Raw genomic sequence first — 288,358 nt, 5'->3', positions numbered from 1 at the left:
CCGTAGGGGTAGAGAAATTTCACCACCGACTGCTGGGGTGAAATGTAGCAGCTATTTGAAATCGCGTAGCCACACTCCCCACGTTGGATCTAAGCAAAGCTCCCAAATAGCAGACTGGCAAAGCTGGATGGCTTTAGTAAAGCTGATGCGACTCACCACTGCACCTGAGTGCTTTAATTAAAGAATCTCTGTAGCCTGGAACACCAGCCTCTTCTTGCTCTTTTAAAATGTGTGTCCTGTCAGGACAGTTGAACACAGCACTGTAAATTTCCAGTTTAATTACAGAGCTCAGTGATAGGCTTGTAGGTTCATCAATGATTGGTCCTATTGCTTTTCCGCATTTGTCAATGTAAGGACAGAAAATATCATGTCTATGATTCTGTCTCAGCTAATGGGGGGGTCTGTATCCTGAAGAGGACAGAATATTGCTAGAAAGCAGGTAAAATAGACCAGCAAGAGGCAGCAGAAACAGCAAAACAGCTTTAGACATTAATTGGGAGAATAGGTCTTTTGGGGGTACAGTGGCAGAATCAAAAAAAGGTGATGTCCCAACAGGTGACCAGCTTCCTTCCATTGGCTATTTACAATGCCAAAATCTCTTGTCCAAATCACATAACTACCTGCATAGCCGCAACATTGTTCTCCAGTTTGTTTAGCCCCCGAGTTCCTCCCCTGCTTTCTTCTGGGCCTAGCAGAATACTTAAAAACCATTCTAGGTACATCATCCAACACTGCGTCAGCAGAACAAAGGCGGTAATAAGGTGACACCTTGCTTATCAAAAAGAAAAGGCGTACTTGTGGCACCTTAGAGACTAACCAATTTATTTGAGCATAAGCTTTCGTGAGCTACAGCTCACTTATAGGAGCTGCTCAGCAACTCTCAGCATCAGGCTGTGCAGATTAACCCTGTGGACGTTCACTATTCAGCGGTGTGTGTGTGTAAAACACTGCAAAAGCAGTGTCTGCTCTTCATGTTCATATGGTGTTGCTCAAAGCTGCTGAGTGGGCAGAACCACAAGACATGCCCTTCGTCCTCAGGTTGGCACACTAGCGACGTTCTAGCAGGTATGTAAGGTAGAGCTGGTGTGTTTGTTCCATGTATTGTATGTTTGGTTCACAGCAACAAAGCAGTTAATAGGCATGTGTGTTGTTTGATAATCTTGTTGATGGTTGAGACAGTCCTGGAGACTTAACATTACACCTGTCCTAGAAGAAGGGAGAGTGTGTTACAGAAACCTGCTGTTATTCAATAGAGCTCACCTTTCAGGGTAGCAAATTTGCTGCAATGTAGCCAGAGTTTTAAAGTTCCTCAACTATGTGTGCAAGCACACGTACACAAACACACACTAAAGTGTGTAACAGTGTCTCTTCCCCAGCTGCAAGTCCCTTTTGTTTTGATTGCCAGTTGCATCAGAAGTTTAAGCCTTTGACTTTCCCCTGTTGTGTCAAAAACACTGAGAAGAGAAACGGAGCCACTGGAAGGCTGAAGACAACCTGCAATTGACTGGATACCTGCAGATCAGCTTGGCGGAGAAAATTTTCACATTGAATTAAAAGCACTCACCGCTCAGGCTATCACAAGAGACTACTTACAAGACAAAATGTAACAATGACCCCCTCCACTTAGAAAAGCTGAAAATGTCAGGTCCCAATCAGGTTTGACGCTACATCCTTTCAAGTTCCCCAAAGGGATGTCTCAAACCAGCTCAATCAAATATGACTAAGGGAAAAGCTTTAAAGCTGCCCTGGAGAGCAAAAAGTTGAAATCCACAGTAAGAGCAGATTATGGAAGGCAAATGCAGTACTCTGAGTGCTCTGGGTTATGGTGCCCGTGGGAAAAACAGCCTTCCTCAAAGGTGAGGTGGTGATAAGGCAGTCTTGTCACTGGAGAAAGTATCTCTGTGGATCAGGAGGTCAAAATCCATCCCAGTATAACTACTGTGTGAAAGAGAGTTAAATCTGAGGAGCCAATTTTAGTCCCAGGTGCAGCATTATTCCTTGCTAACTTGACCCTAGAGCTACACCAAAAGAGACCTCGTTGTGGTTTGTCCTGGTGGAGGACATGGCTGCGTTACTCTTCATCGCCATAGTTTAAAAAAAATAAGGTACATAACAAGGTGATATTTGTGTCTAACAGCTCTATTTTATGGGGAAACAGTAACACAGAGGACATTTTAATCAGAATTGGAACAAAAACATCGTCAACCAGTATTATTTCTCGTTAGTGCCTTTAAAATATGCCAATTATACTGCTCCATGTTAATTTAACAACCTGAGGTTCCTCTGGGCAACCTCACTTGGATGCAGAGAGCTAGCAGCACAAGATTTGTATTGACTGAACACTTTTCTGGATTCCTGGGGAGAACTGAGGAAAAGGAGGACCCCCCACTTGGATACACGGGGCCACGTTCTGCCCTTGGGTTGCATCGATAGTTTCACTGGGAGCTGCAAATGCACATCCAAGGGCAAATTTTTATCAAGAGAAACAAGTTTGTAGGGCCAAAAACTCTTCTCTCTGCTAGATTATTGCCATCCTCTTGAAATCAGTATACAGTCAGTGAAGTTACACTAGTATCGATGAAAGTAAAATGTCATTGCTTGTTTATGTCGCATACCCCCTTCTCCCCATTTCTGGTCAGTGCTTACAGCGAGATGTTACATACAGCATGCATTAGATCAGAATTAGAGCTGTGCAATAAACTTCTGTTATAAAACCCCAAGCCAACCGAGAGTCTTCTGGTCTGTGATTTCGCTGTCAGCTCAAAAAGCAGCTCCCATTTCTTAGAGAACCAGAACTGTTTGTGCAAACCTCAGCCCAATTTTGATCCAAACCCAGAGATTACATTTCAGATAAGATTTGCTTTGATCCATCAGGTTTACCTGAATGTGCATCATCTGTCCTGCAGTCTTAAGCCCTGCTCAGTACTCCAGTGGAAAGTGAGAAATCCCAGAAGCCAGTGCCCATCCATCCCGAGGAAAATTCCCTCCTGCCTCCAGTTCTGCATAGTGGTTTAAACCTCCCTATGACAGCAAGAATCATTGCTGTCAAAATGTAGTTCCATCTGAAAAATGCCATCATAGGGTTCCATGTTAATTGTCCCTCACCAACTCCAGATCAGGGGTTCAGTGTATAAGTTAAAAGCTTCTCTCCCCTGTCCCACAACTGCCCAGCTTGCACACTCACCCCTGGGAAAGTCAAGCTGGATCCCATTTGACACATCACCCCCATAAGAAAGTTCAGAAAGCAAAATTCTACCTTCATTGGACAGTGTAACTGAGGGCAGAGTTGGGAGGAGAGTTGCAGCGGGAGCTTAATAACTCTGCTGATGATGTGTGAGTCACAGTAGAATCCAGCTCAGCCTCCCAATAGTATCCAGCTCGCTGAGGTGGCTCTGAAATGCTAACGTAAGTACTAAAAACTTATTTTTATCAGTAACATTCGGAGTGATGAATACACACAGGGAGCAGAAGGGATGCCTAAGATACCATCTCAGCATAGTCAGTTTTCAGACAGGAACTAAACTTTAAGTGTCTATTCCTATTTGCACCAAACACAACTCCAAACTTTTCCCTGGTTTGTAAAACTTTGCTCCTTAGCTTGTACTTTTATCAGGGCTTCTTACACTTGGTTGGAAAATTTGCTGGTATATGCTCCCTTTCTCTGGAATTATTGTTTTTATTAACACTTCCTGAAGCACATTCACTTTCATAAGCATTTCTGGGGCGAGCACCTCATTTGAGGTGGAATCATTTTCAGATTCCACTGCTAGGTGGCCCAACTTAGTTGTTCCTTAGATGACACCTGCAATATTAAGTTTTCATTACAGCTTTCATCAGCTGCTTCAGTTTCCCATCTGCCATTATCAGGGGAGCTTTTCATTTTCTGGGGTAGAAAAGCAAAGGGCATTTATCCAAATGGTTAGATTTTCTTTATTTGACTCTGAGAAAAACTGCAGCATGAACAGGGTGGTGGGGATGGAGAGAAGTTAGCTCCACCAGGCCTACTGTTGTGTCCTGGACCTGCATTCCAGCAAGAGGTCCTACCACGAACCCACTCCTCTCAAGCATGAATGCTAGAGGAGGCGATTTTAGCAGGATGGACCCAGTCCTCAGGAGGACAAGGAAAGGGTAGTACAGCAAGGGCCCACATGATCCTCACATCCCCTTGAACCGCCTGTAAAGACCCTGGATTTTGAGTATGAACTTCTGGACTCTGCTTTCTGAATAGACAAGGATATCCGCCGTTGTTGTCAAGAAGGCCAATGGCATTTTGGGATGTATAAGTAGGGGCATTGCCAGCAGATTGAGGGACGTGATCATTCCCCTCTATTCGACATTGGTGAGGCCTCATCTGGAGTACTGTGTCCAGTTTGGGGCCCCACACTACAAGAAGGATGTGAAAAAATTGGAAAGAGTCCAGCGGAGGGCAACAAAAATGATTATGGGACTGGAACACATGACTTATGAGGAGAGGCTGAGGGAACTGGGATTGTTTAGTCTGAGGAAGAGAAGAATGAGGGGGGATTTGATAGCTGCTTTCAACTACCTGAAAGGGGGTTCCAAAGAGGATGGATCTAGACTGTTCTCAGTGGTGGCAGATGACAGAACAAGAAGCAATGGTCTCAAGTTGCAGTGGGGGAGGTTTAGGTTGGATATTAGGAAACACTTTTTCACTAGGAGGGTGGTGAAGCGCTGGAATGGGTTACCTAGTGGGTGGTAGAATCTCCTTCCTTAGAAGTTTTAAGGTCAGGCTTGACAAAGCCCTGTCTGGGATGATTTAGTTGGGGACTGGTCCTGCTTTGAGCAGGGGGTTGGCCTAGATGACCTCCTGAGGTCCCTTCCAACCCTGATATTCTATGATTCTATGATCTGTCTGGACTGGGCCTGGCCCCCAGATCCCAGCATCAGGTGGACTGCCAGGACAGCGGAACTTTGGGAGCCCACGTAGGAACCACATGGGACATAAGTCACAGAGTTTAAAGCCAGAAGAGACCAGCGGGCCATCTAGTCTGACCTCCAGTACAACACAGGCCACCAGTCCCACCCAGCACTTGCATACTAACCCCAAGAACTGAAATTAGACCGAAGTACTACAGCACAAAGGACATGAAACTACTATGTGCCACACGCAGAGACTCAGCGGGACTGAGGTGCACCAGAGCCCGAAGCCCCCACAATGGCAGGGAATTGAGTGAGAAATACCCAGATTAACCTCGCAAGTGACCTAGAGCCGCATGGTGCAAAAAACAGCAAATAACAAACAAACAAACAAAACAAACAAACCCCAAAGTCCTCTTCTAGAAAGCTGCCTCTTTGATGAAAGAATAGGGAAGCTGCCGAAACATCATCAGCCAATAAAAATGGCCAGTGAGATGGGCAGCCGGGGATATATTCTGTGTTATATTTTTTATATTTAAAAAATATGAAGCAGCAAGGAAACAAGCCAAGGACATTAAATAGTAAATAATAATCTCAAAATAAAATTAAAAACACTGAAATAGTGAACATTTCCTGAATAACCACATGGTCTTATCAGTGTTACCTTTGCCTTTCCCTCCCTGCCATGATGTCTTGTTTGACATTTCAATCGTAAGCTCTTCTGTAGAGCGTCCAACAAAACGGGGTCCTGACCCTGACTAGGTCTTCTAGGTCCTCCATAATACAAGAAATAATTAATAACAACAATATACTAGAACAAGCTGCAGTTTGAATGGTAGCCTTAAGCAGATCTAGTTTTTAGTGAATTTAGTGCTTGGGTTAGGCACTATGTTGATCAGACTGGAGAACAAAGACATCTATTCACAGAACACGTATGGCACAGGCATCAGTAATGCAAGCTAGGGGCCAACCTCCCCATCTCCATGCAATCCTTTTACTCTCCTGATGATCAAATCCTAGAAATATAGTTACTGGAAGGGATCTCAAAAGGTCATCAAGTCCGATCCCCTGCGCTGAGGCAGGACCAAGTAAACCTGGATCATCCCTGACAGGTGTTTGTCCAACCTGTTCTTAAAAACCTCCACTGACAGGGATTCCACTGCCACTCTTGGAAGCCTATTACAGAGCTTAACCACCCTTAGAGTTAGAAAGCTTTTCCTTTTATCAATCCACATCCATCTGAAAGTGTTGTGCCCAGAACTAGACACAGTAGCCCTGCTGAGGCTTCACCGGGGATGGTCCTTTCAGTGCAGTTTCCCGTACAGCCACTTTTTACATTTTTACAGCCACTTATTCATTTTGTTAAATATGGCTGCACCTCCTTGTACGTTATGGCAGATGCTGTTCAACCTCAGTTACTGAGGCTTGCCACCTCTCCGAAAAGGAGCTTGCTGTCCCCTATAATAGGGCCTCATATAACAGAGATGGGCCCTAATCAACACCCTCAATCCTAACAGCCCTGAACTTTGAAGAAGTTCAGTTCCGGTTAGATGTGGCTCAAGCCCATACCTCACACAGACATGAGCATGCATGATAATCAAGCCATACATTAACAGGCCTACCTACTGGGTGGCTTTATGCTTATCCCCAGTCTTCCTGCAAAAAAAGGAAATTAGTGCTTCAGCTGAGGAAAATGTCCATATTCAGGAAAGTACTTACGCACATGATTGACTGTAAGTGCCACTGTATTCAATAAGACTTAAGCACATGGTTAAGCACAATCTTAAATGCTTTCCTGAGGGAGAGCCTACATGAATTAGAGAGATGGTCTTGAGGAGCCTACGTCTTCCTCCTGTTCTCCAAATGGTTTCCTTTGAACATACACCCACTTACTAATATCCTAGCAAGTATGTTACACATAAAGAGACGCTTAGCATGAAGTAGCCCTGACACTGCTCATTGTCCATGGAACCATTCCCAGAATCCAGCTGGAGACAGTGAGGCAGGCATGCATTCATTCTGCTTTCATCATTCCAGCTATTAGAAAAGCATTAGGGCTGCTTCAGCTCAGTGAGAAGAAGCAGGGAGCCCGGAGATCATTAAAAGGGTTCTGAAGAGTTATTTTTAGTATACACTAATTTTTACATTTTGGGGTACTTTGAAAAAAACAACCACCAAGGATACAAATGTCATGACAACACAATACTGTCTCCTGGGACATGTGCATCATCCATTGTTCGTGGGTGTTTTCCCCATTGGCCTCAGGGATCCAAAGTAACATGAAATCTTGTCTTCTACTTTAGTTCCTGGATGAAGAAACTACTATGAGAACACGTATCATGTTATTTTGCCTCATATATAGCTTCCTGGTGCCAATAAAATAAAAGGAAGTTCCTCAAGACACAAATGCAAAGGATGGACACCTAGCATTTATCGGGGTTTCTGTGGAACCTGTGTAGTCATCTTTAAGATACAACTTCATTTGGAAGTTGTGGGTGCTAGCAGATTTCCCTGGTGCAGGTGCTTCTACTAAACAAGGGCAGCCTCTAGAGAAGAGTCTACCTATCTACTGAGGGACTCATATGGCTTCCATTACTGCAGAGTCCAAGTGCTTCACAAATGAACTCAGTGAGACTACTCATGTGAATAAAATTCTCATGTGTGTAAAATTCTCATGTGCCTAATTGTTTGGAGGCTTGGGGTGTCAATTCGGCTATTGCCATCTCCAGGACACTCTCAGGATTCGGTGGCCACTGATATCAGGTGCTTGACTTGAGACACGTTGGCCCAGCTATTCATAGGTGCTGAGCACCCACAACTCCAATGGGAATCAACAGCGACTGTAAGTACTGAGAAATCAGGCCAAAGATACCTCATGTTCAACACTTAACATCGGTGGCTACTTTTGAAAATATGGCCCTAAGTTATTTGCCCAAGATCTGTACCAGAGCCAGGAACTGAACTTACATCTGAACAAGTCCCAGTTCAGTGCCTTAACAGCAAGCCCATCCACCCTGGCCCCCCAGATTGATTCTTTGACGTTGCCTCACTCCTGAGTATTCCTTCCTTTCCAGGACTGGTGCTTTGGGATGGTTTAGATACCGGTTGTCATTGACTGGGATGTGGGTGTCATGCCTAGTGGTCAGAGCCAGAGGTCAGGAATCAGAGCTGAGGCCCAGAACTGTTGAGTGAGGAAAGGCAGGGGCGGGGCGGAGCTATCACAGCCATGGGCAAATTCTTTGAGTGGCTGCTGAATAGGGTGATCAGATAGAAAGTGTGAAAAATTGGCCTATGCAAGAAAAATTCCCAAATATTGGGACTGTCCCTATAAAATTGGGACATCTGGTCACCCTCCCACTACTGCTGGGGCTAAGAAGAGTCATCTACTGTCATCTACTGACTCTTCCAAACAGTGAGGTGGATAGCCAATCAGACAGCCTGAAATAGGCTATCTGCACTGATTAGGTGGCCGGGAGAAGGGCTCTGCTGCAGGTCCTGCTTCTGGACACTGCGGAAATTACTTGGGGAAATTTTGTTATTTAAAAAAAAAAAAAAATTAGAAGTATGGGGCCTGGTGTTCTCTTCCACTCATGTGGCTCGAGAGGGGCAAAAGCAGACAAAGATGGGGCAGGCACTACAGAACCGAGTGGGGAATCAGTGTCTGGGCAGCATGCTGATATTTTTCGAGGTGGGGAGGAGGGCCCTGTGGAAGCCCCTCCCATTGCTCTGCATTGTGGGATTGTAACAGTAATTGTAAGATGCGTTAATTCTGGTTGACAGGAAAAGATAGAGTATTAAACCCCACAATCTGCGATCATCAGTGCAACGGCTTTGATGAAGGTTAATAATCAGTTTCAAGTACACTTGGCCATTTACATTGCAAATCCTTTTTTACAACTAGGTTATATTTCCCTTTAAAATGTCAATCCAACTTATCTACAAGATATTTTAAGATCAAGCAGGAGGGAATTCGAGCAGAAAACCTGCTGCCAAAAATAGTTGAACTGGTAGCTTCTAGTCCCTTGAATATCAAGACATCTAATGCTGCAGGCCCTTTTAGAGCCATGATAATAAATACCCTGCAGCACAAAATGAGAGAAAAGATGGCTCCACAGTTAAGGATCTTGGAAAGGACAAGCTGACCTCGAGCAAATTGCACCAAGTTCCTATTCTGAAGTCTCTTTGGATGCAATGTCCGCAAATGTAACTCAGCTTTCTGATAACAGCTGATCTCCAACAGGCATATTGCCTTCTCCAGAATGAAGTCAGAGCTAAGAGAGGAGAACTCCATCTCTGGCCCCATTCAATAGAGCTATTTAAATGAAGCGTATTTAGATGGATTAATGCAAGGTATGAAGCATTGATGCTGGCGGGTAAAGCATGAAGAAAATGCTCAGGAGAAAAGGCCTGGCACATTTTCTTACCACTGTATTTTGTAGCATAATAGAACAATGATCCTCTGATGCGGCTGAGCTACTGAATATCCAGAACTCAGTTCAACCAACTTTCCACACCAATAGAATGTTCCTTTTCCACCAGCCATGTCTCCCCAAGCAAAATTACAAAACATCCCAACAACCTAAAGTCCATAACCTCCATATGTCACCAGAGAGTTCATAGAATATCAGGGTTGGAAGGAACCTCAGGAGGTCATCTTGTCGAACCCCTGCTCAAAGTAGGACCAATCTCCAATTTTTGCCCCACATCCCTAAATGGCCCCCTGAAGGATTGAACTCACAACCCTGGGTTTAGCAGGCTAATGCTCAAACCACTCAGCTATCCCTCCCCTCTATCTTCTTTCTATCCTAACTCAAAAACATTTCTGAAGCATTTTCTGGGTCATTACAAAAAGGGGGTTATAAAACTGTTTACATCTCTAACCCCAAGACAGTGTTTTGAGAAGTCTGGACAAGTGGGACAAACAGGGATTTGTGTATATGATTCAGTGAGGTTTAGGTTAGACAATGGGAGTTATTTCTCGGAGTAAAGATTAAGTGATAATTGGAAAGAACCTGAGGATTTGGCCCCAAAACAGGATAATTTTGGAGTGGTAATCTCCAATCTCGCAGATTTTTGGTTTGTTTGGGGTCTTTCCTCTAAGGCCTTGTCTACACGACAGGGAAAATTTGATCTAAGCTATGCAATTTGAGTGACTTGAATAGGATAACTCATAGAATAGAAAATCAGGGTTGGAAGAGACCTCAGGAGGTCATCTAGTCCAATTCCCTGCTCAAAGCAGGACCAACACCAACTAAATTATCCCAGCCAAGGCTTTGTCAAGCTGGGCCTTTAAAACCTCTAAGGATGGAGATTCCACCACCTCCCTAGGTAACCCATTCCAGTGCTTCACCACCCTCCTGGTGAAATAAAACTCAAATTGATGTCACTTAGATCTACTTACTGCGGGGTCCATACTGCGCGATGTCGACGGGAGACGCTCTCATGTCGACTCCCCCTACTCTTCTCGATCCGGTGGCGTACAGGAGTTGATGGGAGAGTGATCTGCGGTCAATTTAGCAGGGCTTCACCAGACCGGCTAAATTGACCATTGATGCATCGATCGCAGCTCGTGGATACCCCGGTAAGTGTAGACAAGCCCTAGGTAAAGTCAGGTCATTTTCATAAACTTCAAACAAAACAGAAAATAGAAAACACCAAGTGGGAAGAGATGGAGCAAGGGGATGGAAAGGAAGAAGCAAACACGGTATATATATATGAGGTCTCAATTCATGCCAATCTAGATTTTAGGTGCTCATCTATCCCTAATACATAATACACACTCCCCTTTAAGTAAGGAAGGCATAGTACAATTGTCGAATCCTTTAGGAGTAGTCCCTGCTGTAGGCTTCAGTTACAGGAAAAGAAAGCTTATGAAGAAGAAAGGGGAGCGTCCATGTACCAGCAACGCAGATACAGGTAAATAACCGTTTTCATGTTCTCTCCACAGGTACTAATGCGGAGAGTGGACTAGATGATACATCTAAGGGAAGGGAACGGAAGGAGACTCCGCCGATTGGAAGCCATGAGATGCACTGTCCTAGGGTTGGGAGTTCCACAACCACCACTCCCAAGGGAAGGAGGCGGGTGGTGCTGGTCGGGGACTCTCTCCTCCGGGGGACTGAGTCATCTATCTGCTGCCCTGACCGGGAAAACCGAGAAGTCTGCTGCTTGCCAGGAGCTAGGATTCACGATGTGACGGAGAGACTGCTGAGACTCATCAAGCCCTCGGATCGCTACCCCTTCCTGCTTCTCCACGTGGGCACCAATGATACTGCCAAGAATGACCTTGAGCAGATCACTGCAGACTACGTGGCTCCGGGAAGAGGGATAAAGGAGTTTGAGGTGCAAATGGTCTTCTCATCCATCCTCCCCATGGAAGAAAAAGGCCTGGGTAGAGACCATCGAATTGTGGAAGTCAATGAATGGCTACGCAGGTGGTGTCAGAGAGAAGGCTTTGGATTCTTTGACCATGGGATGGTGTTCCAAGAAGGAGGAGTGCTAGGCAGAGATGGGCTCCACCTAACGAAGTGAGGGAAGAGCATCTTGGCAAGCAGGCTGGCTAACCTAGTGAGGAGGGCTTTAAACTAGGTTCACTGTGGGAAGGAGACCAAAGCCCTGAGGTAAGTGGGGAAGTGGGATACCGGGAGGAAGCACGAGCAGGAGCGCGTGAGAGGGGAGGGCTCCTGCCTCATACTGAGAAAGAGGGACGATCAGCGAGTTATCTCAAGTGCCTATACACAAATGCAAGAAGCCTGGGAAACAAGCAGGGAGAACTGGAGATCCTGGCACAGTCAAGGAATTATGATGTGATTGGAATAACAGAGACTTGGTGGGATAACTCACATGACTGGAGTACTGTCATGGCTGGTTATAAACTGTTCAGGAAGGACAGGCAGGGCAGAAAAGGTGGGGGAGTTGCACTGCATGTAAGGGAGCAGTATGACTGCTCAGAGCTCAAGTATGAAACTGCAGAAAAACCTGAGTCTCTGGATTAAGTTTAGAAGTGTGAGCAACAAGGGTGATGTCATGGTGGGAGTCTGCTGTAGACCACCAGACCAGGGGGATGAGGTGGACGAGGCTTTCTTCCGGCAAGTCACAGAAGTTACTAGATCACAGGCCCTGGTTCTCATGGGCGACTTCAATCACCCTGATATCTGCTGGGAGAGCAATACAGCGGTGCACAGACAATCTAGGAAGTTTTTGGAAAGTGTAGGGGACAATTTCCTGGTGCAAGTGCTGGAGGAACCAACTAGGGGCAGAGCTCTTCTTGACCTGCTGCTCACAAACCAGGAAGAATTAGCAGGGGAAGCAAAAGTGTATGGGAACCTGGGAGGCAGTGACCATGAGATGGTCGAATTCAGGATCCTGACACAGGGAAGAAAGGAGAGCAGCAGAATACTGACCCTGGACTTCAGAAAAGCAGATTTTGATAACCTCAGGGAACTGATGGGCAGGATCCCCTGGGAGAATAACATGAGGGGGAAAGGAGTCCAGGAGAGCCGGCTGTATTTTAAAGAATCCTTATTGAGGTCACAGGGACAAACCGACAAACCCGATGTGTAGAAAGAATAGTAAATATGACAGACGACCAGCTTGGCTTCACAGTGAAATCCTTGCTGATCTTAAACACAGAAAAGAAGCTTACAAGAAGTGGAAGATTGGACAAATGACCAGGGAAGAGTATAAAAATATTGCTCGGGCATGCAGGAGTGAAATCAGGAAGGCCAAATCACACCTGGAGTTGCAGCTAGCAAGAGATGTTAAGAGTAACAAGAAGGGTTTCTTCAGGTATGTTAGCAACAAGAAGAAAGTCAAGGAAAGTGTGGGCCCCTTACTGAATGAGGGAGGCAACCTAGTGATAGAGGATGTGGAAAAAGCTAATGTACTCCATGCTTTTTTTGCCTCTGTCTTCATGAACAAGGTCAGCTCCCAGACTACTGCACTGGGCAGTACAGCATGGGGAGGAGGTGACCAGCCCTCTGTGGAGAAAGAAGCGGTTCGGGACTATTTAGAAAAGCTGGACGAGCACAAGTCCATGGGGCCGGATGCGCTGCATCCGAGAGTGCTAAAGGAGTTGGGGGATGTGATTGCAGAGCCATTGTCCATTATCTTTGAAAACTCATGGCGATCGGGGGAAGTCCCAGACGACTGGAAAAAGGCTAATGTAGTGCCCATCTTTAAAAAAGGGAAGAAGGAGGATCCTGGGAACTACAGGCCAGTCAGTCTCACCTCAGTCCCTGGAAAAGTCATGGAGCAGGTCCTCAAGGAATCAATTCTGAAGCACTTGAAGGAGAGGAAAGTGATCAGGAACAGTCAGCATGGATTCACCAAGGGCAAGTCATGCCTGACTAATCTAATTGCCTTCTATGACGAGATAACTGGCTCTGTGGATGAGGGGAAAACAGTGGATGTTTGTTGTTCCTTGACTTTAGCAAAGCTTTTGACACGGTCTCCCACAGTGTTCTTGCCAGCAAGTTAAAGAAGTATGGGCTGGATGAATGGACTATAAGGTGGATAGAAAGTTGGCTAGATTGTCGGGCTCAATGGGTAGTGATCAATGGCTCCGTGTCTAGCTGGCAGCCGGCATCAAGCGGAGTGCCCCAAGGGTCGGTCCTTGGGCCGGTTTTGTTCAATATCTTCATAAATGATCTGGAGGATGGTGTGGATTGCACCCTCAGCAAGTTTGCAGATGACACTAAACTGGGAGGAGAGGTAGATACGCTGGAGGGTAGGGATAGGATACAGAGGGACCTAGACAAATAAGAGGATTGGGCAAAAGAAATCTGATGAGGTTCAACAAGGACAAGTGCAGAGTCCTGCACTTAGGACGGAAGAATCCCATGCACCGCTACAGACTAGGGACCGAATGGCTAGGCAGCAGTTCTGCGGAAATGGACCTAGGGGTGACAGTGGACGAGAAGCTGGATATGAGTCAACAGTATGCCCTTGTTGCCAAGAAGGCCAATGGCATTTTGGGATGTACAAGCAGGGGCATTGCCAGCAGATTGAGGGACGTGATTGTTCCCCTCTATTGGACATTGGTGAGGCCTCATCTGGAGTACTGTGTCCAGTTTTGGGCCCCACACTACAAGAAGGATGTGGAAAAATTGGAAAACCTCCAGTGGAGGGCAACAAAAATGATTAGGGGACTGGAACACATGACTTATGAGGAGAGGTTGAGGGAACTGGGATTGTTTAGTCTGCAGAAGAGAAGAATGAGGGGGGATTTGATAGCGGCTTTCAACTACCTGAAGGGGGGTTCCAAAGAGGATGGCTCTAGACTGTTCTCAGTGACAGCAGATGACAGAACAAGGAGTAATAGTCTCAAGTTGCAGTGGGGGAGGTTTAGGTTGGATATTAGGAAAAACTTTTTCACTAGGAGGGTGGTGAAACACTGGAATGCATTTCCAAGGGAAGTGGTGGAATCTCCTTCCTTAGAAGTTTTTAAGGTCAGGTTTGACAAAGCCGTGGCTGGGATGATTTAATTGGGGATTGGTCCTGCTTTGAGCAGGGGGTTGGACTAGATGACCTCCTGAGGTCCCTTCCAACCCTGATATTGTATGATTCTATGATTCTATGAACCACAAAAATACATGTTGGCAAATCATTGTGTTTTATGTGTTCCTACCAACCCTACCTGGAGAGATTCAAAAAGAGTAAATGAAATGTAAAAATATGACAAGTGCTGCAGGAAAACAGGAAGTCAGACCAGACAAACAGCATGTGCAGTCTCTGAGGGGGAAAGGGTAGGGAAGCCCATCAGACATAGAGATGAAAGCAAATATATTATCCAAGTGTCAAGGGAAATTATCTCAGCACCTTAAACTGCAGGATAATTTCAAATGTGTGTTCTGAGCCAAAATTAGAATAGTGTTTAATATATTGAAGGGAAGCAATTGAGGTATAAAAATTATACAGTCGTTAAGGAAGATGAGACACTTTTGGAAAGATTAGTACGGTTACAATGGCATCTTTCAGACTAGGAATGGGTGAACTAGTGAGAATGAAGAACTGCCCTGAACTTTTGCCCCAAGCTCCTAGGGGATCTTTGGTAGAACTGGGATCTGCTAATAGAGCATAAGAAATCTGCTGGGATGACTCACTAGTGGCAGCAGCAGCAATCTCTTATCGACGTAAATCCGGCCGAAGTTACCAGCGGCAAAACCAAATCTGACACAACCACCCTTCAGCCTGGGATTCAGCCGTTGGATGTTAAGTCCTTTCTACGCCATGGACATTCTCTCTCTCTCTCGCTCTCCAGCAGCCCTTTCCCCGGAGACAAACACCCATGCAAGGGAGGTGGCTCACGACGCTGGACTTAACCCCTTGTGTACTGAGGATCAGGTAACTCTCCCGTAGCCTGTCACAGCAAGTTCTCCATTAAAGTGCTTTATGAACATCAAGTCACAATACTCTTGTAGTTACATGTAATAATGCATTCTCTCTCTCTCTCTCTCTTTATAGATGGGGAAACTAAAACAGACTCAGTGATTTACCCCAAGTCACAGAATTAGAACATGAGGACTGTAGTAACATTGTAGCCATTGTTGTTATTTACACATTTCTCTGCTTCACTAAGTCTTGCATTTGACAAAATGGATGTCCTAAGATGTGTTAGAATTAGCCATGGTTTCATGTGGTTTATAGGCCTTTAATTAAGCTTCATTTTGGTGCAATTATCTAAGGAAGGGGCTTTCTAGCACCAAAACCAGAAAAATTAACTTCTTTCTTGCTAATGTCTCTCTGTTGACATTACATCCAACCACCTAATGTCTTTCTTGTGGCTAATTTAGCCCATAGAAATTGTTGCACTAATTGTTCTTTTACTAAAAGAACAATTGTACAGTCTGATGGGTAAGACAGAACAGTTATTCTGTGCACCAGCCATGGAGCTCTTCCTGGTGCTCTACAGATTAAGTCCCTGATCCTGGGATGAGCTCCACATGAGCAGACTCCTATACCAACACAGAGCTCATTGTTGGATGGGTGTCTTAAACATTTTGAGAACTGAGCTATGGAGTAATTGAAGTATGAGAAGAGAAGGTAGCCTAGTGAAAGTGTCTCTTTAAGTCATCAGAAATACACTATGGTTTAATTAACTGGTTCAAGTAAGTAGGACTTGATCCTAACTCATCACGCAAGCTAATTTCTACTCTAACGAAAACACAGATCCATATGCTGACATGAATTGATGCTGCAAGCACAGTCATTTCCCCCATAATTTCCACCCTGCCAGCCTGAAGATATCATATTCCAGTTCAGTACTCTTGAGGCTTGTCTTGCACTTAGATACCATTTTGCTAGTCACCTTAGATATAGCTTAGACAGACAAAATGCATCGGTAATAAGCATGGTTAGTAAGAAAGATGCTTGTGCAATCCTTGTGATACTGAGCTCAAAATAGCTAGAAAGCTACTAACTAATAACTGTGAGTTAAAGCTTCAGCAACATTTACAATCTTACTGAGGCAGGATTTGCAGCTCTATGGTATAGGAACAGGGACAGCAAATAGCAAAAGAAGAGGTCCCCATGCCAACATTCTGAAGTACAAGCTGTTCAAAAATCAATATTGCTGGGCTAAGAGCTTTCGCCCACTTTTGCTTTTTAATATGAAAAGCATTCACAGTTTTAGAATCTATATTTTTATAAACAAAGTGGACATCGGAAGCAGATAAGGCATTGGACAAACAAATTGAATGTGTATGTTTATCTATCACTAGAGATTAAATCCCAGTAAGAAAAATTTGACAGAGATGGATCTGAAAAAGAAAGAATTGTTGTTCGACTGAGGCATACTCATTCCTGTTATTCATCGCCATGCGAAACCTTTGGCTGTCCTTAAACAACCATGCTCAACAGTAAACCTGGAGGTGACACACATAACATAAGAGAGGTGTGTATCTCACAGGTACATTCCGTGCATGGTCCAACTTCTGAAGCCGATAATGGGGGACCAGCTAGTATCAGTTGTATTTATGTGAATTATATTTGTACTGTCCACTCCTCCACGATGCATCTAAAGTTCATTTTATTACAAGCATTTACAAGCACTGAGGTTATCTGGGATCCTTTCTGGCTTACATTGACACATTCAAAATCTCAGTCAGAGCAACCATATGTCACATGCTTTTGCTCCCTGCAGTGTTATCCATCAGCCAGGAAACCAAGATTTATTCAGCTGGACAACTCTTCCTAACAGTGACCAGTGATCATGCTTAATTGTATTTCCATTGGGAGCAATTTTCAGCCTACTATGTGTAAAATACAAGTTAACTTTCCATTTTGGCTTTGCAAGCCAAGTTATGGCCTGAATACCCATCAAGGATGGCCATGGATGCCTCAGGGTGATCATGGAATTTAATGACCAGCTGGATGAAAACTCTGGTGACTTGTTATTCTAACGTATGTCACAGCTGAAAGCACTCTGTGACAGATATAACAAAGCTGCAAAGCCCAGCATTGCTGAGTTGCTACATAATCTCCACATTGGGAACACCCAAGCATGGTGCCAAGCAACATTTAATTCATCCATCCAGGTACATTTATGGGCCCTCACTGTCATTGTATTGTGATGACGAGCACGGTATATAAACCTGTACAGACTAAAGTAACATAAAATCTGAGTGCCTCATTATTTATTCATATGTAATGAATTTATCCTCATAAAACTCCTAGGAGCTAGGAAGATATTACTGTCCCCATTTTTCAGGTGGGAAACTGAGGGACAGAGCTATTAATGGCTAAATTTTCAAAAGTGCTTACCACCAAAACTGTGGCAAGATTTTCAAAAGAAATTAAGTGGCCAGGTTGTCAGGTCTCAGCACCCCACAGCTGCCATTGAAACTTCTTCTGGTGCCTAAAACTTGATTTGGGTGCTGAGCTCTTTGGAAAATCTTTCTGTATATGACTAGTCCAAGATCACACAGGGAGCCTGTGGCAGAGAAAGGAATTGAACCCAGCTCTCCTGACTTCCAGCCTAAAGCCTTAGCCATGACACCATGATTTTAAATCCATGGCATTCAAAGTTTTGTTATATTTTAGGACAAAAACAGTGACTGCTCTCAAGAAGTCTATCTTCTTTTAGTCATATACAGATATTGTAGGTGACTGCGTATGGGTATGACATAATTATTACATTGCATTCCACTGTATAACTTGACTGAGTGAGTCAGTACAGAGTAGTAATCCTTTGCTACACGAAGTGAAAGGCCACAGTGGCATTTGGAATAGAAGATGAGTGAAATGCACAGTTCTATGAAAGTAAAAATTTCGGCTCAGAAACATGTCATCAAACTTTTGAAGGTTGGGAACAGTTCAGTTGTGCTGGAACTCATAAGTCATTTGCATATTTTACAGCAGAGGGGGAGATTTCCTTCCTTAACAGACCCCTTCCATTATTCCCCCTCCAAACTAGGGGCTGACTCCTGATCCAGCTGAAGCCAGCTCAAGTTCTGCCACCGATTTAAGCCCATGGAAGTCAAGTGGGGAGGACGGGGGGGAGAGAAGGAGGTCTTTCTACTGACTTCACTGGGCTCTGAATTAGGCCTCTAGAGGGAGCAATTTTTCACTCTAGCTATGGTACTGGGTACATTTAATGCTGCCCTGCATGGAGTCCACCTGTGGACTCCATTTTTCACAACTAGTGAATGAGAAGGTGACAGTGCTGGTAACAATAGTGAAAGGATGCAGTACTCCCATCACTGATTGCCTGAATCCCACTTCATTTCTCATACCTCTTTAACCTGGTTCAGAAATAGAAAGCAGTTATTATAAGCTGTTTGTTTCTGTCAGAAGTTCTATAGCACAAATCATATTCCACATGGGTCTCTGTGAATTTACTGTGTGGTTTAAAGACAGTGAGTGTCTAGTTGATTAAGCACAGGACCTACGGGTTCTTGGGGTTCTTCTATTCCTTGCTGTGGCACTAACTTGTGTGACTTCAGGCAAGTGGATAACTTGTCCTTTTCCTTCTCTTTAGCATGAGGATACTACTTAGCTCCCAGTTGGAATATTCATTACTTTGTCCTGTAAAATCCTTTCAACATGTAAAAGCTCTACAGACCTAAGTGTTTTTATTAAAGTTGTGGGAGTTTGTAACATTTCATTAAAGGGGGCATGAGGATGAGACTGTCGTTCCTGTTATTTTTCCACACCAATATCTAGATCTTCCCCACAAGTCATCTGAAGCATTACAGATGTCACTGAGACTGATGCTCATGCTGCATGGCATGAGATTGTGTTTTCTTTGTACCATCGCTGAGAGCCTTGAAAGCTTGCCATTTTCCAAAGCAGGAGGACTCTTGCCTACATACGGCCTTATTTCAGTTTCTTATTCTGTTCTTTGGAGGCTCCAGTGATTTTGAATGCTGTTGTCTTGATAGAAAAACAGTGAACACTGATTTCATTATTACAACTAACTCCACGAGAAGCCTGTTAAAGGAGAGAACCAGCTAGGTTAACAAAGGAGGAAAATAAAAAGCAAGAACATTTGTGAAAGGGTCAGATTATCATTTGTCAGATGCCAGTATGGAGAAAAAAAACCTTGCTTCTAAAATGAGTCTGCAATGAATAGCAAGCACAGTGTGGGTTCTCTGTATGTATTCAAAAGATTGATATTACTAATTAGTGTTAGTATCTGAAAAATCTACGGCATGCTCTCACATGTGCAAATTGAGAATGGTCCATCCGCTCAGTTAAGTCTGACTAGACCCCATGGACTGCCAGCATAGCGAGCTTCACATTCATATTGATACAATAGCACTCCTTACTGCAGCGAGCTACTGCTAGCTGTAAACATAAGTTTAGATTTAAAAAATCATATGATGGGACTACAGGAATAAACCATGCTGTTCTTGGCATCCATCAGTTCTCTTTCCACTCTCTGCCCGGTGAGTCAATAGCAGCGAAAGTTCATTTCACAAACAATCATCAGCAAAGAACTTTTTGACAGGAACCACATTTTGCTTATCTAGAAAAGCATGACAAGTTCTTTTGGTTTAATAATCACTGGGCTTCATACAGCATGTTTCATGTACAAAGCAGTTTACAGGCATTAACCAATTTTCCCTCACAACTCCCTTGTGAAGATAGGTGGGTAAATATTATTTACCCATTTTACAGTTGGGGAAGCTGAGGTAGAAAGAGGGGAAGTGACTTGCTCAAGGCCACACAGTAAGTCAATGGCAGAACCAGAATCAGAACAAAGGATCTCCTAACTCTTAAATCTGTGCTCATTCCACCAGTCCACACTACCTTCCAGGAGGAAATGCCCACTATAATTCTAAAGCAAAAGATTTACCCTATGTTTTTTGCCCTGGTTTTGTGTTTTCCCCTTTTCTCTGGCACCTCCCTAATAAGAAATAATAATTTGCATAAGAAAGAGTATTATAAGGAAAGAGCAGACTCAACCATTCTTCCATCACTGAGAACATCTCTCTCTCTCTCTCTCTAACGTGACTGGCTCTAGGATGCAAACACATGGCTGCAATTCAACCCACAGAGAACACAAGGAGTCCTAGAGCTTGGAAACCATCCTTTGTAACTGATGTGGTTCTGGCAATTCCAGTATACGTTTGTACGTGTGGACAGCTGTATCAGAACACTCGCCTTTCCTTGATGCCTTTTGGGGTGCGCTTCTGGATCAAATGCCCTTTGAAGAGTCTATTCTAACAAACGCAAGAATGTGCCTCTACCAACATAACAAAGGCATATGCCTGTTGGACAGAAGTGTGACGTGCTGGAGCAGAGAACGTTAATAATAAATCAATAAGCAAATGCTGCAGATTCTCTTTTCCCATGTGCAAATATATTACAACCATTATGCAGTATGGGCAGCTGAAAAGCTAAGAGCTGGCGGGTTTCCCTACAGCATGCAGAAAGAGACGATCGCTGGAGTATGAGATCCCTGCACTGTTCTGTCTGGGAGAGGCCCTAACGCTATTATTACACCTTACTAATTAAAGGGCTTGGATGAAATTCAAAGGAATTGCATTAAACTATACTGAAGTTAGTTTTTCTCCCCCCTGTCAAATACACCAAATGGCCCAATATATCAGCAATGGCCAGCAGCCAGGAGTTGCTGTTATTTAAAGCAAATTTCAGTTATGAGAAATTCCATCACCTTTTCCTTTCCTTCTAAATTAAATGCTTCAGCTATAAACTACCCTGTTGTCTCCTGGGTACCTCTGGCGGTAGGAAATGCTGTAAATAAAGGCTTGTCTACACAAAGAACTTGACCAGCGTATCTATAGTGGAATAACTATCCTGTTATTGCTTTTCTGGAATACCTCCCTGTACAGACACTGTATTCCAAAATAAAAGTGACTTTATTCTGCTTTGGAAGAGGCGTAAATATCCTGGAATAAAATCACTTTTATTCCAGAATGTGTCCACACAGGGGAGTTATACCCAAATAACTAATTTATATTGGAATAGAAGGTAGTTATTCTGCTACAGCTATGCCAGGAAATGAAGCTTCAACCAGCAATAAGACAGAGCACAACGGCCCTGAAATCCTGCTTAGATTATACAATATATGAAACCAACTCCAAAAATTAAAATAGGTGGTTGACAAAAGGCCTTGTCTGCACTACAGAGTTAGGTCGACGCAAGGCAGGTTACATCGACCTAACTGTGTCTATACTAAAATGTCAGTCCCATCAATGCAACTCGCCTACTACCCCAACTTAACTCCGCCTCCGCAAGAGGCGTAGCGCTTAGGTTGACGTAGTTAGGTCGACACAGCATCAGTGAAGACATTGACTGTTGCTGCCTTTCAGAAGTTGTCCCACAATGCCCCACACTGACAATTAAATCAGGTGCAAGCGCTCCTAGTGAGGATGTGTATCACTGACACAAGGAGCGTAGTGTGGACATGCAAATGTGATTTAATTACAGCAGTTACTGTATGTTGACGTAACTTAAGTTTGTAGTGTAGATTCGCCCATAGAAGATGAATATTTAATAATAAGAAAAAAATGTCAAAAAGTCCTTGCAAAAAGTTTTCTGTTTATCCATACAAATCAGGGAGTAAAACTGTTTGATTAAAACAATAGTAACACTTCATGGGCTGTTACTAGCTTCAGCTCGGTGTTTGTAAAGGGCTTTGAGATTGCTGCAGGGAATGGAGACTACAGAAGTTTATTATAACCAAGGACAATATACCATGATTCCTCCCACACAGTGTCCATGCAACAACGATACCGAATCCTGAAAAAAATCTGTGCCTTGTTCAAAATTTGGCACCTACCTTATTCGATATGATATAAAATGAATCACCATGCTAGAAATACATTTTAATCTCCACTTTCTACATTCTCCCAAAGCTAAGAACATATTAATATACATTGGCCCCATTCTAAAACTAACCCCGGCAATGTGGCTGAAAAAAGATCAAACACACAGACCAGGTAAGTCACTGCCACAACTTTATTTTGTAGTTGCAGACATGTTGGTCCCAAGATAGTAGAGAGACAAGGTGGGTCAGGTGATATCTTTTATTGGACCAGCAGCTTCTGTTGGTGAGAGAGACAAGCTTTCAAGCCACACAGAATTCTAAGAAGGAGGAGCTCGGTGTGGCTTGAAAGTTTGTCTCTCTCACCAACAGAAGCTGGTCCAATAAAAGATATCACCTGACCCACCTTGTCATAACATTATTTTGACATAACTGGTACATATAAAAGGCACCTATATCCTGCAGCGATAAGGTGAAAAGAATTAGCATGCTTAAGGAAGCAGCAGGATCCGGTGGTCTGGGAACTGGATTGGGAGTCAGGAGACCTAGGACCTATTCCTGACCTGCCATGTGAACTTATACAAATCACTTCACCTCTTTTTGCTTCTATTTCCCCGACTGCCCTTTGTCTTTTATTGAGATTGTAAGCTCTCCAGGGCAGGGACTGTTCTTACCATGTGTTTTTGTACAGCGTCTACTACAATGGGGGGAGGCAATCTCATTTGGGGCCACAAATGCTACCATAATACACCTAATAATGAGGGGGAGGGTCAGAGGCATGAACTATGGGAGCCACCAGAGACTGGGGAAGGTGAAATGTCTCTGGGATCCCAAATTCACTATTGCTTTGGGGACATGTTACTCAGTCTCTCTTCTCCATTCAGCCACACATTAAAGAGACTCCTCGTGGGATTGTTTGGTCCATTCAGGTGTGCACTGATCAGCTAGCTAGGGGGCCCCTGCAAACAGGGCAGTCAGATGAGTCTAGGTAGCTGCATCCCTTCAGTAACTGTGGCATCCCCTTCCAGCCATCTCAGTGAGGGCTGCATCTGAAAATGTCTCTAGGTGAAATCATAACTGCAGGAGGTGAGATCGTGTGGGCAAGGCACCACTATACAGATAAGTATTCCCCCTCCAGGAGGGTGGAGCCTGTTTTGCTGGTTGTGGTGGAGGAAGCAAGAAGCTCTTCATCTTGGAGACTGGAAAATATTGGAGAAAGTTGTGGAGAAAGGTTGTTGGGAGGTGTAAGGACATTCAGTGGGTAAGTAAACTGATCCAGGAGTTTCTGGCAGCAACACAGTAAATAAATGTAACTAGAACAGTGAGTTTCAGAGGCTGTAAGGGCAGAATTTGGGTTTGTGTCAATAACAGAGGAAGGAGGCAGAGATGCAGCGAGTGGGTCTAACTCTAAACTCACTGCATTTGACAGGTGTTTCTAAAGAAGAATCTGAACCAATAACCCAGAGCCAGACAGCACTAGAACTTTTGGAGTGTTTTAAATCTCACCCTAGACCCAACTTTAAATTTTATAAATGGCTCCTCCGGATCTGAACCATCCCTGAATTTTGGAGGGTTAGAAAATCTGGATCCAGATCAAAATTTTGTGCCTTGATTCCATCTCTTATTCAGTGATATTTAAGATTCTCTGACCCTGAAATAGGCTTCAAGGGGCTGATGAATTGATCCCCAGGTATAAAGAGAACCTGGAGACTTTGGTTATAAGGTGAAGGTACTGAGTTGTAACTCTCCAGCACAGCAGAAAGAATTAGAAGAGCTCAGATACCACTTTGATCAGTTGTGCATGAAATGGATAAATAAACAGGTGGATGGATATATGCATGGACAAAGGTCCATGAATAGGTTGGAACATTGGAAGTGGAAGGGGTTTCTAGCTTCAGGAGGAAGCCAGTACCTTCTTAACTGCTCACTTCTGGCCCAGTCTTGTCCCAACACAGGAGGTACAGGTGACATTTTTGCCAGATTCTTCTCTTCATGGACCAGAGATTACATGTGATGGATCCAACAGACAACATTCACATTGAGCCATATTCTCTACAGGTGCAAATTGTTCTGCAGCTCCATTGATTTCAAAGGAGCTGTACCAAATTACTGAGCACTGGCAGCCGAATTCTGCTATTCATCCCCTTGTTGGCCTTCCTGTTGTACCGCACAAACCTTATCCACTTAGCAGGGGCACTCTGAGGTTTAATCCATTCAGGTTTGCAAACTGAATGGTGATGGGGTGTTGGAACCTCTTGCAATGTCAGAGAACTCTACATTCTGAGAGTCAGGACCTCATCTTTGATCGCAGAGACCCTGCTGCTCCAGAACATTCTCCAACAGCAGGTTACACAATTTCTCTGTCCAAATTCCATGGCTTAAGCCATTCTCAGTCTAAGAGGGATCTTTTGTTTTAAGTTTCAGAGTAGCAGCCGTGTTAGTCTGTATTCGCAAAAAGAAAAGGAGTACTTGTGGCACCTTAGAGACTAACAAATTTATCTGAGCATAAGCATAAGCTTTCATGAGCTACAGCTCACTTCATCGGATGCATTCTCCCCACTGTATTTTCCACTGCATGCATCCGATGAAGTGAGCTGTAGCTCACAAAAGCTTATGCTCAAATAAATTGGTTAGTCTCTAAGGTGCCACAAGTCCTCCTTTTCTTTTTGTTTTAAGTGACTGTTCATCACAGTGCTTCATTCCTGCCCTGGAGGAATTCCCTGGAGCCGCTGGCTGAGAGGAACGCTTGTGCAGCTGAGCTTCTGTGTCTCAGCTTCCCATGGGTTCTGGCTGAGGGGAGAATCATTGCAGGGATCAGCTCCCCCACGTCTCAGCTTCTAGAGCCGGTGGCCGGGGGGAGAGATACCATGGGGTCAATCTGCCCTGTATTTCAAAAGCCAGTCAATACAAATTGATTTATCTTCCTGTATTTCTTCAGGTCTGAATCAGTGGTCTGGCCATACTGCCAGGTCTGAACAAATCCAGTTATTTGCTAAGTACAGTGGAGACCATGGAACTTCTCTGAGCCCCCAACCAAGGGGAAAGATGCTCAGGGCACGAGCTGCCCTGTATTGCAGAATAAATCAGTCCTCATTTTGTTGTTTCTCCAGCTCTGAACAACCACTTCTTTCCCCCCAAAAAGCATCTGGTGGAGGAGGAAAAACAGACTTACTCATCCTAGCCCAGGGGCCACCTCTCTGCCTAAATCAGTTGCCCACCATGCACTCCCCCTCTCCCGTTCAGCCTGACCCTCTCCATCCTCCATCCAGCCACATTCTTGTGCACTTTTCCCACTACTTACCCTTCAATGTCCACACTGTTCCTGCAGCCACATCCCCATCATATAACATTTGCACAATCTTTGCAAAATCAGTCTCAGCTGGAGGGGAAACAACATGGACCATCAAAGTAGGGACTAAGTTAAAATTCTTTCCCTCCTGCTCCTCTTCAAGAGTGGGTATATTATATACTTCAAGATAATATTCTTCAGGGCCTGATCCTCCATTGTAGTGAAGCTTGTGGGTCATTTTATCTGTGCAAAATGAGTATAAAATTCTGCCAGAGCAGAATGGCCCTTTCACACCCTGTTATGGGGTGTTGTTGACCTGTAATATGGAAAGTCACATCCTCAATGTTTCCCTTTCGTTAGCATTATCATCCCCATTACATTTAGCATTTTGCTTTTCACATGTTAACTTTGTACCCTGATAACTTTGTGAATTTTAAATTTTTGCTAATGCAATAGGTGGAGAATGCAGTAAGGATTGCTCAGATAAAATAGGATATGTTTTGTCTTCCATTCACTGATAATACAGAGTATATCAGATCTTGAATTAGTTGGACAAAGGTTTCTAAGACAATCACATAACAGTGTGGAGAATGGACAGTCTTGTCTGGTCCTTTTCCCTGACAACAGAATGATAAATATCCACTGGTTCTCGCTGGGTCCAGTTCTAAAGGGGTTTGTTATTTCAGTGAGTGAGGCCAAGATTTTCAGACGTGATGCCAGGTGCCTCACTGAGACATCCCATTGAACGGAACCTGCTCATTCGTACACCTTAACAGTGTCGCACCAGAATGGCTCCCACAACAGGTGGGTGAGGGATTTTTTTATAAGGTGGTAGTCACAGAGAATAAAATGTACTGTTTAGATGTTACTTCATGGTAGAGTTTGAGGTCCCCAGTGCCATCACCAAGAGCTGGCCCTTTAAGCAGAGAGGGTATTTTTTGTTCTTACATCAGCTTATTTTATAGCAGGGGCCCCCTCTTCCTTTCTCCTTCATTTATCTGTCCACCCCAGTGACCCAGGCAACATTGCCCATCCTTCACTGGAGCTTGCAGATGAGAGTTCTGGGAATGATTATACACAGCAGTCGTGTTAACAGCTAACCCAGCCCCTCCCAGCAGCTTGGATTTCAGAGCAGTCTCAGCACAGCCAGACCCAGAGGAGAGAGAAAGGGAAAGGGGCCTGTGCTCTGTGGCTGAGCAGGCATCAACTCTCCAGCTACAGCCTCCCAATCATAATAAAGCCCCATGGAGCTCCTGAAACTCAGCAAGCTCCCCCTTTCCCATGCTGCCACAATCCCAGTGTTTCGGGCCACTCTCCTTCCAGGGGTTTCCTAAAAAAGAAAATCCCATCAGAGGCTAGTCCCTTTCCCCACCTTAATCTTCAATTCCTTGAGCCCTCAGCCCAAGAGGGAGAGGCACCCTGGGGCCATGCCCTGTTTCTCAGCTCTCCGGAGCCACCAGTCAAAGGCAGAGATGCCCTGGGGACAAATTGCTCTGTGTTTCAGAAGTAGGTGAAGAAATTAACCCTTTTATCTTAGTTTCCCAGGTGTGAATAAGCGTCCACATCCCACATGTGGAGTAAATGGGGGGGAAAAGAGGATGAAGATAGATTCAGAGTCACAGCTCGGGTGGTGGTGGCATCCCTGTGACCCATGCTGCTGTCTCACTCCCACCCACCTTGTTGCTTCCCATCCTCCAGCTAGCCTCATTCCATATCTCATCACCACCATCCACCTTGCCTCGTCCTCTAGCACACAATGCCTCCTCCCCAGCCACCCCCAATCCTGGGGACTATTCCTGTGTCCTAATCCCTATGTCCCAAAGACCCCCCGGTCTTTCCCTGCATCCCATCCACTATGGCCCCACACTCCCTGAACCTCCCTCCCCCTCCGGAGGATTCTTTTTGGCCCTGCCCCTTCAATCAGCCCCATGGACCCTCCACCACTAGGACTCTCCACAGTCGATCACCTGCAAGTGCCACCTTCCTGCCCCTGCAGAGCACAGGATGGGCACCAAGACTTCAGCACCGAGCTCCTGTGACCGCACAGCTTCCCCTCGCTCTCCATATTTATCAGTCACAACATAACTGAGTGGCTTTTCTACATACAATGTAAAATATTCGTTAGCTGTCTCCTCGGCGAGGATTCTGCCACTATTCTGATGGCGTCTGCATGGGCAGACTCTGCATCGCTGCATGATGACAGCGGGAGAATCCTGCTGCCAGTTATGTTCCCCAGACAGACTGCTGCAGATTACAGACACCACATGCCTTCTCGGTAGGAAGGGCTGAAAACGGTCACATGGAAAGTACAGCAGCAGCAACAGCTGCAGAGACCCTCTCACTGAGACAGCTCTGCACCTGGGAGGAAGATGAGCTCTGGTGTCTCAAACTCAAATGATCAAGGAACCTACCACTGAGAAATTTTTCCGCATATGCAGTCACCTCAGTTCACTTAGGGTATGTCTACACTTAAACCTCTACAGTGTCTCCGTCAGTGTGGACACTACCAGTGCTGACAGGAGGGGGTCTCCTGTCCGCATAGGTGGTGCACCTCCCTGAGAGGTGGTAGCTAGGTCGATGGAAAAATTCTTCCATCGACCGTGCGCTGTTTATACCAGGGGTTAGGCTGGCATAGCTCCTGCTCTCTGGGATGTGGATTTTTCACACCCGGTGAGATGCAGCTATGCGGATGTGACTTCCCAGTGTAGACCAGCCCTAACTCCTTTCAACCAACAGAACCACATCATGCAGATTAAGTGGAGGGGGAAGGGCGATTAGCTCTGATTTTACAAATGATACTACTTAAGAATGACCTGAACCAATTACATCTGATTAATAACTTTGCTCGATTACTATCTAATTCCTTTAAATGTAAGATACATATGAAAATTTTGAAATGTTTTTCCATTGAGATAATTTGAGCCAAAAAATTAGACAAGCTGAATTACAAAATAATGTTGGTCAGATTCTGAATTTCACCTCCTATCTTTAAGGCACCTGGACTCAACCAGGGAACCCAGTCCATAGTGTAAATCAACGCAGCCCTTGGGGTTACTCTAACTTACATAAGCTTTGAATGACACTCTACTGGTCCAATGTACATGGTGGATAGTGCGCTCTACCAACAATCTCTCCCTCCTCCAATACACCCTTAGCACATCATATGCCAGAAATTGCAAAGGCGGGGGCATTGTATGGCCATTATTCCAACCCTCTGCCACCCTGAGAATTTCCCCCTCCATTGTGAGAAATCCAGCTGCTTTCCCCACCCCCATAGGCTGCTGGAACAACATAAAGGGACTGGAATGTAGCCAATACACAGTTTTAAAAACCTAGTAAGTTAATTGTGTTCTGAAGAACAACGGAGTGAAATTTGGAATCTTAATTCACTGCGTAAAACCATAATTTTAGTCCTGACTTCAGTGAAAATCTCAGCCTTAACAAGGGAGGTGCCAGCCTGTTCATGGGTGTCTAGCAGGCAGAGCAAGAAACAGGTGTCCAGACTCCTGGGTTCTGTTCCCACCTCTGCTACTGTCTTGCAGGGCAAGCCATTTAACCTCTCTACTGAGTTTGTAAAATTGGCTTCCTAAAAAAATTAATTAAGTCTGGTATCTTTCATGCCTTTAAGATTGCACAAAAGCAACAGTCAGATGGGTTGAAAGAACTCTGTGTAGCAGGTATGACAGTGAAGGAAGCCAAGTGGAGGATATTTACACTACAAACTGGATCCAAAGAAAGCCTGATATTGCATGGGAACAACAATCCTAACATGAACCGACATTCAGACCCATGAATATGTAATTAATAACAGAATATTGCCAAGTCCAGATGAACTACTTATATCAAACGGTATTTCTCAACCAGTGTGTGTGTGTATGTTACAAAAGGTAATCAGTGGGGTTGCGAGGCATTGAAAATTTTCTTACAATCTAAAGTAAAGAAAAATTTGCTCCCCCACCCCATGTACACCCTTTCTTTTCAAAGTCCTTTCTGTCAGCCCCTCAAAAAAAACCAGTTATATCAACTCATTGTTATCATTGATACACTTTTTACTTTTATTGCAAATATAAAGGGCTTGTGAAAAGTTTTTACGTCATATAAAGGATCATCAGCCTGAAAAGGTTAAGAAATACTGGTATCAAAACCTATTTTCTGTTTCAAATAGGGATTGGGGAAAAACTTCAAGGAAATCCAGACACCACAGAGGAACCTTTCCAATGAATGATCAGACCCTTCTGGCTGAAATGGAGAGAATGCTGCAAATTGTCAGTGGCAGAAGTCACTGGCGATTAGTAAAGGATTTTAATCTTGAGCCTGAAGAAATGTGACAGTACAGATTGTGAGAATTTGTAGCTTAAGCTCCCCCCTCCCAATCACTTATAGCTATGTTATTTCAGAGGCGTCTCACCAAATGGTCTATGTAAGACACTATGGGAATTGAACATTCCTCAGTGGTTGGCTTTGTAAATATTTCCAAGAATCATGCTCACATAAAACCAACACAGAGACGAGATGGCTCGTGGGATGGATAATAGGATTGCCAAGCCTTCTGCCTCTAAATCTGTGGGTTTGGATCCAGATCAATAGTGTGTGAAAGTTATCATCTGATAGCTCTTTGGTAGCCTATGTGAAGTGAGTTTAGAGGTCTTAGCCTGGCTGTCAAGTGGCTCTTCAATTGGCAGCTTTCATGGTAGCCTCAGTAGAGGTATAAGGGACCAAGCAGAGTGAATGTCCCCCTGGAAACAGTCCCTTTACATCAGGGCAATGGTGCTGGAACAATTTGTATAGTGGGGGTGTTGAGAGCCATTGAACCAAACAGTAAATTATATATATATGATGGAAACCACTTCAAGCCAGGGGGTGCTAATGCACCCCTAGTTTCAGCACCTGTGCATCATTGGTGGGGCATTGTACCAATGTCCTGGGCCTACTTTAATAAATAGGCTATTTAGTTATGCTCTGAAGGAAGTGGATTAATGTCTCCATGCTTATCTAGCCAATATGTTTAACCAAACAACATTTGTTTTAAAAGAAAAACCCTCATGAAATATTTTAGGGAAAATTCCCATGCCATGCAATATATTCAATGTTGCCATGTAGTAAGTGAGCGGAAGTTCTGTGGCTTTAGCCCAAGAAGCAGACTGCAGTTCAAGGAACTAAGTCATGCAACAAAACTCAGAGAGCACTCTTTTGGGAAAAGCAAAATATTTGGCTATCTGTAGCTCAAACCTTTTGCAATTGCCAGCAGGGAAGTTGTCAAGAACAGCCTGGCAGTTTCAAGGCAAAAACATTAATTTAAGAGCAAGTTGATGAAAAATTAGTTTGAACGAGGGTATTATTTTGATGGCTTGCTGCCAAACGCTGCATACAACAATCAGATCAAAATCACACTGTCAACCTCCTGAATTCTTGTGTAAATTAATGAAACAAGACTTGGGTCGAAATCCTGGTCCCATTAAAGTCAATGGGAAAACTCATTAACGTGAGTGGAGTCAGGCTTTTACCCTTGCTGAGAGAGAGACACAAACAATACTATATCACTGCTAACAGAGAAATATTTTAATTAGAAAAGCATCAAACTAGGAAATAACCATGAAGCACAATTATCCAGAAACAAATCTTATGGGTGAGACCATTAGCATTGGGCTTCTAATTCAGCAGACATAGGATGCTAAAGTGTTTGACTTTTATATCCTTAAAGCTACTTCAGGTTGGCTTGTTCCTGCTTCTATCTTCCTCCACTCAAACTTTTGTTCAAGGTCAGAGTGAAGTCTTAATTTTATTTTAAACAAATCCATTAATACAGGGCTATAATTCAACTCATTTTCTCAAACCCATTGTGGTCTCTGGTCTTGCAGGTTGCTTGACTAGAAATTCAAGAGAATGTACTGTACCCACAGTAAGCATCTCCAGAAGTACAGACAGAAGGATTGTTTAAGTGCAAAGGAAAAAAAGGGCTTTAATCTTTTTTGGCTTGCTTTAATTTTGCAACATTTCTGTATCTGTCTTTTATCCTCCTAGGTTTCTTATTAACGTGGGTTTTTTCTCCTGTCCATCTCACACACACACACACACACACACACACACACACACACCTCACACAAAATGAGAGCTGTCAACCTATTCTCAAAACAAGATTGAGACAAATAGTTTGTATTCGTAGTTACGGCTCAAGGGTAAGTGACAGAAGCATATTTAGCTCATCAGTCTCGTTTGCAAAACACAGCTATGACTTCGTTTTCAAAACATGAAAATAATAAATGAAGTTATAAATGTGAGCAGCCATGAAAGGCCACATGATTCACCCAGTTTGACTTTCTGCATTTTGCCGGGCTTCTTCCTAGTTCATTAATTGGATCTGCTCTTGATTATCTTCAGAGAAGGGCCTCAGCCACTTCCCATTATAATCTATTGAAACGTTCAATTGTTTTAACTGCTAAAAACCTGAACTATAGAATAATTAGCTTCAGGTCAGTGCTTCTTGACTAATCAGCTTCTGGAATTCAGTAGATCCTTACATCATTTATACGTCTTTAAAGATATTTATAGGTGGCCTTTGTATTTGCATTACATTCTTCTTTTTGCAGAATAAAAAGTTTGAAGAACGATGTAAACCACTTTATAAATCCTAAATTTTAAGTTACTGTTATTAAGACACGAGTTACAGAGTAGAGCCAGAAGACCTTGAGAGGCAAGCCTATCAGATTATACAATCCAAGAAATCTGGGTTTTGTCAGTGCTTAGATGGAAGTCAAAGAAACAAAGAACCAATTACTGCAATTACTACTGACACATTGTTTGGGCCATTTAAAACTAGCCTGGACTAGTTAAAGTAGAACATTATTGCACCAAAGGCCTGAACTAGATGACTTAATACTAGGGGCATTGCTTTTGAAGACATTTCATGGCATGGTTTTTAGAAATGCCGAACACCTGCAGCTCCCAATGACTTCAGTAGCATTTGTGAGTATTTGGGATTTCTAAAAGTCAGGTAATTCATTCTTTGGCTTAGTTATTATACCTGGGTCCCTTGCAGTTTCTGGTAGATTTTAAAGTTTTCATGGTACATTTTGGAAGGAGAGCAAGTCTTGTGTCCTGTCCAACACTTCCTCTCTCAATGAAGAAGTTTGATCCTAAAACCCAAGGCTGTGAGTGAGTTTTCACTAAATGCACAATAGGTCATGTTTTTGGCAATACAGCCGTTACAGCATCAGTATGTGTCTCATTGCTCTGGGATACCTTAAACATGAAAGGCATCATATACCATCAAATTCAATTTCAGAAGAGCAGTGTGGTGCAGATCCTCAACAAAATATCGGGAAAATGATAACTTACAGAATCTGAAGTAAATACCTATTGTGTTTTACCAATCAGTCAATAAAAGTATTTGATTAAATTACTAGGGTAACTGAATTTTGACTACTAGTCTGTCTGTTAAAGGACCAGCTTTATGAACAGATCCAGTCTGGAATATGATTAGCAATGCTATATTTTGTGAGTGTGTACACACTGACACACACACAATATGTAGTTAACTATACACATAATTAATAGCTATTAACTATCAGCAGTTTAGTATTCAGTGTTTTATCCAGAGATCTCAAAACATTTTTCAGATGGATGAATCAAGGAATAGATAGATTAAGTGATAGTCAAACCAAAGAACAGAAGATAGGTCAAGTGATTGCAAACCAAAGAACAGAATGCAAGAAACTTGACTCTGTCTCTTGCTTTAGCTAGTAGACAACACTCTTCCTTTTAGACTATAATTTTTTCCTCAGTGCTTTTCTTTATCTTTTGAACTCTTGGAAACAATTTCAACAATTTATGCAAGCTATAAGGAGTTTGGGAAACTAATCAACTCCTCATGATTAGGAGGATTGATTGGGTTTTACAAAACCCTCTTAATTTGCATTATGACAAAGCCTGTTTTGGGGAAAGTTTGCAGTAAAAAACTAGAGAAAAAATCTGAAATCTTATAGGAAATGTAAGGACAGTCTAGGTTATGAGGTGAGCTGAAAATAAAAATGTTCTAAATTAGGGGAAGTCACTATGAAAGGCCTACATTTCTTCTTCTAAGTTCACCGTTTCAAAAAGCATGGTCTGAGAGCACTGCAGCCAAGGTCACAAGGAGCCTTGAATTAATACATTAAGATTCTGCAATTAAAACTTGAAGGTTATAGCAGCCTCAAAGCCAACCAGGTGTTGCACTTGGTGGTTAAACCGATGCAACCCTGTATATCCCCTAGCAAACTCTTTCTACATAGGAAAGGCAAAGAGAGGCTCCCCTACATCAGGGAAATTCTCAGGTGTGAGTTTAAGGCAGCCTTATATGTCCACTGTTCCAAGATGGTGCTAAGGGGCTGATGATCTGAGGCCATCTTCATTAGATAAACCCAACTCAGGCAGAGGTCTCCCTAGATCAAACACTGCATAATGTCATGCCCCATCATGCATTTGCTTTTATGTAGACCTTTTTGGAGAGCTGCTTCTACTTCAATTGTCCCAAAATCATAAGCAGAAACACAGAGGCACTATTCCCAGGATTTAGAGCAAGAAGGTTTACTGCACCCATCCAAATGCTAATTGAGCACTTGCATTATATAGAGAGAGTGCAATAGATTGTATAGGTCTCTGGCAAGACAAGAAAAAAATAACACTTAGGACTTATCTATAATCTATTCAAGTGCTTTACAAAAGAAGATCAGTATCAATATCCCTATTTTATAGTCAGGGAAACAAACACACAGATGTGAAAAGACTTGCACAAACCTTCAGCAAACCAGCAGCGGACAAGAATAGAAGCCTGGCTCCCTGTCCAGTGCTCTATCTACAAGACCATGCTGTGAAACTTAAAATATTTATCAGGTGTAACAAAACTTGGAAAACTGCAAAGCACTATAGGTAGGCTAAATATTATTGCTAACAAGGCAATCCAAGACAATTCGTTCTTTTCTTAGCTTCTAGAGAGCGTCTCATAAATGCTGTTGAGCGTGTCAATTGTAGGTAGGAGCCCGACCTGTTGATCACACAGCAGGTTATTCCTATCATCTTGCCTCAGTCTGAATTTGCTGTAAAACAATTGAACCTGCCCTAGGCGCCTCAGAGATGCAACAAGCTTTCTCTTGTTGGGAAAGAGCCAAGGGCCACATGGAGAATGTAATTGACACCGTAGTTTGCTATTTCAATTAAATGGATAGCAGGGAATCAGGACAGAACTAGCCAGGAGATGAAATGCCTTTGGAGTGTTTCTGGCTATTGTTCAAATAACAAAAAGTGTTACTGCTTGCTGCAGAGTTGGGCAGGAGATCAGAACAACCACTTACACGCCAGTTTATCCATGTGGAGGGGCGAGAAATTAACAGCTTTTAGCGGGTTTTATCACCTGCAAATTATCTTCTACGTTGAATTCTCTAGTGTTTGAAATATGAATTAGTTGCCTAAAAAATATGCCTGGCTGTGAACAGCCAAAATAACTGTGGAATCAGAGGGAAAGAAACAGAACCCTGAAAGGGAGTAGCGACAATGGAGTAGAGAGGAAAACAAATCAATTGTGTTGTAGATGCTCGCTACATATATCAACTTTACAGGGCGTTATGCTGGATTAAACATTCCCCGCGTCTGGGACATTAGGGCACCACCAGGGCCCCTGTCAGAGTGAGAAGAGGAAGCTCCTTTCTTTTTTGACAGCAGCTCTGCAAAGAAATATTTTCAAAATGAGAATCAAACCCTGATTTCCAGTATAACAATGCAGAACAATAACAAGAAAGCAAACAGACAAACTGACGTCTGTATTAACCTGTGTGTCCTTTCCCCACACCTGTCTCTGTGCCCTTTTACGCTGACCCACGCCACCACACCGCCACCTTCTCAAAACTTTCTTCTTTCAGGCAACCTATAGTTTACAATCAGATGTGAAAAAGAAACCTACATTGAAACACAATGTGTTTCAGATCTTTCTAGTCACCATGCTCATTGTCTTCGCTTTCACCCATCACGTCTCCTCCATCTGTTATTTACTCTTTTTTGTATATATTGTATGCAGTTTTGGGCAGGAATCCATTTTTATTGTTTATACCTTTATAGAAACCAGAGGCCCCAATCAGGAATGGAGCCCCTTTGCGCTTGATGCTGTACAAAACACATAAAAGTCACTGCTTTGAGTACTTACACTGTAATTAGACAAAAGACAGTCCAAAGGTGGAGTAGGCTATGTCATACAACATACAGGAAAAGTCTTCAGGGTGCTGGTATGTTACTTTCTTTTCTTTTGTAATTACTATTATGGGATTGGGTGAGGGAAAGTAAATAGGAGCAAAGGAGAGGGGAGAAGAAAAGACACGAAAGACAGTGAAGAGGGAATGGAGAAGGAAGAAGGTTCAGTTTGTTTGGTAACACACCGCTTGAATCTATGGCATTGGGATAGCACCATTTGCATTTATGTAAAGTAAATAAATAAAAACAGACCTGTAATATTCTGGGCAGCATGTGCTGTTTGTTCTCTTCCACATATATTATAGGTAGCATCTCTGCACCTAAGAGATGAATCATATAGGTTAGACAAAGAACAATCTTCACTGACAAGATGCACAGCTTCTTAAAAAAAAAACTAAAAAACAAAAAAAACCCACTTTGCCACAATGAACAACAGTATTTCTCCCAAGATCTAACTGCACAGAACTTGCAAGACTACCAGCAAAATTTGCCTCTAAAGAACAGAAAAATAGAAGAACAGAAGAGGGAAGTGTTGAGGACATTACATGCAGTCAGAGCTCACTGTACCTTTGGCCGTTAGAAGGAACTGATGGGAGGTAAAAAAGACCACAATCCCATTTAGACCCTCATAATCCACACAATGGGGAGGGATGAGGGTGTCCCACGGACACTGCTCCCCGAAGATTCCGGGATGACCGTGCAGGCATCTTGATCCCACAAGTGGATATACACACAGAAGTCACTCAAAGAACAACTCTTAGACCCTAAAATCATTTTGTCGCTGCTGTTCAAATCTCTATATTGACTTTTCTAAGCAAGGTCCCCCCAAACACACACACACTCACACAGATGGGTGACGACATAATCACAAAGATCTTGCAGAATTTGCACGGGCAGGAATGGCATTGTTTGTGTGAAATGTGCCTTTTTTTTTTTTGGCAACAAATTACTGGAAAGAGCTTTTGTTAAGGGTGAAGCATTATTAACAGCTAAGCTTGTCCTGCTGTGGCAGTATACCAAATGTTGAACTTGGAACCGTAACACACCCCCTTAGGGAAAGACTTTTAAGCAGAGATTCCCAGCTTTTTCAAACCATGATTACGCATTCAACATTCATACCTGTTACTCCTCAGATGTGTCCCACAATCCTTTGCGCTGATTCCCACAGCACTGCGGACGCAGCCATATCAGTAGACCCTGACGAGGTGCTGTGGGAAGCAGTATGTTGGTTTATAATGCAGTAAATTGAGGCTCTGGAAATGACTCTTGCAAACAGCTGAGACAAATCCACGGCATCTCAACCTCAGAGACATGGAGTAGCAGAGTGCTAACATCTCTTTGTCACAAAAAACAAACAACCCCCCACCCCCCGACACACACACATTGTTGGAAACCACTGCCCCTGGAGAAGCCCTCATGAACCAGCTGTCACCAATGGGTATCAAAAGTTTGCTTAGATTTATTTCTGCCTCCTAATGCCATGCAGGAAAACCGGAAGGAGGTAATGTCTGTACGGATCCCTGTGCAGTATTCAACTACCATTCCCACATCGTTAATAGTCCCCCGACACCTGGTGCAGCCCCAGGGATACAGGAAAACCAGGACTATCTGTAGTGGTCCGGTGGTCGGTTGCTGTCCTCTTCTTCCTCCTTGACACCCAGACTCCCTCCAGAGCTGTGCTCCCAAGGACTCCTTGGTCACATTGTCCCCTAGCGTCCCTGCGGGGAGGGGTGGTGCGCACCTATGCTGAACGTACATACACTCGTAGGTTGTACTGACTCTCTGCCAGAGACTCTCTGAAGGGCTGGAGGAGTGATTTGTCTCTTCCCTGCCTTACACTTGGACCTTCCAGTCTCTGCCTGGCTGCACAGAGAGGCCTTGGAAAGGGGAAGAGGAGGGAAAACAAGCTCAGAGGTGGCTGTTCCCCTCCCCTTTCTAATGTCAGGAGACGATCCACACACAGAGGCTCGCCATTGCACCCAGATTCAGAGGCAGGGAGTGGAATAATAATCATAGAATCATAGATTTTAAGGTCAGAAGGGACCATTATGATCGTATAGTCTGACCTCCTCCACAACGCATGCCACAGAATCTCACCCACCCACTCCTGTAACAAACCCCTAACTTATGTCTGAGCTATTGAAATCTTCAAATCGTGGTTTAAAGACTTCAAGGTGCAGAGAATCCTCCAGCAAGTGACCTATGCCCCATGCTGCAGAGGAAGGCAAAAAAACCCCCTGGCCTCTGCCAATCTGCCCTGGAGGAAAATTCCTTCCTGACCCCAAATATGGTGATCAGCTAAACCCTGAGCATGTAGGCAAGACTCATCAGCCAGACACCCAGGAAAGAATTCTCTGTAGTAACTCAGATCCCACCCCATCTAACATCCCATCACAGGCCATGGGGCATATCTACCGCTAATAGTTGAAGTTCAATTAATTGCCAAAATTAGGCAATCTCCTCCATAAACTTATCAAGCTTAGTCTTGAAGCCAGATAGGTCTTTTGCCCCCACTGCTTCCCTTGGAAGGCTGTTCCAGAACTTCACTCCTCCGAAGGTTAGAAACCTTTGTCTGACTGGGGGGCCACAAAACGAACAGAAGTAACTGATGTGGTGGCCGAAATTCTGATTCCCCCTCAGTCACTCTGCAGCAACTGCTCCACCCCAAGGAGAAATCCAGTAGAAGCCACCCTGGCTTTCAAACAATTCCATAAACAGGCAGAGGCTGCTTAGTGCTGCTTCTGCTGAAGCATCACCACAACAATGCGTTGGGACAAGATTGATCTGCTAATGTGCTTTTAATCACCCCGGGACAAAGCACGTCATATCTGGTTGTAGCAAAGTGAGACCCACCGGTGTGGTGCCTCCTGCTGGTTATCCTGTGAATTAGCTCGATTCCAGCTCAGAGCGCCCTCTGCTGGCCGATGTCTCGCTTGCCTCAGACCCCCGTGTCCCTCCCGGACCCCGGTACCCCTTACCCTGGGGTTCTGCCCTCTGCAGTACCCCTGCTCTGCTCCGCTCCAGGAACCCTTTTCTCCCCAGCAGCTAGGTCCTTCTCTCTCCACAACTGGAGAGAGACTGACCCAGCTCCTCCCTGAGCCCTTATAACAGGGCGAGGTGTGGCCTGATTGGGGCGTGGCCCCAGCTGTGGCTGCTTCCCCAGCCAGTCTAGCCTTTCTTCTAGGAGTGGGGTAACTGCCCTGCTACATAGGGCATTAGTTTAGCAACATTTGAGACGGTGCCCAAAGCAGTAAGTCAAAAAAGCAACAGCAGCAACGCATAATTTGGCTTAAATTGCTCAGAAAAATCCTTCAATTTAACTGTGCTCCATTTAATTTGGTTACATCATCAGGAACAGGACAATCTGTGTTACAGGTAACTGCCGCTCATTTTGATCACTTTTGGCAGCTATTTCTGGGTGGCTATTAGACTATTTCCATTAAATAAGGAAGACCAAAATTTCGAAGGAAACGAAGGGAAAAGCGTTTAGAGGAAGATTCATGGCAATAAAAAGGAAGACTTTCAAGGAAAATCCAAGTGACTGGGGAGATGGTGCTGGTGAGTCAGTGGACGGCACTCTGCCTTGGGAGTCGAACCAGTGCTGTGTGGCGTCTCTCTAGCTCTTTCCTCTTCCTGCAATTTCTAATAAAAAAAGCATCCATTCATTCTTCACCACTTTTACCACTTGTCAGGCCCCCGTTGGAATAGAAAATGTCCTACCCAATTGTTTCATTTCTGAGCAAGGACATCACCCCAGTGTGGACGCAAACAGCTTGCTCCCCCTTTTCTTCAGACTCTGCAGGCCTTGCTGTTGCCAAGCAACGGCAGTTGGGCCTGCTCTCAACTACAGCCTGTTAGAAGAGTTCTTCCGAAGCTGTAGCAATATTCAGCCCAATTAATGTTCAACATCAACTCCAATTACGTGCGCTGTTCTTCCACACGATGAAAGGCCACCGTGACGGGCAGTCTTCTCCAGTGCTCACTCATCTGCTGTTTACTAGCATCGGGCATGGTGAAAGTACAATAAACTACCCCCAAGCTACTTTAGGCAGCATAAGATGGTATATTTGCCATTAGCCCTTTGAGGGTTGTTTTCTCACTTATTGTACGACTGTGGGGCCAGAGTTTTCCTGTGAAATAATCAATCTTCTTTTTAGTACCTAGTACTGAACCTCCAATCATTCATATTGTGGCCAGTGACACTGAGTTGCTGAAGATGCTGTCCAGTTTGCTATCTGAAGAGTTTGAGGGAATTACCCTATCCTGTGCCAGAGATGCAACAGCTGCATCCACCTTTTGCAAGATGAGCTGAGCTTTTGAGCTCCTGGATCTTAATAGAATTTTAAAGCCTGTTTGCTTAAACATTTGCCTTTAGCTAGGTTCTCATTCCCCTCCAATCACCCCCTTGGAGGGCTAGTGAAAAGGTAAGGCTGTTTTGATTTTGGCCTTTGATGACGGATAGCTGCCAATTTTTTCCTCTACACAGTATCAAATTTGTCAGGAAGAAAAAAAAGTCTTGATTTTCTGAGTCCTCGTCTTTTCCAGATCCAGAAAATTCTCCATCCATTGCAGAGGAGCTGAACATAAGAACAGCCATACTGGGTCAGACCAAAGGTCCATCTAGCCCAGTATCCTGTCTTCCGACAGTGGCCAATGCCAGGTGCTTCAGAGGGAGGGAATGAACAGAACAGGGAATCATCAAGTGATCCATCCCCTGTTGCCCATTCCCAGCTCCTGGCAAACATAGGCTAAGGACACTATTCCTGCCCATCCTGGCTAAAAGCCATTGATGGACCTATCCTCCATGAATTTATCTAGTTCTTTTTTGAACCGTGCTATAGTCTTGGGCTTCACAACATCCTCTGGCAAGGAGTTCCACAGGTTGACTGTGCTGGAACTAGAGAGACATTTTCACATCTGACATTTCTTTGATTTTTATCTCTTGGTTAAAAAAAATCTGTTTCCTTTTCTTTGCTCTTATCAGGCACCATGGCAGATCTTGCAAAACATCTTCCTTGAGAAATGTCAACTTCTGATTCATCTTCAATAGATATAAGTTCAGAAAGCAGATGACTGGAATGCATTGCCTGAGCTACATCTTCAAAGCCCACCAAGGCACTGGCCCAAGTTACCAGAAAGAAATGCACAGGGATCTGACCTCCCCGACAGCTTTGTTCCACTGGCAACATGAAACGTGTCAACCTTAAAAATGACATGTGTACGGTTTTCTTGCCAGTAGGCCTACGGCTATAAAACATGATTCTGGAAAAGGTCAGGATGACCTAGCCTTCTCTCAATAACACCACCTAAACAACAGAAATAGAACCACCAAACAATATACAAAATAAACTTAGTCCAGAACCTGTAGATGGGAGGGGAAAAGAGTGTGTGCGTCCACTCTATAATTTTAGGAGGAATTCAGAGAGATAATATGGTGATGGGACCCATATTAATTTATTTTAAAAATCAAATAGGTTAGACTGATATACAACCTTTCACCTCTTGGTCTGACTTAGTCTATGACCACGTCTTTAAGAACATTAGCAAATTTTCCTCTTAAAAAAACCTGAGCCCAATGTAAGCCTACATGCCTCATGTATTCTTTTACACAGAATTTCTCTATCATATGTGACATTATTGACATGAACTGGGACCGTATAGATCATTGTTGCAACCAAAGTCCTGTAGTGGCACCAAATCTTGTATAAAGGGGGTCAAATAAGGTGGCTAAGACAAGGTTATTGTTTGCTGGTTATGATTATGCCACTGTACGCATGTATCATTTTGTAGTTGAAGTTATGAATATTGTCTCTATACTGTCTGTATTTCAAACTTATGCTATGCTTCCGGGTGACATCCCAAACAAGTTGGTGTCAGCTCTGCCTAGCCTGCTTGATGGCTCATTAAGGACCATCAGCTATACAATTGACCCATTCAGGGAAGACAGACATACCTTGTGACTCAGCAAGGTATGCAAGGACCTGCTTATGGACAGAACTCTAAGGTTTTTCTATGCCATGTGCTGAATAGGGTTCCTTGGGACAAAGAAAGCAAAGACCACATGGCAAGAGACTATAAAGGGCTAATGCCTCATCTCCATCTTGTCTTCAGTCCTGCTTCTTATCTCTGGAGAGACTTTGCTACAAACGGAAACTTTAAACAAAGGACTGATGACCCATCCCCGCTGTGGATGTACTCCAGAGACTTGATTTGAACCTGCAGTTTATTTCATCACTGCTACAAGCCTGAACCAAGAACTTTGCCATTACTGTATGTAATTGATTCCATTTCTAGCTCTCATCTATATCTTTTTCCTTTTATGAATAAACCTTTAGATTTTAGATTCTAAAGGATTGGCAACAGCCTGATTTGTGGGTAAGATCTAATTTGTATATTGACCTGGGTCTGGGGCTTGGTCCTTTGGGATCGAGAGAACCCTTTTTCTTTTACTGCGGTATTGGTTTTCAAAACCATTCATCCCCATAACAAGTGGCACTGGTGGTGATACTGGGAAACTGGAGTGTCTAAGGGAATTGCTTGTATGACTTCTGGTTAGCCAGTGGGGTAAAACCGAAGTCTTCTCTGTTTGGCTGGTATGATTTGCCTTGGTGTGCAAAGGAACCCCAGCCTTGGGCTGTAACTGCCCTGCTTGAAGCAATTTGTCCTGAATTGGCACTCGCAGTTGGGTCCCACCAGAACCTGCATCGTTACACCATATAACTTTTCTTGGCATTTCTACACCTTTGATCTAGTTCTTCTTATCCCAATGCTTGTATTGTATTGCATGATCTTTTTTTTTTTTTTATAATATATTAATTGCGTAAGACAGTTGTCATGTGAAAGTTGTGGACTGCTACCCCTGGAGGGAGATTAAGGTCCATTTATCTATACCAGGGGTATATTGCATAAGTACAACAAGCTATTAGCCTGCCAATGGGCCTCAACCTGCACCATCCACCTCTAGGATGTTAACAAAAATTCACTTTCTACAGCCCTTTCAGTCTTTGTTCTCAGTGCTGACATTGCAAAACAAGGAGCCAATTAGGGCCACATGCACAGGTAGCTTTGGGGATGTAGACAGCTATTCACTAGGAACCTGGGACCAGCAAATTAATTTCATATATATTAAAATGGCCAGGTGGTTAATGACTTTCAGTTACCACCGACCTGGGATAATTTTGAAATCATGGCCTTCAGATGAAAGTATCTTTCCTCTTGTTAGTCATTTAAACCATCTTGTACCCCTGGAAGATCCTCTTCTGGATTATGTGATGGGGATGAAGCTGGTGGGTGGGTGGAACACGGTTTTGTCAGTGGGTTTCCTAAACCTGTGTGGATAAGTGTCACTGCCCAAAAGCCAACTAACATGGTCCCATTCCTTGTGGATCTCTGTACTGGAAGCTTCAAGAAACAAATTTGTTTCCTCATTAGAAACACATACAAAGATACGGCCAGATTGAGTAAAGGCAGGGATAAAATCAAGAGCTGACGAGCTGCAATAGTGTGACATTTTTTGCTCCTCTTATAGGCATGGAAGAGACAAGGACTGGAGAGTTTTACTGAATATTTTAAACGATGTGCCCCTGGCCGTAAAATACTCTACCACCTTTCAGCTATCGAACAGCCATTTGCAGATGGATTAGCTGCCACCCAGATCTGTACAGAGATGGAGACACACAGACAGGTTGAACTCTCCACAAGAGCCATAAGCTGCGAGATAGCCCATCCCACACAAGCAGTTCAAATGAAGCAAATCCCAGAAGTTCAGCTTGTGTGGGGAACAGCACTGTTACCAACAAAAAAAAGTTTTACCATTGTTTTAAAAACAAATGGGCCGTGTTTATCCCTGGTGCAACTCCAGTGATGTCTATGGAATTATGATGGGATGAATTAGACTCCACTTCCCTGAAAGGCACTGATGGAAGGACAACATTATATTTCAGAACTGGTTAAAGGCGGTCAGCCTTGCAAGGCGAAGTCCTGTATCTCCAAAACAGCTACAGCTAGGACAAATTTTCCCCACAGTGGCCCCTCACCTTTGTTCTTCACTAGAATTTCTAAGGTAGAGAAAGTTGTACCTGTGTTTACCTTCTGCCCTTAATCCTGCACTTCTAGGGTACAGAGGACAGTGCAGTCTTCATCACCTATTCTGATATTGGCTTCTCCGGTACTCTGGAGGATAAAGGCATTCATAATTGCATAGGATTAAAATGATTTTTAAAGTTGTGGGGAAGCAAGATATAAATCCATTACCTGAGTGTGAGGCATCTAGCCTTAGGGCAATAAAGACATATTTCATCAACATCCATTCCACAGTCTTCTGCTAGTACAAGTACTCAGCAGTGCAAAATATACCCCTTGGGTCTTCATTATATCTTATGTCAACACCAGTTAAAACCCCTGTCAGCCAGGCACTTTAATCATAAGTCATATTTCATGCAAATTCAGGGGTGAAAGTAAGTCCAGTGACTTACCGGTACTCTGGGGCCAGCTCTGGCCCCCGGAAGGGGGGGCCTAGGGCAGAAGGGGTGGGGTTGAGGGGGTCAGAGCCAGCCCCAGCCCACCCTGTAAGGTAAGTGCCCCCCCCACCAGGGTAGCAGCAGCAGCCTGGGGCTCCAGGGGCTATTTAAAGGGCTCGGGGCTCCCCTCTTCCACCGCCCTGGTCCTTTAAATAGCTGGCGGGGCTCCAGTGGCTATTTAAAGGGCCTGGGGGGTAGAAGTAGGGGAGCCCCAGGCCCTTTAAATAGCTGCCGGAGCCCTGCAGCCGCTACGCCAGGGCTCCAGCAGCGGGGCTCTGGAGGCAATTTAAAGGGCCTGGGGCTCCAGCCGCTGCTGGGAGCCCCAGGCCCTTTAAATTGCCCCCTGGGGAAGCCGGGCTGCCCCAGTACAGTGCACCGGCTCTTACCGGTACGCCGTACTGGGGCGTACCAGCTTACTTTCACCTCTGTGCAAATTTGTTCTGAGTCAGCACTCCTACCCATATCTGTAGCAATTTCACTCACATTCATTTATCCTCCAGCCTAGCTCAGTCATTCAGTGCCTTGGTAGGAACCTCTGCATTGTTCAGATCTGAGTTTATGGCCGATTGATTCAAGAGACTCATTTTTTTGCCTGAAGCAGCAACCGCTTTACGGCACTGGAATATGAAGGAGTACGGTCTGCGTAAAAACTACGTATGTGGCATTCATGAATTTCTATTGATGGGGCTCTTTCCTATGGGGGTACGAGATGAGTGTGTCAAGAATTCCACTGACAAGGTGCGGGAGGTAATATCTTTTATTGGACCCAACTTCTGTTGGTGAAAGAGGTGAGCTTTCGAGCTACACAGAGCTCTTCTTCAGCTCTGGGAAAGATATTACCTCACCCACTTTGTGTCTCTAGTATCCTGGTACCTACAATTCCAGTACAGATCATCATCTTTTCATTTATCTTTGTGCCGCTTGGAAACAATTTATCTGCGATGTGGCAGTTCTTGCATAAAGTAGATGATGGATGTAACTAGTGAGATTGGGCTTGCTTAATAAAGTTTTTTAAATCTGAAAGAGCTGTAGTTTATGAACTCAGAATGCTCTGTACTATAGCCATTAAAGGGCTTTTTCAATTTATGGTTACACTACCAATAAAGTGTTCCCAAAACGGCGGGTTTTTTTACAGCATACATGACCATCAATCGTCTTTATCCCTTACTCCATCTCATGTTGGTGACGCAGATCAATGTAGCAAGTTCGGACTTAGCTTCAAGAGTTTGCACCGCCCAGCCTACACCTGCATCTTTTGCCACTCCCTCCCCTTGTTCTGCTAACAAACCCCAACTGAGGTCTACTTACTCATCTTCACAACTTCTTCCTTCGTGTCCCTTACTTCAGAGCTCCCTCTTTATCCTTGTTTGCCAAGTGAGCAGCTGCATTTTTGCCAAGCCCGCCTATACTAAATCATTCCAGTACAAACGCAGATACCAACTAATGAGTGGTCTAAACCAATGAGTGGTCTAAAGTAGTACTTTCCTCTGAAGTGTGTCCGTCTATATTTATACCGCAAACTCTTTGGGGAAGGGATTGTGTTCTTCTGTTATATCTAATGCTGAGCACACTGTTCACGCTTAAATAATTCAGTGAATTAGCATATGTGTGCACACCCCATTGCCCTCCAGTGGATGGGTTTTCAGAACTTGCTAATAATATTTCATACAGCTAGCCGCTAAAGGAGATCCTCCTTTAACAAATCCATAGCTATGTAGGAACTTCACTGTTGTCTCTATTCTACATGTCAGTCACTTGGAATTTCACGGCAACAACAGAGAGATAATTTGTGCTCTGGGCCTGTGCTTTTGGAGCAGCAAGAATTCTATCGCTGCTGATGTCATGAAGTCCCAGGTGACTGTAGCATGCAGCATCGACACGACTGTGTTCTAGACAATAACAGATTTAAAAAATATTAGTAGTACAGTTCGAATGGGAGGGGAGAGGGGATGGGGGCAGGGTAGTTCCCTCCCTCCTCCCCACAGTCAGTGCTGAAAAATCAGGGAGTACGGGGAAAGTAGCTGGAGAAGAGCACCATCACCAAAACAAACAATGATTTCCAGACACTGAGGTCTCATTTCTGGAAATGATGCCTTAATAAGAGAAGCCATCCCTCCCCTAGAAGGACCAGTACTGACAATGGACAGTAATCCCTGTAAGTATTGCCTGGGGACAGAGGTTTCCCCTAGGCATGCCACTACAGTGGATTTGTTAGAAAGTGTTCCTATTAATTGCTAATACTTATACAGCACCTTGAATCTGAAAAGCTCAACTTTTAGCTTAGCTTAGCTTTCATTTAGCACTTTTAGGCTATAAGTCTCAAGACAGTTTACACAGTAAGGAAAGTAGTATTCCCATGTTAAAGATAGGGTAACTGGCACAAAAGTGAAGTGAGTCATCCACGGTAATACAGCCGATCAGAGGAACAAAACCTAGCTCCCCCAGTTCTTAGGCCACCGGACCAAACTGCCTCTCCTAAGGGAAGTATTGCGCTCATTTGGTAAATGGATATACTGAGGCACAGAATGGTAAAGTGACTTGTCCAGGATCACAGCAACAGTCATTAGCAGAGGCAGGATCAGAATCTGGATGCCTTGACTAGAACATCTCTTTACACATTACTTTTTAAAAAAGCAGAATATAAGACTTTGATGCTAACTGCTGGTCTTTTCCTAATGATTTAATATACTGCTCCAAACTTTTTTCCCTCTGAAGTATAACTTTTTCCTATATGAAAATAACCTCAATTTACTACTCTTGCCTCTCCAAGAAATTATTTTTCAAGTGTTCATTTTCATCTCCAGTTGCGAAATTCCACTTGATTTTCCTCCTTCAGAGAACATTTTTGCCCTAGAGTTGCTCCTCACTTTTCATGTTGTACATTCACTTGTTAATACTTCAGTCACACTGCTCCTCATCAGCCCTTGTTGAAAATTACTCCACTGCTGAAGTTCTCTTTACTGACTTTGGAGTGCTAAAGTGAGTGTTTCTAAAGAGATGATTTCCCTGTTGAGCAATAATACATCAAAAGAATGAGCCTGTACTCTGATGTACATTTTAATGTGATTTTTTAAAACTAGAGAAAGTATATAATATCATCAGCTAGGTGGAACTTTCTTATGGGTTGAGCTAAATCCCCATTGAGATTGAAAGGTGTGAACTCACCTTTCAATTAATATAACTGTAAACACAAACCTCCACCTAAGACAAAAAGTGTGTGTGAATCCATCCAGGAGCTTTTGCTGAGTATTGGTTTGGGTGGGAGGTGTGCGCGTCGGGAGAACAAAGAGAGATAGCTGAAGGAGGAATGGAAAGCATGGTCGCTGACCCTGGAAGAAACTTGGGAAGAAATTTTTGGGGCACGGGTGCAGGGTGAAGTGAATGTTCTTGATGCTGTGAGTAAAAGAAGCTCTTTCCTGCTAATTGATTCCTTCTGCATTCAGAGACACAGGACTTTGTACATTCTTTGTGAATAAACAAAACTGAAGCAAAAAAAAAAATTGATCACCAATTTCCACTCCCAACTGGAACACCCACAGAGCCGCAAACATTGACTAGCCCAGGGCAAAAGGGGCAACAATATTAAATATGTGGGGGAACATTCCACGACTTGCCAGAGATTAACATCTAAAATTTCCAAAAATTACATCCACTCTGAGCATGTTTCAGCCCAGGGCAGCAGGGGCAAAGCTGAACTTTCCCTGTGTGATGTTGTCTAATTAATATAGACATGCAAATAATTATTGCTACCACTGTTATATAACTGCAACAAATATTATACAAAGTGTAACACATGGCCAGTAAGGGTTAAACAGTTTGCAGGCTAACTAACCCAAAGCCAGCCTTTAAAAACATGTTAGAGAGGCATGTGAACGGTAATTAGGGCCATTGCATGCTAAATAGGCTAGGACTTTGAAATGCAAACCTATATTGGTAGAAGTGATATTAACTGTGTACTCAGGAATGTTAGCCATGTAAACAAACAGTTCCTGTCTGTCACTATAACTATTGATTCAGAGATCAAAAGGGAATGTTAACATTTAGATTAATCTTGGGTGAAATAATGTCATTGTCTATATGTCTCTTTGAAGTTTGTGATAGACTGCCTAATGGATAAATTGCCCTATGTTAATTTGTGTAATTAATTACTGGTGATGTTTAGAAAACAGAAGGTTACATCAAAAGCCTATTGTTTACCCAGGACTGCATGAAAAGTGGATGCTAGAACACTGTATAAAAAGACCCTTGGGCCCTGATCCTGTTTATCTCAGATCTGCTTAAGCTTCATCAGGGGAAGTTTGAGTTGCAAGATGAGATCCCCATTAAGCTGGTACACCCTGGATATGATATTGGACATTGGACTATAACCTATGAACTAAATTCTAAAGAAACTCTTTGCAGCTATAAAGCTCACCATCTCTGCTATGTATCTGAACCTCAAGAATTGAACTCATGTCTGTATCTATACTGATCTTTTAACCATACTTTCTCTCTCTTTTTTTTTAATAAATGTTAGTTTAGTTAATAAGAATTGGCTGTAGTGTGTACTTGGGTAAAATCTGAAATATTCATTAAACTGGGAGGTAATGTGTACGATCCTTTGGGATTGGTAGAACCTTTTCTTTTAAACGATGAAATAAGATTTTCAGAATTCTTCATCATATTGGACTTGGGTACCTGGATGGAGGCCTGAGTCTGGGTTACTTTAAGGAAACTGTGTTGTTGGTTTCTGAACAATCAGTGAGGTAATAAAGAAGCTGTTTTATGCTGGCTTGGTAAATTTAAGTACTGAAAATATCCACCAGCTTTGGGGATTATCTGCCCCATTCTTTGCAGTTTACCCTAAATGAGTGATCTCAGCTGGCCCACACTGGGTCCCCGGTCATGCCCTGCATTTGCAGCTCCCAGTTGCTGTGCAGCGTCAAGTCTTAGGCACAAAAAGTGAGAGCAAAGAGACTAGGACTGAATTAGGATGGTGGGAAGACTGGAATTGATTGGCCAAGGAAATTGGACTGGAAGCCAGGAGGTATGTGTGGGGGAAAGGCAATGGGTGGTTAGGTGGAGACAGATTGGATGAGTGGACTGGAAAAAATTGGACTGGTTGGGCATAGACTGGGAATAAGTGGGGCAGTGGGAAGGAGGGGGAAGGGGAGGGAAGACAGATCTGACAAGTAATTAGGCTGTAGGAAGCGAGGAGACTGGGACAAGGATGCACAGTGGTTTACATGATAATCCAGAATTAATAAAATAGGAGCTAAATCGGTCTGCTCCCTTTTTCTTTTCCAGTACCATCCCATCCCCTAATCCCAGATCTTGTTTTCAGTAATTGAGACCTTTCAGAAAAACTCACCTTTGAGGCTGACTTTTCCAAGCTTGGTCTCTGTCTGAAGGTCAATTAAAAAAAAATTAAGCAAACAACGGGTCAATTGTTTGATTATAAAAAGAATGAAGAAATCCCATTATAAAAATTTCTTGTGGCCTTTATTTAGAATATCTTCATGGTTGAAACAGTTGGAGATGGAACGCTGAAGTTTGATAGGGAAGCAACCCTTACTGAGAAGTACCTTTGAGCATTCAGGTAAAATATGATTTTAATTTGACTTAGTTATGAGTCTTTGAAGAGGATAATTTAAGAGGTTATGGGATTTGAAGATAATTTAATTAGCTGCCTCTTGGTTTCAGCCCAGCTCTCTATCGGAGAGCAGGTAGAGCTAGCAAAATGCAGCTGTTACTAGAAAATCCTTTCTTGATGCTTTTCCAACGGTCACAAATGATAACGTAATTGTGGACACAGTCCTTTTTACACAGCAAGCAATAACTGGAACTGTATGGAAATTTTGTGAGGGGAATCCTCACTTCGTTTTGTTGCAAACATTAAATATGGATTAGGTTTTCCAAGGCTCATGACATTTTCTGTGAATTTGATCTAAACATGCCTGGGTCAGAGCTGGGTTTGAGAAGAAACCAGGAGAAGCTCGCCAGCTTTAGAGCTTATTTGAACCCAGAGATGAGGCTTCCAAACCTCACAAAAATAAAAAAAAAAAAAGTGAACATAGTTACTGTTCTCTTCCATAGCATCTTTCATGTGAGAATCTCAGTGATTTGTAAACCTTAATGAATCCTCATAACGTGCAGTTCCTGTGAGGAACCTGGTAGTTTTATCCACATTTTACACCTGGATAACTTGAGGCAGAGAGTATCAGGGGGTAGCCGTGTTAGTCTGTGTCCACAAAAACAACAAGGAGTCCAGTGGCACCTTAAAGACTAACAGATTTATTTGGGCATAAGCTTTCGTGGGTAAAAAACCCACTTCTTCAGATGCAACTAAGGCAGAGAGTGAACTGCCAAAAAACAGGGAGATCCACATAATAGCAGCATATACTTTTCAGTGTTTCCTTTATTGATAACTAACCTGGATGTAGTTTTTTGCTTTTGTTTATATCCTTTGCTTGTAAACTCAGTGCTACTTTTACAAGTTCAGCTAGGTAAAAATCCTCCTCTCTCAAGACTAGAGATGATTGAATAATGGATTTTTTGGTTTGAGGGCTGAACCAAAAACTGTCTGGAAGGAAAAAAAAATCTTGTTCTATTTCAACTGAAACAATTTTTTTCATCAAATTTTAAAAAAATAAAGAAACCCCAAAAAGTTTGTTGTGAATCAACCAAAATGTTATGGTCAACTCAAAGGGATTTTTCCGCATAGTTTTTCATTTTTATTTTGATTTGTTTTTTTAAACTGGCCACATTTGAAATCAAAAAGCTATTTCAAATTGAAAAGTCAAAAGAAAAATGTTTTAAAATGAAGTGGTCAGTGGGGAAGGTTCCAAAAAGAATTTTCCATTTGGAACTATTTGTTGAATTTAACCCGATTGCATGGTATGCAGCTTCACTGAAAAAAACCAAAACAGTTTGTCAAAATTTTTTTAGCTGGCTCCTCTCAAGATTGCTTTTAGATTCCTTCTTCATTTGGGCTGCCAGACTGCAGGTCTGATCCATCCATTATGAAGCATGCAAATGCTTGAAAGCAAGTCAATTCCCTCGATAAAAGATCTTTAGCAGGCCTGGTCTACACACAATTTTTGTAGTGGTATAAGTATTCAAGTTAAGGGTGTGATTTTTTTTAATGAAATAGTTATAAGAATACAACTCCCTAGTGCAAACAAAATTATACTGGTATAAATATGTCTTATACCAATAGGCCTTATTCCTCTTCCTATACAGGAATAGCTGTAATGTATAACGATGCCATATGCCTAAATGCAGGAACATTAGGCAGAGTGGCCACTTCAACTCTACTTGTATAATTAAAGCAATACAGCTTGGATGCAGACAAGACCAACGAGAGAAGGAGTTGAGTGTGGAGAGAGATGCTGGCTCGGTAAAAATATCACCAGCCCACACACTTAAAATTTTATAAGCAGGCTTCAAGTAGATGCTACAAATTTTTCCGCCCTGCAGAGTCAATCTGAAGAGAATGAACTAGGTTGCAGAAGATAGCAGAGATAGACAATTTCTTTTTCTGCTCATGATCAAACTGAAATGGAAAATTTATATGGCAAATTAATGCCATGGGAGTGTGTCATAAATATAAAAGGAAGGGTAAACACCTTTAAAATCCCTCCTGGCCAGAGGAAAGACCCTTTCACCTGTAAAGGGTTAAGAAGCTAGGATAACCTCGCTGGCACCTGACCAAAATGACCAATGAGGAGACAAGATACTTTCAAAAGCTGGAGGGAGGGAGAAACAAAGTCTTTCTCTGTCTGTCTGTGTGATGCTTTTGCCGGGAACAGAACAGGAATGGAGTCTTAGAACTTAGTAAGTAATCTAGTTAGATATGTGTTAGATTCTGTTTTCTTTAAATGGCTGAGAAAATAAACTGTGCTGAATAGAATGGATATTCCTGTCTTTGTGTCTTTTTGTCACTTAAGGTTTTGCCTAGAGGGATTCTCTATGTTTTGAATCTAATTACCCTGTGAGGTATTTACCATCCTGATTTTACAGAGGTGATTCTTTTACTTTTTCTTATATTAAAATTCTTCTTTTAAGAACCTGATTGCTTTTTCACTGTTCTTAAGATCCAAGGGTTTGGGTCTGTGTTCACCTATGCAAATTGGTGAGGATTTTTATCAAGCCTTCCCCAGGAAAGGGGGTGTAGGGTTTGGGAGGATTTTGGGGGGAAAGATGTTTCCAAGCGGGCTCTTTCCCGGTTATATATCTGTTAGATGTTTGGTGGTGGCAGCGATAAAGTACAAGAGCAAAAGGTAAAATAGTTTGTACCTTGGGGAAGTTTTAACCTAAGCTGGTAAAAATAAGCTTAGGGGGTTTTCATGCAGGTCCCCACATCTGTACCCTAGACTTCAGAGTGGTGAAGGAACCTTGACAGAGTGTAATAAGATTTCATCAGTGGAAACTTTAGTCAAAGGAAAAACAACAGTAGGCACCAAACTTTATTACTGATTACCTGTCAGTTCCTAAAATGAATGTGAACTTTCACTGGGTGTACCCACCAAGTTGTATTGCAGTGACTGTTCCTAATTTTTTTAAATCACCTTTGCAATTAAACAATGTCAGTTTTCAAAGTATAAAAAATACCACAATAATGTAATCTAGTTATAAAAGGCAATGCTAGCATGTTTAACAGTAACCACTGTGCCTGCTGCCGGTACAAGCATAGATGAAGGTAAATACTTTGGCTGGATAATGGTATGGCCAACAACATGGGTAGGTAGAAAAGATGATAAGGAGAATCAAATTTTATACTTCAAGGCATAGGCTGATCACATAGGGGGTCAGAAGGAAACCACCTTCTATCATGTACAACAGTGTGGGAGAGAAAGATATGAGTGGGCTTTATATAATGTCTTTTAGGGCCCATCTGCCTAGGTCGTCTTGAACCTCAGCCATTCTAGGGCATGTAGCTGGCAAAGGGCAGCATGAACACTGTACCGCCATCTGTGTAATATTATGCTAGAACAGGGATGCTGGATCTGGGAGTCATGACTCCACAGATATCAGTGGGGTCATAACCCCTCTGCCCTTCTTATGTTGCTATATGGGTGGGGAACCCCACTATGGAAAATGCTGAGAGCCACTGCCCTTGACAATGGCAACCACACACTTCATATTACGTGTTTATAACCTAAAGGGCTCTGTGTAGCTCGAAAGCTTGTATCTTTCACCAGAAGAAGTTGGTCCAATAAAAGATACTACCTCACCCACCTTGTCTCTCTTATTACATGGTAAGTTATAAAAGCACCAAGCCATTCTCATGCTAGCTAGATCATTTCATTTTGACCCCGTCTGAAGTTGAAGTCACCATTGAACCACTGAGCAGAGATCAGTTTCCAAGTAATTATACAAGAAAGCTCTTCTTAGGAACTAGAGGAGAAAAAAAGCTGATGGCCTCATGCTTTGGAAATGGATATTAAAGAAGAAAGAACAGTTCAAAATCTTTTTGTATTTAAATGACTTGCACTGGGTCGTCTCTAAACTGTCATTCAGTAACTGCTAGTTATAGTGGTAAAATATTGATTATGGCAAGAAAGAGGTTATGCAGTCTATTCTAGGTTGGTCCACAACTCTTGGCCTTCTGAGGTCCAAAACCAGGACTTTGCTGTTGATGTATAGACTGGCTAGTATGTTCGCCACTGCCCTCTACTGGATAGAATCAGAACTGTTCAACTATATGTCATAATCCCCACGCTCCACAAGCTGAGATGCTCTTTTAGCTCAAGAGATAGGGGCCTCTGATTTTTGGAATAGGTGGATAAGATTCTGATCTCTGTTGCCCCTGGTTAGATACCAGTGACCATGGCATGCAGCATAGTGACGACTACCTGGTCAAAAATGCATCTTACTTAGAGGAGACAAATCCTGACTGTTTGTTAGTTGAGAAAACAATCGTGCAATGAGTCATCACATTTATGTTTACCTTAGACATACGTTTACCTCAGATTAAGGCTTGGGGCAAAGTTACTAGTTCAATAGTATATCCGTTCCCTCTGATAGGAGGGGTTTTGAGGCGAGTTGACTGACAAGGTGCATGGTCTTCTAGTCCTGTCTCCATGGACCCTGAGATACACCCCACTTTTTAGCTCAGTAGGTGAAGACCACAGCTTGGGGATCAGCACCAATGCAGCTACGCTGCATGCTGGCTGTGAGTGGCTGAGCTGGGGCTATGCCTGAGTGTGAAGCAGAATGGTACCTAGAGGTTAAATAAGTAATCTAATCAATAATGTGGTATATGACTGCACTGTCAATTGTGGTCTGATGTGTTGTTGAGGCAGCATTGGTCCCAAGATATGAGAGAGACAAGACCTGAAGAAGAGCTCTGTGTAAGCTTGAAAGCTTGTCTTTCACCAACAGAAGTTGGTCCAATAAAAGATATTACCCCACCCGCCTTACCTATTGTGGTATTATCAATGATGTTTGGCCCAGATATATGGTATTCTCTAGTCTTCTAGAATGTTGAGGAATTAGTTGGTTTCCTTGCAAAGAGACTATGGGTAGGATCATATAGTTAAATGACAGGGTTGCCTGCTGTAGCAGGGGACAGGACTCAGTTACCCAGGAGGTCCCTTCCACCCCTACGACTCTGTTAGTACGCATGGACTCAGTTTCTTAAAGGAAAGTTAAGAGCACAAACAAGAGAACAGCAAAGCTGCTAATGTACAAGAACAAGAAATGGCAATGAAGACATGTAATTCCATTGTCCTTGCAGAATGAAATGCTGAGAGTATTTATGGTAAAGAGTCATTTTTTAAAAACTCTTTCCATTAATGGTAAAGAGTCAATTTTATGGTAAAGAATCAATTTTAGAAAACGTTTTCCATTAGAAATCCTAGGTGGCATTAGTGACCAATAGGAGTTCTGAAATATGATTTTTATTTCAGTGTCTATAACTAGAATGTCATTGGCACCGTTGTGACCAACAGCCTTTAATTAAATTCAAGCAAAGCAGCAGAGCCTCTAATTGACATTTAAAAGGGAAAGTGCTTTATGGACAGATGATATCGCATGACTGCATTTTTCAGTCTTGGGAGGACAACATTAGAAGGATCAGCACATTTCAAGCTGAGCCAATCGGACAAGGCTCGTAAAGTGACAAACTTCCATGGAGTTATTGACACCAACCAATCGCATTTTCATTCAGCTAATTCATTTAAGTGCCCATTCAAAAACTCCATCATTAAAGGGCAATTACCTTTTTAGTCTGTGAATAGTGTAACACGCTTCTGGGTTATTTTAAAACCAGTTCATTTCAAGGACAGTTTTCCTACCCCAATTTGTTGTATTTAACCATACTAGACTCAGAAAGGAAAGGTTGGAAAAACTGTTACAAGAGTTTAAAAAAGAATCATCCCAAAATCATAATCTTCAGTTTTAAGCCTTTGGATGTAAAGTGTCGCAGGGCAATTGTGGTCCGACATCTTGTGGACCCTGCATATATCTGCCAGGAAGTAGGCTAGGGATAGCCATGGAGAGAGAGTGTTTATGGATTGAGAGACACTGAATCAAGTTTCATTCATTATTTAACAAATACCTAAATAACCTAAAAAAAGCATTTAACTGAAACCTAAGGCTTCCTGCTTTCTCAAGAATACTCCAGTGATATCTGTGCCTGATTGGTACTGTGCCTTTAAATTAGGACATGGGCCAGAACCACTGCATTCAGACCCAGGCCAGATCTTGACCAATTTTTCAACCCAGGTTCTCATGTTTGGCCAAATGTGAAGACAGATCCAAAGTCTGTTGACATCTAGATTTTGGTTTCTCCCCGCTTTACTCTAACGTAAGTTTCCAGCACCGTGTAGTGAGGATCCACTGGGGAATCAGTGATTTGTCTGTAGAGGGGAAAATCAGGAAAATCCTCCCCAACAGGTATCACATTATCATTAGTAGGTCAGATTGGGCTACAAATGACCAATAGCATCCCAGCCAGGAATTGTTTTTCCTCACTCCACAGTCTTCCTCTCAATATTTTTCTGTGGTTTGCATCATTCACTAACTATTACTATGTTTACAGTGTTGCTATGAAACCTGGGCATGAATTCTCTCCTGCTACTGACCCCACCCAGAAATCCCTGGGAATAAGTCAAGAAGAAGAAGAAGAAACTTCACGAAAGAGTGGAGAAAAAGCCAACAGCTGAAGAGAAATAAGACATGGGCTGAATGAGTCCAGCGGATTGCAAGGGATCTCTTTCCAGCATCTGCTTTTACATTCTCATGGGGCATGACAGCTATACATGGAGGAAAAGGCTAACTTTCTAGACTAATGTTGTCAGCTTCCGACATTTGGTCTTTTGGGAGGGAAGGATCCAAAGAATGTATATAGTAAGAAATGATCTTCTTGCCAGTCCCTTTGTTTGCTATTTTTTAGTAGGAGATCCAGGAGATTAGGGACCAGTTGGAAGAGGGTAGCATCAACTCCATCTTCCTCACCAGCAGGGACATTGTTACTGAATCTGTCCTACTCTAAGAGCCTTTTCGCATCTGAGCAAGTGACAGAGGTGAATTGTAAGTGGTACACACCAGCCCTTTCTTTCTCTTTCCCTGCTTATCTCCCCCAGTTCAGAGCCACCTTTGGATTTCCCTTCATTTCTTCCCAAGAGCAGCCCCTTCCCCCTATTTAAATGGCCATTATTACCCAGACGAAATAGGACCAGCTTCTCTTCATTTCTTCTCCACAGAGTTCGGCTAGGTTATATGTTTAGCCACCACCTGATTATGGATGTGCCAGGCTGAGACTAAATGAGCCACAGCTAAGGCAAAGAGTTTCAGGGGGTGGAATTAGTAGCTACCAAGAGATCCTGTAGAAATATTCAGAAAAAGAAAAGAGTACTTGTGGCATCTTAGAGACTAACAAATTTATTTGAGCATAAGCTTTCGTGAGCTACAGCTCACTTCATTGGATGCATGCATGAAGTGAGCTGTAGCTCACGAAAGCTCTTGCTCAAATAAATTTGTTAGTCTCTAAGGTGCCACAAGTACTCCTTTTCTTTTTGCGGATACAGAGTAACACGGCTGCTACTTTGAAACCTGTAGAAATATTGTGCATTCTGAATTCTGACTGGAGTCAGACTGGTTCAGTACAGTCTTCAAGTTCTGCCCTGTGAGAAAGGCAACCCCACAGCCAGCTCAGAGCTTGTAAGTGTAAAATGCAGTGAAGATGTTTTTTGTTTAGAGCTGGTGAATAAAATATGTTTCCACGAAATTTGGTGCAAGAACTTTTTGTTTTCGAAAACAAAAATATTTCTGATTTTGATTCACTCTCCATTTTCAGGGGGAAAGGGATGAAAGGGGAGGGAAGGGAAGCCCCGCAAAACAACTGCCCCAAAAAACAAAAGACATGTTGAGATGTTTGAAAATTGAAATCAAATAGCATTTCAGTTAGAAATAAAACTTTTCATTTTGATTCAAATGTTTTTCATCAAGAAACTGACCAAAAAAAAAGTAACCTGCACTAATTATCATTTAAGTCATCAAACAATTTTGAACATACATATGGGGTCAGTCTGCTCAGTAAGAAGGTGTCTTTTTTTAACTAGAGTCACCCATAATAAAGGTCTTAATCCTAAAATGAGCTCCCAGCAGCTGGAACCTTGTGTCTGCATAGAGCCCATTAATTTAATTGAGGTTCTGCCTCTACAGAGTTTATTGCAGGATTGGGACGTATGTGATTGCAAGCAGAATTAAGCCCCATAATTGAAACATAATTAACAATTCTGTGACAGCTCCTTCAGTCATTTTTCTATCACTTAATCACCAGCTGTCCTCTTTCTTCACATCCCCATGTTCTCAAGCAGTATATGAACACACATATATTAATTACTCTGCCAACAAAATACCCCAGTCTTTCTCCCCCGCATGTCTAAAGTTGTGATTTATATAGCTACATTAGGTGACTAGCTACTGCTGCAGAAAATTTAGGAATTCAGTTCAACATCAGTGGATCAACATTGAATTATATGCCATGGTTTTAAATGGATTTTAAAAGACACTATCAATCTACTCAAGTGGGGAAGATTGATAGTACATATTGTACTATACAAAAGATAAAGCTGGTGTAATTACCTATGAAACACCATCAAAGTGCTTGCCTTCACTATACAAAGTTGCCTTTCTTAAGATATTATATCCCAGTCTTGCATGAGAAGATTCTAATTCTTGTTCAAAGCTCCAGGGTCAATTTTATTCTGCTCAGATTTTATACTGTGCCCATCACTGTTGTATCTGAGCTCATCAGTGGCACTCCACACAAGTGCAAGGATTCACTCACACCTATCCAATTGCAAGATCAGGACTATGAACTAGAAGTATTTCTTAAGCCTTTAAACAGTAAATATTTCTTTGATAGGTTCCGGATTTTTAAATAAGGCTCTTCAGCATAGTGTGAAATTTGAATGCCTCAAAACTAATTCTTTTGGCATTTTGTATAGAATTTTAAAAAAAGCGTCTAATTTGGTAGAATGCTTGAGATTTTGGCTGTTTTATTCCACAGGAGGATCATTTGGAAAGAAAGTGAGCCATTTAAAATTTCTATTTAATTCAGATGAACATCAATTTCTTTTAATCACTGGCTGGGATGATTTAGTTGGTGTTGGTTTTTCTTTGAGCAGGGGGTTGGACTAGATGACCTCCTGAGGTCTCTTCCGACCCTAATCTTCTATGATTCTATTATATGAAAAATATTTGCAGTCTCTCATTGTTTCACGTGAGAGTATCCATTTTATGAAAATTCTGTGAAAATTGACATTTGAGGGCTAAGCAGTGGCCTAGAGCAGTGGCTAATTTCCAGACTAATTCACCCCTTTCAGGAGTCTGATTTGTCTTGTGTACCCCCAAGTGACACCTCATTTAAGAACTACTTGCTTACACAACCAGACCTAAAAATACAAAAGTGTCCCAGCACACTATTACTGAAAAATGGCTGACTTTCTCATTTTTACCAAAAATTCTAAAATCAAACAATTGGAATAAATCAATCAGAGCAGAGTATATAGAGCAGTATAAGCAAGCCATTGTCTGTATGAAATTTAGTTTGTACGGACTTTGCTAGTGCTTTTTATGTAGCCTGTTGTAAAACGAGACAAATATCTAGTTGAGTTGATGTACCCCTTGGAAGACCTCTGTGTACCCCGGCGGTACCCATACCCCTGGTTGAGAACCACTGGCTAAAAACAACTGTGTGTGTTTGGTTAGGTATTAAGTCCTAGTCCTGGATACAAAAGTACAATGAAATCATTTTAGTGCCTCCAATAACCTAGCATGGCGTTAGAGGGCGTTGGGCTGCTGGGGTACCATCTTCTGGGGGAAGTTTAAAAGAAAGGCTCTGACCACTTTTGATCATTGACCTTTCTGCAAGAGGTGTACTAATCAGAGAGGCCTATCCAAATTCCAAATTACATTCATGCTTGGTTATACTCTGCCCTCTTCACTTTTACCACAGGATATGGCATTCTTCACTTCCTGTCCTAACTGGTGCTCAGTGCTGCTGCATCCTCTTATACAGCGACTGCATTCCAGCCAGGGTGGCCGCACTTCAGTGGTCTCTAAGCACCAGCGTGGCGAGTTCTTTGGGATCCTTTGCAATTAAAGGCACAACATGAATCCAAGACGTTGTTATCCATAATTATTAATCAGCCCAAAGAGAACCAAAGGAAGAAACGACACACCAGCTCTCATTCTCCTTTCAAGCCTGTGCTGGAACCTATGATGGTAGTTTCTGTAGCAAATGCCTTCCTGAACTCTCAGGCAAAGTGACTGGAGCTGCTGCAATGGGGCAGGAAAAGCCCTGATTGTAATTGATAGCATTAGTACCAAAGTGCATAAGGACCTTCTGGGAGTGTTTTGTACCACCAGAGGCTCTCAGCATCTTGCAGGATCAGGTCCTCAGTATGAAGGGGGAGAAATCACTCATTTCACAGGAGAAGTCATGAATGGTGCTGAACACAATTACACCCCGGAGTTAGTCCCATTGAATTAGTTTTGATTTCAGTGGGAGCAGGCCCATCGCACCTCTCTAGGGCCCTGATCAAATGCATCTGTATTCATAAAACATTTGAGTACATGCTTAAAGTTATGCTTTCCTGAATACAGATGGGCTCAAACACCTGCTTAGGTGTGTTGGGGCCCAGAATTAGCCCATACAGTATATGCCAAAAGCATTTTACTTTTTTACTTATCAATGTAAGTAGTGAGAATGGAACGTGTTGGGGAAAAAAAGTCCTATTACCGGACACACGACAAGGAGCTGACTCATGGGACAGACGACAAGCGGATGTCCTCGATAACCTTATTTCAGAGACGGCTGTTTAAAGCACTGATTTTGCACAACCACGCGCATGAATTAGCTCCACTGCCTACCAGAGAACAAAATTGCTGAGAATGGTTACCATAGTGGCATTTCAGTTAACAGAGCAAACTTCAATTAACGGGCAGCTGGGTTTATGCTATGAAGATTTATGCTTCTTTATTGGATAATAAGGCCAATTTCCCCCTTTTTAAAGCAATTTAAAATTATGAGGTTTCAGGGCCCCCCGCACCTAAGAAGAGTGACTCAACCTTTGCCTTTCTATAGTACTTTTCATTCAGGGATCTCAAGATGCTTTATAATGTTATTGAATTCTAAGACAAGCCCCCATAATATAGACCAGGTCCAATAATATTTCCCTTAGTGGATGCAGCTCCATTGAAATACATGAAGTGGCATCCACCTACACAGAGTCTGTGTTTGAAGCCAGGTGTATACCTCCCATCCCTGCACTATTTCCCTCTGGTCTCTCTATTCTCTAAAGCAGCGTTTCTCAATGACCAGTCTTGCAGACCGGTCCCGGTCCCTGAGATCTCCCTGATACAAATTAGGAAAGCAGCAAACCGGATGAGAAACACTGCTCTAAAGGACTAGAACATGCCATCTCCTCAGGGAAAGGAAAAATGGAGAAAAACATAACAGAAGCAAGCCTGACTCACCTGCTGGGAGACAGGCAGGTATAACAAAAAGCAGTCACTTGCAAAACGGTCACTTAGGACAGTAAAGTTTCAGCTCCGACCAATTTGAAGGGTCACCCCCAAAGGCATGCTGGGAAAAATTGTTTCTATGAGAGAGCAACCCTGCAGTGGAGAGGGTTATTATGGGACAAGCAATCCTGAAGAAAAGGAAGTCTGGGAATCGGTGGTGTGTTTGTGTTGTGTGCCATAGCTGAGGAAGTGAGTTATGAGGAGAGGCTGAGGGAACTGGGACTGTTTAGTCTACGGAAGAGAAGAATGAGGGGGGATTTGATAGCTGCTTTTAACTACCTGAAAGGTAGATCCAAAGAGGATGGATCTAGACTATTCTCAGTGATAGCAGATGACAGGACAAGGAGTAATGGTCTCAAGTTACAGTGGGGGAGGTTTAGGTTGGATATTAGGAAACACTTTTTCACTAGGAGGGTGGTGAAACACTGGAATGCGTTACCTAGGGAGGTGGTGGAATCCCCTTCCTTAGAAGTTTTTAAGGTTAGTCTTGACAAAGCCCTGGCTGGGATGATTTAGTTGGGATTGGTCCTGCTCTGGGCAGGGCGTTGGACTAGATGGCCTCCAGAGGTCCCTTCCAACTCTATGATTCTATGATTCTATGAAGTGGCTTACTTATGTGTTTTATTTTAAAGCAATGGTTCATGGTGTTGATGAGCTATTTGCAGACAGCCTGGTAGGAAAGCATCCACTCTGTTCTATAGTGTTCTTTTTGCTTGCATGGATCTCATTGGTAGCAGCAAGGAGAAAAACAACCAGTAGGGCTCGTTCAGGTTGGGGAAGGTAGGATATGTTAACATGACAGCACTAAGTTATAGGGGGTGAGCAAATGCCTTGAATACAGTAGTTAGAGCAGATGGGGAAGTTCCTGACTATAGAAAGATCAACAACATAGCAACCCTACATTGAAACACAGAAAAGACCTATGGGACACACCCAACATCTTACCTATTTACCTGTATTTACCACCAGTAGCTCAGTGAAATGCCTGATTAGATGGTATTAATTGTCCTTTTTATCTGACAAAGGAGTGCAATGAGATGTTGACTGCAGCTGATACTCCTTTAAAATTCTGAAAGGCATGAGAACTGACTTAGTTCCCAAATGTTACACTTTTGTCTTGGGAGCTTAGTTTGTGGTTTGGAACCAGTGGGGCTGGAAATCATTAATCCTGAATGGACCTAGATCAAGTGAGGAAGAAGAGAGCTGCTAGTAAGTCCAGACGGCTTAATAATGTCATTTACTTTTGGTTTCCAACGAGAGCGAGGTGAATAACTGATTCCTCCAGTTCGCTGGCAGTTCTGAAAAGTTAACCAGCCAATCTGTTTGGATTCAAGGAAACATTTACTTTTCAGACACTTTTTAACATAAGAGTAAAGGACAGGAAGTGATAGAGACTGATGAAAAAGCAGCTACCACCATATCTCCTTTCCAATCTTTAGCCCCATAGTTAGGGGCACTTTCCTAGGATGTGGAAGATCTGGGTGCAATTCTCAGGTGAGTACCCTACCCGCTGAGCTAAAATCCTTCAGAGCGGCGCTCCTCCTCTGGTGGTTTTGTGAATGGCGCTTAAGCCCTCAAAACATTTTGGCCCAAAACTATGTGGTGATTTCATGTCAAATTTGAGACTAGTTTCAGGTCAATCAAAACGATGTTTTTCAGGAAACAAACAATTAGTGCCAAGTTTCACCCTGCTCCCTTTCCAAGTGGGATTTCAACTTCACCTTGTATGTCAGAGTCTTGAAATCAAAGCCTAATTTTTTTTTAGCCACTGTGACTTTGGGATCATAGGACTGGGAGTAAGATCCACAAATGGGCAAAGCTGCCTATGCTGGGAATCTGTGCAAATCCTGTATCTCGAGAAGATTCTTTAGAGACTTATGCTATGGCTTTCCACCCAAATGACAGATCTACCTATCAACGATCCATCGCGAAACCTATGCCCACAATACATAACTTCCTGCGACTTTGAGGGAACATGACAGAGATATATGTGCGGGCAGAGGTGTTGAAAACATATATTGCTCCTTTTAGAAGTACAATTCCTAATTTGTGCCTTTGATAACCACTCTGTTACCAACAACATTCTGCCATGCTCAGGAAATCCATTAAATGGACGAACACTGCTCTGAGCTATGCATGGTACAACATGGGGAGGATGCTGTTTTTTATACAGAAAACAGGATTGGTGTCTTCAAAGAGCCTTGCAAACATTGAGTAACCCTGCCGGATTTACCATTTCTCAAAGCAATATGTAAGTCTTTTCCCACCCAAAACACTTGCTTAAAGTATTTCCTTTCGACACAATCACAAACAAAGGAAGTCACCACTTCCTCTGGCAAAATTACCATCCAGCCTACATACAAATCAGATGCCTTACCAACCAGCCAACTTAACACCCAAACACACGGCTCATCTCCAGTAGGCTTCCTCTCATAGCCAGCGTACAATTGCACTTCTTTAATTCAGATCTCAGGCTTTTAAGATACAATTATAGCTCACGAAAGCTTATGCTCAAATAAATTGGTTAGTCTCTAAGGTGCCACAAGTACTCCTTTTCTTTTTGCGAATACAGACTAACACGGCTGCTACTCTGAAACCTGTCATTATCATTACAGTATTTGTATTATTGTCGCACGTAGGAGCCCCAGTTATGAACCAGGCCACCATTGTGCTAGGTGCTGTATACACGCAGAGAAAAAAAGACAGTCCCTGCCCCAAAGAACTAACATCGGAAGTAGCAGTGACAAGACCCCTGTTAGGTAAGTGTCGGTAGGTACCACGACTCTTAACTCTAACCTTCACAGGGCGCATTTGAGTTTGTTGTGGATGGCTGTCATGCCAGAGGTAGAAGGGAGTTTCCTGTGGATGGCGCGAGTGCACACGGATGTCCTGGTGGATGGAAAGAGGTGTGAGTTTTGGCTAGTCCGCACATGCTGGGGAGAATGACTTCTCCTCTGACCCCTAGTCCTGCTCCGTCCAGGGCTGAGCGGTGACTCAGCAGCAGGGCCGCGAGGGAGGCCTGCACGGGGACCGCCTGTGCTGCACGCAGATAAAGGCCCTTGCCCTCCAGGGCTGTCTAGGCTGGCACCAGGTCCGGGGCGAGGGCTTGGAGGCGCGATGGGGTAACAGCAACACTTGGAAGGGTTTTAAATCAGCTCTCCAGCCCTTGCTTGCTGTCCCCGCTCCGATTTCTTGGCAGTGCTGCCACCCTGTGGCACAAGTGAAAGAGCAGCATCGGCTTGAGAGCCTGAAGCAGCTGCAGACTCGGCAGCAGTAGCCTGTGCCAGGCCCAGGGTGTATGAAAGCCAGTCCGCAGCCCTCTGCCCTCACGTATCCTGCTTTCCAGGAAGAGGGTTAACCGATGTGGGGCTGAGGCACACAGTATGGGGTCCCCCCTCCCACTTTTTGGTTGTTTGCTTAAGCCGTCAGCACGTTGCTTTCACTTGAATTTCAGGCGTACTGGGGGATGGATTGGCTCCTGCGCCACTGAACGTGTATGAAGTGAATTGCAGTGGGGGTTGGTTGTTACATTACCACAGTGCCTAGAAGCCCCAGGCTGGACCAGGACCCCATTGCGCTAGGTGCTGTACAAAACACAGAACAAAATAACAGCCCCCTCCTCCCCCCACACCCATTGCAGATCTCTTACCGCTGGGCACCTTGTCACCTCGCGGCCAGGTGTGGCACTGAGGCGACTCCATCTTCGTTTCCCTCACCACACAGCTGTGTGGCCCTGCTGTGGTCGGTCTCTCCTCAGGACTCCAGCCCTCCAGCCAGGGCATTGATAATCTCACTCCTCCCAGGATAATACATAGACCCAAGGCCAAAGTCCAATGCCCACTCTGGGAGGCTTTCCTACCCCTTTTCTGGGGATGGTAGGGGACCTAGACCTGCCCTCCGCTGTGGGTTCCAGTCCAGGGACACTGTGTTTAAGCAGCCAGGACCTGCTCCTCAGAATCCCTCACGGCTTTCTCCTGTCTGTCCCCAGGCTTCTGTCCTAGGAGGACTCCTCCAATTCCCTCTCTCTGAAACTCCCACTCCTGGTGTAAATTCCTGCCTATCTGCTACAGAGGAGACTCCTCTCATTACACCTCTTTGGCAACCACCCCCACCCCCAGCCCTGCAGCTTTCTTATCCCAACTCTCAATGACCCAGCAATTAGCCACAGTGAAGGCAGTAGCTAGCCTACCTGTTAACGCCTTAGGGTTTACTGCATTGTAAAACTGGGACTGTGGGACTCTGGCTTGTGGACTCAGTTTTTCCAAGCCTGTGATGGAGCATCCACATTGCACTGTAAACTTGGGTTTACAATTGCTGGGCCCGGGTCTCACAGCCATGATAATGTGTCCGTACTGCACTACACAGACCTTCTGACTTGGGTCTGCAGCTTGAGTTGCATTCACGCTGTCCATTCAGCTGACCCATACCCCTTAGCAGCATCTTAGGACCTGGTGTCACGGAGTCCCCGGGCGATGCTCTGGAACGACTCCCTGCAAAGCCAGTCAGGACTCTGGGGGAGCCTCCTCTCCGTGAGCAGACTGTCTTCAGGGCAAAAAGCTCACATAGCTTCCACCTTCTTGGGTCTGACCTCAGAGCATTCAGCATCCCCTTCCACACCATGCGCTTCCCCACAGCAAGTCCACACAGGCGGGGCTCCTGGGGAAGCCAGAGGGTCCTGCACCCCAATTCCGCAGTCAGACGTGACTCTCAGCCAGCCAGTAAAACAGAAGGTTTATTAGATGACGGAGACTTTATTAGATGACAGAAGGTTTATTAGATGACAGGTCTAAAACAGAGCTTGTAGGTACAGAGACCAGGACCCCTCAGTCAGGTCCATCTTGGGGGGCAGGGAGGCCAGAGCCCCTTCCTGGACCTCCCTCCATTTCCCCAGCCAGCTCCAAACTGAAACTCTCCAGCCCCTCCTCTCCTTTGTCTCTTTCCCGGGCCAGGAGGTCACCTGATCTCTTTGTTCTCCAACACCTTCAGTTGGCACCTTTGCAGAGGAGGGGCCCAGGCTATCAGTTGCCAGGAGACAGGGTGTCGGCCATTCTCTGTGCAGACCCCTGCACACCTCTGTCCCTCTAGGGCTCTGCAACAATCATACACCCTTATCCCACCACCTAGATACTTAAGTACTGCATAGGGGAAACTGAGGTACCCGCACAGTATTCAGAGCAAACATTAAGAACATTCCCACTTTGTCACACCTGGGTCCTGAGTTCTTGCTGGCCTGAGTCAGACTGACTTGTGTGTGTGCACAGAAAGGGGCTTGGACTCAGACCTGAGTCAGAGCCTGGGCTCTGTGTGTAGTGTGGACAGACCCTTAGAGGTTGTAGTAGGATGGGGTCTATACATACCATCTCACTGCCTCGGAGGGTACACCTACAGTCAGATAAAAGAGCTGCGGCTGGCCGGGGAGAGCTCACTCGGGCCCTTGCAGCGTAAACATTTGGGATCAGGCTGGAGACTTGGGTCTGGGACCCTCCCAGCAGATGGACATATTCAATCCTCCCATTAGCCAGACTGCTTGGTTGAAGCTGCATCATGTAGCCAGTTAACTCTGCACTACTGTTTGGCTTTAAAGGTGCCCTGCATAGAAAAAAGGTAGGATTATGCCTCTTTTTCATGACGTATAAAGATGGTCGGAAAGGTGTGCATTTTTAACTCAAACCTAAGATTTTCTGCTCCCCTTCCAAATGTTTTGAGTCGTGTGCACTCCTGAGAGCTCTGCAGATCAGAGGAGGAAGGTTCTGGAACAGCTCTTCAATAGCAGTAGTGGAGGGCAACCAACCTAATAGTTTAAAATGGAGCCTGATGAATTTATGAATGGGATGATCGGATGGGATTGCCTGCGATAGCCGGTACTGCGCTCCATGACCTACGCGGTTCTTCTGAGTCCTAGCAAGCACCTGTAATAAGGACATGACAGAGAAGTGCTGATAAGGCCGCTCTTTATTTCCTGGCTTCAGTCACCTGACATGGGTCAGGATTGCCAAAGTTTAATCCCACTGTCGAGGGACAGCTGTCAGTAGACATTGATTCCAGTGGTTACTATTGGCAATATTACAAGTATCAAGGAAAAGAAGTGAGCGAGATGGATGAGAATTTTCTTCAGATCATTAAAACCTCCTATGCCTATTGAATGCAGATCTGAGTAACACTTCGGAGTCTTTTTATATCCCAGGTTGGGCTCCCTTGGAAAATAAGGGGCCTGTGTTTGGCTGTAGTTCTGAACATCTCAGTACCTTATGCTCTGCCCTGTCATGATAGCATCTGGCTGCACCACGTTGACGAATCACTTTATCCAAACATCTCTCCATGGTAGGGAAATCTCATCCTCATTTTACAGATGGGGAGCTGGGGTGGAGAGTGGCTAAGATGTGGTCAAGGTAACACAAGGAATCTGTGGCGCAGCCAGGAATTCCTAATGCAGGTACCTCAACCACAAGACCATTCTGATGGTCTGAAGATAGAGTTCAAGCGGGGACAGAGCACTAGACCGGGACCAGGACATCTGGCTTCTGTTTCCGCTTCTGACACGGTGTGACATTAGGCAATTTGCTTCACATTTCTGTGCCAGCTATAGAATGCGGATGAGACTTGCCCTCTTTTGCAAAGCACTTTGCGCTCTATGTGTGGATTGCAAATGCAGGAAGCCCATTAATATCTCTCTGCATGAGGACAGTCTAAGTTTTCTTTCCCTCAGTTTCATCCCATTAATCTTATTTACACCTCCCTGTTGCATCCAAGCTGATTTTTCACCCTCTTTGGGGCTTAGCTCATTTCAAAACACTTGCATATGATTATCCTATTCCCGTTATTCATTGCCTCTTTGTTCAAGGCAGTATTTCTTCTCCGAAGGCGGCTCCTGATTGACATGTTCCCTAAAAGAGAAACCATCGTCAGGCACACCTGAGAAGTCTTGGTTAAGAGGGGATTGGTATGCAGAGTTGGACAGATGCCTGGAATGATCAAGCCCTGTTAAACAACTTTGGACTGGCATTTGGCACATACCTGCAACCAGCTGCAGCGTCTCGACACTCAGGGCCTGATAACTTAGAGTGAATTGTCCAAACAGCTGACTGTCCAAACAGCTAAGTTCAATGTGTATCAGAATGCTGAGCTTACAGTATCTTTCGTCTTGAGACTGACCTTCCCCCAGCTCCATTATCCACAGCAACACTTCATCGGCACTATGAATTAGAAGATCCATTGGACATCTGTTCCATTAATTGGCTTGTGCCAAGATAGCTCTCTACAGAATGTTCTCTAGCATGTTCCCCCCCCCGCCCGCCATCCAATATTAATTGGAGCTTCTATCCATTCCCCTGGGTGCACCTTCCACCACTCATGATTTGAACTAACTGGCCAGATTCTTGCCTCTGTTTCATAGGTTTAAACCTGGAGTAACGGAACTGAAGCCAGTGGAGTGACACCTGTGTAGAACCGGTGTCAGTGAGAAGTCCCCCTTTGGACTTAAAACCAGTCTATCTGTGAAAGGAACATGAACCATAACCTTTGCAACATCAGGCAAATCCCCATAGCTACACATTCTCCTGGTGAGTGAAAAGTGACTGCACTTATAATGGATAAAGGATAAAATCTTCAAAATTAGCCATTGCTTCTTGGTGCCCAACTCGAGATGCCTAATCTTGCAGAAGTGCTGAGCAACTTGTAGTTGCGTGATCTGGGAGCTTAGCACCCAAACCAGGCACTTTAAGGTGTCTCAAGTTGGGTTACCAAAACTGGAGGCACGCAAAACACTGCCTTAGTTTTAACCTCTCTGCCTCTCTCTTCCCCTTCTTTAGAGCAATCTCACCTACCTGAAGGGGTTAATGTTTGTTAGCACTTCGTGCACGTAAAGCGCTGTATAAATGTCATGTATTAATCATTATAGCGTCCCCTGGTTAAAATGTCCATCATTCAGGTTCAATCACTGTACACGGTCTTCACTAACAGAAGCGATCTGTGAAATGGTTACTGTCGTAGAAATGGATTTGCACTGGAGCAGAATATGAGAAACCAACACGATGGGTAATATAAATAACACCAAAGAGTGTAATTGCCTCTGTGTACGATAACAGACGGATATCAAAATGGCCTTGGCTGGTCATTGAGCCAAGACGGCTGGCAACAAACAAATTAAACTACACTCCTGATACTGCAGCACATTTGGTTGCAAGTATTTCAAGCAATGAAGCGATACCTTGTTGTTGTTTTTTTAAAAAAAGATGCACTCTTTTTTCTCAGGTCCCAGTCAGAACATGACTGGGACCTGGACAACATGAAATAGACAACAAGAACGGAATTGGTATTCAGTATCCATTTCTTAAATAATAAGGCACGAATAACGCAAAGCACTGTAGATGCACTAGGTAAATTGCAAGGGATGGCTATAGGGAAGGAGAGAAGAGGTGTACTAATAACAAAGCAAAGATTTAGGAGCGCCCAAGTCCTAATCCCAATTTAACACCACCCTGCTCTGACACTAAATCCAAATGTTCACAAGCGCCTGTCCACTCGCTTTGGTTGCCCAACGTGAAACACTGAGGGCTTGTTTTTTGCAAGGTGCTGAGCACCTATAGCTCCCAATGACTTCAGTTGATGTGGCAGGTGCTTGGCAACTGAAAATCAGGCTGTAGATGCCTTAGTTTAGGCCCTGGAAAAATGACACCCACAGCTAGTGGATACTCGGGATGATGTCCCTGCGCATCAATTTACTCACTGATAAAATTGGGACTACATGAAGACAGGTTAATATTTGTAACATGCTTTGAAGGTGAAAAGTATTCAGCAGTATATCCATATCTGAACAGTGTAAAAGCAGCTATTTGCAGTTCACTCAGCATATGAAAGGCTTCTTTCACAGCAGCTACCTAGCATAAACCTTTAACAAATGACAGAGGGCTTATGAAATGAATGACTTGACAGACCTTAGTTAGAGTGGCACTAGGAGATGCTGTTGTAATGTTAATTTGATTTCTGCTTTTGATGCGTTCTACTTGGATACGTCTGCTGTAAAGTGCTACTTTGAGAGATGTTTGGTGCGTGGTAGAATCTAATCTTTAATTGTTGCATATAGCAATGGTTTCATGGTTGAGTATTCCTATTGTAGTCCTCAGGGCAGACATGCTTTGAGCGGAGTGTTATTTGTATACTACCATCACTTAAAACCCCCCCATGTACTTAATGACTCTTTCTCTTGCTTTCTAAGGACAACTGTAAAGCATAAACTGTCCACAATGAACAAATACATTGGACAGATCAGATTTGTGTGGTATCCCAAATATGACAGCTTAGTTTTGCATGGAGGGAAGAGTTAATGTTGAGGTTCCCATTAGATATTGCCACGTGTGACACAGCAGTTCCTAGGCAAAGGGTCCCCTGTTCTTTGCAAACTCTTCTAACCTCAGACCTGACAAACTCACTGCATCAGACACATCTTACAGGATATTTATCCATAAAGAGTAACATGTAAGGTATCTACAGAAAGCTCATAATTTGGTAAGATTCATAATCATTGCAAGATATATGTATGGGTTATATTTAAGGAATAATGCATTTATACTGAAAGTATGCGTTACAGACTTGGAGTAAAAATTAGTCACTGCAGAGAATATGTCTCAGTCATGTCCCATTCAGGAAGGAGACAGTTGTCACCCCACGCTGTTTAGTTGGTGATGCAACACAATGCTCAACTCAGTTGTTTAGCTTTTCCCAATCCCAAGACTTTCAATGCAAATCCATCAGAGGCAACTGAAAACAATTTATATCTCTTGAAGATAAAAAAAAAGGAACATTACATTAAGACAGGAGTTTGTGCTGTCTATGCTTAGAATCAAAAGACTGTTTCAGTATAACAGAGGAGGGAGAGATACTGTGAATCCTTTCACTGAGGAGACACCTTGAGAAGTAAGGTGTGCTCATGAAAAATTGGATCCTGCTTCCTGTGAAGCCAACCAGATTTGCAACTGAATGAACTTTGGCGGGAAAAGCCTACTTTATTAGACAGGAAATGTGACTATTAATAAGTGTAGGCCCAGGTTCACATTTCACGGTTTTGTTTTGTATTGTAAACTTTTGTTTCCATGCTCTCTCGATTCTAGCAGAATCTCCCTATTCTTTCTTAAATAAACCTTCTTTTGTTTTTTTATAAATGCTCACAAGAGCTGAGGCTTGCACGGGAGTGATGGTTTAAAGGTTGAACTGGGACACACTGCTCCTTTGGGGTCAGAGATTCTGGAGTTTCTGTGGGTAAACAATCTCCAGGGCTGTATATCACAAGAGAATAGTTCAAAGGAACTCCTTTCTTGTTGAAGAGCAGTGATATATTTGCTATATGCCTGGGGTATATAAACCACAAACACAATAGTCAGTGTCAGTGTAGGCCACATAGAAGAACCTGTAAAAACTCTTCAAGAGTCTCTGTGCAGGAAAAGGCTGTGTTCAAATGGGTCTGTTTTCTATAATTTGATCACGTACTGGAGGGAGCAAAGGTATCTTATACTGCTGTGTGCTAACAGTTAATCCAGTAATACACTACAAATGCTATTTGCTACTGTAGCTCTAATGCTGGTTAGGAATTCAGAGTAAAATCTGAACTAGGAGTCTTACAAGTAAATACTATGTTTTAAACTGCAGGTGACTATTTAAAATTACTTAAATGAAACAAGGGTTGAGCTAATGTATTATCATGCTTATTAAAGAATAGCCAGTATATTGAAAAACCATGCTGGGGAAACAAAATGTACCTGGGATTTACATTAGTGCCTGATACTGCAATTTTGATGATTAATAAGTTCTTTTCGTCTATACATTTCCAAGTGCTTTAATATCATTCTCATTTTACAGATGGGGAAATTGAGGTACAGGACAGTGACATGACCTGCCCAAGGTCACCCAACAAGCCAGAGACAGGAATTAAACGCAGGTCTCCTGAGTCCCCATTTGGTGTCCTATACATTAAACCACACTACCTCCCTTAACACATATATGCTTTGCTGAATCAGAGACTCAGTTCTAATAAAGCACATGTCTAAAGTTAAGTACATGTTTAACTTATTAAACCCCTATTCAGCCATCTCACTGTCTTCAACTGTACAAGTTCCAGAGTAGCAGCCGTGTTAGTCTGTATCCGCAAAAAGAACAGGAGGACTTGTGGCACCTAAGAGACTAACAAATTTATTAGAGCATAAGGTTTCGTGGGCTACAGCCCACTTCAGTAATGATTTGCCAAATCTGCCAGCAGAACTATATCAGTATACTTATACCAGTGTAGTTCTGCTGGTAAATTTTCCCATGTAGACAAGCTCTAAATGGCTCAGGATTATAGATCTTAATGGCCGATTGAATTTCCACATAGACAGATAACAAATCAGAGTACAAACCACAGTAAAAAGGAAGCAATTGCCTCCTACCCAGATGCATCAATGTGTTTTGTTTACAACCATATTAGCAGACAAAACCAAGGATAATGTGCTGAAAAGGCTGTAAGGGAAGATCGGTATAAAGGAATCCGGACAATATTCTTTTTAAAAAACCTGCTTTTATTTTTAGTAGCTATGAGCAGGTAACATTCAATACACAAAAATCCAAGTGAAATCATAATCAAAGTCTGCCCCGAGCTGCATTCCTGTCATCGGGCTGACATGGTTAAGGCATGGGGGGTGAGGGAATATCTTTTATTGGACCAACTTCTGTGGATGAGAGAGACAACTTTTGAGCTACACAGAGGTCTTCCTCAGGTCTTACATTGCTCTGGGTAAGCTTGAAAGCTTGTCTCTCTCACCCCCAGAAGTTGGTCTGACGTCACCACCTTGTCTCTCTAATATCCTGGGACCGACATGGCTACAACATTGCCAACAGTACGAAGGGAGTGATGGGGCCAGCACAACATCTGTCTGCCTTTGATCACCCTAACCCCATGCAGCAGGTACCCATTCGTCACTGGCTGCCCTGGAAGCAGTCCTTCTGTGTGAGATGGAGCAAGTTTTGAACCCACCATGTTGGGAATTGTAGTCAAACCTCAGTCACTCTGACCTCACAATACTTCAGCATAACTTGCATGTCAGCTCACAGCTGATTTCTAACAGTCACGCTTTAATAGGACAATCGGCTGGCTGGTTTTTCTACAGGGCCAGATTCTGCCACCCTTACTCATCACTCACACGGAATAGTGCCTTACTCTGCAAATAGTCAGTCCCACTGAACTCAGTGGCAGGATTTGTGGAATCAGGTATTACTCTGAGAAAGGGAAACAGAGCATAGATCATAGAGCCAGGTTCTCTCTTCCTACACTGGTGTCAACCAGGAGTAACTCCATTGAACGCAATGGCGCTTCACCAGTGTAAGGCCAGCATAAGTGAGAAGAGAATCAGGCCCCCTAGAGTGATTCCAGATACAGTCTGTGTAATTGGGATCAAAATGAGGCCAAGAAGAACGAACAAATAGTGAGCTGAAACTAGAATATTGTGATTTCTTTGTAATTTCAGGCTCTCAAGCTTCTTTATGATGGATTTAAAGGTAAGAGAAGGAAAAAAGTGTTGATTTTTAAACCATCCTATATTCTGTTGGTCAAAGCATGTCTACAATTGCTTCTAGGAGAGCATTTACTGTGACTTTTTAATGGATCATGACAGTAATGAATTAACGATGACTTGGTGCTTGCCCATGTCTCAGTGTCGCCTCCTTCCCTACCAGCTTTAAAAAACAACCTGTTAGAAATACACTGCCAGTGTGAATACGATGCTGAATGTGCTTGTTAAATCCAAGAGCAGCCCTTACAAATGTAAAATCATAGATTAGCTGGGCTTGTTTTAAAAATATGGACATAGTATTCTCCTCCCCACTGATATCCGTGTGTGTTGTCTGGGCTGGTCTAAATACTATTTTTGCACAGATTTCACTTATCTGTTTAGAAACTGATATAGTTACATTGGTACAAAAACTGTGTATAGATAAGGCCTTACTGTGATTGCTGAGAGACTGGGGAAATCATCAAAGCCAGTCTGGGGGCAGCCTGGCTGCTGTGTATTTTGTACACATCTCTACAGAGTGCCTGGCTTGTTGAAAATGGACTATTTTCTCCAGTGAATTCAGTACTTGATACTCTGGTTTGGCATCTCTGGAGACGGAGAGCAAAATGCCACCCCGGTGGAATTCTACCTGCTTACACTAGGCTTGAATTTGCCCCAATCTTCTATTTACTTCATTACTTCTATTTACTATCAGAGGCAGTGTAAGCTCCTCTACATTGGCAATGGCAAACTGAGGCTTCTAATGAGGGGAACAGTGCTAAGGACACTTCTCCACTGTGAACATCTCACACAGGCCACCAAGCAGCTGTCTGATGAGAATGTCTGGATATCACCGTATGATGTGAGTCAGATTCACACTGGGTGGAAAAATTCCCCATGAAGTATCGTTTGCCATCCCACTGCTTCTCGTACAAGAGCCTGGAGCAGGGGAGATAAACTTCTGCTGCCATAGGCACAGCTGGTGAGTTCAACAAGCATCCATACCCATATGGGCAATGTCTAGCTGCAAACTACACCCAGGTATGTGGCCAAGACCGGTCAGCACCAAGCCAGATACAGAAAGGGTCACTCATGTAAAATACCAGGGCAAATCTCTAGATAACTCCAGCAAACTTGGGGAAAATTTGGATCAGAGTCGTATCTGAAGCCAATCTACATTACACACCCAAGTGGGTGGCTAAAGAGTCTACAGGCTGGTGGCAAGGCAGAGGGAGAGCACAACAGAAAGGTGTTTATGGTACATCTTCCATAGCATGGCACTGGGCAAACAACACAAGCAAAGGTCATATCGAAAACACCAGAAGCCTAAATTTGGTCTGTTAAAACCAGTTGGACAGGAGAAAAAGCTGCAGAATCTGTGCTTGCATCTAAAGTGTGGGCTGCAGCTCACTGCTCTGCTCCCACTGCCCTTGTGTCCCATACTTACCCACAGTGTGCGTTAACCACTGTCAGTTGGGGAGAGTAACAACACCCTTGCAGAAGCTCTGCACAGGTCAGAGCAACAGGCCCCATCACCCACGCACTGGGCACGTACCACGTCCGTTCCCAGAATCAAGACCCCGTACAATGCAAGCAGGGATGCATGTGCAATCCCCACTGGGCAGAGGGTTACATGGGCTGCACCCACTCTCGGAATTCTACCGGCCAGAATCACAAAGGAGCCCCAGATGCCTCTGAGCCCGGCCTGCTGCTGAGATATCCCGGTGCACAAGCTATCTCTGCTGCGCACCCTGCAAAGAGAGGCACTTGGCCAGGCAGTCACCAGAGAGGGCCACTGTGTGCTGGATCCAGACCCTTCCTTTGGGAGGGACAGATTGATGCACAAAACTCACTCCCTGCATAGCCTGCACGCCTCCCACGCCGCCTGCACAGAGATGAATGCAGGAAGCTCCCCTCCACATCCATGCACAGTGCACAGAATAACAGATGTAGGTGCAAGTCTCCCTCGCCCCCCAGGGCACAGGGCCTCTCTCCCTCCACCCCACAGCCGCCTGGGTCCATTGTTGCCCCTTGCAATGGCATTTGCCAAACTGAGCTGGGAAAAGGCAGCTCCGGGAAGTGTCAGCAGGAGAACAAGGCAGAAAAGCTGCCTGCAGCCTGCATTGAACGGGGGGGGGGGGGGGGCGGGGGTGCACCAGCATGCTCCCGCCTGGATCTAGCTCCGGCTTTGTCTCCCTGCGAGGCAGGCTCAGGAACCTCCAGCCCGGACCCTGCCAATTCCAGAGCGGCAACCACCGCTTCTGTACCCCGCCCCAGCCACGAGATTCCCCTGGGAGGGTCCCGCCTGCCAGGGCTGCCCGTGGCGGTCACATCTGGCCAGCTGTTGCTACCCCTCCCCACCCCCCCACCCCCGAGAGGGTGGCAGGGACCGGATTTAGGCGCAAGCAAGCCGGTGGAAGGACCCGATTTCAGCCTCCCGCCTGCATCAAAACCACCCCAAAACAAAACAAACAAAAACAAACAAAAAACCCGGCTGGGGGGAGGGGGGCGCCCCGATCCAGCCCCATTTTGGGTCCCGGCTCCCCAGATCCCGACGCCTCCAGCAGGATCCCGGCGGAGCGAGCTTTCCCACGCGTCCCTGGCCGCATCCAGAGGTGATGCCCGCGCGGCCACATCTGCCCAGCTGCTGCGCCGCAGCTGGGAGGGAGGGTCCTGAGCGCCGGCTCTGCCCAGCGCTCCTGACGCGTGAGCGGTGCCTATATAAAACCCCTCTGCCGCCCAGCCCGGGCTCCAGAGCTCCCGATCTGCGCCGGGAGACACCTTGGGCTGCCAGCTGCTGCCCGGGCTGCGACCGGTGCAGAGAAGTTTACACCGGGGTGGCTTCACTTTCTCCCCGAAAGGGCGGGGGCTGGGGGGGGGTGTGTGTGTGGGGGGGAGGGGGGACACAGACTCACCCCACCACCTTTCCCTGCACATAGCGGCAGCTCGATCAGCGGCGCAGACAGCTGCAGAACAATCGGGCTCCAGAGACCGAGCCGACAGATGTGCCCCACAATTCCAGATGTACCACAGCTGTAGGCGACCCCGCCTGCCCAAGCCTTCCTGACCAGCTGCCACCTGGCCCCGGCGGGCTAGCCTCCTCGCAGAGGGCTCCCCGCGAATGATCCCGGCGCGGCGGGGAGCGGGGAAGATGGACGAGGTCTTGTACGCGGGGGAGAACATAGACTCTCCGTTGTCCCACAACGCGTCTGCCAACGAATCCGATGCCAACCAGTTCGCCCAGCCCGCTTGGCAGATCACCCTCTGGGCCGTCGCCTACTCGCTCATTGTGATCGTGGCGGTGGTGGGGAACATCGTGGTGATGTGGATCATCCTCGCCCACAAGAGGATGAGGACGGTGACCAATTATTTCCTGGTGAACCTGGCTTTTGCAGAAGCCTCCATGGCCGCCTTTAACACCGTCGTCAATTTCACCTATGCCATCCACAACGAGTGGTACTACGGGCTGGTCTACTGCAAGTTCCACAACTTCTTCCCCATCGCCGCCGTGTTTGCCAGCATCTACTCCATGACGGCCATCGCCGTGGACAGGTGAGGCCAGGAGGTGGGATTGCCAGGCCGCACGAGTTGGCCTGGGGGGTGGTGGTGGTGGTAGGAACGGGCCCAACGACAGGCTACAGCCACCACACCCGGTTTCCAAGCATGGGTGGATTTTTTTGTTTTTAACCTGGCCCTTGCTCCCCTTTAGTCAACGGGTCCTAGCACACAAGGCTGCAGGCAGGAGCCTATAAAGACCCCCGTCTATAATTCTGCAGCCATCCAGTTTCCAGGCTCTGGATGGAGCTGGGAGAGGGTGGAAATCAGGGCATGCAAAAGAGCTGGTCCCTAGGGCATGACAAAAAAAAAAGTGTATTTATTATTCAGTTCCCGAGCTTTTGGGGCTCTCATCCTTTAGATGATAAAGTTCTGTAGTGCAGGGGCTCTCAGCCTTTCCCCACCACTGTCCTCCTTTCAGGAGTCTGATTTGTCTTGTGTACCCCCACGTTTCACCTCACTTAAGAACGACTTGCTTACAAAATCAGACCTAAAAATACACAAGTGTGACAGCCACACCATTACTGAAAAATTGCAGACTTTTACCACATAATTACAAAATAACTGAATTGGAATACAAATCTTGTACTTACATTTCAATGTACAGTATATAGAGCAGTAGAAACAAGTCAGGGTATGAAATTTTACTTTTGTACTGAAATTGTACTTTTGGAAGGGACCTCAGGAGGTCTAGTCCAACCCCCTGCTCAAAGCAGGACCAATCCCCAACTTTTGCCCCAGATCCCTAAATGGCCCCCTCAGGGATTGAACTCACAATCCTGGGTTTAGCAGGCCAATGCTCAAACCACTGAGGTATCCCTCCCCCTCAAGTTGAGTTGATGTACCCCCTGGAAGACCTCTGTGTACCCCCATGGGCACAGGTACCCCTGGTTGAGAACCACTGCTGGGGTTCCTTCTGCTGCCTTAGCATCCTGTTGATCTCTTCCCTACACACACAAATATTGCAAGAGAGATAATATTTTAAAAGAGCACTCAAGATAAGGGTTACCTCCTCCTCCCCCCCGCCCGATAATTCTCTCCAGGAGAATGCTGTTAGCTTAATGAAAAGGGTCTGTTTTAATTGTGCCCCAGAGAAGCCTGTGGCTATTTTCTTTTTTTTTTTCAGTCAGAGGAAATCTATAGTCTTGCCCTCTACAATTTCACTCACTGTCTTAATTAATTTTCCTGATTTCCTCATTTTAGATTAAAATCTATATTTAAAACAGCATGGTATAATCCAATTACGTGAGATATATTTATAGTTGAACATGCATGAGACAGCTGTGGGCCAGATACTATAGCTCTTAACCGGTTTCCTGATTTCAGTTGGAAATTGCCTGTGTAAAGACCTCCAGGATTTAACCCTCTGCTTGGCAAAGGTGCGGTTCGATATTTGCTGCTTTATATTGTTCTGAGATGGACATGTGGAAATTTTAGAGCTGGGTACAAATGTGTTCACTAAAGGCAACTGGGTTGTTGGAATAACGTTACTTTTATTACAAAGTTGGGGATGGAAAATGCTATTTTCTATCGCTGTTCTGTTTGTCCTGTGACTTGTACAGCTTATAGTGAGTGATAGATACACCTGTTTTCTCTGTGGCTTGCCAGCACATACCAGCATCTCGCTCACATTTTGTTCTCAGAACACAAATTCAGCAACCAGCCAACTTGGTGCTGAAGCAAGGAAGCAAATGTCTAAACTGGCGCTTGGGGTTTAAATGTAAGTCAGTGGAGGGATGAACTGTGATCTAGTGGTCAAAGAAAAGGACTAGAGGTTAGGACTTCTGGGGCTGAATTGGGTTTTGCTGCTCTTTAGCAGATCTTTTCACTGATTTGTTATGTGGCTGAGGGCAAATCACTGAGCCTGTCTCTGCCTCAGTTTACTCATTTCTAAAATGATGATAAATTTTATTTGTTGGTACCTCCTAGAAAACCTTGTGGTCCTTTGCTGACACTTGGTATTTAAAATTCAAAATATAGAGAGTGGTGTTCTAGAATTTCCCTCTTTCTGGTCTTTTTCCTCATCTGCATGTTCTGCAGTAATTAGAAACGAGATTGAGCGAGATCATTTTTTTGCTGAGGGCATTTTGGCTAACGTGTTAGAATTAGACTGACTTGAAAAGTAAAATGCAAACTGTTAATGGAAATTTCTGAAGGCAGTTGACAGTGATGTCATTACTCATTCATCTACAGCTTGTGAAATGTAGCTTAAGATTTGTTAGCTTGTTTCTAATGACAAGGGGATGGGAAATCATTGACAAGTTTAATCTCTTTATCATGCCGGGCTTGAGAGCGTGAGCCTGTTTCTCCTCTCACTTACACTGGAGTAAATCCAAAGTAACTCCACTGAACTCAATGGAGTTACACTGGTGAAAATAAGAGGAGAAATCAAACCCCACATGGTAACGCCACCTGCAATTACGAAAACATTACTCTAAGGCAGTGGTTTTCAATCTTTTTTCACATGCAGATACCTAAAAAAAAAGTTTCAGAGTAACAGCCGTGTTAGTCTGTATTCGCAAAAAGAAAAGGAGGACTAGTGGCATCTTAGAGACTAACTAATTTATTTGAGCATGAGCTTTCGTGAGCTACAGCATGAAGTGAGCTGTAGCTCACGAAAGCTTATGCTCAAATAAATTGGTTAGTCTCTAAGGTGCCACAAGTACTCCTTTTCTTTTTGCTAAAAAAAGAGTGTGAATGGAGGTGTGGGCCCCTTTGGAAATCTTAGTCTGCGGACCCTCCGGGGTCCATGCACTACAGGTCGAAATATCACCCATCTATGGTAATGACAACCTTTCACGGACCCCTTAGACATAGTCTGCAGCCACCCAGGCATCTGTGGACCACAGGCTGAAAAGCACGGCCCTAGGATCATAGTTGTTCTTCATGGAAAATGAAGATCCCATTGCATTTTCCATCAAAGTAGATGGGTTTTGTTTGCCCTGAGATCCTTGCCCAAATTCCTCCCCCGACCCCAAATTCACCCCAAATATTGTGTAGGTTCCGCTCCATCCCAGAAGGATCTGTATTTCAGGGGTGTTGTACCTATCCAGCATCACTGTGGAAAGAGATCCTTTGGGCTGCAAAGCATTCAAAATGCTCTATTAGTAGCTTGTTTTTTCAGTTAGTGCAGAGTTCTCAATAACCATTGACTGCAAGGATAACTAGTTTGTAAAGCGAATCTTCCGAAGGAAAACCTGAAAATCCGCACTACTTGCCAATGAGTATTTTCAGTTAATGGAACACAAGTAGGTTATTGCAGGCCTGGGGCTGGACATCTGTTGCATTAATATTCCAGACTTTCACGCACACAAATACTTTAGAATCTTTTCTAGACCCACTTTTGTTGGTGAAAGACAAGCTTCAGAGCGCCGCAGAGCTCATGTTCACATCCTGAAGACGAGCTTGTCTCTGCCACCAACAGAAGTTGGTCCAATAAAAGAGATCACCTCCCCAACCTTGTCTCTTTCATCTCCTGGGACCAAAACGGTTACAACAACCCTGTGAACAATCATGGGGTCTTGTCAGTTGCTTAATCAAGCACTCAGACAGTGGATCAAATTTTCAAGAGCTCCTAAACGACTTAGCAGCCTGCCTCCCATTGACTTGCAATGAGACTCAGGCCATGTCTACGCTTGAGAGCTTACCATGAACCTAACTGTGCAGTGGCAGGGGGTCTCCAACGACGGGGGGCCTCTGAAATGCAGCACAAATATCTGACCACCTGTCCCTGAGTCCCAGCCGGCGGGCTCAGACAGACAGGCAGGCTGCCTGCATGCCACGGCCAGAAGCAGCCGGCTTCTGGCACGTTTCTGCGCACCCGTGTGCTGCACCTGCCCCGGGCAGTGCACCCAGACCCGCTGTCCCTGGCCCCCCAAGGGGCACGCAGCAGGGCTAAGCCGGTTCCCTGCCCACTCTGCCTCCCTCCCTCCATGCTGCTTCACTCCTGGAAATGGCTGGCATGTCCCTGCGGCCCCGGGTGTGTGTGTGTGCTTCCACGCACTGCCCCCGCGGCTAACTGCGGCTAATGGGAGTAGCGGGCATGGTGCCTGTGGGCAGCAGTGCACGGAGACCCTCTGGACCCCCCCCCAACTTGGAGTCACTGCTTGGGGGGGGGGGGGGTGTGCGTGCAGGTCACTTTGGGAGCCACGCCACCCAAGGTAAGCACCGCCCCCTGCCCCCCTCCCACACCCCAACCCCCTGCCCCAGCTCAGAGCCTGCACCCTGCACCCAAACTTCCTCCCAGATCCTGCACCCCTCACCCCTCCTCCCACACCCAACCCCCCTGCCCCAATCAAGGTACCTTGCTTTATTTTCTATTACTTCCCATTACTTATAATATAGGAGGAGGATGAAGAAAAAAAGAATGAAAAACAGGGGGTGGGAGTGGGGAAGATAAGAGAATGTTATTTTTCTTGGCTGCTTCGGGGGGGACAAAAATGAAGCTACACACAGAGCCCCACTAACTCGAAATCTGCCACTGATCTGTGCAGCTGTAAGATCTCCCGTGTAGCCGGTCTATGCCGACAGGAGAGAGCTCTCCCGTGGATATCATTAACCCACCCCCCATGAGTGGTGGTGGCGGCTATGTCAGCAGGAGCATGTCTCCTGCAGACTTAGTGCTCTCCAGTCCAGCACTTCTGTCAGGGTAACTTATGTCACTCAGGGGTGTGTTTTTTCACACCCTGCCCCGAGTGACAGAATTTCTACCGACACAGTGTTAACGTAGACCTAACCTTAGGCTCTCAAGTACCTAAATTACGTTCAACAAAGGCTCTTGGGTTCTTAAGGTGCTGTTGAAAAGTGGGCCTGATAGCTTGATAAATAACAAATTAAATTTAATGTACAGAAAATCTAGTGCATATGGTATCAGTACGTATGTTCCTAGGTGTTGCATCACACAAGAATTGGGCTCAGTCAGTTCAAAGATAAAATGTCAGCTGAGGGAAAAAGAGATACTGATTAATGACAATAGGCAAATATAGTAAAGGCCGCAGTATTACAGAATAAGATGCTGATGGCAGTGAATTATCGGATTCGTTTGTTGATGCCAAATCTCACATGAGTTATTGTTCTTTGGAATGTGGACTCAGGGTGGCCCCTGTTTCTTTTTTCCCTTCGGTCGAGAAACATGGATAGCGCTGTAAAATCCCTTGTTATCTTGCGTTTGGATCGAACATCAGTAGTTAGATGAAATGGAGGGTTGATGAAAGCATTCAACTACTTTAGCCAGGTATTTCACTCCAGACTTGTGTGCTTGAGGAATCAATTTTGAGTGTGGTGTGGTGTGGTGTTTCAAGACAAGAGCTTATAGCGTGGGTTAAATTAAGTATCTCATTCCAGCAAGGCCTCGGACAAATGCTTCCCATTCAAACCGCAAACCTAAAGATAGTCCATGCAGCAAGGGTGAAAACATGTACTGGAGTTCCACGTGCCCTATAAGACTGACACAACCAATGACAGCTGTGTAGTCTCAGCAAAGCAGGGGCTGGTTTACAGCTAGGAAAACGCACTTGAAATCAACGTATTTACAGTAGATGCGGGGGGTGGGAGGGGAAGGGAATAAATACATAAAGAATTGAATGGGTTTATATTCCCCAAGTGGAGTGATTCATCTCTGTCAGTAACTTGGATATGTAATCTAAAGGATGCTTGGCGTATTAGCCATCAAGTTGTTCACAAGAACATTGCTTCACAAAAAGTTGAACAACCTATTTCAAAATGTGCCCTCTATAAATAATTTCTATAGCACACTTGCCAGAGGATGCGAAATTGCCTTCTAAAGAATGAACAAACCCAATGCCACAGTCAATCAGCAAACATTTTGCAAGCTGTTTATGTAAAATTCACACATAATAGAACTTAGGTACACCGAATCTGAAACTGGATTGTGCAAGCAGCTTTAAAAAAAATTATTTTACTTGCAAATATAGCGCCCGGTTTTTTCAGAGGTGCCAAATTTCTAGCATAAGTTAACAGGAGTTGCAGGTGCTCTGAAAAAAAAAATCAAGATATTTTCCACAGGAGATGATAATCAGCCTGAAGCACCACAGCCTTTACAGCAAGGCTAGGAGCTAATTGTTACAGCAGACAGGTGGCCTGCTCCTGAAAGGGGATGAGCGCGTTCTTAACCGCTGCCAAATTTAAGGGAATTGAGACCATTCAGCACCACGCAGGATTGGGCGGAAGACTTGCAAGGGCTCCACCGCTACCTCTCTACAGACTTTTGGTAAGAACCTGCTGCACAAGTCTGGTGCTGTGCAGCATTTCATTTCTATGTCAGTGGGAGCAGAATAGTACTTGCTAGCTGCACGGGCATTTCCCAGATTCCAGTTTCACATTCTTCCAGTGACGGCACTCAATACCAGGTAAATTGTTTGAAATGATAATTATAGACAAAATTATAAACACCAAGCTAGGAAAGGACAAGCCAGCATGGCTCCTGCCTAGAAAAATCATGCCTCTCTAATCTACTACTTGAGCTAAGAAAACCCTGGTTCTCCTTTACTCACTAGTTAATACAGTTTATTTTGACTTTTTAAAAGTCTTTGCAAAGTCCCTCAGAAACAACTATTAAGGAAATGAAGTCAGAGGGTGAGAAGTAAACTACCACCATGAATTAGAAACTGGCCGAGACAAAAGGAAAGAGTAGGAATAAGTATGTGGCATCAATGGTCAGTTTTCAGCACGGCTACAGGTTTGTAGCAGGGTGTCTCCAAGCTCTGAACTCAGATCAGGGTTTTGCTTTATTGGTCTGGAAAAGAGGTGAGGTGGCAATGCTTGCATGTGACAATAATTTGGATTCTAATTCTGGTGTGTTGAAAACGGTGTTAAAATTGTAAGCTATTTTTAAAATTCTCATGGGTTTTCCTGGGCCTGCTTGCAGGCTAGGGGACTTTATACAGAAGTGTGCAATCTAGGTCTTCAGCGGTCAGTTTGCAAAGAGCCAGCCTAGCTCACCAGTGGAGGACAGCAGGGAGGTAGATTTCCCCTCCCCCCCACTTAACTTATCATAGAATCTCAGGGTTGGAAGGGACCTCAGGAGGTCATCTAGTCCCACCCCCTGCTAAAAGCAGGACCAATCCCCAATTAAATCATCCAACAGATTTTTGCCCCAGATCCCTGAATAGCTCCCTCAAGGATTGAAGTCATAACCCTGGGTTTAGCAGACCTATGCTCAAACCACGGAGCTATCCCTCCCCGCAACTTCCAGATACTCTACAAGGAAGAACCTGCAATGGGAGGAAAATGGCACATTGCTAGTATCACTGCACTTCCTCTGACTGCACCTGTGGGGGTCCCAGCCAGACCGGCTTCCTGACTCTGAAGGTTTCTGCCCACGTCCTTGTTTTGACTAGCTGGGAACACAACCTGCATGCCCCCACCAATGAAAGCCAGGCTGGGGGAAACACCTGGTGAGAAAGGTATCTGTCGGTGGAGTCCCTCCACAAGCAGACAAGAGCTGCAGAAGGAGGTGGCTCATCTGCGTAGCCTCCAGAAGCGCAAGGACTTTATTGGCAGGATGTACCTGGAAACATCTGGGAGAGAGGATGCTAGCTGACTACAGTGGCACCAGAGGAGGCAGGAGAACCAGCTGCTCTACGGGGAGGAAACTGGCTGCTGGCTCTCTCGGGCAGTAGATGGTGCTGTCCCGTGTCCATTGAGGTGAAGAACTGGTATGCTGTACTGGCAACAGGAGGACAGAGGCAGACCCCAGTGGCTGAGCAGGAGCTGCCATCTGTCCCCAAGGCTGGGAGACTCATCGCCACCACACCCAACAGGAGGCAACATAGGGTGCTGGAGGTCAGGGACTGCCTTCTGTGCTGGTCAGAGGCATCCATCTGCTGACCTGACATCCTGGGAGATGTGCTGCCTGCCTGGAGCCCATGCCTGAGACATTACAGAACAGTTGCTGAGGCTCATCCATCCCTCTGGCCACTACTCCAGGCTATTCATCCACATGGGCACTGATGATACTGCCTGCTGTAACCCTGAGCCAATCAGCCATGACTACAAAGCTCTGGGAGTGAGCATGAAAGGGGCAGGGGTGCAGGTGGCTTACCCAGTTGAGGGTAAGGGTCCAAGCAGAGACACACGGCTGCAAGATGGTGTTGATGGGAGGGCTTTGGCTTCCTGAACCATGGGATGCTGTTTTGGGAAGGAGGTCTGCTGGAAGAGATGCGGTCCACACAGGGCTTAATTTGTAAGGAAAGAGGTGCCGGGACTCAAGCTATTTTTTTTTACATTCATAGCTGATGAAGAAAGCCCAATTAATAAGCACCTAGAGCATAACAGAGTTATAAGTAATAGCCAACAAATATTTGCTAAGAGCAAACCATGGCAAAACAAAGTAACCGAACACATTGCTTGGGCAGTAGCTGTGTATTTGTACTCAACTGATGCACTCTGCTTGCTCCTGTAGTTCTGTCTTGTGACACTCTTTGTGCTGAGTATCAGAGGGGTAGCCGTGTTCATCTGTATCCACAAAAACGAGGAGTCTGGTGGCACCTTAAAGACTAACATTTATTTGGGCATAAGCTTTCATGGGTAAAAAACCCCACTTCTTCATCTGGAAGCGTGTTGGCCGCTGCTTCCCGCAGCCTCCATTGGCCTGGGACAGCGAACCGTAGACAGTGGGAGCCACGATCGGCCGAACCTGCGGATGCTGCAGGTAAACAAACTGGCCTGGCCTGCCAGGGGCTTACCCTGATGGGCCATGTGCCAAAGGTTGCCGATCCCTGTACTAGCCAATGTACTATCCAAAGAATTGCAGAACCATCAATGACTATGCAAGTAACTTCTTGTGAAGTATGTATACTTCACACCTCTGTCTGCAGCTGATTCTTTAGGTTTAGGTTAGTGGTTCTTCTTTGACAGGGCTACTGGCTTAGTGGATTGGGGGAAGTTGTAGACATGATGTATCTTGATTTTAGTGAGGCTTTTGACACAGTCCCATGTGACATTCTCTTAAGCAAACTAGGGAAATGTGGTCTAGATGAAGTTACTATGAGGTAGATGCAAAACTGGTTGAAAGACTGCACTCATAGAGCACTTATCAATGGTTTGCTGTCAGACTGGAGGGATGTATCTAGTGGGGTCCCATGGGGGTCTGTCACTATTCAATATTTTCAGTTGCTTGGATAATGGAGTGGAGAGGATGCTTATAAAATTTGCAGATGACGCCAAGCTGGGAGGGGTTGCAAGCACTTTGGAGGACAGGATTAGAATTCAAAAGGACCTTGACAAATTTGGAGAATTGGTCTGAAATCAACAAGATGAAATTCAATAAAGACAAATGCAGAGTACTACCTCTAGGAAGGAAAAATCAAATACACAACTACAAAATGGGGAATAACTGGCTAGGCGGCAGCACTGCTGAATAGGACCTGGGGGTTACAGTGGATCACAAATTGAATATGAGTTAACAATGTGATGTAGTTGTGAAAAGGTTGCTGTCACTCTGGGCTGTATTAACAGGAGCGTTGTATGTAAGAGATGGCAAGTAATGGTCTCTCTCTACTAGGCGCTGTGAGGAATCAGCTGGAGTACAGGGTCTGGTTCTGGGTGCCACACTTTAAGAAAGATGTGGACAAATTGGAGAGAGTCCAGAGGACAGCAACAAAAATGTAAAAAAACCCAAACACTCCCCCGCCCCCACCGCCAAAAAAGTAGAAAATCTGACATATAAGGAAAAGTTTTTAAAAAATAAAATCCTGCAGCTCCTTCTGTTTTTGCTGTACTGGCTCTGCAGGACTAAATACAGGGGGAAAAAGACACTTATTTCTGTCAGTGAAGTAGCCAACTATGACTCCGAATACATATGGGGCTATATTCACCCCTGTGCAGAGAGCCAACACGAGACCTATGCACCACTGAAGTTCTATTTTGAGGACTTAGGTGATGCAAATTTGTGCTGACCCTGTGCACAGGGGTAAATTTCACCGAGGGAACATATTTGAGTAGGATTTCCAACCATTTTTTCTGAATATTTGGAGGTTTATTAACCTTAGCTCTGTTCCAGCTCCTTTGTCCACCCACCCGCATACCCTGCTGTCACACCTGCTTTCAGTTTGACACCCCTGCTGTCATGGGATGTGCTGGAATTCAGCAAGCAAAATGAGAGGGCCATCAATGTCATAATATGCAGCTAAGTGAGAAGTTTAAAGATTCTTCAGTATTCAAACAGCACGCACAGAGGAAACAGTAAATCGGGATAAACCTTTATTCCTCCCGTATGGCTAATAAAAACGCTACTGCCCGCCATCAGGAACTGAGCCTACATTTCTTTTGTTTGCATTGTTTGAACCAAAATGCAGAGGTAAAGACTGGGGGGTAACGGGCTCCGCAGCACTGCTGAGAAGGATCTGGGAATCGTGGTGGATCACCACCTCTCCGTGAGTCAGCAAGGAGGTGCTATTGCAAAAAAAAAAAAAGGCAAATGAAATTTTGGGTTGCATTCACAGAGGCAGAGCATGCAAATCATGGGAGATGATAGTTCTGCTCTACTCGGTGCTTCGTTAGGCCTCAGCTGGAGTACGGTGTCCAATTTTAGTCACCAATGTATAGAAAGGATCATAGAATATCAGGGCTGGAAGGGACCTCAGGAGGTCATCTAGTCCAACCCCCTGCTCAAAGCAGGACCAATCCCCAACTAAATCATCCCAGCCAAGGCTTTGTCAAGCCTGGCCTTAAAAACCTCTAAGGAAGGAGATTCCACCACCTCCCTAGGTAACCCATTCCAGTGCTTCACCCTCCTAGTGAAAAAGTTTTTCCTAATATCCAACCGAAACCTCACCCGACTGCAACTTGAGACGATTGCTCCTTGTTCTGCCACCTGCTACCACTGAGAACAGTCTAGATCCATCTTCTTTGAAACCCTCTTCCAGGGAATTGAAAGCAGCTATCAAATCCCCCCTCATTCTTCTCTTCTGCAGACTAAATAATCCCAGTTCCTTCAGCCTCTCTTCATAAATCATGTGTTCCAGCCCCCTGATCATTTTTGTTGCCCTCCGCTGGACTCTCTCCAATTTTTCCACATCCTTCTTGTAGTGTGGGGCCCAAAACTGGACAAGGATGTAGAGAAACTGGAAAGGATCCAGAGGCGAGCAACAAAGATGATCAAAGGGATGGAATGCAAGCCATATGAGCAAAGGCTGAAGGAACTGGGCATGTTTAGTTTGGAAAAGAGGAGATTATGGGTGGACGTGATAGTGATCTTCAAATACTTGAAAGGCTGCCATAAAAAAAGATGGAAAAAAGTTGTTCTCTCTTGCCACAGAGGGCAAAACAAGAGGCAACGGGTTCCAACTACAGCAGAGCAGATTTAGATTAAATCTCAGGAAAATCTTTCTAACTGTAAGAACAGTAGGACAAGGGAATAAACTGCCTGGGGAAGTCATGGAAGCTCTTTCACTGGAGGTTTCCAAAAGGAGGCTGGATGGCCCTCTGTCTTGGATGGTTTAGACACAACAAATCCTGCATCTTGGTGGGGGTTTAGACTAGATGACCCTTGCGGTCCCTTCTAACTCTATGGTTCTATTATTCTATGACTGACTATGCAATTAAGTCCGCAACTGATTGGACCTTTGAAATCCCTCTTCTCGGTCCCTATACACTTTTAAATCAGTGTGTGACACATCGCTTTTTCTTAGCCATAAAGCCCACTCTTTTGACTGTTTGGCTTTTTAAAAGCACTTTAATGAGATACGTCTGAATCATGTAGCAACATGGGCTTTATTGGGCCTCTCTCTAAAATGCAGCACACACCATCTGCACACAAGTAGCTGGCATAATCTTGTGAATCATCTGAATGTCAAATGTGTAATAATGAATTCACAGATGATCTTGCAGATTCTTTGAAAGGTGACAGATTCAGCTGGCTGTAATTTGACGTAACTTGTCACCCTTGACATTTTTAATTAGTCATTGTAAGCCTCTGTGTAGCTCCTTTATTGTCATGTGGGTGGTGAAGCGGGGGGGAGGGATAGCTCAGTGGTTTGAGCATTGGCCTGCTAAACCCAGGGTTGTGAGTTCAATTCTTGGGAGGGCCACTTAGGGATCTGGGGCAAAAATTGGGGATTGGTCCTGCTTTGAGCAGGGGGTTGGACTAGATGACCTCCTGAGGTCCCTTCCAACCCTGATATTCTATGTCTAAATCAGTTTATGTTGTCAATCTGAAAACCCCATCGGGCAAAAGACAACACTTGCATAGGTGCTGGAACCAGGAGTACTGGAGATGCTTCTGTACCCTCTGGCTTGAAGTTATTTCCATCATATCTAGGCTTTATAGTTTGGTTCCATGGCTCTCAGGGCACCGACTATACCAATTGTAACTGAGCGCTTGCTCTGCAAGCGTGTAACACACAGTGTGTAAAGGCCATGGATGGAGAGGATGGAGTTAAAGGAATCCAAAGAGGTATTAGTAGGGATAACAAAATTAAACTGATCATAGGCCAGAACGGGCCATATGTTCTAGCTGCTCTGTGCCACTTGCCGTATGGAGCAGCTGTAAACACTGTTTAACCTGCTGCAGCATTGCAAAGCAGCCAGAGGCTACTGGTGAATCTGGACTAAGGGCCATAGGAGAATTCCTAACTATTATAGTATGTCTACACTGCAGCGTAAACCCAGGATTAGTGGGACTCGAGTCAGCCGATCCGTGTTAGGGAACCCTGGACTTGAGCGTCGACATCGTATTTTAATCCAAGGTTAAAAAGTTTCGGACCTGTGCTCAAACCTAAGGCTCTGGCATCCGCTCTTGCAATGTACAGACTTGAGTCAAAGTAACCGTATCCCAGGGGCCCAAGGGCCCCACCCCTCCGACATGTGGCCACTCTAGCCGTAGGATCATGGTGCACTGTGGGAAAACGTTACTGCCCGCTCTGCACGTTACCAGGAAGCACCTCGCTTTGCCAAAGGCTCGATGGGTTTGCTCTCCATTGCAGACCCAGGCGGCTCTCTGACAGTGTGCTTGTAGATCGGTGATCAGGAGAGAACGGGTTTTATGCTGACCTGAGCTCCCGCCGTTTGCCAAGTAGCTTCCATTTTCAACAGAGGGGGGAGGCTTCCGTTTTCAACAGAGTGGATTGCAGATTGTTGGGCTAGAGAGGACGACGGAAGTTGTCCCATGGAATCGCGGGGTACTTCTGGATGGCTTCAGGGACTTGAGTCAAGCAGGGCTATGGCTACACTGCAAAGCCATAGGGCTTGGACCCCGGGTCCTGGCTTGACTTGAGCATGGATCTCCCAGCCCTGCAAGGTCCTGGAACCCTGAGTCCAAGCCCCCGGTTAGCGCAACTGTAGTGTAGACGCAACGGGTGTTGGGGGGAGGATGTAGCCTTGAGCCCAGGCTCAAGCATGGGCTTACGCTGCAGTGAAGCCTTACACTTAGAACAACGGAGTTGAGACTTGTGTGAGAAACAAAGCTGTGCTGGCTGGAGAAGATCACTTAACCAGGCTTTCTTCTAAGCTCTGGGTTCAGCAGCACCCACAGCAGCCCACCAACCAGAACATCCACACACCACAGAACTAGCTGGGGGCCAAAAAGGGCCCAGCAGGATTACAGCAGCTAGACATTCAGTCTACAGGGCCGCAGGATAAAGACTAGAAAGGTGGGGGGATAGGGGCAGCTCACTCTGCTAAGCCAAGCTTCTCTCCGCTCTAGTCAAGGTTCTGCTATGCTGATTCCTCATGCAGCTCCCCTCCTGCTTTCTGAGCAGTCACCCCTCCTCTTTTGGGGGCAGGGGGTCAGCACTGGGAAGAAGGAATCCCTAGATTCTGGCCTTGCTGGGCACTGCCGGAGGACTTTGCGTCTGAAGCCAGATCAGCCACAGTGGTGCAGCTGCGGTGCATCATGTCGCACCAGCCTACTGGCATAATTTGGCCGTGAAGCCAGCCTAGCTGGCCCAGGCAGGGTCATCCCAATCCCAGAGTATTACTGTACTCCAGTCGAGCTGCTATACAGGTTCAGATGCATCCTACCCTCCCCTGTTGCCAGTGTTGCAAGAAAAAGAAAAAAAAAAAAAGACAGGCAAGGTCCAGGTGTGTCCCTACTTCACACTGATCCGAGGCTGCATCTTCTCCCCCTGGTGGCTGGAGACTGGCAATAGCTTGGCTTGAGCTAGTGTGTTAAAAATAGCAGCAGGGACACTGCAACATGGGTGGTGGCTCGGGCTAGCCCCCTGACCCCCTGGGTCTGAGCTTGCGTGGCTAGCCTAAGCCACTGCCCATGTTGCAATGGGCAAATCACGAGACCCCAAGCAGAAAAGCCTATAAACAGAGATGAGATGATGCTTCTATGGAGACCACCAAGGACTTCATTTTGGCCGTCAAACTAACATGGAAGGTGCTGTTACCACAGTGATGGGCGTCAGCATAAAGCCTGGGAGCCAAAGCAGTTTCAGTTAGTGTATTTGCAACTTAGAAACCACACGAATATGGATCAGAGTGGGTCAGATTCCTAGGGATTTTAAAGTATCACATCAAAGGGAAGAGAACATCATTAGAGGGGGCGGAGAATTAGAGGACTGCGCTGGCATTACACTAAGATGTGGAAATGCATCAACAAACTCTCTGAAAGCAGGACGGAGAGAATTAAAGCCTTTCTGCGGAGCTGTCAATTCAGAGAGATCCCTGCGGATGGGGAAGTTACCTGGGCAAACATTACCCCTTGTAAAGGAATTGATGGATGACCTGGGAAAGTGTGAGGTCTGTTTTGTCTGATAGCAGCTGTGAGGATGGGACTGAACGTTATTTTCAAAGGTGGAATGGAGGAACATGGAGTGAATCTATCAGGCTTCCAGGCGGTCTGCCAGTGATGATCTCCTTCTCCTTGGACTCCCTGATGTAGCTACGAGCCAGCAAGCAGCACGTAAACAGTGGAACATTTCACAGAGTACTGAGTAGAGGCAGAGGGTTCTCTAGAGCCCAGGGAGCCAGGAAGCTGAATTCTAATTCTGGTTGTGACACCGACCCTCCATAGGGCCTGATAGAACGCTGGCTTAAGTGACTTGCCAAAGGCCATGAGTGGCCACTAAATTTTGAGTTCTGCCAACTGTTGGGTGCCCAGCTTGGGACATCTAGGGGCTGATTTTCAGAATTGTTCACTCAGCACCGGTCGGTACCATTGACTTCAGCTGAAGCCAGATGCATTTAGCACTTCTGAGAATCAGGCCCCAAGTATCTGGGTTTAAATACCCAAAAGTATAAGGCCACTTGGAAAAACTTGGCCTAAAACTCTACCTCCATTTTCCTATCTATAAAATGGGACTGTTATTAATTGCCTACCTCAAATAAGAGAAGCTAATCCTCACTCTTTCTACCAGCATAATTAACTATGATGGGAAAATTAACAGGCTCGGTTTAAAAACCTTGGCTCAAGAACCAAAGCAGGGCAAGGGCGGGAAATCCAAAGCTCTGGACAGAATATTTCCAAACCAACCAAGTGTCTGACTGCAATAATTGAACCGCATGATCAGCAGATGAGCACAAACTTGTTAGGGATCAGCTATGGGCTGCAGCTTCTTTATACAAATGAGTTAGAGAATAGTATTTGCACAGAAGATCTCGAGTTGTCGATGATATAGGAACCATGAAGCAAGACAAATAAAAATCCATAATTAAATGGGTACACAATCAGACTGTATTATCACATACATGATTGGGAGCTAAACTGAATCCTCTTATACTAACTGCTTTACTTTGCTCCTACCCACAAATCTGATCCACTGAATAGGCACGAAATTTTGGCAGTAAAAGTCTGTTATCATTAGTACAATACAGCGTGCTGCTGCTGAAAATAACCTTTTTAAATCTGGTTTAAGCTGTATCTGTCACGTATCACTTTAAAATTGTCGGTGGCTTCTGTACACCTGTGTAATACATTGCACTACAGTATGTAAGTGCTGTGACAGAAAGTGATGTGTAAAATTGAAAGCAAAACACTTCATTTTCTTTTCTTCTCTTCCCTCCTCCCCCCCCAAATTACCTCTACTGATATGCCTTGCATCTACTCAGTTGGGATTTATTTTAACAGTCGGAATCTTTTAAAGACGAAAATGCCTGCAGGAGCATTCAGTACAGATAATATTCTGAGTGCAAAAAACCAGAGATGTTTGCAAACTTTTCAGAAAAAATCTCAGGTTACTTTTGCTGGTATATGACATATTCATTTCTGTAGGAGGGTCAGGAGAACATCCCTGAGCACAATGGCAAATTGCAGTGGAATGGAAAATGCGGCAACATATTGGCTAGGGAAGAGGTTCGGGGAAACGGCACAAATATCCCCTACAGCCTTCTGCTCTATGAATCAGCTTCAATGAAAGCTCAGTATCAGTCAGATCTCATTGCCTGAGGAAGAAAACAGAAATGAAAGCAGACAGCATTGATGTAACTTCAGAGAGCAGCTGTCCTGTCATGAGCGCTGGCTTTGAAAATGCTGGTTCACGTATTTCAGATTGTGTATCTCTGCAAGGCACACAGAGAAGAAGAATGGAATTACACCAAGAATAGGAAGGCCATCCTTAGTTAAAAAGCAAACGAGGTACTAGATTAAGTATGGAGTGGGGATTTGTACAGATGACTTTGACAGGCTTCTGTGAAGACCCTTATTCTTGCCTGTAGCTTCAGCAGCTATATCCCTTTGATAAACACCTTAAGGTGGCTGAGAGATGGAACAATAGGGCCATACCTTGAGGATATGGAAATCAAACAGGGGCAATCTGTTGTGAGCTCTTGAGTTCCTTGAACCTTAAGATAATGGGGGGGAGGCAGGGAGACCACCAGAATGCAGGTTTCAGAGTAGCAGCCGTGTTAGTCTGTATTCGCAAAAAGAAAAGGAGTACTTGTGGCACCTTAGAGACTAACCAATTTATTTGAGCATGAGCTTTCGTGAGCTACAGCTCACTTCATGCATCCGATGAAGTGAGCTGTAGCTCACGAAAGCTTATGCTCAAATAAATTGGTTAGTCTCTAAGGTGCCACAAGTACTCCTTTCCCTTTCACCAGAATGCAAGAATTTTGGGGCAACCCCAGTCTTAAGCTTATTCTGTTAAACACTTTGGAAGTTGTGAAGTGTCAGCAGGCCATGCTGTAATCAGGGATGAGGCCTGTGATCTTATCCCTGGGATTATGTATGGTGGGGAGATCTGTACAGATGGCACTTGCAGGCTTCTAGAGAGGCCCTTACATGTTTCTGAACTCTGGCTAGATGACATTCCTCGGTTGACTTTGGCACAGTTGGTAGCAGCTGATTGTAAGTATTCAGCATCCACGTGGATGTTAAAGTCTTCAGGCACTATCCGCTTTGGAGTCTCTAATGCCACCATGGTCCATTTACGTGGGTCATCGAGTACATCAGAACCAGATATTGCAACCTAGCCCTGTTCTGAGACTTTCAGATGAGACAAATGCAATGGATTCCATTCCAGTTCTGGGGTAGGAGTATTATGTACCAGTAACGAGTAGAAAGGAGAAAAATGTGAATTTTCATTACTTTGACAAAGTACGTGCAATGGTGCAAACAACCTCAAAAACTAAATCACATCCGCTTTCTGTTTGGATGCCAACAATGCAGAGCTATCACCTCTACTGTGTGCACGTACTCTTCCCCTGCCTCGTTCTAGCATTACAAACCCATTCAAGGAGCACAGGGTAAGAACTCCAGCTGAAAATAAAGAGATTAGAAGGATAAAGCCATTGACTTTTGGCAAGGGAATAAACTCAGCAAATGGAACAAACTCCAATGAACGCAACTGGAATGTGTGAGCTGCATAAGAGCTAGGTTACTAATTGAATCTAATGAGAAGAACTAGTTTCTCAATAAAGAAATGTGGCAGGGAGAATACGAAATTTGTGGGGGATTGTTTTCACTCACTGAAGCCTATCTCCAGTAGAGTAAATACCATACAAAGAATTCATAGAAAAATTCATTCACAATCTTGGTGGGAACATGTCCACAGTCACTCTCCGATTAAATGTTTTCTCTTTTCCTTTACATGCATATTTATAAAGATCCACGTTAGTAAGCGTGACATCTTTTTCATATTTGCCTGCGGTTCAGAATGCACTGTAGGCTGATAATCCAAAAGGTCTTTTGTGAATCCAGATGAGGATATGAAGGTACCTTGTCAAAAGTAATGAAAATCCTCATTTTAATCCTTTCTACCCTTTACGGTTGTATAATTCTTTATTGTGGCACAAAAGTTTGGAAACTAAATCACAGCAGAGAAGAGGGACCAGGCTTGTAGACACTTCCCTTTCTGTAAGATAGTTGCTCCAGGCTGGAAATTAGCTCCAAGTTCTGCTCTCTAGCTACTGAAGATAGGACACTGGGTCTGTTACATCCATTTGTAAACACTCGGTTCAAGCACAATAAGTAGCTCAGTTGCCAGCAAGGATGAAACTGGCTCCTTACATGCTTTCTTTCAAAGGCATTCCAAATCTTTCATTTCCACTGTAAAAATTTGTATAGGGTATCATGGACAGGGGAAAGTAAAATAAGCTTTCCAGAGTTAGACGGGCCCAAATCAGACCCACTGAGCAGGATTCCTTCAAATTTTGGATCTAATGTTGGCTCTTATGTAGCCCTTGGAGATCTATTGTTGAAAAAGAAGGTCTGTAAAATGAGGAGTGCAATACTGATCAGGAAACTGAGCCACCGAGAGAAAGTGTCTTGCTCAAGGTCATGCAGCAGGTCACTGGCCAAAGTAGCCATTGAACCCAGGTCAATGCCCTCTTGACTGACTCCTGCTGACTTACTAGGTCCAGTCTTCAAGTTTGTCCCATGATGTAGCAGCAGCCAGTTATGAACAACTGAGCTGATGGCTCAGACCTATCCCTTGTTGTGGCCAAAACCTTCCAGAGAATGGCCACTGATTTTCAATGCCTCAACTTTTAAGGGCCCTGGGGCTCATCTGCAGAAGTGTTGATTAGCCACAGCCACCAATGACTTCGGTTAGAGCGGTGGCTGCTCAGTACTTCTGAAAAAAACCAGGCCTATGGTGTCTCAAGCTAGGCACCTAAAAAGCCATAGCACCTAAAATCTCTGGCCACTCTAGGAAACATTGGCTTCTGACCTTTGAAAATGATCCTATAAAAATCAGTGTGCAACAGATGAGCTGCATGCCGGCAGGCAGAAACTAACCTGCATGTACAGACCTCCATGATCATGTGTCCTCTGGAGTGCTTGGCACCAAAAAGCCCATTGTGTAATCACACATGTAGAAAAGAAAGCCCCTGTTTCTCATCTGAATTATGTGCATTCATAACAAACAATACTGCATAGCATTCATACAGTGCTTTTTCACACCCAGATCTTAACAGGCTTTATAAGGAGGGGATATGGATATTTGTGAAGGGAGTTAAGGTGGCTGTGACTTGCCCACGGTTGCAAAGCACGTCAATGGGAGAGTTGGGAATAGAACCTGGGAATCCTGATTCTTGGCTTTAGTCTCAATTGCCATACTGGCTATATTCACTCTCCAGCAAATGTTTGAGATTTTAGCCTATGTTTTAACAATTGTTGGTTTTGGGAGGTGGTTTTTTGTGGGGGGAGAGGAAGAGGATGGTAGAGGTATCTTGGTTTTTTTCCCCTCATTGGAATATAGGGCAGTAATAGTGTCTGTGCTCCTTATTAATTTATGGCTTGGACACTGGTCCATGTATTTTTAGATTGTAAGCTCTTTGGGTCAGAGGCTGTCACTTTCTATGTCTGTAGAGCACCCATCGCAATGGAAGCTATGCTTTTTTACAATAGCTGGAGATCTGGTCCTCTCTCTCTCTCGGGGCAGGGTTTTCTGGTGTCAAAGCAATATGCACAAACAACCAGCGGCTTGTCTTGCCTCATTGTCACTGTTATGGTCAGAGGATACGGAGGTCAGCAATCCTTCTAGGCTGTAAGCCAGACATTTGGTGAGCGGATATTAAGGGACTAGAGAGGGGTCAGCTTTGCTATTAAACATCTGTTTCGGTGAAGATGTATTACACCTAGCAGTTGTCTCCTGTCTGTCACTGGAATTGCTAGCTGTAGCAGCTGAGTATTTGTTGTCTGATCCCTTCCCCATGTGCCATAGCGTCACTTGGGTTTGACGATCCACTTTCATTTGGGCTTTTCTCTGAAGGCCCTACTTTTGCTTTGCCAAATTTCAAGCCTTTCCTTGCTCGCTTCCCCCAGAGCCGGTCAGTAAAGACTCCTCTGTGCATGACAGGACACTGAAGTTCTACTAGGTTTGCTCTTTTTCTTTTCTCCTCAAGCTTCTTTCCGTTGCAAGTCAGCCAGGGTTTCTGTGTCCTGGTCCCCTTGCCACTAGGGCTTCCCTTTGCCTTCCGTTTAAACTCTCATCTCCACTGGAGACTCTGTGGTCCCCCAGATGTACATCTGTGCAGCAGATGGCTCACACAGCTTCAGATATACTATTCATGTCCTTATTCAGCATCAAAAGAAAAATTCCCTTATAGTGTACTGTTTTGATGGGTATCACAAATATTTGCTGAATAAATAACATGTAGCATTTATCACCCGTTAATGTCACAGAATTTTGCAAAGAAGGGAATAAGTATCATTGTGCCCATTTTACATATAGGGGAAACTGAGGCATGGCAGTGAAAGGCTCTGGCAGGAGGGAGGCAGTGGGGAAAGGCTCCGGCAGCAGGGAGACCCTGCTAAAAATAGGAGGGCAGACCGGGGAGGCACTGCTTGGGTGCATAGTGCAGGATACATACCCATAGGTTCACGTCTTTACTCACCTAAGCAGTGTCGTGCCGTCTACACTACTGTTTATACCTGTGCTAGGTATAAATACCTGCAGCGTACGTACTCAACACACTGCCATAAGGAGCATGCAGTGTTGACGTACCCAGGTTTACACCTACATAACAGAGATAAGAAACCAGCCCTTAGTCTTCTGTCTTGATTTCTATGGGTCCTTGATGGGCTGCTCTTTCTCAGGACTTTACTCGTGAACCTTTTATTTACTTCAGTTGGCAGCTCTCTTGTTTCTATGACAGAACTGAACCATGCCCCTAGCATGGTGTTAAGGGGGCTCTGTGCTGCTGGCAGTCTCTCAGATGAAACCTACAATGGCTTGCGGTCTGATCCCATAATGATAACAATATCTAGTCTGATTCATAGCATCTCTTTTCCTGTGTGCGCGCATGCAAGAGTCTTGGTGTTCATTGCCCTGTTTCAGTCCAAATTCCATTTTGGGGCAATGGCATCCCACTGAACTGAAATTCCCCCTTGAGTTTTATTTGGGTACAACGTTCTTCTTTGTGTCCTGTCCTAAACTGTTGTGCATTATCACCATATGCTGCTAAACAGCTGCCGTATTTCAATGGCTGGTGCAATCATCCTTTATATATAGCGTGTGTATTAGTGTGTGAAGCAATTCAGGAGCCTTTGGGATGAAAGATGCTTCATAAACGAAGATTTTATTATTAGATTAATCTTGCCTCCGTAGGGGTGAAGATAACCGCCTTCTGTTAGTTATCCAGGCATGCTCTAGATTTCTAGACGCAAGGAATACATAAAGTATGAATTTTATTTTTATTTAATAACCAAATGTACTCTTAGCTGTCCAGACGTAACCCTACACTCCAGGGATATTTTATCGTCATGGTAACAACTGAAAAAAACAATAGACAGACAATTTTTTTTTAAGGGAGGAAAATATCTGGCTGGCTAGGCTGTGCACCCAGTGGCAGTCCAGTCCAGTCCATTGACTATGGCGGAATGCTCAAATGGGTCTTAGAATGGCTTCTGCCACTCACCCATGGCTCAATCATTGCAGATCTCTGAGGCGTGTCAAAGGTCAGATGCGTGAGCGGCTTTCTCTGCCTCTGTCAAAGCAAGGTTTTGTCTCTGTGCAGCTGGTCTCTTGCACGTAGAGGTGTATACTGGCTGTTAACCTTACTGCACTGTGGTTCATTACTTTAAATCACAAAAGGCACAGGTGAGGCTATTCCTAGCTCCACTCTTAAAAGGCCAGCCAACCCTGGACATAGGTGAATCCACTCTGGCTGCAGCTAGCTCCAAGGCATGTCTCTAGGTGAGGATGGATTTCTGTGCAGCAGACTCCAGCCAGGATGCTGATGGCCAGATAGCAGTAACATCAACTTGTGAGCTGCTAGATAGCCATTCCTCTGGACCAGAGTATAGGGTTCTTGCTAAGCTTTTTAAAGTCGTGCTTCAGTAGTGTATAGACTGTGCACTGGGTCTCTGCACAGGAGGAATTTCACCCTAGGTAAACAGTAGGATTGTCACCCTTCCAGGATTGTCCTGGAGTCTCCAGGAATTAAAGATGAATCTTTAATTAAAGATGTCATGTTATGAAACCTCCAGGAATATGGCCAATCAAAACAGGCAAACCTAGTAAATAGCTGATCAGAATTGTGGGCAGGTCTTGAATTTTTCTTGACCCATCTGGTATAATTGAGATAAATGTACTTTACACCGTAATAAAAATTCTCTCTCTCCTTTACTTTGATATAATCATTGCTCAAACCATCTGATTTTGGGGCTTGTGAATATAGAATTTAGAATAGAACGAGTTTCAACAACGCCCTGTATAAATACAGTGCAAGTTGATAGCAATTAGAACTAAAACAGCTGAGATTTTGTCCTTTTGTATTGAAAGAGGATTAGATGTAATTTTCCACACGCGGTTGAAGAAAAACATACAATTCCCCACCCTCTGACACGCACCCTTTCTCTCTGTTTAGTTGCCAAAGCAAAGATTAAGTAGAGTCAAAGGAGACACAGCCAAGACAGACTATAATAAGCAATTTTCAAATATGCCGTTTTGGTTCTGGATTCATAGCGTCTCTCTTCCCTCATCTGTGGCTGGTAACATTCCCAGAGAAAACAACTGAATTTCCAACTACACACCATACATCGTTGGCAGCTTTTGGGTTGAGATTTCACCCTTAGCCAAATGCTAGCAAGTACCTGGGAACTTCCTGTGGAGATAGGGGTTGTTTGGCAGAGTAGGAATCTGTTAGCAAAGAAGCTGATGTGCTACAGAATTTGTCTTGAGCTGCTTGCGTGTTCCTTTTATGGTTCGGTCATGAGATGGAGTGAGCAAAGATTAGCACAGCTATGAAACTTACTCCTGTAATGTCTTTGAGGTGAGCAGGGTTCAAGATGTTATTGGCAGAACTGTGTGAATAACTAACTGATTTTTTGGCCAAACCAAACCAAAATAAAAAACAAAAAAACCCAAAAAAACCAGGAAAGAAAATTCAGGGTCGACCTGAAATGAAAAGTTTTGGAATTTTTCAGAAAACCAAAAAAGGTGAAAAAAAATTTAACTTCAGGTAGAACAAAATATTTTGTTCTCGCTTTTTTTTTTTACACTCTAAAACTTATGTAACGAAATTTAAGTACCTTTCAAAATGAAAAGTATCAACAAATTTAAATGCTTTGTTTAAAAAGCTCAATTAAATATTTAGATTTTTTCCAAATTTTTTTTTTTAGGGAGAGGGAGCTGGGTTTCCAGACCAAAACAATTCAGTGTGTGTGTGGGGTGGGAGAAAAAAGTTTAGTCCAAAAATTTTTGCCCAGCTCTAATCATCCATCAAGAGGGTTCCCAAGCAACCTTGTACAATCTCCAAAAGCCCTGGGGGTCTGATTCTGCTCTGAAATGGTTGTAAATTCAATAACGCCACTGAAGTTAGTGTGACTGATTTACAGCTGTCTTGCCCAGTGTGTAGCAAAATGGATGTGAAATGCTTCTGAATCAGAATTCTCCACTGCCTCACACAGAGGGTAGCATTTTACACCTCACTTTGTACAGGTGGAAACAGCTCCTCAAGGGAGAAGGCAGGAGTGGATTGATTTACACTGCTGTAAGTGAGAGAAGACACCAGCCCTGCACAAAGCAGGTAACGGCTCATTAGGGTGACCAGATGTCCTGATTTTATAGGGACAGTCCTGATTTTTGGGTCTTTTTTTTTACATAGGCTCCTCTTACCCCCTACACCCTGTCCCGATTTTTCACACTTGTTATCTGGTCACCCTACTTCTCATGCAACAGGAAGAGAGTATAACTAGTAACAGGTTTCACAGGGGATTTTGGGAAGTCATGTAGAGTTCAAGTACTGGTGTGGTTTGCAGAGTGGGGTTGACATATTCATGCTCGTACAACAGACACAGGAGCCTTCCCCATAACTATACTGAGAGAGGACCGTGCTACACTGACTTTTCTCCCTTCCAAGCTGCTTTTAGAGCAACGTGCAGAATAGAGCAAAACCTTCTCTATTAAAAAAGTCCAGCATCCTCAGGACACACAGGGAGATCAGTATCTTGGTACTGCACTCTGCAGATTTACCTAAACCAAACGGTGCTGCACAAATGTGTATGTTGGTTTTTAAACAAGCCTGATTGAACATAGTGTTTTACCCGCTGACCGGTTCTCTTCCCTTAAGGTGAAACTAAGGAAACTATTGGAGTACATAACAAAGAGTCTCAACTGTACACCCCTTGAATAGGGCAGTCTCTTAGGGGAAACCAACAGAGCTATGCACACAGAAATTAATGGGCTGGGATATGAACTACTAGTAGAATCATTCGCCTCCTTCTTAAATACTATTCTTCCTGACCAGAGACTGGAACTTGTATTGTTGAGCTCAATAAAAGGGCTGGTTCAGTTTAAATTCCGGATTCTGTCTTTGATCATGGCTTGACTCCCATCATAAACCCAACCTTGTGTATAATGTTTGAATGCTGTTTTGTGCACGAAAGCAAAGCCGCCTCTTCCCATGTGCTCTTCATGTAGGAAGGCTCAGGCTGAGACCCATCTCCATTGGAAGCAAGTTGGATGGCTGTCGACCTCTTCATGGAGAGGCCTATATCCCGGCTCCCACAAGCTCCACCCTGGAGTTTGTCAACCGAGGAGCCTCATGCCCCCTTTATCCCTCTTCTCTGACCTGGAGTGACTCCCCTCTCTTGGGGTGAGGGTACTTCAGCCTCCGTACTCACCCCCTCTCTGTCGGCTGACAAACTCCGGGGTCACTTGTTCACTGAGAACTGGAGGGAACCCACTAAGGCAGAGGTGGGCAAACTATGGCCCGTGGGCCACATCTGGCATGCAGGACCATCCTGCCTGGCCCCTGAGCTCCCAGGCAGGGAGGCTAGCCCCCAGCCCCTCCCCTGCTGTCCCCTCTTCCCCTCAGCCTCAGCTCACCGCGCCGCCAGAGCTCTGGGCGGCAGGGCTGCGAGAGCCGCCAGGGGTAGTGTATTAAATTGCTCCCCATAGGAACGTGCTCCCCATAGGAGCACCAAGACTGGCAGCCATAACTAGTACACCGTAAGTAGGACATTCCTACAGGGAGTAATTTAATAGACACCTGGGTAGGGAAGGCTGTGCCCCCCAAACAGCCTGGCCTCCGCCCCCTCCCACTTCCTGCCCCCCTCAGACCCATCCAGCCCCTCCTGCTCCTTGTCCTCTGACTGCCCCCTCCCAGGACCCCCCGCCCCTAACCTCTGGGACCCCACCCTCTATCCCACCTCCCCTGTCCCCTGAGTGCCCCGACCCCTATCCACACCCCCGCCTTCTGACAGGCCCCCCGGGACTCCCATGCCTATCCAACTGCCCCCTGCTCCCTGTCCACTCCCCGGGACTCCCTGCCCCTTATCCAACCCCCCCCCCCACTCCCCGCCTCCTTACTATGCCGCTCAGAGCTCCAGGGCTGGCAGCTGTAAGTAGTACGCTGTAAGTAGCACATTCCTATGGGGAGCAATTTACTACACTACACCAGCCCGCCATACAGTTTCAGAGCCCCAATGTGGCCCTGGGGCCAAAAAGTTTGCCCACCCCTGCACTAAGGGCTAGATTGAGAAGGAGCCTGGGCTCCTAACTCAGGGTCATAAATTCCACTGGCCAGCAGGGCACCTAGGAGGTAGGCATTACAAGGCTGAACATTACACGCCCATCGCGAATCTATCTTCGCACAGAATACCAAGCACCCTCCAGCTACCAACCTGGGCTGGATTCAGACTGGGGAGCAACAGGTGAAAGGCTCCGTACCCTTTTATTAGTCCCCTGAGCAGCAGCCCTTTCTCAAAGTCTGCTGGGCTAGTGAAGAAGGGAAGCTGTACTTTTCACACGCAAACACCTCTGTGGTCCCTTGCATACACACCAGCAAGGAAGCAATCCTGTTCACTTCCATAGCGGGCTGGGGCACTGGGGCATTCAAACCGCACATTCACCCCCGGGGAGGTGTGCTTAGCCTCATTTTGCAGCAGAGTAACTGTGGAAGTGCAGGGGGATTAACGGCCTGTTTTCCAGAGGGGCCGAGCACCCAGAACTCCTGTTGAACGCAGTGAGCACTGGGCATGTTCAACATGTTGGCAAACAAGCCCTGTAACATGCTGATAGTCTGTAGCAGAGCCAGCACCCAGATCACTCAGGCCTGTGCCTCTTCCATATGATTTCCTCCTGCTCTTTTGCGTGGACAAGTGAAAGGCAGGATCTGGCTGTGACTCTTTCTTTCTTTTACTGTTTGTCTAGTTATGGCCGTCACCAGCACAGTATCTGAGCCCCTTACAAACATTAATGCAGTTCACCTTCACCACCCTCCTATGTGCTAGGAACACATTTTATAGATGGGGAGACAGAGGCACAGAACCCATAAAGGTATGTCTACACGGTATTTGGGAGTGAGCCTTCCAGCCTGGTGGACAGACAGACAGTCTAGCAGGGCTTATGCCGGTGCTCCATAAAAAACGGTGTAGCCAGCGATTTGAAGTCAGGGCTTGGGTTCTGAAGCCTAGGGAGTGGGGTGGGCTTCAGAGGCTCGCTCCAAAATGCTGTGTAGACATGCCCACTCTGAATTCCACCCAGTGCCTTACCCACAGGGCAGTTTCAGAAGGACAGCCTTAACTACTTCAACCTCCTTTTCGCTTTCCTGCACCTGCCATCAGGCCACATCTATCCACCCAAGTCCTGCACACCACAGACGTTCTGTACCCTGCCTGTGAAATCTAATTTCCATTTTAATGGAAACTTGCTCATTTAAAAAAAAAAAAAAACCTGCAGAGATTTTTTTCAAAGCAAAATTGAAATTGATGTGTTATTTTTCCCCAGTAATAAATTATTGACATTGATTTGGTTTCAGTACATGCCACAGTTAGTTATCTTACATCTAATCTTTAGATGGTGGGGGGAGTCGGTCTCTCTTTTCCTTTTGAATCAGATGTTTTCATGTCAGCTGGGCTTGAAAATAAATTTAAAATTCATGTCCTTCCTCCCAAAGGGGCCTCTGGAAAAACGTAAACCAACTGCGCAGGAAGGAGCTTTCCAGGTGAAGCCTGCCCCCAAACAACCCTCTGTTCATTTGCGAAGGGTGAACATTAACAAAAATGACACACACAAGTTGTGGAAAGGATACAAACCCTCATGCTTCAGGGCACATGTCAACCTCTAACTAATGGGGGTCAGGAGGAAACTTTCTTTGGGGCCAAGTTGCAGAAAACTGCCTATTGCAGAGAATCTTGCACCTTTCTTCAAAGCAGCTGGTACTGGCCAAACCAGGGATGCTGCTAGTTATGGTGTAGCCCACACAACTGACTTTGTGTAATAGGATGTGTGCCCTCCATGCCTCGTGCAGCCCAGAAATTCTACCTTAGCCTCTCAGCATGCCCATGGCATGCTGAGCATGCTCCTGCAGCTCAGAGTGCTTTGTTAAAACAAAAAGATGGGAGTCCCAGCCCATGTTTTGGTGCCAAGCCTCACTCCCGCACAGCTGTCTTCAAGTCTGATCCCCACTCATCACTCTTTGGAGCAGCGTCCTTGTTTTCCTACACGTGTTAGATGCTTTATCAGATGGCTGGTGCTATATAAATAAGTGTGAGTGAACACTGCCATAGAGAGGGAGAGAGTCATTGGGTGTTTTAGAGCCAAGGACAGGGAGACAATGTTTTGGGTTCTATTCCCTGCTTTGGGAGGGAGTGTGGTCTTAGTGATTAAATCAGGTTGTCTGGGAGTCTGGAGTCCTGAAGTTAGCCATTCAGTAAAATGGGTATAGCAGCACCTACCTCAAAGGGTGTTCTGAGGCTTAATATTTTCTGTGAGGCCCTTGAACAAAATGCACGATAGCAGTGCTAACTATTATTAGATGGTGCTATTGAGTCACCACAGCCAGAGCGAGCTCAGGCAGATGTAAACGTGAAGGTAAATGGCTTAAGGAGAAGCGAAATCTAGACAAGGCTGTGGAAAAGGAGGGAATAAAACATTTGTTCAAGTCCCTTTAATCCCTTCCCGTATATGTGTTAAATGACAGATGAGAACAAAACAGGAAGAGGGAGAGGGAAAGCAGTGCAGAAGAGTGTTGGTCTTTTTCTTGAAAAACTTTGTATTTTTCAGCTCTCATTGAAATTTCAGGTTTTTTACCAGTTCTAATAAATAAGCCCCTCAGTACGATTCTTTAAGATCCTCCTAGCCAAGAGATCACAGCCACAGACCGAAGCCGTGATGTCACTACTGTAAGATATAGGATCGGAACACTAACAACATTAATAATTAGCATCTTGCGTTGTAGGGTCTGAGAAGGCTTTATAGAAACTAAATAGCTGTGCTGACTGATGCCCCCCTTTCCATGCTGTTTTATCCCCATTTAAAAAAAGGAGAAACTGAACCACGTATAAGGGAAGTGAGTTACACGAGGTCCCCCACAACTGTGGTTTTCAAACATTTTGAGCTGAGGCCCCCACTTTGAGTTACAATTTTTGGTTGAGCCCCCCCACCCCATGCAGACAAAAATAGACACAATACTTGCCTCTCCTCCCTCAGGCTTTCAGGGTGGGGGAAGGCACGTGTGACACCCTCTGGGGGAGGAGGCAGCGCTGGGCGTAGAGGCTGCCAGGAGTGGAAATCGGTGTGGCCGCGGTGGATGTGGACACTGACTCCCAGTGCTGGAGATGGTACTCCCTCTCTGAGCCCCGCCACATGGGGTGGGCCCGAGCTGCCTGGCGTTGCATCTCAAACCCCCTCCCCCACAAACATTCCTCCGTGCCTCCATAGAATCCTAGAATATCAGGGTTGGAAGGGACCTCAGGAGGTCATCTAGTCCAACCCCCTGCTCAAAGCAGGACCAATCCCCAACTAAATCATCCCAGCCAGGGCTTTGTCAAACCTGACCTTAAAAACCCCTAAGGAAGGAGATTCCACCACCTCCCTAGGTAACCCATTCCAGTGCTTCACCACCCTCCTAGTGAAAAAGTTTTTCCTAATATCCAACCTAAACCTCCCCCACTGCAACTTGAGACCATTACTCCTTGTTCTGTCATCAGCTACCACTGAGAACAGTCTAAATCCCTCCTCTTTGGAACCCCCTTTCAGGTAGCTGAAAGCAGCTATCAAATCCCCCCTCATTCTTCTCTTCCGCAGACTGAACAATCCCAGTTCCCTCAGCCTCTCCTCATAAGTCATGTGTTCCAGTCCCCTAATCATTTTTGTTGCCCTCTGCTGGACTCTTTCCAATTTTTCCACATCCTTCTTGTAGTGTGGGGCCCAAAACTGGACACAGTACTCCAGATGAGGCCTCACCAATGTCCAATAGAGGGGAACGGTCACGTCCCTCGATCTGCTGGCAATGCCCCTACATATACATCCCAAAATGCCATTGGCCTTCTTGGCAACAAGGGCACACTGTTGACGCATATCTAGCTTCTCGTCCACTGTAACCTCTAGGTCCTTTTCTGCAGAACTGCTGCCTAGCCATTTGGTCCCTAGTCTGTAGCGGTGCATGGGATTCTTCCGTCCTAAGTGCAGGACTCTGCACTTGTCCTTGTTGAGCCTCATCAGATTTCTTTTGGCGCAATCCTATAATTTGTCAAGGTCCCTCTGTATCCTATCCCTACCCTCCGGCGTATCTACCTCTCCTCCCAGTTTAGTGTCCTCTGCAAACTTGCTGAGGGTGCAATCCACACCATCCTCCAGATCATTTCTGAAGATATTGAACAAAACTGGCCCGAGGACCGACCCTCGGGACACTCCACTTGATACCAGCTGCCAACTAGACATGGAGCCATTGATCATTACCCGTTGAGCCCGACAATCTAGCCAACTTTCTATCCACCTTATGGTCCATTCATCCAGCCCAGACTTCTTTGACGTGCTGGCAAGAATACTGTGGGAGACCGTGTCAAAAGCTTTGCTAAAGTCAAGGAACACCATAGGAGGGCACACCCCACCGTCTGAAAACCTCTGCCTTAATTACTTATGCTAAACTAGCTGTTCAACCTTGTATTTAGCTGTGACACTCTGAGTACCTCTCCCAGACCTGAGGAAGAGCTATGTGTAGCCCGACAGCTTTTCTCTCGCTCCAACAGAAGCTAGTCCAATAAAAGATAAAAGATAAAAGGCAGTCACCTTCTCTCTCTAATATCCTGGGACTGCCATGGCTATAACCAAACTGCATATGAAGTCAGTCACTCCATGGCAGAACTGGGATAGAATGCTCCAGAATTCCCTGCTCTGAGCCCTACATGACCCCTCCAGTTTGCGTTTTCCTCCCTGAAATATATTTTTGTTTTAGGTTAAGCTCAGTGAACCCCCAAAGCAGAAAAGTGTTGGGAAAGAAGTTTTTACTTAAAAAACAAAAGAATTAACAAATTTAGCATTTGTGCAGGGCTGAAAATTATTTGAGATAGGTGGTGGCTTTTCTGCAACCTCAGCCCTGGGAGAAAGAGGTGCAAGAGAGACCAAGATTTAACAAAAACAACGAGGAGTATGGTGGCACCTTAAAAGACTAACAGATTTATTTGGGCATAAGCTTTCTTATGACTGGGAAAACACTGATGCATCTGAAGAAGTGGTTTACCCCCCACGAAAGCTTATGCCCAAATAAATCTGTTAGTCTTTTAAAGTGCCACCATACTCCTCGTTGTTTCTGTGGATACAGACTAACACGGCTACCCCTCTGATACAAGATTTAACAGAAATCCAGAAAAACTAATTTTTGAAAATACCAATAAAACCCAATTTTGATTCCCCCCCCCCCCCCAAATGAGCCACTGTGTTCCAAAAGTAAACACTGAAAATCAGAAATAATAAGAATAAACATCACTCAGAACATACCCAGGAACTGTTTATGTTGAATTGCTGTTTCTTGGCAACTCAGGGTGTGAATATCTATATGTACCTAGCGATTGCACATTCCATGGCAACAAACTGCAAGCCCAGGATTAGTACGGCTCTGGGTTGTGTCCCTTGGGTCAGAGAAGAGACAGATTTAGTTTGCTATGAATACACAGAGGGATTCTTCATTGAGGCTGCTGGACACACACTGACCGTGTGGTTCTTTCTGGGTCTGTAACTCCCAGAGTAAGGGCTTGTGCTACCTAATGTCACCAAAGAGGGTCTTCCCTAAACTCTGGCTTGGGCAAAGTTGGTAAAGAGAAGGGACTGCCAACTGCACTATGCAAAGCAGAGCTGAGATGAAGGAGAAGCAAGGCTAGGAGACAGGAAATTCCCATTCAGATACACCCCGAGGGAAACTACTGTATAGAGATGGGCCTAAACCATAAAAGCCTGGATTTCCTTCCGGCAGTTCAGGAGTGTCCAGCTCTGGGATTTTGCTTCAGACCCATCTCTGAGTGTTGCAGGAAAAAAAAATTACTGGCACGTTCAATGGTTTTCATATAGAAACAGAGAAAGCCTGGTTTACCTCCCACTCACATTGGTGTAAATCAGGAGTAATCAATGGGGTTAATGAGATGTGGAGAGAATCTAGGTGAGAAGATGAGAAAGAGCTGTGCTGCTTACCAAGGCATTTCACACACTGTATTGCAAGGACCTGCGTGGGCGAAAATCAGATACCTGATTCTATAATATACAAGGCACCCTGCGATTACAACTCAAATGGCCATAGCTGAGTTAACTTTAATCTCTCTATCTCTGGTCCCAGAGCAGCGTGGAACCCCGGGTAATCACTCGAGGAACTAGCCTGTGTGCTATCAGTACCCGAGTTGGATTAAAGCTAGCTCAGGTATGTCTATTCCAGGTGTGAAACACCCCCCCGCTCCCAATTACAGTACAGACATATCCTAATACATAAGAGCAGCTGTTTGCTTCAGAAGAAGCTATATACCCCCTACCCAATATGTTTCGATAGAAATGTATCTTTAAAAACTGTAGAATTTAATCTCTGGAAGTTGTGAGCTGCCCTCTAGAATTCTACCTCCGGGATACAATTCTCTAAGAATGAGCTCACTGCTACTAAATTCAATAGTCCTGCTCCATAACCTGCCAGCATGTTTGGTGCATGGGCAGGGAGAGATCAGCTGTCAAACTGGCAAGGAGGATGTGATACTTTTCTCTCACAAATGCATGTGAGCTGACAGCCCTGGTTCTATGCTCTTATCGTGGAGTTAAGGAGGTTGCAGGATCACATTTTCCCCCTTGTATTTCTCGTCAAATGTTCATGTCAAGAAAGAAAAAAGAGACGGTGGTGATAATGATATAATTGTTCTCTGCACAGTGATACCGTTATTATATAATTATAAGATATGTTAATATGAAATCGGGGTATAATTTCATCATATGTTTAGACATTTCCATCTAACTGAAATGCTTTCATGGCTCCCATTACCATAGTATTGGAGCATTGTATTTATTTTACTTTTATTGTATTTATACTCTCAACACCCATGTGCGGGGAAATATCTCAGCTTTCTTTCCGATGGGTTGTTGAGGCTCAGAGACGCTAAGGGTAAAAAAAGCACCTGACTGACGTAGGCTCCTAAATTCAATTTTCAAAAGTGACTTAGGGCCAGGTTTTCTAACGTACTTATGAACCTAAAGGTACAGGAAGGCGTCTAGTGGGATTTTCAAACTCACCTAAGCAGGTTTGGCTTCCTTACCTGCTTCGGCAGCAATGTAAGTCCTCCTAAGCACATATCTGCATCTTGGGTGTCTAAATACCTTTGAAAACCTGGCCCTTCCGGTCCCAGCTGTCTAAGTCCCATTGACAAGACTTAGGCCGTAGTAGCCTTAAGGTATGTCCCCACTAGAAATGTTACAGTGGCACAACTGCAGACGCACAGCTGTGCCGCTGGGGTTCCTGTCACTATAGTAACTCCACCTCGCTGAGAGATGGTAGCTAGGTTGATCAAAGAATCATAGAATATCAGGGTTGGAAGAGACCTCAGGAGGTGTCTAGTCCAACCCCCTGCTCAAAGCAGGACCAATCCCCAACTAAATCATCCCAGCCAGGGCTTTGTCAAGCCTGACCTTAGAAACCTCTAAGGATGGAGATTCCACCACCTCCCTAGGTAACGCATTCCAGTGTTTCACCACCCTCCTAGTGAAATAGTGTTTCCTAATATCCAACCTAGACCATGCCCACTGCAACTTGAGACCATTGCTTCTTGTTCTGCCATCTGCCACCACTGAGAACAGCCGAGCTCCATCCTCTTTGGAACCCCCTTTCAGGTAGTTGAAGGCTGCTATCAAATCCCCCTCTCACTCTTTTCTTCTGAAGACTAAATAACCCCAGTTCCCTCAGCCTCTCCTCGTAAGTCATGTGTCCCAGCCCCCTGATCATTTTCATTGGCCTCCGCTGGACGTTTTCCAATTTGTCCACATCCTTTCTGTAGTAGGGGGCCCAAAACTGGATGCAATACTCCAGATGAGGCCTCACCAGTGCCAAATAGAGGGGAATAATCACCACTAATGTAGCCCAATATGTCATTAGTCTTTTTGGCAACAAGGGCACACTGCTGACTTATATCTAGCTTTTCATCCACTGTAATCCCCAGGTCCTTTTCTGTAGAACTGCTGCTTAGCCAGTCGGTCCCCAGCCTGTAGCGGTGCATGGGATTCTTCCATCCTAAGTGCAGGACTCTGCACTTGTCCTTGTTGAATCTCATCAGATTTCTTTTGGCCCAATCGTCCAATTTGTCTAGGTCACTCTGGACCCTATCCCTACCCTCCACCTTATCTACCTCTACCCTCATCTTAGTGTCATCTGAGAACTTGCTGAGGGTGAAATTCATCCCATCAATCAGATCATTAATAAAGACGTTGAACAAAACCGGCCCCAGGAAGAATTCTTCCGTTGACCTAGTGCTGTCTACATTGAGGCATAGGTGGGCTTAGGTTGGCTTAACTACGTCTCTGAGGGGTGTGAATTTTCACACCCTGGAGTGACACAGCTAGGTGGACCTAACTTTCTAGCGTAGGCCAGCCCTGAGTGATGGCCTAAGGTCCTTGCCCAGAGCAAGGAGCTGAACCTGGGGTTTCCTAAGTCCCAAGGCTATCCCCTAACCTTCTTTTCTTCTCCCTGAATTGCTTTTCCTCATCAGTATGCCTGTGCGGTATTGCCTCTTTCCCCTCTGTCTCTCACACTCGCTCTGTGCCTTTTCCTCCTCCAAAGGACTTGCCACATTTATTCTGGTGTCTTGCCTCCATCATGAGCACTCCAGCAGCCAGTGTCATAGACAAATTGATGACAATTAAAGGGATCTCTAGGCCATTTGGCTGGATTTTATTTCATCATTATGACAATTATTTGTCCATTTCATCATCTGGACAGTTTTCACAGCTGTGAAGCACTAACGGAGAAGGAAAGTTCTCTAGATGTGTTGCCAGAAAGTTGATTTGAGATGTAAAAGCGGTTATTTATGTCTGATTGCAATCCGCTATTAACGAATGAAACTGCATAGCCCAGCAAACAATGGGTCTGCTTTACGTCATGACTTCAAATCCTTTAAAGTGGCACTTGAGCACTGAGTAAGGGAAGTAAATGCCCAATTTTTAAACTCAAAGCCAAAATTTTCATACTGGGATGAACCCACAATAAATCCATAGCTAGGCACCTAAACAAAGAAAACCTCACATTCAGAGGGGCTGATTATCCTTCTCTTGCATCAAAGTCAATAGGAACGTTTGCTCTAGGAATTATCTTGGGAAGTTCTACGGCCTGTTTATGGAGGAGGTCAGACTAGATGATCATAATGGTCCCTTCTGGCCTTGGAATCTAGGAGACCTGCAGGTGCTCAACCCTTAAATACCTACATTTTGGCACCCAAGTTTCAAACTTTTGCCTTGAAAGCCAAAGGTATTTAGGTTTCAGAGTAGCAGCCATGTTAGTCTGTATTCGCAAAAAGAAATCCGATGAAGTGAGCTGTAGCTCACGAAAGCTTATGCTCAAATAAATGTGTTAGTCTCTAAGGTGCCACAAGTACTCCTTTTCTTTTTTGCAAAGGTATGTAGGTAACCCTCAAAGCTATGCAGGCTCCTAACTCCCATAGATTTCAATGGAAATCAGGAGCCTAAATTCTCTTTGAAGATCTGGGCCTCAAGTCCTAAATTTTCAAAAGCAACTAAGGATTGCAGGCACCTTCATTCTTGTTTGCCAACTCCAAAGGCCTTAAAAGGGGCCCAATTTTCAGAAATGCTGAGCATCCGTTCTCAAATCCAGTCCCTTTAAAGCATCTCATGTCGGGCAACCGCAAGCTGGGGCAACCAAGTCCAGGGACACTTTTGACAAGGTTGTTCGCGAAAGGGTGGGAAGCTTCTTGAAGCGCCTCCGTGACTCCGAAGCGCCAGTCCCATGGACTGTCAATGGTATTTGTGATAGTGAATCACTTGGATGGCTTCAGAAAAATCTCTTCCTTACTGTGGACAGAACTTGATAAGTTTATGAGGGGGATAGAATGGTGGGGTTGCCTGTGATAGCAGGGACTGCACTCGATGACCCAGGAGCTCCCTTGCAGTCTGATGTTATGATTTTCCAAAAGTGCTGAGGGATCTGCAGGTTATATTGAAGCTGAAGATGCTTGCCATCCTTCCAAATCAGGCCATTGAGTGCCCAACTTTAGGTGCCCAGGCATAGATTAGCTAGGTGCCTAACTCACATTGGAAGTCAAGGGGATTTAGGCCCCTAACTCAGAGAACAGAAGGCATGAGGGAGCTGCCTGCAGGAGACTCGAAGCCTGGAGCTGGCTTGCTGTATGAGCCAGCCAGAAACGTGGTGCAGGGAAGGGAGCTTGAACATCTGGCTCCTTATAAAGGGAGCTGAAGCAGTCCTTGAGGGGTGCTGACTCTGGGAAATCTGTGAGGGAGTAGTCAGCCCTGAGCCGGGCTGCTGCAAGCCCAACCCCAGAGCAGGTCACCTCTTAAGAACTGATAAAGAGACTTTTCCTCTCATCCAGGCTCTGAGGTAAGAGCCAGGCCCTGGAACAGATTGTTGGGACCGAGTTTTCCCTCTGGCATTTGTTTTATTTGAGTCAACCCAGACCCCAATAAGGGCATTGTTTGGATGAGCAAAACGTGAAGTCTGGGTAAAAGGGCCTAGAAGAGAGAGAATAAAGAGTGGGGCAAGGCAGAGGCACCCCAGTCTCTGAGGGGGGCACACAGGTGGTGTCCAACTTGTTTACAGTGCCTTAAAAAATACCTCCTCCCCCACATGTGGCTGAAAACAGAGTCCTAGGGTCCAAATTTTCAAAAGTGGCCATTGATTTTGGCTGCCTCAATTTTAGGTGTCCAGCTTGAGCCACCATGGACCTGATTTTCAGAGGTGCTGAGAACCGGTGGCTCCTGTCGTCTGCAGGTGGGGTTACGGGAGTTCGGCCCTCTTGCAAATCAAGCCTCCAGTGTCTCAAGCTGGTACCATAAAAATTGAGACACTCTGAATTAATGGTCACAACAAGGACTGGGAATAATGTATAGTGTAGCTTGGCTGGCTGATGACAGAGGGACGTAACTGTCAACAAGAATTCAAAAGGCATCCAGAAGGAAGAGGAATTCTTTTGGAGTGGCCCCAGCAAACAAAGCTAGGAATAATGAGGTGAAAATGAAAAAAAGGAACATTTCAGCTGTGTAGGTGGAAAAATTCCTTCGCAGTGAGATTCATTAGATTGTTAAATATTCTCCCCAGGGCAGCCCGGGAAGCTCCACTTACTTGCATCTTTAGAACTAGATTTGAATTCAGGTACCAAATGGCTGACGGAGACTTCAGATGGATAATTATCAGGCTGGATAAGCTGAGAGAGACTGATAAGGCTTTGTGGTACCCATGGGTAGAGGCACATAGTTGGCAAGGTGCATCTCTTGCATGTTTCTACATAACATTCTCTCTTTTTTCCCCCCCGCTGCTGTGGGTCAATCTCTCGTGAAAGGGCGATACATTGTCCATTTTAATTTTACAAATGAAAACTCAACTCCTGCCAATCAAACACCAAATGCAGCAGCTCGGAGTATTTGTGAGCTGATGGGCTGGAAGAATTCGGCTCTGACTGTCAGCTTGAGCGCTAGGATCAGCAATAGTAGGGCTGACAGACCACATAGTAATGCAGGGAATTTATTACAAAAAGCCCCACATTGCTATGCCTGCATTTCTGCAGCTGTAAATAATTCTAGTGTAATCCCCTTCCCATGATTCCTCCTCTGCGGTGAGATTCTTTACCGCTCCGAGCTTTCAATGGATTCATTTTCATAAACACAGAATTTTGTCTCAGGATCTGAGTCCTGAAAGGTGTGGACTGTTCTTATAGGACGCTGACTGCCCTCAATGCTCTAACATCAGTGGGAGTTGAGGGTGCTCAGCACCTAACAGATGAGCTCAGGACCTTGCTGTGTCAAGCCCTAAATGGGTTTACAAAGGAGACCAGTGCTCAGCCATCTCAGATGTAGCATGTGCTACCATGCAGTGGGGGTCACAGCTCATTTCAGTCCATTAAAACACAACAGCCCTCTTGCTAATAGCCTTAATGGTAGCCACCATATAGTAAGCACTAATGTTTTGAGCCATTACCGCAAACTTGAGGTGAGCTCAAGGCAAACTCCTCAATCCAATTTTGGGGTTGGGGGGGAGAAAGGGAGGCATTTGCATCAGAACTTGACTTCATACACTGAGGGTGAAGAATGGTCCCATCTTCAGAAAGGCCTGACCCCAAACTCCAGATCTGAATACGCCTCTAAATTTGGGGTGTTAAAGTCTGGATCCAAGTGTTATGGCTTGAGCCTATCTCTGCTGTAAAATGCTGCCAGGTCCATTTTACAGGGGAGCTCATGGACCATCAAGGAGGGAGTGCTTCTTTTTTCTCTCTAACAACACTTGCTCCCCACTTTGGGAAACTTAAATGTTGAACAAGGGCTTTGAAGGAGAACACATCCAGTCCTCAGAGAGACGAGGACTGTACTGTAAGCTGCGTGGGGCAGGGACTGCCTAGGAGCTGTGTTACAAATAGTAATACAGATGCAGCCTGGGAGTGCATGTGAGGCATGAACACAAGGGCAGAATAAAGAAAAGGAAACCTTGAAACTTGAGCTATTCTACATCCCAATCCCATAGGGAGGAAAACCAAAAACAAAGGAGAATGGGGTGAAGAGATAAACATTGCAGCCTTAAAACAGCCAGAACAACAATAGAAGGTAACTTTGCCCGAGGCGTCACTGAAGCCGTGAATAGAAAGGGCCAAGTTCTCCTCTTGGTTATGCTACTGCGATTCCACTGCAGCCGTTGGGGCAGCGCTATGGGACAAGAGGGGAGTTTGGCTCAGCCTGGGATGCAGAAGTTGAGTCTCCGACCAGTAAACAAGAGAAACGTCCCTTTGGAAACATTTCCCGTCTGGGAGGAAAGGGAGAGTTTCTCTTTCCTCCATTTGACACGAGACGTGTGTTGTTTAATAACTTCTTGTTTTGCATTAATCAGCCCGTCCCTTCTGCATCACTCATGAATTCTATGGAGACTGTAGCTTCTCCTAAGGCTGCTTAGTAGCTTGAGAGATTCAAGGCAACTCAGGATCCATAATACAGAAAACAGAGACTGTGCCTATCTCCCATTTTATTCTGGGAGGGTTTAAAAGCCCACGCTGAGCTGCAGAAATATTTACATTCAATTTGTGATATAAAAGAGCTACTTTGCAGGCAAGTGAAGTGGCAGGAAGCAGAAATCTGGCATAGTACGGAGTTACTGGATGTACAGATGGTGAGACTCCTCTGCATGTGTCTTTCATTCTCCAAGTATGAGACGTCATATGCATCAGTACGCATGCTGAAACCAAGAGTCAGTTTCCTGGGACCAGAAAAGGACATTTTTCCCCAAGCACTTGAGGCAAGCGGGAATTTTTGCCATTTCCAATTAATCCTTCCAAAATGGCTGGCTAACATCTGCGTTGCACAACCAGATTTCAGAAAGGTGAATTTCACCCTCTGTTTTTGTCGTAGTAAAAGCAGCCAGCCTTATGTACTACAGTTAGTTAGTTGTATTACAATATCACTAACCAAGACCAGGCACAACTGCTGGGCAGTGGACTAACATTTCCAAGGGACAGTCTATGCCCCAAAGAGATTACAATCTAAATAGACAGGACAATTTTTTTTCTCTTTTTCATGGATGAGAAACTAAGACAGAGAAGTTAAGTGATTTACCCAAGATCACATGGGGGAATCTGTGGCAGAGCCAGGATTTGAATCTGAGTCTCCTAAGCCCCATTCTAGCCTTAATGTCACTTTTTCCTTTCCCAGAGCTTTCTAGTTTTGCAACACGTAACTGAAACTTTACCTTTTTCATTGCATTTGAGAAAACAGATCACGTGATCTAAAAGATTTTAGACATTCACCCTCTATAAAAGTGGTTCTCAACCAGAGGTCTTCCAGGGGGTATTGTCAATTCATTTAGATAGGTCTAGTTTTACAGCCAGCAGCTACATAAAAAGTACTAGCAAAGTCAGTACACATTAAAATTTCATATCATGACTTGTTTATACTGCTCTGTATACTATACACTGAAATGTACGTATTAAATAAATCAATTGGAATATAAATATTGTAATTATATGGCAAAGATCAGAGTCAGCAATTTTTCAGTAATAGTGTGCTGTGACACGTGTATTTTTGTGTCTGGTTTTGTAAGCAAGTAGTTTTTAAGTGAGGTGAAACTTGGGGTTTACAAGACAAAAATCAGACTCCTGAAAGGGGTACAGTAGTCTGGAAAGGTTGAGAATGACTGCCCTATATGATGTCACAGTAATATCCACAGCTTTATACAGTATTTCCTGTTATGGCAGGTGTCACCAGTGGCACCCTTACACACGGTTTTACAAATTCTTTCCCTCAGCCTACACGCACTGATCAGCTTGTGAAGAAATGTTGCACTATTGTTTTGTGATGATGTTCCATTTCAAGGGAGCTGTGGCAAACAGAGAGGCTGCTCTCTGCCTTAATCTCTCTAACCAGAGTCAATTCTTGCCCTTAGGAAGTGGACATTCAAGTTTTGGCTGAGATTCCTGAAAAAAGGATTGCCTGCATGCTGTTTGTGACTACCTCTGTTCAAGGACTGGTGTATATTGCGTAAATAAACAGTTGCATTAACAATACACCCAGACACCGCATCACTGATTTCTCCTCCAACTGGAAGCTATCCTGCAAGGCATCAGCATCTGCTACTTCAGGGCAGCTAGCAGGGACACTATTTTTTCCTTCAATATTATTTATCTTTACCAGTGATAAGCCCTTTCGCATATTATCCCTGCTTTTTGAGCTCTTATGAAATTATTTATCATTGTCATTATTTAAAGAAAACCACCAACAAATCTACAAGATATACAGATTTCCCCCCTTTCCTCCTATTTGGCTTTATTCTAAAGAAAAAAATAAATAATCAGCAAGTTCTGGGAAATTGCAACCTGCCTAAAGGTATTAATGTTGATTACAAATTGTACACACAAGTAACAGAGGTTTTCTGACACAGAAAGGCGTAATGGCTCTGGCTGCAATTTAGCGCCACATTTAACATGAACACCTGCTTGACTAGCTCAGCAGACACAAATTACTATTGTGGGTTTAGGCACAAAATAACCCCTCTTTTTGTATGGCAAAAGTATCAGATGCACTGAGGTTTGGGCTTGACAAAAATTGCATACCTGAAGTCAGGAAAAGGAATTAACACTATATAATAAAATAAATTGCATGTAATTATATACTCACCATGACAAAGGAAGTAAGGGAAATGAACAAGGAAAAACTGCCAGATCAGCAGCACTCAGACGATTTCCCCCCCAAATTCCTTGCAGCATGAATCCACTGAGGAAAACCATGTGGTTATTACTTACTTACCCTGGGAGACACCTCAAAATTGTCAGTGATATCTGTAACCCATGCCTATGAACTGCAGCCACAGAAAGGGCTGAGAGGGTTACCCCATTCCTATTCCCATTGGGGCATTCAAAGAGGAAGGATGGTCCGGTGGTTAAGGCAACAGGCTATAACTCAGACAATGTTGGTTCAATTCCCAGCTTTGCCACAGTCTTCCTGCATGCCCTTGGTCTGACTTGTTAAAGGTATTTAATTACTGCACTGCCATTGATTTCAATGGGAGTTAGGTATCTCAATACCTTTTAAAATCTGGCTCCTTCTCACAATGGTGTCTCTGTGCCTCAGTTCACTATCTGTACAATGAGGATAAACAACATATTCCTACTTCACAGAGATGCAGTGTGGATAGAAATTATTAGATGCTCCAATACTACGTTGATGGGGGCCTTAAAGTAGCTACAGATTCATCCCTTTGTCTCTCTGCTGAGATTACTCATTAGCACCAGTTGGAAAGAGAACTATGGTTACTTGTCTGTTAGGAACTGGATTAAGCAATCACTTTGTACAGATCAGATGTAGCGCTGGGCGCACCATTTGTTGAATTTCCCCTCTGTTCTGATTTATGAATGTGTTGCGGTGTTGTCACATTTATTCCTTACTCAAAATGATGCAAAGAACTTCTGCAAATCATTCTTCATCCCAAACTGGCTAGAACTAGATAGGGAAACCAAGCTCTATGCGCTTCCATGGGAAAGAGCCTCCCCAAAATGGTAAAAAGCTATTAAAGGAGGAGTTTGAAAAAAAGACTTGAGAAAACACCAGTTAATTGAGAAACCAACAACTTTATGCCACCAAATCACTATCAAACAAGCCAATAAGCAGTACTCTTTTTTTTTTTGGGGGGGGGGGTTATCTAACATGGGTGTATGTGTGTGTTGCATCCTCCCTCTGCTGCCTTGTCCATATAGAGATAGTACTTTAGCTCAAATGGTGCTTTAACGTTGCAGGTCATGGGTTCAAACCCCATGAACAGAGATCATTACAAAATAAACAGATCTCAGCTATTCTTGTGCTGCCAGATTCTGCTACCTGCAATCCCAAGGAGAAGTTCCTTTACTATGTTAACAGTCTCATTGAAGAAGAATCCATGTCTTTTACGTGCCACATTGCACTGCTTCATTTTTAAAGCCCTGCTCTCTCTCTCTCTGTTACAGGTACATGGCTATTATCCATCCATTGCAACCCAGATTGTCAGCCACAGCCACCAGGGTGGTCATCGGCATTATTTGGTTCCTGGCTTTATTGCTGGCGTTCCCGCAGGGTTATTACTCTATGACAGCAGAGCTTCCCAACAGGGTGGTGTGTCTGCTGGAATGGCCGGAGCACGACACCAGGGCATATGAAAAAACGTGAGTCTTTCCTTTTCCTACAGTGAAAAGCAAGGCTGGGGGGGGGGGAGGCTACACAGCATAGAAAGGATGCATTCTACAGAGGGAAAAAACTGTGAAATATACACAGACACAGAAGGGGGCGGGGAAAGATGGGAAGGGGTGCAGGCCCTGGCAATCACAGGACATTTGGTTTGATGGGATACACCCACCTGATTTCAATGTATGCCACCTACTCAGTGCTGTGGGAGGGTTCCCATACAAATATTCCCACTATTATATTCCATGGCGAAAATGTCTTCCCTCTCCTAAGTTTGTTGAGCCCCTGAAGCAAGATTCAGTATCATGGCAATATTTTAGCCCTTATACACTATAGCTCTTCCTTCACTTGAGAATCTCAGAGCACTTAAAGGAGGTTATCACTATCCCCAGTTGAGGAAACCGGCACACAGAACTGCAGGGAATTGCCCCGGACACAAAGTGGTGGAGCCATGAACAAAACTCAGGGCTCTTGACTCTGCATTTAGCGCCTTAGCCACTGGACCATACAGCCTCTGATCTAACAAAAGCATCCAATTCCATTTACAATGCAGCATACGAGCGTACAAGTAGTTACCAATTTTCTTTTTTTAATTCTAGAAAGGATGTAAGTAAACCCTATAATATCCCATGATACTGCATCCATTGTATGTTTACTTTACACAACAATAGATTTATTATCTCTTTCAGGCAAGGTACATACACTTAAGGTCAAGAACTTTTAAATATTCTCTCTCATGTACCCCTTCTTAGGCAGTTGAATAGGAGGGAGGGAAATGAGGTCAGTACAGAACAATAGGTTGGTTTTCTCTGAAGGCCTTCCATACAAGTATTGACCAAGCTTGAATGCAAAAGAAAGTCATATTGGCTGATCATGACAAAGATGCTGTTGCAGGTAATGTATTTTATCCCTACTGAACTAATTGGGCCACACTTATCCATGCTCTAATTCCAGAGCTACACCATAGACAAATTTGGCTCATTGCACCAATGTGCAATTCAGTAGTGTTATGCAGGAACTGTAAATTTCCATTTTGCAGAGAAATTCCCCACTTTTTAAATCTGCTTTTGTTCTGATTCAGAACAGAGACCTCAAATTTCAAAGTATCCATGACATGATTTTTTTTTTAAATTGTTTTGGGTTAATTGAAAATTTTCATTTTTATTTAGATTTTTTGCAGTGTTATATTGTTTTACATTATATTATAAGTGATAAAAATAACTTTTGAAACAAAAAATCAAAATGTTCCATTCAGCAGAGATCAAAATGTTCTTTATGCTTCATTTAGACTTTTTCCCCCCTAAACAAAACTTTTCCCACACATTCCCACAGAACATTTAGACAAAGCAACATATTCCAATGGAAAAATTCTGTTGGAAAATTTTTGATGAATTTTCTACAGTTTAACTTCTATGATCAGCTTGGGAAGACTCTTGGGAAGACTCCAACTAAATGGAGATAAAAATACAAATAAATAAAACCAACTAAGATTATTGGTGGCCAGATTCTGATAACTCATGGGTAAAGTGCTATTCAGAGTGAGTAAGGTTCTCATTTGTGGATTAAGGAACTGTTCAGCATAAGGGCCCTAGGTAACTAAATCCTATTGAATACATGGAAATATAAATTAAACTGGATGTGGTACTACCGATGATCAAAATGCTACACCAGAGCCATTGCTGTGCCTGGCTGTTTTCTGTCCTTTAAAGCTAGTTCTTGATGGAAATTTCATTGAAGGGATGATAGAATATCCTGTCCTATCTCTGCGGATGCAGATGGATTGTGCATTCCTCTTAGGGCATTATTTATGCTTGTAGTTTAATGCAGCTTTATTTTGTATGGCACCTTTCATGTGAACTGTGTCTTAAAATGCTTCATAGAGCGAGTACAATTCTGGAAGGAAATGGCAAAATGGAGCTATATCAGAAGGACGCTGACAAAATGGAGGAAATTCAGGGACAGGTAACTAAAATGATTAAGGGTTTGGATTTAAGGAGGAGAGATGAAAAGAGTTTGGATGGCTTGGCTAAGCAATGACTGAAAGGGGCATGAGAACCATCTCCAAGTAAATACTTTGAGGCGGTAGAAGAATTGGCGAGGGTGGGCCAAGGATGGAAAGCTAGGAGTAATGGCACAAAGTTAGGAAAAGGAAATACTTCATTGTCATGAGGAATGTTAGCCTGTGGAAAAGCCTCACAAAGGTGGCCATGCAAACTTGGCAAAGCTCCTAAAACCGTACAGTGCCGTACAGAATAGTTCTGCGTTGGCTGGGAGGGATGGAACAGCTGACTGAAAAGATCCTTTCCAGCGCTTATGTCCATGATTATGTGCCAACAGCAGCCATTTCTCCATTATACCTGACCCTCTCTTAACTTGAAATGCAGATATGCTTCTTTGGAGTGTATGGGCTCCTCCAGGATGCTATTATGACCTTGCCATGCAGGATTTAAGACCTGCTGAACCTAAACTCACAGAAATTCAGATTCATAGGACACTAGAACAGCTGGGTCAAACATGCTTTGCTTATAAAACAAAAATCCTGTGGTGGAAGCCAATAGGTTTATATTAAAAACTACTCTGAAAATCCTATTGAATTCAATAGCGAATGAAATCCTTCCTAAGGGCATTTTGAACCATCTTCTAAAATTTTATAGCAGGCATAGGATTCTCTTTTAAATTCTCCAGCATGGGTAAGAGAAAGGAGATGGCCCCCTACATAAACTTCTGTAGGAATTTTCCTTAAGAGTTGACCAATCTATTTCTAAACCATCAACCCAGCCCTAATTAGTACAAATCAGCCCTTTAGCCTTATGCTGCCCCATCCTTGGGGCCAATCTTGAAGAGGGTCAGACTCAAAGTCAGAAGGGACCATTGTGATCATCTAGTCCAGGGGTTTTCAACCTTTTTCTTTCTGAGGCCCCCCCTCAACATGCTAAAAAATGCCATGGCCCACCTGTGCCACAACAACTGTTTTTCTGCATATCCAGTAGATGAAAAGCCACGTGTCAGGTGGTAGCAAGCAGGGCAATTGCCCAGGGCCCCACACCATAGAGCTAAGTTGCTCTGGCTTTGGCTTTCAGCCCTCAGTGGGGCTCGAACTTTGGCTTTTTGACCTGGGCTGCAGCAAGTTTAACACTGGCCCTGTTCTCTGGTTTATTTTGGTGGAAACCTGCTCATGGCCCCCCAGTAGGCCCCAGATCCCTGGTTGCGAACCTCTGATCTAGGTGTCTAACACAGGCCAGAGAACTTCCTCCAACTAATTCCTAGAGCAGAGATTTTAGAAAATCATCCAATCTTGATTTAAAATGTTGTCAGTGATGGAGAATCCACCACGACCCTTGGTAAATTGTTCCAATGGTTAATTACTCTCACTGTGAAAAATTTACACCCTATTTCCAGTGTGAATTTGTCTAGCTTCAACTTCCAGCCATTGGACTGTGTTAGACTTTCCTGTGCTAGATTGAAGAACCCATTATTAAATACTTATTCAACATGTGGCTCGTAGTAGACGAATCAAGTCACCCCTTAACCTTCTTTTTGTTAAGCTAAATAGCTTGAGCTCTTTGAGTCTATCACTATAAGGGATGTTTTCTTTAACCATTCTCTGGGTCTTCTCTGAACCCTCTCCAATTCATCAACCTCCTTGAATTGCGGACTCCAGAACTGGTCACAGGATTCCAGCAGTGGCCGTACCAGTTCCAAATACAGAGGTAAAATAACCTCTCGGCTCCAACTTGAGATTCCCCTTTTTATACACCCCAGGATCATATTAACTCTTTTAGCCACTGGGCCACACTGAGAGCTCCAGAATGCCTCCTTAATTTTCACTTAAGCCACTTGTGAACGAGTAATATAACCATCCTAAACTCATGCCAAGAAACAAACACTTTAACATCAAATCACCCAGGTGCTCTCTCTCTATGTGTATATTATAAAGCCTGAGCAAGACTGGCAGATGAAAGACCTGGTAGGAGTTTATCTAGCATGCATATATTTTCCACCTACTGAGGTTCCTTCTAATTATTTCTAGCATTTCAAGGTTCTGGGTGACCCCACTGCTTTGACAGTAGTGCAGCCATCTTTGTTTTGCACCTCTGATGTCAGGGAGGCTGGCTGTTTCACTTCCTTTCTGTAGAAGCTTAATCAGAGGGTGAGTGAAATGTCACGAGTTCAAAAAGACATTAGCGATCTAAAACCCAGAGGAATGATCAGCTAGGGTTCAGGTTGCTAAACTCATTATCAAACTGGTTGAAGCCAAAGCAAATATTTCTCTAAGAGCTATTTAAAGGGTATCAAACCTTGATGCAGCGCCCCAAATCAGAGACACGTAATGGCCCAGAATTCATAGTAGAGATGATCTAGTCAATTATAGCGACTGGGGAACTTCAAACATTGGGAGGTTCAGATAATTAGTATTATTTATTATTTGTATTTATGCACCTAGAGTCCTGACTTAGGCCCCTTGTGCTAGGCACTGTGCAAATACATAGCGAGACAGTCACTGCTGAGAGACCTTTTAGTTTAAATAGACAAAATGGAACGGGTGGGAGGCAAAGGGACTTGACCAAGGTTACACAGAAGGTTAGTGGCAGAACTGGGACTAGCACCCAGATCTCCTGACTCCCAGCCCAGTGCCCTATCTACTTGACAACACTATCTCATGCTAGTTCACAGATTGAATCCTTCGAGAAGTGTCACTGTGAGGCAGATTAATCTACTGATGTGCGATATGAGAAACCGTATCTATATTATTGCCATTGCATAGACCGTATTACACATGGCGGCTCTTTACACATCATAATCGATGGATTTGTGACAGTGAAAAGTTTGGGGAAGCCATGAAGCTTTTGGCTGGATTGTCTTGGACGGCTGGAAGCACATGTAGCCTCAGCATACAATTCATGCAGAAAAATAAATTAAGCATAGCTCTCAATATTTCCTTAGCTACATTCTTTCTGCTCTACAAGCCACAAACAAGTACTACAAATAGGTGAATTTATCTGGTCATGGTTCTATAAAGAGAGACAATGTCTCTCGCTCTGAGCGCCAGAGACTGGGAAATTTGTTCTCTTGTCAGTCTGTCAACCGGAAGGCTCAATATGCCCCCTGCGTTTCATCCCCTAATTGCATTTTGTTAGTTACAGTGACAACACACTGGCTCAGAGGCCCTGGGCAATTCTTATGACGCTGGTGAGCAGCAAACAAGTTACTAAGGAGGAGAATGTTAATTACGCCTTTCATGACAAAATTAGCCACTGCTAAGATGAAAATGCTCTGAAATCCCAAGCACAGCTACTCACAGTTATACCAGCTTTGGCTCTACCTGCTGCAGCAGAATGTGGTTGCATAATGGATAACAACAACGACATCACAGCTTGTTAATTATTCGTATTACCGAAGCACCGAGGAGCTGTAGTCATGGACCAGGACCCCATTGTGCTAGGCGTGGTACAAACACAGAACAAAAAGACGGCCCCTTGTCCCTACAGCTTCTGATCTAAGTTCAGGACAAAAGACAACAGGAGACAATAGGATAGACATGGAAGCACAAAGAAATAATGCTGGTCAGCCTGATAGGCTGGCTTATTTAGACCCGGCTCAACATAGTCCAAGTCTGCGTGGCGGGTCGAAACCGGGAGGGTGGCTTGGTGGGTCAGTAATAATGTGCTTGTTTTGGAATGGAAGATGCGATTTCAGGTGTTGTTGGGTACGTTATCCATAACATGCTGGATGGGAAGTTCTGGGTAGTCTCTGGCGCGTTGTAAATTCTCGTGCTGTGGTTATATCTCGACAGATAATAGGTACAAAGGATAGAGCCCCCATCTTGTAATTATGGCCTACATTAAAAAAAAAAGGTAGGGTGGGATAGCTCTGTGAAGACTTGCTGGAATTGGGCAGTATTTGGTGACTTCGCTTCACGGGATTATGGCCCGGATACGTCAAGGGAGCCTAAGGTAGTGAGGTTCCCAAACCCTTTAGGCTCCTTTCAAAAACCCAGCCAAAATACACAGTATCCCTGGCATGGAGCCATGAAGGGAAGCAGAGGCAATGCGTGGGGGGCAAATGGGATCATGTCCCCGTCCCGAAATTTGATGCTTGGCTTGTACTGACACGAACACTGCTGAAGCTGGTTGCCCTCACCCCCACTATTCTCAGGCGTGGGTTGTCTCTGCAGGGAAGCTTGCCCTGCCACTGCCCACACGAAACACTCTTCGTGCAAAGTAGAGGAGCTCAGGCTCTGATCACAAACTCATCTAAGGCGGGCAGGAGGAAGAAACTGAAAGCAAAGATCAACTTCCGATGAAACACTGCCATATTCACCTCCAGCCTGTCGTACGGTTTCAGTGACTGACTTATTGGCAGGCGGTACATAGCTGGCTTGTTACTTTGTTCAGGAGCATGCACTGTAGTCTAATTAAACCAATGGGTTTTCAGAATTTGGCAGGTCATTAACCTAAATCTTTAGACTCAGCTTGGAGGCAGAGTGAGGATCCAATACTTGTTAACAGCTTGGGGGGCCTTAATCACCAGATCACGGAACAGATTATTTCTTGCATTAATAAATACCCAGAGAAAGGGAGCCTGGACTCTGAGCAGCCTCATTTCTCCATGTATCCTTTGCCTTTGACGAAACGAAGCACTTCCACAGGTTACAGCTGGGACGAAATCCTGACTTCCGTTACGCAGGCAGGTGTCCGTTGACTGCTATTAGGAAGGGGGACAAGGCAGTAGCAGCTTTGGATACTGCTTGCCCGACATTCCACTCCTTTTTTTAATACCACAGCATAGGTAATAGAGCAGAGGCTCTCAAACTGAGGCACATGGTAGAATGTAGTCTGGGGAGGATGCGAGAGATGCGTTAGGGAAGGGGGGGCGGGGAACAACTTACTGCGCTCATTCAGAGCTGGGTGGCTGGAGAGCAGTGACTGCTGTCTGGGTGCCCAGCTCTGAGGGTAGCATCACCAGCAGAGAAGTAAGTATGGCATTGCCATGCCAGGCCACTCTTACTTCTCCGCTGCTGCTGGCGGCCGCGCTGCCTTCAGAACTAGGTGCCTAGCCAGCAGCCGCCGCTCTCCACTCTGCCTTCGGAGCTGGGCAACCCAGAGTGGTGGCTGCTGGCTGGGTGCCCGGGGAAGGTGAACTACTACAAACACAAAGAAGGGCGGGGGCGGGGGGGGGAGAGCAATCAAATACGTTTGAAAACCATGGTATTAGAGGAACAGGGAAGTCTCAAAGGTCCAGAGACTTAGATAAACCCCAAAACATAGGTGCCTGTCTGAAATGAACGAGGATTTTATGCCTCTTGGTGCACAATGATTGATTCTGTTGCTCTTTCTAATGCGTGCTGAGAGATGCTGCACAGGGCATACAGATAGAAGCAAAGAATCTCTGCTATAATTACAAGAGAGGGGACTCTCTCCTGGGAAGCAGTGATGGTGAAAAAGACCAGGGGCTCTAGCGGATAATCAACCGAACATATGCCCCCAATGCGATGCGGTGACCAAAGGGGCTAATGCAATCTTTGGTTGTATAAGCAGGGGAGCAGAGGAGGTTTCTTACCTCTTTCTTTGGCATTGGTGCGATTACTACTAGAGCCAGTTCTGGTGTCCACAATTCAAGAAGGATGTTAACTGGAGAGAGTTCAGGGAGCAGCCGTGAGAACGATTAAAGGCTTGGAAAACCTGATTTATGATAGATTCAAGGCGTTCCATCTGCTTAGCTTAGCAAAGAGAAGGCTAAGGGGTGATTTGATCACAGTCGAGAAGTTCCTATTTGGGGAACAGAAATTTGATAATAGAGGGCTCTTCAATCTAGCAGAGAAAAGTAAACAAGATCCAATGGCTGGAAATTGAAGTTAGACAAATTCAGACTAGCAATAAGGTGCAAATTTTTAACAGTTAGAGTAATTAACCATTAGAACAATTTACCAAGGGTTAGTGGTAGACATTTTTAAAATCGAGACTGATGTTTTTCTAAACTATAAATTCAAGTTCAAAACAGGAATTGAGGGAAGTTCTATGACCTGTGTTTATACAGGAGGTCAGACTAGATGATCACAATGGTCCTTTCTGGCCTTATAATCTATGAATCTTTCTACACGTGTCAGCAAAAAGCACATGCTTTGGTCTTGCACTTGTGACTCCGTGTCCAAGTTGAGAAGTAACAATGCACAGTGAATTCTTTGATAATCTCTCTGCAGAGAGGTGTCCGAATATAAATACCCCACGTGAGCTAATCTCTGCCAGACATTTTAGAGTAACAGAGCACTTTCTCCAGTCTGCCTCAATTCCTCGCATGGTAACCACTTTGGATGTCAGTTTACGGCGAGGTGATCTTATCCAACTAGGCCCAGTGTCATGCACACACTTCCTTTCCCCCTCCCCACTCAACTTCAACAATCAGCATAGAACATGCACGAGTGTACAATAGTCTGTCTTCTGGGGGCGAAACAATGGAGTACTGTTTAAAAAGGAAGCAATCAAGGAAGCATCTTGGGGCTTGTCTACATGGAGAAATTGACCAGCATAGCTATTCCATAATAATTATTCTGCTGTAGCTATCCCGGAATAGCTCCCTTTGTGGACACTACTTCAGAATAATAGTCATTTTATTCTGGAATAATTACTTCACTTTGATGGCAGAGTGATTATTCCAGAATAAAATCTCTTTTTCCAGAATAGCATCCACACAGGGGAGCTACACTGGAATAGCTACCGTAGAATAATTATTCTGGAGTAGCTATGCCAGTCAGTTTCCTCTGTGTAGGCAAGGCCTTGGTGATAAAAACAGAGGATGGAGTCAGGACTTCTGGGTTCTTTTCCTGGCTCACCCAATAGGTCTTCCCTCAGAATTCATCCATGACTCAGCTTCTTCTGTAAAATGGGACCATTAACGCCCTCAGATGAAAGGTGTGGCGTAAGACACCAGGCAGGTACCTGCTGTGGAACCAGCTCAGTAACTGTGCTTGGAATTGCTACATAATTGAGGCCCTAATCCAAGCCCTGAAACTAAATTATCCTTTCAGTTGGACCATTAAAAATGCATCAACTCAGACTGAATTAAACTAGCGTTACAGAAGAATGTATTTCAGCGACTCTCTTGCATCTCAGCCTGGGAGCACTGCTAAACCAGGGTTCTCTAGTTATGAAGGAGGGGCAAGGATGTGAGTGAAACAAGACTTTGGGTGATTAAAGAGCCATGTTGACTGGTTCCAACATGAGTCCTATTTAGCCTAGAGATTTTGCTACACAGCTTGAGGGGGAAATCCTCGGAATTCCAGTAAAGATACAGAGGACACCCTGTCTTTGGGTGGAAAAAACATCTGTTAGGGAGCAATCCGCACATCTCCAGGCTGAACTACAATCAAATGCAGGCTGCTGTCATCAGAGGCTTCCTCCAGGCTGCTCTGAGTGCTCGCAAACAAAATGAGACTTCCCAATTATGTGTTGTTCATACTACAATGTCATAAGAACAGCCGTACTAGGTCAGACTAATGGTTCATTTAGCCCAGTATCCTGGTTTCCAGCAATGACCGGTGTGTCAGAGGGAGAGAAGAGAACAGAACAGGGTAATTTATCAAGTGATCCAACCCTTGTTGTACAGTCCCAGCTGCTGGAGTACAAGCTTGGGCTGCTTTTCCATGCAGATTCTTTGCAACTCTGTTTCTCTGGGAGAATTGGGAAAACTTGGGCATTCTTTTCAAGGGCTGACTAAATCCATTCTCCTCACTATTTCTTTCAAACAAAAGCCTTTGTGATCCCGTTTAGAATTCATCCCAGGTACGCTGGCACTCTTGATGCTTGTCTAGCGTCTTGTCAGCTGAAGAAAAATATCCAGCTAAGCGTTCTAAGCCTCTGGCTTTGAATGGGCAGAGCCATTGCATCTTGCATTGGGATCACCCTCATTTAAAACCTATTTATCTTCACCGAGGCTGTCAGGAAACCAGTGACACTTAGCGAAAATGTCACATTTTTCTATCAGTTCCTTGTAGAAATATCCTTGTAGAAGGGTTGATATTGCAGAAAATACAAGGCAACTTATTGATGATCGCAGGGCCTTTGTCCTTCAATTAGCATTGGGTGAATGTGTTCCGTTATCCCTGCCTTCAGGCTGTTTTTTCCTCCAAAAAGCTATGCCTATCCCGAGTTACGAAAGATGAAGACCATGGGGCTTTACAGTGGCTCTGATGAGCCTGGACAGCACAAACAAAGCAAAGGACACGCCCTGCATGAGTGACCATGCCTGCAGGTGTGATACCTTTCGAAGGAGCAATGCTTAAGGACTGGGAGACATGCAGGGAGGGCATCCCTGAGGGTGAGGCAGTGTAGCCAGTGTCCTCCACCACACAGCCATCCAGGAAATCGATGGGCCACCATTGTTCTACTGTTCCTGCCGAGTGCGCTAGCTGACCCATCCCCAACTGAGCTCAGGGCCCCGTTGTGCTAGGTACTATACAGACATCCAGCCAGAGTGAGTTTATAATCTAAACAGACAGGCCCAGACAAAGGGTTGGAGAATGGAAAAATTATGGGGGAGCACAAAGAGGAAGCAAACTGCTTTAGGTCAGGAGTCAGAGAGATGGGAACTGAGCTCCGGCCTGGGTCCTAGGCCAGCCGATTAACCTGCTGGGAAGGGCTCGCTGGGTCCTCTCCCCAGGCTAGTGTACCCTACCACGGCTGAGCAGGTGGAATCTAGCTACCCGTATTTTGGTGAATCCTGCTGTATGTACCAGCAGCTTTAAGAGGCTGTTTTGTACAAGCCACGTGTCCTGCAGCCCACCATGCAGTTGCACTGAAAGGTTCTTCTCTGAAGCGCTGCTGTTCATCTCAAACGGGACTAAGTGTATTACCCTAATGGGGCAGCAAACAGCAAATCACTCCAGCGTGATTCGTGCAGGGGAAATGCTGCTCCATCGTGCACTGAGGCAAACCTTTGAGTCTCCTCTGCTGCAGGAAGTCGACCAGGTGGCTGGAAAGGCATTAGAAACAAATGAATTGGCAGAGCTAGATAATAATTAGGATAGAGAATAAAACAGAAAATATCATAATGCCACTATACAAATCCATGGTACACCCTCACCTGGAATCCTGCACGGAGTTCTGGTGACCCCATCTCAAAAAAGATACATAGAATTGGAAAAGGTATAGAGAAGAGCAACCAATTGATCAGGGATGTGGAACAGCTTCTAAATGAGGAGAGATTAAAAAGACGGGGACTTTTCAGCTTGGAAAAGAGGAGACTAAGTCTTTAAAATCATGACTGGTGTAGAGAAAGTAAATAAGGAAGTGTGACTTACTCCTTCTCATAACACACGAACTAGGGGTCACTCGATGACATTAATAGGCAGCAGGTTTAAAACAAACATAAGGAAGCACTTCTTCACACAACGCACAGTCAACTTGTGGAACTTGGTGCCAGCAGTTCACGTGAAAGCCAAAAGTATAACTGGGTTAAAAGAAAAAGAATTAGATACGGTCCTGGAGGATAGGTCCGTCAATGGCTATTAGCCAAGGAGTATGCAGTGTAGTTGTGTCGGACAATGTGGGTTTCTCTGTCACCAACAGAAGTTTGTCCAATAAAAGATATTACCTTATCCACCTTCTCTCTCTGATGAGCTAAGATGGTCAGGGATGCCATCTCATGTTCTGGGTATCTCTAAACCTCTGACTGCCAGAAGCTGTGACTGGAGGACAGGGAATGGATCACGCAGTAATTGCCCTGTTCATTCCCTTTGAAGGATCTGGCACTGGCCACCTTTTAAAGACAGGATACTGGGTTAGATGGACCATGGGTCTGACACAGTATGGCTGTACTTATGTTTTTACCAGGGCCTCCAGGTTGGCATGCCGAGCACCGAATATTTCATTCGATTTTGTTGTCAGTTTACACCCTCTGCCAAAACTAGAGCTGCACTGAAAAAGCTGGGCTGGGAAATCCCAAGCTTCCTCATACCAGAGCTGATCACACTGCGGAGGGTCTCTGGTTCATCTAAGCCAGCATCCTGCCACCAACGGCAGTCAGCGCTGGATGTTTTAGAAGGCGGCATATAAATTATACAATGTACCTAATTGCAACACTACACAATGGGGGGAAGTGTGGGTGAGGGGGCAGATTTCTCCCTGAGCCCAGCTGGTGATCTGTGCCCTCAGATTATACCTTGGAAGTGTAAGGCTTGATTGCAAGTGTCACTGCAGACACCACTCATACAGGGTGAAACTAATCTCTGGTGCACCGTATTGATAATTTCCTGATCATTAATAATGAATTGATAACCAGTAATCGATTACAAATTTTAACTGTGATTAGAGGTTTAAGCAGAGGGGTTTCTCTCAAGTCTGGATTAGTTCATCAACAACAACAAACCTTGGATAAATCCATTTTTATTTGATTGGATTTATTGATTAAATAGCAAAGCCAGCTCACACACAGAGAGGCACACAGTTACCAACAGCTCCTGTAGCTCTCTGAGAGCCTACATCCAGGCTGCATAGTTCTACTTCCTCATGATGTTTTAGGATAAGTATAACCTTTCTTTCCCTTCTTGTTTATCACACTAACCCTTACCCGGTTCCTTCTTTTGGCACATACTTCTTATCTTGGGTTATTTTCTCCAGATAGTTACTCATTGTTTATCCCCGTATTTGGGCAATTTTATCTGTTGCATCTTTTGCACCTATTTTGCGGTTAATATTGCAAAAATATCTGAACAGCTATTTTTAACAATACACCACAGATTCCTGCTCAGCAAAATTTCAGTTCTTACAGTTACCTTTCCTACAAGCCAGCTTGGGACTTCTGCTCCCAGGCAAGACTTAAGTTCTCTCTCTAGCCTATCTGAAGTGGCAACAGAAGGTGGGCAGTGCTAGATCCTCCACACCCCGGAAGCCCCACCACACCCCCAGGCTCTGCATGCTGCCAAACTAGTCCCTTGGCTGGCACATGCTGGGGCAGAGCAGGAGGTCACCTTGACAATGGCCTTGGGAGTGGCTACAGACTGTCCTTATGTGGATCTACTAGTCCCAGGTAAATGTGCAACCAAGACAGGGAGATGCGACTATCAAGTTCTTAGACTGAAAAAAAAAAAAAAAACCTGGAACTGGGGGGGGGGGGGAGAATGAGAGGCGGTTGTACACAGGGGGTGAAGGGGGTCACATGCCAACCTAGTGTCCTGGTTCTTGGCTGGAGGTGGCTGAATTTTGCCTCCCTCCACTGATATAGAGCCCTGATGGAATGAATAAGGTTTAATCTGCAGTTCACCTGGATGTGAATGAGTGGTGAGGATTTCAGCACCTGCCCTTGGAAGACAGTTTTGCTGGTCATAGATTCTAAGGCCAGACGGCCCATAGTCTGACCTCCTGCATAACATAGGTCATAAGACTTCCCTGAAGTAATTCCCATTTGAATAAGAGCAGATCTTTTACAAAAACAGCAAGTCATGACTGAATTAAAAAACTTCAGTGAAGTGGAATCCACTGGTAAATTATTCCAACGGTTAATTACCCTCACTGTTAAAATTTTCACTTTCTTTCTAGTCTGGAGTTGTCTAGCTTTGTCTTCCAGCCATTGGATCTTGTTATACATTTCTCTGCTAGACTGAAGAGAGTCTTATCAAATTTCTGTTCCCCAGATAGGAGCTTATGGTGATCAAGTCATCCCTTAACCTTCTCTTTGTTAAAGAAAACAGATGGAACCCCTTGAGTCTATCATAAGTCAGGTTTTCCAATTCTTTAATCCTTCCCATGGCTGCTCCCTGAACTCTCTCCATTTTCCCCCCCTGCATTGGAAGGTCTATTTGTGGTGATTGTGAGCTGTTAAGTTTTGATGCCTGTATAATCAGAATTATTATTCTGCTGCCTGGTGTATAAACATGAAGGAATAGGCATTACCTTTGAGTATGGCTCATCTTTTGTTAATTAATTTATGCATAAAATGGACCTAAAACCTACCTCCTAGCGGGATGCACTAAATGATTAATACTGATTGATGTTGGCCAAATGCTCCAATTGCTTGCATGAGCGATCTGTAGGAATGCAAAGCAATTTGCAACTGCGCACACTGCTCAGAGCAAAAAGGCACCTGTCCTAATGGAATCCAGTCTCCTTAGTTCCACACAGGCCTGTCACTATTGCAGAGATGTGGATACATCAGGGAATGGGGCTCATTTAAAATATTGTCTTCATCCATTAAAGATATTAAACCTAATTCTCCCCTGGAAATCATTGCGGTTATAGTGGTGTGGATCTGAAATAATGTAGCAAAAGAATCAGGGCCATTCATCCCGTGCTGGTTTTAAGTTCCCTGCACTTTTACATCTTGTGTCCCTGATCTCCCTTGCAGTTGGGTTTTGGCGGGCTGTGAGGTCTGTGGGTCCCAGTTTTAACACTGCCCTAGTAATGGGAAGCCAGTGTTAATTCCGGACGCTGTTTTGCTTTTCCTAAAATAACTTTGAAGAGGCAGATGGCTGGGCTGGTGTCAAATGCCACTGACACTGTGGAATGACTTGGGTTTCTTTAAGGAAGGAAATGCTGTCACAGCTAGCTTGTTTGCAGTCTCATGGCCAAGATAATGGGCAGAGAGCTTGAAATGGGAGAGGAAGGAAGACAGAGGCAAGACAGGTGGGGACAGAGCTCCAGCACTGCCATACTGAAGCACTCCTGATCATAACAAGTCAAGGATACAACATCATTTAGCCTTGCCGTGTTCATGGCACTGAACCATGTCTACACAGTATTTTTGAATCATGCTTTGGTCTTTTGTGGCCCAAACTGGGTGCTTAGTTGGGATGCAATTTTGTCTTCTCTCCACTCAAGATCCAGCCATGTACTCACCAAGATGGGGGTTACCCTGTCAAAACCAGGTTCCCCATTATGGAAGAAATTGAAAGAATACTTGGAACCAAAGAGATAACCGATACCTTGCATCGGTAGCTGGAAGCACTCACAGCAGGTCTGAATTTGGCCCTTTGTGCCTGACAATTTTCATTTCTCAGAATCCACGTTAGGAACAAATCCAGATAAACAGACTTTGGGCTGGGGCTCTCTGTCTGGATAGAGAATCTTCCTGGCATAGGTCACATAGCATCTTGGTCAATGTACCTCTCCTCTACTGCAGGTGGTATTGGCCCGTGGCTCTACGTAGCCATGGAGATGCCTTGTTAATGAACAACATGAACAGTTAAATTTCATGGTGCATGTTAGGATAACTGCAAGAGAGCATGAATCATAGTTACGTACCATGACCACAAAGAAGGCTATTGAAAAATCAATAAGTTATTTGCTTTAAATTAAATGATCTGTTTGTTTTTTCCCCTCCCCATTGATAGTCATTTTTCTTGTTCTTTTGGTTTGTATATTCTGAGCACACAGAAAATCAGAAAAGGGAAATCAGCTAGCAATGCAATTTCATTCTAGCCAGAACTATCCTACAACATAGACTGTTAGGGCATAGTCCTGTCAAGACTTTCTTACAGACCTTTACTCAAAGGAGAAATCCAATTAACGTCGGTGGGACTACTGATGTCAGTGAGTTTGCAAGATAGGGCTTCTATAAGGCACTATTCATCTCAGAAGTAACTCAGGAGGAAGTTAAACATCAGCTACTAAAGTCAGATATTTTAAAATCAGCATCTGAGAGTTTTAAAAGAGCTGGCTGAGGGGCAATCTGGACTGTTAATGTGACTTTCAATACATCTTGGAATGCTGGGAAAGTTCCAGAAGAGTAGAAGAAAGCTAATGTTGTGCCAGTGTTTAGACAGGATGATGTTTTTCTAAAAGATCATTCCTGTTTGAACTAGAGCATAATTCATAGATGTTCTTTAGAGGACTGTCTTATGCAGGTCGTCAGACTAGAGGATCACAACAGTCCCTTACGGCCTTATGAATCGACTTTTCTTCTGCTTTTGTTCCCTTAGATTTAGTGATATTTATCATCCCGCTTGGCATTTGATATCCCATTTCTTTTCAGAAAAACCCAACTCAATTCACATAACTCACGAAGGTTAGGATAATTAGTAAAGATGATAGGAAAGAAAAGTCTATAATAGAAACATTGTCTCTGGTAGCCAAAGACAGAACAAATGGGCAATATCATGTACTTCCTGGGGGGAGGTGGATCACGAAAGGAAAGAGCTTCTTTATCTGAGGAGATACCTTATTTGGGAAGATAACTAAACCTGAACAATTCTAATAACAACGTAACAAACATGGGCACCTATCACTTCCTAGCTGCCACTAAGCTACACACCGTGGCCACTTGGAACTTCAAGGCAATGAGGATACAACCTGGATCCTGCTATACCAAGAGATCATGCATCTACCACTTGAGTTAAAGGAGAATCTCTCACTGGGCTGCTAGCAGTATAGGACCTATGACACCCAGGTGAACAGTTCTAATTCCACCCAGTAGAGGGCAAGAGTGCACATGCAGACTAGCCAGTTCATTCTCCTCTTTGCACTTACAAAGAACCTTTCCTAAAAGGTCAGAGCATTTCTCAGACATGAATGAATAAGACAAATAAATCCTCACTACCATGGTAAGGTGAAGTAGTTATAACAACTAACCTAGATATGTACCAACAAAAGCGCAGAGAAGAGGTCTGTTCGGATCTCCTTTCAAAGCCCAACCCAAACTCAACTAGTCCATAACCGATCGGAACCCACTGTGAGTGTTGAGTCGTTTTCAGACCCAACCTGAACCCAACGTTTGCCCTGGAATCTGTCTCACTGCTGCCATCTCTGCCTTCTCTTTGGGGCCTGGCCCCATGCCCACAATCCTCCTCCGGCTGCCTCCTGCCCATGGGGTTGCCGTGTGTGCCACAGTCCTGCCCTCTTGCTGTGCCGGGCATGCTGCAGAGTGAGAGACGCTGCAACTCTTTGGCACGCTCGCTCCACAGCATATTCAACGCAGTGAAATGGCAGCAGTCAGCTGGGAGCACGACATGCAGCCACTGCGGGCTGACCACCACGGGCAGGAGGAATCGATCAGAGATTACCCACCTCAAGCGGGTCAGATTGCTTTCAGACCCAACCCGAACCCGACACTTGTAGTTGGGTTGGGGTTGGATTGCAAGGGTCTAGGGCAGAGAGTTAAATCATAGAATCATAGAATATCAGAGTTGGAAGGGACCTCAGGAGGTCATCTAGTCCAACCCCCTGCTCAAAGCAGGACCAATCCCCAATTAAATCATCCCAGCCAGGGCTTTGTCAAGCCTGACCTTAAAAACTTCTAAGGAAGGAGATTCCACCACCTCCCTAGGCAACGCATTCCAGTGTTTCACCACCCTCCTAGTGAAAAAGTTTTTCCTAATATCCAACCTAAACCTCCCCCACTGCAACTTGAGACCATTACTCCTTGTCCTGTCCTCTTCTACCACTGAGAATAGTCTAGAACCATCCTCTCTGGAACCACCTCTCAGGTAGTTGAAAGCAGCTATCAAATCCCCCCTCATTCTTCTCTTCTGCAGACTAAACAATCCCAGTTCCCTCAGCCTCTCCTCATAAGTCATGTTCCAGACCCCTAATCATTTTTGTTGCCCTTCGCTGGACTCTCTCCAATTTATCCACATCCTTCTTGTAGTGTGGGGCCCAAAACTGGACATGGTACTCCAGATGAGGCCTCACCAATGTCGAATAGAGGGGAACGGTCACGTCCCTCGATCTGCTCACTATGCCCCTACTTATACATCCCAAAATGCCATTGGCCTTCTTGGCAACAAGGGCACACTGCTGACTCATATCCAGCTTCTCGTCCACTGTCACCCCTAGGTCCTTTTCCGCAGAACTGCTGCCTAGCCATTTGGTCCCTAGTCTGTAGCGGTGCATGGGATTCTTCCGTCCTAAGTGCAGGACCCTGCACTTATCCTTATTGAACCTCATCAGATTTCTTTTGGCCCAATCCTCCAATTTGTCTAGGTCCCTCTGTATCCTATCCCTACCCTTCAGCGTATCTACCACTCCTCCTAGTTTAGTATCATCCACAAATTTGCTGAGAGTGCAATCCACACCATCCTCCAGATCATTTATGAAGATATTGAACAAAACCGGCCCCAGGACCGACCCCTGGGGCACTCCACTTGACACCGGCTGCCAACTAGACATGGAGCCATTGATCACTACCCGTTGAGCCCGACAATCTAGCCAACTTTCTACCCACCTTATAGTGCATTCATCCAGCCCATACTTCTTTAACTTGCTGACAAGAATACTGTGGGAGACCGTGTCAAAAGCTTTGCTAAAGTCAAGAAACAATACATCCACTGCTTTCCCTTCATCCACAGAACCAGTAATCTCATCATAGAAGGCGATTAGATTAGTCAGGCATGACCTTCCCTTGGTGAACCCATGCTGACTGTTCCTGATCACTTTCCTCTCATGTAAGTGCTTCAGGATTGATTCCTTGACGACCTGCTCCATGATTTTTCTGGGGACTGAGGTGAGGCTGACTGACCTGTAGTTCCCAGAATCGTCCTTCTTCCCTTTTTTAAAGATTGGCACTACATTAGCCTTTTTCCAGTCATCCGGGACTTCCCCCGTTCGCCACGAGTTTTCAAAGATAATGGCCAATGGCTCTGCAATCACAGCCGCCAATTCCTTTAGCACTCTCGGATGCAACGCGTCCAGCCCCATGGACTTGTGCACATCCAGCTTTTCTAAATAGTCCCTAACCACCTCTTTCTCCACAGAGGGCTGGCCATCTACTCCCCATGCTGTGATGCCCAGTGCAGCAGTCTGGGAGCTGACCTTGTTAGTGAAGACAGAGGCAAAAAAAGCATTGAGTACATTAGCTTTTCCCACATCTTCTGTCGCTAGGTTGCCTCCCTCATTCAGTAAGGGGCCCACACTTTCTTTGGCTTTCTTCTTGTTGCCAACATACCTGAAGAAACCCTTCTTGTTACTCTTGACATCTCTTGCTAGCTGCAGCTCCAGGTGTGATTTGGCCCTCCTGATTTCATTCCTACATGCCCGAGCAATATTTTTATACTCTTCCCTGGTCATATGTCTAACCTTCCACTTCTTGTAAGCTTCTTTTTTATGTTTAAGATCCGCTAGGATTTCACTGTTAAGCGAAGCTGGTCGCTTCCCATATTTACTATTCTTTCGACACATCGGGATGGTTTGTCCCTGTAACCTCAACAGGGATTCCTTGAAATACAGCCAGCTCTCCTGGACTCCTTTCCCCTTCATGTTAGTCCCCCAGGGGATCCTACCCATCCGTTCCCTGAGGGAGTCGAAGTCTGCTTTCCTGAAGTCCAGGGTCCTTCCCTGTGTCAGGATCCTGAACTCGACCAACTCATGGTCACTGCCTCCCAGATTCCCATCCACTTTTGCTTCCCCCACTAATTCTTCCCGGTTTGTGAGCAGCAGGTCAAGAAAAGCTCCCCCCCAGTTGGCTCCTCTAGCACTTGCACCAGGAAATTGTCCCCTACGCTTTCCAAAAACTTCCTGGATTGTCTATGCACCGCTGTATTGCTCTCCCAGCAGATATCAGGAAAATTAAAGTCACCCATGAGAACCAGGGCGTGCGATCTAGAAGCTTCTGCAAGCTGCCGGAAGAAAGCCTCGTCCACCTCATCCCCCTGGTCTGGTGGTCTATAGCAGACTCCCACCACTACATCACTCTTGTTGCTCACACTTCTAAACTTAATCCAGAGACACTCAGGTTTTTCTGCAGTTTCGTACCGGAGCCCTGAGCAGTCATACTGCTCCCTTACATACAGTGCTACTCCCCCACCTTTTCTGCCCTGCCTGTCCTTCCTGAACAGTTTATAACCATCCATGACAGTACTCCAGTCATGTGAGTTATCCCACCAAGTCTCTGTTATTCCAATCACGTCATAATTCCTTGACATCACCAGGACCTCCAGTTCTCCCTGCTTGTTTCCAAGGCTTTGTGCATTTGTGTATAAGCACTTGAGATAACCTGCTGATCGCCCCTCATTCTCATTATGAGGCAGGAGCCCTTCCCTCACAGACGTTCCTGCCTGTGCTTCCTCCCGGTATCCCGCTTTCCCACTTATCTCAGGGCTTTGGTCTCCTTCTCCCGGTGAACCTAGTTTAAAGCCCTCCTCACTAGGTTAGCCAGCCTGCTCGCAAAGATGCTCTTCCCTCTCTTCGTTAAGTGGAGCCCGTCTCTGCCCAGCACTCCTCCTTCATGGAACACCATCCCATGGTCAAAGAATCCAAAGCCTTCTCTCCGACACCACCTGCGTAGCCATTCGTTGACTTCCACGATTCGACGGTCCCTACCCAGGCCTTTTCTTTCCACGGGGAGGATGGACGAGAAGACCACTTGCGCCTCAAACTCCTTTATCCTCCTTCCCAGAGCCACGTAGTCCGCAGTGATCCGCTCAAGGTCATTCTTGGCAGTATCATTGGTGCCCACGTGGAGAAGCAGGAAGGGGTAGCGACCCGAGGGCTTGATGAGTCTCGGCAGTCTCTCCGTCACATCGCGAATCTTAGCCCCGGCAAGCAGACTTCTCGGTTTTCCCGGTCGGAGCGGCAGATAGATGACTCAGTACCCCGGAGGAGAGAGTCCCCGACCACCACCACCCGCATCCTTCTCTTGGGAGTGGTGGTCGTGGAACCCCCCATCTCAGGACAGTGCATCTCATGCCTTCCAACCAGTGGAGTCTCCTTCTGCTTTCTCCCCGCAGACATATCATCTGGTCCACTCTCCGCAATGGTACCTGTGGAGAGAACATGAAAGCGGTTAGTTACCTGTGTCCGCGTTGCTGGAACCCGGACATTCCCCTTCTTCTTCTGGAGGTCACATGTTGCCAAGCTTCTTCACTGGCCTCTTGGCTCCGCGGTGCAACCTGCTCTAAATCTTTAGAGCTTTGTGCCCGTAGAAGCATATCCTGACTTTTGTCCAGAAAATCCTCAGATTCTCGTATTCTTGGTCAAATGACTTGACCAAGATCATTTTAAGTTAGTGGCAGAGCTGGCAATGAAATCCAAGAGTCCTGACTCAAAGTCCCTTACTGCAGTTAGTAGACTACTCTGTCCTGCTATAAGGGATACTGAGAAAGTAAATCTTAACCTCTTTCTTTATGGAAGTTAAGCCCCTCTCGAGTGGATAAAATACCGTGCCTGCATAGACCCCTGTGAATTAACACCATTTTGGTGTCTACTTATAACTTAATCTTACCATTGTTAACGAATTATAATAAACAATTGCCTTTGTTTTTAAACTGAGGTCTAATCTATTCCAGTTCTATTAGCTGCTGATTCAATGCTTTTAAATTTAGGAGAAGGGTAAGATGGTTGCACTTGACTGCTAAGTAAAATAAGCTTATTTTTCTTTCATTTGCAAAATAAAAGGACGGAGTCTTACTGATTTACAGTTCACAATCTGGAGTCTTCTGCATGCCAGACCAGCTGGGTAAGTGATGTTCTCTTGATGCTCTCATTCTCTTTCACTCGCCTGTTTGCACTTCTGCAAGCTTAATATCCGTTTATAAAGATATCGATTTTCCCCTGGCACCTGCTTTAGGGTGGTAATTCCGCTGACTTCAATGAGGTAACTGCCGATTCAGACCAACGAAGGCGAGACAAGAACCTGGCCCATTGTTGCCAAGTTACATGTATATTTGACTCGTGGTTTGTTGATGCTCTGACCAGGAAAGAAGAATTTGAGAGGCACGTCCTCAAAATGCAACCAAAGTCTGTGTGATTGTGCGCTCTGTTGTCCATTTGTGCCACAATGGATGCCCCCAGCAAATTCTGTTGGCACATTTTAAAAGCCATTTTTAACTATCTGGCCTTTAGCGTCTGAAGTTTTTCATTTAAGATTTTATTTGGCATAAAACCAACATGGGTCCAAATCCCCGGCTGGCTGCTGTATCTGGACAATGAGAAAGGTGGGAGAAGTGGGTAGTGAAACTTAGTTTAAAAGTTATTAGTGTCTGTCTTACCTACTTATAGTGTGGGCGTCTTATGGCTCTCATATGTATCCACCCAGCACTTCATCTCACTCAGGGCTGCTAGTTGCTATTGTAGTATAAAGAAGATAATACCTTACCTGCTAAAGGCCTGATTCTACAAGGGCTAAACACCTGCTAATTCCCCCAGAGTCAACGACAGCAAAGGGCTGTCATAAGTCTGGGCCTGATTCTGAATTAAGCCTGCACCCCGTGACTATTTCAGGGTGCGGTGCGACATGAACGAGTCTTTCACAGGTGGGCTGTCATAAGAATCACGTTTGATCAATTTAACAGGCAGTCTCTACACTTGGAGAGCAGAGTGACGTTTGGCACCACCAACCGTTCAAACTTGTTCAGATCAAGCATCTCTTCTCTTGATAAGAGCCCTCAACTGATCCTTATTGAAAGGAAGCTGCAATAGGGTAGATGAAATATTCTTTGGACCACAGAACAAGAAAGGCGGACTCTGCAGATCAATGGTTAGTGCACTCAGATGAAAGGCTCTGCTCTGAGACGTGGTAGGGACTTGAAGGATAGGATGGTTCCTATCTCCTACAAACCAGGTGCTCTAAACATGGGACTATTCAGGGGTGGGTGTCTCTCCCTCCCCACTGCCGGGGTTTTCGAAGGAAAAGGTCTCCATTTCATCCCAGGGTAGAATGGGAATTTTTCTGAAATTCTGAAACTTTCATGGGACAGGAAATCCACTTCCCACCCAGCTGTAGTCTCAAAGTGATGATCGAATTCCCTAGAATGCATAGGGATTGAACTGGGCTAATTCAAGGGAGGCTGTGTGTGGGTATGGGTTCTCAAACATTTTATTTTGCGGACCACTTGAAAATTGCTGAGGGTCTCGGCGGACCCCTTAATGATCTTTCCAAATGTTGTTTGTACCGTTAGCTAACTATTGTAAAGCGCTTTGGATAAAAGCACTATATAGAAGAACAATAATAATTAACTTTTTTTGTTCTACAGATAAAAGCCCACAACTCATATTTTAGTATCAGTAGTCTCACCTTTCTAATGTGATGGATGTGCCCTCTCTCCCCTGCCATGGCAACCCCCGAGCTGGGGCTGGGAAGGAAGGGGGTCTCTCCCCGGCAGCTGCAGCCCTGGAGCTGGGGAAAATCACCTCTTTCTCTGGCTACCACAGCCCTGCATGTCCCAAATTCCTTCCACCCAGTCTTCTCACCGCACTGCCCCCTCCAACCTATCCCCTATTCCTAGGGTGACCAGATAGCAAGTGTGAAAAATCAGCACGGGGGTGGGGGGGTAATCAGCACCTATATAAGAAAAAGCCTCGAATATCGGGACTATCCCTATAAAATTGGGACATCTGGTCACCTTACCTATTCTGCACAAGGCCACCACCTCACCTTACATGTGCATCTTCTCCAGGGTCCAGGCACCTTATTAGTGGAGCTGCCCAGGTGCGGCTCTACTAATTAGGTGGGTGGCCCTTTATTCTCTTGTGTGTGGCTGCCCAGGTGGGCAACTTAGAGGGAACTATCCGCAGACCACCTGAATGGAGCACGCAGACCACTGGTTGTCCGCGGACCACAGTTTGAGAACCTCTGATCTAGAGCAGTGGGCATGGAAAGCTTAGCTTGACTCAAAGACCGGGGGCCTGCCTTTCCAAAAGTGACTAGTCATTTTGGTTGGCACCGTTTCTGTGCACTCCGCTTCAGACACCTTAAAAAGGGGTCTCATTTGTAGAGGGTAGATGCTCACCTCTCTGGAAAATTGGGCCTGTCTCAAGTTAAGCAACCCAAAAGTGAGCCGCCTAAACTCACTAATTGAATTCTAAAAATTTAGGCCTGGCTGCCTCTATAGCTGTGATGGAGAGGCAGCTGCACCAAACCTGAATGGGGGTGTGACCCTATATATCAGGTCACAACACGTGGAGTGGGGAGCTGGGCCCAGCCTTATGGGACAGGAGCTGCCATAGGTGGTGGAAATAGGGATGCTGCCACACCCCCTGCCTTGAAGTAGTAATAACAACTCAAACACAAGGTTTCTGCCTTCAGCACCCCCGCTATAAAAATTGTTCCAGCACCACTGTGAGCAGCCCGCTGTGGGATGACTGCAGGGTGGGCTCACTGTCCAACCATCAAATGCCTCCCTCAGTGATCATTTTTTGGAAGGGTGGGGGGCCTCAGTTTCAGATTTTGCCCCAACCCCGGAAAACGTCTGTGCAGCCCCAGCTATCGGCTGTTACAGCCCTCAGCTGCAGAGCCCTGGCACTTTAACTGTTCCCGGTTCAATCCCCCAGTCAGCCAAGAAGGCAGCGATCACACCAGTATTCTTAAAAAACAGCAATTGGGATTTGTTTGTGCATTTGAAAATAGCTGCTTCCTGAGATAACACAGCTAAAAAAGGCTAAACCTGGCATTTTTATGAATGAAAATTCACATCTGTGCAGCATGTGTATGCTATAAAACCATCACAATGCAATTCCTGGGGAAACAAAAAACAGCTCCGATCTCTGGATCCCAAATCCATTGCAAACAGGATTTTTCAACCCGCCTCTCTCAGCCAGGCTTAATATTTGCCTCCAACAAAGGAAGGAGGGAGAGACACTCACACTCACTGACTCTCAGGTGAACTGAATGATTCGGGAGCCCTGGAATAACATTCTGTGAATGCACGTGCTGTCCCACTTGCAATATAGAAAGAGTCCCATGTTACTTTCTAGCAGTAGCTAAGTAAACACTAAATAGCTGAACCTCCAAGCTGAAATGCAATCTGCATGTTTGCCTGTGGATGTGGAAAGAGATGGAGGGCTACTGCGGGCTTTTTTAAAAAGGACTTTTGCTGGAATAGTAAAGACATTCCAGTACTGCAACTGGAATCCTTCTCATTGCTCAGTGCCGTATTTCCTCACTATCATGAGTGTGCATTAGCGTCATGGAGTTCCTTGAGCTTGTCTGTGTCTTTTTTAGCTTCTGTGTTGACGAAGGGTGCCTGGCTTCCTACCCATCACCCTCGGCCCTCTGCTTAAACTCAGACCTGGTTGCTAGAGAGGACAGCTCAATCTCCTTAGAGTCTCTGCTGAGAAATTCACCAAGTGAATTGCACCCAGTTCTAGTCATTTACACTAGTCCCTGTTCCTCAAAAACAACATAACATAACAGAGAAAAGACGCAGGACATTTCAAATGGCTACATGTTGTCAATCCTGAGTAACATGGGTCTGAAAAGCCACGACGCTCTTGCTCCAAAAGAAGCAAATTCCCCCCCACCCCCACTATGGCTCCTTTTTTAAAGGGACGCCTCATTTCTGTCTAACGTCACTCCCAGAGTCAAGTACGTCCTCCCTTTTTGCACTGAGATCTTTCCGCTGCCACTGAGCAATTGGATTCAGCTCTTTGAGACTGCTTTAGAGCCTGCGTTTAATGGGGATCGCAACGCAACCTTAACTGTGGTGCTGCGAAGGCACCTCTGTAATGAGCCAAATAGAAAACAGCCCTACAAAATTAGATTAGTATTTCATGGAGATGAGGACAAATGAGATTCCACGTACAAAATGAGTAGAAAATGGCCCTCTAATTGATACTATCCCTGGAGCAGCTCCGCTGGAGCCAGTGAAGGTACACCAGGGATGAATCTGGCCCAATAATTACGTGCTAAACCCTGGAGTTATTATTCAGTCAAAGCTCCTATTAAGGCTTAACTAGAGTCTTGTCCAAGGAAGAACTGAGTATGGCTTACAGTGTTTGGCCTAAAAATATTTAGACAGCAATACAGCACCTTCTGTCTGAGGAGCTCTGATTGAGGTCTATAAAATCATGATGGGTGTAGAGAAAGTAGATAAAGAAGTGTTGTTTACTACTTCTCATGACACAGAAGCTAAGGGTCACCCAATGAAATTAATAGGCAGCAGGTTTAAAACAAATAAAAGGAAGTATTTCTTCACACAATGCACAGTCAACCTGTGGAACTCCTTGCCAGAGGATGTTGTGAAGGCCAAAACCATAACAGGGTTAAAAAAAGAACTAGATAAATTCATGAAGGATAGGTCCATCAATAGCTATTAGCCAGAATGGGCAGAAATGGTGTCCCTAACCTCTGTTTGCCAGAAGCAGGGAATGGGTAATAGGGATGGATCACTTGATGATTGTTTGTTCTGTTCATTCCCTCTAGGGCACCTGGCACTGGCCACTGTCGGAAGACAGGATACTGGGCTAGATGGACCTTTGGTCTGATCCAGTATAGCCATTCTTATGAGCTCAGAGTACTTTGTAGACACTTAAATCTCTCCCATGAGGCAAGTGAGCATTCTACTCAGAGGTAGAGAGACTATCGTGCACAGGTTAATGGGAAGATTGTGAGCTCCCCGTGCTGCTCTCCAGATACGCCATGCTGAGGGACGGTAGCCAAGGCCTCCACCCACAGTTTCTGAAGCACCGATCACAGCCCCATAGTAGATACAGTACTAACGATTCTGGGGTTACGTGCTAGCTAACAATATTGATGAATGATGTCCCAAGCTGCACAGGGTTAAACGGGAGCAACCTCTAGTTTGTGGCAGTGGAGAAAAGCAGGTGTTACTCTAAGACACGTAGCAAGCGGCATCTGTCCGTCTCTCCCAGAGCAGGTTGGAAGGGGAATCAGCAGACCTCCATAGTGTACAGCGAGTGCAGTTCACCCCTGCTCAGAGAGCCAGCGCAAGGTGTATTCACCATTTAAGCCCTCGTGGCCTTCTGAACAGCGATGAATTTCAGCCAGGCTGAATGCTGGGAAGAAAGTTTGCCCTAAGTGAACTGTCTAAGGACATGTAACACATGGGCAGCAACAGAACCCAGGGACCCAATGACTAAAGACAATGAGAAATTTGGCAGAAAGATGCCATATATGGAGTGGAGGGTGACTGGATATGTTTTCAAATGACTGCTTGTGATTAGAACACGAGTATGGATCTGCAGGAGTGTTGTACTAAAAAAAGCAAACCGTACATGCTGCCTAGCTGATGAAAGACATGTTTGGATGAGCGCATAGCGAAGAGACTCTGCTTTACTTATGCATTGCCAGTTTAGCTGAATCCTTACTTTGCGTGGCTGTTCATTAAACACCAACTCAGGCAAAGCAGAAGGCATCTCCTGAGGGTGAGTGACCAGCTGGGAGGGTCGATTAACTGTAGCTAGTGGTTTGTGCCCCCAGAAATGCCCTGTGCCAACATCATTGATGCTATTTGCTAGCCTGGGTCTTTTTAACAAACAAAAAATAAGTGCTTTGCATCCACTCCCTTCTGCTCCTTGTTAGTTTCATTCCCTCATGCAAACAGGACCAGGCTAAGTTTGTGCAGCACTGCCTTTGTGAGTCCACTCCCATGTGGTGAGAGTGTTATTTCGGAATAGTTTGAGGTTTTTGACATGGTCCGGATCATATGCAATGATACATTCATTCATTACAAATCCGTGCATTTTACCAGTTGGGTTTTGGTGTCCATGCTTTTAATGCGATCAGTAGCAATTGTGAGATAGATCCTCAGCCGTTGACTTCAGTCAGAGTGTTCACCCACTGAGGATACCTTGATCAAATGGCCTTAGATCTGCACCACAAACTCTACCCCACTTCTGGAAATGGCAAAACCAGATTTCAAACTATCCGAGGAGGTGACCGTTAAGGGGGATGTGAAATTCAGCTATCAGAAAGCAATTTAGCTGCAACCTTAACCATGGCGCAGCTAGTGGTTGCTCCATACTTTGTCAAGTAGCGTCACTTGCTTCCTGGATTATGGGAGAGCCCGCGGATGGGAGCTCCTTAAAATATCGGCTGCACCTCACTGATGTGTTCAAAGGCCTTTGGCATCAGTAAATCAAAAGGTGAGAATGAAGATGAGAAAAGGCAGCAGCTGGCTAATGCAGTCACTGCTTATTTTAAACCCAACATCATTCCCAGTGGTGAGTTCTGAAGTAGGATGGCATGGATTTCCCCCCCATAGAAAAGTACAAGAAGGGAAATAAGCTGAAGTTGTGGAGGCTTGAACTGCACTATTCAGGTCTCCATGAATATCTATGTCACTGTAATTAGTAAGTTCTAATTGCATTACACTTCTAATGACAATTAAAATTAGCTTCTACTGACATTAATGTCTTGAAATGTAAGTAATAGATGTGCGACAGCCGCACATGAACCCAGAGAACAGGAATGCACTGCTGAGTTCATGAAACCATCTTCCTCCGTGCTGTATTAATTACGTTACGTAGCGGCTAATGCTGGGCAATGAGTGCAAAACGCTTGCCACCAGTGTCTCTCTGCATTCTAAGCAAGCCTGCGTTGACTGTCTGGGGACTTTTCTAAACAGAGTCAGGCCATGTCTTCACTACCACTTATGTCGGCAAAACTTATGTCACTTGGAAGGGGGAATCCAGGGCACACATTGTGGCCTTGTAACTCAGATCCCCTCTGTTTCCCAAACCCCAAATTCTGCCCCTCTACCCCAAAGCTCCTGGGTGCCACTGCTCCACACCTCCAGAAAATCAGGGTTGTATTCCACTTCAGAACATCCTCAGAAAGCGCACGCTACATCTCTCATCAGGAAGCAATGCCCCATATGTTCGGCCTGCTGAGATTTGGCTCTCACGTAAAAACATAAGAAACTGTTTGCTTAAAACCTTTACTCATTTCTTACCTTTAGGTGTTTGCCGCGATGCTGAGATTCCGATGCCATCACTGTGTGGCTCCTGAGGTTTAATTAACCTCTGCAACAAACATGTGTTTAGGAATAATAATGCTACATATAATTCATGCTGTCAGGAAGTTTGCTCACTGCTTTGCGCTTTTATTCAATCATACAATTTTCTGATAAGTAAAACACACACAGTCATTCTGAACCTACAGGATAACATCTGGCCCTGAAATTAACTGCACTGGTATGGAACTTGGGTGATTACAGACTGCAATCATGATCCATCAAGAGTGCATGCCACACAGACTTGACAGCGAGCTGCATAAAACACAGCAGCCGCTTTCACAGACACAGTGCCAGAGTCTCTACGGCAGAGTAGTTGGTTTTTTCAGCCTCCTGGCACGGGTGTAAATGACTTACCCCCTGTGCAATGCCGTGGAGGAACAGGCAGCATGGTACGTTAAAAACAAAGGTGATCGACCAGAAAAGAATCAATGGCCCCTGTTGGCTATAAGAGCCCCAGAATAAGATGGATCCATCTGTGGCATCCAGCCAAGCTATCCATTTTCAGATATCCTCCAGGCCAACCTGGTCAGGCAGCTGTACCAGTTCACTAGCTCCTCAGCTGAAGTAAATTGGTGTCACTCCACTGAGTTTGACAAGCGCTGTGAATCTGGCCCCAAGACAGAGCTGAACCAACAGAATTCGACTGCTTCACAGTTGTTTGGAACTAGTGCCCTCTTACACTGCACAACATTTGAGACACATTTGTTTCTGCACCTCCGTTCAGTGTAGAGCAAAGTGCATTCTTGATAGGCTTCCCGTAAAGAGCTGAAACGTGGCAGAATTCTTCAGAAGCTCAACAGAATACGTATTTCAGCGAGAAGAGCATTTTGCATTGATGGCCCCTTCATCTAGATGGATCTCAACATGCACTTTCTGCTGCCTCCTCCGAGGTGGGGTGTGGTGGCTGATAAACAGTGTGCAGCAATTCAACAGAACAGTTTGGGACAAAGAAAGATTAACTTATCCAATGGTAGCTGCAGAGGGAATTTAATTTGGCTAGGACACTGAGGCAACTCCCCCAGCCCCAAGTCTTTCAACACACACCAGGTGGTCTTTAATGACCAAAAGTGTCCAGGGGCTCTTATCCAAAAGACGGCTATACGCTTCCAGCGGCACACAAAGACCTTTCAAATCACCTTAGGTCATTGGCTCAATTACCTGCTGAATTACTGATTAAGTTTCCTGCATCAGCCTGGGTTTCCACAGAAGTCTGACCCAGCCTAACCTGCTCAGTTTGAGTTTTAACAAGAGCACATCATGAGGTATGGCTGTAGGCGGTGACAAAATCTGGGGGACCAACAGACTGCACCTCAATGCTGCTCAGGGTCAGGCACCGGGACGTCAGTCACGCATTATTCCCTCGTTCAGCAAAATCCGTGCTCTGTTGTGGACTGGTGTGTACAAGACAAAAGCAGATATGGGCCAATACGGTAGATACCACTGAGCAATCTGCATTCCTCTTCACCACTGCAAAAAGACCAATACACCAAGATACAAAAGCAGACATGATTCCTCCCATTAATAAGCCCCAAGAAACATCCTATGATTTCACAGTCCAGTCATCTTTAACAAGACTTTGCCTTCATTTCTTTACAACCAAAGGCCACATTCTTCCGCAGCTATCTCCGCTGCTGTAGTTTTGATGAGTGCTCACTGGGACACTGGATAAAATTTCCACTTCAGCTGAGCCTATTGGATCAGCTCCATAAGTTCAGAGCTTCATAACATAATGGCGCAATCGCCTTTTTGATCAGTTCTGCTCGAGGAAGACACCTGCCCACCGTGTGCATTGTGTTAGGCCACACTGATCGCTGTACGTGATTGGAAACAAAATTATGCTTCGAAACTACTCTTCATGAGCCAGACTTGGAGACCTTTACTCAAGTTGAATGGCATCTTTCTCCACAAGCAGTTCTTTTGAAAAATCTTATCATGTACCCCATTTCCATCTAAATCCTTTTAAAAATCAGGCTCTTGGTCAATAACATGGCCCACTCTTTGCGGCACCATAGAGGCATGTGTTTCATCGGCAAGGAAATGATTCACTAATGAGCCTCAAACATTGTCCACTGGCGTTTCATCAGTATGGCCTAAATCACCTTCCTTGTTCTTTAGGCCCCACTAGCTTGTCCCAGACTGCCTCATGAACCTCGTGGGACAAGGTGGATGAGGTGATCTCTTTGATTGGACCGACTTCAGTTGGTGCTAGAGACAAACTGCCGAAAGCTACACAAAGCTCCTCTTCAGGTCTGGGTATTCAGAATTATAGCTAAAAACAGGTAGAACAGATAGTTTAGCATAAGTACAGGTTTCAGAGTAGCAGCCGTGTTAGTCTGTATTCGCAAAAAGAAAAGGAGTATTTTCCACTGAATGCATCTGATGAAGTGAGCTGTAGCTCACGAAAGCTTATGCTCAAATAAATTTGTTCGTCTCTAAGGTGCTACAAGTCCTCCTTTTCTTTTAGCATAAGTAGTTAGCGCACATTCTAAGGGACCATTCAAGGTGAAGTGGCTCGTTAAAATCCCTGTAGCCATAGACAAAAAGGAGGGTCAGAGGGTAACAGATTATTATAAGAAGCCATAAATCCAATGTCTTTGCTAGACACTATAAATCATAGCTTTAATACAGTTATTTATTTAAGCTCCTAGGCTCATCTTTTGAAAGCATTGTGCACTTTTCCTTTGAGGATGGGAACTGATTGATTACTCTAGAGCTGACCTCTTTGGGAAGAGAGTTCCCTACCCCCCAGGAGATAGGGTGTTTTTGACTTTTATCATTTTCCTGAGTGAGTTCATCTGAGAGTGTATTGATTGTCTGGTCTCACCCACATAGTTATTGGGGTGTTTAGTGCACTGCATGAGTGCACCACATGATGTGATAGGCGTGTGTAGGACTCATGGATCTCGAAAGGTGTGTTGTGGGGGGTTTTGAGCATTGTCACAGCGGAGCTACAGGTTTTGTATCGGTTGTTCTGGCAGGGTCTGGTGCTGCTTTGAGTTGGTGGGTCTTGGTTTGTGGGGAGCTTGTTTCTGATGATGAGCTGAGAGAGGTTGGGGGATGGTTTGAAGGCCAGAAGAAGGGGTTCAGGAAAGATTTCTTTCAGAATGGTTGTAGTTTGATGATACCCTGTAAGGGTTCCAGTGTGGGGTGGCAGGTGACAACTAGGGCTGTGCATTAAACTAGGGCTGTATTGAGGCAGATTCTCTCTGCATCAGGGAACAGGCCACCTAAATACTCAGTCTACTTCTCTGATGAAGTGCCCTTGTCTGGTGAAGGCTGTTTTGAGTGTGTTAAGGTGTATATCCCGGACTTTCTCCTTGGAGCATATTTTGTCGTATCTGAGTGCCTGGCCATAGATAACAGATTTCTTGGTGTGTTTGGGGTGGTTACCAGATCTATGTAGGTAGGTGTGGTGATCTGTGGGTTTCTTGTATATGGTTGCCTGTAGGGTTCCATTGCTGAAGCTGATCGTGGTGTCCAGGAAGTTGATGCTGGTGTGGGAGTGTTCGAGAGAGAGTTTAATGGAGGGGTGACGGCTGTTGACATTGTGGTGGAAATCTCTGAGGGAGTTTAAGTCATCTGTCCAGAGGACGCAAATATCTTCATATATCTTACGTATATCATTGGTTTCATGGTGCATCTGAATCTTGTGTCATATATCCTTCCCCACTTCAATGAAAGTTGTAGGGTCTTGGGGCATCTCAGGATCAGGCTCCAAGTTACTAAGAAGGAGCTAAACGATTTCAATAAAAGGACCGAACTGCATCTCCATCCAAAGATCTGAACAGAATCAGGTTTGAAAAAGTTCAGTGACCTTTTCCCCCTTCTTCACAATTTCTGTTCTTCTTGGAACTAGTTGGGACTTGGAAATACCCCAAGAAATGGTCTCCTTGCAATAACTCTGCCTTGACTAGTGGAAGAGCTGGAAATCTTGCAAAAAAGCCTGTTATCTTATTTCCAGTCCAATTTTGAAGGCTCCAGCTTATCAGATAAATTCCAGATAAGCACCTGGAGTTTCAGCCTCCTGCATGAATCCACCTTCCTAATGAGTTTGAAGTTGTCCCACTGCTAAGAAATTCACACACTGTACATTCCAAACTCTGTGAATGATGGACCTAAAGTGAGCATCGTATAAATTATAATGACGATGCACTTGGACATAGTAAACACCAACCTCGATGTGGTTACATAAGGAAATGACAATCCCTGTTTGTTTTGTCAGAAGAAAAATCTAATTGTCACTCGCTTGTAAAGTGCATGTCACATCCCCCTCTGGTGGCAGGTCCACAAGGAGGATCAAGTCCTACTGCTGGCTAATGGAGTTATTCCTTTTGCTGAAGTGGTAGAAGGCTGTGCTGAAAGTCCAGGCTCAACGCTTGCCCAAGACCAGTGGTGTGGACAGTCAAACTCAGGCCTCTTCCTAACACCTGTGATTTCACTAACTGAGATAACCAGACATCCTCAGCACAATGCTGCTTATCAAGGGGATGAATCTTTGAATCACAAACTCCATGTGGTGTCAGACACTGGTTCAAAGGAGCAGTGGGTGCATTTGTAAGATACCAGCAACAGAGACTGTATTTACCTGCTGAGGAAGGTATTTTCTGTAATTTAGCACAGTGAGAAGGGATTGAAGCTGGGGAGGGGGAAAGCTGCTGAGGATGGGGCAGCGAAAGAAAGAGGGAATTCTGTTCTTGCATTTAATACTGGGCCTCTTTTGGGTATCCTAATGGTTCTTTGATTGTCTGTGTCAGAGTTCCCTCCCCACTCTGAACTCTGGGGTACAGATGTTGGGGCCCGCATGAAAGACCCCCTAAACTTATTTCTACCAGCTTAGGTTAAAAACTTCCCCAAGGCACAAATCCTTCCCTGTCCTTGGATGGGTACTGCTTTCACCACCAAGTGAGTTAGACAAAGATTCAGGAAAAGGACCACTTGGAGTTTCTATTTCCCCAAAATATTCCCCCAAGTCCCTTCGCCCCCTTTCCTGGGGAGGCTTGAGAATAATCTACCAACGAGATAGGTAAACAAGGTGAACATTCTGAAATCCCGGCTCGAAGCCACAACAGAAAACTCCCCCCGTGGGTATCTGAGGCTGTGACCCAGAGAGGCTCCGTTGAAGGCTGTTGGCCTAGCACATGTTGCTCTAGGAAGGCAGATACTAATTCTTGAGACTTGAAGAATGCTTTTCATTTGATTTCCTGCTCTTCCTGAGTGCTGGGGTTTTACTGGCGGTGCTACAAGGCTAATTGCTCAGGGTAACATTCTGCTCCAGGATAGGCAAGCCAGGGCGGAACTATATCTTGCTCTCTCTGTAACATGAGACCTGAGCACACAGGAAGAGCAGAATATCAGCTATGATTAAGGATAATAAACCTCTTAAAGCAGAACCATAAACCCACGAGAAGCCAGGGTGGAGTCTGGCTCTGTCTGTTACCTTGTGGCCAACTTAGAACTGCAAAATCTGCAAACACTGGTCGATGCTGTTTTCACAGCCTGAGGTTCCCACCAGGACCCAGCAATTCCCTTCCTCCCCCCAATCCTACCCTTACCCCCCCTAATTGCTCCACAGGTACAATTCATAAAACAAGTCTTAACTAGATACAGACTATACGCATCACACACGCCATTTCTCCTAGTGTCTTTGAGGGGTGGGTGGGGGAGACACTTTCTCCAGCCTCGGGAGATGTGGGGCAACAGCTGAGAGCCATAGCAGCTCCTCCCCCAATTCAGGAAGATCTGCGGTAGGGCTGAAGCTGCTAAAAAAAGTAATAGCTGAACAGTGGTCTGCCAAAAATGCAGTTTAATCAAAATCAGAACGTTTCACTGGAACATATAAATTTCAACAAGATTTTCAATGGGAAAAAATCTAAAAGGAATCATTTTGATTGTCTCATTTTGATAATGTCAAAAGGCTTTAATCAGGCAAAAACCTTGTGTTTCAACTTTAATGTTTCAATGCATTTCAGTTTAAATACCATAACGTATGGATTTAAATATACTGTACTCAATATTTTAATTGAATGTAGAAGTCAAACCAGAATGTATTAAAATGATCAAGTTAAAACTGCGTGTTTTGACATCATTGAAACAAGAGGATTGGATTATCCTGAATAAAAATAGTTCTGAATTATTGTTTTGGGGAAAATTTTAAAATTTTTGGCTTTTGTTGCAGTTTGAAACAGAAAAAAATTAAGTGTCAGAATTTCCCTTAGAAGAGAAATTCCCGTTTCCAGCCGGACGTATTCTCAGAGCCTACACAGCATTGGCATTCTCTAGCATCCATCCTCTATACGTTCTGGGGCATCTTATCCAGTGTGGACTGCTGGCTAGCTTGACCTATTTTTAGCTACGGGGCAAAGGCCTAGGGGTGTCTACGTCATTGCGGCCAGTGCAGCATCTGCTTTGGTTGGAGTGGTGAAACAGCGTACTCCTGTGCTCTGTGAGAGGAAGACCAAAACCCCGGCCTTCAAGCAATACAGCAGGGCTTGGCGGGGTTTCAACCCTGAGAGCCCAGTTTGTGTAACCCCTACAGGGTTTGGGCACTTTGAGATGAGGATGTGAGAGCAGAATTTCAACCAGACTTTATATGGCTGTGTTGGGGTACGTAAGGGTTAAGTAAAAACCTACTCCGGGTGACGACTATCATGGTATCAGGCAGTGAGGCACAGGCAAGCACCATGTAGTAGGGAGAAAGGGACAGGCACGCAGCCATTCTTTTCCCTTCCCTTCTGCTCGTTAAGGATAGATAAGCGTTGCAGCTATATAAGGAATGCGGTTGTTTAAAATATACCCTTTGAGTAAAGAAGTGTTATCTCCCCTTCCCTTCCTTTCCCAGCGGCATAGATGAGCTTGGGGTCATGGCCCCTTCCTCCCTCCCCTGTGAACGGCTGATTAAGGGAACATGTGACTACAATTACTGCAAAGAAATGTATCTTCACAGTAAAAATGTCTGTATAATATGCTTAATGCTGTAAACAATATATATTCAGTATATAGCTATTAATATTCATTATATGGGCGTTCATATTATGAAATAAGGGTTTGGGGGTGTTGTAGGTAAATGTGGGTTTCAGAGTAACAGCCGTGTTAGTCTGTATTCACAAAAAGAAATGGAGTACTTGTGGCACCTTAGAGACTAACCAATTTATTTGAGCATGAGCTTTCGTGAGCTACAGCTCACTTCATCAGATGCATACTGTGGAAACTGCAGCAGACTTTATATATACACAGAGAATATGAAACAATACCTCCTCCCACCCCACTGTCCTGCTGGTAATAGCTTATCTAAAGTAATCGTCAGGTTAGGCCATTTCCAGCACAAATCCAGGTTTTCTCACCCTCCACCCCCCCACACAAATTCACTCTCCTGCTGGTGATAGCCCATCCAAAGTGACAACTCTTTACACAATGTGCATGATAATGAAGTTAGGCCATTTCCTGCCTGGATTTGTGCAGGAAATGGCCTAACTTCATTATCATGCACATTGTGTAAAGAGTTGTCACTTTGGATGGGCTATCACCAGCAGGAGAGTGAATTTGTGTGGGGGGGTGGAGGGTGAGAAAACCTGGATTTGTGCTGGAAATGGCCTAACCTGACGATTACTTTAGATAAGCTATTACCAGCAGGACAGTGGGGTGGGAGGAGGTATTGTTTCATATTCTCTGTGTATATATAAAGTCTGCTGCAGTTTCCACAGTATGCATCTGATGAAGTGAGCTGTAGCTCACGAAAGCTCATGCTCAAATAAATTGGTTAGTCTCTAAGGTGCCACAAGTACTCCATTTCTTTTTGTAGTAAATGTGGGCATTTACATTTTAACTTAAATAAAAAAGTTGTAATGTAATTAACTCAGGGCTTACTCGACAATTGGGTCTAGGGGAACAAATACCGCAGTAGAGAAGCCCATTTACTCAATCCGCCTTGGGTCCCCCTGCTCTTCTTCAAACAGGCTGATCCCCATTTCTCCTGGTAATAATCGAGCTTAGACACCCAGGCAGTATTTAGGGCATAAAAAGCATTTCTCTGCGCTTAGATACCTCAGTGACCGATATTTTATAAATACAGATGGATGGACAGAGTCACAGACAAGACACAGATGTGCCTGTGAGAGTCTACAAACTGGTATGCTATTCAGTTTAGAGCACAAAGAAAATTACTGGTGATCAGCAACCAATGTTAGTTATTGCAATAAATGTGTGACAATAGTGCTGGGAAGAGATCTAAGTTTATCCCTTGACCCCAATCACCTGACAGGACTCTGGGATATGAAAGGTCACAGGCCAGGACTAGCCTCCAATGCCACTGACTGCTAACAGAGTTCTCCTAGTTTTCATTAATCCCATTTAAAGGCATTTCACTTAAGACAATAATCATTCAAAAATTCCTGCAAAGCCATACTTGGTATCCCGTGACCCAAGCAGGGTACGGATCACTTTCTTTTCTCATCCATTTTTGGATGCCCTGTTACGAGCCAAGGTTGAGTTATAAATCTCACACAGCTCCACGGTGACAGGATGCTGTGTTTAACAACATGTCCCACCGCGTCACTAGTTTGCGGCTAGCAAGCAAGCTTCCAATTCATTCTATGTTTAATTACTTATTTTTCTAGAATCCCACATTAATAAATACGTCAGAGCCAGACAAAAAATTACACCCTGGGCTATCTGGAACAGTATTCATGGGATCACACTCAACCCGAAGAGATTCATAGATTCATAGAATATCAGAGTTGGAAGGGACCTCAGGAGGTCATCTAGTCCAACCCCCTAATGGGAATTCCGAGTTAATTACCAATACAACTTGCTACTTGACACTACCAAGATGTACCAATCTCCCAGCCTCTCAACTCCACTGGCTTTTCAGATTTAGAGAAAAACCACCACCGTAGTGTCTCTTTTAGACTCTGGGGTCTTTGGTGCAGAGACTGTCTTATTTCTGTTTGTGCCACGTACGCTGGAGTTCTTCTAATGATGAATCACCTCTTTAACAATTCACTGCTCAACTGTTGGAATACTTCCCTTGGTAACACAAGAACGGCTGTACTGCGTCAGACCCACGGTCCATCTAGCCCAGTATCCTGTCTTCTGACAGTGGCTGGAGCCAAGTGCTTCAGGGGGAATGAACAAAACAGAGCAATGTATCAAGTGATCCTTTCTCTGTTGTCCAGTCCCAACTTCTGACAGTCTGAGATTTTGGAACACCCGCTCTGGGCGTCCCTAACCATAAGGTAAGTCTACATTGCAGCCAGGGGTGCGAATAGCAGCTGGTGGAGATGTACCTGTGCTAACTAGCTAAAAATAGCAGGGAAGACGCTGTAGTTTGGGCCGCACAAGCTGCCTGTCTCCTCTAGGTACATACTCGCTAGGACAGCCGTACTGAAGCCTGTGCGGGAGCATCCCCACTTCTGATTTTAGTGAACTAGCTATTGTACAGCTGGGCAGTCCAATTACACAAGCTGCCATTCACACCCCAGACTGCAACGCTGACCTACCCATAGTGCCTTGTTTTATGGCATTTCCTAATCAGTGGGGAGTCAGCGTTCTGCTTTATGTCATTGTAACAGTGCTTCCTGTGGAGATCATCAGATGAAAGGCCCTATGGCAGAGTGCTTCATACATGTTAAGGAAGCCCCACAACGTCCCGACGATGCCCAAATCAAACCTTTGGTCTGAACCACCCCCGACTCTGAGTGGGTTCAGAATCTGAGCCCCGGTCGCAGTTGCAGAGCTGGCTCCTGTCTCTATAATGGACCAAATCAAGTGTTGCGCAGGAATACCCTTGAGGCAGGGAAGACCTGAAACGCAGCTGCCTTAAAGCTGCTGTCTCATCACACCATACAGCATGATGTGGTCATGCTCCCAAGCTGTTTGCTGTCCTCCAGGCAGCCTGCATACATAGTGGACCCAAACCTCTCCTCTTGTACCGACGTAAATCAGAAAGTAGCCCGTATAGTCCAACTGGTGTGAGAGCTGGGTCAGGCCTGCTGTCCATGTATTCTCCTTTAGTATTAAGCAAGATGCAGATCCCCAAACTTAGAGACGCACAGGAAGGCCCAGACCCGCAAAGGTATTCAGGCTCCCAATTTACATTGAAATCCGTGGAAGTTAGGAGCATAAATTATCTTTGAGGACTTGGGCCTAAGTGTACAGCACCAACCCCCCTGTACACTGCACCACATCCCTCATTCTGAATTCTTCAAGTCAATTGCTCCTGGCAACAGATGCGCCATTGAGGGGTGGGGATAGCTCAGTGGCTTGAGCATTGGCCTGCTAAACCCAGGGTTGTGAGTTCAATCCTTGAGGGGGCCATTTGGGATCTGGGGCAAAAATTGGGGATTGGTCCTGCTTTGAGCAGGGGGTTGGACTAGATGACCTCCTGAGGTCCCTTCCAACCCTGATATTCTACGACACCCCCCAGAGACTAATGCACATGTATCGTTACAAGCTTTCCCCATTTTTCCCAGCTGATCCATGTGCCTCCTGCTTAGATGTGCAGTTGGGAAGGTGGCCTTGGTGACACAGATACTCACCCATTAAGAACTTGATCAGGACCCCCAAAATATAAATTGGGCAGAGACATCCAACTCATTTCATGTCAGCCACTGAACTGCCATCAAGTGAGCTCATGTCTATTTAATTTTACTTATAATTTTGATGGGGCACTTTGAATTGCCCACCTGGATTCGCAACTGAGGGCGTCAGGCCAATCTCGTCATGTTCTGCAATGGAGTTGTTTTTTTAGGGTTGCAATCTTGTACAAAATAAATTCTTATTTGCCCAGGGCTGCGATCACAGTGCAAGCCTGCAATGATGAGTCTTCAGCCACTAGAGGGCGCTTCTAGCTTTGCTTTCGTGATCTATTGCCTTCCTGGAACTGCTAATGTATTGGGGGGGTGGGAATGGGGGTGCTGGAAATCCTTTGAAGCAACAGCGACCATAGAAATACACCATTTTGTAGATGAGGTAATTTTATGTTGCCATTTCCGTACCCTCAGGAAAAAGCCGATGCTTTTACACAAAGATTGAGTGAAAGGGCAGTCAGAGGAGCCTCTTTGTTTTCAGATGGAGTGGTTAAGTACACGGCTTTAAAAAAAACAAACCATTACATTTATCAACCTGGAATAGGCCCAAATCCCATGAATTACCCTGCTGCAGGTTTCAGAAGAGCCTAAAATTCATTGACTTTCAATGGGACTTCCACTCCCGCACCATCTAGGCACTTTGGAACATCCTCCCCTTGATTAAATCTCCTGCTGTAAAGAGAGTTCTCTATCCCATTCTATATAGGTGCTTAGCACGTGCTCATTGCCACTGTATCCGAGTGCCTTTCAGCCATGCATTACACCAGAGCGACTAACCTCTCTGGATTTACACCATTGTAGCCGAGGTCATTACTTGCCCCCAACGGACCTGATTTTTAAACTGACTTAAAAACAGCAAGTTCAACTTCCATAGATTTTCTCCTGACATGCATTGAGTAACTGAACTAAGGGCAATGTGCCTTTTAGTGGTTAGAGTCAGACCGGGAGTGGGCACTTCTGGCTCTGTTAGCTTTGCCAAAGGATTGCTGTATGGTGAGACTTGAAGGCAACTCGCAGAGCTGTACCCTACCCCTGGATACCTGTGCATGGCTCCCACTAACACCCAGTGGAAATCATACACACCTGAGTGAGGCACTTATCCTTAATCCTTCCTGGTGCCTGTTTCCAGTAGTATAACAGATCTAACATAACCAATGCTACTTGAGAGGAGTGCTGAGAGATTTAATACTTGTAATGCATTTGGTAATCATCAGGTCGTGTTTGGATACCAAACACAGTGAGTGACAAGAGCTAAAGTGATATCTGGTTTCCAAAAGCTGAAGTCCCATTTCACCATCCAAGACCAGGAACAGACAATGTAAATGAGGCAATAGATACTGGAGAAATGCTTGAACTGGACAGCAGCTTCCAGGGAGCCTTCATCTGTTTTGTTTTTTGGATTCCAATATCTTTGCTGTCCAAATATATGGTTTTGCCCTTGAAGGCAGGAGAGGAACAATGTAAACTTAGAAGGCAGGAAACTGCAACTGTTGTAAATGCAGCAGAGCATCTGGGAAACTCTTGTGGGGAGAAACATCTCACACCAACTGTAACCTAGAAGAGGAACCAGAAGCAAAATTTTCCTACGTAATTTTTGAAAATGGGGCATAAAAGCTCTGTCGCATTCATGACATACACACAGAGAAGTTAGATACAAAAATACTCTTGCTGGAAGGTTGCAACGTAACACTACTTTATTTCTTGGAATTCAGAACCCAAGAACACAAGAACCCCAAAACAGAGAGAGACGAAACAGGCTGCTCCTTAAATCAGAGAGCCACAACTAACCCAGTCTTACTCTAGGCTGGCTTTTCTGAAGACTGCCTTTGATAATTGCATGCTTCCCTACAGAGCCCCTGAGGCTTCAAGCAGGAACAGGAAAACCCTCTGCCTTTAAAGCTTGCAGCTCCAACCTAGTCCTCAGTATACCACAGGTTCCTAATTAGCATAAGCACTTCTGAAAATTTCACCCCCAGCAGCAAAGTACAGACCTGAATTTCCCCAGGGTTTGGGGATACACAGCAATCAGGTGGTTACAGATTACTAACAGGTTTAAAAAAAAAAAAAAGCTGGTTGACTTTTCCTCAATGTCAGACAGAGGAAGCATGATCTTGTGATTAAGACACTGGACTGCAGTTCAGGAAACGTGGATTCAGTTCCTGGCTCTTATATGGCCTTGAGTAAGTCACTTGGTATCTCTATACCTCAGTTCCCTACCTGTAAAATGGGGGTAAGTCTTCCTTTCTTCCTGATATGTATTTAGATCATAAGCTCTTCAGGACCAGGGCTACATCTTACCATGTGTATGTACAGCACCTAGCACAATGAAGTACCAATGCTGGTTGCTACTGTAACAAAGAATAATGTTAAACCTATCTCTACACTGAGTTCTCCTATAGTTCAGTGTTTATTTCTCTTTATACCAAGCTTGGCCTAAAGAAACCACGGCATTTTTTTTCAAGTGAATTGATAACTAGCTCAGTCCCTCCTAGGTAGGTGAGTTCTCAATGGTGTACTTCTTCCAGTCTCAGTTGATAAAGGAACGTAGACGAGAATAAGTCAAAGCCTGGGGCCATGTTTTCAAAACTTATTTCAAATTTGGAACGTACAGTGTTTTGAGGGCATCTGTGGATTAGCTAAACCTCTGTGTAGGGAAGGCTGGGTGAGGAATAGGCTTTATAGGCTTTCTGTAAGAGGTAGAGCTGGTCAAATTTTTTTCCAATGGAACCGTTTTCTGTTGGAAAATGCTGACACCACACAATCAAAATGTTTCACGGGAATGCATCATTTTATCAACATTTTCATGAGAAGTCAATGATTTGTTTTGTTTTGCTTATGATACATTACATTTTCACTTTATTCATTATAAACATCAAAATGAAATGTCAGTCAATGCAAAACGTTTTGGAATATTTCATTTTGAAAAGAAAAAAAAATTGAGATTTTTTACTTTGTTCTGATTTGGGACAAAACCAGATTTTGAAATACTAGAATTCCCTGAGGGCCTGAAGGGGAACTCTGGTAGACTGGATCAGAGAATGGGGTTTCAGGAAGAAAGTTTTGTATGGAGGAAGGTGCAAAGACAAGTAGGATTCTACATTCTAGGGGAAGAAGTGCCGTGTCCAATTAGAACACAGTTTGTAAAGTGCATGCTTTCCTTTTTCTTGGAAAGGTGCTAATGTCAGTCACAACTAAAACACAGCAACTCAGTTCAGCACGGAACATGGCATTGCTTCCTTGGGAAACTCAAGATAGACAGCAACATTCCAGTTCTGCTTGTGAGCTCACTAAAATGTTTACACGGAAGCCATTTGTAACATTTCGACAGCAAGAACGATAGCATGCACGGGGATGGCGATCTCCTTTCCGGACAGCTGCTTATTCAGGCTGGCTCTGTGTGTGTTCCCATCAGGGATGAGTATGGCCTGATTGATAGCCGGCTGGGGTGCAAAGCCCTTTATTTATATGGGATAATAGGATCTCTCTTCAATAAAATGATGACAACATGAAGCAGTGTCAGCTCCAGAAACAGCTCAGCCACACTCATGATTCACTGCCTAAAAACAAAAATCACTTCTCAGGAGGATGCCCCAACAATAATAGAATTCAGGAGGTTTTGAGATTAGCTGCAGCTGAGAACAGAAATTGACTGCACTCTGGAGACTAAATTGACTTGTAGACTACTCACATGTAGTGGCCCCAAGCACAGAAATTAAGTAAGGAGGCAGCCTCCATCCCAAAGAATGCGTGTCTGGGATTGTCAAAAGGGCATTGGATTTCAGTGGGAATTGGAGGCCTAATTCTCTCGAGCCCTTTTGAAAAGCCCAGCCTTCAAGGTGTATGAAAAGATCCAACAGGTGGAGGAAGCAAACTAACAGGTAGTTTAAACTAGGCTGTCACAGAGCACTCCGTCAGCTACCCAGTGTGCCACGCTGCCTGGCCCATTTGGGTCGTCTCTAACTCACAACATACACACCGCCTGTTCCTTTTCCCCGTGTCTACCTTTCACCTTCAGATTCCAGGCACTGCAGAACCCAGTACAGGCATGTGTCAGGAGAAGCCTGGCACCCAGCGTTCTCTACTACACCCACCTGACTCTCTGAGCTCCCCCTTACTTCCTGTTCCTGCCAATTAGATTTCCCACTTATTGGTCTAAATATCTCATTAGCCTAATCATTGCCCCACAAACGTCAACAATCCCTATCCCAGTAGGTTAACGGATTCCAGTGAAGCCTGCAAACTTCTCCGGTCAGTCAATTATCTCAGCGAGCTGGGTACTACCCTGCCACATAGCCTTAACATTTTTCCTGCAACGTGTAGCGAAGTCGAAGATTCACCGGTGTGGCACCTCCTGCTGGTCGTCCGGGAATTAGCCCTTTTTCCAGCATACGGCGTGCCCTCTGCAGGCTGGTGTCTTGCTTGCTACTGGCCCCGTGTCCCTCCTGGACCCTGGTGCCCTTTATCTCAGGGTTCTGCCCCAGCAGTACCACCAAGCTCTGGGTCTCCCCTCCCAGGAGAACCCCCAGCCCTCTATGCCCACCTTGCCTCAATGGCTACTGCCAGTCGTCATCCAGCCCCCTTTCCCTGGGGCAGACTGCAGTCTGTAATGGCCACTCATCACTGGCAAGGGGGTTGGACTGGCTGCCTCTTCCTGTCCCTGGGCTGCACCTCTGCAGCCCCAGTACCTGTTTAGGACTTGACCAAGGCCTCAGCCTGGGGAGTTGCCAGGCTGGAGTTTCCCAACTCCTCTTGCCCTTTTCCCCAGCACTGCCTGCTTCAGGTACCATATGTTCCCCAGCAGCTAGGCCCTCTCCCTCCAGGGCTGGAAAGAGACTGCCCTGCCTTCTGGCCCTGCAGTTCTTTTATAGGGCCCAACCTGGCCCTGATTGGCTGCCTCCCAGCCTTTTCCAATTGGCTCCCCCGGGCTGTTTTTAATCCCTTCAGGGGCAGAGCAGGGCGACTGCCCCGCTACACCACGCTTTCGTAAGGGTGTCGAATGCTTTGCTGAAATCCAACGACCAGACTTGCCAGAAGTACTGAGCACTCACAAATCCTGCTTATGTCAATGAGGACTGCTGGTGCTCAGCGCGCCCGAGAATCAGACCCCAAATATCCTGCCTGTTTTCCTGTGCACTCAACCGCATTTTACCGGGACAAACTTTCAGGTATCAATTCTGCGTGACCGTGCTGATCTACTTCTTGCCGCTCCTGGTGATAGGATGCGCCTACACGGTGGTTGGCATCACTCTGTGGGCTAGTGAGATACCCGGTGATTCTTCTGACCGCTACCACGAGCAAGTGTCTGCCAAGCGAAAGGTAAGCAACTTTCCGGCCTCATGGCAGAATAATTGGGGAGTGGGTGTGCAAAGGCAATTGAACAGACTTGGGGTCTATGGTTAATTCACTCTCTCTCAGGCATTCTTTAAATGGAACGTAGCATATACACAGCGGTCAAATTTCTCAACAGTGGCCACCAACTTTGGATGCCTTGGTGTATAGTACAGATGAAATCAATAGGAGCGGCAGTTGCTCAGCTCCTTTGAAAAATCAGGTCCAACAAGATGCCAGCTGGAGACCCAAAAACTCCGGCACCAAAATAGGAGGGGTACATTTTTAACAATGTGGCATTGAGTGCTTGGATACCAAACTGAAATTAAGGCGTGCGTTGTATTTTGGAGAGACTGGGTGGCTCAGATAACTGGTAATGGGATCCTGCTCGGGACAGAGCCGCCATTTCAAATCTAGCCCCAGACAGCAGTGGCCCAAAGTCATTGATATAGGGCGGGGTGAGGAGAATATGTTTGGGTTCAATCCATTTCCTAAAGACACGGATCCAAAGCCCCCACCACTCTCACAACAGAAATAATTGCCTCCCCTGGTTGAAAATCACAATAGAAAGACCAAGGGTTGAAGGAAGGAAGAAGACCACTACTTACTCCTTGAAGCGGTCCTTTCCAGGGCAGAGTTGAAGCATATGGAGCACAAGTCTGCCTTGCCGATCTGTTTTTCTGTGGATAAACAGAGGACTGCTCGTCCCAGGACGGCCACCCCGCCATTCTCCCCCTAGTCGATCACGCTGGCTTCAGTTCTGTTTGGTACGCTTTGCTCAAAGGGTACAGCGTAAACTTCTATAACCAGGTCTCTCTCTCTCGTGTACAGGTGGTGAAGATGATGATCGTTGTGGTGTGCACGTTCGCAGTCTGCTGGCTGCCCTACCACGTCTACTTCCTCCTGCATTTTTTTAACCCCGACTGGTACCAGGAGAAGTTTATCCAGCAGGTCTACTTAACAGTAATGTGGCTGGCCATGAGCTCCACCATGTATAATCCAATCATCTACTGCTGCCTCAATGACAGGTGAGTTATGAGCTTGACTGAGTGCAATAAAGGGGAGATGTGGGGATGGGTTGGGTACAGAAGAGGACCCTAGACATGGTGGTGAGTTGCAGCTTAGCAGGGAGCCAACACATCAGGGGTGGCTGTTCAAATTACTCAGCAAATTGTTTGGGTTTTCATAGAATCATAGAATATCAGGGTTGGAAGGGACCTCAGGAGGTCATCTAGTCCAACCCCCTGCTCAAAGCAGGACCAATCCCCAATTTTTGCCCCAGATCCCAAATGGCCCCCTCAAGGATTGAACTCACAACCCTGGGTTTAGCAGGCCAATGCTCAAACCACTGAGCTATCCCTCCTTTTCCTACAGCTGGAGTGTACCAAATTAACAGCTACACCAGGGCTTCTCACTACCAGTTTCTTAAATTAAGGGGCTGATTTTCCCAAGTACTGAGCTCCTACATCTTCATTGGCAGTCAACAGGAACTGCAGGTATTAAGCACCTCTGAATAATCAGGTGTTATATTTTCCAAGGCTTTAGGCAGCCAAAGTCAAATAAAAACTCCAAGCTATTTCCAGGACAGTTTTCCCTTGTCAATAGGGCTACAGCAGATTGTAGATCAGACTCACCAGAGTATATATTTCTAATAGCTCCTCCGGGATCCGATAGTGCAGTCGAGTGGAGAATAATGGTCCTCCCCATTTTAGCTAGATGAAAATCCCTGCTAGAGCTGGGATATATCCAATCTTTATTCAGTTACCAAAAAAAGGCATACTCAAATCGCTTTAATGATGGTCAGCTTGTATTTTCTTAAATGAAAAAAGTTCAGCATGAAATAAGTTCTCATTTCGACAATGTGTTTTTCCTTTAAAAGGAAACACTTTCCATTTTTCTCCATGGGGGTGAAAAGGTGCTTGGCTGTTCCCCACTTTCTCTCCCTTATCCCCTACTTTTCCAGGGTCAAGGAGGAGGAAGAAAAGTTAAAGGGGGCAACCCCAACATTCAAAATGAAACCTTTTCCTGTCAAACAGTCTTTAGGCAAACCTTAATTCCTAAAATTTCAAAACAAAGCAATGCAGTTTTGAAATATTTTGCAAAAATACCAACAAATATCAGAAGGCTCTAATCCATGCCCAGAGAGCAGATAGCAGCAGTATGCCTGGAATGAGATACCCTCTTTCTGCCCATCTGGGTCTGTATTTGTAAAGGGACCCATCACCATGGCATGAGTGGCAGCCTCTGGGTTAATAGATTATACCAGTCCTACCCTCCCACCATAGCTATGATCCCTGCTTTATATAAAGACACATGTATGTGCATTTAAATAAAATTGTTACTGTTCTAGCACATACAAGATTATAAAACTGGGCCAATCCTGAAGTGTCTAGTCTGTCAAACTCCCATGGCTCCAGTGGGTATTTGGATGGAGTAAGATTTTCAGTTTAACTTGTATATAACGTCATCGGTTCATGCAGAATTGAGTACGGCACACTTCAGGCACCCAAGAATTTCCAATCTAAACTTGGTGAGAAACACACAAAACACTGCTAAAGCCCTTAATCAGTATTACTACGTAAACAGATGCATAAAAGCCATCAAGAGTTCTACCCTTGGAAATAAGAACTTGGAATGCAAAGAGGGACTGGGTAAATCAAAACTTGTTTGAGTAAATTTGTCAGTTATATGCCCCAACTGCAAAAGAGTTTGGCAAGCCTCTCTCGTTTACCAAGTATAATAGCAAGGCAGTGATGGTTGATTGACTGTTGGCAGTGCAGTCCAGTGGTTACACTGGGATGGATTAGGGATCACAGCACAAGATACTGTTCTCAGTTTTGCCATTAACTTGTGTTGTGATGCTGGGGGAAGTTTGATATCTCTGTTCGCCTACTGGAAATGGGAGCATAGTACTGATTGTTGTATTCACTGGAATAATTATTTATTAAGCACCAAAATGAAGAATACTTAAGAAGAGCTTTTAGATCCTGGATTAAAAAGTGTTGTATGATAATACCTAGTTCTTATGTAGCACTTGGCATCCAAAAGATCTCAAAGTGCTTTTACAATGGACAGAAAACTACGAAGTGGGGAATAACTGGCTAGGCACTTGTACATCTTAGAAGGATCTGGGAGTTATAATAGATCACAAATAAGAGTCTGTAATGTGAACCGGTTACTAAAAAGACTAATGTCATTCTGGGGTATATCAACAGGAGTGAGTGTCACATGTAAGACACAGGAGAATTGTCCAGGTCTGCTTGGCACTGATGAGACCTCAACTGGAGTACTGTGTCCAGTTCTGGGCACCACACTTTAGGAAAGATGTGGGTGAACTGCACAGAGAGACAGAAAGAGTCCAGACAAGAGGTTTAGAAAACTTGAACTACAAGGCCCAGTTTTTCTAACCTTTCATGTTTAGCCTTGAGGAAAGCAGACTGGGGGTGGGACCTGATAACAGTCTTCAAATATGCTAAGGGCTGTTGTAAAGAGGACAGTGATCAGTTGTTCTCCACATCCACTAAAGGTAGGGCAAGAAGTAATGGGCTTAATCTTCAATGAGGAATATTTAAGTTAGATATTAGGAAAAGCTTTCTAATTCAAAGGGTAGTTAAGTGCCGGAACAGGCTTCCAAGGGAACTTGTGGAATCCCCATCATTGGCCGCTTTTAAGAACAGGTTGGACAAACACCTGTCCAGGATAGCCTAGGTTTACTTCAAAGTGCCTCAGTGCAGGGGGGCTGGACTAGATGACCTCTCGAGGTCCCTTCCAACCCGACATTTCTAGGATTCTCTGAAATCCCAATGCCCACTTTACAGAAGGGTAAAGACTTAAAGGTCACATGGTGAGTCAGCAGCAGAGATGGGAACAGAATGCGGCAGTGTGGTCTAGTGAACAGAATACTGGTCCATAGGGGTATTAAGGTTTGAGAGTTGGTCACACTTCTTGCATCAGTGCATATGCTGGGGGTCTCCTCCTATGGACTGCATTGAAAACATTCTGAAACCAGCTCAGCACATGCTGGGCCTAACATCCCTGCACTTGGCTGTCTCCTCAGATTCCGCATTGGCTTTAAGCACGCTTTCCGGTGGTGCCCTTTCATCAGTGCTAGGGAATATGAAGGGCTGGAAATGAAGTCTGCCAGGTACCTCCAGACCCAGAGCAGCATGTACAAGGTCAGCCGGATGGAGACAACTGTATCCTCCGTCACCGGTAACACTGAGGAAGACATTGAAGAGAGCAACAAAATTAAGCGCCTGTCCGTGGATATGACATCCAACGGCTCCTCCCGCAGTGACTCTAAAACCATCTCCGAGAGCTTCAGCTTCTATTCCAACACGCTGTCCTAAGCTGCCATCCTTCCGAGCAAGGGTCAGAAAATATTGCATATACCTATGCCCCAGGTCTCCATTAACCATATATCCAGGTGTGCCTGTATTCACCTTTTCCTGATTAGGATGCTATGCCTTGGTTGTGACAGTAGCCACCTCTCAACAGTGTGCCTGTCTGACCCAATGTAATCACACCAGTTAACACTGACAATATCTTCTCTCTCTATGGGATCTTGCAGTCGTTTGCTGGGCTGAACGCTTAACAGATGCTGTTCACTGAAAGCAGATCTTAATTTAGGATACAGCATTGGTAGGTATCAGAACCTGGCCTGCCGTGATGCTGTTCATTCTCAAGCTATGCTCTGCCATTGATCAGTGTCTGAATGCAATATAGATTTCCACTGGGGGGGGGGAGGGGGCTTTTTCCATCTGCTTTCCCCACTATTTTTGTTGTCCTACCTCCTCCCTTACTTGCCATTCACTTGTTGCTGATTAACAAAATGGAGAAATGGTATCAAAAGAGGAAGATAGAGCTGGTGACTTACGAACCAACCAATACGAAATGAGCGTCCACCTCCATTAGCTTAGTAGGCTACGCTACAGCAAGGCTGCCTCTCTTGCATGTGGTGTGTTAAACATGGAGGATTTCAGTTCCTTTTAGGTGAAGGAAAGATGGAGCTCTTGAGGTTTATTGCTACCATGCCTTTCTTTTTATTCTCCGCTGCTCAACTTTCTGTCAAAGTATATTCCTCCTCCTTCTGAGGATTCTATTTGTAGTGTAGTCCAGCATTGTTTACTGGATTCAAGTTAAAATTGACCATGTGACATGTTCAGCTTCTTTTGCTCTTACCCCTGAAAAGGTTCTAGCACAAGCTTTGATTTCATCTGGGTCTCCTAGACTCAACCTCATGATGCAAAGACTTCATCTCAGATCATCGAGATCTATGACTGCAGAACCAAGCCGAAGCTTGGGTGTTTGCTCTAGCTGGTTGGCTCTGGGGGTTTCAGATACACCTCAATCCATTGTCCTCGCTCTAATTCCTACACAAAGCTAATTCGACGCTCTAGAGCTTGGAAATGCCTTTGGTTAAAGTTCTACATGGGGTTTGTGGCTTCTATCATTGTCTGGATACTCCAAGAGACGCACAATACCAAATTCACTGATACATTCTTCCTTTTTTAACCCTCCCCCCAACACCCACCAAATTATTCTTCATATATAAAGGGAAATACAGCAAGAAACAAAATGTCTTTGTTAGCCCTAATTGTCAGGAAATAAATATAGTTTGCAAACAGGCCTTCAGCAGTGCACATTTCCCAGCCTCTCAAAACATGGCCTGGGTTTTCCCTGGATGTTTCCCAGTTAACTGCTGACCAGACCTGACTCTGCTTCATTTGGGACACCAGAACAGCAAGATCTTCAGAGTGCCAAGAGACGTTTGTCTCCGACACATGCAATTGCGATTGGACAGTAGAGATGGCAAAAAGCATCTTTTGAATGAATGAAACCTCGTAAGTGTGCAGGTAGGGCTAGACTATGGATAATGAGAGAGATAGCAGTAGATAGTGCATGTAGTCAGATGTAGGCTTAACAATGCCAGTGGAAAGTAATTTTGTAAATAAGCATGGAATAAGGGCTAACAGGAAAGAATATCATGTGTCATCTAACACAAGTGTACTGTGTAACTGAAAGGTACAAGGAATGTCTCACACATTTACAAACAAAACCTACTAAAAAGGAAGTGGTATATGTCTATTGTGGAAGATGCTTTCCAGTGTATGCTTTGCATTTCAACACCATTACAGAAGAACCTCAGAGTTACGAACTGACTGGTCAACCACATCTCATTTGGAACTGAAAGGACGCAATCAGGCAGCAGCATAGGCCAGAACCCCCCCCAAACAAAATACAGTATAGTACTGTCTTAAATGTAAACTACTATAATAAAGGGAAACTAGCATTTTCCTTCTGCATAGAGTAGTTTCAAAGCTCCATTGAGTCAACGTTCCGTTGTAAACTTTTGAAAGAACCACCAGAACGTTATGTTCAGAGTTACGAACGTTTCAGAGTTACGAACAACCTCCATTCCCGAGGTGTTCATAACTCTGAGGTTCTGCTGTAGTTGCAATATACCTTGAAAAACTTGAAAAACTTGAAAAACTCTGATTCGTTGTAAGAGACTGAAATACCTTGCAGATACATGGGTGGGGCTAACTGTGGGGTAGGGGAAGGGACTGCCTGTCCTTTGGTTAAATCCCCTGAAATGTATGGAATTAAGATAGAGATTACATTTGGGAGGTACTTTATTATGCAGCCTGTGAACTGACCGCAGGAAGATACAGCTGTTAAATAAATCCCCATCCCAAACTGTTTTCATTGATGGCAGAAATACCTTTATTTAATGTACGTGAGGATACCTGTAGTAAGTCCACAGATTTCTCTCATGGTTGTTGCTAGGTAGAACTAGCAAAAGCCACCCTATCCTTTTTTAGTCTACATTCTGCCAAGCAGGACATATCAGCCTGCCATTCTTTATTGTGATGACCGTATAAGGTTATCGGGTGCCACACTTCATGTATACCCTTGCTACAGTACCACCTCCTGTATATTATTAACGTCTCCTTTCATCCAAGTCCTGGTTGAGACGATCTCTCATGCTTCCCGTCTTGTGGGACAAGAGCTCACACTCCTTTTCCCACTGCTGCTGCCTTATTCTTCAGACCATTTTCTAGTAGCTTGCATGATGTGGGGAAAAGGAAGGGTCACAGACGAAGGAGAGGATTTTTTTTTTTTTTTTTTGCATGCAGACTTCAGATCCACTGCTTGGAGTCTGACCCTATATCTACACCACTTGGTATCATGCTGTCGTACAACATTTAAGTACCCAATGCACAGCATAAGCTCAGTGAACGGAAATGCCTTAGTGGGATAGTAGCAATGTAGTTTATGATGCAAGCAATGAGTTTTTGCTCTGACAAAGTTCTGTGGAATTGATCTTATCAAAGGTTTTTAACTGGATGTTGGATAATATCCTTTTTTTGCAAAATTTATCAGAGCTGCACTGCCAATATATAAAGAAGAAGGTGCTGTAAAAGCAGGAGTTCATTTTTATGACAGTTCAGAGCGAAACGCTGGTTGACTTATTCAGACAAGCAGCCCCAACAGAAATGTCAAATCAAAGTAAAACCACATGATTCAAAGTAAAGCTCTACGTGAGTACATACATGAGTAAGGCAAGCAAGATTTGGCTTGTACTCCCAATATTATATACACAAAATTTGTGCTGGGCCGGTACCTACAGGTTGACCTTAAAAAATCCAAACACACACCTAACCAGCCTACATTCCTGCATGCTTTATAGTCGTTCCATACTTACAAGGCACACAGGGAGAACAAGAATTATTGTTTTCTTTTATCAGTGGCCTACTTACAGTAAGTTTACAACCAATACTAGATGTTAAACATGGGAGAGTCCTAAGGACATGCATCGGGATAATGAAGTCACCATAGTTCACAACATAAGATACTTCTTGTTCATACTTGTTCAACTTTACAAGCAACTCTGTTTATACCTAAGTGTTTTTACTTGAAGTAATAACTCAGTGAGAAAGTAGTAAGTAATGTTACAGTTTTTGTGGTGAAATTAAAAGTGATGGAATACACAATCATCAATATCTGTATGCTGTAATTGTTTACAAAGAGTTTTGAATGGTTTACAAGGTTAGATCAGGGGGTCATTCTTATTAACATGTGTGTGAACTATATGCAGGCTGCAGGCTCAGAATCTTAAAATGAGGCCTCATGTAGCATTCAACTGATCATTCGAAAAATCATTTTATCTGTCTCTTGAAATAAAGTGGGCCAGGATGCTCATGTGGTGTAAATGGGTATAATGCAAGTGACTTCAATGGAGCCTCAAGCATTTATACCAGCTCAGGATCTGGCCCAATGACTAGGACATTTCCAAAGACTAAGCCACCAAAGGTATTTCTTTCTATTCGGTGGAGAGTGGGTTAGTAAAAACCAAAGTGTTCAGTATAAAATGGGCATACTTAAAAGCTAGAGGGAGTCCAGAGCCAAAATTTCCCAAAAATGCAAGGTTATTTGAATTAGGGGGTTGGCCTCAGCCTGTTGTAGAGACTCTGAAGAATTAGGATCTGGAGTTCGGCTTTTGGTTCAGGTCCACGTCTATTAGAAATAAATAAGACGTACGTACATGTATGCAACAAGTTAGCTAGCTCCGAGGACCCTCTTTTGCAATGAGATAGGGATATTGGCATGTAAATCTTCTAAGCTAATTGAAGAGCTCATGAAAGAGACATGGGGACCTCTTGCCCCCGCACAAACACATTGCGAGTCTAAATACTATTGTACCTTTCCTTTCAAAGCGTGTAACTGTATTGCACAGTCCTTGGGCTTTATCTGTTTCAGGTTTACTCTCAATTCTTTTATCAGAAATCCAATTCCAAAGCATGGTGATTTATTTCCAGGCTTTCTGCAATGCTGAATAATAATATTCTGAGATAGTCACATAGGAGATCTATTCCTCCCTTGTTACTCATACATATTACTCCTATTGACATTAATGGAAGCTGCATGTTCTCTCCTGGGAGAGCGAAGAGATGCACGAATATAGTAAACAGCAGTATATTTACTAATTAAGCACTCTACACACTGGAGTGTCAGGACAAATACAGCTTTTTCTATTTATTCAAAATCTAAGGATGTCAAGCAGACTTGACTCCCACACAAAACTCTGCCTCTAACCACCCCAAAACGTTGGGAAGGGGAAGGGATTTCTGCAAACCAAACCTAGGTCTGATTGAAAGCAACCCCTATCTTTATAGAGGAACCAAACCAAAACACTGTGTCTGAACATCCCGAAATTGAAATCAGCATCTAAAATATTCTCTTTTGGGAACAGGTATAATGAGTCTCATCCCTCTAGGGGCTGGCATATGGTATCCAGTTGTGCATCTGATGACAGACTAGTGCTGAAAATCAGTAGCACTTGTACCTTGAACCTGGTTCCCCTGTCTTGCCCGGGCCCTAAAATAGATAAGTACCATAGGCCAGATTCGTGGAGTTCAGGGGCTGTTCTTCACGACTAGTCCTCACACAGAGAGGCCAAACAAGATGACATACAAATCACAATGCCAAAGTGCAGCAAGGTCACAACCTCATGATATAAAGACATCATCTCAGATCGTCAAAATCAATGTCTGCAGAACCAAGCCAAACATGGTGCATTTGCTTTAGCTGGCTGTCTTCGGTAGCTTTGGATAGGCCAATGGACTGACCCCTAACTTGAATTCCCACACAAAGCTGATTAGATCTTCTAGCCCCGACTGTGGGCTATACCAGCTCACTAACACATTCTTCTCTATATATCCCCAGACACCCGCCACATTACTGTCAGTGATCAACATACATACAACAAGAAGAAAATTAGCAGCTCCGTCTTATTTGCCACAATCTAGAATAAGTTTTCAGAGAGGGGAAAGGGGATAGCTCAAGTGATAGGTGTAACCCAAACTGCCATTACTTGTGGCCCATGCAAAAGAAATGTACTTAGCTCTATGCACTGGACAGGATGATCTGTGGCTATCATGGTCTTCAGACTACCATTACCAACCACGCAATGATCCAAAACTAGCTGCTTGGCTCATTTTGAGGCATTAGCGTTTCTACTATGCTGACCCAACAGGTCCCATTCCTGTACGGAAGAGGAGTGTCTGCAGTCTTCTACATTTATGCAACATAGGTGAAGCCCACTAGCTCTTGGCAATCTGGCCTGAGCTGGGAAAGCACAGTTGCCTCTCAGCTAGAATAATCTTGCAGGATTTTATAACCACAACGGGCTTCATGGACCTATTCTACAAGATTCAATCTTCTTCCTGTCATTAGAGAGAGACATCCAGACTCAAATCTTTTAATGTCATGTTCATAATTTCCCCACCCCATACACTATATAAAGAATGTCACAGCCCAAGACTCAAAGATTTGCCACCTTGTCAGTCCATTCACAAAATCCACAGGCCAGTATTTTAAATGATCTGAAATGGTTTGCATGCAGATGGCTGAATCACAGTAAAACCTCTAGGTTGAGCTTCATGATGCCCTGGAGAAGGGGGTAATAAATCTGAGCAACAGCTGGAGAAAGGTAAAAGATCACAGTTGGCTTTCCCTGAGAGACTGGGGGTTTTTTGCCTTCCTCTGCAGTGTGGGGCACTTGCTGGTTTGAACTAGAGTAAATGGTACATTCTCTGTAATTTGAAGTCTTTAAATCAAGATTTGAGGACTTCGGTAACTCAGCCAGAGGTTAGGGGTCTATTACAGGAGCGGGTGGGTGAGGTTCTGTGGCCTGCAATGGGTAAGAGGTCAGACTAGATGATGGTTTCATCCAGTCTGAGTCTAAGCTTTTAGCCCTGGACAACGTGATTCTAATTCTGTGCAATATGATACATTCAGAAAAAAAAAAATCACAGTGTGATGTACCAATGGCTTGTGATGTTCAATTCATGGTCCAGCTAATGATTACAGTATTGTATGACGTGCATTTGGTGGTAATGTCTATGTAAAACAAAAAATGTTGATTTTGTTTACTGTTAAGTCAAAAACATATTTTCATAAATAAACATTTATTTCGTGAGGCTGTGTTGCAAACCGGCTGCTGGATAAACAGTGATTTCAGCTGTGTGTGGGTTGTTGGTGATGCCAGTCAAGAACTGGAAAGGTGGGTGGGCGAGAGGTATTCTCTCTGGGTTTGAACGAAGGGGCGGTCACTTTCCCTGAATTTAAAGACCTTGATACACAAGAGCAGAAGGAGATGCTGCAGAACTCAGAGTCCCAAGAAGTAATGATACATCTGTAATGATACATCTATGAACAGCTAGGAGAGGCTGATCAGGGGAACAGCCATATGTGAGCAGATCAGCATTCCATGAAGTGGGACACACTGCATCCGAGAGTGGCTGTAACGTTTTAAAATGTGATGTACTTACCAGCTCCTTTCTTTACACTAAGAGCTGCGGTCGGACAACTGGGAAGACCCTTCTGGCAGTAGCCTGTAATAACACAATTATTTTCAATTATGTAGCGCCAACAAGCTTAGACATATAAGACCTGACAAAGCATTTAAACATGTGCATGAAACTCCAATAGGATGACCCACGTGCTTAAAGTTACACATGAGCTTTGCCAGATTGGGGCCTTACACAAACCAGAGAGCAACACCACTAAGATGCAATATAAATACGGGACCAAATCCAGCCCTGGTGCGAGTAGGCACAATTCCCGTCGACTTCAGCAACAGTTGCGTCTATTTATGCAGGGGCTGAATTTGGTCCTTGGTGTTGCAGGTGATCCCACTAAAATATTAATACCATTATGCTAATCAGCTCTCAGGTTTCATGGGGAAGGAACCACTGTGAACACACTTCATCACTTCTATAGCCTTCTCAAGCACACCAGGCATGCTCCTGGCAATCTATCCCAGCCTGGCATGAATATATCATCCTGTCACTTCTGTGCTTTGTACCATCATATCTATTCTTACAGCTACTTCTAAAAATTGGACCACAACCAGGGCCGGCCCTAAACCAAACGGCACCCCAGGTGAAGAGGGTCTGCAGCACCCCATCCCCCATTCGTTAAACTTTAGAATACCTTATTTTTTATTGCATTTGTAGCCCATTTCACAACTTTGATGCATGATTTATCCCTGTCACATAAGAGGATACATTTGCACACTCGAATCTGTAAATCTGTATTTACGGAAAGTCTCAGCAAGTCTGGAAGATACCACAAGATTCTACAAAGGTCCAGAACATTCTGGGAGATTAGTGAAGAATGAATTTACACATTGAATACCTGAAACATATGACTCCAAATGTTCTATTTTCCCTTTTGTTGCTAACCACAAAAACAGCCCCCTCCCCAGCCTGGCACCCCCCGAGCACAACACCCCAGGGTTACCTGCCTCTAAATCCGGCCTTCACCTCAACAGTCAGTGCATATTTAAGTGGTTTTCTCTAGATGTACCACTCATAACTATTCCCATTGAGGGGGAAAAACAGCCCCATCCTTATTCCTAAAGACAGCACAGACGGTATTGCAATCAGTAGCTGACTATTCCTATCACACACACAACCCCTTTTAATTATCTCCAGCAGATTGTAATTTACAATTTTTAATTGAACTAGTGCTGCAAAGGCAAACCTGATTGGCATCTCCGCTGAAGTCCCAGCCGCACACATGCTCATATACCAAGCCTTCAGCAGATCCCTTTTCATTACAGATCACTTCATTGGGGCGGGGGGAGGGAGGAACCCTAATGTATTTTTGCCATGGAACAGCTTTGTGCTGGCCGTCCTACGAGGGAACATCACAGCTGAGTGGAGATTACAGCTCCTGGATGCATGTTCTTCGTTAGCTGCACGTCAGGTAGAGAAAAGGGGACTGTCGGGGATGATTATCCACCTTATGTGATTGGAACTCACTTAGAGTGAGGGGAAGTGAGTGCAGGGAGCCAGAGGCAAATCCCTGCTCAGCTGTCACCCAGCCCCAAGGCAAGTTAGAGCCACACAGGAGCAGCTCTAACTTACACTGCTTGCATAAAGAACCTTATCCTGCCAGAGGCTATGGGGTAGTGGAGCGCCAACTCGCCTACAATATGTCACACTCCCAACCCCCTTAGGGCAGAGCTGTCTCGAAGAGCTTTACATCAGTGGAGAGTTCCCCTGCACCACGAGTTCTCCACTGGCTATCTACAGTCATTAAGGACACCTTGCATCACTTTCAGAAGAGATAGGTTATGCTTTGTGCAAAGCGGCCATGCTGGGCCATAGAATCAAGCCCCACATGCTCTGACAGAGCGTCTTGTTTTTGATCTTCCCACTGGTGATACCTCTGTCCAGCGGTCATGCTCAAATGCTAGAAGAATTCCCCCTTAAAGGGCTAACCTAGGCTTCTCTCATCCCACGCCGGCCTCAAAGCAGAATTCAAATTCCCTCTCTTCTCAGAGGGACAAGTTATTACCAAATTAGCTGGGATGGAGCAAACTGAATTAGTCTCAGCCTATGCAAAAGCAAAAGTAATATAGTGTAGCTCTGTCTCCCTCTAGTGCCAGGGCCATGGAGAGTGGCTTGTGTGTCTGCTAAATCTAACGGACGTGTGTCTGGATTTTTTTAAAGATATGTAGGCACTTTAAGTTGGAGATAGATGCCCAGTGAGGTTTTCAGAGGGCTTAGTTCCCTAGTTCTCATTGAAGTCAATGGGAGTTAGGCACATCTGAAAATTTCATTGGGCACCATCTACATTTTAAAGTGCCTAAATACCTTTAAAAGGCCAGCCTGTGGTCTTTTAGCTTAACCAATAGGAGCTCTTCCTCGGAGATCCAGAAAGCCCAGGGTCAGTCCCCCCAGACCAAAAGCATCGTGGACATCTGGTTTCTTCCAGTTTAGTCACAAAATGGCTTAATCTAGTTCCCCCACTATACTGAATTCAATTCAGTCCTCAGAGGTCTTCTTTTTTGTCCTTGCTTTTATAACATTGGCCAATGTATCACCTTATCAATATGTGCTATTCACATCCCATATATTAATATGCATTACGCACACAATATCAATATAACAATGTATTGCATATGTATTTCTAGCAGTTGGCCTGACTTTCTATAACCCGGTTCACATGTGCTAGGTATCCCATAACACTTTGCAAAGCTGAAAATCATCTTTGGCATTAGAAAACGCAAAAAACTTACATCAAAGGCAAAATACATCATTGTTTTGTTCTGGCACAAACTGGGGAGGTACCTTCACTGAACAGTACCTCAGATGCTTGTATCCAAAACGTAGTTAAGGGAGGTACAGAACAACAAGTTAAGGAACCGGTACAGATGGATGGGTCCGATTTTAGTGATTCTAGAGTTTTGTAAGCTATACGATCATCCTATAAATACTACTAGTTGAAATGTGTCACTTTGGAAGCACACCTTCTGCATAAGGTGAATTTAACAACCCTGCATGAGATGGCTTCCCAGAAAATGGTATCATATTGAGCCTTTCTTCCTGTACTCTACTACTATTGACTTTTAGCAATAAACCTGTCTGATATTCGTTATTTGGTCTCTTGAATATATTCCACACCTAATGAAAGCATGGTCAAGCAACTGACCATACAATTTATCAACTGTGCATTCCTTTGGGTTGGGCTAAATTAAGCCTGGAAGCTCTGGCTCTCAGCAAAAGGTTCCTGAACTAAAGCATCTTTCCCTGTAATGCAAGATTGTTCTCCAGCGTGAGCTGGTCAACCACAAATAAAGCCGTGTGGGTCATTGAACAAGAATCAAAGCTTTCCAGCTGGAGCCATGTGGGTATCAAAGTACTGACTGCTCTCACAATCCTACTACTCCTATCTTGCTGGCAAAGGGTATGATGCATCTCCCTCTAGTGGCTGGTTCATTAGAGGATAACAGCCTACTATGGCTACCAGTTAAGGCATTAATTCCTTTAGTTCAAGAGATAGAAAGCTGGACACTGAGAATCCCTCCCTATTCATGCCCCAGGCAGTGGATCATTAAATTACAAGTTATACACTAGATGAACCATCTCCAGATCAATTCGTTAATGGTGGCAACACTTGAATATTAGGGAGCTAACAGGGAGAGGCTCTCAGCAATTTATTCCCACTCGCCCTGGGCCAGACCCACTTTCCATTCAGCGCCGCCTGCTTCTCAGGTGATACTCAACAGGCATATCCCACGTCTTTGTCTTGGATCATAGTTTACTCAGGCTATGGCTACACTGCAGGGCTTTCGGTGGCCCATCTGTACCGATGCAGCTGCATTTCCGTCGGGCTGCGAGTGTAGACGCTCTCAGCCGATGGATGAGCGCCCTCTCGTCGACTTAATTACTCCAGCCCCTGCAAGTGGCGGTAGCTATGTCGGTGGGAGAAGCTCTCCTGCTAATATAGCACTGTCCATACCGGCGCTCAGGTCAGTGCAACTTGGAGTGTGAATAAGCCACCCCCTTGAGCAACATAGCTTATACCGACTTAAGCTGTAGTGTGTACATAGCCTTAGTCTCTCCCTGGTTCCTTCTCTTTATTGTTCTCTTCTCTATACATCCCAGACTTTGCACCTATAACCTCGCCTACTGCCTGTTGGGATATGCTACACAGTGGGTCACAGGACATGTCAGCCCAGAGACAGGTGCAATACAAGTTTTCACACCCAGAAGAATCTAAAGTCTGATTCTCCAGTGCCTTGCATGATTATACAAATCTGAATGGGAGTATTGTACATCCACACTGGATCGCTGAAAATGACTGCACACGGCACAGAGCAATGGAGGAAAAAACGGCCCTGGAGTTGAATCATAAGGCAAGGGGAACGCTAGTTTCCAGTTATTTTTGGAGCACGCTGAATAATGCAGAAGCCTCAGGGGTATCATAAATTGACCTGGCTCCAGCCCATGTTGGCAGTGTTCTATAGTATGCATCATATTGGAGGATTCCTTTTGCAAAGCTGACATTTGCAGGGCAATATATAATGCATTTGCTGGCTACTTATCACTCCACCAAATGACTTAATACAGAGTGTTACTAAACTGCACTGTCAACCATCTGAGGTGTTCCTAAGTTTTGCTTTCAGCTCTGCTATGAAGCCTTAAACTTCTCAAAGCCTAGTTCTGCTTGCCTGATCCCAAGGCAATATGTTGTTAACCCCTTCCTGCACTGCCTAGGTGCCAGGTAGAAGCACCCCTCCCCATTTCAACAGAGGCCCCAGATGCATGTTGAACAGGAACTGTGCTCCAATAGATTTCTGCAGAGCCCCACAAGAGCTCCCCCCCTTCAGGGTAGAAAAGCAATTAAGCTGTCTTCAAGAGGAAGGGACAGAGCCGTTGAAGACTGACCAAGCGAGTCAAGAAAACATCATGACCAATGGTAGCAAAGGCTGCTGATAGAATTAAAATGGTTAGCCATTAAAGACAGAAGAGTCTCTCCTGAAAATCTTTACTCCCGTTGATCCTTTTTGCATCAACTCCTCCTTAATAATCCTACCTGATGCTTTGAAGCCCTCCATGAAGTCTATTGGCTGAGATCTGTTTCTGGAAGATAGACTGAGTCAGATTTCCTCTGGGGGCAGGTTACCCCATCAATACCCGCTTTTTGCACTGTCCACTGATACAGCTGGGACTGGAGTGTTAGAGACAAGATATGGGACCGTGGGTCCCATCTGTTACATTTCCTGGCATACACACAGAAAGCCATCTCTCTTGGATGGTTTAGATACAACAAATCCTGCATCTTGGAAGGAGGTTAGACTAGATGACCCTTGTGGTCCCTTCAGAACCTATGGTTCTACGCTAGATAAAAAACAAAATACTGTTGATGGATGGTTGCAATGTAACATGACTTTGTTTCTTAGAATTCAGAACGATGCTACACAAGAACCCAAAATCAGAGAGGGAGAAAACAGGCTGCTCTCTAAATCATCCCACCTTACTTGAGGCTGGCTCTCTGCAGAACTGACTGCTCAGGTCATAGATCCTCCATGTCCCTCCAGAGCCCCCTAGCTTGGAAGCAAGGCCAGGAAGACCTTCAGAAATTTAAAGTGACAGACTACACAGTTTTAATACCCCCACATGATCCAGTCTGGCAATCCCTACATTCCGATCAGCAAGATGTGAAGTGATCCATCACCTTATTCCGCCTGTCCCTCTGCCCTCTTCATTTTTCTCCTACCCCTTGTTTGAAGTTTAAAAGTATCTCTCCTGCCTCTTCAGGGACACGGAGAGTCTGGGCTTTTTAAACGTGTCTTTCATTCCACATAACTGATTCCCTCTGAAGTTAGCAGCACCATTCTGCCTCTGGGAGACCACCAACCATTCAGAGCAAAATATTAAATATTTCATAGAAGACGGGAGAGAAGGATTTTATATCAAACCCATCTCAGAAGGGTTCTTATTGGAGCAGAACTTGCTGGAGGGGTCTGAATTTAATTGATCGCTGCTTCATTTTAAAGGATGATTGAGAAAGAAGAAATTTGAATGACAGCTCTTAACTCAGCAGTCTAACCCCCAGCCAACTCATTCAGATTAAGGAGGACCAAACCCAGAGATTTCAGCCTTTGTGGGTGCCGGGGGCGAAGATGAGATTTTCACCCCTGATATAGCACCTATACACCACTCTACCAGTGTAAAGAGAATAAAGAGCGGCCATACTGGGTCAGACCAAAGGTCCATCTAGCCCAGTGTCCTGTCTTCCAACAGTGGCCAGTGCCAGGCGCCCCAGAGGCAAAGAACAGAACAGGGAATCATCAAGTGATCCCTCCCCTGTTGCCCATTCCCAGCTTCCAGAAAACAGAGATTAGGGACACCCCTCAAAGAATTCTAGTCGATTGGTGAGACATGATTTCCCTTTACAAAACCATCAAATTATGATGACTCTTCCACATCAAATTATGTTCATCTCTGGGTCTGACAATTTTGTTCCTTACTATAGTTTCAGCCAGTTTGCCCGGTACTGAAGTCAGGTTTACCAGCCTGTAATTGCCGGGGTCACCTCTGGAGCCCTTTTTAAAAATTGGTGTCACATAAGCTACCCTCCAGTCATCTGGTACAGGAACTGATTTAAATGATAGGTTACAGATGACAGTTAGTAGTCCTGTAATTTCACATTTGAATTCCTTCAGAACTCTTGGGTGAATCCTATGATGCGTTGGGTCACAGAAAACCCCTTGGGAACTGCCAGCTGACGTGCTGGGACTACCTCTAAGCCCATTTTCCCTGGCAGCTTGGGACTTCAGAACCCTGCCTGTGACTGACACGCTAGCCTGCTACAAACACAGACCCAGGTCTGAACCACGTCCCACACAAGCTGCAGGCTTAACTGAAAACAGCTTAAGAAGTGTTCCTGTCTCCAACACTCAGATGCCCAGCTCCCAATGGGGTCCAAACCCCAAATAAATCCGTTTTACCCTGTATAAGCTTTATACAGGGTAAACTCATAAATGGTTCACTGATCGAGAGATATGCACAGCTGTTTGCCCCCCCGCAGGTATTAATGCATACTCCGAGTTAATTAATAAGTAAAAAGTGATTTTATTAAATACAGAAAGTAGGATTTAAGTGGTTCCAAGTAGTAACAGACAGAACAGAGTGAACTACCAAGCAAAATAAAATAGAACATGAAAGTCTATGTCTAAGAAAAAACTGAATACAGATTAAAAACCTCACCCCGTAAGTTTCCTTTTACAGACCCTTCTAGTCCGGGTCCAGCAATCACTCACACCCTCTCTAGTTACTATCCTTTGTTCCAGTTTCTTTCAGATATCCTTGGTGGTGGAGAGGCTCTCTCTTGAGCAAGCTGAAGACAAAATAGAGGGGTCTCCCAGGGGTTTAAATAGACTCTCTCTTGTGGGTGGACATCCCTCCCTCCCCCTGTGTAGAATCCAGCTACAAAATGGAGTTTTGGAGTCACATGGGCCAGTCACATGTCCATGCATGACTCAGAACTTACAGGTAGCAGCCATGGGTCACATGCTACCTTGAAGGTCCTCAAGTAGACTTCTTATGTGGATTGGAGCATTCCAAGATCCACTGTCCCTTAAGTGCTTCTTGATTGGGCATTTAATTTGCCCATTCCTTTCTGAAGAAGCTGACCAAATGCTTTACAAAGGCTACTTAAAAATCAAGCCAGTACACACCCAATATGCATAACTTCGAATACAAAAATGACACATACATACAAATAGGATTAATAGATTAAGTAGATCATAACCTTTACAGAGACATGTTACATGGCACATGTAGCCTAAAACATATTCTAATTATGTCATATATACATTCATAAGCATATTTCCATAAAGCCTTATGGGGGGCATAGTCACAAGTAGCACCTAGAAGTCTGAAACATAATTCTGGTTCAGTGCTGAATGGAAGCTGCATTATGCACAGAAACTACATGGTTTCCCTTAAAAGTGAAGTCCAAGAATGGCATGTCTTTCCAAAATTCACGGTTTTAGATCCAGGATACAGTCGTTTAATGTATATATTTTATTTAAATCACTGCCTCACCATATTTACTCCCAGTTTTTAAACACATACCCCTGCATTGAGTAAAATGTCTGGGCTGTGCTTATTGGAAAGGATTATCAATTAAGCCTCAACTGCAAAACTGATAGGATACAAAGTCATATGAGCTAACTGGAATTCACACTACATCAGCCCTGCCTGGTTTGAAGTCTATGGAGGAAGAAAGTTGCATTCTCAATGAAATAATTACATTCAGGAGCGCAGTTATTGTGCCATTCAGAAAATATTAGAGTTTGTCTAGTACTTAAGAACATAGGATTTGCAGAACCGGTCTCTTGGTTGTATAGCCCGATTATCCAAAGACGGTCCTGACGGTGAAAGATGTTCAAACGATGGAATATTCTCCATATGGAATGGGATTGGAAACCCCATCATTTTGGTCATTAAGTAAAGAACGAACAATGCACTAGAAAATTTATTGTAGGAAACTACCCTACCTTAGCCAGAGAGAGAGTCCCTCCACCCCCCATCTCTACAGCTAATATAGGCCTTGCTTTAATCAGGATCCTTGAAACAGAATGCCTTCTGCAACATGTTGAATGCCCACAAGTCTGAATGTGCTTATCTGAGGTTAAGGCAGCTTAGCACCTAGCAGGATCTGCTCCTTAGTGTGTGAGATGCGAAAAGTTCACTCAGAACCCAGGGTAGTATGAATGGCACAGGTCTCAGAAAATCCTAAGTGAGAGAACGCATGGTCCAGTGGATAGGGTAAGGACAATGGGACCTGGAGTCAGGAGACCTGGGGTCTAATCCCAGCTCTGCCAGTTTGCTTGGAAAAGTCTCTGCTCCTCCATCTACAGAAATAGGGATAATGACACGTCCTCCTTGCTAAGGGGTGTTTTGAGATCTCCTAGCTGAAAAGCACGAAATAAATTACTCAGGGTGGCCTAGTGAATAGAGCATGGGGCTGGGACTCAGGACACCTAAATTCCATTCCCAGCTCTGTCACTGTCCCGCTGGGTGATGTCGGACCAAGTTGCTTTACCTCTGGGCCTCAGCTTCCCCATCTGTAAAATGGAGGTAAGGAGACTGACCTTCCTAGTAAAGTGCTTTGAGATCAGTTGACGTAAAAGCTAAGGATGATTATTATTACATTTCAGGAAGTAGAAGGTCTCTGACTTTTAACTGAGTGATCTCATATTATGAGCATTCGCAAGGCTTGAAGAGCCATACCTTGAAGGGATAAATAATTGCTGCACCAGTGTGTGTGTGTGTGTGTGTGTGTGTGTGTGTGTGTGTGTGAGAGAGAGAGAGAGAGATTTGGTTGGTTATATAGCACCTAGTACAATGGGAGTAATGATCCCATTGCAATAGAAATAATCAAACCTAATTGCTAGGCATTCTCGATATGCCCATCACCGTGGTTTCTCAGTAGGGGACACCCCACCCCTCAGACCAGGTGACTGTGGCAAGAACAGACTCCAGACGAGGACAGGTTTCAGAGTAGCAGCCATGCTAGTCTGTATTCGCAAAAAGAAAAGGAGTCCTTGTGGCACCTTAGAGACTAACCAATTTATTTGAGCCTAAGCTTTCGTGAGCTACTAAGGTGCCACTAGTACTCTTTTTCTTTTTGCAGAAGAGGATAGCGCGTCTGTGCTCCATGGAATCTCTGCAGCCAGAGAGCAAACAGCAGAAGGTTCTTCTCTCCATGCAGATTCTGCTCAGCTCTGAAAGGGTGAATGGTTTGTTTTCTCCGGACCAGAAAGGCAACACCTACATGCGTTTCCTTTTGCAAGCTTGCCGGGGGGAAGAGATTCGCACTCTGGCTAACGAAGTTCCTGCAACAAGCAAGTTAATTTGGCTAGGGGTCACCAGTGTTGAAAAAGAACAAAGGGGCAGTCTTCTACACTGGAAACAATTTCAACTTCTTTGCTGCTGCCAGGCCTGGCATGCCATGCCACAGCCGTCTTTAAGCAGCTGCCAGGCCTGGCATGCCATGCCACAGCCGTCTTTAAGCAGCTGCAGAGCTGAATGCATCGTTGGCTAGGGTATGTAGCAGCGGCGTAGCCACTGGAGGGGGTGGGACGGAGGGGGGGGTCTGGGTGGGCTGCAGCCCACCCGCTTAGCATCCAGGCCCACCCAAATCTGAGCAGGGGTGTAGGGTTGCCACAGCAGCCCACAGCATCCCTTGGGCCCCTGAAATCCAGGACAGAGGTCTGCACCCATCCTTCAGAAAGCTATGCTCCGGCAGCTCTGCCTTGCCGGGTTCTGAGCCGCCCTGTGCGCGTGCCCAGCTTGGCAGGTGAAGCTCTCTGCCTGGAGGCACCAGGGCTAGGAAGAGGGCGTGGCGTCGGCGGAGAAGCTGAGTCTGTCATTGCCCGTCCACCTGAAAGTCGGGTCCCACCCAAATTTCCACTCCTAGCTACACCACTGGTTTGTAGCTGGATATACATCCAGTATGGTTAGTCAGGTCTTGTTAGTGGAGGTCCTGGTTTCCCAGAGAGTAGCTTCTTCCAATTTGCCCTGCTAATAGATGGTGACTTTTCCTCACAGATAAGGACCCCACCATAATTACCCAGGCTTTCTTCCCTCCAGATTGGATCACTGCAAAGCACACTCTGTGTAGATTGCTAAAACAAGGCCTCGGCACCACCTGAGTTCTATTGTGAAGGCCTACATGGACCACTGAATTTCACCTGCCACCCCATGGTGCTCATCTTCAAGACCAGTAAAGAACTTTAGTTACTGCAGTATGTTGCTGCCCTCTTAGAGCCCAATCCTACAAAATGCCAAGCACTCTCAATTGCTATTGAAGTGAGATTTCAGCATGCTCAGCCATCTCCACAAGGCACTCACAGGATCAGGCCTTACACCTGTCCTGGAACAGAGATGGTCAAAAAGCATGCACGGCAATCTCTTCTTCTAGCCCCACACCAAAGCTTAATTCCCAAGGAACAACTCTGCCTTATGAATGGACTTCCAACAGAGGCTAAGGGAGAAAGCAAACTCTCTTGATGATATCCACCTTCCTTCTCCAAGAAGCATCGCCTTTGTATAGGACCTTGTATAACCCAAAACTTTCAAACACCACCAGCACCGAACATCTTCCCAAAACTGAACATTTGCTCACATGCTAAAAAAATGAACTTTGCAGATTTGTAACAATGCCACCTAGTGACACCTGCCCTAATATTATTTACTAGTCACTTTCCAGTATTTCCCTACTGTGTATAAAGCTGTACAAACATACAAAGTCCCCACCCCTCAAAATTACAGTCAAAGAATATTTTTGCTTTAGCATTATCAAAAGTCCAATGTGTCTTACCACTAACGTATAACTTCACAGCATGAAATAGTTTTATGTAGAATTTGAAAAGGAGCAAGTCAAAAATGTTTTGCAAGATTGACTTGCTATGCATTACAAATTCATTCTCTCTGTTAACAACCAATAGGCCACTTTATTCAAATGTAACCGAGCAAAGTTAAGCATTCAGAATCATGACAAGTTTGGATTTGACATTGGCTTCTAGAATAAATAGGCATTGCTGAACGTTAAAGTCCACATATACATTTATGAAGATATTAAACACTGCAATGCTTCTTTTATAGATGTCAGGAAGAAGAATCAGTCTTCAAAGGGTGAGTAAATTGTGTTCGATTTAGAACACAAATGCACAGCTGGTGTGAATCCATGTAGCTCTGATACTCAGTTCAAGCTATGTGAACATGCCAATTTGCACCAGTTGAGAACCTAGCTAATTGCTTTATAAATCAGATGTGCAGGGACAGAAACCGTAGCTGTCACATTACCTATAATGCTGGGTTTATTATTCACCACATAACAAAAATCCCTTTCAGGCACAGACCATGTTTTTGTTGTGTATGGACAGCTGTCTATACAATAGGTGCCTTTGATCACAAGTAGTAAATATCAGAAAAGTCCAAGGATATGCAAAACACTTCCATTAGCAAGGAGAGATTGAAACTAACATCAAAATTAGAATCTAATTTTGGCCTGTTAAATTTGGGCAACATTTTCAAAATGACCTTTACCCAACCTCTGAATTTCTGTGCTCTGAACTGGATCTGTAGCAAATACAAGTGCTCTCAAAAGTATCTGATGTTACCTGTGAATAACACAAATGGGACTGAGGAATTTGGTGGCAGCTCTAATTGAAGGGAAATTGGCAAGAGCCAGGAGCACTGGATGGGGATGAGTGGAGAATTATATTAACACCCGAATATCACAATGTGTTTTACAAATATTAGCTATGACTAAGGATGCACCTGGCATTGGCCACTGTTGAAAGACAGGACACTGGACTAGATGGACCTTTGGTCTGATCCAGTTTGCAGAGATTCAGACTCTGAGAGCCCCAGCTGCAGTCCCTGGCATCTGATGGTGCTCAGCACCTCCGGGGGGGGAGGGGAGAGGGGGAAATAAATCAGGTCTTGGGGGTTAATTGGGCTCCCAAAAACTCGAGGCATCCCAAAATAGGGGACGCTTTTGAAAATTGTTGGCCTAAGAGAATTGCTCCAGGCTACACAGCAGGTCAGTGGCAGAGAAGGGGATAGAAGTCAGGAAACCAATACCCTGTGCTAGGTCACAGGCAAGGTACCAGAAAGGAAGAGCTCCTGAAATCTAATCTAAGCTACCATAAAGTTAAATCTAAATGCAAGAATTATTGGCCTGAACAGAAAACCCAGGCGGTTCTTCTAGAAAAATGAGCTAAGAAAATACCAATTCACTTCTGCTATGAGGGCATTTTGGTCCTAAAGTACAGTTGTATAAAAACAAATAGGCTTTGGGTTTCCTATTATGTGGCCTCGACCCTGATCTTTGGATGATTTTACATTGTGTGAAACTAAATGTTGGCATGCGGAAATGGCAGAGAACAAACAGACACAGATGGGTTGTTGGCTGACAGCTAATGAGAAACTCCTGAGAGAATTGTTCTGTGCAAAGGAAAAAGGGTTTTATTTTTGTTTTTTCGGTCGTTACATTTCCGACAGAGAGACCACAAAAGAAAATCATATTTCAATTGCTGAAAAGTAATTTATATCCAAGGGACGATTAAAGACGTTGCCAGAATCCGTAAAAGAGTGATTTAAAGAAGCAACAAAACAAATTAACTTGGCATTTGAACGAAACCATCAATCATATCTAGGAACTGTCAGAAACAAGAGTAACATAATTTTGACTGAATCCAAACTGCCTGGAAAATTTTAACAGAGAAAAATGCATGGGGATTATTTTCTACATGCTTGGAGAACTAGCTCCAATTTAGCAAGTCACTGTGCAGCCACTTATTTGCCTTGAAACTTCATCTTCCTTATTTTCAAGCAGAGTCCACTTCTACTAATTATAAAAATTCATACCCACCTACCATAGATGCATTTGCAAAGTTACAACCGAGCTCCAGAAAACATGACTGATCCCAGTAAAGGACCGCTAGCAAACAGTGGACTGCTTCTATATTGGTCCCCAGATCCCATTGTGTTGGTGGGTACTTACACTGTTTATGGGTACTTGCATTGTTATGTGACCTTTCTGTGGATGGAAGTGGACCAAAGACATACCAGCTTCATGCCACCTTGATTCACAAGGGAGTGGGGTTCCTCCAGACTCACTGAAAAAAGAAAAGAAAAATTTGCTACCACGATCATGCTATGGGCCAGATTAGTCATTGCCTTATGGTGTGTGTTGGTCTTAACCTCTCTCAAGGTATCATCATCCTCTTTATGCTAGGCATAGAGCTGAATCCAGGGGCAAATGGAGACACGGCCAATGACGACCTGTGTCCTAAAAGCCACTGCACCGTGGCAACAAGAAAGAGCAGCCCATGGAACTGCCCTACCCTGCACTGAGAGCTGATCCAGCCCCCCCCGGCCCCCCAGTAACTCCTTAATAGGGAGGTCCAACCCCTGCCCTCTGCCCCCATATTAACACAGGGATACATCTACTGCTGTGGGACCACTAAGTCTAGTATTCTGCCTCCAGCACTGGCCAATATCAGATGCTTCTAAAGGAAAGTGAAAAAACTAATGCGTCTAAATCAATAATACTGTGCTATACATGTTGCTGCACATGGGTGAAGAATTCCTCCCTGGCACGTCCAGTGACCAGCTACATAAGAGCGAGTTTATATTATTTTATCCTGCACGCTGCAAATGGTGTGGGTCATAAAACTATCCAGTCCTTTCAAATCAAGCAAAGCACAGCCAATGTGTTGAGTCTTCTTCTTCACTTTCATTCCACAGTCTGAGGTTGAGATTTCGCAGGACGACTAGGGAGTTAAGTCACAAGACTGTATGGGCTAGATCCAAGTTGTTGAGCACCAAGTAATGATATTCCAAAAAATTATTAAAATGCATAAACTACAGAAACAAGAAAATGCAGGGGCCAAATCTTAAGTTCTCTCTCAAATGTCCATTCAGGGATGTGATTCCCACTATTTTAGTCTCCTGAGGTTCTTTGCCAGGCCTTAGGGGATGCCATGATTAAAAACAAAATAATTATGACGACTAACTGGCTGTTTTATTATTAAAGGGGGAAACTAAACACAAACAATAAACCATGTTTATTTCAGTTACAAATTATTTTGTATGTCTGTCTGCCGACAGCCTTGAGGAATTACACCTTTGAGAGTGGCCCTGTCTTTGATAGTAAAGATATCATTTGTATCAAATGATACTAAAGTATATCATTCTGAACTCTCAGATCATCTCAGTTTTAGCTCTTTCTTGTATTAAGTCTGATATATTCCTGAGTTTTATTGGAACTTCAACTCATGAACCATGTTTCAGACAAGTGTCTTAGCCTTGAAATAGTCTTTAAACTTACGTGATTCTTAAAGAGTCTTTAGCTCAAATAGTCCTCCAAAAAGGCATTGATTTGTCTTAAGAACCACCTCTCCAAGAACTGTTATCTTTCTGAGTTTGGTAGGGAAGTTGTTTAAGCACTGCTAGGTAACTAATTAATTGCCCAATCAATACCTTGTACTCAGATGGCTTCTTATATTAATAATCAGTGATAGTATACATGTGTATAAAACATACGATTGTTTATAGAACAATGGCATCATGCCATTATTGTAAGGCTTGCATTTAAATACAAAAAACATTTACAAATAAGCACTCAAGGAAGCTTATGCTATTTTTAAGGATTTAAAAAATAAAAGTTTTCTACAAAATGTGTCGCAACTGTGCATGTAACTTCAAGGGAAATATGAATTCATTTTTAATAAGAATATTCTGAAAATTCTGTGTGTGAATTTAAAACTGAAGTTTTTCTTTATGAAGCTGGAGAGAGGAGGCGCCTGTCTTCGCTTTTGTAGCCTTGACATGCCAGATGCTATACCTCTCTTCCCTTCGGGATCTTAGAAAAAGGAGAATATACACATTTCTTAACAAAGGGGGAGGTGGGTAGTTCTTTGAGAAGACACTCCTGTTCCCAAGTAACCAAACAGCTCCCAAGATTACAAAGTGTGACCCTAAGAGCATCCCTGAATGCCAGATGGCAAGGGGCTTGCTCACTGCTATCGGATAGTGAGTGTCAGTTGGTTGGATCAGGTCAGTGGACCCCAATTCACTTACGCAATAATATGGATCTACTAGGGGGTTATGTATAGTATCACTGGAAAAAACCACCACCACCACACTGATCATTAATATTCTTGCATGGTGTATGTGTTAAATGCCAAAAGGTCTGTACAAATATGAAAGAAATATGGGACTAAAATGTGGTTGAATCAGACAAGCCTGCTGCCCCAGACAAAGGAAAGGCCGAAACCTCCATCAGGTGCAATCACAGACAACTGACAATCATAGCTAAGTGACCATTCACTGACATATTGGAGGCTGCAGGGACAGACAAATTTGCCTGGTAGAAAGCACCAGCTGGGAAGAAGCCAGCATGACTCCCTGGCACCTTTCCTCACAGTTGTTGTATATTATTAATCTCCAAGCCCCAAGTATTTCTTCCAATTTAATGAAGGTGGATGATTTAGTTGGGGATTGGCCCTGCTTTGAGCAGGGGGGTTGGACTAGATGACCTCCTGAGGTCCCTTCCAACCCTAATCTTCTATGATTCCACGAAGGTGCAATAAAGTTTATTCCAATCCAACATAATAAGAATACATTATATTTTTTTAACTAACCATTTTTGCATCAAACATTGAGATTTACCACCTACAACTCCTACTGGAAATTAATTGAAGTTGTGGAACTAAATCCCCCAGTTGGTTAGAAAATGTCAGCCCGACAACATTGCATGGTGTTTTGTAGTTATGTGACTTATTTTGCTCTGCGTGAAAAGCAGCTTCAAATCCCTAGGAGCCTGCTTTCTGCAAAGTCAACTGCCATTCTGCAAAGCAGACCTGATGTAGAGGCTCCTTGCTGATAGTTATTACAGACTTCTCTTCAGTTCTGCTTTATAAATTAGCTCTGTAAAAGATTAGCGGGCATCAAGAACCTCTTCATTAATTTTTCTTATTGTACCTTCCAATTCTTACTGGCAAACTGCTTTGGTTGTCTACAGAACTACATTTCTTACACTGAATCAATATTGTTCTTTCCACACTGTTTTCTGCCTGAGGCTTTTGTGAGCTCTGCATAGGGGCTTGAAGGTCTCATCCTTCCATGAATTTTCTTCTTGTCCCCAGTGATACTGTATTTCCCTGAACAATACTGTCAGATCACAGCCTCAGAGAGGCCTTTCTCCAAGCAGTTGCATAAAATATATGTAATTTCTCCTTCCTTATTCCCACTCATCTCCCTTTTCTTTCAATCTTCCTGGGCTTGAAGCTTTGCCAAAACCAGCTGACCTTCAAAGCGGACGCAAGATCTTCATTAACTCTAGAATAAGCTCCACAGATAGGGTTACTCAAGTTAGGGATCACTGATTCTCACTCTGGAAGATACCCCTGCAAGCACAACGGTGAGGAACAGAATAGGCACCTGCATGAAACCTGGAGGGAAGAGCACAGGTTGCAGGAGGAAAGAGTTTGGAAGATGCACCAGGAAGTCAGTCTGTGTGCAAATGGCTGGAAAATTAACTGCAGTTGCAGAACCTCTGCAAATAGTTCTCTTAATAAAGAGACAATTTAGTTTTACAAGCCTGGAGCCCTCTCGTGTTATTATCCAGCATACAGTGCATGAAACAAAAGCAGAGTGAGGGAACTTTTGCTGTAGACCCTGGGAGATCTTAAAATTGCCCCTGGGGATTATTGTAAACAAAGAATAAGTTTTCCATGCCTTCTCCGTGCTGCGATTTTAGCCGCTGGTGTAAATAATGCAACCACAGCCACACTAGTGTCTAAAATTCCAACGTAGACAATACTGGTGAGACACCAAATGGGGCTAAGGTCTGGCTCCCCTGTGCGGGAACACAATGAGGAGCAGAAAGCCCTCTCCATGACATCAGGTAGCCAGAATACGATGGTAGAGTATGTTCTCTGGGTGTGTTTGCCTCACTGTGTCCTCCCCTGGTACAACACAATACCACTGCCCCAGCACCTCCCTAAATCACTAGTGGCATTAAAAGCCAAACTCCCTCCCCCTCCTCACATTCATAGATTCAAAGAAGGAACCAATGGAATAATCTAATCTGATCTCCAGCATAACACAGGCCAAAGGACTTCCCCAAAAAATTCCTGCTTGGATGATTTTCTGCTCCGGTTCAGTCTTGATTTAAAAATGGCCAGTGATGGAGAGAATCCTTCACGACCTTATGTAAATTGTTCCGATGCTTAATTACTCTCACTTGTAAAAAACTGTACACATTATTATGTCTTATGTCTGCAGCCTTGGAGAGAGACTTTCAGCACAGCCATTTTTAGGCAAGATTAGACTGCGTTTTCCCCCCAACAGGGCCTCCCCATGTTCTCGTATGGGCTTATCAATTTAATCAGTCAAGAGCCCTCTGACAAAGCTTTGGCTCCTTCATAGCCAGGAGCAGATTCTCAGTCAAGGCACACATGTAAACCCAGCACAATCAGAGATGACAAAGCTGCCTAATTGGGCTAGAGCCTAACCTTCCCTGGGATGTGCCTTTATCTCACACGTCCCTTTTCCAAAAAAACAAACCAGCAACCACCACAAAGGACTGGATAAGAAAAAAAAACTGAAAACATGCCGAAGAAAGCAGAGACGTTAATTATAAAATGCTAATTCAAAGAGCTAACTGGACTGTGGGTGGGGAGGAGGGAAGAATATAAATTGCTGAAGGCAGGAATGTATTATTACAGTAGCATCCAGCCGTCTCAATGAGGATTGAGGCTCTGTCGTGCTTGCTGCTGTATGTACAGTCTCAATCAAGACAAAGGAAGGGTTATTAGACCTATTTGTACAGATGCTGTACTAAGCAGGAGCAGTCAAAGTGTCCTAAAAGTGCTGGGGAGGGGGCCCACAGGCACTTGAATGGTGGCACTCCCTCCCTCGCAACACCTGCCTCTTCCCCCAAAACCCTACCCCCTGCTCATTTCTCTCTGTCCCCTCTTGCCTGTCACTTGCCCGTACGCCCTTGGCTGGGATGATTTAGTTGGTGTTGGTCCTGCTTTGAGCAGGGGGTTGGACTAGATGCCCTCCTGAGGTCTCCTCCAACCCTAATCTTCTATGATTCTAAGTGGGAGGCCATGACCCCCGCCCCACCATTCCAGCACCCCTGGTTGTGAGGCACTGACACTGAGGGATGGGATTTGATGTTCACAATTGCTCATCATTGGCTTAACGGCTTCCCATTAAGTTCGCAGTAGAACTCCGATTAGCATCAGTAGGAGCTGAATTTGGTCAGTGCAGAGCATTTCTGAAAACCCAGAGGATAGGTCAGCCTGTGGCAGCAAGCCTCCCGGCCTGGGTCAACAGACTTGGGTTCGCCCGACCATGCTAAAGACACCTACGTAGACAGGGCTTTGAAGTTGCGGCTTGGGAGGTGGCACTAGTTCTGAAACCCACCCTCCTCCCTAGGTTTCAGAGCCCAAATCACAACTTCAAAGCAGTAGCTACATAGCTCTCTTGAGTGTGTGATAGCGTGAGCCCAAGTCCATTGACCCAAGCTGGGAGGCTTGCTGCCCAGGGCTGTGTAAACATACCCTGAGTGACTTAACCCAGGTCACAGGCTTTGTGTACACTAGGACTTCAGAGGGGATGTTGCCATGGGTTTAGCAAACATGCTAACTAATATGTTAAAAAAGGCACTAATATAAGACAAGTAAATCAACAGCAGCAAACACCTTTCATAAACTTGAAAAGATTTGGAAATGTAGCCCGAGTGGCACTGACAAAAAAAGTTTTAACACTGCCATCCTCTCTGTCCTCCTTTGTGGATCAGAGGCATGGAAATCTGAAACAAAAATGGATAAGATCAACTCATTCCAGAGTCAATGCCTGCGAAAGGTTTGCAGAGTCCATTGGAAAGAGTTTCTTTTAACATCAGAAACTTTAAGTAGACCAAACCAATCAAAAACATCCAATACAGTAAAACAACGATGATGGATACATTTGGGACACACTTTAAGGATGTCCCAACATGACTTCCTGGGCAAGTGATAATACAGACACCACTTGGGAAGAGAGAAAGGGTGACCTCGACCCACTCTACACCCAAACCTTAGGTCGCCCTAGTTACGTTGTTCCTGGGTATGAATAATTGGCACCCTGAGAGAGAGAGTTAAGCTGACCTAACCCCTAGCGCTGTGTAGGACAGGTCAACTGAAGACCTAGCTACCGCCTCTCAGAGAGGCGGATTTACAACAACAATTGAAGAACCCCTCCCATCTCTGTAGTGTTTGTACAATGACTTTAGCTTGTCCAGTTTAGCATATTAAAGTGTAAACTTACGGCTACACTCTCCCTTAATGCTGTACATATTAAAGGCAGGGCGCTTTATCCACATTAGACTTTTAAAACATGCCACTTGGCAAGTGTTAGCTAACACATGTTTAGATCATATCTTAGATCTAGACAAGGCTACAGCCAGCCAGATGCTGAGACAAGAATTGAACCCCAAGTCTCAGACCATGACTCAACCACATGGCCATCTTCTTTCCCCACAAACTTTGTTGAGTGATTTCCAGCCCCATTTACTTTTCGCTTATTAGAATGAAAACTTTTAGTTCTCACAAATTCAGGGTGCTACTTAGAGGAACTAACTTGAAAGCTACCTGGTTTTGAACACAACCTGAAGCAGAAATGTAGCCCCTTAATAAGGTCCATGACAAGCAGTAGTTTTGAAGATAATGATAACACACCAGTCAGGTTAGAAAGCTTAGCAGAAAAAGCTTTGATCTCTGTATCTGCAAAATGAAATCTCTCTCATCTTTTCGAGTGACAAGTTTAACTATCTGGAAAAGATCCAAATATAGCTTTAATTGAAACAGCAGGTGAAGGGGAAGAAACAGCACTGACAAAATTGTACAGCAAGATGAGATATTAAAGAGGCAGCATTCGTCTTTCTGTTGCTTTCGTTAGGGCTGGAGCAGCACTTCCAAAACAATCTCCCATTTGCTGAGAATCCTAACATCAGCATCTGGCTGGCTGCATTCTCAGTAGCTCACCTTTGAGCAGGTGTAACAGGTCCCACTCTGTGCTCCATAGAGGAGATGAATTGTTACAGGCCCCAACTAGGTAGTCTTGGTTTTGTAGCTCAAGTAGCAGCTTATGCTTTCAATTTTGGAGGTTGCCAGTTCAATCCCCAGTGCATCAACAAAAATGGCAGCAATCACATAACAATTTATACCCTCTGTGGATTGGCACATACAGGGACCTGTAACACGGGCTCACCTGTGGTTTATACAAGGACAAGGTTTATGCAACTAAGCCGAGATTTTCAAAAAAGTGTCTGCATGCCCAAATTGGTATTTCCTTTTAAAAGGGACCCGATTTTGAGCAAGTGCTGGGCACCCCCTTCCCCACCTCTGGAAAAATCCTGACAGAGGTCTCAGGTCAAGCACCCAAAAATTAGAACTTACTAGGCACTCTTCAAAATCTTGGCCCTGAATCCTAGCACCAACCTATGAAGGAATGAGCCTGTTCACATCTGCACAACAGGCCCCAGTCCAGAATGGCTACCTTACACCATTGTTCATAGTGGCAGTGGAGACAGGACCCAACTGTATCCCTCAAACTTGGTTAAGAACCTTGGACAGTCCAAACCTTTAGCCCAGTCATGATTAAGACGATCTACCACCACAAAAGGCTTTCTATTACCCAAATGAAACAAGGCCGTACTCAACTCAACGGCCTTTCTGTCTAACACAACAACTTGCCATTGATCACGTCAACAGCTTCTGGGAACATCCCAGGCCTCGGTGGGCAGAGCCCTGTTCACTTTGGTGAAAACCGGAAAGCCAGAAAAATCTAATTTCCACTGGTGTAAAAGTCAGAGGAAGATCAGGCTCAGTTTGGGGCTGCAGGCAGAGGACTCTCCCTGACAGCCCCCTGTCACAGTTTAATATGCTGCTCTCGTTCATTAGTTTTCAGCTCAGCCTACATAGGCAATGGCGTTTGTAACCCTCTATTCGTATCTCAGGACAACTGTGTTGCAATCTGGCTCAATAATAGTTGCACAGCACCATCACCGCAAAATTTTGGACAGCAAGCAAAGAATACTGTATTCACTTGAAACTCCATGGGCGAATTTAGACAGGGCAGAATGAAACTGCCTGAACTTGTGGGGTCTATTACTTTGGGCTGATTTCGGTTGTTGGGTTGAGTGGGCAGATGCTGGGCAGCGTGGGTCAGACTAGTTGATGGCGGATTCCTTCTAGCCTTAAATCTCTCTGACTCGGGTTTTGGGAAAAGTCCCATGAAATCTGAGTTGATCACAAATGGTCAGGACCCTGTCTTTTGATCTGATCTGACAACAGAGAGAGTGTTCCATGGCCAACCTCGTGCCTTTTAGAGTCAAATCGATGCTCCGTGCTGAACAATACACACAATAAGGACAGTCCGTGCGCTAACGAGCTAATAGACACAAGAGGATGGGACACACTGGGAAATGCAGGAGGGGAAAACTCATTTCTCACAGCCCTGGTTATTGGATCAAAATGTGAATTCAGCCCATTCTGCTTAAGTACCTTACCCCAGAAGCATGGGCTGAAGCTGCAGAATTAAAGTCACTTTGAATTTCCTGGATCCAAATCACCACTGTGTTATTCCCGTCTTACACTGGGCAGACTTCATTAATCCAGTGTGAAACTGGAGTCCAGTAATGGTGAGTGAGTCCTTCTGCTTTTTATCGGCGTGAGTAATATTTAAACAATTTGATATTATAGGGAGGTCATTCAGGATCAAGAGAGAAATTAGCGCAAGTATTGTTTTATTTCTCTGAAAAGATCAGCACTTGAATTTTTTGAGTTTTCCCAAAACCTCAGAAAGACCCCAAGTGTCCAGCAAGCATTTTTCATCTAACTCTCTTTCAACACTACTGCCATGTCAATTTCTTCATTAAACCATCTGTACAGCCATCCTTCCCTGCCCTTTGAAATTCTTTTGACTCCCACCCCGGATCAAATGATCGCTTCTGACAGCATTCAAAGCTTGCCTGTGCTCTGTCTACATGACAAAACCTTCTCAAACTCAGTGTCCCACATCACTTTATGAGAGAGAGGTAGGCCTCAAACTTAACTGTGTGAATCTGAAGGTGGGTCATATGTTGCCAAAGCTGAGTGATATCTGGATCTGGCATTTTTCGCCTGGCCCGATCTCCAGCAGAACTGGCATGAAAACAACTTCCTTTCTCCCCTGAAAGTAATTTTCTCATCTTCAGGAGATAAGAGCAGTTTTTACTTGTATTTAGTGCTGTCAATAGTAATAACTGAGTGTGGTGGACTGATCAGGAGAGAGTCCTGCAACCCTGGAACTGCTCAGAAGAGTCTATTGTCCCCTCCACTCTCCCATGTCACGTACACCCAATGGAAAGCTTTGAAAAAAAAAGGAAAAAAATGGTTTCTCAAACATTTTCAGCAAAAAAGGTCTCACTTTTGGGTTTGTTTGTTTTTTTAAAGAAAATTTTCAAGCATAGGACTTTCCACAAAAATTCTCATTTTGGTCAAAAATTCAATTTTCCAGCAAAAACAGTATAACGGAGAATAATGTCAGAGTCACCTCCTCTTTGGAAGATACAGGTGCTCAGAGTAGGTTTACAAACATTAGACTGGACTCTTCTGAGCACCTGTGGCAAGGTGTTGGATGCCCTCAAGTGCCTAATGAATTCAAACCCAATTCCACTTCACAGGAAGCACTTGGCACCTTGCAGGACAGAACCCACGGTCACATCACTATGTCATGAAAAAGCACTAACCCTGCCATTTTACAGATGGGGAAACTGAGGCACAGAATAGGGAACTTGTTCCCCCCAGAGCACGCAGAGAATTAGCAGCAGAGCCAGAAATAGAAGCTGGTAGTGGGGGGAGAACTGGAAGAGTCTTACTGCTTATTCTAACCCCAAGATGACAGCAAAGTGAAAGGAAGAAAAGGAAATCCAGTCCAGTTGCAATCCCATATGCACGTGCAAAGGTTGAATCCCCAAGCTGGTCTCCAGTTTGCCAATGCATGGGCTAGTTTCAGCTCCCTCCGACAGGCAGGGCCAAAACTCAGAACATCCGATTTGTATTTATCTATCTATCTTTAAAGAAGAGCACAGAGCAAGTGCTTAATAGAAAACAGATGATATTTAATTACAGCCAGAGATGACGGCAGAGGCATAACCCGACTGCCTAGTGCCTTAGGGGGAATTTAAGTCTGATGGCTCTGATCCGCTCACTCAACACTGTGCAGAGGAGCATGTCTTCACTCAATAAATGGAAAGAGCACTTGGCTTTGTTGTATACACTGTCAATCAGCACGTGTGCGCGCGTGCAGAGAGCTTGGTATTTGAAGCCAAACGTTCGGGCAGGCGGGGTGAGAAGTTCAGGAAAGCAGCTGTCTGATTTATAAGAAAATACCCATGTCATAAAATACGAAAGAGTCTCCAAACATGTTCGATTTCTGTTGGAAACAAAATAAGCAGAAGTTGCAAATTGGTAACATATTTCTCTCCCCTCTCATTATTTGTAGAATCATGACTTGCCCTAGGTGTTCTATCAGCCAGGGTGGAAAACGTTTTCTACACCCCTGGGAAGTTTGTGCCTAGGGTGAAACCACCCTTCGCGCCTGTCCCTAAAACCATCCCTAGAGGCAACAACTGGGTCAGGCCGCACTGCATTAGCTGCAGCATACACATATAGCAAGAGACAGTCCCTGCCCCCAAGAAATTAAGCCAAGGTTTTCAGACATGACTAGTGATTTTGGGGGCCTCCAGTTTTGAGAGTCCAACTTGAAATATCTTAAAGGAGCGCAGTTGTCAAAGTGCCAAGCATCCACTCTGAAAATCAAGCACCTTTAAGGTCTCTCAAGATAGGCACCCCCGCCCCCCAAAGCAACTGGATGCTTCTCAAATCTTGGCCAAATTTGTGTTTAAACAGAAAAGTGCATTAACATTTGGCACTCCAATCAGGCTATATTCCCAGTGCAGAGGGCCAATACAAAGTCTATGGACTATTTAAGACCTAAAACCGGAAATTTAAAATTTTCTCTAAATGAATATCTGGGCCCAGATTATTCAGTGTTCTGACCCTGGATCAGAAAAGAAGAGGCAAAGGGGTCAGTCTTTACATGTCATTGCATTTCCCTAATTCAGTGGTTGGAATGGCTCCCAACGTAAATTACAGCCATCCATAGGTATGTCCAGGCCACACCCCTTTTCTCCTAGGAAGTCACGCTATGCAAGGGGCTGGAAGTGGGAGGGGCATGGCCCATCATTGGTGGCACCAGAGGAGTCCACCACTCTGGAGGAATCTTGGAGGATAGATCTACTGAGCCACCAGGTGCTTCATGCTGAGAACGGGGCTCTCTCTTTAGGTTCTATAGAGATCCTACTAGACTAGTTAGGCAATGCACATAAGTTAAATGTGTTATTTATGGAGATGTTATAATGGATGAAGAACAGATGCCAATATAATACACCAATCCCCATTAAACTATGTACTCATTTTCTGGAGTTGGGGAGCAAGGACATTCCCAACTCTTTGCATTCATCATCATGTCACTTGGTGTCCAGCAGTAACACCACTGCACCAAAAACTCTTCTAGGACACATTGGCATTCCAATGGCAGGCGGCATGTTGCAGAGTGGCCGAGGCTGGTGTGTGCAATGGATTGTTTTCGTGGTTTAATCTGAAGTCTGTTGCTAAGCATTCCTACAAACCTTAGTTCAAAATTCAACTCACACACCCTGCCTATAGAGAACAAGGCATTTTTGCTAAATCTTTAACCCAGGATAAGTCATCAAACCCATTTAAAAGTCTTTAGTACGTGCACTGTTATCAGATTAATAAGGAACAGTCAAGGGGATGATTTGTATGTTGGATAGTACTTTGGCTGTGCAAAATTATCAATACAAAACCAGCAAAGAAAGTAAGTTTCCTTGGATTGGATTCAACAGCGCCAATATGCCTCCCCTAACCCCTGCCCTTTGGTTAGGGAAGAAAATTAGTGTAACATGTTATGCATTCTAGTTCAGACAAACATCCCTTTGATCACTGGAAGGATGGGCCAGGAACAAAAGATTGAAGCTATCATTTCCTATTTTCACAGAGCCTTGAAGCACAAAATAGTAAGTGAATCATTAACAAGAACATAACACCCTGGTCATTCCCACCTCTGGAGCTTCCCAGTGCATCCTGTCTATTCAGGCGTTGAAAACTCAAGGCTAAATTTTCAAGGACAACTCACTTTGGCCTTTGTGAGCATGCAGTATCTTTTGCAACATTGCTTGCATGTATATAACTGAATTAACTCCTGCCAATCTGATTTACACTCATTTGTGCAGACAAATGGCATTTGCCTTATCATTGGATTCTCTGCTGCACTCAGTTTCTAAAGAAAATTCAGCAAAGGAGCCAGTTTCATTCCCCCCAAATCTGAGGCCAGTTTTATGCTGGCTGCAGCCTCAGGGTAGTTTAGATCAACCCAGAAGCTGCCCTACACTTTGCCAACTGGATGTGGCTCCCAAAGGGCCTTCCACCAGCTAGGAATTGCTGGAGTGCAGTAGCAAAAGGGCAAGAATGAGGAGGTGACTCAGGTTTTTAAAGTCTGTTGTCAGCGCAATATGTAAAATGCATATAAAGTTGCATGGGAACAAATTATCATAGCATCATAAAATGTAGGGCTGGAACGGACCTTAAGAGATCATCTAGTCCATTCTCATCCATGCTGAAGCAGGATAGAATCATAGAAGATTAGGGTTGGAAGAGACCTCAGGAGGTCATCTAGTCCAATCCCCTGCTCAAAGCATGACTAACACCAACTAAATCATCCCAGCCAGGGCTTTGTCAAGCTGGGCCTTAAAAACCTCTAAGGATGGAGATTCCACCACCTCCCTAGGTAACCCATTCCAGTGCTTCACCACCCTCCTAGTGAAACAGTTTCCTAATATCCAACCTAGACCTCCCCCTCTGCAACTTGAGACCATTGCTCCTTGTTCTGTCATTTTCCACCACTGAGAACAGCCGAGCTCCATCTTCTTTGGAACCCCGCTTTCAGGTAGTTGAAGGCCGCTATCAAATCCCCCCACATTCTTCTCTTCTGCAGACTAAATAACCAGTTCCCTCGGCCTCTCCTCATAAGTCATGAAGGATGAAGTATACCTAAGTCGCTTGTGACAGATATTTGTCTAACCTGTTCTTAAACTCCAATGATGGGGATTCCACAGCCTCCCTAGGTAACCTGTTCCAATGTTTAGCAATCCGTAGAGTTAGAAAGGTTTTCCTAATGCCTGACCTGAATCTCCCTTGCTGCAAACTAAGCTGATTACTTCTTGTTCTGCCCTTGGTGCACATGGAAAATAATTGATCACCATCATCGTTATAAGAACTTTTTACTCTTGAAGACGTACGTCCTCCCTCAGCCTTTTCTCCAAGACTAAACATGCCCAGCTCTTTAAGCCTCTCATCGTAGGTCATATGTTCTAAATCTCTTATCTTTATTTCTGTCATCTCGACTCACTCTCTTTTGTCCCTTGCTTTCTTAAAGTGCAGTGCCCCAAACTGAAAACAGGACACCACCTGTAGCCGCTCCAAGACCTAGTAGAGTGGAACAATTACCGATAAACGTAGACCAGAGGTATTTTTAATAGGATATTCTTCAGATGAGTGAGGTGCATGCTCTGTTTGTTAATTAGAGAGTTTTACATAATTTTCATTTAAATAAAAACAGTCTTCCTTGCCACAAGGAAAACACTTACCAAGGATCAGAAAAAAACAAATGAGGTCTCTCTCTCTCAAGGTATGTTTAAAATTCATAATCTAGTGGTATGAAGGACCATAAAACAGAACCAAAATCAACAAACAAATTAGTACCTGTCCCATCATTGCCATCCAGATGCAGAGCACAAATGGACATCCCACCCCCAAACATTATTGGTGCATGTCAAGAAAAGTATCTTTGTCAGTTCTGAAATGTTATCTAGCTTGGGACTAAGGGAAATATCTAGACAGACATTGGATTCATTAATAAACAAACCAGTATTACTTTACACAGTTTCTGATCCAGGACAGCAGATTGGGAAGTACACCCCTATTCAGGACAGCACATGCTTAAAGTCAAGCACATGCTCAAGCCTCATTCACAAAAACCTATGCTTAAGTGCTGTCCTGAACAGGGAAGCTTTCATTAATCAGGACCATAGTCCCTAGGGAATGGATCCTCTTAAAAAGGTTCAGAATTTGATTTCACTTAAAATATCTATATTATATAAAACATGTCACTCACACACAAACTTTGGGACCTGGATGCGGAATGCTTGTTGATCCAAGACAGCCAGACTGTGTGTGTTTGGTAGAGGGGGTTAAGAACATAAAAACAGCCATAGTGGGTCAGACCAAAGGTACATCTAGCTCAGTATCCTGTCTTCCGACAGTGGCCAGGGCCAGGTGCACTTCAGAGGGAATGAACAGAACAGGTCATCCATCATCAAGTGATCCATCCTCTGCCACCTATTCCCAGCTTCTGGCAAACACAGGCTAGGGACACCACCACTGCCCATCCTAGCTAATAACCACTGATGGACCTATCCTCCATGAACTTACCTCGTTCTTCTTTGAACCCTGCTAGTGTCTTGGCCTTTGCAATATCCTCTGGCAAGGAGTTCCATGGGTTGACTACGCATTGTGTGAAAAAATACTTTGTTTTGTTTTAAACCTGCTGCCTATTAATAAAAAACTTGGTTAGAAGCCATGAAGTAAGTGGCAATGCCTTAACCGTGCGTGTGTTGTAAAGGTCAATAGGACCTCTTCCATTCTTATCAAAAGGAGTGCTAACCTTCTCTCCTTTCATACAACATATACAAGTGAGTATGATCCCAGGTTTACCATGAAGCGTAGACATAACCAAAAGAGCACAGAGAAATAACAAAACTTAAAGGGTATAGGGCTGAGTGCGGGGAGGGAGTTTAACCAAACTTTTCTGAACCTCAGAAAAGATCGGGATGAAACAATGGCTCCAATCCTGCAGATAGATCCATTAGAACTGCCCACTTCACCCAGGGGAATTCTCTAGGAGTCAGCCAGCACAGTGCTCATTGCAGGATCAGAGTCTCTGGGTTTGTCTACACAGGGAAATCGACCAGAATAGCTCCTTCTATGGACACGCTTATTCCAGAACAGGAGTAATTTTATTCTAGAATAATTAGTGCACTTCCAAAGCAGACCAGTTATTCTGGAATTAAAATGCCTTTTCCAGAATAGTGTCCACATAAGAAGCTATTTTGGTCAGGTTCCTTATGCAGAGAAACCCTATGTTAGGAGCATTCCCTTTTTTATCCATGTGAAGGAGCAGAGAGAGTGCAGCTGGGCACAGCAGGGGTTAAAGAACACCTGGGGGTTCATCTAGTCCGGCCCATTATACCTGCAGCCAATGCCGGGCCTGGAGGGGGAGAAAAGACGGGAGCCTGGCTCAGTTGGGGGCTGATTGGTGAAAAGGCAGGAGCTCTCTGTGTGCCTGTCTGAAAGCACAGACCTGCCAACGCAGCTGCTGGAGGCAAGTAAGTCTTCCCCAGCCAAGGGGATCTACAGAGAACCCCCAACTGCGGGGCAACTGGACTAGTGGGCCACACCCCAAACTAAAAGGACTTGCATAGGGAGCAGGCCAGGAAAAGAGGCCCTGAACCCTCCCCTCACAGCTGGGAGGAAGGTCCATCTCCCCTATTTAGGGGTTGAGCAACACAGGACCCTGGGCCAGGTTCTGAGGGAGAAGAAGGGGTCAGGTCCCCCAACCAACGATCTAGCCACTAGGCTGCCCGGCCACTGAGGGCCCTATCACAATCTACATGACATGTCCCGTCCCATCCCTGCTCCCCCTTCCTTGTCCAAAGCCTTCATTTTGCATTAGTGGGGGTATAACAAGGAAAAAAGTAATCGAGTTTGTAGGAGTTATCTTAGCTGAACTACAATTATCTTTCCTGTTGAAAAACGTGAAGGAAAAATTATAGGGGAATGACTGATTCCCTCCCTCAAAATTTTATTCTATTTTAAATATCAAATGTGGGATTGTTTTGCTAGAAAGGAAAGATAAAGCTTTGTTTAAAAGGGAAGATTTCAATCTGAAAGATTATTTGGTTTATTGAGAAATGAGGAGGATGGCAGTGCCAGGGAAACAAAGTTCTTATGGTTTTCTAAAGCCATTTGCTTGTTAAATGATTATCTGGACAAAATAAAAAAAAATTAAACCCATTTATGGTAGAAAAATTAATTTGTTCCACTTCCATTGTTTGTATTAGGAGCCTTAGCACGTGACACAGAAGACTAAGTTCAGCTGTTTTCTACAGAATAAACTGTAGGAAACAATCCCATTTTAGTTTAGAAAACAATGGGCTACATGGTAACAGTGGGTAATTTATAACAGTGGTACTTTACAACCCAGTAACTTACTCTTTCTAGGTTCTTATCTAGCACCCCCTCCCCCCATCATTATGAGCATTTAGGTCAAGATTTTAAAATCCAGAAAAATTGAGCTTGAAGTTTGGCTGCTAAATCCATATCCACCCTTGAAACGCGTGGCCTGATGGTCAAAGCAAGGCTGAGCATCCAGCAGGTTTCCATGACGGCAGTTCACAGCTATTGATTTGACAGGAGAGCGCTGCCGGCTGTAGGAACCCTGCCAAGCCGCTGCTCTGGCCTCTGTGCACGCCGCACTAGGGCGATCCAGTGAAGCAACAGCAGCCTCGCTTCCCCCTAACAACTTGAGATCCACAGCAAAGCACTGAGCGGGACTGTCAAAAGGATCCTCTCAACTGCATGGAGAGCCAAGGTGGAGCTGCGGTGCCCCACGCATCTAAGGTTTACAGAGGGAAGAGGAAAAATTCACCCCCCCCCCATCTCACTTGAGCCTGATTTTGGAAAACCTAAGTGGTGCATGGTCTTGTTCTGGCCCCTATGTACCAAGGTGAATGTCAGCTAAGGGCCTGGAGAGGATGAACTGTTGTGGTTAATGTCTGCAAGGAGAGACCAATTATCTGCCAACTTTCTCAATCCGAAGAGGATTCTGCTGGAATATTTCGCTGCTCATTCATTTTAAATATTCTGGCTTCCCCCATCAAAGCCAGAGGGGACTTAAAAAATGGCAAGAATCCAGTTTGCAAGAAATGCAGTTTGGAAGAAATGGCAAGAATCCAGTTTGCTCTCTGCTTTCCAGTCACGTCTCTGCCTGAGAAAGGGGATTTGTTTCAGCTTTTGCCTTTTCCTACTGGGTTTGGCAGCATGTGACCTCCAAAAGAAGAAAGGGGAGCGTCCATGTACCAGCAACGCAGATACAGGTAAGTAACCGTTTTCATGTTCTCTCCACAGGTACTAATGCGGAGAGTGGACTAGATGATACATCTAAGGGAAGGGAGCAGAAGGAGACTCCGCCGATTGGAAGGCATGAGATGCACTGTCCTAGGGTTGGGGGTTCCACGACTACCGCTCCCAAGAGAAGGAGATGGGTGGTGGTGGTCGGGGACTCTCTCCTCAGGAGGACTCTCTCCTCAGGGGGACTGAGTCATCTATCTGCCGCCCCGACCGGGAAAACCGAGAAGTCTGCTGCTTGCCGGGGGCTAAGATTCGCGATGTGACGGAGAGACTGCCGAGACTCATCAAGCCCTCGGATCACTACCCCTTCCTGCTTCTCCACGTGGGCACCAATGATACTGCCAAGAATGACCTTGAGCAGATCACTGCAGACTACGTGGCTCTGGGAAGAAGGATAAAGGAGTTTGAGGCGCAAGTGGTCTTCTCGTCCATCCTCCCCGTGGAAGGAAAAGGCCTGGGTAGGGACTGTCGAATCGTGGAAGTCAACGAATGGCTACGCAGGTGGTGTCAGAGAGAAGGCTTTGGATTCTTTGACCATGGGATGCTGTTCCAAGGAGGAGTGCTAGGCAGAGACGGGCTCCACCTAACGAAGAGAGGGAAGAGCATCTTCACAAGCAGGCTGGCTAACCTAGTGAGGAGGGCTTTAAACTAGGTTCACCGGGGGAAGGAGACCAAAGCCCTGAGGTAAGTGGGAAAGCGGGATACCGGGAGGAAGCACGAGCAGGAGCACGCGAGAGGGGAGGGCTCCTGCCTCATACTGAGAAAGAGGGACGATCAGCGAGTTATCTCAAGTGCCTATACACAAATGCAAGAAGCCTGGGAAACAAGCAGGGAGAACTGGAAGTCCTGGCAAAGTCAAGGAATTATGATGTGATTGGAATAACAGAGACTTGGTGGGATAATTCACATGACTGGAGTACTGTCATGGATGGATATAAGCTGTTCAGGAAGGACAGGCAGGGCAGAAAAGGTGGGGGAGTAGCACTGTATGTAAGGGAGCAGTATGACTGCTCAGGGCTCTGGTACGAAACTGCAGAAAAACCTGAGAGTCTCTGGATTAAGTTTAGAAGTGTGAGCAACAAGGGTGATGTCGTGGTGGGAGTCTGCTATAGACCACCAGACCAGGGGGATGAGGTGGACCGAGGCTTTCTTCCGGCAACTCACGGAAGTTACTAGATCACAGGCCCTGGTTCTCATGGGAGACTTCAATCACCCTGATATCTGCTGGGAGAGCAATACAGCGGTCCACAGACAATCCAGGAAGTTTTTGGAAAGTGTAGGGGACAATTTCCTGGTGCAAGTGCTGGAGGAACCAACTAGGGGCGGAGCTCTTCTTGACCTGCTGCTCACAGACCGGGAAGAATTAGTATGGGAAGCTAAAGTGTATGGGAACCTGGGAGGCAGTGACCATGAGCTCAGGTCGAGTTCAGGATCCTGACACAGGGAAGAAAGGAGAGCAGCAAAATACAGACCCTGGACTTCAGAAAAGCACACTTTGACTCCCTCAGGGAACTGATGGGCAGGATCCCCTGGGAGAATAACATGAGGGGGAAAGGAGTCCAAGAGAGCTGGCTGTATTTTAAAGAATCCTTATTGAGGTTACAGAGACAAAACATCCCAATGTGTAGAAAGAATAGTAAATATGGCAGGCAACCAGCAGTGCAAGTGAAATCCTTCACAGTGAAATCCTTGCTGATCTTAAACACAAAAAAGAAGCTTATAAGAAGCGGAAGATTGGACAAATGACTAGGGAAGAGTACAAAAATATTGCTCGGGCTTGCAGGAGTGAAATCAGGAAGGCCAAATCACACCTGGAGTTGGAGCTAGCAAGAGATGTTAAGAGTAACAAGAAGGGTTTCTTCAGGTATGTTAGCAACAAGAAGAAAGCCAAGGAAAGTGTGGGCCCCTTACTGAATGAGGGAGGCAACCTAGTGACAGAGGATGTGGGAAAAGCTAATGTACTCAATGCTTTTTTTGCCTCTGTCTTCACTAACAAGGTCAGCTCCCAGACTGCTGCACTGGGCAGCACAGCATGGGGAGGAGGTGACCAGCTCTCTGTGGAGAAAGAAGTGGTTCGGGACTGTTTAGAAAAGCTGGATGAGCACAAGTCCATGGGGCCGGATGCGCTGCATCCGAGAGTGCTAAAGGAGTTGGCGGATGTGATTGCAGAGCCATTGGCCATTATCTTTGAAAACTCATGGTGATTGGGGGGAGGTCCCGGACGACTGGAAAAAGGCTAATGTAGTGCCCATCTTTAAAAAAGGGAAGAAGGAGGATCCTGGGAACTACAGGCCAGTCAGCCTCACCTCAGTCCCTGGAAAAATCATGGAGCAGGTCCTCAAGGAATCAATTCTGAAGCACTTAGAGGAGAGGAGAGTGATCAGGAACAGTCAGCATGGATTTACCAAGGGAAAGTCATGCCTGACTAATCTAATTGCCTTCTATAACGAGATAACTGGCTCTGTGGATGAGGGGAAAGCAGTGGATGTGTTGTTCCTTGACTTTAGCAAAGCTTTTGACACAGTCTCCCACAGTATTCTTGCCAGCAAGTTAAAGAAGTATGGGCTGGATGAATGGACTATAAGGTGGATAGAAAGTTGGCTAGATTGTCAGGCTCAACGGGTAGTGATCAATGGCTCCATGTCTCGTTGGCAGCCATTATCAAGCTGAGTGCCCCCAAGAGTCGGTCCTTGGGCGGGTTTTGTTCAATATCTTCATAAATGATCTGGAGGATGGTGTGGATTGCACCCTCAGCAAGTTTGCAGAGGACACTAAACTGGGAGGAGAGGTAGATACGCTGGAGGGTAGGGATAGGATACAGAGGTACCTAGACAAATTGGAGGATTGGGCCAAAAGAAATCTGATGAGGTTCAACAAGGACAAGTGCAGAATCCTGCACTTAGGACGGAAGAATCCCATGCACCGCTACAGACTAGGGACCGAATGGCTCGGCAGCAGTTCTGCAGAAAAGGACCAAGGGGTGACAGTGGACGAGAAGCTGGATATGAGTCAACAGTGTGCCCTTGTTGCCAAGAAGACCAATGGCATTTGGGATGTATAAGTAGGGGCATTGCCAGCAGATCAAGGGACATGATCGTTCCCCTCTATTCGACATTGGTGAGGCCTCATCTGGAGTACTGTGTCCAGTTCTGGGCCGCACACTACAAGAAGGATGTGGAAAAATTGGAAAACGTCCAGCAGAGGGCAACAAAAATGATTAGGGGACTGGAACACATGACTTATGAGGAGAGGCTGAGGGAACTGGGATTGTTTAGTCTGCGGAAGAGAAGAATGAGGGGGGATTTGATAGCTGCTTTCAACTACCTGAAAGGGGGTTCCAAAGAGGATGGATCTAGACTGTTCTCAGTGGTAGCAGATGGCAGAACAAGGAGTAATGGTCTCACGTTGCAGTGGGGGAGGTTTAGGTTGGATATTAGGAAACACTTTTTCACTAGGAGAGTGGTGAAACACTGGAATGCGTTACCTAGGGAGGTGGTGGAATCGCCTTCCTTAGAAGTTTTCAAGGTCAGGCTTGACAAATCCCTGGCTGGGATGATTTAGCTGGGGATTGGTCCTGCTTTGAGCAGGGGGTTGGACTAGATGACCTCCTGAGGTCCCTTCCAACCCTGATATTCTAGGATTCTATGACCCTGCTCAGTCTTCCTCCAACACAGATGAATCTCACAGCTTGTTTAGCATTGACACAGGAGTTTCCTAAACTTGCCTCTAGAGCCCTCTCTTTTGGTCCCTGGTGGAGGTTGTGGATGTTTCAAAATGTACATGCACAGAACATTTGCCTGGAAGATCTGACAAAAAGAAACCCTTCACAGGTAGATAAATAACCAAGTCTAACTAGCTAGTGATCTGCATTTCTAGGGTACTTCACATCACAGCTATTCCATACAGGATTACAACGACATGCTTCTGGAAGGGAATCAGTTCTCTATCCCCTTTGGAGGAGACTGGAAGTTTTTGATGTGTGTAGCTGGGTTTCTCTTTCAGTTTGGTTATTGGAGGGGATGCTTTGGAGGGGAAAAAAAGAAGGGTGGAGCCATGTGCAATGGAGGCCCTACATGACCCAGGAAGAACAGGTTGCAACAACCAGGCCTGGTTAAAGAGTTTCAGACAAAACATTTTCCCTGCTTGAACACAGATTTTCATCAAAATGGAACTTTTCTGGAGGGGGGGGTGTAAACCCAATTCAAAATAGGGGCATCTCAGCACAACCTTAGTGCCGAACTGCCCAGTCTGGAACCCCAAAAAGGTTCGTGGGACAGGGCACAAGGGCAGTCCCTAGTCAGAACCTAAAGAGTTAATGCATCAGCCGATTAACTGACTTATTAGAAGGACATGGGGAAATACAGGGGCTACCTTGGGAAGGAGGGGTTGGGGAGAAACAGCTGGGTGTGAGCTAGAGGCCCACCTGCAGATGTGTAGGACGATGGAGACTATTGGTTGTAGTTGCTCATTTTGTTTTGCTAGCACTGCTTTGTTCTGTTTGGACTTTCTGTAAGTCCCCATGAAGATGGGAAGAAGGAACCACAATTGACTGAAGGCTGCCTGGCTTACCTTGGGCTGGGAAAGCAGCACGCCAGCCCACAGTTTACTCACTTTAAAAAAAAAAAAAAAAATCACGACACTACTGGATGAGATGACCTCCGGAGGTCCCGCCGAGCCATAAATTTCTATGATTTAGGCAGGTTTCTTTGCCGAGAATGCCTCATTTAAAATTCTCTAAGTACTTATGAGAAAATACATTTAGGCTTAGAAAGGAAGGATATTTCTTTTTTGCTTCTGTCCCTCTCTTTCATCTTGGCATGTACATTGATTAATTGCACATGGCATAATGAATCAATGGGCTAATCAAATGTGAGACTGGGCAATGTCAATGCTTCGAAAACTCAGAGAAGGTCCTTGCCAAAATATAAAATCAAATAAGATACCTCCGCTTTACGATACTTATTCCTTATTAAGAGTGCTCATTAGGGTCTGATTTATCTGGGAACTACTAGAGTGAGCTGGGAAGACATTTTCAAACGCCGCATGTGGGAAAGTTACAGGCACACATGTGCAATTATTGTAAATCAGACCTCATTATTTCTAATGGAGCCAGTTGATAATGTGCCCCTAAACAACAGCAAAACCAACTAAGCATTGCTCTGTGTGCACATGCCTCAAGCCACATTTTCATAAACACAGCGGATGAGTTGATCAAGCCAGGAGTTATACTCACGTGGCTTTAGGTGGGTAAATTCTTGTGAGTTCTACTGATAATCAGAAGGGTTGCTGCAGAGTGATCAGAAACAAGCCTAACCTGCAAAGGCTTGACCTGGACCCAAAATGTCCTAACATTCAAGCATGGTCTTGAATCAGCACCTTGGCTCGGATGATCTCTGCGAATAAGGAAAGTAGTTAACCATATGTTTTGGCAGCCCCATCACCTTCATATCAGGGTCTCTCTTCACCGTAGAGTTAGCCTAGGCTCTTACCTGAGTGTTGTCTCTAACCCCGCTCCTGTCCACAGACACAACCCTCTCACTGAAGTTTGGTGGTGCTTTCAACAAGGACTAGCTAGCTCATTTGGGATTTCGTCTCAAGCCAGAAGGAGGCTTTCACTCGGGCTGGTAACCTACCCACTTTGTGGTGAGGGCGCAGGTCAAACGGCTAGTGTGGATGCCTTTCCCCATACCCTCCTGGGGCCCAGGATGGACAGAGATCTTCTACCATTCACCAGGAAAGAATCAGAGCAGCTCAGCTGACTGCAGCAGGTGATATGTCCCCAGATGTCCTTGCGACACGCACAGGTGAGCATAGCACAACCAAGGACCCAGTAACTCAGGTAAGGCTTTGCTGTGCAGCTCCCACCCGGGCTAACCTATCCTGGGTGCCAATCACCCACACTAGCTACTGTGAAGGCATACCCTTAGATTCTATTAGAATTTGCATGCTGAGAAAGACATGGTTCATGCAGGACTTGGATAGAAGACCTTCAAGGAATACCGAGATGCTTCAAGAAGTGGAATTGGTGATTGAGTAGGGCTTAAATGGGGGCACAGACCACGGGCTGACCCCATGCCAAGAATGAATTGGGTCCTTGATGCTTCTGGATCATCAGAAGTTAGGAAGGGGAGATGTTTTTAAAAGTTCACATCTCCTTTAGGAATGTGCCCCTTGTACTGGATGCAAAGCACTAAACGGTTCTATTTGTAGCTCCATGGCAGGGAGACAACATGATCTAGTGACCAGGGAGTCTGGAGCGGGACTCAAGACATCTGGTTCGGCTGCTGACCTACTGTGTGATGCTGGGGAAGTCACTCCCCCCCACACACCCTTCGTTCCAACCTCTGCCTGTCTGGTTTAACAAGGTCGTAAGCTCTGTAGGACAAGGATTGACTCTTGCTGCGTGTATGTCTAACACCTTGCACAATGAGGCTGCAGTCTTGGAATACAGATAACAGTCTACAGAGGAATGGCAATTCACATTATTCAAGAAGTTTAATTACACAGAAAAGCAGTATTCTGTGTCACTTCACCATGATTTTAGAGTTCCAAGTAGGCTGTTTATCTTCAGTTCTTTTTTCATGACTATGAAAAGTTATGTTCTCAGACCAGTGGTGTTTTTTGTAATAGACGATCCTACAGTATCATTAGGAGATGTTACTGCATCCTATTTCTGGAGGGAATGGGCCAGAGGGATGGTGATTTCATTACAGCCAAGCACACCTCTGATAGCACAGAGTGGTCCTACTTTGAGAAGAGCCCGAAGCTACCCAAGCTTTCGCATCACTTCTGCATCTAACAGCAACCGAGTCCCTGGCTGAAAAGGGAAAGATAATGGAATTTGTTAGGAGGAAAGTGAAAGGAAACGTAACCCATCATTACACAGAATTCAGAGTAGCAGCCGTGTTCGTCTGTATTCGCAAAAAGAACAGGAGGACTTGTGGCACCTTAGAGACTAACCCATTTATTTGAGCATCAGCTTTCGTGAGATGAAGTGAGCTGTAGCTCACGAAAGCTTATGCTCAAATAAATGGGTTAGTCTCTAAGGTGCTACAAGTCCTCCTGTTCCTTTTTCATTACACAGAAGGCATTTAAGCCATTCAGTTCATATTCAACTCTCGCTTGCCTAGGTCTGCGGCAAAAGAATTAACGAGCCGAGTATTTCAGCAGGAGTTGGGATGAATTGAAATGGGAAGTTGCTTCTCTAAGAGAGAGAGAGAGAGAGATTGCAATGTACTTGAAACAGGAAAAAAAAAGTCTTAAGTAAACTAAAACCAGTTTAGAGAGAGCAATGGAGACAGGCATGGTGGGAGGGGATTGAACCACACAGACAGACACGGGGTGTGTGTGTGTGTGTGGGGGGAGGTCACTGTCATCCTCTCAGCAGAGCTTAATGTGCACCATGCTACGGCAGCCCTGCTTTCAGTCCAGCACTCCCCCTCTTCCCATGCCAGAGCCATCTTTTACTGCTGCCTCCTTCCAATTCCCCAAGTTCCCCAAGCAGTAACTTCTAGCCACTAGAGGGGGACCTCATAGCACTGCAGAGGATGCGACTTTCTAAAGCAAAAATAGCATCCTTCATTCAGTACGACCCCGCACCGATGGAAGATGCCATGTTGCTCTACGAAAGGACGTTTTCCATGCCGTGTGGGATCCCAGGAAGAAACAAGTCATTTAAAATAGCGCCATGCCAGTGAAAGGTTTGGGAACTGCTGCAATAGAGGCTCATGATTTTACATTCAGAAGTCCCCTGCCCAATCCCCAGAGACAACTCAAAACCCATCTCTTGTATGCTTCCTATAACGATCTGTTGCCCAGTCACCCACATAATCTCTTACGGTTTTGAATCTTGCATGCCTCTCTCTCTTTGGGTCAGAGAGATGGGAAAGTGACAGCACTCTCCTTAACCTCTGTTCATAGCTCCCAAGCAGCTGGATGTTTTGGTTAAATGGTCAGCAGTAAAATACTGAATGCTGATGTTTAAGTGTGTGTCATTAGGCTTCAGAGTCAACACTCCATTGAGATGAATGGAGCAATCCCCATATTTCAGGGCTTTTGGTGTGAGATCATTAGTACAGTACATGAAAGATGGGTGCTGCATTTGGACGGACAGCAGAATTCTCCATCTGACATCACTTTTGTCGTGAACAGAGACTAAAATATTCCATCTGGTCATTGATTGGATTCATCCCATTAGGTGTAGGAGATGCCATTTGTACCAGCCACCCTTGGGGGCTCAGAGAGAAAACAAAATCAGTACTGCTCCACGAAAGAGGGACATCTTTAAACTCCAGCAGTCAATGCAGCACTGCTCACAAGGACTAAAAATCGCCCCAAACAGTCAATACCACTGCCTAGCTCTTACAGAACCTGAATCCAGGGCCATTAATTGATTGATTTCAGTGGGGATTGGATCAGCTTCACAGTGTTTTCGATCGATAGATCTCAAAACACATTTCTAATGAGACCGGTATCACCACCCCTCATTTCTAAAGAGGGGGAAACAGAGGCACAGAGAAGGGAGGTGGCTTGCCCAAGGTCACCCAGTGGCAGAACTGGAATAGAATCCAGATCTCCCAAATCCTGGTCCAGTGCCCGTATTCGTTACCTTAGATCCTCTTTGTTCATAAGCTAAAATGACAATAGGATTTATCATCGCCACCTTCTTCATTGCTTTGAAAGGTCCGCTTCACTCATCTAAGAGATTTAACCTTCATTTGTCCCCTTTAACAACTGCTGCCATTGCCTTTCTGAATGTGTCAATTAAAACTGGAATCAGGAGAAGCAGCTAAATTTGGATGCATGTACATGTAAGCTAGGCAGACTTTGTCCTCAGCCTCCCATTAAACCAGATGGTGACAGTTGATTTAGATCCTTGATTTAGTCCTAAGTGGCGCACAGGATCTGGCACAAGAGATGAATGTAGCTAAACCACTCAGTAATAGTGACCGTAGTTAAATTACATTTAACATTCTTATAGGAGGAAAATGCTACCCCAGTAGTATTTAAACACAGGGGTTTCATAGAATCATAGAATCATAGAATATCAGGGTTGGAAGGGACCCCAGAAGGTCATCTAGTCCAACCCCCTGCTCGAAGCAGGACCAATTCCCAGTTAAATCATCCCAGCCAGGGCTTTGTCAAGCCTGACCTTAAAAACCTCTAAGGAAGGAGATTCTACCACCTCCCTAGGTAACGCATTCCAGTGTTTCACCACCCTCATAGTGAAAAAGTTTTTCCTAATATCCAATCTAAACCTCCCCCACTGCAACTTGAGACCATTACTCCTCGTTCTGTCATCTGCTACCACTGAGAACAGTCTAGATCTATCCTCTTTGGAACCCCCTTTCAGGTAGTTGAAAGCAGCCATCAAATCCCCCCTCATTCTTCTCTTCTGCAAACTAAACAATCCCAGCTCCCTCAGCCTCTCCTCATAAGTCATGTGTTCTAGACCCCTAATCATTTTTGTTGCCCTTCGCTGAACTCTCTCCAATTTATCCACATCCTTCTTGTAGTGTGGGGCCCAAAACTGGACACAGTACTCCAGATGAGGCCTCACCAATGTCGAATAGAGGGGAACAATCACGTCCCTCGATCTGCTCGCTATGCCCCTACTTATACATCCCAAAATGCCATTGGCCTCCTTGGCAACAAGGGCACACTGCTGACTCATATCCAGCTTCTCATCCACTGGCACCCCTAGGTCCTTTTCCGCAGAACTGCTGCCTAGCCATTCGGTCCCTAGTCTGTAGCGGTGCATTGGGTTCTTCCGTCCTAAGTGCAGGACCCTGCACTTATCCTTATTGAACCTCATCAGATTTCTTTTGGCCCAATCCTCCAATTTGTCTAGGTCCTTCTGTATCCTATCCCTCCCCTCCAGCGTATGTACCACTCCTCCCAGTTTAGTATCATCCGCAAATTTGCTGAGAGTGCAATCTACACCATCCTCCAGATCATTTATGAAGATATTGAACAAAACCGGCCCCAGGACCGACCCCTGGGGCATTCCACTTGACACCGGCTGCCAACGAGACATGGAGCCATTGATCACTACCCGTTGAGCCCGACAATCTAGCCAACTTTCTACCCACCTTATAGTGCATTCATCCAGCCCATACTTCCTTAACTTGCTGACAAGAACACTGTGGGAGACCGTGTCAAAAGCTTTGCTAAAGTCAAGAAACAATACATCCACTGCTTTCCCTTCATCCACAGAACCAGTAATCTCATCATAAAAGGCGATTAGATTAGTCAGGCATGACCTTCCCTTGGTGAATCCATGCTGACTGTTCCTGATCACTTTCCTCTCATGCAAGTGCTTCAGGATTGATTCTTTGAGGACCTGCTCCATGATTTTTCCAGGGACTGAGGTGAGGCTGACTGGCCTGTAGTTCCCAGGATCCTCCTTCTTCCCTTTTTTAAAGATGGGCACTACATTAGCCTTTTTCCAGTCATCCGGGACTTCCCCCGTTCGCCACGAGTTTTCAAAGATAATGGCCAATGGCTCTGCAATCACAGCCGCCAATTCCTTCAGCACTCTCGGATGCAACTCGTCCGGCCCCATGGACTTGTACACGTCCAGCTTTTCTAAATAGTCCCTAACCACCTCTATCTCCACAGAGGGCTGGCCATCTCTTCCCCATTTTGTGATGCCCAGCGCAGCAGTCTGGGAGCTGACCTTGTTAGTGAAGACAGAGGCAAAAAAAGCATTGAGTACATTAACTTTTTCCACATCCTCTGTCACTAGGTTGCCTCCCTCATTCAGTAAGAGGCCCACACTTTCTTTGGCTTTCTTCTTGTTGCCAACATACCTGAAGAAATCCTTCTTGTTACTCTTGACATCTCTTGCTAGCTGCAGCTCCAGGTGCGATTTGGCCCTCCTGATATCATTCCTACATGCCCGAGCAATATTTTTATACTCTTCCCTGGTCATATGTCCAACCTTCCACTTCTTGTAAGCTTCTTTTTTATGTTTAAGATCTGCTAGGATTTCAACATTAAGCCAAGCTGGTCGCCTGCCATATTTACTATTCTTTCGACTCATCAGGATGGTTTGTCCCTGTAACCTCAACAGGGATTCCTTGAAATACAGCCAGCTCTCCTGGACTCCTTTCCCCTTCATGTTCGTCCCCCAGGGGATCATGGCCATACGTTCCCTGAGGGAGTCGAAGTCTGCTTTCCTGAAGTCCAGGGTCCGTATCCTGCTGCTTACCTTTCTTCCCTGCGTCAGGATCCTGAACTCAACCAACTCATGGTCACTGCCTCCCAGATTCCCATCCACTTTTGCTCCCCCCACTAATTCTACCTGGTTTGTGAGCAGCAGGTCAAGAAAAGCGCCCCCCCTAGTTGGCTCCTCTAGCACTTGCGCCAGGAAATTGTCCCCTACGCTTTCCAAAAACTTCCTGGATTGTCTATGCACCGCTGTATTGCTCTCCCAGCAGATATCAGGAAAATTAAAGTCACCCATGAGAATCAGGGCATGCGATCTAGTAGCTTCCGTGAGCTGTCGGAAGAAAGCCTCATCCACCTCATCCCCCTGGTCCGGTGGTCTATAGCAGACTCCCACCACTACATCACTCTTGTTGCTCACACTTCTAAACTTAATCCAGAGACAGAGTTTCCACACAGTAGCGTTTAACTTCAAAAGGAGAACTATACCCCCCCACCCAAAAAAACCCCAAACCCTCCCCCCCCCAAACCCCAGTTAAATGGAAATTTAAAAGGTACAGTAACAAAGGTGAAATGTCTGCAAACTGCATGGAGTCTATTTAACACCAACATAAGAGGCTCAAACTAAACGTATACCCCAAATAAAAAATATATATATAAAAACGAGGACCAGGGGAAAAAAGCACCACCCTGGCTAAACAGCTGATTAAAAGAGGTGGTTAGAAGTATTATCCATTCAACACAACACAAGAACCAGGGGTCAACTGATGACATTAATAGGCAGCAGGTTTAAAACAAACATAAGGAAGCACTTCTTCACACAATGCACAGTCAGCTTGTGGAACTCAATACTGGGGCATGTTGTGAAGGCCAAAAGTATAACTGGGTTGAAAAAAGAATTACATAACTTCATGGAGGATAGGTCCATCAACGGCTATTAGTCAAGATGGTCAGGGACGCAACCCTATGCTCTGGCTGTTCCTAAACCTCCAATTGCCAGAAGCTGGGACTGGAGGACAGGGGATGGATCATTCAAAATTGCCCTGTTCTGTTCATTCCCTCTGAAAAATCTGGCACTGGCCACTGTCGGAAGACAGGATACTGGGCTAGATGGACCCTTGGTCTGAGCCAGTATGGTCGTTCTTATGTTGGATTTGCTTTTTATTAATGCTACATAAGAGTTTGCAGTCGGTCAGTGCATAGCTGCACCCAATCCCATCAACTGCCTTTCAAACTGGGACAGTGAAAGAGAGTTCAGCTCCTTGTTTTGCACAAAGGACATTAGACCTTTATTGTTGAATAGATCATTGGAGCAGTATGTGGCACCATTGCCTTTTTATATAGTCTAGAGGGGTTGCAGAGAAGCTTATGAGCCATTCAGTGAAAAATGGATTAAGAAAATTAAGTGCCTGAAATCCTACATTTCTTATCCTCCCATTCCCAGACCTCTTCATACTAGGTGGAATGGGTAAGTTCAGGGCAATCATTCCAAATTTATTTTTCTATGGTTGTTTAATAATAGATATAGATTAGGGCCATATGGTCAGGATGGGAATGTCAACATGGCGGGGTAATGCACACGGTGCAGGTCGGATTTCTAAAGCACACCAACATGTTGTGCGTTAAATTGGTCCACATTGACCCTGCTGGTGCACGCTGAATGTTGCCTAGCGTGCTTTAACATAGTATAGTTTCAAACACTATGCTTCTATGAGCAGCGGACCCCAGCCCCAGAACCGCAGCAGGTTGGAACGATTCTTCTGCAGCATTGTCCTCTTTCTTCCAGAGACATAAGGAAGTCCTTCCATGGAGTTTGAGATCTGCACATGGGGAGGGCAAGTATCTTCCTCCCTCACCAACACCATCGAGCTTGCATGGGTAATTCTAACAATCAGCATTATAGTAACTCAGACAGCTCAGCACGTAGCTCTGCAGTTGCAGATTTTAAGGCTAGAAGGGACGTTAGAGCATGCAGTCCGACCTCCTGCATATCAAGCCCTTACATATGTCCCAAATGCTTTACAAATATAAGACTCCTGTGAGAGGTGTTACGATGGGTAAGTAAGTATTAGCCTCCTTTTACAAATGGGCACACCGAGACCCAGAGAGGTGAAGGGACTTGCCCAAGGTCGCCCCAGTGAGACAGTGGCAGAGTTGGACTAGAACCAAGGTTCTCTCACTTCTAACCACGGGACAACTCTGTCTCACAGGTTGCACCTGTGCATAGTTGGTAAACTGGAGGAAGTGGGGCACAGAAAACACACCTGATGTCTCCGTACAGCCTGCAGTTCATTACTGTGTGCTGGGATTGTTAGAACATGTGGATGGAAACGGAATAAGACTGGAAGATAGCTAGGGAAGCAGAGACAGACTTGTATATGGAGAGCCTTCTCTGACCCGTCTCCCCAGTTAGCCATTGCAGGCTGGGTTTTCATATGCTCCCGCGTGAGCTAGGAGGAGGAGACTGATTGACTTTCAATAGGACGCGTGGTCCTAAACCACTCTGGACACGTCTACACTTCATCTGGGAGCGATCCTGCCAGCCTGGGTCTACAGACTCATGCCCTCGGGGCTTGCACTAGCATGCTAAAACTAGCCGTGTAGAAACTGCTTTGACGTTAGGTCGGACTCTCAGCCCAACCCCTCTCTCAGGCTTGAGGGTCTGAGTTGCAATATTTACTCAGCTATTTTTAGCACGCTACCCCGAGCCCTGCTGGAACCTGGGCTGGGAGGCTTGCTCCCAGATGCAGTGTGGACAGACCCTTAGGCGCTTTTGAAACCCCTCAGCCTCACTAATAAGGCGCAGCTCCATTGCTCACTTGTATCGTAGCCATACGCATGCTAGCTTTGACTGAGCTAGCATGCTAAACATAGCAGCACCAGGAGCTAGCCACCCTCGTATGTACCTAGAGTCTCAGAGGATTGTACTTGAGTGCCTAGGCCATGCCACCGCCTCCACGGGTACATGGCTATTTTTAGTGCTCGAGCACACTGTTTTCTCAAACTTTAGCAACCCGAAGACCCCCATTTTGATTTAAGTTTTTTCATGGACCCCCAAGCCTCCCGCTCAGGCCCAGGCCCCGCCCCCACTCCACCCCTTCCTTTTCCCCACCTCTTTCCACCCCTCCCCCGAGCATGCCCCATCCCTGTTCCTCTCCCTCCCTCCCAGTGCCTCCTGCACGCCGCTGAACAGCTGTTCTGTGGCATGCAGGTGGCACTGGGAGGGAGGGGGAGGAGTTGATCAGTGGGGCCGGTGGCCCCGGACATGACTCACAGACCCCCTGGAGTACCCTTGTGGACCCCCAGGGGTCCACGGACTCCAGTTTGAGAAACTCTACTGTAGCACAATCCAGGGCACTTACGTCGATCTACCCATGCTGGAAATTACGCCCCTGGCTGCAGTGTGGATGTACCCAAAGACAACAGGAAGAATATTGGGCAGCATTTTACAAAACAAAAAGTGAAATGAATCAAAGCAATCTAAAGTAACCGCTAAACAGCTCTGTGATGATGAAAGCCAGCACTCCAGGAGCTGGAAGCTTAATCCCAAAATCGCTGGACAAAGTCCTTGAAAAATAAAAAGGTGGGAACTCCCACTAATGATCTGCCTGCGTTGAGAAGCTGACGAGGATGCTGTGTGCACCGGGCAATTGAAGCGGAAAAGATTGTCCCTCTCATGAGGATGTAGCTCAGCATGGCAGAAGTGGCATGGGTGGAGCGTTTTTACGGGAGGTAAGAGCACTTGTTCTCAGCACAATCCCCAACCCAGTTCTCCTGGGCAGATCTTTTGAGAGCTATCGATAAATGTGGAAATTAGAAACAATGTCTCTCTTCAAGCACAGCCTCCCTCTGGCCCTGTTTTTGTAGCCCTGCCATTTGGGGATTTATTACTTTCACACACTACAGGTACTGCGATCAACTTGTTGCTGCTTGTAAGAACCGATTGTACACACACGGCATGTGCTTCCTGGGGAGTCTTTATGAATCAATAGTTGCAACCCTGACTGTAATCAGAACCCGGGGAAATGGCTGTTATTAGATTGTTAATGCCTCCGTTTAAAATTCTGATGATTGATTTGTTTTTCCTCCTGCTCCCAGGAGAGTCTCTCAAGATCAATAGAAATAAAGACACTGCCTACCAAGTAACACCAAAGAAAGAATAGTTTTAAAAAACAAGTGCACCAGCCTTACTGGTCTGTCATGCCAAACCATCAACTCAGCTCCAAATGTGTTGGACAACCTCAGCTGAACGAAAGAGACCCCCATTGTACAAAGCACTGTACCAACAAACGCCACAAAGACCATTCCGGCCTCCCAGAGCTCTTGATCTAGGATATAGAAAGCAGGCAGAAGGTGAATAAAATATACTTGTCCAACCTTATGAGGAGCGGGATAATGGAAAAAGCCCTAATTCCCACTCCCCCCCCCCGTGCAAATGGGCAAGTAGAATTTTGTAAGGGGGTGTCACACACTGATGGCATTCAACAGGGCTTGTGCTTGGTGCAGAGAAAACCTGCGATGACCCTTTGCTGGCTAAATGTGCCAGCTGAATGTTGTGAACGAGAAAGAGCACCTGAAACAGGCAAGCAGCCGGATATAAAATTAAAGCAAGTGTAACCAACTGGTGAGCGTGTTCGACAGGTCCCCCTCTGTGCCAATCCTCAGATGGTCGGAGTCTGTTACAGCCCGCAGCTACAGAGCATTGGCTCATTAGTTCAAGTGGTAGTAACTCATGCTTTTTGCTCTGGAGGTCCCTGGTGCGAGCCCCGGTGCATTGGCCGAGAGGGCAGCCACCCCATGAGAACAAGGAGGAACAGCTTTGCTGGGGGTATATCTCCTAGCACTCCAAGGGGCTGTCTACACAGCAACTGGAACATAAGAATGGCCATATTGGGTGAGACCAAAAGTCCATCAAGCCCAGTATCCTGTCCTCTGACAGTGGCCAATGGCAGGTGCCCCAGAGGGAATGAACAGACAGGTTATCATCAAGTGATCCATCCCCTGTCACCCAATCCCAGCTTCTGGCAAACAGAGGCTAGGGACACCATTCCTGCCCATCCTGGCTAATAGCCATTGACGGACCTATCCTCCATGAATCTACCTAGCTCCCTTTTGAACCCCGTTATAGTGTTGGCCTTCACAACAGCCTCTGGCAAGGAGTTCCAGAGGTTGACAGTGCGTTGCGTGAAAAAAAAACTTTCTTGTGTTTGTTTTAAACCTGCTACCTATTCATTTCATTTGGTGACCCCTTCTTCTTGTATTATGAGGAGTAAACAACACGTCCTTATTTACTTTCTCCACACCACTCATGGATTTTATAGACCTCTATCACATCCCCTCTTAGTCGCCTCTTTTCCAAGCTGAAAAGTCCCAGTCTTATTCATCTCTCCTCCTATGGCAGCCGTTCTATACCCCTAATCATTTTTGTTGCCCTTTTCTGAACCTTTTCCAATTCCAATATATCTTGGAAGGTGCAACTGCAGCATGGGTAGGCAAACCTGAGCTAGCTTTGAGTGTGCAAGCTCACTAACAGAGACAGCATAGCTGCCTGGGCTAGTCCCCTGAATACAGCCCTGCCTGGAATCCTGCGTACAGATTCAGGTAACCATCAGAATGCTACCGCAGCTACACTGCTGTTTTAGTGAGCTGCCTCGATCAAAGCTAGCTCGGGTGTGTCCTGATGGCAGCGAGGACCAGCCCTGAAATGCTGGTGGACGGCGAACATGGGTTGGGATGAATGAAAATGAGTGTCTACCCATTCCTAGCTAGTCTGGCAACCGAATGAATATAAATACCTGCTGTAAGAGAGAAGTCTCCGAAAGATGACTAGGCATCATTCCATCACACGGGGATTCCTGGGCATCCCGGAGTGCGGATGGGACAAGAGTCACGGCTCTGCCCACTTGCTAGCAGTGAGAAATAGCTCGTGAGCAGCTCGCCTTGTTCTCCTCCCTAGGACTGGAGTCACAAACTGAGCAGGGCTGAATGGGAACCTTCCCCCTCTGATTCCCCTGCATTGCTGACAATCTGGCCCAGGTCTGATGCTCAGCAATCAGATCAGCCCAAATCCCTGGACTTTGGCACATCTTTGGTGCTTAGCGATAACCACCAACTTGCTCAGCATTCTTCTGTTGTGCAAGCAGCTACCTGAATTTAGACACTGAGAACCGTGAGCGCCAAGATTCATCTTTTCTGATTGTGAAGTGCTGGGGGCGTGGACAGATCAAGATTAAATAGCTGGTTTGAGGCTGCCTTTATAAGCTATTGTAATTTTTCTGCTTGGTCGGTTTGTCTAGCCAGAATGCTAGCAGCATAAAACATGGCTTCCCTGGAATAATTGGTATCCATTTAAATGACAAACCCCAACTGGTCATTACAGCTATTGGTCCCTTAAGCATCATCCGCATGGATTGTTTGCTGATACTCTGCATCGGAGATAGGGCCTGTTATTTTACACCAAGGAAGCAGGATATGCACAGTACTCCATTCTCAAGGGGATACAAGTACTGCCTTTGACAGCAGTATCTGATGTGCAGGAGGACATTCAAGGAGCACTTTAGCGAGCTGGTGTGATGTAATATACAACAGCTTCGAGCAGGCGAGCACCGCCAGATTGCACTCACAATTATGCTGAGCAAGTTGGGGAGGGGGTGGGAGAGCTCCTATTGACGTAAATGCAAGCTCCTGGAACTGCATGCCACTCAGGATCACACGCTCCGTTCTGCAAGGTGCCGAGAACCTGTTGACTTTATTGGGAGCTGCTGAGGTGGGTAGATACCTGTGCACCATTTCAATATATAAACCAGAGATGGCAAGAATGAAGAGCAAAAGTGATAGAGAGGCTAGTGGAAGGCAGAAAAAATTGAGCCTTATTTCTCTCCTGTCTGCAAAATCTTAGGAGAGGGAGAACATTTTCTTTTGCAAGATTTCAGGCATTTCTGCTCTGCTCAAGAGGGGCATGCGATGGTCTCCCCTATACACAAGGGAAAGGAAAATAGAAGAACAAAGAGACACCAAAGTAAGGTCTCCATGACAGACAGCGCAAGCATGCCATGCGCTCATCTCATCTGCAACAGGCTGCATCCAATGGGACCACAAAATAGCAGCTGTCTCTAGCAGGAGCCTAGATATTTAAAGGTGCAGTACACAGAAAAAATCATTCCTAGCAACCTGCATGACCCATAAGGCCATAAGAACATGAGGCGGGTTGGTGTTTCGGTTCTGCCATGTTGGGTCCTATCTAGGATCCAGGAGTTAACACTCCCTAAACTTTAAAAAATATTTTGTTCAGGCTGAGAGTCAGACGAGTCCTTCCTTCCCAACTGATTCATCCATCTTGAATTAATGTAATGGACCCTTTAAGATAGCAATATGCACCTGTACTGGCCCCCATCCCAGCTCCCTGGCAGTGTGATTCCATCCAAGCCATGCTACCAGACTGACCTGTTGGCTGTAGCAGCCCTGGGGTAGGGCTATGGAGAAGAACCAGACAGCCTGAGGGGACATCATCTTTCCTGAAGGAGCTGGGAGTCAGACCCACGTGCATTGCTTGCTTCAGCGACTCCTCTGGAATAGCTGGCCATACTGGCTGCAAATACAGCACTGCATATCTTCTACCCAGCCCTGATCTGCCTACTCTCTACCCCCTCCCCAAGACGACACAGTTAGGAAAGGCCGCCACAAGGTCCAGGTGAAATGGATAGGGTAGCTGCTGACGCATCCCCAGAATACAGGACTTACAGAACGACATGGGCATGCCCCACCAGCATAACTCCCTTACTCCCCTAGGCATGACCTCACAAGCACCGTGTGTGAGGTCACAATGGGGACAGAGAGATGGGGTGGAGCAATGCATTCTGCAAAATGGTATCCTCTGTGCATCTGTGGGGATACTGGACAAAACCACATCTGGTTTTCTATCAGTATGTCAGAAAAGCAAGACTGTCTGGCTTAAAAGGGGGCAAATGGCCTGCCTGATCATGGAGATGGCTGGGTCCCTCTTCTGCAAGGAAGTGGGGAGCCCAATGAGCTGAGAGAGTGTCCCTCCATGTGCGGATCCAGAAGGGCCAATCCCTAGTCTTCAGAGGTCCGTAAGGGAGTTTTGGCTAAGTGAGAACCATAGTGGTTTGGCCTACACTGCAGTAAACGCAAGTCCCAAGTTCCTTTAATATACTGCACCACCCATACTCCAATCTGGTTCTAGCCAGAAAATCAAATGATTTTCTTTTATGAAAAATTAACTCCAAGAGGGTTTTGCCCTGTAGTTACAGATGGATGCTCTCCCTCTGGGATCTGACTGGCTTTTAGAAAAGACAACATTGCCTTGGAGATGTACCCCACTTGTCAATACTCCAAGGAAGTAGCTCAGGAAGTTTATTGACATTGGTACATCTTTTTGCAGCTGACACAGAAGGCAGACAGGTTGGCAGGATGTTAAATAAAGCCATCATCCTAATTACCTGCATTGGGAAAGATGCTAACTCAGCTTAATTAACATAGATGGATTCCAAAGCGCTTGCATGAAATGAAGTAACTAAAAATATCAGCAGTGTGTGAAAATTGAGGAGAGTTAATTTGCTTTAGCAATGCACCACTGTGAATCTACAAGAGTTTCCATAGCATCTAAAAGTCTTATGATCAATTATAGCTTTGTAAACTAAATGAAAAATAGGATGGATTTTTCATAGGGTTCGTTTTTCAGGTTACATGTTCTGAAATTGTATTGTACATAAAACCCAACATACTGGGTCAATGGGCCATCTAGCCCAGTACCTTGTTGGACAGTGGCCAGTACCAGAGCTTCAGGAGGAGTGTACAGAACAAGGCAATTTTGGAGTGATCCACTCCTGTTTTCCACTCCCAGCTTCTGGAAGTCAGAGGTTGCATCCCTGACTATCTTGGCTAATATCCTTTGTAGGACCAGTCCTCCATGAACGCATCCAGTTCTTTTTTGAATCCAATTATACATTTGGTCATCACTACAGCCTACGGCAACAAGTTTCACAGGTTAACGGTGCATCATGTGAAAAAGTTCTGCCCTCTTGTTTGTATTAAGCCTGTTGCCTATTAATTTCTTCCGGTGACCCCTGGTTTAAACAGCACTTGTCTGTATGCTTCCCCCCCACCACCATTCATGATTGTATCGACCTCTATCATAACCCCTCACCCCCCCCCCCCGGTCGTCTCTTTTCTAAGCTAACCAACCCTAACCTTTTCAGTCTCTCCTTGCATGGAAGCCTTGGTCATCTTTGTTGCCCTTCCCTGAACTTTTTCCAGTTCCACTAGATCCTTTTTGGAGATGGGGCGACCGGAACAGGACACAGCATTTGAGAAGTGGGGGCACCAGGGATTTCTATAGTGGCATTATGATCCTTTTGTCTTATGGTCTATCCTTTTCCTAACAGTTCCTAACATTCTCTTAGGACTGGTCTACACTTGCAACACTACAGCAGGGCATCTGCATGGCAAGAGTGCTTCAGCATAGATGCTACCCGATTCGATGGGTTCTCTCATTGGCATAGGAAATCCACCTCCCCAAGAGGAGGTAGCCAGGTCAACAGGAGACTTCTTCCATCTATAGCCCTGCCTACATGGGGACTTGGGTGTGGATTTTTCACACCCCTGAGTGACATAGTTAAGCTGACCTAATTTTCTAGCATAGATCAGGCCTTAGCCTTTTTTCACTGTAGCGATGCATAGAACATTTTCCAAGGACTATCCGTGAGGACTCCAAGATCTCTTTCTTAGGAGGTAATAGCTCATTTAGAACCATCATGTAGCACATGGGTTTTGTTATACTATCAAAACAACAGACTTTGCCAACTCTTTAGTGACCGATGTGGTTACAGCACAGAAGATTACAGATACTGCTTTCCAGCAGTCTGACCTATTTAGACAAGCAACAGTTCGTTTTTATTACTGAAGGAAATGGGTTGACTGTTTCCTAATGAAAAGTTTGAAAAACATCAACTGCAGAAGACAGCTTGATAATAAACTTGTTCAGTAAAATGTGAGAGGGTAGCTGCAGTTTACACTCATTTGTTGTTGCATGAGTTTAGGGGAGCTACGCACTTAACTCAAAATGTCTTTTTTTGCATTGGTAATGCTTTTGTCTAAGCAGAGAAATTAATAGCTATGGAGCTTATTAGGAGTGGGAGTGTGGTGGGTGGGAATAATTATTGCTAAGTAGAATGGTTAAAATTGAGAATTGCTGTTTCGTAAGTCAAAGCTTATTAATTCAAGTCTCTTTAATAGGAAGGAATTTAAGAAGTTAAGGGATTTCTGATGGAGATAGAGCAGAACTTGCAATTGCAAATAAAACTCAAAAAAGAGGACGACATTTATCCATATAGATCATTTAAAATCCTCTGTGTGACTGCAAGATGCAGCAGAGATTGCTTCTATACCTGGCGTGCACCACTGGGACAGAGGAGAATTCAGGGTGACCGATACCCCCTTTTAGGGGTGTCCAAGAGAAATAGGAAGGGGTTATAGAATACTGTAGACTCAGTGACCCACAACCCTGGCCTGAACAGTGGGGAGAGGCAGGGGCCACTTTCCCATAAGGGGTGCTTTGGGAAAAGTCCAAAAGAATGAAAGCTACAGGATGCCACAAACGCTAGTCTAAAAACTGGCCTAATTTAAACGGCCAGATTCAGTTCCTTCTTGTGGTGTGCTTTACGTTAGAGCTTGTATTTCACAATTATGTTATTTTCATTGAAACATTACATGCCACAGCAACGCGAGAGCCTGCCCGTCTGTTCTGCCCCCAGCCCTCCAGAGCCGCCTGGGGTTTCTGCTGCCACACATTGAGTCCTTCCAACAACAGCAGCAGCTGCTCCCGTTGATTCCAGGGGTGGTTGGAGCAGTGCGCGCGGAGAGAGATTTGCGGAGGTGCCAAGCGCCTATGCTCTCCATTCCTTTCCTGGGAGCTTTCCACACTCATGAGCTTTCCACACTCAGGCCCATGTGCACAAGCTAGTCCATTTTAAACACTGCCGGTGGAGTCACTGGCTCGTGCTGTTACACAGACTCCAACAAGATTTTTGTCAGGGCGTGTCTACACTGCAGCTAGGACCCTGTTTCCCAACCTGGGCATACACTCGCTAGCTCTGCACGAGCTAGCATGCTAGAAATAGCGGTTGGACGTTGTGGCCCGGGCTAATTACCTAAGCACAGAGTCAGGGGCTCAGGTGGACTTGTCGGCTAACCCGAGTTGCAACGTCCACGCTGCTATTTTTAGCAGAGTTAGCACATCTGCCGGCCCGGGCTGAGAGGCACGCTCCCCAGCTACAGCGCTGTCTATTCCCCTAGCATCTGAGCCCTGCAGAGTCTGAAGAAGGGCTCCATTGGTTTTGGTCACTGCTGTGTAGAAAGGGTTGTAGAGACACTGAAAAGGATCCAGAGGCAAAGGTAACCAACGGGATGGAATGCAAGCCGTAGGCGTGAAGGAACTGGATATGTTGAGTTTGGGGAAAAAGGAGATTAAGTGTGGAGGGGGAGAGAGGCTTCAAATACTTGGAAGGCTGCCATCAAAACAAGAAGATGGATAAAAATTGTTCTCTTGCGCCACGGAGGGCAGGACAACAGGGAACGGGTTCAAGCTGCAGCATAGCAGAATTAGCTGGATCTCGGGTACAACCTCCTGACTGTGAGAACAGACTGGCTCGGGAGATTGTGGACCCTTTCACTGGAGGTTTTCAAAAGGAGGCTGGATGGCCATCTGTCTTGGATGGTTTAGACCCCACAAATCCTGCATCGCAGCGGGGTGTTCGACTAGATGACCCTGGTGATGCCTCCTAACCCTATGGTTCTATAATTGTTGTTTTATGATGGGGGCTCTTTTTGCCAAAGGTGTTACAAACAGTGGGAGAATTTCCTCTTTACCTTACGCTCTACCTAGAGTCAGTTCTCAGGACAAAGTTGCTTTCTGAGAACTAGACATTAGTGTTAGGGCTGTGACCCCCCCAAAAGCAGCAATGGTGTCTGTGGCCACCTCTATTCAAAGACAGGTGTGAATATAGTATAAATGAGTTACAATAATTAGATACCAAGGCGCCACATCACTGATTTCTCCTGCACTGAGAAACAGAGCTGCAAGGCCCTGACACATGCCACTATCTGAAGAGGGCAACATTATATATGATGTAAGAAAAGCTACTTCTTTGGGAGTGCATGGGTAGGTGAGTACATAACATGAGTGAAGCATGGCCATCGGGGTTTATGGAGTTTTGTGTATCTACATTTTCTCCGGTTTGGATGTTCATGGATTCACCCCCGCCCTCTGAGTTTTGAGCCAAAATACTGCGAGAAACTTCACTGAAAGTTTCTCTGAAGCCAGCTCGAGATCCAAATGTCACAGGATTAATTGCTGAGCAGTTGGAAGAGGTTCATTTTGAGATGGTTTCTGGAGCACCAGCAAGAGTGAACTTTCCCGCAAACTTTGGGTTTGTTACAATTTGTTTTGGTCTTTGGGGAACTCTGAGAAAGCGATTGGGCCAGAGAGATAATAGAGGGCTGAATCTGGCCCTCAGACACATCCATGAAACTCCAGGAGATATAAAAGCAGAGGAGAGCAGGTGAGCAGAGAGAGGTGCCCGGACAGCGGAGGAATTGCTCCTGGCAAGCCCAGGGAAAGCAGATCATATATTTGGTTTAAAAATCGCTTGGTGTTATTTTTGAGAATAATTGAGGGCATGCTCACTGGGTGGTCTTCAGCGGCTTGGTTTGTTGGAATGGCTCCAGATGCAAAAAAGTAACTTTGAGATCATTCAGCTGAGCACATCATCAGCAGGGAGGCTTTGCCAGAAGAAAGGAGAAAAAAAAAAATCCATAATTTACAACATCATCATCCTGCTCCAAGTGAATTGAAAAGTAGCTCTGTCTTGGACTGCAGCTGAATTGGGATCAAGACCTTGAAATGTATTTCAAACGGATGTTATCTGAGCAGGCTTTTTACTTAAGATAATCTAAGTGTGTTAGCAGGCGTACATACACTGTTTCAGTAACTAACACCCGATGCCCAATTCTCCACTGTTTATTATTTGTGTTGCACTGGTTCCTAGAGGGCCAGAGGGATGTGTGTTAGGTGTTCTACAAAGAGAACAAGACAAAGGCCTAGCTCCTCAAAGGGAGCTAGGCACCTAACTTATTTGATTTCAGTGGGAGTCAGGTGCCTGAACACTTTGGAGGATCTGGGCCCAAGCTTTCTGGGGATAAAACAATCTAAGACAAGATACAAACAGATGGGAGCTAGCGGCGAGACCTCAAGGTATCAATGAGAAGATGAACTGCGGTTGCAACACACCAATTGCCTGGCAAGCGTGCAACCTGTTGGTCAGTGAAACGCCAGCGATGTCCAAGTTCAAGGGAGTGACCCCACTCTACGCCGCCAATTAAAAAGTGCAATTGTAGCCCAGGCAGGCAGACCTGTGCTGGAGGTTAATCTAGCTAAGGTGGTTAACAATAGCGTAGAAGGGGAGGCATGGCCTTCAGCAGGGGCGAGTGCCTGCCTGCTGGGGACCAGGGGTAGGTACCCGGGTTGCTAGTCCATGCCATCACCACATCTTCCATTAGCACTGCTACTGCCCATGTTAGCTCGGTTAAAACTAGCATAGGTAATTATAGAGCAAGCGGGCATCCACTTTAATTTGCAGTGTAGTCCTACCTTAAGCGTTGACCAATATATGCTGCCTAGCATGTAAACGTACGCATCATATTATGATGCATCATCCTCAGCACCATATATTTTAGCATGCATTAAGCACAAATAGCATTGAGCACAAATGTTATAGCAGTTATATAACCTAATTCGGCCTATACCTTTACTATAATCCCCTTCACTTATGCTCAGTATCCCATGACAACTTGTATTAGCTGAACTAATGTTTTAGGAAAGCTGTCGGGATCAGGACGTATGGGTATGTTACCATAACAACAGGTAGGGAGTTATTCTCATAGGCCAGTTCTAGAATATGCCAAAAGAAGAGGATGAGATATGAGATTATTCTACCCTGGTAAATCCCAGAAGGTACCTTCATGGACCACTACCTGGGAAGCGTGTATCCAAAACAAAGATAAGGAAAGGAACAGAACACGTTAACGAACCGGGACAAAGCGATGGATTGAATTTTAGTGACATGCAAAAGAAATGTGTAACTTGTAAAATCATCCAATAAATTCTACTGGCTGACATGTGTAATTACGGAAGCACATCTTCTGCGTAAAGTGAGCCTAACTCTGGGTGAGACCGCTTCCTGGAAACTGGTATTACGTACAACCTTTTCCCTCTACTGCAGTATTATTGGCTCAGAGTAATAAACCTGACTGACATTAGTTATTTCATCCCTTGAATATAGATCATAAACCAAAGCATGGTCAAGCAATGGACTACACAATTTATCCACACTAAGGCTCATGAGGGATAGTGGAAAATCAGGTCCTCTTTGCACTTTTAGAGTGCTTCCTAGTGAGCTTTTCATAGCACTTGGATTCCCACTGGCTCAGTGGTGGTTCAGTATTAGACCCAGTAAACTGAAGCACAGGGGAGAGAACATTGTAGCACAAATGCAGTTACGTTCTCTTTGTGTAGAAAGAGCAGCCCCATATATTCAAAGGGGATGTCTATCAAAAAGGGGTTCAAAAAAGCATTAGATGGGTTCTTGGAGGATGGGTCCATCAACAGCCATTAGCCCAGATGTCAGGGATGCATCCCCATGCTCTGGGTGTCTGACTGGTCTGTATGACACATGATGAATCATTCAAAATTGCCCTGTTCTGCTCATTTCCTCTGAAGCACCTGGCATTGGCCACTGGTCAGAAGACAGGACACTGGGCTAGATGGACCATTGGTCTGACCCAGTACAGCCATTCTGATCCTGCAATCATGAAGTATGACTGCAGCTTGAGTAGGCATACCCAGGCTAACTTTGATCTAGCTCGCTTGGGTCCCCGAGCGGTGAAGCCACAGTAACGCACGCTTCAGTGCGGGCTGTACAAGCCCACCTGGAACGCTGGGTAAATGCAGGGCTAGCCCACGATTGCAGCAACAGGCTGTATATGCTGGAAGCTTTAAATAAGATGCTGCTGCAGACGAGGCCAAAGAGGAGAGCAAGGCCCTGTATTCCATTGGCATGGGTGTATGTAGAGGGGGAAGAGGGCAGCAGAGGCTGCGAAGCAAGGTAGAGGGATGAAGCTTAATACTCCCTGCATCTGTAGAAGGGCTTCTGGAACACAGCTGTTTATTTTCAGCCTCAAACGGAGCGCTCCTGTTGCAGCCCCCATGGATGCAGCATTCCCTCCTCTTTCTTTTGTTCCCGTGAAAGTGAGTGGGCAGCTGCTGAAGAATCCGAGAAGCATGTGAGATGGGCCAGGGCACAGACCATGCCCACAGCTTCTGCATCTGTGTTGCCACATGAAATTGCCTAAGCAGTGGGACATGTGGCTGCCTCCAGAGTCCCGAGGGCAGCAAAAGGGAGATTGCCCCTGTAACCCCAGGTATTAGGTCACATCTTCTTGCTATTACACCTGGGTTCATTCCCTGAAAGCCAGTGGCAGGGCTGAAACCTTGCCGAAGCACAGAGGGATTTGGAGATTTGGTTCAGCCCTTTGCAACAGATAGAGTGATGGCCATCTATGAATTTGAGATCCACCCCAGCATTGTGTCCCGCTCCAATACCCACACAGTTTGAGAAGGATGCGGGTGGTGTTGGCGGTTGGGTGATGGAGAACAGGCCTGTTTCTGGTACTGGGTAGTAGGCCTGTATTGTCAAAGAGGCGGTGACTGATCCTTCTAAGCACTGGGAGATGTTAAGAGAAATTTGTAGCATACCATACTTCGGCCTGGCCGACGGTGGGAATTTATAACAATGCAGCTGCACCAGTGCAAGCCTGGAGCATAGGCAGCCTAAGCCATGATTCACATTGGCAGAGTTTACTGGGGGTCAAGCTCCGGTAGTGCAAATTGCAGCTTCTCTTAACTGCACTGCTGCAAGTCCCTAGTGTAGACAAGTTGGTGGCTGGGTATTGACAACTGGAATTGGGGCAGGATTCTAGCATACATAAGGCCTTAGACAATAGTTATACCCCAGCAGCAGGGGTCTCTCCTTAGTAATCCTAAAAATCAAGGGCCTACTCTGCACTGCTTCACACCTTGTGTAGTCGGACACGTACAAGAGATAATAGTAAGATGCTGTGATGCTCTTGGAATCATGTATGTGAGAATCTCAACTTCCTTTTTAAAATTTAAGTGAGTTTTGAGAAGAAAAGCTTGAAAACAAACTTTTAAAAGATAAACCCCAGAAGCCAAACAAAAGAACCCCAAATGTGTATATTTTAAATATCATGATTTTAAGCCAACCTCATTAAATTTTAAATACATGAGACTGGCCATACTGAAAATACTGCTATGACAGCATTTTACAACCACATTGCACACCAAATCAGGCCCTTAGCAACCTGCACAGAACTTGGAGAAAGGAGCACAGATAACAGGAGGGAATTATTTGGGAGAAGCACCAGAAAGTCAGTCTGTGAGCACATGGCTAGAATGCTAACTGCAGTTGCAGCATGTCTGTAAATAGTTCTCTTAATAAAGAGCCAGTTTAGTTTCAGAAACAGATTCCTCATATTACCCAGCATACATGGGTACACAAAACAGGGCCAACAAATATTGCTGTTTGTTAAAGCCACACGCATCAGTGGAGTTACTCCAGGATTTACACTGGAGCAACAGCAGAAATTAAACCACAATACTTCAGTCCTACTATCATTTCCTCCTATGTTGATCATAATGAATGGAAAGTTCAATTCTATTATCAAAGCAAAACTGCTGATTAAAATAATGTATTTCCAGAACATTAGGGAAGATATCACTGTAATAACTGGGTGTCTAAAGAGAAATTAAATCTTCCATAATAATTCAATTTGATAAATTGTTTAAGCTATCAGTGTACATCAAGAGTAGGCTGGTGTGGAAACTAAACTGTGTTATTTTAATTAAGTACTAGATTCCAGTGATGCAAGTTTGACACTATTTCCGTGTAAATAATTACTTGATGTAAGCACAGATTATTCCCATGCCTATGTCTTATGCAAATGAGGTTCAACCACCACAATTGGTACATTAATCTTCTGGTATTTAGACGTGGGTCAAGTTCATTGTTTCGCCATATAAACAGAATACACCACGGACACAGGAAATTGGATAGCACAGAAATTTGGGAATGGGTCACCCGTTCTAATCTAACCCAGATTTTAGTGAGTGAAGTATGTTGCCCACCAACAATTGTTGGCCTACTCCTGCTCTCTTTAAAAGAGAACAGCAAAAGATGGTGGCATTGCACAAGGCGGATTATGTAGAATATGTCAGTGGGTTCTAGTCCCGTTACTGCTGTTCAGTCAGCAAGTCAAGGCTGGGCCCAGGACTCACAAGCTGAGTTAAAGATAGAACTCAAGTCTTTCATAGCCTTGGTCAAGTTCGTCTGTCTTATCTATTAAGATTGTAAAGGGGTGGAGTGCTCTGTATGTACAGCTCCGAGCACAGTGGGGCCCAGATCAGTTGAAGCCTCTAGATGCTACTGTAATACTAAGAAGTGTCCCTTTCACCAACCGCTAAATTGGCAGCAAATGGGGCCTCGGCCATCTAAGCATTCAGGACAAGGAATTAACGGATCATGGAAGTGATCCACAACAAACCCTTTGTCAGAGGGGCTGGATTGGCACAACAGCATACGCTTTCATTGCCACTCAGTACAATGGGGACTGGAATTCACCTCAGTTGAGGTCATGAAGGGAGGAGGGATAGCTCAGTGGTTTGAGCATTGGCCTGCTAAACCCGGGTTGTGAGTTCAATCCTTGAAGGGGCCACTTAGGGATCTGGGGCAAAAATTGTGGATTGGTCCTGCTTTGAGCAAGGGGTTGGACTAGATGACCTCCTGAGGTCCCTTCCAACCCTGATATTCTAGGAGTCTATGAAGGCTAGGCCCTACTGCCACTTCAGTACCACTTACTCCCTGAACTGTGGGCAGGTGCTGAAAGGTCTTGCAGTGACCCTCAACCACTGTGGTGTTCTTCTTTGGGTTTTGTTTTTTCTGCTGAGGTGGTTTTGGAATTAGACAGGCTGGGAAGCAGGGTCTGCTCACTTGTTTTTAAAGAAGCGAGAGAGCTCCAACGTGCTGGAATCTGACTGAAATCTAGTCCAATATTTATCTGTTTACATCTCAAGACTCCTGGCTCCCAGTCCTCACCCATTCGAATCACTAAGTCCGTACTTCCTTTTCAGACCTAAGAATACAACCCTGGAGTCCTGCTCCCCAGTTCTTTACTCCCAACGGTCCCTGTATAAAAATCCAATTCTACCGCGTTTGCTATGATGCAGTCCTATGTGCCTATGGGGCAATTCTGGGGGGAAAAAGACCTTCCTTAGGTCCCTAGTTTCCACCAAACAATGCTGCCCGGCCAAATAAAAATCTCCAGTTTGCTGCATCTTGGAGTCTGCATCCCATAGCACAGACAGATTAGGTCTGTACAAGATATACTGCCTATCTTCAGACGCCACTCTTGCAATATCCTTAATTAAAGCTTTAATGAGGTGACCTAAAACTCTGATGGAAGGATTGTGCAAGGCCACTCTTTTGTATACAACAGCCAACATAACCCCGTAGGCTTTTGGAAGAAAAATACCTTGCAGTAACCCTGACAAACTTGGAGACAAAAAAAACCCCTCACTCCATTAATTTTCTAGTTGTTGAGAAGGTGGCTATGAAGATGTCACTCTTCGACCTTGGATAGCAAGGTTCCACTTCACTGCTGGCAATAACATCAAGCACTCTGCCGGAGAGCGCTCCATTTTTCAGAGTGGAAGGAATTAAAGAACACCAGCTTGGGGGGCGGAATCCTTATGGAAGGCTAGCGTTTAGCAATTGAAACATTTGTCTGGGATCAACGTAGGCCCCTTGCAGTGGCTAAATGCTCACGTGTAATTTTAACCCACTGCTCACCATCATTTCAAACAGGTATTGGAGGAGACGTCTACCGCCAAAGGGACTGGAGCAAGAGTCAAGAGATCCAGGTTCTATTCCCATCTTTACCACCCGCTTCCCACTAAGCCTCCCTGAGACCCAAGTTTCCCCAGCTGTAGAATGCGGATAACAATACTGCCATTCTCCTTCACTATGCCTGCTGTCTATTTAGGCTGTACGCTCTGCGATACTAGGGGGCTGTCTCATTGTGTGTACATTCAATAAGGAGAGGGGTAGCCTTTTCTACTGGATAGAGAGTTCCAGTCCAGTGCTGACGACGCAGGTTCTATTCCCAACTCTACCACTGGCCTATTGGGAGACCTTGCACAACTCACATTCCCTCTCTGTGCCTCAGTTTCTCCCATATATAAAATGGGGATAGGAGTCTATATAAGAACTAGGTACTAAATTATTACTACTAAGGCACAGAGGGTCCTCGATTGTGCCTGAGGCTTCCAGGTGCTACTCTAATACAACCATCCTGTCATGCTAGGAATTTCAGGACAGCAAAGCTCACTTGGGTGATCTCTAGTACTTGGTGATTTTGGGTCAGGCCAGCCATACCGCAAGAATAGCCTGTCTCATGATATCTGGGAACTTCAGCTTCCAGCTGAAAGCAGAAAAGGGAGGCCATTTTCAGTGCAGTTTGATAAGATGGTTTCTAACCTCAGGTGGGTCTGTTTGTATTTCTCTCCAATTAGATACCAAGGCAAACAGCTCACTGTGGCTCTAATTATCCCAAATAAAAGGACAAATGAAAAGTAAATTACCCACCGCATGTACATTTGCAGTGCAGCTTTTTCCCCCCACTCCGTTCATTTTATTTTCATTGTTTTTAAATAGTGGAAAATCTTACTTTTAACTAAGCTGGGGAAAACATCTCTATGCAGCTCAGTATCCTGACCTGAATAGATTTAGGATAGTTTGCAACAGGAGTCTGTTATTGTTATACTCCTGGTAATCAGATTTTGTAGATCAGATTTTAATGACTGCCAACAAGCACCATCTTTGATCTATACACAATCACAAACAACATTAGAGACAGGATGGACATGCTAGCTGCCTTTCATTTAGGCTGAATGGAAGAATCAATTAAGCTCCTCTATGGAATATGATAGCTAGAAACAATCAGAAGTCACCTCCCAAAGCACTGCATAGGAATGCCAGAACCTCAGGGAGGATAAGAGGGGTTTCCCTGGGACTGACTGCAAACACAAGGGCTGGGCATCCTTTGTTTGGAGCTGTGTGTGCCCAGGTAGGTGAAAGCAGCCATAAAACTAGGAAAAAGTGAGGAGTCCTGAGTGCAGCCCTAGAGGGAGCAGACCCAGAACTTTTTGGGACACAGGACTGGCTGGAAAACAGGCTTGGATTTCTGGACAGGGAGACTACCTGCTGTTTGTTCCTACAGTATTCATGGAAATAGGACTTAGTGTACATGCTTTTGTACGTAAACAGGATTGCTCCAAAGAAATATCTGACTCATCAATTTCTCCTCCTCATGGAAACAACATGGCAAGGTTCCAAATACTGGCTAACAACATGAACCATAAGGGGAAATAAGTGTAAGCATTCTTGGTGTACTTCAGAAAATCTGAGCAACAGTGACCTGAGTCTGCGGGTCAAGTCCCAATGGAAAGAGGGTCTTTGTGGTTAAGGCACTGGACTGGGACTCAGGAGGTTCAGGTTGAATTCATTCCTGGACATGAAACAAGCCTGGGGAAGGGAATCACTGAATCTCTAGTGGTATAATACTCTTCTCCTACCCAGAGTCTGGGTTGCGCATTGTGTTGTCTTTCAGGCAAGGACTGACTCTTGCTACGCGTTTACACAGCACCTAACATAGTGGGGCCCTGATCTTAAGTCAGAGTCTCTAGATGCTATCAGAACCAACCATTGTTGAAGCAGCTAGGGAGGCTCCAGTGGAACACATCTGTCCCTCCAGCTCCACTCCACCTGGAGACCTGGATGGCCACAAGAGGGCCTTCTGTGGAGTTGAGAGGGGATCATGTTGGGGAGGAAGCGGTCTCCACTTTTGCACCTCCTCCAAACAGATCCAGGCTTCTTGTGCATTCCACTTGTGGAACAGGCGGTAGGACCAACCCTGTAGAGCTTTCCAAAATGGTGCTGCAGTTTCACCCCATGTACTTACACAGCATCTGGGATCTGGCATGGCTGGATGGTTAGAAGTGGCACTTCTTGTGGCATCCCTTTCCATGGATATTCAAAATTCTCTTCCCAAAAAGAAGAGAAACTGATCCCACTCCCGCCCTCCCTCCCCCCTCTGCCCCACAGGCAGGTTTTCTCCAAGATGTCCATCTTGGAAACTCACACAGCAAGCAGTAATTCTCCACACTCATTATGACTGTACTCCATTATTTGAATAGATTAATTGAATTAAACAACACTCATCTCACTTGGACTAAAGACATTTTATAGTGTACTATCAACATGGATTCCCCCCACTGGCTAATTAAAGTGCTGCCCTGAAGGACTGTCTGAATGAAAGGCAAATTCATTGCTCCTTAGCCAAGGAGATGGTGCCTTATTGGTGGGGTTCAAGAGTGGGATACTTAACTAAGAAAGTAGTTATTCAAATATTATCCATTGATGGTTATGTTACATGGCATGCACCCAGAGAAATTAGATAAAAACCATGAATACGCTGACTAGAAGGTTGCAAAGTAACAACTGTTTCTTAGAATCCAGAACGATAACACACAAGAACTCAAAACCAGAGAGAGAAAACAGGCTGCTCCCTAAAACAGCGAGACAACTTAGGAAACTTAAAGCAAGGTGGGGGTCTTTCCAGATTAGGAAAGTGCCCAAAGAGCCCCCTACCCTGCAAGCATGACCAGGAACCCCCCCCCCCCACCTACACACACACTTGTAATTCCAACATAGTCCTCAATATGCCAATTGCCCTCAATAGTCAGCTGGTTGAAACAAACTGCTTGCCGTAGGCTAGTTCCTAGCAGAGAGGTGTGCCCATGCTAATCATTCTTTGTTAGTGCTCTGAGCAGAGTGGCCAAGGATTGCACTAAAGTGCTCTTCTACTCCATTCCATGATGGAAAGACCCCTCCTTGGAGTCAGAGCTATACTGCAGAAATAGCATATGAATGCATGCACTGGGGGAGGCAGGAAGCTCGCAAGGTTGCCACTGATGTACCTGTTCTGGGGTAGGGAGAGGTCTGAAGGCTTCAGTTCCATCAGTCTTGTTCCCTCCATCTCTATTAAGCAGATCCAGAGCAACAGACAAACGTTCGCTGTAGAGAAGGGATGTTGGGCAGTTCTAGTCACCCTCATCAGAACAAAGGGTTATTTAGTGAAATTGAAAGAAAGATAGCACATTTAGAAGAGTAATTTTCCCGTCCAATGCAAGATTAGCCTGTAGAATTCACTGCCAAAAAGACACAGAGGCAAAGAATTCAGGAAGATAGGATGTTTTTATTCATCTACACAGTTTGAGTTTTGACAGTTGGGTGGTTGCTGTTGTTTTTAAGTTTACAAAAATACAAATTTTCATGTTTCAGGGCATGAGCCAGTCTCTAGTAAGGGTCAAAAGGAAGCTTTCCCTAGGAGAGGGTTATTCCCTAACTGCCAGCTACAGTTGTTTCTTTTTTTACAGCTTTCTCCAAAGGAGGCTCCACTGGCCCCTGTTGAGACAGGAGATTGGATTATATGAATCCCAGTCTGATCTGTTCTGAAAATTCTTATCTCCAAACCACAAGATTTGTAGATTGGTGGTACCAGAAGCAAGTTTTGCTATTCATGACATTAGCTAGTGCTAAAAAACAATGAGTTTAAAAAAAAATTCCCATATGCAAAGTCTCTAAAAATACCAATGCAACATCAATCATTCTCGGAAACTTTTTTGGCTTTACATTTCAATTCCATTGAGGGGCTCTTCTCAATAGTAACACCCCCAAAATTGCATATTAGAGTTTCAAATCATCTTCCATTTGACTTGCAGAATAAATCACCCTGCATATTCCACGTCAGCACCTCTTGTTATTTGCATCATTCCCCTCCCCATACTGCCATTTTTAATTGCTAAACATCCCACAACATGTCAGATTTATGGAACAAGTTACGCAACAAACATTACTTTGGGATATTGATTCACTTGCTTATGTTTTATTGTCCTGGTCATTTATTGCAAAAACCAATAGCCTGTCCTGTTGGCTCAGAACTAGCCAAGAGGCTAGTTCTCCATGACCTGACAGCTGCTGTGGGGGAGCATGTGTCAGCCTGCAGAGTTGTATATCAGATCAGGGCCTAAAGTGGTCATTTTTTCCCCTGTTTCTCTCCATGTGGTGCAAACCTGTCCCAGACCATCTCCTTTTGCCTCACAGTAGCATTCACAGAACAAGAAGTGAACAAAGATCTCCTGTGCCCCACATCTGCCTATGGTGTGAGCCCACTGAAGTCAAGAAAGAATCTAACCCGAGCAACCCATGGTAGGACAATCAACATCTGATCTAGCAGTAAAAGATCATGGTTCATTCTGCACATGCCACCAAATCTCGCTGATTTGAATGGGACTGGAGGGTGCCACAACACCTTACAGGATTGGGCCCATGGTGGGGCCACAGCTACTCTATCAATAAAAGGAATATTTGGAGACAGTCTCATTTATCTTTCTCTGCCCATTTGTCTCCTACCCCTTGGACAGCCCATAAAAATAGATCTTCCCATCCAGTATCTCATACCCATTGCCTTGGTATTTCCTTCTCTAGCTCATTTCAGAGATGTGCCCCAACTGGATTCCCAGATGCGAATGCCAACACTCGCCAACCCTTTTCCTAGCCTTGGCTCCAGATATGAACCGCACAACTGGTCTCTTGCTGTATTAATGGAAAAAACAAAAACTAGGCATTGGACACACACCCCCAAACAAGCTTTGGAATTAGATCTGAACTTTGCAACCAGGGCTTCTCTTTCTAGAATGGACCATGCACACCACCAAATTTGGGAAAGGGGGAGGAAGACATGGGGCGTAAGAGGAAGAGTAGAGTTTTCACTTGGATCAGAATCCAGGAAAGAGAGTTTTGTCTTAGCAAAACCCAAACCGAGGTAGTTCCATATCAACTAGATTGAGGGAGTGTTTGGATCAAAATTCTATTTATCTGAACCCCACAAGTTCAGAGGGAAGCGGCAGGCTGGACCAAGAACTTTGGCGTGGGCTATTCTCTCCACAATCCTAGATTTTGCAGTCAGTATCTTTCTGTGGGGAAATCAGCCGCTTTCCCTACTTTAGTAGTACTTGTTTCAAAATATTAAATGCACAACCCTGCTCTGCCCCATTGAAGTCATTGGCAGAGCTCCCACTGAGTTCAATAGCAAAAAGGATTGGGAGCATTAGCAAAGCTATCCCAGGAAATTTAATATTTTATGCAAATTGGTCAGTTAGCAAGAGGTTAATCATCATACTGCAAATAATTTTCGTGGCTCTGGAGAGGAAAAGTTCAGGACAGGTTTGCCGTAACCAAGCAGTAAAAATGAGTTTGCAAAACTTCTTAACAATCTTCGCTAATTATGGCTCGGTTAACACCGATGATTGGAAAAAATGTCACAGCAAATTGAATTCTCTCTGCCAAAGTAATTACGGACATGGCAGGAAAAAGAGACTGAAAATGCAGCGAGGAGCTCAGAGGAATGAGCAACTTTTAATATTTTAGCATTGTACTCAACAACTAACACCTGGAGGTTCGGGGACAGAATAGGCCCACTGCTCCTCCTGCACGTCATAAGAGACGACTAAAAGGAAGAGGGATGGGCTCCGCCAGGTTAGAAATTTGCCCAAGACACACCATATGATGAGCAAGTCAACCATGTCCATACCAGATTGGTCACAGCCCGGGTTATAATGACCGCACCAAGTGTCTCCCCCTAGGGCGGATGCAACAAGTATACTACTGATGTAACCCCACCATCACTATAGCCGCATGGAATGTAAGGACATTGAAACAAACAGGAGGTTGAAAGAACTCACGTACGAAATGGAACAATGCATAGAAATCTCTGAGGTCAGATGGAAGAACTTTGGACTACCGGAACAAGGCCATGTACTCTATTTCAGTGGCAAGGACAAACATGTCAATGGTGTAGGATTTCCTGTGCATAAAGATATCAAGAATTCAGTAATAGGATGCCACCCATATCCAACCAGGCTTATTTCCATTCCATCGAAAGGCAGCTCCATTTAAGATCACAGTGGTACAAGTCTATGCCCCTACAACAGACTATGACGATGAGCAAATTGAAGATTTTTACAATCCACTCCAAGACATCATCGATAAGGTACACAAGAAAGATATCCTGATTGTAAAGGGAGATTGGAATTTGCAGTTCTGCAGAAAAGGACCTAGGGGTTACAGTGGACAAGAAGCTGGATATGAGAGTCAACAGTGTGCCCTTGTTGCCAAGAAGGCCAATGGCATTTTGAGCTGTATAAGTAGGGGCATTGCCAGCAGATCGAGGGACATGATCATTCCCCTCTATTCGACATTGGTGAGGCCTCATCTGGAGTACTGCGTCCAGTTCTGGGCCCCACACTACAAGAAGGATGTGGAAAAATTGGAAAGCATCCAGCGGAGGGCAACAAAAGTGATTAGGGGCCTGGAACACATGACTTATGAGGAGAGGCTGAGGGAACTGGGATTGTTTAGTCTGCGGAAGAGAAGAATGAGGGGGGATTTGATAGCGGCTTTCAACTACCTGAAGGGGGGTTCCAAAGAGGATGGATCTAGACTGTTCTCAGTGGTAGCAGATGACAGAACAAGGAGTAATGGTCACAAGTTGCAGTGGGGGAGGTTTAGGTTGGAGATTAGGAAACACTTTTTCACTAGGAGGGCAGTGAAGCACTGGAATGGGTTACCTAGGGAGGTGGTGGAATCTCCTTCCTTTGAGGTTTTTAAAGTCAAGCTTGACAAAGCCCTGGCTGGGATGATTTAGTTGGGGATTGGTCCTGCTTTGAGCAGGGGGTTGGACTAGATGACCTCCTGAGGTCCCTTCCATATAATGAGAGAGGACTGAGACGGATTTATGTGCATCTCCATGCATGTGACACCATGGTTCGTGGGATCGCAGCAACAATGTTAAGTTGCATGGTTTGCAAGAGACCCCAACGCTGCAAGGCCCTGAACTGCATTCAAGTCTGTCAGCCATGAAATCTGAAGTAGCAATGGGGTGCAGCAGTCAAATCTCACATGGTTACAGATTAGTATAGGTTGGACATATGTTTAACCAGACAGCATGTCAAAGCAGCTAAGAAGATATATAGATTACGTAGCCCTTTTATAGGCAGCCAAATTAAACAAAAACAAGCAGCAGCTTCAAGCTGTATCTTGACTGATAACATCTAAGTGCTCTGTAAAACCCAAACCTCATAGCAAGCAAATAGAGACTGGTCCATTGTTAGCTCCTGAAACCGGACGTTGTGTGACTCACAACAAACTGTCCCTTGCTGCATTTGTCTAACTCTAGTCTGAAGCCACAAAAAAGGGGTTCTGTTTTTATTTTTTGAAGTGTGTGGTTACTTGGTGTACAGGTCAAAACACTTTCAAAAGAAAAAAAAATCAAGAAACTAAAGGAACATTAAAGTTGGGGTTGCTAATGCACAGAAATCAGCTGATCCAAAGTTAATGGTTTCCACAGTGAACAAAACTAGCATTTTATATGTACGTACATATTTGCGAGACAGACACAGGCATAAAACAGCAGATACAATGAGATATAATTAGGCTTGGAAGGATCTGATTTTTATCGGGAAGTGTCAGTGAATGTCTATTCACCATACACACGAAACAAATGAAAATATTTCCATCAATAATAATCAAAATTTATAGACAGACAAGAAAAATGCTGCTTGAAAACTTAGAGTTTGAGTTAAGGGTATTTACTTTGTGTAGTTTGACATGTCATGTTGACAATTTGTGTTTTAATAATAAAGCTTTAACTTTTTGAATCTCAATGTCTTCTGTCAGTAAATAGAATTAGAGACCCACAATTTCCTACCCCCATAAAGTTCCACAAATGTAAGCTTTTTTTAATGAATTTTAAATTTTCACAACTCATAATTGTGCGCAACTGATTCTTTTTTAAAGAAACGTTTAACGTTGATATTATCCATCAAAAGCGTAAAAAAAAAAAAAAAATTAAGTCCTGCCAAGCCCAAATACTACCCCGCTCTTACAGCACTTATCAGTAAATCTCAAAGCGCTTTCTCGAAAGAGGTCAGTATCGCTCTACGTTTTGCACATTGGGAAACTGAGACAGTGAGGGATGATACAACTTGCCCAAGGCTACCCAGTCAGAGCCAGAAATAGACTCAAGAGCCCTGAGTTTTGTCTATGGTCTACCAGACCACAACTGCTTCTCAGTTCTGCAATCCAATCCCTGCTTGCACGTGGAGCCACACTGACTTCAGCCTGCCTGCATCAAATCAGACTGTAAAGCTGGAGGCCTCTGTGATAAATGCAACAGTCGCCCGAGTCAAAAACTGTCACAAACCTTGGACAATTTCACCTTCACTCTGCTCACTATTCTCTCTGTGCCAGGACTACTTTTAACATCTCAGATCTATGCAACTTCAAAGCAGATGTTACTAAAAAAAAAAAAACCTCAGCCAGGTAAGCATTTCCTTTTCCCCCTCACCAAATGTAGAATCACTCTCCACAAATTAACATGGTAGAAGGTCAATATTTATTCCTGGATCAGTGACAATTTAAAGTTATATATCATGCATGCTAACTGGGCTGGAAAAAAAGAGTTTCATTCCATTTAAAAACTAGAAGTCCCCATTTCAAAAGGTATTATATGTTCAGATACCACAGAGACACACATGGTGTAAAAACCTAAACAGATAGACAGATACAGTGCATCATGAGAGGATACAGCTGTGTAGGGATGAAAATTCCCTTTAAAAAGATATTGAAGTCTGGCTTTGTTCTGGATTGGAACAAAATTCAATTTTCAGAATTCCCTTTGAGAGATAATAGGGAAAAAATTGTCTGGGGGTCAATTGAAATGTTGTTTAAACAAAATCAAAGTGGTTTTGTATTATAACACAAAATTAAAATGCCACACAAAGCAGCTTCAGAAAGAAAAATTAAAAAACGTTTTGTTCCAAAAGGGACTTTTCAATGTAGACGGAACATTTCCCCCCTGGTTTTCTTCTGAAAACAAAATTCCAGTGAAATTCACCTAATATCGCAAGGCGTTTTGATTTCAACAGATCGTCTTTTTGTTGTGTCCACACAGCACCTAGTACAATGGGGTCCTGCTCGTGACAAGGGACCCCTAGGCATTGCAGTAATAGAAACAAACAGCAGCATATTCGGAGAGAATGTGGTTCAGTCTAAGTTTCTCCAACCAGCTGTATGAGTCTATATTACCTTGGACTTAGAGAGTCAACATTATTAGGTTTGCTCTGAGATCCTGGGAACTCCCTTTATGAATATTAATTTCATAGTACCCCTGTGAGGCATTGTTACACCCATTTTGCAGACGCAGAAACCCAAGCACAGAAAGGTTAGGTGGCTTGCCCAAGACAGTGGATGAGCAACAGCTACTAGAAGCTTGGAAGAGTTTTGACTCCCCAACCCAAAGCTCCTGCCAGCCCACACCCACTCCCAGATCTTCAGGCTTTTAGCTGTGGATCAATATGGAAGATACAGCTGTTGCTGTCTTGGCCACAGTTTAAGGCCAGAAGGTACCACCAGATCATCCAGTCTGACCTCCTATATAGCACAGGCTTTCAACACCACCTCGCACCCGCACACTAACCCAACCACGAAAACAAGACCAACATATTACAGTCCACAGGAGACTAGAGTATTACGTGCCACAGCCCGAGAATAGGAGGGACTGAGGTGCACCAGTGCTCGAGGCCCCCCACAGTGGCCAAAAAATGATTAACTAGGGATTGCAACAGTACAGAGTTTTGGGCAAACATTTTCAGGCTTGGGCACCTAAAGTTATCCTCTTAAACCCCCAGTTCAGCCGTTAAATCCAAAATGGCCTGATCTGCAGAGGTACAGGGTACAGGGAATTTCCATGACAGTCACCTGGAACTGCGGGAGCTCCGCACCTTTGAAACGTTAAGCCATTTCTGCAGTAGCCTCAATAGGGATTTACAAAAAGAAAAGGAGGACTTGTGGCACCTTAGAGACTAACCAATTTATTTGAGCATAAGCTTTCATGAGCTACAGCTCACTTCATTGGATGCATATCTGATGAAGTGAGCTGTAGCTCACGAAAGCTTATGCTCAAATAAATTGGTTAGTCTCTAAGGTGCCACAAGTCCTCCTTTTCTTTTTGCGAATACAGACTAACACGGCTGTTACTCTGAAACCTGTCAATAGGGATTTAGGAGACCAATTTTCGGCACCTTGGGTAAAATGTTCAGCAGGGCCTGAGTCCCACAGATTTCCAGGGCGTCTTGGAGCCCAAAAGCACTTGAGTGCTTTTGAAAAAACTTTTACCCCTTGGGCTTACATTTCAGAGGTGCAGAGCATCCCCAGTTCCCACTGACTGTAAAGGAGATTGTGGGGGCCTATGGAAACAGCATCCCTAGATTTGCAGGTGCTGGCCTGATGTTTTAAATCTGTCTCAAGCCTCAGACTCACAAATTAAAAAGCAACTTGGCGCGGGTTTCTTCCAACTGCGTTAACAGTGGTTTCTGCTACCGCGTTCCACTTGGAGAGCGACAGAATCCCAGAGGCCGGTTCCTGGAATCAAGTTATTGCCAGCATAGGTCAGTTCCTTTCCCGTGGGCTGGAGGTGAAAGGCTGCGTCAGAACTGCTCTGCTTGTTTCCCGTCACTGAAGTCAGAAGGGAATCTCTTGGAATACATCAGGATAAACTGCGCCTACACCACAGCCAGGCGTTGAGAGACCAGGACAAAGCTGGGAAAAGGACAGAAAGAAGCAGTCTGCTGATGGGGCTTCACAGCCGAACAGCCTGCCTGCGGAGGAGAATTGGCTTGGGATCCCGTAGTGAAACGCTTCACTTTTTATAGCAGTTATTCACAGGGCTGGTTAGTCTGTGAATTCCACAGAGCTGAAAAGGTAGGGAGAGGAGGGTGTATTATCCAAGTGTCCGCCTCCTGCTTTCCATCTCAAAGCTGCCCACTCAAGCAACACTTCGCGGCATATCTGCTGCCCCACCCTGCAATTGCCATGCAAGCACAGGGAGGGCACGAGTGTACGCTAGCATAACAAGACCAAGATAAATTGTGAACTCCCACTTGGTTTGATCCGAAGAGGTGCTGAGCATCTGCTATCCCCTCCACATCAGTTTGAGAATGGAAGCTTTCCTCCAGTGACGCGAAGGGGAGATTTGCTCCCAGGACGGACTGGGTATTTAGCCTTTCGACTCCTCAGTCTTACAGGTGCTAGCTGGCATACAAACCTCGCTAGATTACAGTGATGGACAGACAATGAAAGCTGCAGCATGCTTAGATTGTAAGCTCCTTGGAGCAAGGATGGTCTTTCTGTTCTGTTTCTAAAGCACCTAACACTGCGAGGGCTTGGTCCTCGACTAAGGCTCCTAGGCAATAAATAATGTTTGCCGAGCACTACTCCCATCTGGCAGGTTTAATTGGAGAGCCAGTTCTCTTAGCTCAGGAGTCAACTGTAATCCATGCTGATGACTGTGTCGTCCTCACACACACTGAGAATGACCTTAAGCCCCTACTGGATTTTCTTGCACAAGCTACCGAAGCCTAGGACTCTCACTAAATATTGAGAAGACTAAAGTGCTCTATCAGCCTGCTTCAGGCCTTGCTCATGACCCACCATAAATCATCATTGAGGGTCAGACTTTGGAGACAGTTGAGCACTTTTGCTACTTCGGTCTATAAGACAATGGTTGTTCCTACACTCCTCTATGGATGCGAAACCTGGGTGACCTATCGACAGCATCTCAAGAGTTTGGAGAGATACCCCCATGGATGCCTCCGGAAGATCATAGAATAGAATATAGAATATCAGGGTTGGAAGGGACCTCAGGAGGTCATCTAGTCCAACGCCCTGCTCAAAGCAGGGCCAGTCCCCATTTTTTGCCCTGATCCCTAAATGGCCCCATCAAGGATTGAACTCACAACCCTGGGTTTAGCAGGCCAATGCTCAAACCACTCAAATCTCTCCTTCCTTTGCATTAAGTGGCAAGATCGCCGCACTAACACCAGCATCCTCACTGATGCCAATGTCACCAGCATTGAAGCAGCGATCCTCATGCACCAACTTTGCTGAGCTGGACATTGTGTGCAGATGCCAGACTCTCGCCTCCCAAAACAAGTCCTCTATTCGCAGCTCACCCATGGTCAGAGATCCCGTGGTGGTCAGAGGAAATGCTACAAAGACTCACTGAAAGCATATCACAAGCTGGGAAGAGCAAGCCACCAAGTGACCCCAATGGAGCCATATCCTCCATCAGGCAGTGGCCCGCTTCGAGGAGAAGCGCCTTACCCTCGAAGCTAGAGAGAGAGGAGGAAGGAAAAAGAAATAAAACTTTCTTCCAACAGCTGCTGGCCTGCCACAAAATGTCTGTCTACCTACTGCAGGCAGATTTGCAGTTCCAGGATCGGACTCCTGAGTCATCTCAGGACCCATATGTAAATCTGTGGTAGAAATCATCCTCGAATCAAGGGATCACCGATCATCAATGCAGGAAACCCCACTGTCTCTCTTCTGAGCATGGCGTAGGCTATGCAAGTCTGACTGGAATTAAAATGGTTTTCTCCTCTAGCAAAAAAGCCACGGAGTCTCCACTATTCCCTTTGACGTCAATGCAGAACTCCCATCAACTCCAATGGGAGCAAGACTTGCACGACTTACGGACACGTTTCCTGTCCCAGAAGGAGCGGATACAAGTCTCTCCACTGAAGCAGTGCCAACTCTTAATCTCTTGCATAATATCTATTCCCAAAGCACTTTCCCTGGATCTGGGCTCCTTGCCCACACCACAGGACAAGTGCCCTGAAGAATTTATAGCCCTCTGATGCACCCCTGGTGTTTTGGGTCTGGGTGATTTTAATTCAACTGCCGCTTCAGGTCTTGGGAACTTATTGTAGTTCATCAGACTGCATTGTGCCCAGTGCTCTATAGGCTATTGCACTTGTTTTTATGACTCGGTTTTAATGAAGATTTTGTATTGTCAAAGCAAACTTCTCACCTGGGTTTAAAAACTAACTGAAATATGGGGTACAGAGCAGGAGGGGAAAGTGATACACAGCAATAGTCTGTGGTAGTCAAGCCAGGTGAAGGGACCACATGTATAAATATTATGGAATACTCCTCAACTTTTGAGCTATGAGGAACAATTCAGAACTTTTATTCTGATTTTCAGAGAAAAGGGGAGGCTCCTTACTTACAGATAATAATTTGACCCCTAACTGTTAGGCATTGTGGGAATACCAAAAGGTCTCAACTGCAACTGGGGCCCCGTTGTGCTAGGTGCTTTACAAATACAGACCGTTCCTGCCCAGAGAGCTTGCTATTATGTCCATCTAACAGATGGGGGATTGAGATACATACGGACCTGAAGAAGCCCACTGATTGCAATGGGATTGTTTTCTCTCCAGAGATGTTCCGCAAAGTTGAATTCTTGCTTCTTCAGGTGCATTTCACTGTTGCAATATTTGTAAGACGTTTCAACCCTGGAAAACCTCCAAAGCCTAGGAGGGTGACATATATCAAACAAGGAGCTCCTAATGAGCCACAGAACAGATCTGCTGATTAATGGAACAAATCATGTGAGGGCAGAGCCCTGTACTACTGCACATTAATCCAGCTACGCTTCAGAAAGGCAGCAAAATCGGCTACAGTGATGTGGTATTTTTAATTTCAAGAGTGATCTGGCAACATTTACCTGCAGAAAAAAAAAGGAACAGAGTTTCAATTTGTTTTGCTTGTGTTCCCAAGCTTTGTTATAATTGTGTTTGCGCAAAAAAAAAAAAGCCAGATTTTTGTACAGTAGCAGCTGAGGCGGTAAATTATTCTGTCACTTTATTGCTGGCAGGGTAGTTTATAGTCCATTAACATTTCATGCTCAAAATCCCTTTGATTGAACAATCAATGGCAAGAATTGAAGTAACAGCTGAAGAACTGAAAGGTACATAGGAGCCGGGGGGGGAGGAAGTATAGCGTTTAGCTCTGGAGTGGGGAGAAGGAAGAGGGAGTCATCAGGAAAGTTTAGATGCGAAAGGATGGGCCTTTTAAAAATGAACATGTTACTCCACTGGAAATCTATCACTTACTGGTTGATGGGTGAATTATGCAAGTTTATCTATAACAGAGGCCATAGCATCCATCAGGCTGAGCATAAAGGTTACATGTTGGCTCAGAAGGATGGCTTTCTAGTTTGCTATCCTGTCTGTACAGTTTAGTTTGGTATATAGCTGGTTCAGAAGAAGAGGCAAAGAACTCTGTATGAAATACATTGCCCAAAATTCCACTATGAGGAAGCAGTTGGTTTATCCCTGTAAGCGTGAAGGTTGAGAATCCTGATTTACTTTTTATTATACATACATACAGAATACATAGGGCTGGGATTTCCAGAGACTATGGGAATTAAGCATCAAAAGCCTGTTATAATTAATTAGGAGCTGGGTGCCTGTATTCAGACAATCCCAGATTACTCGACTCTATATTAGTAATTTAGCCAGAGGAAGTTTCACACTAAACACTTTCAAGGAGCAAGCCAACATTGTTACCGCAGCATATAGGAATCGGGTAATATCCATTTGGATAGCTTGAGAGCCCCCTAGTGGCCAATGTTTCAGAAGTGACCAGAACTCTGCCAGAGCAACAACAAGTTTAGGTTTCAGAGTAACAGCCGTGTTAGTCTGTATTCGCAAAAAGAAAAGGAGGACTTGTGGCACCTTAGAGACTAACCAATTTATTTGAGCATAAGCTTTCGTGAGCTACAGCTCACTTCTGAAGTGAGCTGTAGCTCACGAAAGCTTATACTCAAATAAATTGGTTAGTCTCTAAGGTGCCACAAGTACTCCTTTTCTTTTAACAAGTTTAGGAGTATTTGTTAGTCTCTAAGGTGCCACAAGTACTCCTTTTCTTTTTGTGGGTACAGACTAACACGGCTGCTACTCTGAAACAAGTTTAGCTAGGCCCTGCATGTTATGGGGTTTAATAAACATGGTTATTTGGACCCCCGCCATACCCATGTGATTCCTACATATTATGCCTGTTGTGTAATGAGCAAAAGACATAGCAGGTACCACTTATACCAAGTGGAAGCATCCTTTCTGGTTATAAATGAACAGAGCTGGGATAGGACAGGGGAAGGTTACGCACCACTGTGTAGGTCAAGCCAGTGTTACTTAGCCCTTCACAGGTGCTAGAATTCAATTGATACTCTTTATAAGTGCAAGCTTTTCCATCAGCATGCCCCAACCCGGACAGCCCACTTCCAGGGATAAGCAGTTAGTTCAGACTCCACATCATCTATGCCGAGAGTTCACCCTGTTCAAGCATGCACCTAGGTGTGGTCTTAAGTGCTTTCCTGAAACAGGGCCACTGACAATTAATGCCACGTATGGGGTTTTAGTAACATGGGCAACCTGCCCATTCAGAACAGGGACCGAGCAACTCATTTTACTTAGGCTGCTAATCAGCCAATGGACGGTACCAATTTTAAATTACCACCAGCCTCGCCTGGATTCGGACCAGCCATATGGAGGTGAAAGATTCCTATTGCATTACCAGCCCCTGATGCCGTCAATTCCCCTGTGAGCTGAACCTTTAATCCCAGAGGCCACTAAAGACTGGAAAACATAAGAATGTCAGGATGAGTTTCCCCACTTATTGAAAAGCTATTGCAAGTGATTTAGAATCCAGAGTATCTCCCCAAGGGGACATTTAGTAACAGCAGAGCAGGGTCTAGAAGCTAGGACAGTCTCCCAGGCCAGATCTCTGTCCACAGGACCATGCTGTCTACCTCTTGGTCAGAGTGTGACCTGGGCAGCCCTTCATGGCAGAGGGCATAGGATCTTACAAGGATGCATAAGGGTTCACTGAAGCATGGCGTGTGAGAACTCTGTTGAGAGCTAGTTGTTCACTGGTTGACAATCATTGTGCAATGAATGCATGGATAATATTTAAGGAGTTATGGATCTACATTGAACTTTAAAGTTCTTAAGGTCTTGGAGTAAGGCAGGTCACCCACAGGTGATGTACCTTGGAAATGTTCCTTCCAGGCAGGAGGTAAAAAGACACCTATCTCCCTGTCTGGCCATTTAGCTATTGTGCATTGTATGCTTCATACTGCGTGGCTCTTGGCATACTAAGCCAGCAGTGAAATGAAAGATTGTGAAATCTACACGATGAAACAGACAAGATGGGATGTCCTGTTTATGAATAAAGACAAAAAAGTATTGGTCTGGTATCCTTTGGAGTGGAAGGAAACACCATGAATCCTTCACCTATGAGGCAAGCTGACAGCATGTGTCTGTCTCATGCAAGGAGGGTCCCAGCCAAACCTGGATGTAAAGTGCTGCGAGGATTTTGGGTGAGTTACACTTCTACAAGATGGAAGTATCTTATTAATTAAGCGTAGGCTCTAGAGTAGGTGTTATGATTTTATTCAAGATGTAACCATTTGGTTCCAATACTTCTACTTGAATCTCAAGGCTTTGTTAACTATATGCTTGATTTCACTATAAACTTATCTCAGTGCTGTGAATGAAGTGGAGCGGGGACCTGAGGTGGAAATGGTAAGATAGAGTGTACCGTTTCTTCAGAAGCGGTGAATACTTCAAGTGTCCAGTGGACTAAGGGCTAGACGCTCTAGTGAGACGATCGGAGGGGTGAGACGCCAACATGTGAAATAACAGGCATGCCTGGAGCCTAGAGGGGAGCTGCTGTGTTGCCTGTGGAGTTGGGGAGCTGACCTGCCTTCCCTCCAGACAGACAAGACTTCCTAATGCTAAAGGCAGGTGGTAGCGAGATGCTTCACAGCCCTGGGTATGCCGAGGAAGCACCACACAGAGTCCACCACTTTAAAATTGGACAACTTACCATTGGCTCTCCAGAAATTCAAAAGATTTCCTTGAGCTCTGGGATACAGGCTTGCTAGAAAGCTTAGCCCCTATAGTGAATGCATTCAGAGACCAAAAGAGGGAAAAAAGCAAATCGCTTTTTTAAAAAGTAAAAAGATGGGTTTAAAATACTATTCTTTGAAATATAGGCTCAATTAAAATGAAGCATTCCTCTTACCATCCTGAGAGCAGTAGAGTCAGGAATTAATTCAGTTTTTATAATGATTAATTATTAGTTACAGCTGCTGTAGTTTCCATAAGAATAGCCTGGCAACTCATTCAAGTGATTAATAAGTAATTTGCAAATCCAGCTTGAGTCCCATAAAACATCCTCTCTGTGCGTCTCTAAATTATTAGCAGCATTACAGTAATGACGAGACCCCCAGATCCTGGTGGGGATCTATGTGCCGTCCAAAGAGTAGGAAACAGACACTGAGAAAGCAAGCCACTTGCCCACGGTCACACAGAGTCTGTGGGATAGCCAGGAAATAAACCCAAGATTGTCTTGTCCCAGTTGAGTGCCTTAACCACTAGACAATGCTACCTAACTCTGCTTCATTCTCCAAAAGCATAAATCACTTTACAACTGAATGAGACACTTCCTCTATTTCACGGTTAAATAAATGGAAACTCCCAGACTTACTTACAGTTAAAACACCTGGGAGCCAAGGTGTTTGAATCCTACCTCGAGCCCCCCAACCCCACTTCATTCATACTAATGCTGGAAGCATTACAGGACTGCCATGTGTTATTAAGCCTGCTGAATGGTGAGATCTGAGACTTCGCGCCCTGTATATTAACAGATCTGCATTCAACTCAGAAGGCTAGCAGTTCAGGGCTCCACGAACGATTCAAATGAAAGCAGAATGGAGCAGATCCCCACTGGTAAGATAGCTGCATTATATGTTTAGAATGACCAGGATAATCTTGCATGTGTTGGCTCAGCCATGAGGCAAACGGGAGATTTATGGATAGGATCAGAACATGTTCAGGGAATATTCCTAACGCGCCTTTTTAATTCAGGTTGTCGCAGCCGAGCATTTGTGAACAGAACTGCTCTGCTGTCTTGCTAGAGTTCTTAGGAATAGAGTCTTTCATCATCATTTCTGCTTTGCTTATTCAGCTGCTCTGTTAGCCTGCCAGGTTCATTGCACTTACTGGGCTAGATGGTGCCCTTGTATTCCGCTATCAGCGGAATAAAGTTATCCCCAAACTCCCCTGCTTGGCTAAGACGGAACCAGACGCAGACTCAAGATTCAGGCAGGTGTGGAGCACTGCTTTACACTCGCTGCCAGCAGGGGGCGACGACACCGTGGCTCCACTCCTCCCCACACCCCCCCAGGAAAAATACCTAACCACACGCAAGAGTCAAAACAAACTGCAGCTTTTCCCAAGGACTGCAGCACCTTTCTGGACCCTGCAGCAAGAGAGGAGAAACTCTGACTCAAAGGGACGTGGTTTCTCTAGGGTTGCCCACCCTCCAGGATGGTCTCCAGGAATGAGAGATTAATCTTTAATTGAAGGCGGTCCTGTGAGATGTGACAAAACCTCCAGGAATACGGCATACCAAAATTGGCAACCCTGGGCTTTTGCCACAAGGTGTCTACCTTCCACAGCAATTTCTCAGCTGCAGCAGCCCCTCAGAGCCAAAACTGGCTTCAAGGAGAGCCATGGGGTAGGGAGAGCGCATGACGTGTTTACCAAGAACAAATTGCTTAGCATCTAAATCAAGTTTGGATCAGCCACGTTCACACCCTTTTCAGTTAGCTTTCTGTGAACATTTAGGGCAAGTGTGGTCGTGTTCACATAGGCATTCTGGGGGTAGATCATACATAACAGGGACAATAGGCCATCCATTTACACTAAATCTTGTGCTAGGGACTGTATACACAAACACACGCACAGAAAATGGGGCCCTGTTCTAGCTATCTGTTGCCATAATACAAACAATAATATCCATTTTTTTGCTGGTTGTTGCCATAGGAGGTAGAACAGGTTGTCATCTATGCAAGAGATATTCCGGCTGTTGGAACTGTGAAGCAGCCTCTGGACTTGGAACAAGAGTGTGTAGCTGAAGCTGAACACACACACACACACACACACACACACAAACACACACACACCCCTTTCACTTGCAGAAGCATGTGGGCAAACTGAGGCACTTGATCGTGGGAAGAGGTTGGTTGGCTTCAAAGCAGCAAGACTCCCGTGTGACCTGGCCCAGAGATGGTCTATGAAACAGAGCTTGCAAGAATCCTCATCATTCTGTATTACACATTGTAATTGTAGTCCTGGGAACTACAGGCCAGTCAGCCTCACCTCAGTCCCTGGAAAAATCATGGAGCAGGTCCTCAAAGAATCAATCTTGAAGTACTTGCATGAAAGGAAAGTGATCAGGAACAGCCAGCATGGATTCACCAAGGGAAGGTCATGCCTGACTAATCTAATCGCCTTTTATCATGAGATTACTGGTTCTGTGGATGAAGGGAAAGCAGTGGATGTATTGTTTCTTGACTTTAGCAAAGCTTTTGACACGGTCTCCCACAGTATTCTTGTCAGCAAGTTAAGGAAGTATGGGCTGGATGAATGCACTATAGGGTGGGTAGAAAGCTGGCTAGATTGTCGGGCTCAACGGGTAGTGATCAATGGCTCCATGTCTAGTTGGCAGCCGGTGTCAAGTGGAGTGCCCCAGGGGTCGGTCCTGGGGCCGGTTTTGTTCAATATCTTCATAAATGATCTGGAGGATGGTGTGGATTGCACTCTCAGCAAATTTGCGGACGATACTAAACTGGGAGGAGTGGTAGATACGCTGGAGGGGAGGGATAGGATACAGAAGGACCTAGACAAATTGGAGGATTGGGCCAAAAGAAATCTGATGAGGTTCAACAAGGATAAGTGCAGGGTCCTGCACTTAGGACGGAAGAATCCAATGCACCGCTACAGACTAGGGACCGAATGGCTAGGCAGCAGTTCTGCGGAAAAGGACCTAGGGGTGACAGTGGACGAGAAGCTGGATATGAGTCAGCAGTGTGCCCTTGTTGCCAAGAAGGCCAATGGCATTTTGGGATGTATACGTAGGGGCATAGCGAGCAGATCGAGGGACGTGATCGTCCCCCTCTATTCGACATTGGTGAGGCCTCATCTGGAGTACTGTGTCCAGTTTTGGGCCCCACACTACAAGAAGGATGTGGATAAATTGGAGAGAGTCCAGCGAAGGGCAACAAAAATGATTAGGGGTCTAGAACACATGACTTATGAGGAGAGGCTGAGGGAGCTGGGATTGTTTAGCCTGCAGAAGAGAAGAATGAGGGGGGATTTGATAGCTGCTTTCAACTACCTGAAAGGGGGTTCCAAAGAGGATGGCTCTAGACTGTTCTCAATGGTAGCAGATGACAGAACGAGGAGTAATGGCTTCAAGTTGCAGTGGGGGAGGTTTAGATTGGATATTAGGAAAAACTTTTTCACTAAGAGGGTGGTGAAACACTGGAATGCGTTGCCTAGGGAGGTGGTGGAATCTCCTTCCTTGGAAGTTTTTAAGGTCAGGCTTGACAAAGCCCTGGCTGGGATGATTTAACTGGGAATTGGTCCTGCTTCGAGCAGGGGGTTGGACTAGATGACCTTCAGGGGTCCCTTCCAACCCTGATATTCTATGATTCTATGATTCTATGATTCTACACTCAGTGGAAACAAGCATAGCAAGGTAAAGCCTCTGACTCTGACACAGTCCTTGATTCACTGGTTTCAATATACTTTAAAAGTTTCCTGAGCCACTCCCATGTCTATTGGTCCATTTGGTAACAGCTCTAAAAGGCAATCATCCTTCAACCAAGTCACTGTCACCCAATGATGTATTTGCTTAATTTTCAGTTAAACACAGGACATGAATATTTCAGTCCTCCCTAGTAATGTTTAGTGGCTGAGAATAATTGAGCTCGCTACGTGTTGTGACTTTCACGGCAGGAATAATTTATTTGACTGTTAAGAGTTGTCATAGCTCCTTCACTGACGTTTGTAGCTGGAAGTGTCGATTTGTTTATGGCATCCATTAGAATTTGCACCACAAGGACTTTCTGCTCACAGAAGGAACAAGGAGTATTATCAAGCAGCAACCTTGCTTTTAGACCAACTTCTGGATTCTGTTTTACTAATGGAGCTACATCTAAGGGCATCTGCACATAGTTTTGGAACATTATATTGATTTAGCTATAAAGCAGTACAACACCTGACTGTGGACACAGCTCCACTGATTTAAAGGTGCTTATATCAGTACAGCTTGCCCCCTTAAATTATTGTATGCAGTGTCGTTGTAGCCATGTCAGTCCCAGGATATGAGAGAGGCAAGGTGGGTCAGGTGATATCTTTTATTGGACCAACTTCTGTAGGTGAGAGAGACAAGTTTTCAAGCCTCCCCAGACCTGAAGAAGAGCTTGGTGTAGACTTGAAAGTGTGCATCTCTCACCTACAGAAGTTGGTCCAACACAAGACGTTACCTCCCCCACCTTGTCTCTGCCTTAAAATGATAGCAGTGCAAGAACTGTGTGTACACAAGCCCCAAACATTTTGATGAACTGAGAAACCTGGGGCATGTGTCTTAGGGAAGAAGGTACAAAAGGTCCAGATCCTGACATCCTTAATTTGGGCCTAATTCTGCCACCCTTGCTCTGGACTGGACACACAGGTTTGCAAACAGAGTTACAGGTGCAGAGGCTAGGCATTTCTTTACAGACAGAAGCCTGTTGACGGATCGATATTAATTCACAAGCAGAGCCTTGGCATTAGGGACATGCTTCAGCTAGTTGAGTTCAGATTGTGAGCTCCTTGGATAAAAGGTCCCCTCTCGGTCTTGAATGCAGAGTTGCTACAGCTTTGGTGTGGCATAACAAGCTGAATTCTGCTTTCAGACACCACACTTGGATATGGCAGGCTAGTTCCAGTCCATGACTCATCCGCCCTAGGGTTAAATACACTAATGGATCAAGTTTCTGAACTGGGAGCAGGTTGGAAGGTCTGTCTTTGATTGACCGTATCCCCTGGCTCTTTGAGGCTCAAGGTCTCAGTCCATGGTTAGTTTATTAGTTTTACACGGTGATGTCAGGCTTCTTCTGAAGAAACCGTTCTTCTGTTCAACAATATGCTTTCTTTGTTCGCAGCAGCGTCGGTTCTACCCCACTGGAAGCTCAAGAGAACAAGATTTCAGCTGGCAGCCTAGCTCAAGCAATTCAGTGGTCACCCAGGACAGGACACGACACAACAGGGGAATATTCCATTTTATCACTTGCACTGTGTGCCCCTGAGTGTCCCATTGTACTAGGTCATCGCCCGCGAGCCACATACGGCTCTTTTCATGTTAAAATGTGGTTCGCAGAGCCCCCACATGCTGGGCAGAAGCCCCCATTCTCCACCTATCAGACTGGAAGGAGCTCTGCCTTGCAGCGAGATGGTGGGGTAGGGACTTCTACCTAGTGTGTGTGGCGGGGAGGGGGGGAAAAAAAAGAGTCTCAAGGCTTCTGCCCAGCAGGGCACACCCGCCTTCAGCAGCAGCAGGGTTGAAGCACTGGCTCTCAAACTTCTGAAGATGGTCATATGCAGCTCAGAAAGTTTGGCCATCCCTGTACTAGGCACTGCATGTACCACAGAAAGGCAGAGGTTGGCATTTTAAAAAGTCAGCAGTTGGCCAAGTTTCAGAGGGGCAGCCCTGTTCGTCTGTATCCACAAAAACAACGAGGAGTCCGGTGGCACCTTAAAGACTAACAGGTTTACTTGGGCATAAGCTTTCGTGGGTAAAAAACCCGCTTATGGCATAATATCTCTCTACACTTAGAAGAAAAATGAGCTCCCAGGATTCCAGGACAGGCAAACAGGTGCCTCTTCCTGCCAACCCGGTGTCTCCCATACACCCAAACTCCAGATTGGGTGAGCGGGAGGGGCTGGGAAGATGTGGGCGGGTGCAACTCTCCTCTTCCAGGTGAGGTGGAGGGGAACTGTTGAGTAGAAAACAGGGGCCCAGTTCTGAAGGGGAAACCCTACAGAATTGATTTGTTTTCATACATGCACCATAAAAAAAAAAAAAAAAAAAAAAAAAAAACCCCCTCCACAATAGTCAATTTCCATTCTCTGAGATAGCAAGAAAACAAGAGTCAGCCATGACTCATTCAAGAGTGGTTAAGGGAAATTTCCTGAAAGGGAACTGCAGATGCATACGCACACAGACACAGTCTCCCGGGCCGACTCTGACAAATCATCCCCGAGCACATCGGTCTCCTATCTAGCCATGTTTACAACCCAGATTTAGTTCAGACGAGACCCTATTTTTGTTGCCTTTCCAGCCATTCAATGCAAAAAGGCAAATCAGTGTCAGAAACTATATGCACGCCCTCTCATGCAGGCCTCCTATAAGTGGATGGTGGAGTGAGAGATTGGAATCAACGAGGGGACGGGGTGGGGGATTGTAAGGTTTGCCGAATGGTCTTACTGTATAATATGCTTTTAGACCTGTGTGATGGTATAATTAGCACAAATGCAATCAGATGCAATATGATCTAGTGGATAGAGCACTGCATTAGGACTCAGGAGACCTGGCTCTGCCACTGAACTGCTTTGTGACCTTTGGAAAGTCACTTCACCTCTCTGTGTCTGGGTCCCCCCACACCTTAGCCTGTAGTATTTATTTAATTTTGAGTTCTTTAGAGCAGGAGCTCCCTTACTACGGGTATGCACAGTGTCTCGCACAATGGAGCCCTGAGCTTGGTTGGCACTTCTTATCACTTCTGTAATGCAGAATAAAAATTGTATCTATCCAATGAGTCCAATTCACTCCTGTTAGAATTTCTTTGAACTCAGTGGTATTATCCTCAGGATGGATGTGTGGGTTTTCTAAAAGTTTAAATGTACCATCAGAAAGCCTGATCTCTCTGACTCAGAGTCTACAAAAGCAGCTGTGTTGTTCGAGGTAGAAAAAATATCTAGTTAGCTAATGACATGGCAATTAACTGCGATTTCCACAAACATACCAATCCTCTTTTGCGTAAGATGCAATTAGGGGGCAGCAGTTTATGGTGAGGGAGATGATCAGACCCATCCGCTTGCAAATCGGATTTCATTCCAATTGTTTATTTCAGCCCAGGGACTGTTCGCTGCATCGCTCCCCGGGAAGGGTAGCCACGAAAATAGCCTTGATTGCAATTCAGAGCACACACGCGCCAAAGAAATGAAACGTCGCTGAAAAGGGATCATTTCATCTTTATGGAAAGTAGGCATCCGAGCTCATAGGTTTCAAATATTCCACTGCACATGCCCCAGGGTCCCATATGCTAACAGGACACAGTAATCACAGGATCGTTAACCACCCCTCTGAACAGGGCCGCAACACTCCCTGAATATGGCAGAATCATGTGGGCACGTTCTAAAGGGGAGGTTTAATCAGAAATGAATGCACCTGCCCGCATTTCCAATGAAAACGCTGGCACAGGGTTCAGGAATTGCTCCCCTACACACCACAGAGAGTTGAAACGTCTCTGCTCTGCCATTTGGACCCACCGCACTTCCCTTCGTATTGTGGTGGGGCCTCAACTAAGTTCAGGGCCCCATTGTGCTAGGCGCCGTACATAGACAGTAAGCTCGTTGGGGGGCACTGGCCATCTTTTGCTGGGTAAGCGACACAGGAACTCCCCATTTTGCAAACAGAGCATTGACGCATGAGGAAATTAAGTGATTTGCCCAAGGTCAGACAGAAAGCACATAGCAGAGGTAGGAATCAAACCCAAGTCTACAAGTCCAATGCCTTTAACCACAGGGCCATCCTTCCTCTCCAACTAGGCATACACCAGGGTGCCATGATGGCAGACAGACAACCTAGCGAGGTCCAGGAGAACGAACTGGAAACACTGGAGACGCCTTAAGTGACCCTTTCAGTGTAAGGTGGCTTATTCCTGCAGGCTTCCTTGTAATTTCCTTAGTTTGTCCCTTATCAGTCAGATCACGCATACTGGAGGAGACAGACGCCAAGCATTCCATTGCTGCCTTAGCAATGATGAAGGGAAGAAGAAGAAGAAAAAAAATCCCCAACGCTGCTGTCTAACAAAACCTTGAGTCAATTAAATGAACCTTCTGCCCCATACATTTCCCTGCCATGATAAGCAGTATGCCCCTTCATAGGTCACTTGAAATCAGATCAGCTTCTCACCTGATGGATTGCAAGAAAGAAATCCTTGCCATAGCAGGGTAAGGTTCATACATAGGTCACAGCAGAACTTACCTTTGCTGGAATGGGATGCTGTGAAGATCAGAAGCATTTCAAAAATAAATGTAAGAGTCCCTAGGATTAGGACGTCCAAGTCCATCCATTAAATTCAGAGCAGCAGCAGCATTCCCCCCCAGCCCCCCCGCCAACAGGATGCAGATCAATAGCTGCTGATGCCCTAGATGAAGTTATTCCATGAGAATGAAAAGGATTATGGCCCCTCGAAATGCAATGCTATGAAAGCGCGAGCCAAGCTTTGCCAGTTCCCTGAATCACAAACATAACCGCCCTGGAAACACAGAGATTTAAAACAGGTTTAAGAAATTCACCCCTGTGCAGAAAGCCATGCACCATTTACTTTGCACTTAAGCAGTGGCAGAAGCCTTGGATCGATCATCTTTACCGGGGTGAATTGAATCGTGTGCACGCATAGTTAGTTCCCAGAGCTAAATTCAACCCTGGTGTAACAGGTGCAACTCTGCTGAACTCAATACAGCAGAATTCAGCCCTGCAGCTGTTATGGTTGTATCAGTAGACTGCCCTGGGGACAGAGCTGCAAGTGGCTCTTTGATGAGTCTCCTGTGGCAATTTGCAGCATGTGATTTAATTATTAACCAAACAGTGTGTGATTTAATTATTAACCAATCAGGATGCTTTTACTAGGTTAACAACCAGTTGTAGAATAGCTGGTAAGTCATTTTGCTGTGACAATTTAAATATGTTCTATATAGTCCATGAAACAATGAACTCACACGACTGTGGCCCTTTTGGGTAACGTTAATCACTCATTTGGCTCCTGAACCACTGAGGTCCGAGCATCACCGTCTTAAAATGTCGCTTTCACAGTGTGGGAAGAAAGCAGGATGCTGCCATTAGAGTGACAGATTGTGTGTGTGTACCCCTTTGAAAGAACCCAAGCAAGACTGGATTTCTAGGTGTTCTAGCAGAGGTCCCAATAGACACATCAGGCGTTCGAGTGAAATGAAATGGCCTTGGCAGATCAGAATAGAGACTGGAATAGTTTAATTCGAGGATGCCTCTGAGAAATTACAGTTTTTAGAAACAAAAATGTTCCAGAGCTCAAACTTCCGATTGCCCCAAAACATCACAGCAATTTAGATTTTAAGAGCAAAGCCAGAAAGTGTTTGGGGGGAGGAGGGGAAATCTATGCAATATTTAGTAGCCAAGCATGGTTCCAAAGGAGACCAACGCCTCAAATCTTTCACCAGCGTTTACAGCTGACCAAACCCTGAAGTCCCAACTCATTAAATGCTCCCACAGGTATTAAAGGGCTGCAGAATTGAGGCTATAGAGTGAGATTTCCCCGTCTTTGTACATCTCCTGCCCCAGGTCACCTCTACATATCCTACCCACAATCTAAAATGGCTTGTTTCTCCTCCCTCCCACCCCCGCCACCAGATTGCACTGCAAGCCAATCCCCACCACCACCCCTAGGTCTTTTTCTTATATAAATGTCTTTCCAGTTACAGTATCTCACTAGCAATTCTAGCTAGAATTTCCAAGGCCAGATAGGGGATTATTTAACCAGCTCTGAAAATCTCATCCTTTGGTTCTACGCATGTGCGAGCTGCGTTCTCTAAGATCAATCATTTTCATTTGTTGCCTACCTGTTTTTAAACCCTCTAACACCCGGATTCCAATCTCCGCTATGTTTGCTGTAAATCCAGCCGAGCCCCACCGAGTTACCCTGAATTTACTACAGCACAATTGCAAGAGAGACTCTTGGTCCCCCCTCTTCCCCAAGTTTATTTTTGTCCTGGCTGTCCATTCTCATCCATTCACCCACACCCCACCTGGTCACCATGAAAACAAAACCAAAGAACTACTGCAAGTATTTCAGGGCCTGATTTTCAGAGAGGGAGAGGACACGTCAGCACTTATTATTGGAGGAAGCGTGTGTGGGGTGTGTGCTCGCACACTTCGGATGGGTGGGATATTGAACCCCAGTGAGCCGAACCATTAATGCACGCACAAGGGCATGTATGTTTGATGGATCTTGCATGCAAGCTGGTGTGTGCACATACATGCCCGGCTTGACAAAGCCCTGGCTGGGATGATTTAGTCGGGGTTGGCCCTGCTTTGAGCAGGGGATGGGACTAGGTGACCTCCTGAGGTCCCTTCCAACCCTAATCGTCTATGATTCTATGCGCTCTCAGTCTACATCATTCGTCTTTACAGTATGGGCCAAAATTGCTTTGCCTAACACCATTCACAGTGTGCCTGTCCGTTTTGGGCACTTTCAAATTAGAAGAGTCGGCTTTTGTTTCACCTTTTGCTTCATTTGAACATCAGTGATGTATATTCGATCTCCGGATCCGCACCCTGCCAGATGCTGCACAATAAACACAAGTAAAACGTAGAGGGCTGTACTCCATGAATAAAACCAAATGAAATTAACATCTGCGATATTTACAACTCCTTTTTAGACCAAAGATCTATTGATCTCGACATTTTACGGTACACCATTTTGCATGGGCCATGTTAAACCTTTTCCTTCCTGACCTAGCATGGGTAGAGCAGGGGGACGATGAATCAGGACTCCTGGGTCCGTCGCTGACTACGTGACCCTGGGCATGTTCGAAGATACTACAATGAAGTCATTTATATTGACAGAAGTCGCTGAACTCCCATGCCTCAGTTTCTTCAATTGTAAAATAAGGATGTAGCCTAAGCCTCACTTTGATCATCAGTTGATGCCTGTTTGAAGCCGCACCAAGGCTAAGGAGAAAAACAGTCTATCAGACAGCCTTCAGCAACAGCAAGTAGGTCATTAGCTATGCAGAGCAGCTTCTACATTATGACCAGACCAGAAGCGTCAAGGAGCATTTGGAAACAGTGAAGAGAAAGATGCTGAGAAGAGACAGACACTAAAAGGGAAGAAGGTAGGGGGGGAAGAAATAAAGTGACTTCACAAGAGCGTCGGCTGCAGAACATCAGAGCCCAGTGGAACACTCGCCCACTAGATGGAACACTTACCAAGACAGCTGTAATTCAGCCAGCTCCTGTTGAGCAATAAAAATCACAGGGAAACAGACTGAGTGGTTGGTATAAGAGAAAAGCCCAGAAACTTAATTAGAGCCAGTTGATTGTAAGCAGTCCCAGTAAATAGGAGAAAAGCAGATGCCCTTGGATTACTTATCAATGTATTCATTAGCCACAGAAAGAAAGAAATTTGTTACAGCTGTCAACCGTTTCCTTGTTGTCACCACCATTAAAAGGTTCTGTACAAGGAGCTTAGTTTAGTGTATAGAGCATAGGATTAGGGCTTACGAAACTTCAGTTCCATTCCTGGCTCAACCACTGGTCTGCTGGGTGACCTTGGGCCTGGCACTGCACCTCTGTGCCTCAGTTTCCCAATATGTAAAAACAGGGATAATCCACTCAAGTGCTTTCGAGTTCCACTGACAGTACATAGCTCATCACCTCCCTTCTTTTCTCTGTTGCCTTTTACTCCTGAGTGTTGGAATAATTCTAGATCTCTAAACTGCCTGTGTGATTGAATTACTCCATTTTGTGTAGCTAGGAGACTGATGCCTAGGTTTTCTTTACCTTTACATGTCTAAGGTCTCTGCACACAGGAAGTTAACAGCCCATTTGACCAGAGAAACACAAGCTGTGCCCTTTCCTGGAGACCTACTTTTGTTCAATCTTACTGTCTTTGAGCTAACAGAAAAGTTAGAGCAAAATATATATTGTTAGTTTGGACTATGTGCATAGGAACAGTTATAGGAAGGAGAAGTAGAGGAGATATTGGAAAGGTTTACAAAGATACCTAGGGTTACTTGGTCCTGCCTCAGTGTAAGGGGCTGGACTTGACTTCTCAAGCCCAACATTTGTAGAATTCTATAAAATTAGGTTTTCCCCCTTAAATTCTTGTTCTACTTCCAAAAACCAGCAGATTACTTAAAAGAGAAATATTTGAGGAAACAAGAGATTTTACAGCATGTTGAGTATGAATTCTGTTAGCATACTAGAATCCTGATTTTATGGACACCAGTCTTACAAATGACCACTTATACAAGCCATTTCCCCCCTGCTGGGAGCGGAAGTAAGGGAAAACGATAATTACAGTGATGTTGACGAGGAACAAGTCACCATTCCTTCACAATACCAAGGCACTAATGGCATCAGAAAGAGCTTTGCAGCAGTTTGAAGGACAAGCAAGCAAGCAAAGCAATGCACCATACTGCAATTTATGCACTGTACCAGCTGTAATTGAGATGTCCAATTTTACAAATTTTGATTTTATGAACTGATGAGTTCATAAAATAGGAGATATACTGTAATTGGTTTGGGCTAACACTGTATAAGCCAAAAATAGAAACCAATTCTGCCCTAGAGAACTTAAGATGTGTCTACACGGCAATTAAACACCCGCAGCTGGCGGCTAACTCAGGCTCAGGCTGTGGAGCAGTAAAATTACTGTGTAGATGTCCAGGTTCAGATTGGAGCCTGGGCTCTGAGACCCTGCCCTCTCATGTATCCTTACGGGCTAAAAGTTGCTCAACACACAGTTTGTGCACGTTTCTGAAAGTGATTCAGTTAAATCAGTACCACCTGCCTCGTTTGCAGACTCTTAAAACAGCGTTCAACCAGTTTTAACACATTAAGCTTTATGGCCTGTCTACACAGGTAAGTTTTTTTTCCCAGCAGAACTTAAAGGTGTAAATTTAAGCCCATACAGTTTGACCGTTGTAACCACCACTATGCTGACACGCTTATTCTGGTATAAGATGACTTGCTGCCCTCTCCAGACCCTGGGCTAATGTCACTTAGGAAGAGGATTAAGGTTATTCCAAAAGCCATTCGTAGAATCTTAGAAATGTAGGACTGGAAAGGACAAGAAGTTCTTCCCCTAACATTAGTTGACTCATTAGTTAGTGATCTGCTATAACTCCCAGATCTTTTTCTGCAGTACTCTTCCCCAGGCAGTCATTCTCATTTTGTATTTGTGCAATTCTTGTTCTTTAATTCAAATCTGCGTAAAAAAAGAAGCAGGTAAACTAGTGTATATTGCTCATGCGAGTGCGAGGGTTTGAAGACTTGAAACTATGGCCTTGCATGCACGCTCACTGAAGTTAAGGACATGTTCATCTCAGAGTAGAATGTGGCTCTTCACCTTACCCATTACAGAATTGCCCTTGACCACCGCAGCTGGAGGGAAATGTTTCATCAGAACGCTTTGCTGTCAGAAAATGCCAATGCGTCCAAAGCAAAGCTGGTCAATTTGAATCAATTGCCACATAGAAGAAAAGCGACACAAGTGATGTCATCACAATGATGGTTTCAGAGTAACAGCCGTGTTAGTCTGTATTCGCAAAAAGAAAAGAAGTACTTGTGGCACCTTAGAGACTAATCAATTTATTTGAGCATAAGCTTTCGTGAGCTACAGCTGATGCTGAAGTGAGCTGTAGCTCACGAAAGCTTATGCTCAAATAAATTGGTTAGTCTCTAAGGTGCCACAAGTACTTCTTTTCTCATCACAATGATGAGTTTCAATATTTTGATTTTTTGGAATAACTGTTTCTAAAAAATTTTTGTATATAAAAAAGAAGTTTCAAAGCAGTCAAATCAGAATGAAACAGTCTGATTTTATCAAAACCATAGGCTTTGATTGACCAAAAGCCAAGGTTTTTTTTTTTCTCTCCTATAAATTAATTGTGAGGAGGAATTTTGAAACTTTTTTTCTTTCTTCCAGACCACACAAATATTTTCAACTCAGGCAATTCCTAGAAAAACTACCCACCCAGCAACACTAAACACAGTGTCTTATTGTGAGGGACTTCAGGGCTGTAGAAAAGTTGACCTGGGGAACAATTGACCAATATTTAAAAGTCCCCTATAGTGTTTTTCTTCTTCCCAACTGGTTTGTTGCACCCTTTCCACCGTGCAGAGTTGGTTTCCAGATTGCAGTGTAACAACAATGCTAACAGACTCTGAATACAAACACTTCCTTAACCATTGCTACAAGCAACAAACAATCTTCAGGTCTTGCATTGTCTATTGTGATACCAGAAGAATGGATGGTTGCTCTGGAAACTGTAGGCCAGCTCACAAAATGCGTCATTTACTTCTCCAGTAAATTTCCCTCTTGACCTGTAAATTAATGGAACCTTTGGATTATCCCTGGGAGCAGTCTCAATGCTCAAGGATGCAAGTCAGAGTGAGTACATCACGCCTTAAAAGGACTAGGGACGTAACCAGTCAAGTTAGCATTCTATTCTATTCACGACTGATTCATTTAGTTCCTGAGCCAGTGTATCATTTATTTTTGTGAAACACTTTGCCTTAAAGAAACAAGCAATAGAAAGGCACCGTACGACATGACAACTTGGGCCAAAACAAAGCATCAAGGCTGCTATGCGTGGGCACCCCTCATCTCCTGAAACCATCCTAGTGATGATTTGTGAAGCATAATTCTATAGAAACTCAATAACTTACATTGACTTCTTATTTTAGTATATTAAACGCACACCATATGTCAAAGACATGTCTCTTTGAGGAATAGAAAATAGAATATATGTCCCACTTGGCCAGGTAAGTATTACCAAGGCAACCTTGAATTTTGAACTACCTGGCTTTTGAGCAGTTATATTCTTAGCTTTAAGAAAAGTTTTTGTAATTTAATTTCCCTGTTGTATAACTAGCCAATTATTGTTAAGAACCTAAAGCTATAGTCGTTTCCTTGCTTGCATGATCAAAGACTAGACACATTTTGACTCTTCTTATCACTAAGAACTTTGTGCAGAATAAGTTAAGATTCAAAACAAGGAAAGTCATAAGCCACTTTCCATTAATCAGGGCTCTGGGAAGGTGACTCTTAGCCCTAGATACATTTAGACACTCATGGTTTTGCGGCCACCAAGTTAACCCTTGAAACTTTAAATTTAACTTTCCATTTATACAAAAAATGCACCAAATTGCAGCAGTCCCATCTCAGAACTGGGACTAGACCCTGGGATTCTAACCGCCCAGGCCCTGCTTCGTCACCGATATTGTTGTAACAACGTTACCCAGATCAACTGCTGTTCACACACAGCACTGCAGAATGTAAGAGCCATTGAAGAATTATGCGACTGTTGACTCTGTTTGCGTGCACCACATCTTAAAAAACTGAAGGGACTCTGCTCTGATGGTCTGCATTGACCGCCACTGCAGAATGGCTGCTGGTGTTCTTTGCCAGCAGCAGCCATTCTGCAGTGGGGGTCAATGCAGACCATCAGAGCAGACTTACACACTATGCGCTCTCCCTAAAGAATTTAACCTCCTGGAAAGCAGAGAAGTTTGATTTTGAAAGCGTCTCTCTTGCTGCTCTCCAAAGCTTGGAGAGCAGTAAATTCTGTAAGAAGTGGTGGACCATTGTGAAGCAGCTTTTCATGTACGTTCCCTGGCTATGTATGCCCCAGGCTAGACTAGAAATATGGGTGTTCTTTTAGCAATGAGCGATGCCACAAGCAGGCAGATCTGTAAAAAAAAAAACAAAAACAAAAAAAACCAACAGGTTTTATTTGACATGCTGAGTGGCCCGTCACTGTGTTACTTGCAGAGAGTCTGATATTTATGGCCCCGGATACCAACCAGATCCTCTTTCTCCACTTCCACTCGTCACATTACAGCAGGAAAAGCCATGGATAATGAGATTAGTAGCTAGCGCACAGTGAGTTACAGTGTCTATGAATGGCAGGGTGCTCAGAGAAGTGTGCAAAGAACAGGTCTGGGAATAATGAGGAGTCCAAAGGAATTCACCCCCCATCAAATTGCAGGCAATTTCTAAAATTAAAACTCTTGTTAACTGGAATGATCAGTGTGGAGAAAACAAGTCTGTTTGGTGTCGATTAAAAGATTAAGAGAGCAGCGCGTGTGTGCGTCTGCTGACGGTCAGTATTAACCTGACTACAGAATAGCTGCTGGTCTGTGTCAGCAGAGTCTGTCCGGTCTTGAAAGATGCAGTGCAGGTAAGCAGAGTCGCAGAGCTACTTGCACATGGGGGGTCTCCCAAACTAGCCTTTGCTTCCTGCAGAGCCAGCTGACGAAGTGGCAAGAGGATAAAAGCCACGCCCTGCACCGCGTGGTGTGGGCCAGCCGGCCCATGGATTCAAGCTAAAACCAACAGGGGTCGTTTGACTTCTATATCTGGGCTTCTATTCAGCGGGTTGTGGTGCCTCTTCCCATACCTGAACTGTGCTCCCTTGTAGTTTCCCTGTCCCTGGTTTGCTTGTTACCCGCCCGGCTAAACGATCTCAAAGCGTCTTCCCATTTGTCTCACGTGCACCACCTTGTGGCAAGAAGGGAAACTGCAGTATGGGTGGGGTTTGAATTATTTATTTTTTTACATAGACGTTAGCTACAGCAAGACTATGTCACTTCTTACACGGCCTTCCTTATGGGGTATCTGATCACCTCTTTCCCCGGGCCATATATTTACTCTTAATAGTCCTGCCAACCAGAATAACTTCAGTGGCCTTCGCTTTGTGGTGGAGCAGGATCCAGGCCCCTAGAGCTTAACGCAATGCAAGTACTGCAGGCTCCTGCCCATGCAAGATGCAGCTTAATAGCCACTGCACTAATTAGACTTTGCCTTTTCTACAGCCACTTCCATCAAAGGGCCTTAAAAGTCTTTGCAGGTATGGAGTCTCTCAGCATCCCGGGGGAGTCCCAGAACCATTTGACTGGTAACACAACCAAGGCACAGCTGGACTTGCTCAAAGCTCTACCATTGGGAACCAACCCCAGGAGACCCAGGGCCCTGGTGGATCAACTTAAAGGAGCATAGTCTACTTCTCAGGAGCATGTTAGGCTGGAGTGTGCCATAACTGGCTGAGATACACTGGAGGGTACGTGTCCATATCGCTGAAGAAACGGAAGTGTGGAAAACCAAGAGGAAGCAGGGCTCATTTCTGGAAGTGGAGGTCAGGTAGGAGACCCTTGCAGCTGAAGAAAGGTGGATCAGGACTGGCCTGTGGATAATCACAGCAGCCTGTCCTCCATATGTGTGCCATGTCACTGAGTGAATGCTTCGAAGCGGGACAGGAGTGGCCTTGCACGTGAAAATTCCAGAGGCTCTTCAGAAAAGTTATAATCATGATGGCCATCTCCTTAACCTCCCTGCCACCCCAGCCCTTCCCCTTGACTCACTTGCCCCTCCCTCCCTCCGAGAAGATCCATATGCAAGAGCAGGCACAGTTTGCCCAAAGCCAGAGTATCAGGATTCAGTCCCATGTAAACCTGAGGTGCCCCCAATATTAGCTAAACAGGTCCACAGCTGTTGGGTTTTGTAGATCCTAGAAGCCCAGGCTGGGATTTTAAGGGAGCCCTAAAAGAATTAGGTGCCCAGTTGCCCTTGGACTTCAATAGGCACCTAAATCTTAGGCTTCTTGAAATATCCCAACCCAGGTATGTTTGCTTTAGCACACGGGCTTCCTTTCCCCTTGTGTCCCACGCTCCCCTCTGCAAGAAGGGTCTTGGCACAGAGGACAAGGAAGCGAGAAGAAACAGCCAGGGCTGCAACATCTCAAGTTGTTATGCAGGCTCTCAGAGACGGAGATTTCAAAATCCACTTGGAACGAACACCGTGAAGTTTCCGGAAGCAGGGAAATGGGGCGCTTGACCTTAGCAGCTGGTCCAGAGATCTTTTCTCAACGAGCTACATCGGAACCAGGTTTCCTTTTCCTTTGAAACAGTCATTACAGGCAGCCGGATAGTAACACATTAGAAGCTATTAAAGCAGTTATCGAATCCCAGGGTTGTGTTTAAACTGAGTCATTACCAATGTTGTACCAAGAATCCCACTCAGAAGAGCGAATATTTTCCCTCTTCAGCAAAAAGAAAAAAGTTCAATTATGAGACCTGGTCTAGCCCACACAAACCAAGAGTGGGGGAGTGAGTTCTTTTCTCAGCTCTCACAACCTGGCTCCAGTCCCAGCACCGCTGCTGATTTACTGTATAACCTTCAGCAAGCCACTTAGATAAAAGAGGCATAGATGGGGAAACTGAGGCACAGGTTAAGGCCCAGATCCTTAAAGGTATCTATCCTCCTAAATTCCATTGAAATCATTGGAGGTTAGGTGCCTTTTGAAGGACTGGGGCTTAATTGGTGCCTCAGTTTCCCCATCTATACCTCTTTTACCCTGTTTGCAAAGTGGGATAAACACTTCCCCGAGGGGGCATGGAACAGCATTAATGTCACACTACCGGTCAGTACTCAGCCAGAGCCAGGGAAGCTAATGATCCAACCAGCGGACCAAATTCAGTGATGAATCCTGGTCACGTACCACCACGCTGTGCATACACTAAGACCACAACTTCCCAGACTCATATTGGTATTGAGAGGCATATTTAATAAATGTTAGGGAAGCACTCGGATCCTCAGGTGGAAGGAGCTTTAGAAATTCAAAGGGTCAATAATTATGCTAAAAAAAAGTTAAAACAGGATAAGAACAGCCATACTGGGTCAGACCAAAGGTCCATCTAGCCCAGTGTTCTCAACAGTGGCCAGTGCCAGGTGCCACAGAGGGAATGAACAGAACAGGTCATCATCCAGTGATCCATCCCCTGTCACCCATTCCCAGCTTCTGGTAAACAGAGGCTAGGGACACCACCCCTAGTAGCCTGACACCATTGTTTATACTGTATGCCATAATTCACGTGTATATGGTACTTTCCTTCCTAAGTAAGCCCTAAGTATTTTGAAAGCTTACGCACAAGTTATTTGCAGGAATTATTCCACCATCCACCCCGGAAATGCAGCCACCTCTAGGGCTGAACACAGCAGCTCTTTAACAGCACGCAGGGACAGCAAATCGTTTCAGGAGAGGAAGCGACAAACAGCATATCCAAAAGTGAGCATGGAAGACAACTTAATGAATCAGAACGCAACTTAATGGGAACAGCAGGACTAACTCCTACGTCCTGCTCTACCATTGCAAGAGGTGTCCTTGGCTCTTTGAGGGGCTACACGCTGCCATTTCACATCTATTTTTTAAAAGGATTAGGATTATCTGGCGACATGGTAAACTGCACTTGGAATCTATTTGGCTCTTCTGGAGGTTCAAGCTAGGCCTTTACAATAATGCAGCTGCCTGTGGCTTGATCAATACCAAGCACCATGCTTGTTAATGCACCCTAACGAGCGCTTGCACAAAAAAACCCCCAACCTTTCCCTTCCTAAAAGTTTCCGGTACTTATCATTTGCATGCTGAAGCCCAACTGCATTAGATGCCCGGACAAGCAGACAAAGCTGTTTTAAATATTCTGGCTTAAATGCATTCCTCTGGATCTGGGAATCCTTGTTCAGTGCGTGGAGAAAACTCTTTGAAACCATGAGAGTTTTGCCAGCCTGAAGATTTGATTCAGCAAGGATTTGGCTTGGTTTACAAGAGGTGCACAATGGAAGTTGTCCACAGCACAAAGCATCTTCTCCCAGTGGCAAAGTTTAGCATCAGCTGTAAATTGGGTTCAAGAGACTGACTCCATGCTGTAGTTCATTGTCCTGAGGCATTGTGCATGATGGGTGGATCACATACCAAGTGTTGGAGTCATCCAATATGTGCAGTCCTATTCCTTAGGAGCAAGGAGTTGTCTAGCTGCAAAATTTGTACCAGTTACACATTCACTGCATGTAGACAAGCCCCAACTCTAAGAACTGGCTTGAGGGTATTTCTATGTTTGTGTATTCATGTAACCAGATTGTCTTTATCTTGCCTACAAGTTAAGCGTCTTTTCCACCCGCTTGGCAAACTAAAGAGGAGGTCTGTCTGGCACATGTGTCACTGACAACGATTCTGCAATCAGAACCCAGGTCAGTAGTTCTGTCGACGATGTGCCAGCCAGAATAGAAACCAGCTCACTCTCCTGAAGCGGAAATGGTCCAAGTTCACTGCACAGGGGGAACAGTAGGAACTGGAGGTTTGCACCTCAGGAGGTGGAGTGTGTCACAACCGGGGCATGTGTAGTCAGACCAGGAGTTAGGCCTACTGGTTGGAGCAGGAGCCAGCATCCAGGAACAGGGCTGAGGGGCAGAGTCAGGACCCAAGCAGAGCTGGAGCAAGGCTCCCGACTCTGGCTGTTGTGGAGGGGTGCCCGGAGCCAAGTCACAATGCCTGGAGCGGGGAGCCAAGCCCAGACAGCCTTGCAAGACAGGAGCCACTGCTGTGGGATAAGCATGGGACAGACTTGCCCCGCAAACCCCTCCCCAGGTGCAGCACCCATCCCCATTTAGCCACTTCAGATGTTGGGAGATGCGTTCATGGCATGCCCAACATAAGAGACCATGAAAATTCCTTCCTCCCATCTTTTGGCCTTGTCTATTTCCAATGTAAGCTGTTGAGGGCAGGGCCCATCTCTGACGTGTGTTTGTCCAATATCCAGCACAAGAGAGTCCCAGACTCAACTGGGGTCTGCAGGCATCCCCCAAATATCAGTAAGAGTCTGGCCTGTTGCTGTAACCATTCTGTGACCCTCTTCCCCACCCCACCCAAAGCCTACAAAACCTCAGAATCCTTTGAGCCCAGAAACTCCATTTCCTTGGCTCACTCTGGCCATTCATCAACATGTTTATAGGCTAACAAGTGACCTTCCCGCCTCTACATTTGTGTCTGTTGCCCTGTAAGCTCACTCACCATGGGAGCTGCGGACCTGCCCTTTTATTTTTAAGCACAGGGGCTTGCATTTGTAACTCATTGTTCTCTTCACTGGGGTCTTGATAACCCCCCCGTTCCAAATGTATGCCTTAGCTTGAGATCTCTCTGTTGGACTGCACGACGCATTCGGTACATGCAGTGTCACAGGAGCCATGTCGGCCCCAGGGTCTGAGAGAGACAAGGTGGGTGAGGTAACGTCTTTTATTGGACCAACTTCTGTTGGGGAGAGAGAAACTTTCAAGCCACACAGAGCTCCTCTTCAGGTCTGTGTGGCTCAAAAGCTTGTTTCTCTCTCCCCAACAGAAGTTGGTCCAATAAAAGACATTCCCCCTCCTTGCCAGTCACTAGACAGGGTCCAAATGCAACCTACCTCTCTAAATTCAGTACAAGCTTTAACATAGCAGCATTGGGAAGACAGAGAGTGGAGTTCAGAGGTAAAGTGCCTCACATATACTGCTTATGCTTATTTGACAACCAAGGGCCCAGAGTACTTTGCAAGCCATGTAGAACACTAAAGAAAGGCAGCCACCTCTGGGGTGGAAGGCAACAGCATTTGGAAAACAGGGGACCTGGATGCAAGTGACTATTGATCGTGAAGAGAAGCGTAGACCCCGGTGCTCAGGGGATGCATGTGTGTGTGTGTGGGTGGGGGGGGGGTTGCTTGAGCAGAGGATGTTTTTCTGTCTCTCTCCAGAAAGACCAGTCCAGTACATTGCAGCTTGACTCAGTTTACTCACAGCATCAAGGCAGAATATGCTGCTTCAGTCTGATGCTACACATGGTCTAAGGGAGACCGTGTAACTCCATACTGACACTTCCCAGAATACAGCCTGGAGAAAATGGCTGCAAGCCTGGAGGGCTGGGCAAAGAGGCATAGCACAGGCCTGGACCCTTGCTCTGCAGGGTTGGGAGCATCCTCCTCTTGAAGTCAGGTCATTCAGTGCACTCCTTCCCTGCAGGGTAAGGGATCTCTTGCAGGCCAGGAGGCAACACAAGACAGCTAGATTGCACCATGGAAATCAATGGCAGCCCTTAGTGCTCAGAACTTCTGAATGTGCCTAAACATATGTTACAGAGCCACAAGGTCTTTTAAACAGTCCCTGGGATGAGCCCCTACTGTGTGGCAGACACCCCCCAAAGGGTCTCTACACATCCTTACGGGCAGGCCACCAGGACTCCTTCACACCATGGGCTCTGCCCAGCAAGTCCAACTGGATGGTCTCTAACCAGGAGTCCTTTATGCTCTTCGGGGAGCAATGCACCCCAGCACGGATTTGCAGGGACACCAGGGAACCTTTTCAAAGAGGGAGGGTTTGTTAGTCAGCTGGGACACAGCATTGGGAAGTCCTAAGGTCAGCACAGAGAAATGCAACTTAAGACAGAGTCCAACCTGGCCAAGCCCATGCAACCAGCCGGCCAAGCTGCTATGGATTCCTGTCAGTGTCAGTCCCAGGAGAGAGCTCTGTCTCTCCAAAGGGCCATCTTTACTCCAGGCATCTGACAGCCGCTTTATTATTAAGCTGGGGCCTTTGCTCTGCTTCCCAGCCAAGAGAGGGTATGTGTGTGGGGCGGGGAGGGGGTAGTGCCCTGGCCCTTGGGGTTCCTGCTGTCTTCTTGGATTCTCCACTGATATAGATCAGTTTGAGCACGTTCCCTAACTACCCCAGACCAGACAGTAACACAAACTCCTCAAGCCTCCCGGTTCTGCCCCAAGAGCAGATTTAATCCCTTTTCCACCCCCTTGGGTAGCAATGCAAAGTAGAGAGGGAAACTGAGGCCCAAAAAATATTACAAACCATTCCCACGTTGTCACACCTCAGGCGCTCCAACTGGGACGTTCGGACCTTGGATTGCAAGCGCTTCAGAGAGGATTTTACCCTGTCTGTCACCAGAGCCACATGCTCACATAAAGGTGCGACGGGAAGAACAGCCTGCAAACCAGACACTGCTCTGTCCAGCCCACCAACCACCAGGCCTGCCGTCCTGAAGCCAACAGAGTTGCAGGGCTTGACATGTCACCTGCGCCTTCCAGCAATTGGACTAGGCACAAGCGAAAACCCCTTTTATTCCAAGAATCCTGGCCAGGGACCATTTCTACAGGGTCAGTTGTCAGCCCTAGGAGCAAGTGCTACTTCCTTAGAGAGGATTGTAAGGACATGGGCCAGCGCACAGCTCTGCCGCTGTAGCATTTCAAGGGTAGACAAGCCCTCCATCCGCAGGGGAGGAGCGGATTAGCTATTGCTGGCTACAGAGCTAGAGCCAGCCCACAGAGCAGCCAGATTTAACCTTGACCACTTGATCCTTGTTTAGAGAGGACTTCAGCAAAAAGAGGGCAGTGAAGGAGCATGGAATGGAATTAAAGACAGGGACGATTGAGGCTTTTGGGGCCAGGGGTGTGGAATATTTCCCCTCACGGAAATATTCCCTTGGGGTCAGAACATTCCAGAAGGAAAGAAACCCCCACTGCCTGAATCACAGAGAGACACGAGAGTCCCTCGAAAATACACCACAGGCTTGTGCCCCCAGGCAGCCTGGAGTTACAGGAAACCTCCCCAGCGAACGCCAAAAGCCGGGCTCCTCCATGAAGTCCCCAGCCCCTTCTATCCCCCTCCACTGCCCCACGATGCCCCACTGCCACCCACAGGCTTCCAGCCCGGAGGCAGAATCGAGAACAGCGTCAACGGGGCTCCTCAGAGCCAGCCCAGCCCCATCTCCCCCAGTCCGTAAACAAAACCACCCCTACCTGCTGCCCTCGCATGGGCCAGAGGGAGGATCCCGCCACCCGCTTTGCCCTCAGAGCTCCTGTTAGCTGGGCCAGTTCTCTCCCCCAACTGCCTTTCCCCTCGCTGATTGAACGGGGCGCCCCACCTGCGCTCAGCCCCATCCTATGCGGGCTCGGGTTGCTGAGCAATGCTCCCAGCTGCTGCCAGTTCCCTAATCAGGGGCCCCGGCTTTAACCCTCTCCTTGCCAGTCACTAGACAGGGTCCAAATGCAACCAGCCCCCACTGTCATGTGGCTCTCTCTCCCTCTGGCGGCTACACCACCTCTAAGGTTTAGGTGTCTACTACTCTCTGCAAGTTAATGGCCCCGGACACTTAATTAAGTTAGGCACCTAATTCCCACTGAAAGTCACAGGGATTTAGGCACCCAACTCACTTAGGCACTTTTGAAAGTCCCACTACACGCCCCTATACCTTTGTAAAGCTGGACTTTGGTCCTTTAGCTCAAGTGGTTGAGACTTGTTAGCGCCTAAGATCCTGGTTTCAGTCCCCACAGATGCCCCAGCAAGGGGCCGGGAGGCCAGACAATTTGAGAAAACATCTTTTGTGTGTGGACGCAAGGCCGGTCATCACAAAAAAATTCAGGTTAATCAGAACCAACTTCCCAGCCTAGACAAGCCCTTAGCCACAAACCCACACTTCAGAGGAACATGTGAGGGTCCCCACAATGGATAATTAGGGAATAACCAGCCCCTTGGGGGTATTTCTTCCTAACCCCGCAGTTCAGGGCTCCCTTATTCCCTGAAGCAGGAGGATGTATATCGCTACTTTTTACGCTGCCTGACATACCACAATGGTCTTCTCTGTGTAAATGCCTAATCCTTTTTTGAACCCTACTAAGCCTCGATATTGTTATCTAGCAGCAGGGAGTTCCACATGCATTATGTAAACAAGTACATATGATTGCATCTGTTTCAAATGCATTGCCTTTCAGTTTCTTTGAGTGTCCTCTCTTGCGATGAGACAGGGGAAATAGGAACACTCCAATCCACCTTCTCTATCTTATTCATTATTCAGTGTATCAGCGTCGTGTCTCTTCCTCTTTGTCTCCTCTCTGTACTAAACAGCCCCTGTCTTTCCAATCGCTCCCACATGGAAGTCTTTATGGGTTTCTAACCAGTTACTCAGTTTGAGCTGGGTGATTCGGTAAACACAGGGTGAAATTCTCTGTTGGTGTAACTCTTCTGAAGCCAAAGACATTACACCAGCAGAGAATTTGGCTCACCATTTCTGGTTATATTTCCTTCCCTCCAGCCAGTAATCTGCAAGCTGAGAAGAGACGTTTACACTGTTATATTCCAGAACTGCAGTTTCCTAGAGAGTTTTGCCTGATATTCTACGTAGGCTGCTGGGTGTTCTAATTAGCCACAATGTTTATCACCTGCTGCATCAGACACGGTTCCAAGAAGTTCTTTGCATCCAGGGTGCAGCTCCCAAACAAAGATTCAATGCAGGCCCAAATAGCCCAATCCAAATTTTCACCTCAGCCCCTTCTTAATAACTGCGTCACCCTGTTTTCTCTCTGCTATGCAGCCCCCTGCCAGCACTAGATAGGCTAGGGAAGAGATCTGCAGCCCAAGCATCAAAATTAATTTATGCATGGAGTAAATAAGATGCATGCGACATTCGAACAGCTGGATGTTCATGAAGGAACTGGCTCTTTAAACAATCTCCAGCAGGTCTGATTCTCCTGGCACTGGTGAAATTTCATTGACTTCATTGGAATTGCTCCAGATTTGCACCAGGGTCAGTCAGAGGAGAGTCAGCTAATGCTCAAGCAGGGGGCTGGCTTGTGGTTTCAAGTCCTGAGTCCCCCACTGATTTAACCAGGTGTTGGGCAAGTTGCTTAGAGCCAGAATCTGCCCACAATTATACAGCAGTAGGGGAGGCCTTGACAAGCATTCTCCCCTTCTTGCATGGCACTTGTAAAGGGAGAGCACAGACTGCTCGCAGCCTACTCCCTGAGGGTGTACAGCAGGGCCCATGGAGAGGGGAGGAGCGTGTGGCTGTGGTTCTGACCTTCTGCACCCGTGTCCTGCTCCTGTTTAGTGACCTCTGAAATGGGGATAGCAATAGTTACCTAGCTCAGAGGGTTTGCAACATGCTCAAGTGCTTTGAGATCCTTAAGGCAGATAGAAGACCATATTTTTATCTCTGGGTGTATCAGCACTGCAGGGGTTCTTGCCCTGCCCCCACGCATTTTAGCTACTCTGCATTTAGAGCTTGATCTTCGTGCCCTATCAATTGAAAAATCCCCACTGATCTTATTGGAATCATAGAAATGTAGGGCTGGAAGGGAACTCAAGAAGTCATCAAGTCCAGCCCTCTGTGCCGAGGTAGGGCCACATAAATCTAGACCATCCCTGACAGGTGTTTGTCCAGCCTGTTCTTCAAAACCTCCCGTGATGCGGGTGCCACAATCTCCCTTGGAAGCTAGTCCAGAGCTTAGCTACACTTCGAGTTAGATAATTTTTCCTAATTGGAAAAATTGGAGCAGGATCAAGCCTTAACTCGTTTGAAAGAGAATCTGGGAGAGAGGCCAAAGCGTGAATTTTAAATAGTTCCCGTAGATTCATAGCTTTCAAGTCCAGATGGGAATGTTACAATCAACAAGCCACCAAGAAAAGCAGGGCAGTTGAGAAATTGGCTGTAAAGGCTCAATAACTCATTATCCATCACTTGGGATGGGATTCCAATGGGAGTTAGGCACCTAAATACCTTTGTGAATACCCCCCTTAACCTCTCAAGCCCTGTTATATGCCAGGTGGTGGATTTTCTCAGTATCTTGCTTTTAATATCGATTGTATTTGCAGAGGCTTACTTACTTTCTCTTTGGTATTAGCCCTGGTACCGTCAGGAACATATTTACCTGCACTTGCTGGGGCAATCTAAAGTGAACAGATGAGTGGCTAGCTGCTGTATTACATGTGGGCGTTATTATTTTGCGTTGTTCACCAATTCAGGAGGAAGGAAACATAAGCTCTATTCAAGGGATTTTAGGAATATTAGCAGTGCGTTTCCTTTCTGAGAAATTTGCCATAGATCTTCAGGTCAGAAGGGACTGTTATGATCATCAGATAGGAAGAGATGCCTAGCAGATAAAGCACTGGATAGCGCACAGGAGCCTTGGGTTCTGTTTCCCAGCTCTGCCACTGGGTTGCTGCATGACCTTGGGCAAGTCATTTCACCTTTCTGTGCCTCAGTTTCTCCCTGGTATTCCAGGGATAGTGCTACTTACCTCCTTTGTAAAGTGCTATGAGATCGATTGATGCAAAAAGCACCGTATAAGGACTAGGTAGCCGATCTGACGTGCTACAGTACACAGGCCAGATAATTTTTGCCCAGCAACTCCTGCATGGAGCCCAGGAACTTGTGGTTGAACGAGAGTGTGTCTTCTAGCAAGACATTAGCGTCTGATGTAAAGGCTGCAACGGATGGAGAATCCACCACATCCCTCGTGGAAGCTGTTCCAACGGTTAATTACCCTCCCCTGTGAAAAACGTGCAGCTATTTCCAGTTTGAGCCTTGGTAACTTTAAAGTAATTTAGCAAAGAAAATGTAACAAGTGGATGGCCAAGCAAATCTTAGCAGGCTCTTTTGGCATGATTTAGTCAGCAAAGTCAGACATGTTTTGTGGCACTGGGATGTGGGTTAAATCACAGGTGAGTGTTGGAATGGGGATGGAGCTCGGCTGTTCTCAGGGGTAGCAGATGACAGAACGAGGAGCAATGGTCTCAAGTTACAGTGGGGGAGGTCTAGGTTGGATATTAGGAAACACTGTTTCACTAGGAGGGTGGTGAAACACCGGGATGGGTTACCTAGGGAGGTGGTGGAATCTCCATCCTTAGAGGTTTTTAAGGCCTGGCTTAACAAAGCCCTGGCTGGGATGATTTAGTTGGGGTTGGTCCTGCTTTGAGCAGGGGGTTGGACTCGATGACCTCTTGAGGCCCCTTCCAACCCTGATATTCTATGATTCTATGATGCGGAGGTCCTCTGCCTTGCTCTGAGCTCAGTTACACTTGTCTGATACAGAAACAAACTCTTCCAGGCGGTCGCCACCAATCCTGACCCTGGGCTGCGCTGTTAACAGCTGCCTTTTTGGATGTTGGTGGGCGTGAGTAAATCCATGTATTCATGTCTGACGAGCGATGACATAGTAGCAGAATTTCACGGTCCGCTGCCAACCTCGAGCGGTCAGCCGCTGACCTTCCAGTGACCTGCCAACACCAATCTCGTGCATGGTGCCTCAGTCACTCACTTGATGTCAATGGAATTCCACCAGGGATGAAATCTAGCTGTCGTTGTGACAGGGGTTATATGCTCTGACACAGCGACGCACGACCGTTCTTGATAGCTTCGAAAACTGGGCCACTTTGTAACTTTGGCAGGTGGGCAAATACCAAATGCAGCCCTGCTTGTTTCTGCTTAGGGCTGGACTAGTTATGATGAGGAGCCCCCCACACACACACACCATGTCCTGCAGATGCCTGCAATTTCCAGGGATGTCTCACTAAGGGGTTTTTTTTTGTTTTGTTTTTTTTGCACTGAAAGCAGAAGTGTTTTTTACACCGAGGTAGCTATCTTGATGTGAAACCATAGTGGAGACAAGACACAGGTTGTTTTTTTCTTGCTGGAGCTAGCTGGTGTCAACCTTATAACTCCACACCTGGATTTGAAAACACACCTCTTTTTGCAGCAGAGACGTGTCTGTCACAGCTCGAGGTACTTGGGCTGCAGATCTCTTCCCTAGCCTGTCTCATGAAGAGCAAACATTTCACTTCCAGTTGAACTTGAAAGGTTCCCCTCCCGCAAAACGTGGCCCCGATGGTATATGCTGATTGACGATGAGAAGTGATGCGATTGTCACTCTCGTACAGAGGACTTGCTGCAGTGGAAGAAACCAATGGTCCATGAAGACCAGGGGCCGGTCTATAGCAGTGGCTAGGAACGACAGCTTCAAAGGAAGTTGAGGAACGACCATCGACCACAGTGTCCCTAGCCGCCCACCACAACCACATGGGAAGCTTTATCATGACAGCTGCGGGCACTGGCCAAGTCTTGAAAACTCCAGTTGACGCCAGACTCATTTAAATACATGACAATGGAAACATTCTTCCTCTTCTTACTATGAGCAGCGCTGAAGCAAGGGCACATAGAAAAGCGAACCTGGCTTCCCGGCAGGGTTGCATGAAGAGTTTGGCAACCACTAGGAAAGAGATTTTGCATGAATACCCAACAGGTTGCTGCATTGTGTTGCTAAGTACATTTATGGCAGTGCAGGCCCTCCCTCTAGTGGTCAAACGAATACCTAATTTTTGTCTGTTTTTTGACCCACCGTTTTTCCAGGGTGATCAGTACGTAATTTGTGTCAGGGCTGATCCCCGGCACCTCTGGGCCTGGCAGTTCAGAGCCCCGGAACCTCTAGGCTTACTGCGTCCATTATGAATGTAAAAATCTTGCTTGAGCACCAGCACCTCTGTCATTACAAATTAAGCACTGAGCGTGACGGCTGAAGTACCGGAGGTCAGCAGAAAAGGACCATACTCTGACTTACAGTGGGGTTTTACAGAGTAACTTTTGATTTACACCAGGTTCTAGAGGACAGAATTCTGTTTGAGTTCTTGTTTTCTTTTTATGTATTTGGGGGAGAGGGAAGGGGTGGGCATATCCCCATTAATTTTTTTTTTTTAAACAAAAGCTGGGTTAAAAATACTTAAACAAATGCAAGAGGAAGGTCAAACTAGAAAAAGGTCTGTTAGAGAAAGAAAAATAGCTGCAGAAAGTTAAATAATAATAAATGCCTAGCTCTTATATAGCATTTTCACGCATAGATCTTCAACCACTTTACAAAGGAGGTTAGTATCATTATCCCCATTTTACAGATGGAAAAACTGAGACACAGAAAGGGGAACGTGTCTTGCTCAAGGTCACCCATCAGGCCAAGGGTAGAGGTGGGAATAGAACCAAGAGCTCCTGTGTCCCACCCCAGAGCTCCAGACACTAGGCCACACTGCTCCGTAACAAGAAATTGCCAATCGGCCATGATTCACTGTGGCTTGACTGTCAGATACAACGAGTACCTAGCACTTCCATTGCAGCCACCGAGAGCTACAGGTGATCAACCCTTTTGAAAAAAAATCACATCACCGGTCTACACCGCTTTTGTCCTGGAATAGCTGTGTGGGTTGCAGGTTGTGTGTGTGTTTCTACCTTAATAGCAGGCTAGATTATTCTCCTTCCTGTACAAGGATAAGCAATGCCAGTATAAACACCTGTATGCTGGTAGAGCTGCATCCAGGCGAAGGGCAAGTTGACACTTAAAACACAGCAGTACCAATGCAGCTAGAGCACTTAAGTGAAGACACTTAGCCCACGTCCCCGAGAGGCAGTCGCTCTATTGACGGGAGAAGCTCTTCCGTTGACATGGAGGTGAAGGTCGGTGTAACTAGATCGCTCAGGGATGTGGATTTTTCACACCCCTGAGCAACACAGGTACACCGACATAGATCTGTAGTGTCCGCCTGGCTTACGGGACTTTACTGCTACAGCGAAAGCAGGGAACGATACCGGTACAGTATAGTTAACACGTACATCCTGTGTATTCAGACACACTCTCAGGTCTTATTCTCTCTTTCCCTTTGGCCCCAAATGAACATTAATTAGGTCTTGTTGAACTTGACAATTTAAAAGGCCAGCCCTTCTCCGTTTCCTTCCAGGCCAAACTAGGCTAGGCCCAGCAAAGCTCAACACTGCAGACTTCAAGGCAATGACAGGTCAGACAAAATGGCTCCCAAGAGGGGTACAAGACCATGCTCCTCATTTTACTAAGTCCCAGCAGAGGGCTGCATGCTTGGGTTGACGTCAGGAATGGTGGATCCTATCCCTTGCTCTGCCCATGGCATGCTGGGTGATCAAGGGCATGGCTCACACCAGCGGGGTCTCTGGTTGCCCATCGATAAAACAGCCAAGAACAACGCACACCTGCATTTCAGGGGATTGCGATGTTCAACTAAAGGGGATGTGCAAGGAAAGAAAGTTGGATCTGGGCCTTTTGGGGCTTGGCTATGACACATATAAGGCTGAATAGTGCTCATTCTGGGAGCTTTTAAAGGGTTTTTCTTTGCTGCTTATTTTTTCCTCCTCAGATATAGCCAGAATATCAGGTCTTCACTTGCCGCATTTTGTTGGAGGACTTTTGGCATTACTCAAAGAAACTGGCCGTTTCTTAGCCCTTAAATGATGAGGAAGGGCCCTTAACCCTAAAATCCCTTCTCTAAAGCACTCTTCATAAAAGCGTAAACACTCTGAACAAGACCACTGCCATTTTCAGATCATCGGATTTCACTTCGCTGCTATTGCGGATGTCAAACGTATTGTATTACCCAATAGTACCAGAGGCCCCAGTCAAGATCAGGGCCCCATTGTGCTGGCGCCATACAGACATGTAGCAAGAGACTATCCTTGACGCAAAGAACTTACGATTTGAAACAAGACAAAATGTGGGAGGTGAAACTGAGGCATGCAGGGACAATGACTTGCACGGCTGTGGTGGAGCGAGAAATAGAACTGACAAGAGAAGCATGTTCCTTAGTATATTAGGCAAATATGTTCGGGGGAGAACTAGTGTAGGATTTGGGAATAGAACCCGGGCCTCCTAACTCCCCATCGAGCGCTCCAGCCACTAGACAGCACTGCCTTCCTAGTACCTCTTCCAGGATTGGGAAGCCATTGGGAAGCCCCTGGCTTTCTAGTGTTAAGAAAGCATTGACAAATGTGGAGGGGGGGAGGAAACCACATTTCAGGCCTCCTTTGTGCATCACACAGAATTAAAAACAGGGCAAACACCCTATTCCTCGTCTTGGTTTCGTTTAGAAACATTACAGTGGCCCATAGAGGATTAAGCGATCCTTGAAAGAGAGGTGCTAGACGAGTGTTTATATATTTTCTCTTCATACGCCTTGAAATGTACAAACTCCAGCACCAGAGCTTAATAGTCTGTAGTATGTCAGGAGGGTCCGCTGTCTCAAGCCCTCCCCTCCCCGCACTGTGGCTTCAATACAACTAAATGAGTCGGTATTGAAGGGCCTGTGTGTTCACAGGGGGTCTCAGGAAGCATCACATCAGCAAGACACCATGTAGGCAGAAGGGGATGATCTGTGTGGATCCTTTGAAGGCTGGGCCTTAATTAAGGTTCTGTCCACGTGGATCTCTTTGCGAGATAAGATTAAGATGTTCTGAAACTATTTGAAAAGAACCACACAAGCCCAACCAGATGAAGTTGTGCCTTGGGGAACAATTTTTATTTGTCAGAATAATCATCATGCCATGGGGAAGCTGGAAGTACAATACCATACTAAGAAAAACGGTATGAAAAGTACAAAAATAAGGAATCCTATGTACGGCAGTAAATTACTAAAAATAAATATTGTAAACACAAAAACAACAGAACAGCTGAAATCTACAGTCAATCATTTCTGCTAATAGCTGAACGATCTTTGGCTTTAAATCAAATCTCCTCCTGCCCCTTAAGGAGCCCATTCCGAAGATCTCGTTAAGATGCACTTTTCTTTGTTTCAGGCCAATAAAGAGAGTCCAGACTGTCTCTGGGACTAGCTCACATTCTACAGGAAGTCTGTGAAATAACCTCTCTCTATCTGAAATATACTAGGAGGACTTGTGGCACCTTAGAGACTAAACAATTTATTTGAGCATAAACTTTCGTGAGCTACAGCTCACCTCATAGGATGCATACTGTGGAAAATACAGAAGATGTTTGTTTTTAAACACACAAATCATGAAAAAATGGGTGTTTATCACTACAAAAGGTTTTCTCTCCCCCCACCCCACTCTCCTGCTGGTAATGGCCCACCTTGATTAACATACACATTGTAAGGAGAGTGATCACTTTAGATAAGCTATTACCAACAGGAGAGTGGGTTTGTTTGGGGGTGGGGGGGGAGAAAACTTGGATTTGTGCTGGAAATGGCCCACCTTGATTATCATACATATTGTAAGGAGAGTGATCACTTTACATAAGCTATTACCAGCAGGAGAGTGGGGTGGGGGGAGAGAAAACCTTTTGTAGCGATAAACACCAATTTTTTCATGATTTGTGTGTATAAAAACAAACATCTTCCGTATTTTCCACAGTATGCATCCAATGAAGTGAGCTGTAGCTCACGAAAAGCTTATGCTCAAATAAATTGGTTAGTCTCTAAGGTGCCACAAGTCCTCCTTTTCTTTTTGTGAATACAGACTAACACGGCTGTTACTCTGAAACCTGAAATATACTATGAATCTTGCAACACAAGGTCACCTCCAAAAAGTAACGCTCCATCTTTAATGACGGCTTTAAAGCAATAAGGAATAATAATTCTTATCTCTTTCATAGCATTCTCCTCCCGTAGATCTCAAAGTGCTTTGCACAAAGAATATGCAGTATTATCCCCATTTTACAGATGGGGAAACCGAGGCACAGAGATTTTTTGATTTTTTTTTTTTTTTTAAAAAAAGGCCCTAATTTTTAGTGGGACTGAACATCCACAAAGCCAGCTGAGTTCAGTTGGGGTTGTGGAGGTATTCTGAGGAAAGCTTATGCAGAGAATCAGTGGCAGAGCCGGGACTAGAACCCAGCTTTTTTGAGTCCTATTATCCACTGGACTATGTTGCCTCTGAAATATTCTACTGCAATTTAGAGACTTATTAGATCGTGCGTGTTGCTTAAAGGCAGATTTCACTATAATTTGCACCTGGTCTAGCTCATTCTGCTCTGAGATCTGCAGGTTAAGGTTCTTCCTACCATGCACAATATTGCATAGTTTGTCCAATAAAAATTCCATCCAAGGTAACAGCCAAGTGAATAATTTGTAAGGTAGAAAGAATGGTTCTCTCTCTCTTACCCCTGGCAGCTAACATCGGGGAGAAAAATAAGTGCCGGCTTGCTGAAAGTTGAATCCCTGCCTTTCTGGAGAAGAAATAAACCTTACAATAAAGAGAACAAAGAAAATGCATCTTAATGGGAACGAAAAATAAGCCATCCTGAAACGTGTGGCAACATTTTCTTAGTGGAGGAAAGACAGAGCAGCGTTGAGAATCAACGCCCGTCTACATGATCTGATCTTCCTTTCTCATTCTGACACACATTAATATAACACCCCATTGTAATTTCTGGTTTAGAAGTTACAATCCCGCTTTGTCATGTGTCTCGGTTCCATTTCACATCGGCCAGCTTCTGAACCAAGAACAACGTCCCCCGAAAAAGCTGCATTCACAACCTGCCATCAGCTATAAATTCTTAATATAGTTCTCCTAGCTCCTAAGCTGGAAGGAATGGTAAGACAGTAGCAGCTTTCTATATAGGTGTACTGATGCTTTCTCTTTCGATACAGAAAGGTGCACAAACTGTACTTTTAAAGCGAACAGAGGAAATAGTCCGCATAGACACAACTGAGCCATATGCCGAAGACATACATGGTCTGGAGATGATCTGCTGCAGCTTAATTCAAGTGTACCCAGTGCATCCCTAAGAAGCTGTACAAGGAGGTACAACAGGCAGATGGGTCCTGAACTATCCACCCCAGATCCAAATTGTGGGGAAGCTTGGAGACAGCCTTCGCAACTAGCCCATTGCTTTGTAACTGGGCAAACCAAAAAGTCAGATGGGAATTCCCTCTGAACTTTGAGAAAGTTTGGATCTGGCTCTCACAACTTGGTAGCACAGAGATTTTAAAACAATACTTCCCACATGGAAAGGCTTTCCTTTTGCACTCAAGAGCGCCCACCTCTTTGCAGATCTCATTGAGCCTACGCTGGGGAGAAATCCCACCAGCCACATAAATACACACTTGTCAAGATAAGAAAGCTCAAAGAGAGTCCTGGTAACTTATCCTGCTGCCATTATGCCTGTTCCATTTGCAAGAGAACAGGTATTTGGTGCTGAGCACCACCTAAAACATGTCGAGAAGCCTT

General features: G+C 45.0%; 1 protein-coding gene and 1 non-coding gene across 2 annotated transcripts; one reads left to right on the top strand and one right to left on the bottom strand.

Annotated features, from left to right (window-relative positions):
- Positions 1 to 76,789: 76,789 nt before the first annotated feature.
- On the top strand, positions 76,790 to 168,562 carry LOC144257578 (substance-P receptor-like). The gene is made up of 5 exons (XM_077805562.1): positions 76,790 to 77,220; positions 119,474 to 119,668; positions 164,051 to 164,201; positions 165,045 to 165,241; positions 168,271 to 168,562. The coding sequence occupies exons 1-5, from the start codon at positions 76,790 to 76,792 to the stop codon at positions 168,560 to 168,562; spliced, it is 1,266 nt and encodes a 421-aa protein (XP_077661688.1).
- A 35,273-nt stretch (positions 168,563 to 203,835) lies between these two features.
- On the bottom strand, positions 203,836 to 203,963 carry LOC144257819 (U6atac minor spliceosomal RNA). The gene has a single exon (XR_013344600.1). It is a non-coding gene; the product is annotated as a U6atac minor spliceosomal RNA (small nuclear RNA).
- Positions 203,964 to 288,358: the final 84,395 nt, after the last annotated feature.

Source organism: Eretmochelys imbricata, chromosome 26 (assembly GCF_965152235.1).
Source record: "Eretmochelys imbricata isolate rEreImb1 chromosome 26, rEreImb1.hap1, whole genome shotgun sequence".
Classification (NCBI taxonomy): Eukaryota; Metazoa; Chordata; order Testudines; family Cheloniidae; genus Eretmochelys; species Eretmochelys imbricata.
This window is presented reverse-complemented; position numbering and strand designations above follow the sequence as displayed.

Bases quoted from the DNA above. Each gene is read 5' to 3' on its own strand.
- LOC144257578 (XM_077805562.1), top strand. From the start codon at position 76,790: ATGATCCCGGCGCGGCGGGGAGCGGGGAAGATGGACGAGGTCTTGTAC. The intron at 164,202-165,044 runs GTAAGCAACTTT...TCTCGTGTACAG, and splicing joins AAGTGTCTGCCAAGCGAAAG to GTGGTGAAGATGATGATCGT. The intron at 165,242-168,270 runs GTGAGTTATGAG...CTGTCTCCTCAG, and splicing joins TACTGCTGCCTCAATGACAG to ATTCCGCATTGGCTTTAAGC.